The sequence below is a fragment of the Diceros bicornis genome, chromosome X, assembly GCF_020826845.1.
Source record: "Diceros bicornis minor isolate mBicDic1 chromosome X, mDicBic1.mat.cur, whole genome shotgun sequence".
NCBI lineage: Eukaryota > Metazoa > Chordata > Mammalia > Perissodactyla > Rhinocerotidae > Diceros > Diceros bicornis.
This window is the reverse complement of record NC_080781.1, coordinates 122,630,135-122,918,492: the sequence shown is the minus strand read 5'-3', so window position 1 is coordinate 122,918,492 and position 288,358 is coordinate 122,630,135. Positions and strand designations below refer to the sequence as shown.

General features: G+C 41.6%; 5 protein-coding genes, 1 non-coding gene and 1 pseudogene across 13 annotated transcripts; 5 read left to right on the top strand and 2 right to left on the bottom strand.

Moving 5' to 3' along the window:
- The first annotated feature begins 4,814 nt into the window (after nucleotides 1-4,814).
- Nucleotides 4,815-6,014, top strand: RTL8C (retrotransposon Gag like 8C). The gene has a single exon (XM_058535317.1). The coding sequence runs from the start codon at nucleotides 4,850-4,852 to the stop codon at nucleotides 5,189-5,191; it is 342 nt and encodes a 113-aa protein (XP_058391300.1). The 5' UTR covers nucleotides 4,815-4,849; the 3' UTR covers nucleotides 5,192-6,014.
- A 106,710-nt stretch (nucleotides 6,015-112,724) lies between these two features.
- LOC131401457 (small integral membrane protein 10-like protein 2A) lies at nucleotides 112,725-112,928 on the bottom strand. The gene has a single exon (XM_058536795.1). The coding sequence runs from the start codon at nucleotides 112,926-112,928 to the stop codon at nucleotides 112,725-112,727; it is 204 nt and encodes a 67-aa protein (XP_058392778.1).
- Nucleotides 112,929-133,736: 20,808 nt separating this feature from the next.
- LOC131401455 (P2R1A-PPP2R2A-interacting phosphatase regulator 1-like) lies at nucleotides 133,737-250,081 on the bottom strand. Of its 4 annotated transcripts, none has more exons than XM_058536791.1 (9): nucleotides 249,808-249,978; nucleotides 244,666-244,744; nucleotides 221,540-221,583; nucleotides 221,382-221,436; nucleotides 219,806-219,898; nucleotides 219,326-219,414; nucleotides 218,654-218,718; nucleotides 214,847-214,947; nucleotides 133,737-133,747 (listed from the first exon to the last, which is right to left on the bottom strand). In XM_058536791.1, the coding sequence occupies exons 1-8, from the start codon at nucleotides 249,915-249,917 to the stop codon at nucleotides 214,847-214,849; spliced, it is 636 nt and encodes a 211-aa protein (XP_058392774.1). In that variant the 5' UTR covers nucleotides 249,918-249,978; the 3' UTR covers nucleotides 133,737-133,747. The 4 variants fall into 4 exon arrangements, with proteins under 4 accessions (XP_058392774.1, XP_058392775.1, XP_058392776.1 ...); XM_058536792.1 differs by lacking the exon at nucleotides 133,737-133,747 and adding an exon at nucleotides 190,770-191,400 and having other exon boundaries at nucleotides 214,851-214,947; XM_058536793.1 differs by lacking the exon at nucleotides 133,737-133,747 and adding an exon at nucleotides 194,039-200,232 and having other exon boundaries at nucleotides 214,851-214,947; nucleotides 249,808-250,081.
- On the top strand, nucleotides 168,489-189,485 carry MOSPD1 (motile sperm domain containing 1). Of its 2 annotated transcripts, XM_058536790.1 has the most exons (7): nucleotides 168,501-168,585; nucleotides 174,716-174,908; nucleotides 180,389-180,643; nucleotides 180,755-180,830; nucleotides 182,430-182,647; nucleotides 187,095-187,256; nucleotides 189,158-189,485. In XM_058536790.1, exons 3-7 carry the CDS (start codon nucleotides 180,490-180,492, stop codon nucleotides 189,187-189,189), a joined length of 642 nt encoding a protein of 213 aa, XP_058392773.1. In that variant the 5' UTR covers nucleotides 168,501-168,585; nucleotides 174,716-174,908; nucleotides 180,389-180,489; the 3' UTR covers nucleotides 189,190-189,485. The 2 variants fall into 2 exon arrangements, with proteins under 2 accessions (XP_058392772.1, XP_058392773.1); XM_058536789.1 differs by lacking the exon at nucleotides 174,716-174,908 and having other exon boundaries at nucleotides 168,489-168,585.
- On the top strand, nucleotides 235,549-236,589 carry LOC131400652 (annexin A2-like; annotated as a pseudogene).
- Nucleotides 250,082-254,499: 4,418 nt separating the features above from the next.
- Nucleotides 254,500-282,709, top strand: PABIR2 (PABIR family member 2). Of its 4 annotated transcripts, none has more exons than XM_058536788.1 (10): nucleotides 254,500-255,587; nucleotides 257,771-257,849; nucleotides 261,955-262,011; nucleotides 262,312-262,355; nucleotides 262,440-262,494; nucleotides 262,761-262,862; nucleotides 263,153-263,238; nucleotides 264,095-264,156; nucleotides 266,595-266,691; nucleotides 280,877-282,709. In XM_058536788.1, the coding sequence occupies exons 1-10, from the start codon at nucleotides 255,490-255,492 to the stop codon at nucleotides 280,944-280,946; spliced, it is 750 nt and encodes a 249-aa protein (XP_058392771.1). In that variant the 5' UTR covers nucleotides 254,500-255,489; the 3' UTR covers nucleotides 280,947-282,709. The 4 variants fall into 4 exon arrangements, with proteins under 4 accessions (XP_058392771.1, XP_058392770.1, XP_058392769.1 ...); XM_058536787.1 differs by having other exon boundaries at nucleotides 254,503-255,587; nucleotides 264,092-264,156; XM_058536786.1 differs by having other exon boundaries at nucleotides 254,503-255,587; nucleotides 279,943-280,961.
- LOC131401500 (small nucleolar RNA U109) lies at nucleotides 276,023-276,156 on the top strand. The gene has a single exon (XR_009217701.1). It is a non-coding gene; the product is annotated as a small nucleolar RNA U109 (small nucleolar RNA).
- Nucleotides 282,710-288,358: the final 5,649 nt, after the last annotated feature.

The following is a 288,358-nucleotide window of genomic DNA, read 5'->3' as shown; positions in this document are numbered from 1 at the left end:
TCCAGGGGCTGTGGCCAGCTCAGATCCCTCCCGGGGGTGTCCAGATCACTCAAGGCCGCAGTCTGTCGGTGGGATGCGGTGGATGGCGATGGTGGCGGCAGCGCAGTTCTCTGGCACATCGATGCTGGCCTGGTAGCCCGGCAAGGGGGCGGGCTGTGAGTGGTCTGTCCAGTGTGTAACCGGAGCCCAGCTTGCAGCTGGAGCGCAGGCAGAGCCAAGTGTGCACGGGAGGGGCCGGGCAGGCCAGAGAGGGCGGCGGCGCGCTCCAGAGCGAGGCCCAGCGGCAGCAGCGGGAACCTGGAGCGCTATTCCTGGAACAAAGGCAAGCACTACGCGGGAGGGGACAGGAGCGCGGGGGAGATCGCGGCGACTCGAAGGTAAGGGAGGGGGAGGCGGGGCGGGAGGACGCCTGTAGCAATCTGGGCGGCGGCCACTGGCGCAAGGGACCCTCCCCGGCCACCCGCCCCCAGGCCGAGGGTCTCTCGGCCTAGAAGTCCTCGTCCTCCACCCATCCAAAGACCCGCTTCATCTCGGCCAGGAAGCCCCGGTAATCATTGAGGAGGGGGCTCTTCTTCCTGATGTAGGGGATCACCCACTGCAGGGCCGGCCCCGTGAGGCGGGTGATGAGGAACGTCACCTTCAGGGCATCGCTGGAGAACAGGGTCTCGTCCACTAACATGTAGGCGCCCGTCTGCACGATAAACTCCGGGAGCCGGTCGGTATCGCCGTCGAACGTCTCGGGGAAGGGAATCGGGTTCCTCCACCGACGCGTCTGGGGCCGCAGGGGCAGGGCCAGGAGGGCCTTCATCAGCTGCACTCGGCCGTCCATCGCCCCGCGCTCGCTTGGCTGGGCTCTGCGGCGCTCGGCGGAGGTCGGTGGGGCGGCGTAGCGGGAGGTGCGCGTGTGCGGAGTCGTGGTGGGCCATGGGCGGGGCCCGGCGCCCGCGTGGCTCCGCCCACTGTCAGTGATTGCTACTGAGCAGGCGCGACATGGGGACGCGAGCAGGGCTGGACCGGGATGGTGGGAAAGGGGGCGGGCCTAACGCCCTCTGGAGGAGGTGGGTTTGGAATTGAAGGCGAGGAGCTGAGGATTCCCAAGGCGGGCCGCGGGAGAGGGCCGGGCACCATGGGAGGAGCCCAGGACACCTGGCTCTATATGATGAGGATGGAGCCCGCTGGGTATGGAGGCCTGAGGGTCCCTGTCCTGGGCGTCAAAGTGTCCTTCCACCTCACCCATTCAGCCCCCATCTCAGCCTTAGTGTATCCTTTGCTGATCTCGTCTGAGTCAAGTTCTGTGAACACATGTTCCTGCTTATTCTTGCATCTCTCAGCCAGAGAAGTTTTGCACTGCTGGTTGTAGACGTGGTTGCTTTGCGCCATAATGGAAAGCCCCAAATATTAGCCAACATAATTCAGAGCATCATATTTAAAGAATAATGCACCATGACCAGTTAATGTAAAGACAGTTAAGTGTTAAGAAATCTGTTAATTTGTTATAAAGCTTGCCAGCACTTCTCTGCCATGTTGCCCTCTCCATAGGCAGTTCACAACACTGCAGCTTGCTGCTTCATGGCCAGCAGGAGAAGGGGAGTGAGTCAGCCTGCAAGTTGGAGTTATGTATAATGCAACATAATCATAGGAGTGACATTCCATTACCTCTGCCATATTCTATTGGTTAGGAGCAAGTCACAATCCCCACCCATACTCAAAGGCATCATCAGGAGGTTGGGATAGAGGGGGCCACATAAAGTCGGCCACAGTATGGATGGATGTACCACAGTTTGGTGATCCACTCACCCCTTGAAGGGCATTTGGCATGTTTAAAGTTTTAGCAATTACAAATAAATCAGCTATAAACATTCATGTACAGATTTCTTGTGTGAGCATGTTTTCATTTCTCTAGGGTAAATGCCTGGAAGGAGGATTTCTATGTCATATGGTTCTTAAAAAAATCTCTCATCAAACTAGGAATAAAATGGAACTCCTCAGTCTAATGAAGGCCATCTACAAAAATCTACAGCTAACATCATACTTAAAGGTGAAAGCCAGAATGCTTTCCAAACTTAGATCGAGAACAAGACAAGCATGCCCACTCTAACCACTTCAATTCAATATTGTACTGGAGGTTCCAGCCAGTGCAATAAGGAAGAAAAGAAAAAACAAAAGAAGGAAAGAAAGGAAGAAAGAAAGAAAGGGAAATAAAAGGCATCTAGATTGCAGGAAGAAAGAAGGCAAACTCTTGTTATTCACAGACCACTTGATCATGTATATAGAAAACAGATTCTCTAGGATCTAGGATCAACAACAAAAAACTAGAACTAATAAGTGAGTCTAGCAAGGTTGCAGGACACAAGATGAATATACAAAAATCAATCATATTTCTAGTAACAAACAAGAGAACATTGAAACTAAAAAAATTTTTAAACATCATAAAAAGTGAAAAACTTAGAGTTAAATATGACAAAAAAATGTAAAAAACTTGTACACTGAAAACTACAGAACTTTCCTGAGATAAATTACAGAAGATCTGAGTAATGGAGAGATAAATGTTCATGGGTTGGAAGATTCAATATTGTTAAGATATCAATTCTCCTCAAATTGATCTATAGATTCAAAGTCCCAGCAAAATTTTTAACATGTAAAAAGTAAGTGATTTCTAAAATTCATATGGAAATGCAAAGGACATACAATGGCCAAAAGTACTTTGAAACAGAACTAACTTGGAGGACTAATACTATTTGATTTCAAAATTCATGATAATGCTATAGTAATTAAGATAGTGTAGTATTATCATCAAGACAGACAACAGATGAATGAACAGGATATGGAATCCAGAAATAGACCCACACATATATGGACAGCTGAGTTCTGACAAAGGTGTAAACGCAATTCAGTAGAGAAAGGATAGTCCTTTCAACAGTGATACAGGAACAATTAGATATCCATTTACAAAAAAATAAATTTCAATTAATACCTCATACCATCTACAAAAATTAACTCAAAATCGTTCATATATCGAATGGTAAAATCTAAAGTTATGAAACTCCTATAAAACAGGAAAAAATTTGTGCAACCTTAGATTAGGCAAAGATTTCTTACCTATGACACCAAAAGTATAATGCATAAAAGGAAAATTAGGTAAACTGGACTTCATCAAATTGAAAAGCTTGTGTTCTTCAAAAAACACTGTTAAGAGAAGGAAAAGAATAGGCACAGACTGGGGAAAATATTTGTAAATCTCATATCTGATTGACATGAATATAGGATATATACAAAACTCTAAAAACTCAACAATAAAAAAGTAAACAACTCAATTAAAAATGGGCAAAATATTTGAACACAAAAGAAGATATATGTATGGCATATAAGCACACAGAAAAGATGTTCAACATCATTAATAATTAGGGAATTGCAATCTAAAGTCACAATGAGTTACTAGTTCACACCTATTAGAATGGCTAAAGTAAAAACAAAACTAAAGAGAAGAAACAAAACAAAACAAAATCTGACAATAGTAACTGTCATTGACTTTGAAGAGCAAACTAATCTCTCATACATTGCTGGTGGGAATACAGAATAGTAGAGCCACTTTGGAATGGCTCCAATCATTTCCAATGATTTGGAAATCATTTTTGGCATCTCATATGACATGATGGCCTCTAGGAGCTGGGAATGGCCCTCAGTTTACAGGCAGCACGAAAATGGGACTTGGGTCCTACAACCACCAAGAACTGAATCCTGCCAAAAGCCCAAATGAACAAGAAAAGGATTATCCCCCAGAACATCCAGAAAGGAACGTAGACTGCCAATACCATGATTTTGGTCTGGGAAGAACCATACCAAACTTTTGGCCTACAGAACTGTAATATGATAAATTTGTGTTGTAAACTTCTGATAATTTAAGACAGCAATAGAAAATATAAAAAGAAAAATCCATATGATCATCCCATTAGAAACAGAAAATATATTTGGTATCTCTCATTTCTTACTACTAAAAAATGATAAAATTCATAGATGGCATCCTGGAATTCTTGGAGGCAAGATACATCACGTTTAGTTGCTCTGGTAGGACTTGCTTACTGAAAAGTCTGTATGGATGCAAGCAGAAGTGCAAACTATCCTGCTCCTCAGACCTTATAACCCAGTAGATCAAACTGTGTGCAAAGTATATATGGCAAACAAGTAATCATGGTACACGTCATCAGTAATAAAACATATTGCCATTATGAGGACGTTGACATGATACGATGAGAGACACGATATCTTTTCAGCGGTATACTAGGGAGAAATAACTCATTCTAATCGTGAGACAGCATCAGACAAAGGCAGAGGGACAATTCACAAAATGATCAACCAATAATCTTCCGAAGTGTCATCGTCGAAGGCGGGCTAAGGTACACGCAAGGGTAGGTGAGTGGCAGGCAGGGAGGATGTACACTAGGCAGACTCCTCAGATCCAGAGCATTTGGACTTTCCTCTTTCCTAGTACAGCGGGCTCCATCCTCACCATATAGAGCCAGGTGTCCTGGGCTTCTCGCCTGGCGACCAGCCCTGCCCGCGGCCGGTCTGGGAAACCTCAGCTCCGCCCCTTCAATTCCGACGCCACCTCCTCGAGAGGGCGTTACGCCCACTCCCTTCTCCCTACCATCCACTGCAGCGCGCCTCCCCATGTCGCGCCTGCACACTAGCGATCATTGACGCTGTGGGCGGAGCCATGCAGCAGCGGCCTCCGCCCATAACCCCGCCCACCCAGGCCCTAGGCCCGCCTCCGCACACACGCACTTCCCGCCACGCCTCCCCGCCGACCTCCGCCTAGCGCCGCAGAGCCCAGCCGAGCGAGCGCGGCGCGATGGACGGCCGAGTGCAGCTGATGAAGGCCCTCCTGGCCCTGCCCCTGCGGCCCCAGACGCGTCGGTGGAGGAACCCGATTCCCTTCCCCGAGACGTTCGACGGCGATACCGACCGGCTCCCGGAGTTTATCGTGCAGACGGGCGCCTACATGTTAGTGGACGAGACCCTGTTCTCCAGCGATGCCCTGAAGGTGACGTTCCTCATCACCCGCCTCACGGGGCCGGCCCTGCAGTGGGTGATCCCCTACATCAGGAAGAAGAGCCCCCTCCTCAATGATTACCGGGGCTTCCTGGCCGAGATGAAGCGGGTCTTTGGATGGGTGGAGGACGAGGACTTCTAGGCCGAGAGACCCTCGGCCTGGGGGCGGGTGGCCGGGGAGGGTCCCTTGCGCCAGTGGCCGCCGCCCAGATAGCTACAGGCATCCTCCCGCCGCGCCTCCCCCTCCCTCACCTTCGAGTCGCCGCGATCTCCCCCGCGCTCCTGTCCCCTCCCGCGTAGTGCTTGCCTTTGTTCCAGGAATAGCGCTCCAGGTTCCCGCTGCTGCCGCTGGGCCTCGCTCTGTAGCGCGCCGCCGCCCTCTCTGGCCTGCCCGGCCCCTCCCGTGCACACTTGGCTCTGCCTGCGCTCCAGCTGCAAGCTGGGCTCCGGTTACACACTGGACAGACCACTCACAGCCCGCCCCCTTGCCGGGCTACCAGGCCTGCATCCATGTGCCAGAGATCTGTGCTGCCGCCACCATCGCCATCCACCGCATCCCACTGACAGACTGCGGCCTTGAGTGATCTGGACACCCCCGGGAGGGATCTGAGCTGGCCACAGCCCCTGGACCATGATTCAGACAGCTCACTGCCCCCTGAAGGGGCCGGCCTGCCTTTCACCTTCAGCCGGACCCATTCCCTCCGTACTCCTAGAGACATCTGCTTCTGCCAGATGGTCCCCAGGTCCCAGGGGTGCCTGGCAGCTAAATCGAGTCACTCATTTTCTCCTGTGGACCTGTTAGTTTTGCCTAGAATCCAGTTCTCTTCTGAATTTGCAGCTGTCTCTCTGATGTGTGCCTTTTGTTCAGCACAGTAACCCCTGCACTCTGCCCAGTTCTTCTACACTACCTGGACAAAAGTCTTTTCCTTATTTTCAATAAATATCAGATGCTGTTAAAAAAGAAATTGAGTCTCAATGACTATAGTGCCTCTCCCCCCTCCTCCAGTACATGGGGTCTGTGTCTTGTTCAGCAGCTATGCCCCCTGCCGTTCTGTGGCTGATGTAGTGTCTTGTGTTATAAAACAGAAAAGATAGACCTGTGGTGATTCTGGTGATGGAGACCCCACTAGTGATCGTTCAATCCCAGATGCTCATTCTTCCAAACCAGTGAGTTCCATGAGGAAATGGACCTTGATCTGATTTTGGCCAAGGTGAGGTAAGGAGAGGTCAGCTCGGAGGCTCTTGGCAAAGATTTCCTCATTTCCAAAAGGCTGCTGGAAGCACAACACCTAATTTTTACAAACCATGAATCCTCCATATTTGTTGCTGAACACCTCTCGTAGTTTTATTTCGCCCATTATTGAGGGAACCAGCAGAGTCACAGGTGCTTCAGAAAAGGCTTTTACGTTTATAGAGCCTTGAGCGTGTGAGCAGTGGAGAAAGGAATGTAGAACTGAGATTGTTAATTTAGGTACAAACCTGTTTGATCACCTGCAGGACAATAAGATTAGAACTTTCTCTAATGGGCAGAAGAGGAAAAAACATTACTCTTTTTTTGTTTCTCTTTATGTTAACCTCTAAATCTACAGTGCTGAGAAAAGCCTCAGCTACTTCATCTATCGCTGGGGAAAGTTAAATATGCTGATAGCTGGATGAGCCTCAGCTGGACTTATAGGGCATCACGCTGGTGTGATCTTAAAAGGTCATGGAATCAGGGCCGGCACCGTGGCTTAAGTGCGCGCGCTCCACTACTCGCGGCCCGGGTTTGGAGCCTGGGCGCGCACCGCCGCACCGCTTCTCTGGCCATGCTGAGGCCGCGTCCCACATACAGCAACTAGAAGGATGTGCAACTATGACATACAACTATCTACTGGGGCTTCGGGGGAGAAAAAACGGAAGAGGATTGGTAATAGATGTTAGCTCAGAGCCAGTCTTCCTCACAAAAAAAAATATTTAAAAGGTCATGGAATCAACTCTCCCTCATTTATAATTTGAGTAATTTTTCTAGAACATAAGAAAGAAGTGGGAAAAGGCTGAGCTTAGTTCATGCATAGGTTGGCTTGCTATGTGGTAGGAAATAAAAATGGACTGTGACTGCAGTATAAAGAGTACTAATGCTTACAGGCCAATCCTTAGATTTCTCTGCCTTCTGTCTCTAGATGGGACTTTTTGGCTTTTGTTAAATTGGTATTTAATCACCCTTAGCCTTTCATTGTTTTTCTGCAGCTCATCAGTAGCCTCTTGTAACAACCATCTATTTGCACAATCTTTATAATTACTACTTCCTCTGAACCACTAAAATTCCTGAGATATTGCACCTGTCAGTAAATTTCCTTCCTTTGGTGTCCTATCTCTCTTCACCACTAGTGAAAGTTTGGAGACTTGCACAAGTAGCACATCACAGGGGCTATCAGTACTTCATTTACCACCGGTGATGTAATCCTCATTTCTAGCCATGTGGCAGTAATCGTGCTCCAAAATCCTTTTCATAATCTGCTTCTTAGGACCACTTCTAGGGCCAAATATGTATTATACTTTAAGTTCCCCCGGAAACAGATCTTGTAAACAACACTTATAAAGGAGTGAAGGAGGCAGGATTGAGCAGAGGGAGAATTTGAAGAGATGTGCAGTTGCAGTAGAGGCACCAGCTGATCCTACAGGGATGTCTAAAGCTGGGATGGCCATTCAGAAAAGTTATGAATTAAGATGAGGCCAGACCTGTGATACCTCCACACTGACTAGTCATTGGGGTGTGTCTTACCTAGAGAAGCAGTGTATCACTGGGTAAGGCAGCTCCCTTCAACCCATAGGAATACCCAGGGAGTGATTCAGCTGTAATTCTCAGCAGCCTACACTCCTAGCAGTTGGGAGAATGAGTGCCTCACTCCCAAAGGTGGGATCTGGGCAGTACATCATAGAATCCACTTCATACATCAATAGGGGAACGGAATCAACATGATGGAACAGAATTCAGCATTTAAAAGGAATAAGATAGTTCTATGCTGGCTGATTTGGAGAGATTTTTGCAGTGTTTTGTTAAGTAAGAAACACAATATGCAGAAAACTGCATAATGTGCCCATTTTTTTGTTAAATAGACATTTCAACCAAAAAGTCTTACATATGAATACACACACACACATGATTATCTAGGTATGAAGAAAAATATAGAAATATACCTATTAGGTTGTTTGTGTGGGTCACAAGAGGTGGGAAAGTGTTGATGCCAGAGATGGGGTAGGGCCTTTGGGGAGGAGGATCCACACAAAAAAGGAAAGAAAAAAGACTGCACTAAAATGGGGGGTGGGGTTAGTGTATGTCCATGAAAACTGGAAAATCTATGTAATAAAACTTGTAAGAATAATATAGTCTTAATCAGGGTCCCAACAAGAAACAGATGGTACACACAAATGGAGTAACAGGAGAGTTAAATGGAGAGACTATGTACAAAGGTGTGGGTATGGTTAAAATAAATTCTGATAGATTGGATAACTATTCTGCAAATATTCATTCCCCACTCCCCCCCACCCTTTGGGCTGGAGTATACATACCTGTTCCTCTGAATCTGTGCTTGGTCGTGCACTTGCTTTTATCAATGCAACATGAGCAGACATGATGTGAATAGAGGATTTCAATATGCTTGTGTGGTTTTGCTAGTCTTCTTGCAGTTCTGTGATTGGGATGAAAAGAGCATGCCCCAGGTGGTTGCTGATCTTCAGTTTGGGCTACACAGTGATTCACATGAAGCAGATCTGAACACAATCTGCATCCTAGAGCCAAGCCCACCCTAACTGCATCCTGAAGGAGAATAGCCCAAGACAGCCCATAGCACAACAGCAAGGAGAACAAGTAACTATTATAAGTTTGGGGGAAATTTCTTATAAAGCATTATTGCAGCAGTAGCTGACTAATAATGATACCAACAAGGGATTTTGAAATACCCTGGGGCTAGTGATAGTAGGGAACTGTGACCTCTCACCAAAACATGAAGAGGTGAGGGCAGGGAGTTGTTACTGGAACACAGAGAGAGTTCTAGCTATAGAAGAGAATCCCTGGACAGGATTGTGGCCTTTCGTAGAGGAACTTAGTCACAGCAACCTCTTAATCTGGTAGAGATGGAGCTCTTCCATTGGCCAAACTTAACTAGAAGCCACAGGCCAAGGGAGCCATTTATGCAATCCATGTAGGTCGGTTTTCTGGGCACAGAGCAGGGCGGAGGCGAGCACTTATAGAAGGGCAAATGGAAGATATCCAAAAGATATATGAACAATCACTTCCAAGTGAGGAACATTTGAAAAGATGCACGATCACATTAGTAATCAGAAAGATTTTAAATAGAACAAAAATGGGATCCCATTTCAAAACTATTCAGTTGGCAATAGTAAAAATAATGACAATATCAAGTGTTGAAGGGATATGGGGAAATGAGAATTCTCATAAACTGCTTATGACAGTGTACAAATAATTGGAGATGAATGTGGCAATGCCTCATAAAGTTTAAGACATACATACCCTACAAACCAGCAATTCCAATAAGGATGTTGACTGCAGCAGTTTTTTTAAATGTGTGTATGATTAAGATCTCTGCTAAGCTGTATAGCATCTTTGTCTAAATTAATAAAAGGTTCCCCCTTGTGGTGAAAGCAGCCTCATGTGGCACAGCATGGCAAGCAGATAGTATTTTTTATGCTTAAAAAAAAACCAACCCTTCGTAAGGGTGGATGCCTTCACATTGTTTGGCTTGGTGGGCTGGGTTGGGGCTGGATGGTAGCTTAACTCATTCGCTTGGGAAGGGGCACTTCAGAAGTGAATAACCTATAGGACCATAAGCAGCAGCCCTGTTTGTAGTAACTGAAAATTGGAAACAACATATGTATCATTAGTAAGAAAATGCACACACACACATATATACATTTCCTTTTGTCCTCTTTTTAAAATGTAAATAATAATTTTAAATTTGAGAAAAGTTGCAAGAATAGTTTAAGCAACTCCCATGTCCCTTTACCCTGTTTGCTATTTCTCTCTCTTCCTATTTATCTACCTATAAAATATATAATGTATATTTTCTGAATCACATGCATCATTATATACACATATATAAACATATATGTACATATACATATATCACTATGTTTATATAATTTTTCTGAATCATTTGACAGTAAGTTCATTAAAATGATAAGGTATATCTAGAAAAAAACTACAACTAAGAAAATATTTAATGGTTAAATATCAAATGCTTCCCTCTGAGGACACCAACTAGACAGAATTGTCCACTATGACCACTTTTATTCACAATGACCTGGAGGCCTTAGTCAGTACAAATAGCCAGTAAAAGGAAATAAAGGGTTCTAAAATTGGAAAAGAATTAAAACCCAGTATTTGAAGATATGGTTATGTACATAGAAGATCCAAACAAATCTACAATTAGAAATAATAAATGAAGTTAGCAATTTTGCTGAATACAAGATCTATATATATAAAACAGACAATAACAAGTGTTGGTGATGGTGTGGAGAAATTAGAGCTCTCATTTATTGCTAGTAAAATGGTGCAGCTACTATGGAAAATGGTCTGGCAGTTCCTCAAAATGTTAAGCATAGAGTTACCATATGACCCACCCAATTCCATTACTAGCTACCCAAGAGAATTGGAAGTATACATCCTCACAAAAACTTGTACATAAATGTTCATAGCAGCATTATTCATAATTTCCAAAAAATGGAAACAACCCCAAAGTCCAGCAACTGATAAATGAATAAACAAAATGTGATATATCTATACAATGGAATATTATTCAACCATAAAAAGGCATGAAGGAGTGATACACGCTACAACATGGATGAACATAGAAAACATAATGCTAAGTGAAAGTAGCCAGTCACAAATGACCGCATATTGTATGATTCTGTTTGTATGAAATGTCCAGAATAGGGAAAGATATAGATGCAGAAAGTAAATTATTGGTTGCTGGAGCTTTGGGGAGGGGAGGCACAGGGTTTCATTTTGGGGTGATGGAAATGTTATAAAATTAGGTAGTGGTAATGGTTGTACAACTCTGTCAATATAGGAAAAACTACTGACTTGTAGACTTTAAAAGAGTGAATATTGTGGTATGTGAATTATATTTCAATAAAGCTATTATAAAAAATTAGCCCCCAGGTGACCAGGTCCCACCAGCAGTGGCAGTGCGACCGTGCCCCGCACCAGAGGCAGCGGCAGCTCAGGCCTCACCATGCCACAGCCCCAGCTGCTCCAGCTGGATCACGACATGGCCGCAGATGCCCCAGCTCCACTGTGCCACAGCCCCAGCTCCTTTGGCTCGACTGTGCCCTGCCCCAGCTGCTCCGGCTTGGCCATGCTCAGACTCCAGCTTAATTGGTGCCAGCAACTTCAGCCCAGCTGCACTCCAGTGCCAGCTTCTTCAGCCCAGTGGTGCTTCAGCTTCAGCTGCTTCAACCCACCCGTACCCGAGCCCCAGCAGCTTAGGCCTCGCTGTGCTCCAGTCCCAGCTGTTCCCACACTCCAGCTCCAGCTGTTCCCATGCTTCAACCCCAGCAGCCTCCGCTCAGCCATGCTTCAGATCAGCCACGCTTCATCTCAGCCATGCCTCAGCTCAGCTGGGGGCCGAGCAGAGCGCCGGCGGATTGAGGCGGGCCAGAATACACAGCCCTTGACCCCCACTCAGCGGCAGGAAGAGGAAATTGCAACCATATATTTCCACTATGAGGAAAAATAAGCCAACACCAATAGGCACTATGCAAAAATATATTAAAGCTACAGACCAAAAGGAAAATGACAAGTGCCCAGAAGTCAACTCTGAAAGTACAGAAATATATAACCTTAACAACAGAGAATTCCAAATAGCCATCATAAAAAAGCTTAATGAAATACAAGAAAACACAGACAGACAATTCAATGAAATCAGGAGTTTCATCACAAAAGAGATTGAAACTATAAAGAAAAACCAATCAGAAATCTTAGAGATGAAAAACACAACAGAGGAGATAAATACAAATCTGGAAGCCTTAAGCATCAGGGCTGACAACGTGGAGGAAAGAATTAGCAATATTGAGGAGAGCAATGCAGAAATGCTCCAGATGGAGGAGGAAACAGAGCTAAGACTAAAACGAAATGAAGAAAATCTCCAAGAAATATCCAACTCAATTAGGAAATTCAACATAAGGATTCTAGGTATTCCAGAGGAAGAAGAGAGGGAAAAAGGAGCAGAGAAGTTGTTCAAAGAAACAATAGCTGAGAACTTCCCAAACCTGGGGAAGGAGCTGGAAATACCAATGAGTGAAATAAATAGATCTCCTAAATATATCAACACGAAAAGACCCTGTCCAAGGCATATAGTAGTAAAGCTGGCAAAAGTCAAATGACAAAGAAAAAATATTATGGGGAGCTAGACAAAAAAAAAAAATAACATACAAAGGATTTTCTATCAGGCTCTCAGCCAATTTGTTGACAGAAACTTTACAGGCTAGGAGAGAGTGGAACGACATATTCAAAATTCTGAAGGACAAAAACTTTCAGCCAAGAATACTCTATCCAGAGAAAATATCCTTCAGATATGATGGAGAAATAATAACTGTCCCAGATAAACAAAAGCTAAGGGAGTTCATTGCCACAAGACTCACACTACAAGAAGTGCTCAAGAAGGCCCTCATGCCTGAGAAAAAAGAGAGAAAGGGGATTCAAAGTTTTGAACAAGGAGGAAAATAGATCGACAAAACCAGAAAAAATTGCAGCTCTCTATCAGAATAGATTAGCAAACACTTAATTATAAAACCAAAGATCAAGGGAAGGTAATCACCAAAAATAAATATAACCTCATCATGTTAAACACAAACTCACAACACAAGAAGGAATAAGATGTGACAGCAATAACTTAGAAGGGGAAGAGGAAAGGGATCGAATCAACTTAGTCTAAGGGAATAAGAGGCCATCAAAAAATGGACTATCACATCCACGAGATTTTTTATACAAACCTCATGGTAACCACTAAACAAATAATGAGAACAGAATCACACATGATAAAGACAGAAAACTAAGAGAACCCCCCCTACGGAACTACCAAACTGAATTGGTAGTCCGAAATGCAAGGGACAAGAAACAAAAGAAATGCAAAAGAACCAGAAAAAGAGCGATAAAATATCAACAATAAGCCCTCATATATCAATAATTACCCTAAATGTAAATGGACTGAACTCTCCAATCAAAAGACACAGAGTAGTGGGAAGGATTAAAAAACAAGACCCAACAATATGCTTCCTCCAGGAAACATATCTCAGCTCTAAAGGCAAACACAGGCTCAGAGTGAAAGGATGGAAGAAAATCCTCCAAGCTAATGGCAAACAAAAGAAAGCAGGTGTTGCCATACTTATATCAGACAAAGTTGACTTCAAGATAAAACAGGTAATGAGAGACAAAGAGGGGCAATGTATAATGATAAAAGGGACACTCCACCAAGAAGACATATCATTTTTAAATATATATGCACCCAACACAGGAGCACCAAGGTACACAAAGCAACTATTAACAAACCTAAAAGGAGATATTAACCACGACACAATAATAGCAGGGGATCTTAACACCCCACTTTCATCAATGGATAGATCATCCATACAGAAAATCAATAAGGAAATAATGGACTTAAATGAAAAACTTGATGAGATGCACTTAACAGATATATATAGAGCACTCCATCCAAATACAGCAGATTAAACATTCTTCTCAAGCACGCATGGAACATTCTCAAGAATAGATCATATGTTGGGAAACAAGGCATGCTTATATAAATTTAAGAAGACTGAAATCATAGCAAGCATCTTTTCTGACCATAACGCCATGAAGCTAGAAATCAACTACAAGAAAAAAACTGGGAAAGTGACAAAGCTGTGGAGACTCAACAACATGCTACTAAACAACCAATGGATCATGGATGAAATTAAACGAGAAATCAAATCATATCTGGGGACAAATGAAAATGAAAATACACCATACCAACTCATATGGGATGCAGCAAAAGCAGTCCTGAGAGGGAAACTCATAGCAACACACACCTTAACAAACAAGAAAAAGCCCAAATAACCAACCTCAAACTATGCCTAATGGAATTAGAAAAACAACAACAAACAAAGCCAAAAGTCAGCAGAAGGAGGGAACTAATGAAAATTAAAGCAGAAATAAATGAAATTGAAATAAAAAAACAGTAGAAAGGATCAATGAAACAAAGAGCTGGTTCTTTGAGAAGATAAACAAAATTGACAAACCCCTAGCCAGACTCACCAAGAGAAAAAGAGAGAAGGCTCAAATAAATAAAATTAGAAATGAAAAAGGAGAAATTACAACAGATACCACAGAAATACAAAAGATTATAAGAGGATACCATGGAAAACTATGTCAACAAATTGGACAATCTAGAAGAAATGGATAAATTCTTAGACTCAGACAACCTCCCAAAAATGAATCAAGAAGAACTAGAGAACCTGAACAGACTAATCACAAGTAAAGAGATTGAAACAGTAATCAAAAAACCTCCCAAAAAACAAAAGTCCAGGACCAGATGGCATCCCTGGAGAATTGTACCAAACATTCAAAGAAGATTTAATACCTATCCTTTTCAAACTATTCCAAAAAACAGAGGAAGATGGAACACTTCCCAACACATTCTATGAGGCCAACATCACCCTGATACCAAAGCCAGGCAAAGACAATACTAAGAATGAAAACTACAGACCAATACCCCTGATGAACATAGATACAAAAATCCTCAACAAAATATTGGCAAACCGAATATAGCAATATGTTAAAAAGATCATACACCATGATCAAGTTGGATTTATACCAGGGACACAGGGATGGTTCAACAGCTGCAAATCAATCAATATGATACACCACATTAACAAAACGAGGAATAAAAACCATATGATCAGCTCAATAGACGCAGAGAAGGCATCTGACAAGATGCAACATCGATTTATGATAAAAACTCTCAACAAAATGGGTATAGAACGAAAGTACCTTAACATAACAAAGGCCATATATGACAAACCCACAGCCAACATCATACTTAATGGGGAAAAACTGAAAGCCATGCCTCTGAAAACAGGAACAAGACACGGGTGCCCACTCTCACCACTCTTATTTAACACAGTACTGGAGGTTCTGGCCAGAGCAATTAGGCAAGAAAAAGGAACAAAAGGAATCCAAATAGGCAATGAAGAAGTGAAACTGTTGCTGTTTGCGGATGACATGATCTTATATATAGAAAACCCTAAATAATCCATTGGAAAACAATTAGAAATAATCAACAACTATAGCAAAGTTGCAGGGTACAATATCAACTTACAGAAATCAGTTGCATTTCTATATACCAACAATGAATTAACAGAAAGAGAACTCAAGAAGACAATCCCATTTACAACTGCAACAAAAAGAATACAATATCTAGGAATAAATTTAACCAAGGAAGTGAAAGACCTATACAATGAAAACTATAAGACATTATTGAGTGAAATCAATGATGACATAAAGAAATGGAAAAATATTCCATGCACTTGGATTGGAAGAATAAACATAGTTAAAGTGTCCATACTACCTAAAGCAATCTACAGATTCAATGCAATCCCAATTAGAATCCCAAGGACATTCTTCACAGAAAGAGAACAAAGAGTACTAAAATTCATATGGCTCAAAAAAAGACCCCAAATAGCTAAAGCAATCCTGAGAAAAAATAACAAAACTGGAGGCATCACAATCCCTGACTTCAAAACATACTACAAAGCAATAGTAATTAAAACAGCATGGTACTGGTACAAAAACAGACACACAGATCAATGGAACAGAATTGAAAGCCCAGAAATAAAACCTCACACCTACAGGCAGCTAATCTTTGACAAAGGAGCTAAGAACATACAATGGAGCAAGGAAATTCTCTTCAATAAATGGTGCTGGGAAAACTGGACAGCCACATGCAAAAGAATGAAAGTAGACCATCTTCTTTCACCATACAGAAAAGTTAACTCAAAATGGATCAAAGACCTGAAGGTGAGATCTGAAACTATAAAACTTCTGTAGGAAAATATAGGTAGAACACTATTTGTCATCAGCAATAAAGGGATCTTCTTGAATTCCACATCTACTCAGACAAGGGAAACAATAGATAAAACAAACAAGTGGGATTTCATCAGGTTAAAGAACTTCTACAAGGCAAATGAAACCAGGATCAAAATGAACAGGCAACCTATCAGCTGGTAAAAAATATTTGCAAACCATATATCAGACAAGGGATTAATCTCCATAATATATAAAGAACTCACGCAACCGAACAACAACAAAACAAACAACCCGATCAAAAAATGGGCAGAGGAAATGAACAGACGCTCCTGCAAAGAAGATATACAGATGGCCAATAGGCACATGAAAAGATGCTCAACATCACTAATCATTAGGGAAATGCAAATCAAAACCACACTAAGATATCATCTTACACCTGTTAGAATGGCTATAATCACCAAGACAAAAAACAACAAATGCTGGAGAGGCTGTGGAGAAATGGGAACCCTAATCCACTGCTGGTGGGAATGCAAACTGGCACAGCCCTATGGAAAACAGTATGGAGATTCCTCAAAAAATTAAAAATAGAAATACGTTATGATCCAGCTATCCCACTACTGGGTATCTACCCAACAAACCTGAAATCAACAATCCAAAGAGTTTTATGCACCCCTCTGTTTGTCGCAGCATTATTCACTATAGCCAAGACATGGATGCAACCCAAGTGTCCCTTGACTGATTGGATAAAGAAGATGTGGTATATATATATATATATACAATGGAATACTACTCATCCATAAAAAAATAAAAAATCGTCCCATTTGCAACAATATGGATGGACCTGGATGGTATTACGTTAAGCAAAATAAGCCAGAAAGAAAGACAAACACTGCATGATTTCACTCATATGTGGATGATAAACCAACACATGGACAGATAGAACAGTTTGGTGGTTACCAGGGGCAAGGGGTGTGGGGGGTGGGCACAAAGGGTGGAGGGATGCATTTATATGGTGACTGACAAACAATAATGTACAACAAAAATTTTACAATTAAAAAAAGAAAAAAATTAACCGTGTTCCTATTTACTAACAACAAACTAGTGGGAATAGAATTTAACAAAAATAATACCATTTATGATAGTGTTTAAGTTATCAAATACCTAGGAATAAATCTATAAAATATTTGCAATACTTCAACATTGGAAACTACAAAATATTACTGAGCTAAATAGCAAAATAATTGGAAGGATATAAGGTGTTAATGATTGAAAGACTCAAAATTGTTACAATATGTATTCTCCCCAAATTTATTTTTAGATTCAATGCAATTCCAATAAAAATAAAGCAGGTTTTAGAAGAAAATACAGGAGGATATCTTCATAATCTTGGGTTAGGTAATGATATTTTAAACAGTACATAAAAATTACTAACCATAAGAGAAATTGATAAGTGATTCTAAAATTTACACGGAAAGGCAAAGAATCTAGAACGGCCAAGTCAGTATTGACAAAGCTGGATGACTTACACGATCAGATATCAAGGCTTATTGTAAAAAGAATCAGAAATTAAGTCATGTGGAATTAGTGCAAGGATAGAGAGACAGAAAAATGGAATATAACAAACAATCCAGAAAAAAATCCACACCTGTATGATCACCTGATTTATGACAAAGACACGATCTCAATTCAGTGGGGGAAAGAATGGTCTTTTCAATAAACGTAGTTGTGTCAATTATATATCCATATTGAAAAAATGAACTTTGGCCCCTACTTCCCAGCATACACAAAAGTTAATTCAGTATGGATTATAGACTTAAATTTGAAAGCTAAATCAATTAAGGTTTTGGAGGAATATATGGGATATCTTTATAGTAGGTTTGGCAAAGATTTCTTAAATAGGACACAAATAGCACTAATTATACAGCTGCCCTCCCTATAGATAATACTTATTAAGATGCTCAACCACAGAATTTCCCCCACTTCCTGACAGCATTCAACCCAGAGCAAAGCCTCACTTCCTTAAATCCTCCCCAAAATTACCTAACACAAGCCCAAATACTTTAATAAGTCTTTTCAAACACCCTCTTACTGAGATGCTCCATGGTTCTCCATGGCATGTGTTCTTCCTTGCTGCAATGAGTAATAAACTCAATTTGTTCAATTAAAGATGTGTTCCTGGTGGTCCTTGCCTGGAAGACATTAACATCAAGAATATATAAAGAAGGTAAGGAGCTCTGGTCCAGGCCAGCAACCACTGAATCCAGCCAGGCAGCCTTCTCTGAACCACAACTCCATCATCACAATGTCAGGGATTCCACCTCCCACACACAAACATAAACACGAAGTCCAGGTACTTTCATTGTGGAGTCTGTGATTAGCTGCTGTGGTGGTAAGATGGGGGCCTTGATTACCCTCACTATGTTTTGACTGTCAAGTAGACTGCTTTTATTCCTTACTGTTCAGGCATGACCGTTTCCCCATGCCATTAAATAGTTTGAGATCATGACGGGCTTTCATTTTAATTATTTTATTTAATCGAGTGTGTGTTTTGACAGCTCTTTGTCCTTTCTATACCTGGTCCCATTATATGTGTTACTTTTCATTTTAGACTCATTACTGCTCAGAACTGCTTGATGTAGTACCTAAGTAATCACAGTATCCCCATGACGGGAGACAAAGCAGTGTTGCCACACCTGTAGAAGCAGGCAGGGCATGAGACCCCTGCAAAGGCTAATGGAGGAAGCTTTGGTGCCCCCAGGATTTCTGGTACCCACTCTCTCAGGATACTTCTTTGGCTCCCTCCAGGTTTCTGGTGGACAGATAGATTTAGAACACTAACAAAGGGTCCATTTGGAATCCCCGTCCCTACTCCATCTCTGCCCTAGGGCTGCCTCTGTGTACAGGGGTACACTTAGGCCACTGGGGTTAAGAGAAGAGCGAGGCATGTCACAAGTACATTCTACCAGGATTCCCCTGAACTCCAAGGCCTCAGGACACTCAACCACCCAAATGCCACTTTGTTCCCATATGAAATTTTTGTGGATTTCAGTGCCACATCATTTGTGTAATGTTATCTTAATTATAGGTTTCAAGTCATTATCGGCACAAACCACCACCAAAAAAAAAAAAAGGGTTAATTGCTTTTCTCTCTTGTCCCTCTTATATTCATCTTCCTTTTTGTCAGTCTTTATATTTCTCCCTCCTGAGTAACGCTTCTTGGTTGGGTATTGAGGAGATTGCTAGAATGAGATGAAGAGAACAAACCAAGAATGACAACTACAAGGGATGAGATTGCAAAGTAATGAGAAAGAACCTCCCTACTCCCTTACAAATGCCCTTCTGTTGTCTTTGTATGGAATGTTGCTAAAGTGTGCATGATTGATTCTTGCAAACTAATACCCTCTCCAAGACATTTTCAGAATGAAAGATGACTTGGGATGATACAACTAGTGTAAACCACGGAACAATCCCTAACAGAGACATTCCAGCAGGAGGAAGAAAACTGCAGGGGCATTCTTGTTGAGGGTGGTAGGGGTTTACTAACATTGCACAAAGAGTAGTCAGTAGTCCCTGCCCATTCTCCCTACCTCCAGAGCCAGGTGGACACAGATCGGAGGGAATATGCTGGACCTACTCCATAACACTTTTCAAACCACTTTAGCAGACTCTATATTTAAAACCAAACAGTGAATATGCTTAGACAGTCATCCTTCCAACCCATGCCAGAAGGCAGATTGCCAGCACCTTGAATTGGAACCTCATAATTACAAGCTTTTAGTTGTTTTAAGAACCCCATGAACCATAACAACTTCATTTTATTTATTAACTCAAATATTCCCTCTGATTTCAAGACCTTGACCTATTATAAGCCAAATTGCAAATTAATGATGTTTCAACTATTTCTGGAAATAAACACATTAAAAGATACATAATGCAGATAATGGACCTCCAGTTTTATGTTCAGACCTATGAACCACTGCATCCGAATGGCAAAAGTTTACCTGCTCAAATGGAGAGAGGAAATACAGTGGAAATCACTGTTGTGATTGATGCCTCTTTTGTATGTTTTGGAAAAATCACCCAAATTAGAAATGAGGCAGAGATGACAGAGTATGGTCCTGTAAGCCAATTTGATTAGGATATTTATTTTTATCAGGATATTTTACTAAGATATCTTTATGACTGACTTTACTAGGATATTTAACTTTCCCCAGTGATAGATAGAAAAGCTGAGGCTTTTCTCAGCACTGCAGATTTAGAGGTTAATATGCAGAGGAGTAAGGAGTAATGTTTTTTCCTCTTCTGCCCATTAGAGAAAGTTCTAATTTTATTGTTCTGCAGGTGATCAAACAGGTTTGTACCTAATTTAACAATCTCAGTTCTACATTCCTTTCTCCACTGCTCACACGCTCAAGGCTCTATAAACGTAAAAGCTTTTTCTGAAGCACCTGTCACTCTGCTGGTTCCCTGAATAATGGGCTAAATAAAACTGACAAGTGTTCAACAACAAATGTGGAGGATTCATGGTTTGTAAAAATTAGGTGTTGTGCTTCCAGCAGCCTTTTGGAAACGAGGAAATCTTTGCCAAGAGCCTCCGAGCTGACCTCTCCTTACCTCACCTTGGCCAAAATCAGATCAAGGTCCATTTCCTCATGGAACTCACTGGTTTGGAAGAATGAGCATCTGGGATTGAACGATCACTAGTGGGGTCTCCATCACGAGGATCACCACAGGGTCTATCTTTTCTGTTTTATAACACAAGACACTACATCAGCCACAGAACAGCAGGGGGCATACCTGCTGAACAAGACACAGACCCCATGTACTGGAGGAGGGGGGAGAGGCACCATAGTCATTGAGACTCAATTTCTTTTTTAACAGCGTCTGATATTTATTGAAAATAAGGAAAAGACTTTTGTCTAGGTAGTGTGGAAGAGCAGGGCAGAGTGCAGGGGTTACTGTGCTGAACAAAAGGCACACATCAGAGAGACAGCTGCAAATTCAGAAGAGAACTGGATTCTAGGCAAAACTTACAGGTGCACAGGAGAAAATGAGTGACTCGGTTTAGTTGCCAGGCACCCCTGGGACCTGGGGACCATCTGGCAGGAGCAGATGTCTCTAGGAGTAGGGAGAGAATGGGTCCGGCTGAAGGTGAAAGGCTGGCCGGCCCCTTCAGGGGGCAGTGAGCTGTCTGAATCATGGTCCAGGGGCTGTGGCCAGCTCAGATCCCTCCCGGGGGTGTCCAGATCACTCAAGGCCGCAGTCTGTCGGTGGGATGCGGTCGATGGCGATGGTGGCGGCAGCACAGGTCTCCAGCACATGGATGCAGGCCTGGTAGCCCGGCAAGGGGGCGGGCTGTGAGTGGTCTGTCCAGTGTGTAACCGGAGCCCAGCTTGCAGCTGGAGCGCAGGCAGAGCCAAGTGTGCACGGGAGGGGCCGGGCAGGCCAGAGAGGGCGGCGGCGCGCTACAGAGCGAGGCCCAGCGGCAGCAGCGGGAACCTGGAGCGCTATTCCTGGAACAAAGGCAAGCACTACGCGGGAGGGGACAGGAGCGCGGGGGAGATCGCGGCGACTCGAAGGTGAGGGAGGGGGAGGCGCGGCGGGAGGACGCCTGTAGCGATCTGGGCGGCGGCCACTGGCGCAAGGGACCCTCCCCGGCCACCCGCCCCCAGGCCGAGGGTCTCTCGGCCTAGAAGTCCTCGTCCTCCACCCATCCAAAGACCCGCTTCATCTCGGCCAGGAAGCCCCGGTAATCATTGAGGAGGGGGCTCTTCTTCCTGATGTAGGGGATCACCCACTGCAGGGCCGGCCCCGTGAGGCGGGTGATGAGGAACGTCACCTTCAGGGCATCGCTGGAGAACAGGGTCTCGTCCACTAACATGTAGGCGCCCGTCTGCACGATAAACTCCGGGAGCCGGTCGGTATCGCCGTCGAACGTCTCGGGGAAGGGAATCGGGTTCCTCCACCGACGCGTCTGGGGCCGCAGGGGCAGGGCCAGGAGGGCCTTCATCAGCTGCACTCGGCCGTCCATCGCGCCGCGCTCGCTCGGCTGGGCTCTGCGGCGCTCGGCAGAGGTCGGCGGGGAGGCGTGGCGGGAAGTGCGCGTGCGCGGAGTCGTGGTGGGCAGGGACATGGGCGGGGCCCGGCGCCTGCGCGGGCTCCACCCACAGGGTCGGGTGGCCTCTAGTACGCAGGCGCAACGCGTGTGGCCAGCGAGGACAATGGGGAGAGGAGGGGGCTGGCCTGACGCCCGCTCGAGGAGGCGGGGTCGGAATCGGAGGCGCGGGGCCGGAATCAGAGGGGCGGGGCCGAGGTTTCCCAAGGCTGGTCGCGGCGAATTCCAGGGACCACGGGAGGAGCCTAGTACACCTGGCTGTGTATGGAGAGGGGAGGGTCCAAGTGCTCTGCAGCTGAGGAGTCCGCCTGGTGAACACCCTCCCTGCCCGCCACACACCTGCCCTTCGGAGTTCCTAAGTGGACCCTTGGCCTCCGGACGCCCCTTGAGTGAGGCCCTGTGAACGCATTTTCCTGCTTATTCATGCATCGCTCAGCCGGACATTATTGGCACCCAGGCCGCAGATGTTGCTTGCAACATTAATGGGAAAGCCCCAAATATTAGCCAACATCATCCAGAGCAGCATATTCAAATAATTGTGACCACGGCCAGGGAAAGTAAGGAAGGTTGAATGTTAAGAAATCTCTTAATTTGCTATTTTAAGAGACCGTGAGAGAATAATCGATATAGAAACTGAAAAATATAAGGGAGGTTGGATGTTTTCCAAACACGACTACATACGTGTTCCTATGTAAGACAAAGGAGAAAATAACTGAGTTTAACAAATTGGAAAGGAGGAGGGGAAATTAGCCATTACACATTATATCTGAATTCAATTGTGTGACTGAGTATAAAATTAGTGCCTATTTATCACCAGCTTTAATATATACAAAAAATCACCAGTTAAAATGTATAATGATGTTAAAGATTCTATTCAGAACATCAATTCAAAAGAAATAGTGCCTAGGAATATACATTTTAGATTGTAAAAGTCACATGAAGAAATGTTTTAAATGCTGAAGAGGGATACAAAAGAATACTCAAACAAATGGAGCGATATCCCCAGATCTGGGATAAGATGACTCAGTTATCATAAAGGTGGTAAATTTCCCTAAGTTAAATTATACTTTCAACACATGATCAGTGACGGGCCATGTCGTGAGCCAATATTGTGTTTGATCCAATTATGTGCACTATTTTTCCCCTAATATAATCCTACCAAAACACCAAGAGGATTTTATTTTGATTAGATAAGCTGATTTTAACGTGCATATGGAAGAATAAACAATCAAAAATAGTGTGGACATTTTTAAATGAAGGACAATGAAGGATGACTTAGTTCAACAGATATTCACAAGAATGAAATCATTTATTAGTTTATTTTTCTTGTCTTTCTCCCCTGAGTAAAATACAAGATGTAGGCAAATTCCAGTAGCCATGATGTTACACAGTTGCCTCTGATTTTTCTTTCAGTAAAGGCCCTGGGGGTAGGGATGCCCACAGCTGGCTCTCAGTCAGGTTAAATAAACAATGTCTTGAAAATGGGACTTGTTCAGGGAGCTTTGACAGGTGAAATAGTGACAGTGCTCTTGTTTAGGTCTTTGCAACCCAAGCCACCATATCCACGTGTTTGCAAGGTGAGACTGTTTCCTTCAGCAGAGCCCGCCTGCACCCAAATTGCGCGCCTCAGACCTTCGCTTGCCTACCCCCGTGGCCTCGTCTCCATCTCCTTGCCCAGAGCCTTGAGAACCACCTGCAGGCTAAGAGCCCTCTCCTCTCCTACAGAGCAAGCCTCAGCAACCCTCTCTGCCTTGGCCTTCCAGGCTGGCAGACCACGACAAAGGAGTCCATGACAGGGACATGCCTTCCTCCTTCCGTCCCTCTTCAATAGATGTGATTAATCACAGATCAGACACAGCTTAAGAGGTAAATAGTGGACTGAAAGAGATGTCATAAGAAAATCTCCAGAACGAAACACAGAAAGATAAACAGATGAAAAATACAGATAAGGCAAGACACATAGAGGATAGTATGAAAAGGACTAGACAATATTTAATTGGAGTTTCAGAAGAAGAGAAGAGAGAGAATGAAGCAAGAGCAACATTTGGACAGATAATAGCCGAGAACAAACACCTAGCAGAGAAAAATGAAAGCAATCTACACCTACGCATATCTTAGGAAAACTATTGAAAACCAAAGACAAATAGAAAAATTCTAAAGCTTTCAGGGGATAAAAGAAATTACCTCCATAGTAGCAATAAATAGCCTGAGAGTTGACTTCTCAATAGATAAAAAAATAGAAACCAAAAGAAGATGAAATATTTTCTTCTATGTGCTGAAAGAAAATAATTCCCAGTGGAAAAATCCTGTGCCCTGGCTTAATATACTTCAAGAACGAAGATGAAAAAGGATATTTTTATGCAAAAAAAAAGAAAAACCTGAGAGAATTTGTCACCAGCAGAACAGTACTTAAAGGAAATGCTGACAGATTCCTCAGGCAGAAGAAAAATTTTAAAATGAATGAAAAGTGATCAATTGGAGATATATGTGGGCAGATCTGAGTGAATACTGCCTATGGTGTTTCAAATGTAGAGAGACATGGGGCCAGCCCAGTGGCACAAGCGGTTAAGTGCACGCGTTCCACTGTGCTGGCCTGGGGTTCGCCGGTTCGGATCCCGGGCGCACACCGACGCACCGCTTGGCAAGCCGTGCTGTGGCGGCGTCCCATATAAAGTGGAGGAAGATGGGCATGGATGTTAGCCCAGGGCCAGTCTTCCTCAGCAAAAAGAGCAGGATTGGCAGATGTTAGCTCAGGGCTGATCTTCCTCACACACACACACACACACACACACACACGCACACAAATGTAGAGAGACTTAAAATACATAAAAATCAGTAGCAGATACATGGAGGCAAAGTTTCCTGAGTTCTTGCTTTGCATGGGGAGATAGTGAAAGTACCACATCAGATGAGGATTTCCATAAATCAAGAAAGTGTACTGTAATCCCTAATGAAACCACCAATGATAGCAAACACGCATGAAACTTCCAAGACAATGAAAGTGGGGTAGGAGATGGAAAAAGACGATAATGAATTCAAAAGACAACAAGAAAGGAGAGAAAAGGGAACATAGACCAGGATGGCAGGAGAAATAGAAACCACCTAGTAGGATGATAGGTTTAAATCCAAATATATCAGCAAGGACGTTAAATGGGAATGGACTAAACGCGTCAATTAACATATGAGGATTGTCAGACTAGACAAAAATACAAAATTTGAGAATATTTTGTTTACAAGAGAAATCCTAAATTTAAGTTTGCGTAGAGGTTGGAAGTAAAAGTATGGTCAAAACTGTATTATACAAATAACTAACGGAAAGCTGTTGCAGCTAAATTAATAGGAAACAAAATAGAGTTAAAGACGAAAAGTATGAGAAATAAAGAGGGATACTTCATGATAAGTATGATAATGGTAAGAGGTTCAATGCACTAGGAATATGTAACGGTTTTAATTTTATGTGCCTATTAACATAAATTAAAAATAAATAATGGGGGCCGGCCCCGTGGCTTAGCGATTAAGTGTGTGCGCTCTGATACTGTCAGCCCGGGTTCGGATCCCCAGTGCACACCGACGCACCGCTTCTCCAGCCATGCTGAGGCCGCATCCCACATACAGCAACTAGAAGGATGTGCAACTACGACATACAACTATCTACTGGGGCTTTAGGGGAAAAAAAAGGAGGAGGATTGGCAATAGATGTTAGCTTAGAGTCAGTCTTCCTCAGCAAAAAAAGAGGAGGATTCGCATGGGTGTTAGCTCAGGGCTGGTCTTCCTCACAAAAATAAAAAAAGATAAAATAAAAATAAAAATATATAATGGCCATTGGACAGAACCTCCAGGAGAAAGATAATTACAAATCCGAATCATAGTGGAAGATATTTAATACAGCTTTCTCAGTAACCGATAGAACAAGCAGAAAAAGAATCATTAAGGAAATTAAGGATTTTTTAAATAACAAATATGACCTCATGGAGATGCACAGAACACTGCTCGCAAGAACAGAAAAATATGTATTCTTCTGAAGGAAGGAGGAGGGAGTAAATAGGAAAGTGCACGTGGTGGGGGGTCTTCTGGGGTGACAGAAATGTTTTCTTTCTTTTTTATTATTGAGGTCACATTGGTTTATAACATTATATAAATTTCAGGTTTCTTTCTTGACCTGAGGGGCAGGTTCCTCCCATTTTCTTTTGAACACTTTTCTGTCCAAAAATGGGGGGTTTTGTTCAAGTTTTTTAAGCCGGCAAAGCTTAATATTTCGGGATGCAAGCCTAGTCGGTGAAAGTAAAAAGAAAGGAAGTGGTTATTATGAAAGTCAGGATAGTGGTGAACATTGAGAGGGAGGAAGAATATTTTGATGAAGAGGGGCCAGGTGTGGGGCTTCAAGGTTGCCGGCAAGTTGTATTTCTTTATGTGAATGGTAGTTCCAGGTTTTCTTTGTGATAGATCGTTGAGCTGTGTCTATCTGTGAGGTCCTGATATATGCGTATATATATATCACAATATCACAAGTATATCCAAGTGTGCATATGTGTGGGTGCTCCCGGCTTTCTGGGTGGGTGCTACAGACTTCTTACTGTACTGTACTGGGGCAGGTAAAGCACAGGCTGAGGCTTCGATCTTTCCACTTCCCGACACTCAGAACACAACTCAGCCATCCTACCAAAGGAAGGTAAAGGCTTTATCATTTCCTTTGAACTGCCCCAGAAGGTCGATCCTATGATGCCTCCCTGAAGTAGGGAGGGTGCCCTGGAGGCTAAAGTGGCCAGAGGGGCAGCTGCAGAGTCAGAGGGAGACCTAAGGAAGATATGGGGTAAGTCCTGATGATTGAGCTGGAGCAAACCAGGAGAGCAGTGCCGCCCACCCGCCCGCCCGGAGAAGTGGCATCCCTGGGAGCTGCTCCCCATTGTGCCCTGGAAAAGAGAAGGGAGGTGTTCAATGCTCTCCATCACACTTCACTTCGAAGAGCATCCAAAACCTTTCCAAACATAGCAATGTCCTACGAGAACCTGACCCTCCTACTTCTCCCAGCACACCTGATCCCAAACTCCAACTGCCCTCATCACTGCTCCGGCCATTCTGCCCTCCTATTCCTTAAACACAATAAGCTCATTTGCTGGGATGCATTCTTTTCTCAGGCTGGGAAATAAACAGCCAAGGGCCCTCGGGGCAGTTGAGATGAGGAGTTTGTTCAGGGGCTCTGGGGGTTGAGAAAGAGGGTAGGTGTGAAGAGGATTTAGGCTGGTTGGGGGAAGGCTGTGCCAACACCAAGAGGACCAAGGTAGCGGAGTGCGGGGAAGATCCAGATAAGGAAACTCCTTTTTGAAGTCTGGCCAAATTGCTTTCCGGAAGGATTGTGCAGATTCAGACTCCTTTAAACAGTGTGTGTTCTGCCCATCGCTCAACAACCCCACCAGCAGTGATTTTCTTTTAATAACAATTGAATGTGATGGATCAGGATCAGAAAGTGTGTATAAGCGTACTAATGTGCATACATTTGATCACCACTAAGGTGGAAATCGTGTTGTATCTTTATATTTCAGTTCTCTTTCATCTTCTCAAATTAGTATATTTATATGACTGCACGTTTTTCCAAGACTAAGTTTTGCTTATCTATTTGTATAAAGTATTAGTGCACATATTATGCATTTGTAATAATAAGGACAATATTTTATCACTGCCTTGTATTATCATTTTCTGGACAAATGTAATTGTGGACATTTTAATTAGTCAAATGGATTTCTGTGGTTGTTATATTCAGTTCTATACCGGATGGAGACAAAGTAAACATCCCAAGCTTCTCTTACAGATTTTATTTAAAATTTTGATGCTATAATTTTTCTACTCATCCAGAATACATTTTTTAGATTGTACAACAGGAGAATTTTCTTTATTCTACCTCATTATTTTGTTAATAAAAGTAAGCTTTACTACATGAATTAATAAATGCACATGAGGATGAAAATGGTTTTAATGATTTTTCACGCTTTTGGGGCATCTGCTGGTAAGCTCAGAACTGAAATTTAGAGTCTGAGATGATAAGAGTTTCCCGAGTTCCCTCGCGTTTATCCTATTAGGGCTTTCGTACGACTCAGTCTTCCTCAGAGTCTGAGATCCAGACGGTGCCCCTTTGCTGGAGGCAGACCCCTCAGCCAACAAAGGGGAAAAGGGCTTGATCAGGCGATCCGTAAAAAAGTTACAATTGACCAGTAAACATTCACTAAAACATTCATTCAAATTGTATTCAAACACCATTGAGAAAATAAATGAAAATACTATTTTTCCTGATAAGATTTCTGATGAAGGTTGAAACATTTCAAACTCAGGATGCAATAAAACAGTCTCTTTCATACCATTGGTGAGGAATGGTAAAACCTTTTGAGGAAAGATTTGTAAATATCTTATAAATGCTGAATCTGAATGACCTTTGATCAAATAATTATATTCACAGCCTGGAGCTAAAGTTTTAGGAGCAAAACAAAAGGTACTTCTCTATTTTCAAAGAAATATAAAATACATTTGTGTTAGTCAGAGTCCTCCAAAGAAACAGAATGAATAGGACATATATATATCTGAGAGAAAGGGAGAGAGAGAGAGTGAGGGATTTATTACAAGGAATTATCTCACATTGCTATGGAGACTGATAAGAGAAAGACAGAGAGAGCAAGGGATGTATTATAAGGAATTGGCTCCCACCATTGTGGAGACTGACAAGTCACAAGAACTGCAGTCAGCACGCTAGAGGCCCAGGAGAGCTGATATTTCAGTTCAAGTCCAAAGGCAGGAAAAAACCCATGACCCAGCTCAAGGGAGTCAGCGGGGAGGAGTTCCCTATTACTCAAGGAAGGGTCAGTCTTTTTGTTCTATTTCGGTCTTCAACTGATTGGATGAGGCCTACACGCCTTAGGGAGGGAATTCTGCTTTACTCAGTCTATGGATTCATATGTTAATCTCACCCAGAAACACCCTCACAGACACACTAGGAATAATGTTTGACCAAATGTATGGGGACGCACGGCCCAGTCAGGTTAACACATGAAATTAACCATCACAACATTCATGAGATGTCATGTTTTCTCTGGTAGATTTTATAATTTAAAGAAAGCATTTAATACAAGTTTGGACAAGATAATGAGGAAAAGATCAGTCTATCAGATTTTTAAACACTATTTCCGATATGCACAGTTTTTCGAGGACATTTTCATTATGAATGTCAACAGTACAGGAGGAGAGGGAGCAAGTGGGTTCTGAGGGCCACGGGAGTGAAGGAGACAGAAAGCAGGTCAGGGCTATATGGAGAAGGGGAGTGAAGCCAGACGGGTCAGAGTGAAGGCTCTGGAGGAGAAGGAGCGAGAGGTCTGTTACTGGGGACCAACCCCACAGCAAGTGATGAATTGATTAATCACGTCTTTTGAATGTTGATGCACTGGGACCTTTTCTTTTTCTGACCAATATGGCAGAACATGCATCTCTCAGCAAAAGGTAAATGAGCCTGAGAGACGCCTTTAGTTTTGCGGGGGGCAGGTGTGAGAGCCTGAGCGATGAGAGCACTGGCACCAGGATGCTGTAACAATCCTGGCATTGCAGAAACACAAAGAATCTAGCCATGACCTGCGGCATCTTAGCTTCTGCACCCCTGACTCCTTCTTTGTGTCTCCTTTCTTGCTGTTAGTTGGTGAGCAGACTATTAAGATCTAAGCCTTCCTGGGGTTGTGGGCGGACTCTCTTCTCAGCCCACTCTCTGTCCTCAGGAGGTCTCGTCCACTGCAGGGTCTCCCACATGGAACCTCCTGCAAGGACTCCCAGCCCTGGGTCTTTCTTCCTCCCTCAATTCCAGACTGTATTTCCACTCAACTACTGTTCACCTTTATTTCAAATCTCCTCGAGGTCTCAAAATTATTGTAAGGTGAACTCTTTATCTTCCATTTTCTTCCCAAACTGTTGTGTCCCTGTGTCTCTTTTCTCACTTGGTGGGACCACCATCCACCCAGTCAGCAGCACCATCAAGCTAGCAGGAGCCCCTGACCCCTTGACCTCCCTTTCTTCACATGGCAGCCACTGCACACTCACTCCATGCCAAGGTCACCCAAGTTTTCATGCCATCTTTGCACCTTTAGAAGCGCCAGCATTCATTCCAACCCGCCTGGACTCTAACAGCCTTCTCATGCGTACATGGCCTCCCTTCTCTAGTGATCCTGTTCTGATCCATTCTACACACTGATACCCAAATGATAGAGTTGAAAAGCAAATTGAACCTTGTTACCCAAGGCCTTCAATTCTTGATGGAGTCTACCACATCCAACCCAGGGTTGTTTGCTCTGGGCTGCCTTTCCCCTCGTCTTCCATCCTTAACTCACTTGTCCCATCAGACCACACTATGCATTCTTCCCTGAGCAGACCATGTTGTTTCCTACTCCTGCTCCTGTGCACCTGCTCCTCTCCAGTCCTTTACACAGCCTCCCCTCTCTCCTGTGTACCCCATCAACTCTCGTGCAACACACAGTTCAGCCTGGTGCATCCTTTCCTCACACACTTGCCTGAGGGGGTCAAGCAAATCTCCAAGAGCCCTTTGCCAATTTCTCTATCAGAACACCCCCCACATTGTGCCTTCTGGCAAAACCAGTCTGTGGGCAAGAGAGTTTGTGAATTCCTCAAGCGGGAATATTCCTGGAGACCTGCCAATGAAAAGCACTATTTCATATATAGGTAGTACCTATACGTATATTTATTGAATCCCCATATATACCATGCTCTATAGTGAGCTATATTATATTATTAGATATGGAAACTGGTGATAGATTTAGAGAGGAGAATAGAGACATATATATGTTTGAAAAATTAGGACAGGTTGATCTGTTAATTAGCATGGAGAAATTGCATAGATGAAAGTGATAAAGTTGTGAAGAAGCAACTGGAGAATTAGACAGTGTGGTGTAAGATGCAGATTATGTGCTTTGAATGGTATTAGAAAATGCAGATTTATACGGGCTGCATTGGTGTGGGAAGGCTGCAAGAAAGGGGGGAGATATGATGTGAAACATGAAGGACGATGATGTTAAAATAACGAGTGTAGTAGGTGAGAGCATGGTGTGCACCAGTCACCAAGAAAGGGCTTTGCATTAACTCAATGATTATGACAACAGCCCCGTGAGAGGGTTCTTACTGGCACTCTCACTTAACAAACGAAGAAATAGAGGCACAACAATCATCTAACGTGACCCAGCTGACAGGAGGAGGAGCTGGTACATGAATCCCAGCGGCAAAGGTCCAGCCCATATACAGAACCACTAGCAATAACGCCTAGTAGGTGAGTAATGACTCCTGGTTCCTCCCAGACAAGCAGAAGCCCAGGGTGTTGGCCCGGGATAAAGTGTGAATGGGACAGAAAAATTGGTGACATAAAGATCAAGAGGACATAGGTGATCTGAGAAACAGGACCTGTGTGGTATGGGCCGTCCCATGCCAGGCATTAAAAGAGCCCAGCAGGTATCCATCTAGAGGACCAGTCTGAGGGACAAGCCTTAGTCCAGGTGTTGAAAGAGGTAGCAGGTGCTGGAGACAGGAGTCACATCAGCAGCCCCCGTCTTCCCTCTCTTCCCTCCCCATGTGAATAAAGGTCACAGATGCATGGCCTCACTGATTGCTGACAAAGCCTGCAACAGCTCTCCTGCCCTCTGGATCTTTCTCAAAGTCTGACCCCTGACCCCACAAGCCCAGCTCTGGAAGAGCTCACCAGAAGCTTTCTCGGGGCTTGCAAATGTGCAACCAGACTCTGGTGGATAAGACACCCATCAGGGCCAACGGCTGTGTTCTTAGCACTCTCAACTATCTGCTGTCTGCTTGTAGTGTCTTAGTTTCCTCCCCCACAGTTTGGAACTAATTTTAATGTTTTTTGATTTTGGTGTTTCTTGGTAGTTCTGTTTGAGCACTAGGAAGCCGTGTCTGCAGCTGACTGTGATATTCCAGGTATATTAGAGTTCTCCAGAGAGGCAGAACCAACATGAGATATGATATATATATATATCTGATATATATGAGATGAGATTTGTCATAAGGAATTTGGTTCACGCATTTATGGAGGCTCAGAAGTTCCGCAGTCTTCCGTCTCTAAGCTAGAAACCAAGGAAAGCTGGTGGTATAATTTAGTCCAAGTCCACAGGCCTGAGAGACAGGGAAGCTGAGGGGTCAATCCCAGGCCAAGGGCAGGAGAAGATGAGACAAGATGTTCCCCCTCATCCAGTGAGGCAGGAAACATGTGACAAGTCTTCCTTCTTGCACCTTTTGTTCTATTCAGGCCTCAATGGATTGGATAACGCCCACCCTCATGGAGGACGGCAATCTTCCTTACTGCGTCCACCAATTCAAATGCCAGTCTCATCCAGAAACACCCCCACAGACACAAGCAGAAATAATGTTTAATCTGGGCCCGCTGTGGCCAGTCAAGTTGACACATAAAATTAACCCTCACAGTGGTTAGGACAACATCAGAAACTATTGCATAACAACGTTCACATGTGAAGCCCCACCACAGCAACCAAAGTGATAGTTCCTGTGTCAGGATAGTGCCGGCATTAGAGTGTCCTTCCCAGGGGCACTGTCGACTGCGAGCGTTCAGTCCACCTAACATGACCCGTGGCTTGTGGTCTACCTACCATGACAGAGTGTAGGTGAGGTGAACATTCAAGGTAGTCAGTCCTAGAGGAGCTGAACCTCCCTGTTTGTACAGCTCACAGATTGAGAGCAGCTGCAAGAATCTCTCAGCAGATGGCCTCCTGAAAGGCAATGGGCTTCCAGCCTCACCTTGAATAATCAGGAAGCTTCGTGCGTGACCTTTGCAGCAGAGATAGGAAGTCCCCTTATCTTTCATCTTATAGCTGCAGAAGAAATAACTCTTCTGGGGGTTGAGGGTGGGAACATGACATCAGGGAAGCAGTCAGAGAGGTAGTGACTTATGCCTGGGCCTTGACGAATGGGCGAGAGTTCCACAGACAGAAAGGTAGGAAATGATCTGAAAATCATGACAAGGGTGTTCAAGGTTGTTTGAATTAATCGCTGGGACCAATCCTGGAAGGCTGCCATGAGTGACTGTGTTGTTGGTTTTCCTTGGTCTTCCCCAAATGTCTGCAACCTTAACTGAATTGCCCAAATTCCAAGTGCAAAGTTTTGGTCTTTCATGCCGTGCCCAGCAAATACTATCTGATCCCAGAGCTCACGTGATTCCACTGCATCCCTACTCTGATGTTTCTTCATGTCCATATCTAATAGCAAAGAAGAACTCATATCTACCTCTAGGGATGGGAGGATGAAAGAACGGAGGGCTTCCTGGAGGCGAATGCAGTTGAGCTAGGATTAAATGAACTGAGTGATCAAGATTTCCAAAGTCTGAGATGACAGGAAACAAAGTAAAAGATACATTCCAAGCCTTAGAAGTAGAGCTCGGCATTGAGAGATGGAAACAGACGTAGAAAGAGGTAACAATATGAGAAAAGATTCCAGTCAATTAGCGGGGTCTTGGGGTATGAGCAGAGTGAGCACTCTTAGACCCTGAGAGAGTGGACAGTCTTCCCGTCAATCATTGCAGGCCCACCAATGGCAATGTCGGAAGGCGGGACCATAGAAACGACGTCGAGGCAGCCATAACGGTTGACTAGGCTCTTTAAAAGCTGGATTGTGCAGTGCGGCTTCCGTGGACGGTTATCCTCGGTGACGAGGGAACATGGCGGCTCCCTTTCCTGCCATTTCCCAAGTAAGTTTACTTTATTTCTTGGTCGGCTGTCCGCAGTATGCTCTTGAGGGAATCGGGGAGATGGTGTGTGCTCATGCACTTTGACAGTGACAGAAGTGTCCCCTGGAGTCTGCATCGAGGGCAGAGAAGGCCCCTTCGCCGCGATCGGGCTCAGGGTTGAGCTTTCTGTGACAACGTGAGGAAACGTTCAGATCATGTGGTTGTGGCAATGTGGGTCTCGGAGCTCCTGTTCGTGGTCTCGATGACCTGCGGTGTGGACAGCTTAGAAATGAGGAAAGGGCTGGGGCGGTGGGCCGGGGGGTGTGGGTCCAGGACGGGCCGTGGCCGTTGGCCGCCAGGGAGCTGATGTGGCCTTTGATTGTAGGATGTCGTTGGGGGGATGTTGTCGTTTGGGGGATGTTGTCGTTGGGGGGATGTTGTGGCCGGGTCTTTGTTACATCTTGGTCGTTTCCGTGCGATTTTTCGGGAGTGGCAGGATTTCGGCTCTTTTCGACCTTGAAAGAGGAAAGCGAGGGGCTGAGGGAGTGTGTGCGAGTGTGACAGCTGAGGGCCGACAGCTGCCTTTGAGCGAGTGTTGTGTTCACTGCACAACGTGAGTGTGTCTTTAATACCATTTGTTGGGCACATTTCGGAACGGGCTTCTTCAAGTGTTGCCTTAAAAAGAGCAAAATCCTGGTAACTTCGAGGTGACGATGAGTCAGCAGCCGGCCTGGTCGGCTCGGGCTTGTTCCCTGACCACTGGGATCCGCCTTCAGTCCCGGGTGAAGGCTGTGTGGCATTTTCATGTCATAAAATGTGCGTGTATCTAATGTCATTGCATTCCATCGGGAGTGCTTCAGACGCCTTTCATGCGTTTCCATAAAAAGTGGTGTGTCATTTCCACCTTTGGAAGGAGAAAAATAGCGGTCTGGTTGGCAAGACCTTGTTGCCTTAAGTCCCTGAAGGGAATCCCATCCCCAGGATCCTATTTCCTGTTTTATTTTACAGTATAATGGCGTGGGGGGCTCTTTTTGTTGTTGTTCATGATATTGCAGTACTTTGAATTTGTTTAATCTTGATATTAGCTGTGTTTCCTAAACATTCTTCAAATGAGAGTCTTTTCCGTGTGCACTTTCGGGACTGAATTGCCCGGCTGGGCCCTAAAAGTTTTACAAGCTCTGTGAAGGCCCCTTAGCGCTCTTGTCAGCCAAGACTCGACTCTGTTGGACATTGAGTTTTACATGTTCATCCTCATGCATTTAATTACGAGGTCCTGTTGCTCCTCATAAACTTCCTTTAAATGGTTTGGGGTAAATTTCAATTTAGAGAGGAGGAATTTAGCGTCTGATTGAGCGCCTAAGTTTATAATATAACTGCGTGTTTGACATAATTTATACTGTTCTATTCTGGTCTTGTTCCCTATTCATAATTTTTCTTAAAAATAGACGTTTTGAGGTCCTCTCAATTTACAAGGCAGAACCTTCAGTTGGCTGAGTCCCTGAGGTTTTACGACAGTGACTGCTCTTCACCGTATGTGGAGGTCTGGCGGTAACACGGCTGGGAAGGTGTTTTACAGAACAATGGCATTTGGTATCATTTTATTCTATTAAATGTACGTCCTGATCCTTTTCATAAGCTTTGTGTTAAAATTTTTCAAGTTGTCTTCAATTTCCAAATGAGGAGAAGATTGTTCTGATCGTCTTTGTGCTTCTTGCTTTACGACAGTTACCGGCTTCAAGAGGTCCGGTAGCCGAACCTTTCAGTTTATTTACCATTAGAACTTTTTCTTATCCTTAAATTTTTGAAATTTTCGTTTTTATGTTTCTTATTGCTTAGATCTAATAAGAATGAAGAAAAGTTTGCTTTCAATGTAAAAAATTCACACATTGAGCATCTGCCTGACGTTGTTGTTTTACGACAGTGAATTCCCGGAAGTGCGGGTCACTGGCCGCTGCTGCGAGCCATTTGGGTTCCTCCGGGATTTCATTTCTTGCAATAATTGTGTGTTGAGTATCACCTTATTCAATTAAGCTCTGTCGTGAGCCTTTTCATGCATTTCCTCTGACAATCGTGGGGCATTTTGAATTTACGTATAAGGAAATTCGCCCCCAGAATGAATGCTCTCTGCTCTCCAGGCGGGAATGTCCCTCGCAGGTCATCGTGCATACTTTTGAATAGTATTTTAGAGCCATAATTGTGCATTGAATATGTCGTTATTTCTTTAAGTGTTGGCCTAAGTCCTCCTTCCCAGGTGTTCTCCCAGAGAATGAGTGATTTGTGTAGTTTCATTACAAACAAGGAGGATATGACAGTTTACATCCTGACCAGTTGGCCCAAGACCACTCCTTTCCTCCTAGTTTGAAGTCCTGGGCCAGGCTGGGCATGCTCCTCCCCCACCCACATCGCAAAGGGTGTTGTCCCCACCTCTCTGGACGCGAGTGCTGAGTGTGCCTTAGTGCCTCGGGTGCTAGCACATTGGCTTAAGAAACAGACAGTGCCTGCCTGTGTATTCTCATTCCTCCATCGTGTGACACCTAATGAGTATTCAAGGGGAGAATGAAATGAAAGGAAAACTGTTGTTTTGCTCAAAACCCTGAGGACCCTAATCACTGAGAATAACCTGATACTGGTGTTAAGTACAACAGTAACTTCCTGTGGACAATGGTCTTGGTTGAGTTTGCTTATGAGTCTTTTTCTGGTTGATTCATCATATTGAGTGAATTATGTATATTATCTAATGTAGAAATGATTTAATGACTTTAATATTGGTGGAACATTGATGTTCTCTAAATCCACCTCGATTACATTTAGAAATGTAAAATATTCTTTGCTGGTATTTGGGTTTTACTTTCTCTGTGTCATTGGTACTGGCAGATTCCTGCCAATACCAATTTCAGGAATTGGGACACTAACTAACCTCACTAGTCCTGACTTTTGAGGTGGAGCCCCACACCTGAAACAACATCTAAGTGTGGGATGAAGGTAGTTTTATTCCATGCCCATTGCCCATAGTATTCTAGGGCATATTGCAAACTAAGAGCAAATTCCCCAGTCTATATATGACCCAATGTCCAGTGTTTTCCGTTGTTTTCTCCTCAAAGACCTATGTTCAATGTCAGGTGGTAGTAACATTATGTAATATATGAAATTTTTCATGAAATTGTTCTGAATTCAATTAGCTCATGCTTAGTTTTAGCAATTTTTGAACTTACTCTGTTACCAATTACTGAGACTAATATAACAACAACACAGTTGTATAATATGCATCTCATGGTCTATTAAGAAGAACACAAAACCCATGTGAATGATCCATTACACATAATCTTGCATGGCATGTAAGTGTCAGTACTTGGTAACAAAGTGAGAACAATAACCCATTCCAAAGATTTGTTACCTATGCTTTTAGGTATGAGTCAATTGCCTTATTACTGAAGAGAAGAAATGCAGTTCTGAGACTCCCCTTCTAGCAAATAACTGACAGTACCTCTCAACGTAATATTTAATATCCCCCTCAATGTTTGAGTAAAGCAGGATGAACCATGAGTCATTTTGAAGGGGCAATGAGGCCTCTAAAGCAGCAGTCTTATCTTGTGGTTGATTCATGCAGTGCCAGTCTTACAGTATCTTTCATTCTTTTGGCCTACCTCACACAGGCTGCATGATTGGGTACTCTGGCCATATCAACCATTTCCAGAAATTCCTCTGAATAAGGGAAAGAGGAAGTTTGTCTCTGCAACTCATCTCATATGAGTTTCCAAGTAACCTCATTTTCCTGTACAAGTGCTGGGCTCTCCACTCACAGTCAACTCTCCCTGCAGGTTTGTACAGTCACCATCTCCTTCAGGACCTGTGGTGGAAAAGTCCAGTTTGTCAGCCTGTGGGCCTGTAATGAGGAGAGAGTGGAATGGGAACCAATAGTCAAGACCAGCCAGACAAGTGAGTGCCATCTCATGCTTGTGAGGCGACCGAGTTGGGGGAGGGTAGCCCTCCTCTCCTGTCAGCTGTACCCCCACTTCAGATGGTGTGGAACTCCCTTCCCTGAGTCTCTAAGACAGGAACTTCCAGCAATGTCAGGGGCACTCCCTGGGCACTGGTTAGTAACCCCATTGCAGAGACCGTGTCTACAGTCAATTTCTTCACTAGTCAGGGGCATCTTCTTCCAGTCCCCGTTTGTGTTCCTCTACTCACTGTGGGTGCCACTGTTACAGACACTTTGACCTTATTAGAATGTCACATTTCAAAAAAAACCTGATTTCGACATTTTCACATCAAGGTTTTGGCTGTCTTTTTATCCTGTTGGAAAACCCTTGCAAGACCAGGCAGAAGCAGGATGGACTGGGTACTATTGTCAAAAACAGCCTTCGGGAATCCAGAGATTGTGGGAGATTGCTCATGTGCTTTTTCTTTCAGGTACGAGAATGTGGATTTGCATGTAATTTAAAGGCAGCTCTAACTAGGACGGGGGGAAATGATGAGACCCGTACACCGAGTGGGTGCCAGAGACTGGTAGTCTGCCAGTCCAGACCTGCTATGGGTGGGTGGGCATTTATGTGGCAGTGGTCCTGCAGGCAAAGGCTAACAATTCAAGTAATAAATAGGTCAATACTTCTTTCAATATATAGCTTTCTGCACGTTGTTGGCCATTTTGTTGCCTTGGAGATGTTGTAGTGGTCAGACACTGTGTTTCATTGACAATACGTTATTGTTATCTGAGTGCAAAAGACCTTGGTCTCTTTCCTACTCTCATCTTTGAGCTTCAGTTTCCACATTTGCAACATGGGAGTCAAGCCTTGCAATCAGGGGTGTTGTGAGAATCAAGAGTGATAATCCTTGTAAAGTGCTCAGCACACGGCAGGTGCTGAAGGAAGTAGCTCACCACTCCCCGAATCCATCTGTTGGAGCAGAATCTTTTGGCTTGATTTAGCTCCTCACCCTGTCAGCCCCCACTCCCACTTCAGGTCTTTAGACCTTGCCACAATTGACAACTAAATGTCTATTTCCTTTCACAGGGCCAGCAAATGTCCTCAGAGGTTACTGGGCATCTCTCTAGAAACCAACCTCTTTAATTCTCCTATGATGCCAGGAGGAAGCCGGCCATTCAGACTTTGCCTTCTGTGAGCCGCGTGCTTTTCTGGCGAGCCGGACGCCTCACATCGAAGCTGATGTGGCTCAGCACCGAGTTCGGGCTGGACGGTACTTGTTAACCGGCAGTGCCACAGAGGTCTCACCTCTTCCTTGCCTATATAAAGTCACTTCTTTTCTGGGTGGTGGTTAATTCGTTGAAGATCAAGTAAAGACTTTTGACAGTTGGGGGGAGTGCTAAATGTAAATATGGCCTATCTAAGGTGCATTCAAAGACACCTGTAACCTTTAATCCATAGCTACCTCTGCTTCCTCTATTGCTTTATTAGCACTGGTTTTATCCACAAGGTGGCATCACAGAACCCGATATTCACTCACCAAAGGTCAAAACAATCCACACTTCTTTGTGATTAGAAACTACAGTCTGTACCCTCTATACAGCGTGTTGATATCACAAAGACATTCCTTTGTCCTTGTAATTGCTTACTTCATTTTAGAGCCTAGGAAGGTGGGGATCAATTTGCTTGTCTACCCAGTGAATTCCTGGTATGTGAGATCCTTAGAAAAGCCCATACTCAAGCCCATGTTCCTTCTCCAAGTGACATGATGGTGACCATGACTGGCTTAATTGCTATTCAAAAACACGTGTGAAACGGCAATAACTGTGATGCCTTCTTCCTCTTCCACACACACTTGTTGTTCCCACTCCCCATCAAAGTCATCTTAGCTCACTTCATGGAGGAGGGGTGGGGAAGACCAAAATGAAGGGTTTAATGGGTAAATCCACTGACTATTGGTGTTTAAAAATAAGTCACAGGGTTGAGGATTCCAAAAGAGTGACTCTACTTGGTGGCATTCTCAAAATCAAGACTCTCAGGAAAGAGAAGGAGACCCTGCTCAGAATGTAAGATTGGATCTGTTTCTCTCCCAGGAGTCCATTCCTAGGCCAGCCATGTCACTGAGCCTCACGAGGCATGTACTCATGAATATGTGCTCACTGGTGGGAATATTAATGTGCTGTAGATTCTGGTGTGAAGTATTCCACGTCAAAGTCCTGTTTGCCTTATGTATTCTTTCATTCCTCTTATTTATGTGGGTGATGGAAAGAGAAGGGATTATACTGGACCCTTTAAGGCAAGGCCCTTGAAATGGAGGGTATTCCTTCTTATACTGGTTCCCTCTTATATGCAGACTTTCCTCTGGCTGAATCATATTCCGTTGTGTGTATGTACCACATTTTCTTTATCCATTCATCTGTTGATGGACACTTAGGTTGTTTCCATGACTTGGCTCTTGTGCATAGTGCTGCAATCAACACTGGGGTGTGGATATCGCTTTGAGATAGTGATTTCATTTCCATTGGATATACGCACAGAAGTGGGATTGTTGGATCATATGGTAGTTCTATTTTTAATTTTTGAGGAGCTTCCATACTGTTTTCTACAGTGGCCGCACCACTTTACATGGGAGAACACATGTTTAACTAACAAGATTTTGTGACTGGTTCTCCAGCCACTTGGAGATTGTTGGCTTTCTTGAGACGATTTAGAGAGGTTGGAGGCTCAAAAAGGGGACAGGGTTTCTCTGATCAGGAAATATGGAAGGACAAACTCTGTCCTTCAGATGCTTCAAGCCTAGAGGTGGGGAGAGGGCTGGAACGAGTGGCCCTCTGTAGAGCTGCTCTCAGAGCCTGAGGCAAAGCAGACAGGAGGATCAGGGCCATCAGTGTGAAAGGCGTACTGGCCTTTGTGTGTTCAAGAGCGTCTCCTGCCCACTTCCCCATCCCTGGCACTACCTGGGATCAGCCTAGCTGGAGGACAGAAGATAACAGTGCACACTGTTGAGTGGGACATGAGAATATGTGGCCCTCTGGCCAAGGTGAAATTTTTATGATGGGGGCTGCTCCTTGTTTCTCCAGCTTCCTTGAGGATTTTGCACTTAGCTGCTGAGGAATGCATTTGGGGTGTGGAAATTTGAGGTCTCTTGGAAGAAACAGGCCATGGCCTGTTGTCAGTTTCTGTGCTCTGACGTGAAGGTTCTGAACAGAATGTTGCCCACCATGCAGAGCAATGGCATATTAGGAATCATTAGGGATCCCGATTCTTTGTATGGGAATTTGGTTGGAGTTTTATCCAAGCGTTTCCGTATTAGCTGTCTGCACTCTTCTGCTGAGCATACTCTGCCCATGGGTGGGAAGAGAAAAGTCACTGGGTCCTGTCAATGAATGATACATGAAGCTGGGGACATTTGGATCGTTATGGGCACGTGCAGGTAAGCCTGGATGTTCAGGAACGTCCCAGGTGAGCTCTCCAGGCTGGAGGATTTAGCCCTCCTATTCCTCCTTGCTGAAGAGGCCATTTACCCACAGGCTCTGTCTGTCCCTTCCCCCGTTTATCTGCTAGAAGACATTGTTGCTTGGTGGTCTGACCCCTCTGCCATTTTGGTCTTCTCACAGGGGCAATGACAGTGCCTCAGGGGGACCTTGTTTGCACTCTCAGGTAAGACGGTGCTGTAGACACAACAGTGAGGGGTGTGTGCATCGTGTGTGGTACTTCAGCTATTGATGGGAGAGAGGATGGGGAGCTGCAATTTGAGGAGAGGAGGGGCGCTATGGGTTTTCTATTTCAGGCTTTTGATTTCTCTCGATTGGTGAAGTCTGGGGCTGGCACATCAGGGGCCCAGCAGCGATATGAGGACACTCTGAGATTAGAAGGAAAAATTGACAGTGGAGAGGACAAGGGACTTTGGTGTGAAAGTTGTGATGGGCATTGTGGGTGCAGGGATGTGTCTCCTGTCCCCTTTCTGCCTTCTCGCAGCATAGCTGGGGGACAGAAGGTAACGGTGGACACTGATGGATATGATGTGAGAAGATATGGCTCTCTTGTCAAGTTGAGACATTCATTGTGGGGACAGGGTATCATTTTCCATTTTCCGAGTGAACTGTGGTTTTGTCTGCAGCTGGGGCCAGAAGTTTGATCTCTGTGTCTTGTGATACACAGGCCCTGTTAGAACACATGTTGGCAGGAGAGGACTCAGATCCTGTGTTATGGTTATTAGGGTGCAGGCATCTCAAAAAGGGTGGAAGTACTGTGCAAAATGTGGGCACTCCTGCGCCATGTGAATGGTCTCTTCTCTATCCCTCTGGATTCGGGTTTGCCCTCTCAGTCCATCATGCTGACCCCAGGAGCACAGTATATGGATTCCTGAGGGTTGCCAGCCAGGCCAGCTCACAGTTGAATTTTGGGTTGGCCTTCTGAGCTTCCCTTGCCCCTTCACATGCAGACCTCCTGTACTGCTTCTTATCCACTTCAGAAAAGAACAGCGGGAGGCTCTGTCCAGTGACTCCTAAAGAGACTCACTGACTTCCTCAGTCTCCCCGATCAGACAGACACAGTGGCCTTCCAGAATGCTAAAAGGCCTCAGGTTGATTCAACTCTCGGATCAACTTGGAGTCTAAGGTGGTGCAGTCAGCTACAGCACCCTGTAGCTCAGGGTGCTGAGCTACAGTGTGTGAAATACCCTTAAACCAGGACCCAAGCACCTGTGCTTCTTCTCCAGAGCCCAGAAGAGATGGGTTGTGTACTGAAAAATTTGATAAAAGGGTAAATTTTATGTTGTGTTCTTATCACACATAATAAGAATACTAATTAATGAGAGTGGAATGAAACTTTGGAGGGGATGGATATGTTTATCTCATAGATCATGGTGACGGTCCACGGATGTATACTTTTCTCCAAATTCATTAAGTTGTATATGTTTATATGTACGGCTTTCTGTATGTCAATCATACTTTCATACCTCAATACAGTGGTTTAAACATAATAATAATACAGACCCTCCCTTGATTACAGATGAGTGCCCCCTCAAATGTTTTTAGATTTTAGAACTGAAGGGAAGAATGTGTCTACACAGGGAAATGGGTGATGCCGTTTACTGAGTCTGTATTCTTGCTTTGCCTTGATTTCTCCATGTACATGTAGAATTTGCATTGGCCGTGTATAAGGTTAACCGTTATTCCAGAGGATGTTGATTTTCATAGACTCACAACAGTTCTACAGAAGCCATGAACTTCACCTGCAGAACTTTGACTCAAGGAGTGGCCCTGTGACATCAGCTGTTTGTCCCAGGACCAGAAATTGACTTTGGGGTGCTGTGACTTTGGGATTGCCTTGGACTTTGGGTTGTTTTCATTGTTTATGGTATTTGCTTTTGTGCTTACTCAAGAAATCTTTTAAATATTTTACACATGGGGACATCTCAAAATGTGTATGTCCTGTATCTGTGTTCTACAGGGTGGAAGGCCGTAGTCTCAGGCTGATTGGTCTCTCCGGGAGGCACCTTTTCTCTGAGACTTTCCCTCACCTTCTGTTTACTCTGTGACTGAGTCCCTGGGCATGGCTACTAGGTTTGATACTTTTTAGCTTAATCTTGTTGAGCCAATCATCCTTTTGTTACATTTAGAGTTTGGGACTAGATCCCAAGAATGAGTGATGCCGGCAAAGGCTCCTAATTTCCTTTCACTGCAGAGCATAGAATTTAAAAGACATGCTGTTGAGTGTTCCTGAGCTATCCTCATTTCTGTGTCTTTAAAATGTGTTTGCTGCTTAAGTTTCTTGCCTTTTATAGAACACTTGTGTTCTTCCAATAAAATTTACCTATTTCGGAAGATGCCACTTGTCGATTCTTTTATTCACAGTGAACACCAGCAAGATCAAGGGAGCTGTGGCTGTGCCATGAGCATCATCTCCTGAGCCAGGGCAGAGCTCTGAGCTACAGAGTCTGATGCATGAAGGACGGGGGCTTGGTGGCAGGGGAAGGGGCTCTCCAGGCCCAGAAGGAAGTTTGCCCCTTTGTTAAGCTCGCCCCTTTGTTTAAGGAAGTATTCCCCTACAGGTAGTGTGTAATCTTATCCCTCCCTATGAGAAGTGATCCTTTTAGCCACTCCATGGAGGCCATAAACACAGATTTGGGGATTGTGGAGTGAGGTTGGGGGGATCTCCTGATACCGACGAGGGTAAGGTAGGAGTAGAGGAACCAGCTTGGATCTAGAGAAGATCAGTCCAGAAGTGGTTGGGTGTTTGGGTGGGGCTCTCTTCCTGGGATTTCAAACAGGTCTTGGGCTGCTGGTTTCAGCAACTGTTCTTGCCATCCAGTCTAGAGGGGCCCGAGCTGCAGTGTCTCATTTCTTGCCTGAGGGAGTTTATCAGTATGCAGAGTTCAAATCACTTCTCTTTTTCTCCACTTGCAGCTGGACCTTTATCTCTATGTCTTTTCTTATCCTCTCTTGTGTTACAGAATGTGTCTCACATTAAGCTGTGATGGTTTCCCCATTTGATCGTAGTTCAGGTCACTGGGTACGACTTTACCAGAGTCATTTGCTTTTACTCTTTATCAAAGAGCACAAGTTATCATTGGCACTCTGAATATGACATTCCCAGCCATCACCAGAAGTTCATGTACTTGGAGGCTGGCCCATGGCCAAGGCGGCGGGGCCGTAGGCATTACGCGGCGCCTGCGCAGTCTCCACCCAGAAAGCTAGTGGTCGCAAGTGTGCAGGAGTAATATGTACCCCATGGAGAAGACTAGCAAGACGCGGGGGCTGGTATAAGTGTAGTCGGGCCTAGAATCGGAGGGGCGGGGTTGAGGCTTTTCACAGTGGGGGAGACAGGGTTGAAGGCTGGGGACCAGGGGAGGCCCCCAGGCCACCAGGCTCTGTAGACATGGTTAGCACGGGGCCTGCTGTGGGTGAAGAGGGGAGGGTCCAAGTGGTCTCCATCTGAGGGATCTGGCTGGTGCACACCCTCCCGGTCCAACACTCCTCTGCCCTTCAGAGTTCCTCAGTGAACCATTGGTCTGCGGACGCCTCTTGAGTGACGTTCTGTGAACACCTTATCCTCCTTATTCATGCACATCTCAGCCAGAGATTTTGGGCACTCAGGCTGCAGATGTTGCCCCAAATATTAGGCAACATATTTCAGAGCAGCATATTCAAAGAATGATGACTATGGCCAGGGAATTAAGGAAGCTTGAATGTGAAGAAATCTCTTCATTTTCTATGTTAAGAGACCAAGGAGGATAATCATACAGTCTTCTCCATAGATGTTGAAATGATTAATATAAGAGGGCTTATATTTACCAAAGGCATTTGCTTTTAGTCTATTACCAACACCACAAAATCGAGTTACCACTCTGATCATGACATTACTTTCTCTAACGTCATAATTACATACATGCACATAATGCACCGTTTTCTTAGGGCAAGGACACTCACTTGAGTTTCTTTCATGAATCATGTGTTTTTATGAGACAACGCTGCAGGTCAGCCCCATGGATTCCCATAAGAGCTCGGCCCATAGACGATGGGGTGCCTGTTGATTCACTTCAAAATATGTTGTTGAATAATGACTTCAGAGTTGGATTCTTAAGTAGAACTCTTACTAATTTATATATATTTTTTATATATTGGAACATTTAAGGGAAACGGTCGCACTGATTTTATAGGCTTACTATTTAAAATAAATAGAATTATTTAGTATTCGTGAAGGATTTATTTATTAAGCCTTTGATTGTGTTTTTTTTTTCTTCCCAAATCTGCTCTTTCCGTGTCTTCCCCATCTTGCTAAATGGCAATTCTTTCCTTCCTACTGTTCAAGCCAAACACCTTGGTCACCTCCTCAGCACTTATGTTTCTTTCGTGCCTCACATTAACTCCATCAGCGAAACCTCAGCTCTACCTTCAACGTACAACCAGAATCTGACCACATCGTTGCATCTCCACTGTTGCTACCCTTTTCCAAACCACCTGTGCCACCTTCCTGGATTATTCTAATAGCCTCCTAACTAGTCCCTCTACTTCTTCCCTGCTCTACACAGTCAGTTATTGTACATATGTTTTGTTGAACCTCTGTACACATTTCTGTGGGGTAAAGAACTTGAGTTACCATTGCTGTGTCACAACGGATGTGTCTGTTAGCTTTGGTAGATACTGCCCAACAGATTCCCCATTTGGTTGGACCAATTTGCACTCCCAGCAGCAGTGCAACTTCATAGTAGAGGCAAGGAAAGAAATTGTGTTAGGAAGATAACACAACCACAATCCCACCCAGTTAATGCGTCAAGTGAATTGATTGTTCCACACTCCCTTTCACTGGGGACATGCCTTCTTTGTACCATGGGAATGACAGAGTAGCATCTAGAAGATCTGTGTATGTAGCTATTGGTGATAGACCATGAAGCTACAGTGGGATATGACACCGTTGATGAGCCCATAAGACAGAGCTGAAGAGACCCTGTGGGCAAAGATGGGCAGGGCTGCCTCTAGTGGGATGTGAGGGCGGGGCTGCCTCTGCTGGGATTTGAGGGCATGGCCGCCTCTGGTGGGATGTGAGGACAGGGCTGACTCTGCTGGGATGTGAGGGCAGGGCTACCACTCATTGGATGTGAGAGCACAGCCAGGGCTGACAACCATGTGTAGTCTTTTCTTTCCCTCAGCTCTGGCTACTCATGCATCCTTTTACACAGCAGAGTTCTGGTGAGAGTGAACATACAAGACAGCTTTGGCAAGAAGCAAGAATTCAGGAAATGGCAGTAAGCTGGCTGGAACATGTGTGTTGGAGTGAGCACAGACGCATCTCTACAGTTTGCTGCCCTGAAGATGGCTTGTGGTCTCTTAATATGAAGATGTGGTTCGGAATTTCTCAGTCCTCCTGGAAAACTCTAGTCACTGCCAAGCTGCCAGCAAGGCAAGGCCATGGAGATCACAGGCCCAGGAGCCATTGGTCCTTTAAGGCAGATAGCAAGTCAGTATTCTCCAGGGCAGCTTTGGAGGGGGGTGGGGGTCTATGTGCCTGGCCTCCCCTCATGATTCGTAGCTCTGGTTGCAGTGTGACTCAAGAGTGTATATATTTCTAAGCTCCCAGGAGATTTAGGCTCTGATGCTTCTTGATATGGAGCTGACAGACAAGATTGAAAGCTTCAAAGCCCCCTTGACTAGGCTCAGACATCATCCAATATCCCCTCCACCACATTCTGCAGGTCAAAGTAAGTCCCAGGCCAGCCCAGATCCAGGGGATGGAGAAACAGACTCCACCTCTTGATGGAAGGAGTGGAGAGGTCCCGATGCAGAAAACTGCACATCCAGGGAGAGGAGGAATTTCTGTGGCCTTCTCTGCCATCAATCTACCACAGTCTCTATATGGAAATAAGAGCCAATAAGTAGGGCAGAGTCTCATAAGCAGAACATGGGCTCATCAAAGGACATGAAGTAATATAGAGAGACAGAGTTTCTATGTGGGATATGAGCTTACCCGTGGTGTATGAATCCCTTCTAATGCACTGGAGTGAACACGGAATCAAAAACTGGGTGTAAAGGAACCATCTGTGGCTTTGCAAGGGGGTGGAATTTCAGCTCGGCCTTCCCTCTTAATACCCTAAGATGAATTTATGAAATACATAAGAGAAACCTGAACTAAATTGGAGTTGGGAATGCCTGTAGGGGGAGGTCTCAAGCCCTATCATACATCATCAATTACTCCAACCAGGAAGAGACCTAGGCTTGCATCTCCAAGAGGAAGTACAAATACTTTACTATTAAAGGAAGATTTCTCTCCCCACCTGGCCACAGCTGAGACAATGAGAAGCCGTCGCCACCCTGACCTGTTCCTTTCTCCCAATGGACTTTCTTTTAGAGCAGCACCTCCCTACCTTTCCCTTTTTCTCTATAGCAGCAAGCCCCCCTCCTTTGTTTTCCAGTTTGGCCTATAGTTTGCCATAGCATGCGCATCCCGAATTGTGATTCTTTTGACTTTTCCTGAATAAACTGGGTTTTTGGGTAAAATAACTGGTGAATTTGCCTTTTAAGTTTACAGTAAATAAAAGGAATCCCGTGTGTGCCACCAGAAGAGTGGAAGAGAAAATCAACATATAGCCCACAGCTCGAATGTTGTGCAAAGTTCAGATGCCGGATTAGGGATTTAGACCACCGTCTGGGATCAATGAATCTTTGCTTTGTGATGATAAATAAGCCATGGCTTGGCCCCCCTCTGGGTTAGAAGTGAGAATGTGGTATGGACTAGCCCTCTGAGCAGGCTCAGAATATGGGTTCCTGTTTTGTTTCCAATGTTAGTACAAAGGATGAACCCCACATACGATTGGCCATCATCGTCACCTTTTGTTCTTTGGCAATATCTTTCTTTGGAGGAGCTAGGGACACTTTGAAAATACACCTCTGTGAGGTCATCTGTCCTGTTTTCCGATGGGAAACTCCTTAGTATCCTAAGAAGTGATTCATCAAAAGAACAGAGTTCACTAGGAATCTTAGGATGAGGACTCAGAGTGGCCCTGCACATCTCCTAGTGCTATAGCCTGATTTGTGTCAGCTCCCACCCCAAATTCATATATGGAAGACCTAACCTGAACGGTATTGTATCTGGAGATAGGACGTTTTGGAGACAATTGGGGTTAAATGAGGCCATGAGAGTGGAGTCCTCATCTGATAGCATTGGTGGCCTTATAGGGAGAGTAAGAGAGAGAGGAAGTAATAGATCCCTCTGCCTGCCGGCACACATCCAGGAAAGGCCATGTGAGGACATAGCTAGAAGGCAGTCATCTGCAAGCTAGGAAGAGAGCTCTCACCAGGAACTGAATTGGCTGGCACATTGATCTTTGACTTTGCAGCCTCCAAAACTGTGAGAAATAAATTTCTGTTGTTTAAGCTAACCTGTCATTGGTATTTTGTTTTGGCAGCCTGAGCTGACGAAGACACCTAATCGAGGGTTTTTTTTAACCGGGATCTCAGATACACTGGTGTGCCTGGACTATTATAGGTGTTGGTTCTAGGGTCAAACACCTTCAGAATGCTGCATAACATTAACACCTCTTGGAGATCCAGGATATAGATTAGAATGCCATGTCTCCTCAGGCAATGGAAACAAATGAATTATTAAACAAATGTTATGACATCAAACTAAAAAGCTTCTGCACGGCAAAGGAATCCATGAACAAAATGAAAAGACAACCCACCAACTGGAAGGAAATATTTGCAAATCTTATATCTGACAAGGAGTTAATTTTTAAAATATATGAAGAACTCATGCAACTGAACAACAAAATATGAACAACTGATCAAAAATGGGCAGGGGATATGAACAGATCTTTTTCCAAAGAAGATATTCAGATGGCCCACAGGCACATGAAAAGATGTTCAACATCACAAATTACTAGGGAAATGAAAATCAAAACTACCATGAGATATTACCTCACACCCGTCAGAATGGTTATTATTAATGAGACAAGAAATAACAAGTGTTGGAGAGGATGTGGAGAAAAGGGAACCCTCATACACTGCTGGTGGGAATGTGAACTGGTACAGTCACTAAGGAAAACAGCATGGAGACTCCTCAAATGATTAAGAATAGAACTACCATATAATCCAGCTCTTCCACTACTGTGTATTTATCCAAAGAACATGAAAACACTAATTCAAAAAGATATATGCAGGCACCAGCCTGGTGGCAAAGTGGTTGTTTGTGCACTCTGCTTCTGCGGCCCAGGGTTCCCAGGTTCAGATCTTAGGCACGGACCTATGTAGTGCTCATCAAGCCATGCCGTGGTGGCGTCCCTCATATAAAATAGACGAAGATGGGCACAGATGTTAGCTCTGGGCCAATCTTCCTCAGCAAAAAGAGGAAGATTGGCAACAGATGTTAGCTCAGGGATAATCTTTCTCAACAACAACAAAAAAAGATATATGCACCTGCGTGTTCATCACAGAATTATTCACAATAGCAAAGACTTGGAAGCTACCCAACTGCCCATCAACAGATGAATGAATAAAGAAGATGTGGTATATATACAATGGAATATTACTCAGCCAGAACAAAGACAAAATCTTGCCATTTGCAACAATATAGATCGACCTTGAGGACATTATGCTAAGCGAAGTAAGGCAGACAGAGAAAGACAAATACTGTGTGATTTCACTCACATCTGGAAGATAAACAAACACATAGATAAAGAGAAGAGATTGGTGGTTACCAGAGCGATAGACAGTGGGGGGAGGGCAAAAGGGGTAAAGAGGCAAATGTTTATGGTGATGAATGGAAACTAGACATTTGGTGGTGAACACAATACAGTCCATACACAAATTGACATATAATAATGCAATCCTGAAATTTACACAATGTTCTAAACCAATGTTACCTCAATAAAAAAACTTACAGAAAAAGACCATTGAAGGCTTCCAGAGCCCTAGAGTGAGGAGCACCTACTAACATCTACATCGCAGGTTCCTTCCCTGGGGAGTGCTTTGGAAGCACCTGTGCAATGTGTTTTGTCTCTCTTTTATGTATGTGTCCAGGCACTGACTCTCGTCCACACTTCCTAAACAGGAATATCTAGGAGTAAATCCTGAGCATGTGTATATTTTCAAAGATGATAGATAATTCTGATGAGCAACGCTAATGATGAATGACTAAAGGCATCCATGCTTTGTGGAGCTGAGTGGGGAGCTTCCGATGTAGGACAACAGCCTCCTTTTACAGGGGAGGAAAGTGAGGTCCCCACAGGGAAATGTCCCGCCCAAGTGTGAACACAGAGCCAGTAATGTCTGAACCCTCTGTGCTCTCATATAAATGACCTCTGGGAGGGAGAGAAGTCAAGATGGCAGTGTAGGCAGACTCTGAACTCACCTCCTCCCACGGACACAGCCAATTTACAAGTACTAGTGGAAAAATTACTCCTGAGAGAGAACTGAAAACAGGATAAGAGGAACTCTTGAAACAAACGACAATCCTAATTGAGGTGGAAGAAGCAGAAATTCCCTTCTGGAGAGAAAAAAAGCCACCTTCACAAGCCGCAGCACTTCACAGCCACCCGGGAGCTGCCCAAAGGTACGCAGCCCTCCCTGGAGGAGCGGGGCCCTCAGCCAGGGAGCGCTCCTGCTGTAGGCACTTTTTGGACCCAGCACAATCGAGACCAGCGGCATAATATCTGACTTTGCTTGCTACTAAAACATTGGGGAGTACCCCCAAAAAAGCTGGTTCACAAAGAAATTAAAACTGGCTCTTAAAGGGCCCATGCAGAAATTCACCCATTTCAGAAATCAACCCAAAATCACCAGAAAGAAAGGTGTACAGTGCTTTGGTGAAAAAAGACTCACCTGATAGGCTTTGAGTGCGTCTCGATGAGAGGTGAGACCTCTCCCGGGACGGGGACATTGGCGGCAGCCATTGTTGTTGCCTGGTGTGGGCGTGCTGACAAAGACACTGGCAGATGCCATTGGAGTTATCCCTGGGGCCTGCTAGCCCAGGGTCTGCCCCACCCACTAGAGCACTGATTTAATCCATCTCAGCAAGGGGAGGCAGCTCACCCTAGGGACTGGCCCAACCCAACAACAAGCCCTTGGGGAGCTTCTGGGCCTGCTAAGTGGGCTGCCTGGATTTCTGCAGCCTGGTGAGTGGGTCCACCTCTGTGGGGCAGGGCGTGTGCAAGGAGTGGATGGAGAGTGCGGGGTGGTGGTGGAGTGTGTGGGACTCCTGCCTTGGAGAGCCTGGGTCCACTTCGGGAGGTCAGGGCACGCACACGGGGCAGAACTGTGTTCATTGTGCATGTGCACCTGTGGGGAGTGGGGCTTGTCAGCTGCAGAAGACTTGTGCTTCTCAAAGACCCACATAGGGGGTTTGCCACACCTTCCAAAGCCTGAAACAAATTGGTGCTCCCTAAAGTTAAAAAATGGCAGCAAGTACATACTTACCAATAGCTACTTTAAACGTCAATGGACTAAATGCTCCAATTAAGAGGCATAGGGTGGCTGATTGAATAAAAAAACAAGACCCATATATATGCTGCAAAGAAGAGACCCACTTCAGACCTAAAGACACTCACAAACTGAAAGTGAAGGGATGGAAAAAGATATTCCCCGCAAATGGCAATGAAAAGAAAGCTGGGGTAGCAATACTCATACCAGACAAAATAGACTTTAAAACAAAAACTGTAAAAAGAGACAAAGAAGGGCATTACATAATGATCAAGGGAACAATCCAACAAGAGCATATAACACTTGTAAATATCTCCAAGTGATGAATTGATTAATCAGGTCTTTTGACTGTTGATACACTGGGGCCTTTTCTTTTTCTGACCAATACGGCAGAACATGCATCTCTCAGCAAACAGGTAAATGAGCCTCAGAGACACCTTTAGTTTTGCGGGGGACAGGTGTGAGAGCCTGAGCGATGAAAGCACTGGCACCAGGATGCTGTAACAATCCTGGCATTGCAGAAACTCAAAGAATCTAGCCATGACCTGCTGCATGTTAGCTTCTGCACCCCTGACTCCTTCTCTGTGTCTCCTTTCTTGCTGTCAGTTGGTGAGCAGACTATTGAGATCTAAGCCTTCCTGGGGTTGTGCGTGGACTCTCTTCTCAGCCCACTCTCTGTCCTCAGGAGGTCTCATCCACTGCAGGGTCTCCCAAATGGAACCTTCTGCAAGGATTCCCAGCCCTGGGTCTTTCTTCCTCCCTTGATTCCAGACTGTATTTCCACTCAACTACTGTTCATCTTTATTTCCAATCTCCTTGAGATCTCAAAATTGTTGTAATGTGAACTCATTATCTTCCATTTTTTTCCCCAAACTGTTCTGTCCTTGTGTCACTTTCTCACTTGGTGGGACCACCATCCACCCAGGCAGCAGCGCCATCAAGCTAGCAGGAGCCCCTGACCCCTTGACCTACCTTTCTTCACATGGCGCCCACTGCAAACTCACTCCATGCCATGGTCACCCAAGTTTTCGTTTCATCTTCACTGCACCTTTAGGAGCGCCAGCATTCATTCCCAGCCGCCTGTACTCTAACAGCTTTCTCATGCATACATGGCCTCCCTTCTCTAGTGATTCTGTTCTGATCCATTCTGCACACTGATACTCAAATGATAGAGTTGAAAAGCAAGTTGAATCTTGTTACTCAAGGCCTTCAATTCTTGATAGAGTCTACCACATCCAACCCAGGGTTGTTTGCTCTGGGCTGCCTTTCCTCCTCATCTTCCATCCTTAAATCTCTTCTCCAATCAGACCACACTATGCATTCTTCCCTGAGCATACCATGTTGTTTCCCACTCCTGCTCCTGTGCACCTGCACCTCTCTAGTCCTTTAAACAGCCTCCTCTCTCTCCTGTGTACCCCATCAACTCTCCTGCAATACACACTTCAGCCTGGTGCATCCTTTCCTCACACACTGGCCTGAGGGAGTCAACCAAATCTCCAAGAGCTCATTGCCAATTTCTCTATCAGAACACCCCCCACATTGTGCCTTCCAGCAAAACCAGTCCATGGGCAAGAGAGTTTGTGAATTCCTCAAGCGGGAATATTTCTGGAGACCTGCCAATGAAAGGCACTATTTCATATATAGGTAGTAACTATACGTATATTTATTGAGTCCCCATATATACCATGCTCTATACTGAGCTATATTATATTATTAGATATGGAAACTGGTGATATATTTAGAGAGGAGAATTGAGACATATATATATATGAAAAATTAGGACAGGTTGATCTGTTAATTAGCATGGAGAAATTACATAGATGAAAGTGATAAAATAGTGAAGAAGCAATTGGAGAATTAGACAGTGTGGTGTAAGATGCAGATTATGTGCTTTGAATGGTATTAGAAAATGCAGATTTATACGGGCTGCATTGGTGTGGGAAGGCTGCAGGAAAGGGGGGAGATATGATGTGAAACATGAAGGACGATGATGTTAAAATAACGAGTGTAGTAGGTGAGAGCATGGTGTGCACCAGTCACCAAGAAAGGGCTTTGCATTAACTCAATGATTATGACAACAGCCCCGTGAGAGGGTTCTTACTGGCACACTCACGTAACAAATGAAGAAATAGAGGCACAACAATCATCGAACGTGACCCAGCTGAGAGGAGGAAGAGCTGGTACAGGAATCCCAGCAGCAAAGGTCCAGCCCATATACAGAACCACTAGCCATAACGCCTAGTAGGTGAGTAGTGACTCCTGGTTCCTCCCAGACAGGCAGAAGCCCAGGGTGTTTGTCCGGGGTAAAGGGTGAATGGGACAGGAATTATTGGTGATATAAAGATCAAGAGGACACAGGTGATCTGAGAAACAGGACCTGTGTGGTATTGGCCGTCCCATGCCAGGCATTGAAAGAGCCCAGCAGGTATCCATCTAGAGGACCAGTCACAGGGACAAACCATAGTCCAGGTGTTGAGAGAAGTGGCAGGTGCTGGAGACAGGAGTCACATCAGCAGCCCCCGTCTTCCGTCTCTTCCCTCCCCATGTGGATAAAGGTCACAGATGCATGGCCTCACTGATTGCTGACAAAGCCTGCAACAGCTCTCCTGCCCTCTGGATCTTTCTCAAAGTCTCACCCCTGACTCCTCAAGCCCAGCTCTGGAAGAGCTCACCAGAAGCTTTCTCTGGGCTTGCAAATGAGCAGCCAGACTCTGGTGGATAAGACACCCATCAGGGCCAACGGCTGTGTTCTTAGCACTCCTGACTATCTGCTATCTGCTTGCAGTGTCTTAGTTTCCTCCCCCACAGCTTGGAACTAATTTTAATGTTTGTTGATTTTGGTGTTTCTTCGTAGTTTTCTTTGAGCACTAGGAAGCCGTTTTCAACAGCTGGAGCTGACTACGATATCCCAGGTATATTAGAGTTCTCCAGAGAGGCGGAACCAATATGAGATATGATATATATATATCTCTCTGATATATATGTGATGAGATTTGTCATAAGGAATTTGGTTCACGCATTTATGAAGACTCAGAAGTTCCACAGTCTTCTGTCTGTAAGCTGGAAACCCAGGAAAGCTGGTGGTATAATTTAGTCCAAGTCCACAGGCCTGAGAGACAGGGAAGCTGAAGGGGTCAATCCCAGGCCAAGCGCAGGAGAAGATGAGACAAGATGTTCCCCCTCATCCAGTGAGGCAGGAAAAAAGGTGACAAGTCTTCCTTCTTGCACCTTTTGTTCTATTTAGGCCTCAATGGATTGGATAATGCCCACCCTCATGGAGGAGGGCAATCTTCCTTACTGCATCCACCAATGCAAATGCCAGTCTCATCCAGAAACACCCCCACAGACACAAGCAGAAATAATGTCTAATCTGGGCCCGCTGTGGCCAGTCAAGTTGACACATAAAATTAACCCTCACAGTGGTTAGGACAACATCAGAAACTATTGCATAACAACGTCTACACGTGAAGCCTCACCACGGCAACCAAAGTGATAGTTCCTGTGTCAGGATAGTGCCGGCATTAGAGTGTCCTTCCCAGGAGCACTGTCCACTGCGAGCGTGCAGTCCACCTAACATGACCCGTGGCTCATGGTCTACCTCCCGTGGCAGAGTGTAGGTGAGGTGAGCATTCAAGGTAGTCAGTCCTAGAGGAGCTGAACCTCCCTGTTTCTACAGCTCACAGATTGAGAGCAGCTGCAAGAATCTCTCAGCAGATGGCCTCCTGAAAGGCAATGGGCTTCCAGCCTCACCTTGAATAATCAGGAAGCTTCGTGCGTGACCTTTGCAGCAGAGTTATGAAGTCCCTTTATCTTTCATCTTATAACTGCAGAAGAAATAACTCTTCTGGGGGTTGAGGGTGGGAACATGACATCAGGGAAGCAGTCAGAGAGGTAGTGACTTATTCCTGGGCCTTGACGTGTGGGCGAGAGTTCCACAGACAGAAAGGTAGGAAATGATACAAAAATCCTGACAAGGGTGTTGGAAGTTGTTTCAAGTAGTCACTGGGACCAATCCTGGAAGACTGCCGTGAGTGACTGTGTTGTTGGTTTTCCTTGGTCTTCCCAAAATGTCTGCAACCTTAACTGACTTGTCAAAATTCCAAGTGCAAACTTTTGGTCCTTCACACTGTGCCCAGCCACTACTATCTGATCCCAGAGCTCACGTGCTTCCACTGCATCCCTACTCTGATGTTTCTTCATGTCCATATCTAATAGCAAAGAAGAACTCATATCTACCTCTAGGGATGGGACGATGAAAGCCTAGAGGGCTTCCTGGAGGCGGATGCAGTTGAGCTAGGATTAAATAAACGGAGTTATCAAGATTTCCAAAGTCTGAGATGACAGGAAACAAAGCAAAAGATAGGATCCAAACCTTAGAAGTAGAGCTAGGCATTGAGAGATGGAAACAGATGTAGAAAAAGCTAACAATATGAGCCAAGATTCCAGTCCATCAGCAGGTTCTGGGGTATGAGCCGAGTGGGCACGCTTAGACCTGGAGAGAGTGGACAGTCTTCCCGTCAATCTTTGCAGGCCCACCAATGGCGATGTCTGAAGGCGGGAGCATAGAAACGACGTCGGGGCAGCCATAACGGTTGACGAGGCTCTTTAAAAGCTGGATTGTGCAGTGCGGCTTCCGTGGACGGTTATCCTCTGTGACGAGGGAACATGGCGGCTCCCTTTCCTGCCATCTCCCAAGTGTAAGTTTACTTTATTTCCTGGTCGGCTGTCCGCAGTGTGCTCTTGAGGGAATCGGGGAGATGGTGTGTGCTGATGCACTTGGACAGAAGTGTCCCCTGGAATCTGCATCGAGGGCAGAGAAGGCCCCTTCGCCGCGATCGGGCTCAGGGTTGAGCTTTCTGTGACAACGTGAGGAAACGTTCAGATCATGTGGTTGTGGCAATGTGGGTCTCGGAGCTCCTGTTCGTGGTCTCGATGACCTGCGGTGTGGACAGCTTAGAAATGAGGAAAGGGCTGGGGCGGTGGGCCGGGGGTTGTGGGTCCAGGACGGGCCGTGGCCGTTGGCCGCCAGGGAGCTGATGTGGCCTTTGATTGTAGGGTGTCATTGGGGGGATGTTGTCGTTTGGGGGATGTTGTCGTTGGGGGGATGTTGTGGCCGGGTCTTTGTTACATCTTGGTCGTTTCCGTGCGATTTTTCGGGAGTGGCAGGATTTCGGCTCTTTTCGACCTTGAAAGAGGAAAGCGAGGGGCTGAGGGAGTGTGTGCGAGTGTGACAGCTGAGGGCCGACAGCTGCCTTTGAGCGAGTGTTGTGTTCACTGCACAACGTGAGTGTGTCTTTAATACCATTTGTTGGGCACATTTCGGAACGGGCTTCTTCATGTGTTGCCTTAAAAAGAGCAAAACCCTGGTAACTTCGAGGTGACGATGAGTCAGCAGCCGGCCTGGTCGGCTCGGGCTTGTTCCCTGACCACCGGGATCCGCCTTCAGTCCCGGGTGAAGGCTGTGTGGCATTTTCATGTCATAAAATGTGCGTGTATCTAATGTCATTGCATTCCATCGGGAGTGCTCCAGACGCCTTTCATGCGTTTCCATAAAAAGTGGTGTGTCATTTCCACCTTTGGAAGGACAAAAATAGCGGTCTGGTTGGCAAGACCTTGTTGCCTTAAGTCCCTGAAGGGAATCCCATCCCCAGGATCCTATTTCCTGTTTTATTTTACAGTATAATGGCGTGGGGGGCTCTTTTTGTTGTTGTTCATGATATTGCAGTCCTTTGAATTTGTTTAATCTTGATATTAGCTGTGTTTCCTAAACATTCTTCAAATGAGAGTCTTTTCCGTGTGCACTTTCGGGACTGAATTGCCCGGCTGGGCCCTGAAAGTTTTACAAGCTCTGTGAAGGCCCCTTAGCGCTCTTGTCAGCCAAGACTGGACCCTGTTGGACATTGAATTTTACATGTTCATCCTCATGCATTTAATTACGAGGTCCTGTTGCTCCTCATAAACTTCCTTTAAATGGTTCGGGGTAAATTTCAATTTAGAGAGGAGGACTTTAGCGTCTGATTGAGTGCCTAAGTTTATAATATAACTGCGTTTTTGACATAATTTATACTGTTCTATTCTGGTCTTTTTCCCTATTCATAATTTTTCTTAAAAATACACGTTTTGAGGTCCTCTCAATTTACAAGGCCGAACCTTCAGTTGGCTGAGTCCCTGAGGTTTTACGACAGTGACTGCTCTTCACCGTATGTCGAGGTCCGGCGGTAACACGGCTGGGAAGGTGTTTTACAGAACAATGGCGTTTGGTATCATTTTATTCTATTAAATGTACGTCCTGATCCTTTTCATAAGCTTTGTGTTAAAATTTTTCAAGTTGTCTTCAATTTCCAAACGAGGAGAAGATTGTTCTGATCGTCTTTGTGCTTCTTGCTTTACGACAGTTACCGGCTTCAAGAGGTCCGGTAGCCGAACCTTTCATTTTATTTACCATTAGAACTTTTTCTTATCCTTAAATTTTTGAAATTTTCACTTTTATGTTTCTTATTGCTTAGATGTAATAAGAATGAAGAACGGTTTGCTTTCAATGTAAAAAATTTACACATTGTGCATCTGGCTGATCCTTGTTGTTTTACGACAGTGAATTCCCGGAAGTGCGGGTCACCGGCCACCGCTGAGAGCCATTTGGGTTCTTCCGGGATTTCATTTCTTGCAATAATTGTGTGTTGAGTATCACCTTATTCAATTCAGCTCTGTCCTGAGCCTTTTCATGCATTTCCTCTGACAATCGTGGGGCATTTTCAACTTACGTATAAGGAAATTCACCCCTATAATGAGTGCTCTCTTCTCTCCAGGCGGGAATGTCCCTCGCAGGTCATCGTGCATACTTTTGAATAGTATTTTAGAGCCATAATTGTGCATTGCGTATGTCGTTATTTCTTTAAGTGTTGGCCTAAGTCTTCCTTCCCAGGTGTTCTCCCATAGAATGAGTGATTTGTGTAGTTTCTTTACAAACAAGGTGGATATGACAGCTTACATCCTGAGCAGTTGGCCCAGGACCACTCCTATCCTCCTTGTTTGAGGTCCAGGGCCAGGCTGGGCATGCTCCTCCCTCACCCACCTCGCAAAGGTTGCTGTCCCTGCATCTTTGGACGCGAGTGCTGAGTGTGCCTTAGTGCCTCGGGTGGTTGCATATTGGCTTAAGAAACAGACAGTGCCTGCCTATTCATTCTCATTCCTCCATCGTGTGACACCTAATGAGTATTCAAGGGGAGAATGAAATGAAAGGAAAACTGTTGTTTTGCTCAAAGCCCTGAGGACCGTAATCACTGAGAGTAACCTGCTACTTGGTGTTAAGAAAAACAGTTACTTGTTTTGGATAATGGGGATGCTTGAATTTACTTATTAGCCCTTTTGCCCCCTGATTCTTGATATTGATTTGAAATGAATATTATCTCCTGTAGAATGATTTAATGACTCTTATATTGGTGAAACAGTGCTGGTCTCTAAATCCACATTGATACAGTTAGAAATGTGTAAGTTTCACTGCTGGTATTGGGTTTTACTTTCTCTGTGTCATTGGTACTGGCAGAAATGCAGATTTCAGGAATTGGGACACTAACTAGCCTCACTAACCCTGACTTTTCAGGCAGAGGTCCGGCCCTGGAACCATATCTAAGTGTGGAATGAAGGTACTTTTATTCCAGGCCCATTGCCCATAGTATTCTAGGGCATATTGCAAACTACGAGCGAATTCCCCAGTCTATATATTACCAAATGTCCAATCGTTTGTGTTGTTTTCTCCTCAAAGAACTATGTTCAATGTCAGATGGTAGTAACCTTATGTAATGTATGAAATTCTTCGTGAAATTGTTCTGATTTCAATTAGCTCATGCCTAGTTTTAGCAATTTTTGAACTTTGTTACCAATTACTGAGACTAATATAACAATGACACAGTTGTATAATGTGCGTCTCATGGTCTATTAAGTAGAACACAAAACTCATTTGAATTATCTGTTACCCATAATCTTGCATGACAGGTTAGTGTCAGTAATTGGTAACAAAGTGAGAACAGTAACCCATTCCAAAGGTTTCTTACCCATATTTTAGGTATGAGTCAATTCCCTTATTACTGAAGAGAAGAAATGGAGTTCTGAGACTCTCCTTCTATCAAATAACTGACACTATCTCTCAGCATACTATTTAATATAATCCTTTGATGTTTGAATAAGGCTGGATGAACCATGGTACATTTTGAAGGGGCAATGAGGCCTCTAAAGCAGCAGTGTTATCTTGTGTTTTGACTCACACAGTGCCTGTCTTAAAGTATCTTTTACCCTTTTGGCCTACTTCACACGGGCTGCAGGATTGGGTACTCTAGCCTCACCAACCATTTCCAGAAATTCCTCTGGATAAGGGAAAGAGGAAGTTTGCCCCAGCCACTCATCTTATATGAGTTTCAACGTAATCTCATTTTTCCTGCAGTTGTGCTAGGCTGTCCACCCAATGTCCAGTCTCCTTGCAGGTTTGTACGGTTACCATCTCCTTCAGGACCTGTGGTGGTAAAGTCCAGTTCGTCAGCCTGTGGGCCTGTAATGAGGAGAGAGTGGAATGGGAACCAATAGTCAAGACCAGCCAGACAAGTGAGTGCCGTCTCATGCTTGTGAGGCCACAGTGTTGGGGGAGGGTAGCACTCCTCTCCTGTCAGCTGTACCACCATTTCAGATAGTGTGGAACTCCCTTCCCTGAGTCTCTAAGACAGGAACTTCCAGCAATGTCAGGGGCACTCCCTGGGCACTGCTTAGTAACCCCATTGCAGAGACCCTGCGTCTACAGTCAAATTCTTCACTAGTCAGAGTCATCTTCTTCCAGTCCCTGGTTGTGTTCCTCTACTCACCGTGGGTGCCACTGTTACAGACACTTTGACTTTATTAGAATGTCAGATTTCAAGAAAACCTGATCTGGACATTTTCACATCAAAGTTTTGATCTGTCTTTTTATCCTTTTGGGAAACCCTTGCAAGACCAGGCAGAAGCATGATGGACTGGATGGCATTGCCAAAAGACCTTCAGGAATGCAGAGATTGTGGGAGATTGCTCATGTGCTTTTTCTTTCAGGTACAAGAATGTGGATTTTCATGTAATTTAAAGGCAGCTCTAACTAGGAAAGGGGGGGAAATGATGAGAGCCATACACCAAGTGGGTGCCAGAGAATGGTAGTCTGCCAGTCCAGACCTGCTATGGGTGCGTGGGCATTCATGTGGCAGTGGTCCTATAGGCATAAGTTAAGAATTCAAGTATATGTACGCCCATACTTCTTTAAATATGTACACTTCTGTACATATTTGTACAGAAGTTGGCCATTTTGTTGCCTTGTAGATGTTGCTGAGATAAAAGATTGTGTTTCATTCACAATACATTTCTAGTATCTGAGTCCAAAAGACCCTTCCCTCTTTCTTACTCTTATCTTTGAGCTTCAGTTTCCACACTGGCAGCACGGGAGTCACAATTTGCTCTCAGGGGTGTTTTGAGAATCGAGAGTGATAATCTTTGTCAAGTGCTCAGCACATAGCAGGTACTGAAGGAATTAGCTCACCACGTCCAGAATCCGTATATTGGAGCAGAACATTGTGACTTGGTTTAGCTCTTCTCCCTACGGGTCAACCCCCCACTCCTACTTCAGTTATTTAGACCTTTTCCATAATGTCGATTAAATGTTTGTTTCCTTTCACAGGGCCAGCAAATTTCTTTAGAGATTACTGGGCATCTCTTTGGAAACCACTCTCCTTAATTCTTCTATGACACCAGGAGGAAGCCGGCAATTCAGACTTGGACTTCTCTGAGCCGCATTCTTTTCTGGCCAACTTGAACGCCTTACATCGAAGCTGATGTGGCTCAGCACCAAGATCAGGCTGGAGGGTACTTGTTAACTGGCAGTGCCACAGAGGTCTCCTCTCTTCCTTGCCTATATAAAGTCACTTCTTTTCTGGGCGGTGGTTAATTCATTGAATATCAAATGAAGACTTATGACAATTGAGGGGAGTGCTAAATATAAATATGAACTATCTAAGGTGCATTCCAAGACACCTCTAACCTTTAGTTTCATAGATACCTCTGGTTCGTGTATTGCTTTATTAGTGCGGGTTTTATCCAGAAGGTGGCATCACAGAACCTGAGGTTCACTCACCAAAGGTCAAAACAATCCCCATTTCTTTGTGATGAGAAACTAAACTATGTAGCCTTTATGCAGTGTGTTGACATTTCAAACATATTTCTTTATCCTTGTAATTGGTTACATAATTTTAGACCCATGGATGATGGGGGTCATTATGGTTGTCTATAGATAACCTGATTTCTGAGATACTTAGAAAAACCCATACTCAAGCCCATGTTCCTTCATCAGGTGACACGACGGTGACCAAGATGGGCTTAGTTCCTAGTCAAAAACACATGTGAAACTTGACAATAACTGTGATGCCTTCTTCCCATTCCACACTCACTTGTTGTTCCCACTGCCCATCAAAGTCATCTTAAGTCAGTTCCTTGGGGGAGGGGTGGGGAAGACCTAAGTGAATGGTTTAATGGGTAGATCTGCTGAGTGTTGGCACTTAAAAATAAGTCACAGGGTTGAGGATTCCAAAAGGGTGACTCTAATTGGTGGCATTCTCCAAATCAGAACTCTCAGGGAAAGAGAAGGTGACCCTCCTTAGAATTTTAGGTGAGAGCTGGTTCAGTGGTTCTTTCCCAGGAGTTCATTCCTAGGCCAGCCAAGTCACTGAGCCTCATGAGGCATGTAGTCATGAATGTCTACTCGCTGGTGGGAATGTTAATGTGCTTTAAATTCTTTGTGTGAAGTATCCCTCGCCAACTCCTGTTTGCCTTATGTATTTTTTTGTTCATCTTATTCATGTGGGTGATGGAAAGAAAATGGACATTATTGTACCCTTTAAGGCAAGGCCCTTGAAAAGGAGTGTTATACTTGTTCCCTGTTATGTGCAGACATTTCTATCGCCGAATAATGTTCCATTGTATATATGTACCACATTTTATTCAGCCATTCAACTCTTGATGGACACAGGTTGTTTCCTTATCTTGGTTGTTGTGAATAATGCCGCAATTAACATTGGGGTTCATATATCTCTTTGAGATAGTGATTTCATGTCCTTTGGATATATACTCAGAAGTGGGATTGCTGGATCATATGGTAGTTCTATTTTTAATTTTGAGAGGAACTTCCATACTGTTTTCCATAGTAGTTGTACCAGTTTACATGGGAGAACACATCTTGAACTAAAGAGGTTTCATGACTGCTTCTCCAGCCACTTCTGATTGTCGGTTCTCTTGAGGAGAAGAATTATAGAGTTAGAAGATCAAAAGGGGACGGAGGGTCTCTGATCAGGAAATATGGAAGGACTAACTCCTTCCTTCAGGTGCTTCAAGCCTAGAGGTGGGGAGAGGGCTGGAACGAGTGGCCCTCTGTAGAGCTGCTCTCAGAGCCTGAGGCAAAGCAGACAGGAGGATAAGGGCCCTCAGTGTGAAAGGCATACTGGCCTTTGTGTGTTCAAGAGCGTCTCCTGCCCACTTCCCCATCCCTGGCACTACCTGCGATCAGCCTAGCTGGAGGACAGAAGATAACAGTGCACACTGTTGAGTGTGACATGAGAACATGTGGCCCTCTGGCCAAGTTGAAATTTTTACGATGGGGGCTGCTTCTTGGTTCTCCAGCTTCCTTGAGGATTTTCCACTTAGCTGCTGGGGAATGCATTTGGGGTGTGGAAATTTGTGGTCCCTGGGAAGAAATAGGCCATGGCCTGTTGTCAGTTTCTGTGCTCTGACGTGAAGGTGCTGAACAGAATGTTGTCCACCATGCAGAGCAATGGCATATTAGGAATCATTAGGGATCCCGGTTCTTTGTACGGGAATTTGGTTGGAGTTTTATCCAAGCGTTTCCATATAGCTGTCTGCACTCTTCTGCTGAGCATACTCTGCCCATGGGTGGGAAGAGAAAAGTCACTGGGTCCTGTCAATGAATGATACATGAAGCTGGGGACATTTGGATCGTCATGGGCATGTGCAGATGAGCCTGGATGTTCAGGAATGTCCCAGGTGAGCTCTCCAGGCTGGAGGATTTAGCCCTCCTATTCCTCCTTGCTGAAGAGGCCATTTACCCACAGGCTCTGTCTGTCCCTTCCCCCGTTTGTCTGCTAGAAGACATTGTTGTTTGGTGGTCTGACCCCTCTGCCATTTTGGTCTTCTCACAGGGGCAATGACAGTGCCTCAGGGGGACCTTGTCTGCACTCTCAGGTAAGAGGGTGCTGTAGACACAACAGTGAGGGGTGTGTGCATCGTGTGTGGTACTTCAGCTATGGAGTGGAGAGAGGATGGGGAGCTGCAATTTGAGGAGGGGAGGGGCGCTATGGGTTTTCTATTTCAGGCTTTTGATTTCTCTCGATTGGTGAAGTCTGGGGCTGGCACATCAGGGGCCCAGCAGGGATATGAGGACACGCTCAGAGTAGAAGGAAAAATTGGCAGTGGGGAGGACAAGGGACTTTGGTGTGAAAGTTGTGATGGGCATTGTGGGTGCAGGGATGTGTCTCCTGTCCCCTTTCTGCCTTCTCGCAGCATAGCTGGGGGACAGAAGGTAACGGTGGACACTGATGGATATGATGTGAGAAGATATGGCTCTCTTGTCAAGTTGAGACATTTATCCTGGGGACAGGGTGTTATTTTCCATTTTCCGAGTGAACTGTGGTTTTGTCTGCAGGTGAGGGCAGAGGTTTGATCTCTGTGTCTTGTGATACACAGGACCTGTTAGAACAGTTGGTGGGAGGAGAGGACTCAGATCCTGTGTTATGGATATTAGTGTGTAGGCCTCTCAAAAAGGGGGGAAGTAATGTGCACAATGTGGGCACTCCTGCACAGTGTGAATGGTCTCCTCTCTATCGCTCTGGATTTGAGTTTGCCCTCTCAGTCCATCATGCTGACCCCAGAAGCACAGTATATGGATTCCTGAGGGTTGCCAGCCAGGCCAGCTCACAGTTGAGTTTTGGGTTGCCCTTCTGAGCTTCCCTGGCCAGTTCTTCACATGCAGACCTCCTGTACTGCTTCTTATCCACTTCAGAAAAGAACAGCGGGAGCTCTGTGCAGTGACTCCTAAAGAGACTCACTGACTTTCTCAGTTTCCCCCATCAGACAGACACAGCGGCCTTCCAGAATGCTGAAAGGCCTGAGGTTGATTAAACTCTCAGATCAACTTCGAGTCTGGTGGTGCAGTCAGGGTGCACTTAAACCAAGAACCAAGCACCTGTGCTTCTTCTCCAGAGCCCAGAAGAGATGGGTTATGTGCTGAAAAATTTGCTGAAAGGGTAAATTTTATGTCATGTTTTTTTTTGTTTTTTTTTAAATTTTTTGTTTATTGCAGTAACATTGGTTTATAACATTTTATAAATTTCAGGTGTACATCATTATACTTCTATTTCTGCATAGATTTATGTCATGTTCTTATTACACATAATAAGGATACTAATTAATGAGAGTGGAATGAATCTTTGGAGGGGATGGATATGTTTATGACATAGATGATGGTGATGGTTCACGGATGTATACTTATCTCCAAACTCATTAAGTTGTATATGTCTATGTGTACGGCTTTCTGTATGTCAATCATACTTTCATACCTCAATACAGTGGTTTAAACATAATAATAATACAGACCCTCCCTTGATTACAGATGAGTGCCCCCTCAGATATTTTTAGATTTTAGAACTGAAGGGAAGAATGTGTCTACACAGGGAAATGGGTGATGCCATTTACTGTGTCTGTCTTCTTGCTTTGCCTTGATTTCTCCCTGTACATGTAGCATTTGCATTGGCCGTGTATAAGGTTAACCATTAGTCCAGAGGATGTTGATTTTCATAGACTGACAACAGTTCTACAGAAGACATGAACTTCACCTGCAGAACTTCGACTCAGAGAGTGGCCCTGTGATATCAGCTGTTTGTCCTGGGACGAGAAATTGACTTTGGGATTGCCTTGGACTTTGGGTTGTTTTCATTGTTTATGGTATGTGCTTTTGTGCTTACTCAAGAAATCTTTTAAATATTTTACACATGGGGACATGTCAAAATGTGTATGTCCCGTATCTCTGTTCTACAGGGTGGAAGGCTGTGGTCTCAGGCTGATTGGTCTCTCCAGGAGGCACCTTTTCTCTGAGACTTCCCGTCACCCTTTGTTTACTCTGTGACTGAGTGCCCCTGGCCATGGCTACTTGGTTTGATACTTTTCAGCTTAATCTCGTTGAGCCAATCATCCTTTTGTTACATTTAGAGTTTGGGACTAGATCCCAAGAATGTGTGATGCCGGCAAAAGCTCATAATTTCCTTTCACTGCAGAGCATATAATTTAAAAGACATGCTGTTGAGTGTTCCTGAGCTATTCTCATTTCTGTGTCTTTAAAATGTGTTTGCTGCTTGAGTTTCTTGACTTTTATAGAACACTTGAGTTCTTCCAATAAAATTTACTTATTTCGGAAGATGCCACTTGTCGATTTTTTTATTCAAAGTGAACACCAGCAAGATCACGGGAGCTGTCGCTGTGCCTTGTGCATCGTCGCCTGAGGCAGGGCAGAGCTCTGAGCTATAGAGTCTGATGCATGAAGGACAGGGGCTTGGTGGCAGGGGAAGAGGCTCTCCAGGCCCTGAGGGAATTTCTCCCCATTGTTAAGCTCGCCCCTTTGTATCAGGAAGTACTCCCCTACAGGTATTGTGTAGTCTAATACCTCCCTATGGGAAGTGATCCTTTTAGCCACTCCATGGAGGCCATAAACACAGATTTGGGGATTGTGGAGTGAGGTTGGGGGGATTTCCTGATACTGCCAAGGGTAAGGTATGAGTAGGAGAACCAGCTTGGATCTAGAGAAGATCAGTCCAGAAGTGGTTGGGTGTTTGGGTGGTTGGGTGGGGCTCTCTTCCTGGGATTTCATACAGGTCTTGGTCTGCTGGTTTCAGCAACTCTGTTCTTGCCATCCAGTCTAGAGGGACGAGGGATGAGCTGCAGTGTCTCATTTCTTGCCTGAGGGATTTTATCAGTATGCAGAGTTCAAATCACTTCTCTTTCTCCACTTGCAGCTGGACCTTTATCTATATGCCTTTTCTTATCCTCTCTTGTGTTACAGAATGTGTCTCACATTAAGCTGCGACCGTTTCCCCATTTGATCGTAGTTCAGGTTACTGGGTACGACTTTACCAGAGTCATTCACTTTTACTCTTTGTCAAAGAGCACAAGATATCATTGGCACTCTGAACATGACATTCCCAGCCATCACCAGATGTTCATGCCCTTGGAGGCTGGCCCATGGCCAGGGGGGCGGGGCCATGGGCATTACGTGGCGTCTGCGCAGTCTCCACCCAGAAAGCCAGTGGTCAACAGTGGGCAGGAGCAATATGTACCCCATGGAGAGGACTAGCAAGACGCGGGGGCGGGTCTAAATGGACTCGGGCCTAGAATGGGAGGCGCGGGGCTGAGGCTTTTCATGGTGGGGGAGACAGGGCTGAAGCCTGGGGACCAGGAAAGGCCCCTAGGCCGCCAGGCTTCATAGACATGGTTAGCGCGGGGCCTGCTGTGGGTGAAGAGGGGAGGGTCCAAGTGGTCTCCATCTGAGTGGTCCGGCTGGTGCACACCCTCCCGGTCCAACACTCCTCTGCCCTTCAGAGTTCCTCAGTGAACCCTTGGTCTGCGGACGCCCCTTGAGTGAGGTTCTGTGAACACCTTTTCCTCCTTATTGATGCATCTCTCAGCCAGAGATTTTTGGCACTCAGGCCGCAGATATTGCCCCAATATTAGCCAACATAATTCAGAGCAGCATATTCAAAGAATGATGACTATGGCCAGGGAATGTAAGGAAGCTTGAATGTGAAGAAATCTCTTAATTTTCTATGTTAAGAGACCAAAGAGGATAATCATACAGTCTTCTCCATAGATGTTGAAAGGATTAAAATAAGAAGGATTATATTTACCAAAGGCATTTGCTTTTAGTCTATTACCAACACCACAAAATCGAGTTACCACTCTGATCATTACATTACTTTCTCTAACGTCATAATCACATATATGCACATAATGCACCATTTCCTTAGGGCAAGGACACTCACTTGAGTTTCTTTCATGAATCATGTGTTTTTATGAGACAACGCTGCAGGTCAGCCCCATGGATTCCCACAAGAGCTCGGCCCAAGGACAATGTGGTGCCTGTTGTTCCACTTCAAAATATGTTGTTGAAGAATGACTTCCGAGTTGGAATCTTAAGTAGAACTCTTAGTAATTAATATATTTCTTTTATATATTGGAACATTTAAGGGAAACAGTTGCAATGATTTTATAGGCTCACTATTTAAAATAAATAGAATTATTCAGTATTTGTGAAGGGTTTATTTATTAAGCTGTTGATTGTGTTTTTTTTTTTTCTTCCCAAATCTGCTCTTTCCATGTCTTCCCCATCTTGGTAAATGGCAATTCTTTTCTTCCTATTGTTCATCCCAAACACCACGGTCACCTCCTCAGCACATGTGTTTCCTTCATGCCTCACATTAACTCCATCAGCAAAACCTCAGCTCTGCCTTCAACATACAACCAGAATCTGACCACATCATTGCATCTCCACTGTTGCTACCTTTGTCCAAACCACCTTTGTCACCCTCCTGGATTATTCTAATAGCCTCCTAACTAGTCCCTCTACTTTTTCCCTGCTCTATACAATCAGTTCTTGTACATAGGTTTTGTTGGACGTCCGTACACATTTCTGTCGGGTAAAGAATTTGAGTTACCATTGCTGGGTCACAAGGGATGCATATGTTAGCTTTGGTAGATACTTCCCAACAGATTCCCCATTTGGTTGGACCAATTTGCACTCCCAGCAACAGTGCAACTTCATAGTAGAGGCAAGGAAAGGAATTGTGTTAGGAAGATAACACAACCACAATCCTACCCAGTTAATGAATCAAGTGGATTGATTGTTACATACTCCCTTTCACTGGGGACATGCCTTCTTTGAACCGTTGAAATGACAGAGTAGCATATAAAAGATCTGTGTATGTAGCTATTGGTGATAGACTGTGAAGCTACAGTGGGATATGATTCTGTTGAAGAGCCCACAAGGCAGAGCCGAAGAGACCCTGTGGACCAAGAAGGGCACGGCTGCCTCTGGTGGGATGTGAGGGCAGTGCAGCCTCTGTTGGGGTGTGAGTGGATGGCCGCATCTGGTGGGATGTGGGGTGGGGCTGCCTCTGGTGGGATGTGACAGCAGGGCTGCCTCTCACGTGTTGTGTGAGCACAGCCTGGCCTGACAACCATGTGTACTGTTTCATTCCCCTCAGCTCTGGCTACTCATGCATGCTTTTATACAGCAGAGTTCTGGTGAGAGTGAATATACAAGACAGCTTTGGCAAGAAGCAAGAATTCAGGAAATGGCAGTAAGCTGGCTGGAACATGTGTGTTGGAGTGAGCACAGACCCACCTCTACACCTTGCTGCCCTGAGGATGGCTTGTGGTCTCTTAATATGAAGATGGGGTTCAGGAACTTCTCAGCCCTCCTGGAAAACTCTAGTCACTGCACACCTGCCTGCCAGGCAAGGCCATGGAGAGCACAGGCCCAGGAGCCATTGGTCCTTTGTGGCAGATAGCAAGTCAGTATTCTCCAGGGCAGCTTTGGAGGGGGTAGGGGTTATCCGTGCCTGGCCTCACCTCATGATTCACAGCTCTGGTTGCAGTGTGGTTCAACAGTGTATACTTTTCAAAGATCCCAGGAGATTTAGGCTCTGACGCTTCTTGATATGGAGGTCTCATGATTCTGACAGAACAAGATTGAAAGCTTCAAAGCCCCCTTGACTAGGCTCAGACATCGCCCAATATCCCCTCCACCACATTCTACATGTCAAAGTAACTCACAGGGAAACCCAGATCCAGGGGATGTTGAAACAGACTCCACCTCTTGATGGAAGGAGTGGAGAAGTCCCGGTGCAGAAAACTGCACATCCAGGGAGAGGAGGAATTGCTCTGTCCTTCTCTGCCATCAACCTACCACAGTCTCTATATGGAAATAAGAGCCAATACGTAGAGCAGAGTCTCATAAGCAGAATATGGGCTCATCAAAGGACATGAAGTAATATAGAGAGACAAAGTTTCTATGTGGGATATGAGCTTACCCGTGGTGTATGAATCCCTTCTAATCCACTGGCGTGAACACTGAATAAAAAACGGTGTAAAGGAACCATCTGTGGCTTTGCAAGGCGGTGGAATTTCAGGTCAGCATTCCATCTTCATGCCCTAAGAGAAATTTGTGAAATACATAAGAGAAACCTGAACTAAATTGGAGTTGGGAATGCCTGTAGGGGGAGGTCTCAAGCCCTATCATACATCATCAATTACTCCAAACAGGAAGAGACCTAGGCTTGCATCTCCAAGAGGAAGGACAAATACTTTACCATTAAAGGAAGATTTCTCTCCCCATCTGGCAACAGCTCAGCCAATGAGAAGCCGTTCCACCCTGACCTGTTCCTTCCTCCCAATGGACTTTCTTTTACAGCAGCACCTCCCTACTTTCCCTTTGTCTCTATAGCAGCAAGCCCCCCTCCTTTGTTTTCCAGTTTGGCCTATAGTTTGCCATAGCATGAGCATCCCGAATTGTGATTCTTTTGGCTTTTCCTGAATAAGCTGGGTTTTGGGGGAAAATAACTGGTGAATTTTCCTTTTAAGTTTACAGTAAATAAAAGGAATCTCGTGTGTGCCACCAGAAGAGTGGAAGAGAAAATCAACATATAGCCCACAGCTCGAATGTTGTGCAAAGTTCAGTTGCCGGATTAGGGATTTAGACCACTGTCTGGGATCAATGAATCTTTGCTTTGTGATGATAAATAAGCCATGGCTTGGCCCCATCTGTGTTAGAAGTGAGAATGTGGTATGGACTCGCCTTCTGAGCAGGCTCAGAATATCGGTTCCTGTTTTGGTTCCAATGTTAGTACAAAGGACAAACCCAACAAGAAGCCCTTGGGGAACTTCTGGGCCTGCTAAGTGGGCTGCCTTGATTCTCTGCAGCCTGGCGAGCAAGTCCACCTCTGTGGGGCAGGACGTGTGCAAGGAGTGGATGGAGAGTGCAGGGTGGTGGTGGATTGTGTGGGGCTCCCGCCTTGGAGAGACTGGGTCCACTTCGGGAGGTCAGGGCATGCACACGGGGCAGGACTGTGTTGACTGTGCATGTGGACCTGTGTCTGGTGGGGCTTGTCAGCTGCAAAAGACTTGTGCTTCTCAAAGACCCACATGGGAGTTTGCCCCACCTTCTAAAGCCTAAAACAAATTGCTGCTCCCATGCTTGAGGCCAGCCCCACACAGCTGCAATGCTCAGAGAGATGATAAGAGACCTAAAGGCTGGAGGCTTACAGCAATTGTAAGCCCCTGAGCCTAACAACCTGCCACACTGGGGGCCTACTCACTTAAAAGAAATACTGCAACACAAATGTGGTATTAGAACTTGCAGTCAACTGTGCTGGGGCTCCCCACACCAGAAAAAGAGACTGAAGGGCCCGCAATAGCTACAAGCTGCTGAGCATTACAACAGCTGGCCAGGGGCATAGCTCAGCCTCCCTGGGCACCTACAGGGAGAGCAACCATGCCACAACAGAAGGACACACGTAGTCCACGTAGGAGTCACTCATGGAACATTCAGAACTGAGGGAAGCACAGTGCCAGACCTCATAAGGCATCACTTATATAAGGTCACCTCTCCAAGAGCAGGAGACGTAGCTGACCTACCTAATACATAGACACAAGCACAGGGAAAGAGGCAAAATGAGGAGGCAAAGGGATACGTTCCAAGTAAGGGAACAGGACAAAACCTCAGAAAAGGAACTAAGTGAAACAGAAGTGAGCAACTACCCGACAGAGAGGTCAAACAAAGAGTGTTAAGGATGCTCACTGATCTTGGGAAAAGAATGGATGAACTCAGTGAGAAGGTCAACGAAGAAATGGAAGATATGAAAAAGAACCAATCAGAAATGAAGAATACAATACTGGAAATGAAAAATTCACTAGAGGGACTCAAAAGCAGAGTTGAGGATACAGAAGAACAGATCTGCGAGCTGGATAAAAGACTAGAAGAAATCACCCAAGCTGAACAGGTAAAAGAATAAAGAATTAAAAAGATTGAGGACAGTCTAAGGGACCTCTGGCACAACATCAAGCGCACTAACATCATGTTATATGTGTCCCAGAAGGAGAAGAGTGAGACAAAGGAGCAGAGAATCTATTTGAAGAAATAATAGATGGAAACTTCACTAACCTATGGAAGGAAACAGACATCCAGGTACAGGAAGCACAGTGAGCACTAAACAAGATAAACCCCAAGTGGCCCACACCAAGACACATCATAATTAAAATGTCCAGAATTAGAGATAAAGAGAGAATCCTAAAAGCTGCAAGAGAAAGCCAAGCTACATACAAAGGAAACCCCAGAAGGCTATCAGCTGACTTCTCAGCAGAAACCTCACAGGCTAGAAGAGAGTGGCACGATATATTTAAAGTGCTAAATGGAAAAACCTACAGCCAAGAATACTCTATCCAGCAAGGTTATCACTGAAAATGGAAAGAGAGATAAAAAGTTTCCCAGACAAGCAAAAATTAAAGGAGTTTGCCACCAAGAAACCAATACTATGAGAAATACTAAAGGGACTTATTTAAGGGGAAAAGAGACGACCACCAGTAGGAAAAATTATGTATTTCCATGATAAGAGGGTAATGGATACAAATGCACATAAAAGAGGTTAGATATGATATCAAAAACATAAAATATGGGAGGAGGGGAGTTGAAGAGTAGAGCTTTCAGACAGAGGTCAAACTAAGGAGACCATCAACTTAATATAGATTCCTATATACGTAGGTTACTGTATATGGACCCCATGGTAATCACAAATCAGAAACCTATAATAAATACACAAAAAAAAACTAAGAGAAAGGAATGCAAACCAAATACTAAAGAAAGCCATGAAACCACAAGGGAGGAGAGCAAGAGAAGAAGAAAGGAAGGGAGAAGGACTACTAAAACACCAAGGAAAAAAAGTTAAAAAATGGCAGCAAGTACATACTTATCAATAGCTACTTTAAACGTCAATGGACTAAATGCTCCAATTAAGAGGCATAGGGTGGCTGATTGGATAAAAAAACAAGACCCATATATATGCTGCAAAGAAGAGACCCACTTCAGACCTAAAGATACTCACAAACTGAAAGTGAAGGGATGGAAAAAGATATTCCACGCAAATGGCAATGAAAAGAAAGCTGGGGTAGCAATACTCATATCAGACAAAATAGACTTTAAAACAAAAACTGTAAAAAGAGACAAAGAAGGGCATTACATAATGATCAAGGGAACAATCCAACAAGAGCATATAACACTTGTAAATATCTATGCACCCAACGTAGGAACACCTAAGTATATAAGACAATTATTAACAGACATAAAAAGAGAAATAGACAGTATCACAATAATAGTAGGAGACTTTAACACTCTGCTTACACCAATGGATAGATCATCCAAACAGAAGATCAATAAGGAAACATTGCCCTTAAACGACACACTAGAACACATGGACATAGTAGATATATACAGAACATTCCATCCAAAAACCGAAGAATACCTGTTCTTTTCAAATGCACATGGAACATTCTCCAGGATTGATCACATATTAGGCCACAAAACAAGTCTCCATAAATTTAAGAATGAATTAAATAAACTGAAATAATACCAAGCATCTTTGCTGACCACAACGGTATGAAAGTAGAAATCAATTATTGGAAGAAAATCAGAAAAGCCACAAATATGTGGAGTTTAAACAAAATGCTACTGAACAATGATTGGGTCAATGAAGAAATCAAAAGAGAAATCAAAAAATACCTGGAGACAAATGAAATTGAAAATATGACATGCCAGAATTTATGAGATACAGCAAAAGCGGTTCTAAGAGGGAAGTTTATAGCAATACAGGCCTATCTCAACAAACAAGAAAAATCTCAAATAAACAATCTAACAATGTACCTAAAGGAAGTAGAAGAAGAACAAACAAAGCCCCAAATCAGTAGAAGAAAGGAAATAATAAAAATCAGAGCAGAAATAAATGAAATAGAGACTAAAAAAACAGTAGAAATAATTAATAAAACCAAGAGCTGGTTTTTTGAAAAGATAAACAAAATTGACAAACCTTTAGCTAGACTCAACAAGGAAAAAAGAGAGAAGGCTCAAATAAGTAAAATCATAAATGAAAGAGGAGAAACTACAAGGGACACCTAAAAAATGCAAAAGATTATAAGAGAATACTATGAAAAGCTATATGCCAACAAATTGAACAATCTGGAACAAATGGATAAATTCTTAGACTCATAAAATCTGCCAAAACTGGATCAAGAAGAAAGAGAGAATTTGAATAAACCAATCATCAGTAAGGAGATCGAAACAGTAATCAAAAACCTCCCCAAAAATAAAAGTCCAGGACCAAACGGCTTCCCTGGTGAATTCTACCAAATGTTCAAAGAAGACTTAATACCTATCCTTCTCAAACTCTTCCAAAAAATTGAGGAGGGGGGGAAGTTCCCTAACTCATTCCACGAAGCCAACATTACCCTGATGCCAAAACCAGACAAGGACAACACAGAAAAAAGAAAATTACAGGCCAATATCACTGATGAACATCGATGCAAAAATCCTCCACAAAATACTAGCAAATCGCATACAACAATACATTAAAAAGATTATACACCATGATCAGGTGGGATTTATTCCCAGGATGCCGGGATGGTTCAACATCCACAAATCAATCACTATGATACACCACATTAATAAAATGAAGAATAAAAATCACATGATCATCTCAATAGATGCAGAGAAAGCATTTGACAAGATACAACATCCATTTATGATAAAAACTCTGAATAAAATAGGTATAGAAGGAAAGTACTTCAACATAATAAAAGCCATATATGACAAACCCAACGTTAATATCATCCTCATTGGTGAAAAACTGAAAGCCATCCCTCTAAGAACAGGAACCAGACAAGAATGCCCACTCTCACCACTCCTATTTAACATAGTATTGGAAGTCCTAGCCAGAGCAATCAGGCAAGAAAAAGAAATAAAAGGGATCCAAAATGGAAAGGAAGAAGTGAAACTGTCACTATTTGCAGATGACATGATTTTATATATAGAAAACCCTAGAGAATCCACCAAAAAACTTTTAGAAGTAATAAACGAATACGGTGAAGCTGCAGGATACAAAATCAACAAACAAAAATGAGTTCCATTTCTATACACTAACAACGAAGTAGCAGAAAGAGAAATTAAGAATACAATCCCATTTATAATTGCAACAAAAAGAATAAAATACCTAGGAATAAACTTAACCAAAGAGGTGAAAGATCTGTACATTGAAAACTATAAAACACTGCTGAAAGAAATTGAAGAAGACACAATGAAATGGAAAGATATTCTGTGCTCTTGGACTGGAAGAATTAAAGTAGTTAAGATGTCGATACTTCCTAAAGCAATCTATAGATTCAATGCAATCCCTATCAAAGTTCCAACAACATTTTTCATAGAAATAGAACAAAGAATCCTAAAATTTTTATATGGAACAACAAAAGACCCCGAATTACTAAAGGAATCCTGAGAACAAAGAACAAAGCTGGAAGTATCACACTCCCTGATTTCAAGATATACTACAAAGCCATAGTAACCAAAACAGCATGGTACTGGCACAAAAACGGACACACAGATCAATGGAATAGAATCGAAAGCCCAGAAAGAAACCCACACATCTATGGACAGCTAATCTTCGACAAAGGAGCCAAGAACATACAATGGAGAAAGGAAAGTCTCTTCAATAAATGGTGTTGGGAAAACTGGACAGCCACGTGCAAAAAAATGAAAGTAGACCCTTACCTTACACCATACACAAAAATTAACTCCAAATGGATTAAAGATTTGAATGTAAGACCTGAAACTATGAAACTACTGGAAGAAAACCTAGGCAGTATGCTCTTCGACATCCCTCTTAGCAACATATTTTCAAGCACCATGTCTGACCAGACAAGAGAAACAATAGAAAAAATAAACAAATGGGACTACATTAAACTAAAAAGCTTCTGCACAGCAAAGGAAACCATCAACAAAATGAAAAGACAAACTAACAATTGGGAGAAGATATTTACCAACCATACATCTGATAAGGGATTAATCTCCAAAATATATAAAGAACTCATGCATCTCAACAACAAAAAAACTACCAACCCAATTAAAAAATGGGCAAAAGACATGAACAGACATTTCTCCAAAGAAGATATACAGATGGCCAACAGGCACATGAAAAGATGTTCAACATCATTAACTATCAGGGAAATGCAAATCAAAACTACAATGAGATATCACTTCACACCCGTCAGAATGGCTATAATTAACAAGACAGGAAACAACATGTGTTGGAGAGGATGAGGAGAGAAGAGAACTCTCATACACTGCTGGTGGGAGTGCAAACTGGTGCATCCACTATGAAAACAGTATGGAGATTCCTCAAAAAATTAAGGATAGAACTACCATACGATCCAGCTATTCCACTGCTGGGTATTTATCCAAAGAACGTGAAAACACCAATGCATAAAGATACATGCACCCCTGTGTTCATTGCAGCGCTATTCACAATAGCCAAGATTTGGAAGCAACCTAAGTGCCCATCAAGGGACAAATGGATAAAGAAGATGTGGTATATATACACAATGGAATACTACTCAGCCATAAGAAACGATGAAATCCAGCCATTTGTGACAACATTGATGGACATTGAGGGTATGATGCAAAGTGAAATATGTCAGAGGGAGAAGGTCAAATACTGTATGATCTCACTCCTTAAGTAGTAGATAATAACAACATCAAACAAACACATAGAGACAGAGATTGGATTGGTGGTTACCAGAGGGGAAGTGGGGAGGGAGGAGGGTGAAAGGGATAAATAGGAACGTCTGTGATGATGGATTGTAATTAGAATTTGGGTGGTGCACATGAGAACATGATGCAATCCATGCAGAAATAGAAGTATAATGATGTACACCTGAAGTTTATACAATTTTATAAACCAATGTTACCACAATAAACAAACAAAAAAAAGAGAATATAACATCCCAAATAAAAATTGTATACTTCATCTTCTCAAAAAAGAAAAAAATGACCTCTGGATGGCAGTGTATTTGTTGGTTTTAGCCTGTGCCTGCACAGGCAGAAGTTGAACAATGACTGGGTGAATTAGAGCATGGAAATACAACAGTTGAGTCAAATGACTGTCTGTCATGATATGGTGCCTTGGAGCAAGCAGCGCCTAGACTGTGTGTGTGGATTCCTCAGAGGCCAGGTTACCAGCTTGGGAAGAGGAGGACAGAGGGAAGATGAAGTCTAGGTTGGGAAAGGAGAGGTGAGGGGCAGCAGTACCTTTCCCATAGAGCCTTTTGTGGCCAAGAAGCCAATTACTCTGCCCACAGTACCATCTCCTGGGTATTAAGGTTTGGGCAGAGACGTATGTCTGGCTGAGACAACCGGTTTCCCCAAGCCCGCTCTCAGTTGATATATTCCTTGAGAAGGAATACTTTTAAAAATATATCTGATGACGGGCTCTTTAGAGAGATGCCTTTTGAAATCCAGTCATTTCGAGAACCTTTTCTCTTGTCCCAACTGTTCTTCATTAGAATCCTAGAATATTTGGAGAGTTTCAGACTCTCCCAGGCTGATACCAGAGTTCTAGTCTTGTATCTGCTACTAACTTCCAAAGTGACCTTGGGAGGTCCCATCCCCTCCCTCAGCCTCACTTTCACCATCTGATCTTCTGATTTATTCTCACTAAACTCCTTCAGTGCATCAGTGACAGTTTGGATGAAGGATAATACTTGACTTTGGCGACTCTACTAATTTCTGTTGGGCGAGATATAGCATCACACACACACACACACACACACACACACACACTCACACAGAGAATGCACATGTGCATTCAAATGCCTGTGACACACTTAGTAAGAGCTTCCCTTTCTTTAGAGTCATCAAGAGAAAAGTCCAGAGATATATCAGGCTCTAGATACAGGGCTACAGCTCCCCTACTTTGTGATTCCCTTGACTCTGTCATCCTCTATGACTTGGCTTCACTCTCAGGCTCAGGGAAGATGGCTATAGCAGTTCCCTGGGGCCACATCCAGATCTGACAATTTCCACAGGCAACAAAAAGGAACACCCTGCCCTGCACTGACTTCTTAGGAGAGAGGAGCCCTTTCTCAGAGGCACCCTAGTGCACTTTTCCCACTTCACTGGCCCTGAGGGGATCACATCCCCGTTGTTTTCTTTTCCCTTCGCTGACAAAGGGAATGGTAGAATCGTGATTAGCTTGCACTTATCATTGTGGGGGGCAATGGGCATTGAAGTCAAATACTGGTAACCCCTTGATCCCCCCCACCCAGTAGAGAAGATAAAATGCTTAGTGTGTGAAGATGGGTCATTCCAGATCCACTGAGAAGGATTAAATCATCATTTTCATGCTGTGATTCAATACTTGCTGTCTATTCTATTCCATGGGACCAGTGTGTTTCCGTGTGGAGGAGGAGGGGCCACCTCATGGAGAGGATAATATCTCCCATCCATAGATGCTGTCATCCTTCTACATTGAATTAAGGCATTTATCCAGGGGTGGGAAGTGACATGCAGTGTCCGCCAAGGAATAGAGTTAAACACAGAATGAGTAGCAGGCATTCATGAAGTGTATTCATTCTGCTGGGCTCAGGCAGCAGGCTGTGATTCTGTTTTCTGGGTGGCCTAATGCAAAACTGGAACACATGCTGGCCTGTGACATGTGGCATTGACAGGCTGGAAGCCCACTGGCATCGTGTAGGGGAAACATTCAAAACTTCTCAACATGAGGATACCGTATTGGATGTCATGAGCATCCACCCATTCCCTCCCTACCTTTGCCCTCCAAAGAAAGTCAAACGTCTGTCCTGGAACCCTTGCCCCGAGAAACTAGTGGGTGAGGGAAGCATCAGAAGCTTTCAAAAGCACTTCTGCTGGCTGTTCTCTCTGGGCTGAGGATGCCAGTGAGAAGCAGGTGCCATTCAAATGTGCTGTCCACTTTGTAGTGTGGTGGAGGGAGCCAGTAATAGATCAGTCCAGGGGTGGCAGTTATCAGCAGCAGCAAGGGGGGTATTATTACCACAAGAGACATCTGGGGACCATCTCACATGCTGTTATGGACTGAGTTGTGTCCCCCCACCAAATTCATGTGGGGAAACCCTAACTCCCAGTGTGCCTGAATTTGGACATGGGGCCTTTAGGGACGGCATTAAGGTTAAGTGAGGCCATAATGGTGGTACCCTATTTGGACAGGACTAGTGTACCTGTAAGAGGAGGAAGGGACACCAGCTCTCTCTCGCTACACGCACAGAGAAGAAAGGCCAAGTGTGCACACAGTGAGAAGGTGGCCTTTTGAAAGCCAGGAAGAGAGGCCTCAGCAGAAACCAACCCTGCTGGCGCCTTGATCTTGCACTTCCGGTCTCCAGAACTATAAGAAAGTCGGGGTCTGCTGTTTAAGCCCCCCAGTCTGTGGTATTGGTTACGGCAGTTGAGCGGACTAATCCACATGCAGAGGAATCTGCTCTAACACTGGGGAACCTTCCCCTTGGCCTTCCCCCGGGAGCACCTGCACCCCCTGAGCCTGGCAACTCGCCACGGGGAGCAGGACAGCCCCAGACCTCTCAGAGCCTCATTGGAAAGTGCCTCTAAGTCAACGCTTGTGCCATGGACTCAGCGCAGCCCTGCAGTAGTAGCTACACAGGATGGAGGGGGAGCTTATGGAGGTCAGGGGACAGTGGAGTTCTACTCTGAGTCTGACCCCTTCCTCTGTGATGTTCTACCAGTTCCTGCATACGCTTAGCATCAGGCAGCACCCCACCCTGCTTAGCGTGTGCACTTTGGTTATTGTGGTGGATGTTCGGCCTCACGGTGCTCCCGCGACCCCCACTGTCTTGCTATTATGACCAACACTAAAATGTGAGAACCTTGTATAAACACCACGGGGCGCTTGTCCAATTTTTAAGTTTTGAAAAATTAATCACATTTTTTGTTTGGTTTATACCTTAAGTATGACATCACAGAGGTTTGGTCATGCAAAGTTTCATAGAGTGAACAAGCTCTGGGCTAACTGAGGATTACCGGCCATTTCTAGTTTTGAAGCTTTTCTTCGTGGTCTATGAGTTGCTTGGAAAGCATGGAAATCATATTTCATGTGATGACTCAAGAACATTTAAGGACCTCATACACTATTGCAGAAAGGTAGGAAGGCAGAATCTACCCGGCCTTGTGTGCCACTCCGCAATGCCCCTCCCAAATTTCCTTCTAATTGCAGTAAATTCATTTTTAATAGTTTTAATTTTTAATCAAAGCAATACATGCATATATAGTTTTAAAAAAAATCAAATAGTACAAAAGGGCGCATAATGAAAAGCAGTGAATCCTGCCCATCCTTCTGCACTCTCTGTTCTCCAACCCAGAGGCAAAAACTTGACACGTCTGTGGAGAGGTTACCTCCATTTTTCTCACTAACGTGCTTTTATTACAACTTCTTGACTTGGTGACGTGAGGCCTTTTCTGCTGACTTCCTGCAGTCCCCTTGGCTCTCTTCCCCCTCGGTCTGCTTGTGTCACTACTTCTCACTCTTCTGTTGGTGTCCTTGTTCACTTTACTAATATGATCCGTAAACCTGTCTTATTCTTTCAGCTGGAGACAGTACCTGGGCTTCCTGCCTCATGAGAAGAACACCCCTGTTCCATTTCCTCCCCGCTGCCTGCCAACGTGCTGCGTGTCCTCGCACACTGTCAAAGTTGGGAACATTCCCATCTGCTCTCTAACCACAATGAAGTCTTCCCTGCTTTTCCTAGAGATTCACTCTAAAAACGGAAACCGTAACTAATATTTCCATGCAATGTTATTTAAATACTGTTCACTGAGTAGCAAAGTGGGATGCTACAATTGGATTTGCTCATCTGTGCCTGCAGAGTCTTGGTCCACGTGCCAATGTTCGAGCTGATTCCGTCTCTCGTCTCTCGCTCCTGGCTGCAGTTCACAAGCAGGCCCCATCTGAGGTCACTTTTATAGCATGCTTTCCATGTACAGTTTGAAATCTTTGTTTCCCCTGTAGTTTCTGTTTGCCATTGTGTTTCTTTTGGGATGAAGAAATGTATGCCTTCCAGGTCATGTTATTGATTTCCTCCAGCTGCTAACTCCATCCATCTGTTGCTGAGAATTCATTCCCTTCAGTTGGAAGTCTGTTAGTCTTATTCTAATTTGGAAGATTGGCCTCCTATTGGGACCATTCCTGTACAGTTGCTCTTTATTTAACTTGTTAGCAACCTTTCCTTTTTTCCTTGGGGCATCCTGTGCCCATTGTCATTTCCTGAAGTTCGTGCTGTCTTTTGTTTTATGGATGCAAGCACTTCTCAAATATTTTGAGGATTTTCAGATTTCTAAGTTCTTTTCTGGTCCTTGAATTCTCTGTTTCCTTGAGAGTCCACTTTTCGTTATATCTCAGGCTTTTTTGGTTATACTGCAGGCATTCCACAAATTATGATTCTACTGGCCCATTTCTATTAGAAGAGGTGGCTATGGAAAGACAGACGGGCCAGTCCGCAGGTGCGAGGGGAGCTGGTCGCTTTGCTCTAGGGCGGTGAGCTGGTGGGTGGAAGGCAGCCATCCTGCCCGGGACACACACAGACACACAGACACACCCATGTCTCCAACTTAGTTGCTCTAAATATGTATCTGCAGGCGGACGTTGAGCATCACGGAGGCCACGACGTAGAAGTAGGGGAAGTTCATGCGCAGCCGCCAGGCCAGGTGGAAGAAGGTGAGCAGCGTGCGCGTGAGCCCCTTGCAGAAGGCGCCGTCGGAGCCGCGGGCCGCCACCGAGCGCGACAGCCGCACCGCCGGGCCCGACAGGGCCGCCGCCACTATCGGGCTGGCGGAGCTTCCCGTACCGTTCCCAGAGCCCCGGGCCCCCAGCCGGCTCCGCGGAACCACCGACCGACGGACAGAGGGACGGACGCGAGGGGAATCGGTGCGGGAGGCCGAATGGGCGGCCGCAGATGCGAGCTGCGCTGCGCGGAGGGCGCCCTCCTTCCCCTGCAGCGCTCTGGCCCGGGATTGGTGATGCCCCGCTGCGGGGCGCAGCAGGATAAGTTGCCTCAGGGTAATCAGTCTTTGTCCTACTAAGTTTGGATTTTAAAAATACACCCCCAGGCTGAGTGATTTTCTGCTAAGTCTGCCTAATCCCTTTGCTGTTGTAGAGATCGTATTTAACAGACCACCTGTTGAGTCTTCCTGAGCAACCCTCAATTCTTTGCCTCTGAAGTGTGTTTATTCATTTGGTCTTGGAATCTGTAAAATACTTATGTTCTTCCAAAAAATTTTGCAAGTTGGAAAATCTCCCGCTTGTAGATTTTGTTATTTGCAATGGCTACAATCATGGTCAATGAAGATGTGGCTCTGCATGGGCTTCAAATCCTGCACCAGGATTGGTGAGCTCTGTAATCTGGGGCATTGATGTCAGGGCCTTGGCGGCAGGGTCAGGGGTCTCCAGGCCAGACTGAAGTTCTCTCCTCGTTAAGGTAAGAAAGGTAGTAGGTAATCTGTCACCTTCCTATGCAAAGCTGTCCTTTTGGCCACTTCATGAAGACCACCAATCCACATCTGCATATTGTAGAGGTGGTGGGGGCATCTCCTCTTCCTGCTTGTGGGAGAGGCAGAGGAAGGGTGACCAGCATGGTTCTGCGAAACATCAGTCCAGAAGTCGTGAGGACCAAAGCTTGAAGCAGTGAGCATGCAGTTGACTCCTGTTCCTGCCTGCATTGCAATCATGGTCCCTCGAGTCTTAGGACATTATCATTACACCTCAATCGCATCCACTACAACAGCCAAGAACAGGAGACACTTGGGGAGATTTGGGGGTTACCTCTCATGTGTATTTTCTACCCAGGATCAGCAAGTATAGATAAATAAATACATAAGTAAGTAAAATGGGCAGGTGTTTTTTTTTTCCAAGAGAACAAAGAAATTTGGAACTGAAGAAGTCTTTTTATTTTCTTTTTTTTTTTAATTTTTTGTTTATTGCAGTAACATTGGTTTATAACATTGTATAAATTTCAGGTGTACATCATTATACTTCTATTTCTGCATAGATTACATCATGTTTACCACCCAAATACTAATTACAACCCATCACCACACACATGTGCCGAATTATCCCTTTCGCCCTCCTCCCTCCCCCCTTCCCCTCTGGTAACCACCAATCCAATCTCTGTCTCTATGTGTTTGTTTATTGTTGTTGTTATCTACTACTTAATGAAGGAAATCATAATGTATTTGACCTTCTCCCTCTGACTTATTTCTCTTTGCTTTTTGTTTGTTTTCAATTATGTTTGCTTGCTGAAATTGTATCAACTCATTGTGGTCACATTGATTATATCATGCTGGTAAGAAGCTCTGATTGGCTGTTGATGACATCATAAGAATCATTGGGACATTGGTTTTATTGTACATTCAGTCGTGGACATCTTAATCAGGAAAGGGGAAAAGTGAATGGTTCTTCATTGGTACAGTTTGACAAATAAAAATGCAGGGAGCAAGAGGACACACACACAACAGAAGGGGCCATGCAAACAGAACGGTTTAGAGCCACTGCCCAAGGGGAGGGAGAGCTGTAGCTGCCTTGCTTCTCTGGGGGGGTGGGGATTCTCGGTGCCTTGGGGCTGAGCCCAAAGGTTTAAAGGCTGAATGAGGTGCCTCTGTGTTTCACCCTTTGGAGTCTGCAACGCTAGCATGAGAGGGTTTTCTCATCCAGCCTGATGGACCCCAATTCACAGGGTCCCACAGAGGCAGCAGGGAGGCCCGCAGGAAGGCTCAGCACAGGTGGCCTGGTCAGCAGTGGAGTGGATGGGCCCAGGGGATTCCTTGCATCAGCAGCTGCTGGGAGTGAACTCGAGGGGACTTGGCTACATGTTCTGCTCGACTGCACCCTTTGCGACCTGTGCCTCACGCGCCCCAGGGACCATTTTGTGTCCCTGTCTCCTGGGCGGAGCCTGGGGAAGTCATGAGGTGTGTCACTTCTTCCATTTATTGAGGAACCAAAAAAAGAAGTGAAATAAGAACACTGAAGAAGGCAAGCCCCTTAGCAATCCCTCCTTTCTATTGGCTGCCTAAATCACATCAGCTTATCTCCAAGTTGGAACATTTTAAGAAACATTTTAAGGACCATTCTTTTTATGGGCCAGACCATATGAGCCTCCCTGAGAACCACTGGCCTGAGGGTACATGTGAAGACTAAAGGGAATCGATTTCTGGCACTGGACACCCTGGCTCTCAGAACAGGGGTCTTGGTGCCCAGGCCTGTGTATATACCAGAGTGGAAATTAGTAAAAGAGACCTTAACTAAGTTGGAGTCTGGAAGGCCTATAGGGGAAGCTCTCCAGCCCTCTCACACATGTCAATTACTCCAAACAGAAAGAGACAAACATCTTCCAGAGGATGTACTGAAGGAAGTACTACTACTGAAGGAAGATTTCTCTCCCCACCTAGCAGCAGCCCAGGCAATGAGAAACCCCACAGCCCAGCCAATGAGAAACACTGCAGCTCAGCCAATAAGAAGCTGTTGCCGCCCTGAACTGTTGCTTTCCCCCAATGGACTTTCCTTTAGAACAACCTCTCCCTACACCCCCTTTTCCTCTATAAAAGTAGCTCCCCTCAGGTTGTTTTCCCAGCTTGCCTATGGTTTACCATAGCATGCACATCCTGAATTGCAATTCTTTTGGCTATTCCCAAATAAACTCGTTTTGAGGGTAAAATAACTGGTGAATTTGCCTTTTAAATCGGCAGTGTCCATCCCATTACCTGAAGTTTGATCTGAAGTTACATGCATCTGAAAACATCTGAGCAGCTGTCTACAGGGGAAATGTGTGTGTGCGTGTGTGTTTATCAGATGGATATGCTGAGGGCACTCCCACAGAACACCACTCCTATGAAAACCTTATAAAAAGTTATAATATCTGAAGAAAGCAGCAGAGCTTGCTAAATTTGGTAAACTCATTTTGAGGATAAAATAACAGGCGAGTTTCCATTATGTTAACACCCGTATACATAATGCCTGGACCGTGTGTGACGTACAGAGCTCCCTTGTTCACATGGAGGACAAGGGTCTCTGATCCTCCTCAAGACACAGGACATTCCACGCACTTCATTTGGCCCTTACCCCTTCTATCTTCTACCTTTTCCTTAAAATGTTCCAACTCGGAGATAAGCTGACGTGATTTAGGCAGCCAATAGAAAGGAGGGATTGCTAAGGGGCTCGCCTTCTTCAGTGTTCTTATTTCACTTCTTTTTTTGGTTCCTGGCCCCACCCCAGGAGGGCCAATGTCTGCCAAGCCTTTGGGAGCGACTGATGACTTCTCAGCACATTCGGGGGTGGTCTTCCAGGCACTCACTCTTCAAGGGGATTTTGGTGAGGCCCAAAACAAGAGTGACTCAGGTTGTCGAGGCTTTGAGTGTGCAGGAAGTTGCTGGGGCAGAAGTCTCCTCCAGACACAGGGAGGTGGACCCCGCCTGTCCTCTGCAGTAGGTCTAGCACTGGTGTCCTCGCAAGCTTCCTCCCTCCCTCCCATTTTTTCTGTCTATGTACCCGTCTAGCTGTCTCTCTGTCCATCTAGCTGTTTCCCATGAACTCAGGGTATGATTAGGGCCTGGCCTGCAGACAGAGAGGCACAGACATGAGGGTCTGGTCCCTCCTGTGTGGGGTCTGAGTTCCTCTGCTGATCCAGGCAGGTGGTCCGGGTCAGGCTTGGGCAGCCATTGCTCTTCTGGGTGAAGGTTTAATATTGGTGACTGTGCCAAGTCCCAGAGCAAGGCTCTGGACTATTCACATGCCCTGGCCCAGCCCTACGGTGGAGCAGTGGGGACCCCTCCTCATGAGGGGAAGGAGGTGTGGTGCAATTGACACTCACCATCCATAGTTAGGCCGAATGTCACAGGTTAAGGGCACGGTCCTCCACCAGACCGCCCTCACTTCAGAATCCAGCCCTAAGTCAGGAGTCCTCAGGGCCACCTGCTCTCGGACCAAGAAACAGATGAGCCAAGTTCTTGATCAGGCCACCTGCAGAGGAAAGTTACAGATGCTCAGTGAACATTCAGTGTCATTTTCATTCAACTTTTATTCAAACACACGCAGACCAGAGAAATTAAAACAGTGTCTGTCTTGATAAGATTTACAATGAAGGTTGAAAAATCGAATACTCTGGATGCAGAAAAGCAGGCATTTTCATAGCATTGACGGGGGTAAGGAATGGCAAAAATCTTTCAGAGGAGGTTTGTAAATATCTTATAAGTGAAGAAAATGAATGCCCTGTGATTACATGGCTGCACTCACAACATTCAAACACTAAGAGACACTTTCACAAGTCAGACATTAAATGAGTGCAGTCCCAACCTTTGTTCTTAATGTATTAAGACCAAAAAACACACTTATATTCAAAGAAATATAAAGTACGACAATCATGAGCTATTACTATTCGCTAATATATTTTAAAACTTAAGAAAACTCTTAATACCCCATTTTGGTAATGTCAAGAGGAAATGAACGTTCTCTCAGATTTTTAAACAGTATTTCAAACAGACAGTGTTTTTCGAGGACAACTTCATTATGAATGTCAAAAGCTTATAAATGTCTAATACATTTTGTCGAAGATGATCCACATCCAGAAGTTTGTCCGTCCGTGGAAGATGTGGCCCAATATGCTGACCATCTCAGGAACTCATTCCACAGGGAAGGAAGTGCAGCAATGGGTCCATGATGCTGAAATGGCCCCATCTTACCACGGGCCCAGCACTCAAAGCAGCTGGCATGATGGTCTAGAAGAGTACAGGAGGAGAGGGAGCAAGTGGGTTCTGAGGGCCACGGGAGTTAAGGAGACAGAAAGCAGGTCAGGGCTATATGGAGAAGGGGAAGGAAGCCAGATGGATCAGAGTGAAGGCTCTGGAGGAGAAGGAGCGAGAGGTCTGTTACTGGGGACCAACCCCACACCAAGTGATGAACTGATTAATCACGTCTTTTGACTGTTGATACACTGGGGCCTTTTTGTTTTCTGACCAATATGGCAGAACATGCATCTCTGAGCCAACAGGTAAATGAGCCTCAGAGACGCCTTTAGTTTTGGGGGGCCGGTGTGAGAGCCTGAGAGATGAAAGCACTGGCACCAGGATGCTGTAACAATCCTGGCATTGCTGAAACCCCAAGAATCAAGCCATGACCTGCGGCATCTTGGCTTCTGCACCCCTGACTCCTTCTTTGTGTCTCCATTCTTGCTGTCAGTTGGTGAGCAAACCATTAAGATCTAAGCCTTCCTGGGGTTGTGGGCAGACTCTCTTCTCAGCCCACTCTCTGTCCTCAGGAGGTCTCATCCACTGCAGGGTCTCCCACATGGAACCTCCTGCAAGGACTCCCAGCCCTGGGTTTTTCTTCCTCCCTCAATTCCAGACTGTATTTCCACTCAACTACTGTTCATCTTTATTTCAAATCTCCTCGAGGTCTCAAAACTGTTGTAATGTGAACTCTTTATCTTCCATTTTCTTCCCCAAACTGTTCTGTCCTTGGGTGTCTTTTCTCACTTGGTGGGACCACCATCCACCCAGGCAGCAGCACCATCAAGCCAGCAGGAGCCCCTGACCCCTTGACCTCCCTTTCTTCACATGGCGGCCACTGCACACTCACTCCATGCCATGTTCACCCAAGTTTTCATTTCGTCTTCACTGCACCTTTAGGAGCGCCAACATTCATTCCCACCCGCCTGGACTCTAACAGCCTTCTCATGACTAAATGGCCTCCCTTCTCTAGTGATTCTGTTCTGATCCATTCTGCACACTGATACTCAAATGATAGAGTTGAAAAGCAAATTGAATCTTGTTACTCAAGGCCTTCAATTCTTGATGGAGTCTACCACATCCAATCCAGGGTTGTTTGCTCTGGGCTGCCTTTCCCCCTCGTCTTCCATCCTTAACTCACTTGTCCCATCAGACCACACTATGCAGTCTTCCCTGAGCAGACCATGTTGTTTCCCACTCCTGCTCCTGTGCACCTGCTCCTCCCTAGTCCTTAACACAGCCTCCCCTCTCTCCTCTGTACCCCATCAACTCTTGTGCAACACACAGTTCAACCTGGTGCATCCTTTCCTCACACACTGGCCTGAGGGAGTCAACCAAATCTCCAAGAGCCCTTTGCCAATTTCTCTATCAGAACACCCCCCACATTGTGCCTTCCAGCAAAACCAGTCCATGGGCAAGAGAGTTTATGAATTCCTCAAGAGGGAATATTTCCAGAGATCTACCAATGGAAAGCACTATTTCATATATAGGTAGTACCTATACGTATATTTATTGAGTCCCCATATATACCATGCTCTATACTGAGCTATATTATATTATTACATATGGAAACTGGTGATAGATTTAGAGAGGAGAATTGAGACATATATATGTTTGAAAAATTAGGACAGGTTGATCTGTTAATTAGCATGGAGAAATTGCATAGATGAAAGTGATAAAGTTGTGAAGAAGCAATTGGAGAATTAGACAGTGTGGTGTAAGATGCAGATTATGTGCTTTGAATGGTATTAGAAAATGCAGATTTATACGGGCTGCATTGGTGTGGGAAGGCTGCAGGAAAGGGGGGAGATATGATGTGAAACATGAAGGACGATGATTTTAAAATAACGAGTGTAGGAGGTGAGAGCATGGTGTGCACCAGTCACCAAGAAAGGGCTTTGCATTAACTCAATGATTATGACAACAGCCCCGTGAGAGGGTTCTTACTGGCACTCTCACTTAACAAACGAAGAGATAGAGGCACAACAATCATCTAACGTGACCCAGCTGACAGGAGGAGGAGCTGGTACATGAATCCCAGCGGCAAAGGTCCAGCCCATATACAGAACCACTAGCAATAACTCCTAGTAGGTGAGTAATGACTCCTGGTTCCTCCCAGACAAGCAGAAGCCCAGGGTGTTGGCCCGGGATAAAGTGTGAATGGGACAGAAAAATTGGTGACATAAAGATCAAGAGGACATAGGTGATCTGAGAAACAGGACCTGTGTGGTATTGGCCGTCCCATGCCAGGCATTGAAAGAGCCCAGCAGGTGTCCATCTAGAGGACCAGTCAGAGGGACAAGCCTTAGTCCAGGTGTTGAAAGAGGTAGCAGGTGCTGGAGACAGGAGTCACATCAGCAGCCCCCGTCTTCCCTCTCTTCCCTCCCCATGTGAATAAAGGTCACAGATGCATGGCCTCACTGATTGCTGACAAAGCCTGCAACAGCTCTCCTGCCCTCTGGATCTTTCTCAAAGTCTGACCCCTGACCCCACAAGCCCAGCTCTGGAAGACCTCACCAGAAGCTTTCTCGGGGCTTGCAAATGTGCAGCCAGACTCTGGTGGATAAGACACCCATCAGGGCCAACGGCTGTGTTCTTAGCACTCTCAACTATCTGCTGTCTGCTTGTAGTGTCTTAGTTTCCTCCCCCACAGTTTGGAACTAATTTTAATGTTTTTTGATTTTGGTGTTTCTTGGTAGTTCTGTTTGAGCACTAGGAAGCCGTGTCTGCAGCTGACTGTGATATCCCAGGTATATTAGAGTTCTCCAGAGAGGCAGAACCAACATGAGATATGATATATATATATATCTGATATATATGAGATGAGATTTGTCATAAGGAATTTGGTTCACGCATTTATGGAGGCTCAGAAGTTCCACAGTCTTCCGTCTCTAAGCTAGAAACCAAGGAAAGCTGGTGGTATAATTTAGTCCAAGTCCACAGGCCAGAGAGACAGGGAAGCTGATGGGGTCAATCCCAGGCCAAGGGCAGGAGAAGATGAGACAAGATGTTCCCCCTCATGCAGTGAGGCAGGAAACATGTGACAAGTCTTCCTTCTTGCACCTTTTGTTCTATTCAGGCCTCAATGGATTGGATAACGCCCACCCTCATGGAGGACGGCAATCTTCCTTACTGCGTCCACCAATTCAAATGCCAGTCTCATCCAGAAACACCCCCACAGACACAAGCAGAAATAATGTTTAATCTGGGCCCGCTGTGGCCAGTCAAGTTGACACATAAAATTAACCCTCACAGTGGTTAGGACAACATCAGAAACTATTGCATAACAACGTTCACATGTGAAACCTCACCACAGCAACCAAAGTGATAGTTCCTGTGTCAGGATAGTGCCGGCATTAGAGTGTCCTTCCCAGGGGCACTGTCGACTGCGAGCGTGCAGTCCACCTAACATGACCCGTGGCTTGTGGTCTACCTACCGTGGTAGAGTGTAGGTGAGGTGAACATTCAAGGTAGTCAGTCCTAGAGGAGCTGAACCTCCCTGTTTGTACAGCTCACAGATTGAGAGCAGCTGCAAGAATCTCTCAGCAGATGGCCTCCTGAAAGGCAATGGGCTTCCAGCCTCACCTTGAATAATCAGGAAGCTTCGTGCGTGACCTTTGCAGCAGAGATATGAAGTCCCCTTATCTTTCATCTTATAGCTGCAGAAGAAATAACTCTTCTGGGGGTTGAGGGTGGGAACATGACATCAGGGAAGCAGTCAGAGAGGTAGTGACTTATGCCTGGGCCTTGACGAATGGGCGAGAGTTCCACAGACAGAAAGCTAGGAAATGATCTGAAAATCATGACAAGGGTGTTGAGGGTTGTTTGAATTAATCGCTGGGACCAATCCTGGAAGGCTGCCGTGAGTGACTGTGTTGTTGGTTTTCCTTGGTCTTCCCCAAATGTCTGCAACCTTAACTGAATTGCCCAAATTCCAAGTGCAAAGTTTTGGTCTTTCATGCCGTGCCCAGCAAACACTATCTGATCCCAGAGCTCACGTGCTTCCACTGCATCCCTACTCTGATGTTTCTTCATGTCCATATCTAATAGCAAAGAAGAACTCATATCTACCTCTAGGGATGGGACGATGAAAGCCTAGAGGGCTTCCTGGAGGCGGATGCAGTTGAGCTAGGATTAAATGAACTGAGTGATCAAGATTTCCAAAGTCTGAGATGACAGGAAACAAAGTAAAAGATACATTCCAAGCCTTAGAAGTAGAGCTCGGCATTGAGAGATGGAAACAGACGTAGAAAGAGGTAACAATATGAGCAAAGATTCCAGTCAATTAGCGGGGTCTTGGGGTATGAGCCGAGTGTGCACTCTTAGACCTGGAGAGAGTGGACAGTCTTCCCGTCAATCTTTGCAGGCCCACCAATGGCGATGTCTGAAGGCGGGACCATAGAAACGACGTCGAGGCAGCCATAACGGTTGACGAGGCTCTTTAAAAGCTGGATTGTGCAGTGCGGCTTCCGTGGACGGTTATCCTCGGTGACGAGGGAACATGGCGGCTCCCTTTCCTGCCATCTCCCAAGTAAGTTTACTTTATTTCCTGGTCGGCTGTCCGCAGTGTGCTCTTGAGGGAATCGGGCAGATGGTGTGTGCTGATGCACTTTGACAGTGACAGAAGTGTCCCCTGGAGTCTGCATCGAGGGCAGAGAAGGCCCCTTCGCCGCGATCGGGCTCAGGGTTGAGCTTTCTGTGACAACGTGAGGAAACGTTCAGATCATGTGGTTGTGGCAATGTGGGTCTCGGAGCTCCTGTTCGTGGTCCCGATGACCTGCGGTGTGGACAGCTTAGAAATGAGGAAAGGGCTGGGGCGGTGGGCCGGGGGGTGTGGGTCCAGGACGGGCCGTGACCGTTGGCCGCCAGGGAGCTGATGTGGCCTTTGATTGTAGGATGTCGTTGGGGGGATGTTGTCGTTTGGGGGGATGTTGTCGTTGGGGGGATGTTGTGGCCGGGTCTTTGTTACATCTTGGTCGTTTCCGTGCGATTTTTCGGGAGTGGCAGGATTTCGGCTCTTTTCGACCTTGAAAGAGGAAAGCGAGGGGCTGAGGGAGCGTGTGCGAGTGTGACAGCTGAGGGCCGACAGCTGCCTTTGAGCGAGTGTTGTGTTCACTGCACAACGTGAGTGTGTCTTTAATACCATTTGTTGGGCACATTTCGGAACGGGCTTCTTCAAGAATTGCCTTAAAAAGAGCAAAATCCTGGTAACTTCAAGGTGACGATGAGTCAGCAGCCGGCCTGGTGGGCTCGGGCTTGTTCCCTGACCCCCGGGATCCGCCTTCAGTCCCGGGTGAAGGCTGTGTGGCATTTTCATGTCATAAAATGTGCGTGTATCTAATGTCATTGCATTCCATCGGGAGTGCTCCAGACGCCTTTCATGCGTTTCCATAAAAAGTGGTGTGTCATTTCCACCTTTGGAAGGAGAAAAATAGCGGTCTGGTTGGCAAGACCTTGTTGCCTTAAGTCCCTGAAGGGAATCCCATCCCCAGGATCCTATTTCCTGTTTTATTTTACAGTATAATGGCGTGGGGGGCTCTTTTTGTTGTTGTTCATGATATTGCAGTCCTTTGAATTTGTTTAATCTTGATATTAGCTGTGTTTCGTAAACATTCTTCAAATGAGAGTCTTTTCCGTGTGCACTTTCGGGACTGAATTGCCCGGCTGGGCCCTAAAAGTTTTACAAGCTCTGTGAAGGCCCCTTAGCGCTCTTGTCAGCCAAGACTGGACCCTGTTGGACATTGAATTTTACATGTTCATCCTCATGCATTTAATTACGAGGTCCTGTTGCTCCTCATAAACTTCCTTTAAATGGTTTGGGGTAAATTTCAATTTAGAGAGGAGGAATTTAGCGTCTGATTGAGCGCCTAAGTTTATAATATAACTGCGTGTTTGCCATAATTTATATTGTTCTATTCAGGTCTTGTTCCCTATTCATAATTTTTCTTAAAAATACACGTTTTGAGGTCCTCTCAATTTACAAGGCAGAACCTTCAGTTGGCTGAGTCCCTGAGGTTTTACGACAGTGACTGCTCTTCACCGTATGTCGAGGTCCGGCGGTAACACGGCTGGGAAGGTGTTTTACAGAACAATGGCGTTTGGTATCATTTTATTCTATTAAATGTACGTCCTGATCCTTTTCATAAGCTTTGTGTTAAAATTTTTCAAGTTGTCTTCAATTTCCAAACGAGGAGAAGATTGTTCTGATCGTCTTTGTGCTTCTTGCTTTACGACAGTTACCGGCTTCAAGAGGTCCGGTAGCCGAACCTTTCATTTTATTTACCATTAGAACTTTTTCTTATCCTTAAATTTTTGAAATTTTCACTTTTATGTTTCTTATTGCTTAGATGTAATAAGAATGAAGAACGGTTTGCTTTCAATGTAAAAAATTCACACATTGAGCATCTGCCTGACGTTGTTGTTTTACGACAGTGAATTCCCGGAAGTGCCGGTCACCGGCCACCGCTGGGAGCCATTTGGGTTCCTCCGGGATTTCATTTCTTGCAATAATTGTGTGTTGAGTATCACCTTATTCAATTAAGCTCTGTCGTGAGCCTTTTCATGCATTTCCTCTGACAATCGTGGGGCATTTTGAATTTACGTATAAGGAAATTCACCCCCATAATGAATGCTCTCTGCTCTCAAGGAGGGACTGTCCCTCGCAGGTCATCGTGCATACTTTTGAATAGTATTTTAGAGCCATAATTGTGCATTGAATATGTCGTTATTTCTTTTAAGTGTTGGCCTAAGTCCTCCTTCCCAGATGTTCTCCCAGAGAATGAGTGATTTGTGTAGTTTCTTTACAAACAAGGAGGATATGACAGTTTACATCCTGACCAGTTGGCCCAAGACCACTCCTTTCCTCCTAGTTTGAAGTCCTGGGCCAGGCTGGGCATGCTCCTCCCCCACCCACATCGCAAAGGGTGTTGTCCCCACCTCTCTGGACGCGAGTGCTGAGTGTGCCTTAGTGCCTCGGGTGCTAGCACATTGGCTTAAGAAACAGACAGTGCCTGCCTGTGTATTCTCGTTCCTCCATCGTGTGACACCTAATGAGTATTCAAGGGGAGAATGAAATGAAAGGAAAACTGTTGTTTTGCTCAAAACCCTGAGGACCCTAATCACTGAGAATAACCTGATACTGGTGTTAAGTACAACAGTAACTTCCTGTGGACAATGGTCTTGGTTGAGTTTGCTTATGAGTCTTTTTCTGGTTGATTCATCATATTGAGTGAATTATGTATATTATCTAATGTAGAAATGATTTAATGACTTTAATATTGGTGGAACATTGATGTTCTCTAAATCCACCTCGATTACATTTAGAAATGTAAAATATTCTTTGCTGGTATTTGGGTTTTACTTTCTCTGTGTCATTGGTACTGGCAGATTCCTGCCAATACCAATTTCAGGAATTGGGACACTAACTAACCTCACTAGTCCTGACTTTTGAGGTGGAGCCCCACACCTGAAACAATATCTAAGTGTGGGATGAAGGTAGTTTTATTCCATGCCCATTGCCCATAGTATTCTAGGGCATATTGCAAACTAAGAGCAAATTCCCCAGTCTATATATGACCAAATGTCCAGTGTTTTCCGTTGTTTTCTCCTCAGACCTATGTTCAATGTCAGGTGGTAGTAACATTATGTAATATATGAAATTTTTCATGAAATTGTTCTGAATTCAATTAGCTCATGCTTAGTTTTAGCAATTTTTGAACTTTGTTACCAATTACTGAGACTAATATAACAACAACACAGTTGTATAATATGCATCTCATGGTCTATTAAGAAGAACACAAAACCCATGTGAATGATCCATTACACATAATCTTGCATGGCATGTAAGTGTCAGTACTTGGTAACAAAGTGAGAACAATAACCCATTCCAAAGGTTTGTTACCTATGCTTTTAGGTATGAGTCAATTGCCTTATTACTGAAGAGAAGAAATGCAGTTCTGAGACTCCCCTTCTAGCAAATAACTGACAGTACCTCTCAACGTAATATTTAATATCCCCCTCAATGTTTGAGTAAAGCAGGATGAACCATGAGTCATTTTGAAGGGGCAATGAGGCCTCTAAAGCAGCAGTCTTATCTTGTGGTTGATTCATGCAGTGCCAGTCTTACAGTATCTTTCATTCTTTTGGCCTACCTCACACAGGCTGCATGATTGGGTACTCTGGCCGTATCAACCATTTCCAGAAATTCCTCTGAATAAGGGAAAGAGGAAGTTTGTCTCTGCAACTCATCTCATATGAGTTTCCAAGTAACCTCATTTTCCTGTACAAATGCTGGGCTCTCTACCCACAGTCAACTCTCCCTGCAGGTTTGTACAGTCACCATCTCCTTCAGGACCTGTGGTGGAAAAGTCCAGTTTGTCAGCCTGTGGGCCTGTAATGAGGAGAGAGTGGAATGGGAACCAATAGTCAAGACCAGCCAGACAAGTGAGTGCCATCTCATGCTTGTGAGGCGACCGAGTTGGGGGAGGGTAGCCCTCCTCTCCTGTCAGCTGTACCCCCACTTCAGATGGTGTGGAACTCCCTTCCCTGAGTCTCTAAGACAGGAACTTCCAGCAATGTCAGGGGCACTCCCTGGGCACTGGTTAGTAACCCCATTGCAGAGACCGTGTCTACAGTCAATTTCTTCACTAGTCAGGGGCATCTTCTTCCAGTCCCCGTTTGTGTTCCTCTACTCACTGTGGGTGCCACTGTTACAGACACTTTGACCTTATTAGAATGTCACATTTCAAAAAAAACCTGATTTCGACATTTTCACATCAAGGTTTTGGCTGTCTTTTTATCCTGTTGGAAAACCCTTGCAAGACCAGGCAGAAGCAGGATGGACTGGGTACTATTGTCAAAAACAGCCTTCGGGAATCCAGAGATTGTGGGAGATTGCTCATGTGCTTTTTCTTTCAGGTACGAGAATGTGGATTTGCATGTAATTTAAAGGCAGCTCTAACTAGGACGGGGGGAAATGATGAGATCCGTACACCGAGTGGGTGCCAGAGACTGGTAGTCTGCCAGTCCAGACCTGCTATGGGTGGGTGGGCATTTATGTGGCAGTGGTCCTGCAGGCAAAGGCTAACAATTCAAGTAATAAATAGGTCAATACTTCTTTCAATATATAGCTTTCTGCACGTTGTTGGCCATTTTGTTGCCTTGGAGATGTTGTAGTGGTCAGACACTGTGTTTCATTGACAATACGTTATTGTTATCTGAGTGCAAAAGACCTTGGTCTCTTTCCTACTCTCATCTTTGAGCTTCAGTTTCCACATTTGCAACATGGGAGTCAAGCCTTGCAATCAGGGGTGTTGTGAGAATCAAGAGTGATAATCCTTGTAAAGTGCTCAGCACACAGCAGGTGCTGAAGGAAGTAGCTCACCACTCCCCGAATCCATCTGTTGGAGCAGAATCTTTTGGCTTGATTTAGCTCCTCACCCTGTCAGCCCCCACTCCCACTTCAGGTCTTTAGACCTTGCCACAATTGACAACTAAATGTCTATTTCCTTTCACAGGGCCAGCAAATGTCCTCAGAGGTTACTGGGCATCTCTCTAGAAACCAACCTCTTTAATTCTCCTATGATGCCAGGAGGAAGCCGGCCATTCAGACTTTGCCTTCTGTGAGCCGCGTGCTTTTCTGGCGAGCCGGACGCCTCACATCGAATCTGATGTGGCTCAGCACCGAGTTCGGGCTGGACGGTACTTGTTAACTGGCAGTGCCACAGAGGTCTCACCTCTTCCTTGCCTATATAAAGTCACTTCTTTTCTGGGTGGTGGTTAATTCGTTGAAGATCAAGTAAAGACTTTTGACAGTTGGGGGGAGTGCTAAATGTAAATATGGCCTATCTAAGGTGCATTCAAAGACACCTGTAACCTTTAATCCATAGCTACCTCTGCTTCCTCTATTGCTTTATTAGCACTGGTTTTATCCGCAAGGTGGCATCACAGAACCCGATATTCACTCACCAAAGGTCAAAACAATCCACACTTCTTTGTGATTAGAAACTACAGTCTGTACCCTCTATACAGCGTGTTGATATCACAAACACATTCCTTTGTCCTTGTAATTGCTTACTTCATTTTAGAGCCTAGGAAGGTGGGGATCAATTTGCTTGTCTACCCAGTGAATTCCTGGTATGTGAGATCCTTAGAAAAGCCCATACTCAAGCCCATGTTCCTGCTCCAAGTGACATGATGGTGACCATGACTGGCTTAATTGCTATTCAAAAACACGTGTGAAACGGCAATCCCTGTGATGCCTTCTTCCTCTTCCACACACACTTGTTGTTCCCACTCCCCATCAAAGTCATCTTAGCTCACTTCATGGAGGAGGGGTGGGGAAGACCAAAATGAAGGGTTTAATGGGTAAATCCACTGACTATTGGTGTTTAAAAATAAGTCACAGGGTTGAGGATTCCAAAAGCGTGACTCTACTTGGTGGCATTCTCAAAATCAAGACTCTCAGGAAAGAGAAGGAGACCCTGCTCAGAATGTAAGATTGGATCTGTTTCTCTCCCAGGAGTCCATTCCTAGGCCAGCCATGTCACTGAGCCTCACGAGGCATGTACTCATGAATATGTGCTCACTGGTGGGAATATTAATGTGCTGTAGATTCTGGTGTGAAGTATTCCACGTCAAAGTCCTGTTTGCCTTATGTATTCTTTCATTCCTCTTATTTATGTGGGTGATGGAAAGAGAAGGGATTATACTGGACCCTTTAAGGCAAGGCCCTTGAAATGGAGGGTATTCCTTCTTTTACTGGTTCCCTCTTATATGCAGACTTTCCTCTGGCTGAATCATATTCCGTTGTGTGTATGTACCACATTTTCTTTATCCATTCATCTGTTGATGGACACTTAGGTTGTTTCCATGACTTGGCTCTTGTGCATAGTGCTGCAATCAACACTGGGGTGTGGATATCGCTTTGAGATAGTGATTTCATTTCCATTGGATATACGCACAGAAGTGGGATTGTTGGATCATATGGTAGTTCTATTTTTAATTTTTGAGGAGCTTCCATACTGTTTTCTACAGTGGCCGCACCACTTTACATGGGAGAACACATGTTTAACTAACAAGATTTTGTGACTGGTTCTCCAGCCACTTGGAGATTGTTGGCTTTCTTGAGACGATTTAGAGAGGTTGGAGGCTCAAAAAGGGGACAGGGTTTCTCTGATCAGGAAATATGGAAGGACAAACTCTGTCCTTCAGATGCTTCAAGCCTAGAGGTGGGGAGAGGGCTGGAACGAGTGGCCCTCTGTAGAGCTGCTCTCAGAGCCTGAGGCAAAGCAGACAGGAGGATCAGGGCCATCAGTGTGAAAGGCGTACTGGCCTTTGTGTGTTCAAGAGCGTCTCCTGCCCACTTCCCCATGCCTGGCACTACCTGGGATCAGCCTAGCTGGAGGACAGAAGATAACAGTGCACACTGTTGAGTGGGACATGAGAATATGTGGCCCTCTGGCCAAGGTGAAATTTTTATGATGGGGGCTGCTCCTTGTTTCTCCAGCTTCCTTGAGGATTTTGCACTTAGCTGCTGAGGAATGCATTTGGGGTGTGGAAATTTGAGGTCTCTTGGAAGAAACAGGCCATGGCCTGTTGTCAGTTTCTGTGCTCTGACGTGAAGGTTCTGAACAGAATGTTGTCCACCATGCAGAGCAATGGCATATTAGGAATCATTAGGGATCCCGATTCTTTGTATGGGAATTTGGTTGGAGTTTTATCCAAGCGTTTCCATATTAGCTGTCTGCACTCTTCTGCTGAGCATACTCTGCCCATGGGTGGGAAGAGAAAAGTCACTGGGTCCTGTCAATGAATGATACATGAAGCTGGGGACATTTGAATCGTTATGGGCACGTGCAGATAAGCCTGGATGTTCAGGAACGTCCCAGGTGAGCTCTCCAGGCTGGAGGATTTAGCCCTCCTATTCCTCCTTGCTGAAGAGGCCATTTACCCACAGGCTCTGTCTGTCCCTTCCCCCGTTCATCTGCTAGAAGACATTGTTGCTTGGTGGTCTGACCCCTCTGCCATTTTGGTCTTCTCACAGGGGCAATGACAGTGCCTCAGGGGGACCTTGTTTGCACTCTCAGGTAAGATGGTGCTGTAGACACAACAGTGAGGGGTGTGTGCATCGTGTGTGGTACTTCAGCTATGGATGGGAGAGAGGATGGGGAGCTGCAATTTGAGGAGAGGAGGGGCGCTATGGGTTTTCTATTTCAGGCTTTTGATTTCTCTCGATTGGTGAAGTCTGGGGCTGGCACATCAGGGGCCCAGCAGCGATATGAGGACACTCTGAGATTAGAAGGAAAAATTGACAGTGGAGAGGACAAGGGACTTTGGTGTGAAAGTTGTGATGGGCATTGTGGGTGCAGGGATGTGTCTCCTGTCCCCTTTCTGCCTTCTCGCAGCATAGCTGGGGGACAGAAGGTAACGGTGGACACTGATGGATATGATGTGAGAAGATATGGCTCTCTTGTCAAGTTGAGACATTCATTGTGGGGACAGGGTATCATTTTCCATTTTCCGAGTGAACTGTGGTTTTGTCTGCAGCTGGGGCCAGAAGTTTGATCTCTGTGTCTTGTGATACACAGGCCCTGTTAGAACACATGTTGGCAGGAGAGGACTCAGATCCTGTGTTATGGTTATTAGGGTGCAGGCATCTCAAAAAGGGTGGAAGTACTGTGCAAAATGTGGGCACTCCTGCGCCATGTGAATGGTCTCTTCTCTATCCCTCTGGATTCGGGTTTGCCCTCTCAGTCCATCATGCTGACCCCAGGAGCACAGTATATGGATTCCTGAGGGTTGCCAGCCAGGCCAGCTCACAGTTGAATTTTGGGTTGGCCTTCTGAGCTTCCCTTGCCCCTTCACATGCAGACCTCCTGTACTGCTTCTTATCCACTTCAGAAAAGAACAGCGGGAGGCTCTGTCCAGTGACTCCTAAAGAGACTCACTGACTTCCTCAGTCTCCCCGATCAGACAGACACAGTGGCCTTCCAGAATGCTAAAAGGCCTCAGGTTGATTCAACTCTCGGATCAACTTGGAGTCTAAGGTGGTGCAGTCAGGGTGCTGAGCTACAGGGTGTGAAATACGCTTAAACCAGGACCCAAGCACCTGTGCTGCTTCTCCAGAGCCCAGAAGAGATGGGTTGTGTACTGAAAATTTTGATAAAAGGGTAACTTTTATGTTGTGTTCTTATCACACATAATAAGAATACTAATTAATGAGAGTGGAATGAAACTTTGGAGGGGATGGATATGTTTATGTCATAGATGGTGGTGATGGTTCACGGATGTATACTTTTCTCCAAACTCATTAAGTTGTATATGTTTATGTGTACGGATTTCTGTATGTCAGTCTTACTTTCATACCTCAATAAAGTGCTTTAAACATAATAATAATACAGACCCTCCGTTGATTACAGATGAGTGCCCCCTCAAATGTTTTTAGATTTTAGAACTGAAGGGAAGAATGTGTCTACACAAGGAAATGGGTGATGCCGTTTACTGAGTCTGTATTCTTGCTTTGCCTTGATTTTTCCATGTACATGTAGCATTTGCATTGGCCGTGTATAGGTCAACCGTTATTCCAGAGGATGTTGAATTTCATAGACTCACAACAGTTCTACAGAAGCCATGAACTTCACCTGCAGAACTTTGACTCAAGGAGTGGCCCTGTGACATCAGCTGTTTGTCCTAGGACCAGAAATTGACTTTGGGGTGCTGTGACTTTGGGATTGCCTTGGACTTTGGGTTGTTTTCATTGTTTATGGTATTTGTTTTTGTGCTTACTCAAGAAATCTTTTAAATATTTTACACATGGGGACATCTCAAAATGTGTATGTCCTGTATCTGTGTTCTACAGGGTGGAAGGCCGTAGTCTCAGGCTGATTGGTCTCTCCGGGAGGCACCTTTTCTCTGAGACCTTCCCTCACCTTCTGTTTACTCTGTGACTGAGTCCCTGGGCATGGCTACTAGGTTTGATACTTTTTAGCTTAATCTTGTTGAGCCAATCATCCTTTTGTTACATTTAGAGTTTGGGACTAGATCCCAAGAATGAGTGATGCCGGCAAAGGCTCCTAATTTCCTTTCACTGCAGAGCATAGAATTTAAAAGACATGCTGTTGAGTGTTCCTGAGCTATCCTCATTTCTGTGTCTTTAAAATGTGTTTGCTGCTTAAGTTTCTTGCCTTTTATAGAACACTTGTGTTCTTCCAATAAAATTTACCTATTTCGGAAGATGCCGCTTGTCGATTCTTTTATTCACAGTGAACACCAGCAAGATCAAGGGAGCTGTGGCTGTGCCATGTGCATCATCTCCTGAGCCAGGGCAGAGCTCTGAGCTATAGAGTCTGATGCATGAAGGACAGGGGCTTGGTGGCAGGGGAAGGGGCTCTCCACGCCCAGAAGGAAGTTTGCCCCTTTGTTAAACTCGCCTCTTTGTTTAAGGAAGTACTCCCCTACAGGTAGTGTGTAATCTAATCCCTCCCTATGAGAAGTGATCCTTTTAGCCACTCCATGGAGGCCATAAACACAGATTTGGGGATTGTGGAGTGAGGTTGGGGGGATCTCCTGATACCGACGAGGGTAAGGTAGGAGTAGAGGAACCAGCTTGGATCTAGAGAAGATCAGTCCAGAAGTGGTTGGGTGTTTGGGTGGGGCTCTCTTCCTGGGATTTCATACAGGTCTTGGGCTGCGGGTGTCAGCAACAGTTCTTGCCATCCAGTCTAGAGGGGCCCGAGCTGCAGTGTCTCATTTCTTGCCTGAGGGAGTTTATCAGTATGCAGAGTTCAAATCACTTCTCTTTTTCTCCACTTGCAGCTGGACCTTTATCTATATGCCTTTTCTTATCCTCTCTTGTGTTACAGAATGTGTCTCACATTAAGCTGTGACCGTTTCCCCATTTGATGGTAGTTCAGGTCACTGGGTACGACTTTACCAGAGTCATTAGCTTTTACTCTTTATCAAAGAGCACAAGATATCATTGGCACTCTGAACATGACATTCCCAGCCATCACCAGAAGTTCATGTCTTTGGAGGCTGGCCCTTGGCCAGGCGGCGGGGCCGTAGGCATTCCGAGGCGCCTGCGCAGTCTCCACCCAGAAAGCCAGTGGTCGCCAGTGCGCAGGTGCAATATGTACCCCATGAAGAGGACTAGTAAGACGCGGTGACGGGTCTAAGTGGAATAGGGCCCAGAATCGTAGGGGCGGAGTTGAGGCTTTTCACGGTGGGGGAGACAGGGTTGAAGGCTGGGGACCAGGGGAGGCCCCCAGGCTCTATCGACATAGTGAGCGCGGGGCCTCCTCTAGGTGAAGAGGGGAGGGTCCAAGTGGTCTGGATCTGAGGGGTCCGCCTGGTGCACACCTTCCTGGTCCACCATTCACCTGCCCCTCAGAGTTCCTCAGTGAACCCTTGGCCTCCAGGGTGAACCTTGAGTGAGGTTCTGTGAAACCTTTTCCTCCTTAGTCATGCATCTCTCAACCAGAGATTTTTGACACTCATGCCGCAGATATTGCCTCAAATATTAGCCAACATAATTCAGAGCAGCATATTCAAAGAATGATGACTATGGCCAGGGAATGTAAGGAAGCTTGAATGTGAAGAAACCTCTTAATTTTCTATATTAAGGGACCAAAGTGGATATTCATACAGTCTTCTCCATAGATGTTGAAAGGATTAAAATAAGAAGGGTTATATTTACCAGAGGCATTTGCTTTTAAAGTCTGTTACCAACACCACAAAATCGAGTTACCACTCTGGTCATTACATTACTTTCTCTAACATCATAATCACATATATGCACATAATGCACCATTTCCTTAGGGCAAGGACACTCGAGTTTCTTTCATAAATCATGTGTTTTTATGAGACAACGCTGCAGGTCAGCCCCATGGATTCCCACAAGAGCTCGGCCCAAGGACGATGTGGTGCCTGTTGTTCTACTTCAAAATGTGTTGTTGAATAATGACTTCAGAGTTGGAATCTTAAGTAGAACTCTTACTAATTTATATATATATATATTTTGATGTATAGGAACATTTAAGGGAAACAGTTGCACTGATGTTATATGCTTACTATTTAAACTAAATAGAATTATTTAGTGTTTGTGAAGGGTTTATTTATTAAGCGATTGATTGTGTTTTTTTTCTTCCCAAATCTGCTCTTTCCATGTCTTCCCCATCTTGGTAAATGGCAATTTTTTCCGTCTTTTTGTTCATCCCAAATACCTTGGTCACCTCCTCAGCACCTATGTTTCTTTCGTGCCTCACATTAACTCCATCAGCGAAACCTCAGCTCTACCTTCAACATACAACCAGAATGTCACCACATCATTGCATCTCCACTGTTGCTACCCTTTTCCAAACCACATGTACCACCCTCCTGGATTATTCTAATAGCCTCCTAACTAGTCCCTCTACTTCTTCCCTGCTCTACACAGTCAGTTATTGTACATATGTTTTGTTGAACATCTGTACACATTTCTGTGGGGTAAAGAACTTGAGTTGCCATTGCTGGGTCACAAGGGATGCGTATGTTAGCTTTGATAGATACTGCCTAACAGATTCCCCATTTGGTTGGACCAATTTGCACTCGCAGCAGGAGTGCAACTTTATAGTAGAGGCAAGGAAAGGAATTGTGTTAGGAAGATAACACAACCACAGTCCCACCCAGTTAGTGCATCAAGTGGATTGATTGTTCCACACTCCCTTTCACTGGAGACATGCCTTCTTTGTACCATGGGAATGACAGAGTAGCATCTAGAAGATCTGTGTATGTAGCTATTGGTGATAGACCATGAGGCTACAGTGGAATATGACACTGTTGATGAGCGCATAAGACAGAGCTGAAGAGACACTGTGGGCAAAGATGGGCAGGGCCGCCTCTAGTGGGATGTGAGGGCGGGGCTGCCTCTGCTTGGATGTGAGAGCGGGGCCGTCTCCGGTGGGATGTGAGAACGGGGTTGCCTCTGCTGAGATGTGAGGGCAGGGCCGCCTCTGGTGGGATGTGAGGACGGGGCTGCCTCTGCTGGGATGTGAGGGCAGGGCCGCCTCTGGTGGGATGTGAGGACGGGGCTGCCTCTGCTGGGATGTGAGGGCAGGGCTGCCTCTGGTGGGATGTGAGGGGAGGGCTACCTCTCATGGGATGTGAGGGCACAGCCTGGGCTGAAAACCATGTGTAGTCTTTCCTTCCCCTCAGCTCTGGCTCCTCATGCATGCTTTTATGCAGCAGAGTTCTGGTGAGAGCGAATATACAAGACAGCTTTGGCAAGAAGCAAGAATTCAGGAAATGGCAATAAGCTGACTGGAACATGTGTGTTGGATTGAGCACAGACCCACATCTACACCTTGCTGCCCTGAGGATGGCTTGTGGACTGTTAATGTGAAGATGGGGTTCAGGAAGTTCTCAACCCTCCTTGAAAATCTAGTCACTGCCCAGCTGCCAGGAAGGCAAGGCCATGGAGAGCACAGGTCCAGGAGTCATTTGGTCCTTTGTGGCAGATAGCAAGTCAGTATTTCCCCGGGAAGCTTTAGAGCGGGGTAGGGGTGTCTGTACCTGGCCTCACCTCATGATTGGCAGCTCTGGTTGCAGTGGGGCTCAAGAGCGTATATATTTCAAAGCTCCCAGGAGATTTAGGCTCTGACACTTCTTGATATGGAGGTCTCATGGTTCTGACAGAACAAGATTGAAAGCTTCAAAGCCCCCTTGACTAAGCTCAGACATCGCCCAATATCCCCTCCACCACATTCTACAGGTCAAAGTAACTCACAGGCCAGCCCAGATCCAGGGGATGGAGAAACAGACTCCACCTCTTGATGGAAGGAGTGGAGAAGTCCCGGTGCAGAAAACTGCACATCCAGGGAGAGGAGGAATTGCCGTGGCCTTCTCTGCCATCAATCTACCACAGTCTCTATATGGAAATATGAGCCAATACGTAGGGCAGAGTCTCATAAGCAGAACATGGGCTCATCAAAGGACATGAAGTAATATAGAGAGACAAAGTTTCTATGTGGGATATGAGCTTACCCGTGGTGTATGAATCCCTTCTAATGCACTGGAGTGAACACCGAATCAAAAACTGGGTGTAAAGGAACCATCTGTGGCTTTGCAAGGGGGTGGAATTTCAGCTCGGCCTTCCCTCTTCATACCCTAAGAGGAATTTGTGAAATACATAAGAGAAACCTGAACTAAATTGGAGTTGGGAATGCCTGTAGGGGGAGGTCTCAAGCCCTATCATACATCACGGATTACTCCAACCAGGAAGAGACCTAGGCTTGCATCTCCAAGAGGAAGTACAAATACTTTACTATTAAAGGAAGATTTCTCTCCCCACCTGGCAACAGCTCAGCCAATGAGAAACACTGCAGCTCAGCCAATGAGAAGCTGTAGCCACCTTGAACTGTTCCTTTCCCCCAATGGACTTTCTTTTAGAACAGCACCTCCTTACTTTCCCTTTTTCTCTATAACACCAAGGTCCTCTCCTTTGTTTTCCAGTTTGGCCTATAGTTTGCCATAGCATGCACACCACGAATTGTGATTCTTTTGGCTTTTCCTGAATAAACTGGGTTTTTGGGTAAAATAACTGGTGAATTTGCCTTTTAAGTTTACAGTAAATAAAAGGAATCCCGTGTGTGCCACCAGAAGAGTGGAAGAGAAAATCAACATGTAGCCCACAGCTCGAATGTTGTGCAAAGTTCAGATGCCGGATTAGGGTTTTAGACCACTATGTGGGATCAATGAAACTTTGCTTTGTGATGATAAATAAGCCATGGCTTGGCCCCATCTGGGTTAGTAGTGAGAATGTGGTATGGACTAGCCTGAGCAGGCTCAGAATATTGGTTCCTGTTTTGGTTCCAATGTTAGTACAAAGGACAAACCCCACAAATGGTTGATCATCACCATAAGACTTTGTTCTTTGCAATATCTTTCATTGGAGGAGCTAAGGACACTTTAAAAATACACCCCTTTGAGGTCATCTATGCTGTTTTCCGATGGGAAACTCCTTAGTATCCTAAGAAGCAATTCCTCAAAAGAAAAGAGTTCCCTAGGCATCTTAGGATGTAGACTCAGAGTGGCCTTGGACATCTCGCAATGCTATAAGCTGACTTTTGTCCCCCCCAAATTCATATGTTGAAGCCCTAACCGGAACGTTATTGTATCTGGAGATGGGGCTTTTTGGAGATAATTGAGGTTAACTGAGGCCATGAGAGTGGAGTCCTCATCTGATAGCATTGGTGGCCTTATAGGGAGAGTAAGAGAGAGAGGAAGTAATAGATCTCTCTCCCTGCCTTTACACATCCAGGAAAGGCCATGTGAGGACATAGCTAGAAGGCAGTCATCTGCAATCTAGGAAGAGAGCTCTCACCAGGAACCAAATTGGCCGGCGCCTTGATCTTGGACTTCGCAGCCTCCAGAACTGTGAGAAATAAATTTCTGTTGTTTAAGCTACACAGTCATTGGTATTTTGTTTTGGCAGCCTGAACTAACTAAGACACCTAACCTAGGGTTTTTTTTTAACTGGGATCTCAGAAACACTGGTGTGCCTGGACTATTATAGGTGTTGGTTCTAGGGTAAAACAACTTGAGAGATCCAGATATAGATTATATATCTGCATAATATTAACACCTCTTGGAGATCCAGGATATAGATTAGAATGCCAGGTCTCCTCAGGCAATGGAAACAAAAAAATAAAATAAACAAATGGGACTACATCAAACTAAAAAGCTTCTGCATGGCAAAGGAAACCATGAACAAAATGAAAAGACAACCCACCAACTGGAAGAAAATATTTCCAAATCTTGTATCTGACAAGGAGTTAATTTCTAAAATATGTGAAGAGCTCATACAACTCAACAACAAAATATGAACAACGTGATCAAAAATGGGCAGGGGATATGAACAGATCTTTTTCCAAAGAAGATATTCAGATGGCCAACAGGCACATGAAAAGATGTTCAACATCACAAATTACTAGGGAAATGAAAATCAAAACTACAATGAGATATCACCTCACACCCGGCAGAATGGTTATTATTAAAGAGACAAGAAATAACAAGTATTGGAGAGGATGTGGAGAAAATGGAACCCTCATACACTGCTGGTGGGAATGTGAACTGGTACAGTCACTATGGAAAACAGCATGAAGATTCCTCCAAAGATTAAGAATAGAACTACCATATAATCCAGCTATTCCACTACTGGGTATTTATCCAAAGAACATGAAAACACTAATTCAAAAAGATATATGCAGGGGCCAGCCTGGTGGCAAAGTGGTTGTTTGTGTACTCCGCTTCAGCGGCCCAGCGTTCCCAGGTTCAGATATTAGGCATGGACCTATGCACTGCTCATCAAGCCATGCTGTGGTGGCGTCCCACATGTAAAATAGAGGAAGATGGGCACAGATGTTAGCTCAGGGTCAATCTTCCTCAGCAAAAAGAGGAAGATTGGCAACAGATGTTAGCTCAGGGATAATCTTTCTCAACAACAACAAAAAAAGATATATGCACCTGTGTGTTCATCACAGAATTATTCACAATAGCAAAGACTTGGAAGCTACCCAACTGCCCATCAACAGATGAATGAATAAAGAAGATGTGGTATATATACAATGGAATATTACTCAGCCAGAAAAAAGACAAAATCTTGCCATTTGCAACAATATGGATGGAGCTTGAGGACATTATGCTAAGTGAATTAAGTCAGACAAAGACAAATACTGTATGATTTTACTCACATCTGGAAGATAAACAAACACATAAAGAGAAGAGATTGGTGGTTACCAGAGCGATAGACAGTGGGGGGAGGGCAAAAGTGGTAAAAGGGCACATGTGTATGGTGATGAATGGAAACTAGACATTTGGTGGTGAACATGGTACAGTCCATACAGAAATTGACGTATAATAATGTAATTCTGAAATTTACACAATGTTATAAGCCAATATGACCTCAATAAAAAAATTTACAGAAAAAGACTATTGAAGGCTTCCAGAGCCCTAGACTGAGGAGCATCTATTAACATCTACATCACAGGTTCCTTCCCTGGGGAGTGCTTTGGAAGCACCTGTGGAATGTGTTTTCTCTCTCTTTTATGCGTGTGTCCAGTGCTCCACACTTTCTGAACAGGAATATCTAGGGGTAAACCTGGGCATGTGTATATTTTCAAAGATCATAGGTAATTCTGATGAGCAATGCTAATGATGAACCACTAAGGGCATGCATGCTTTGTGGAGCTGAGTGGGGAACTCCCAATGTAGGGCAACAGCCTCTGTTTACAGGGGAGGAAAGTGAGGTGCCCATAGGGAACTGAATCGCCCTAGTGTGAACACAGAGCCAGTAATGTCTGAACCCTCTGTCCTCTGATGTAAATGACCTCTAGATGGCAGTGTATTTGTTGGTTTTAGTCTCTGCCTGCACAGGCAGAAGTTGAACAATGACTGGGTGAATTTGAGCATGAAAATACAACACTTGAGTCAAATGAGTGTCTGTCATGATATGGTGCCTTGGAGCAAGCAGTGCCTAGACTGTGTCTGTGGATTCCTCAGAGGCCAGGTTTCCAGCCTGGGAAGAGGAGGACTGAGGGAAGATGAAGTCTAGGTTGGGAAAGGAGAGGTGAGGGGCAGCAGTACCTTTCCTTTAGAACCTGTTGTGGCCAGGAAGCCAACTGCTCTGCCCAGAGCACCACCTCCTGGGTCCTGACAGGTGGGCCAAGACATATGTCCTGCTGAGACAACTGGTTTCCCCAAGCCCCCTCTCCGTGGACATATTCCTTGAGAAGGACTACTTTTAAAAATATATCTGATGACGGGCTCTTTAGAGAGATGCCTTTTGAAATCCAGACATTTCGAGAACCTTTTCTCTTGTCCCAACTGTTCTTCATTAGAATCCTAGAATATTTGGAGAGTTTCAGACTCTCCCAGACCGATACCAGAGTTCTAGTCTTGTATCTGCTACTAACTTCCAAAGTGACCTTGGGAGGTCCCCTCCCCTCCCTCAGCCTCACTTTCACCATCTGATCTTCTGATTTATTCTCACTAAACTCCTTCAGTGCATCAGTGACAGTTTGGATGAAGGGTAATACTTGACTTTGGCGACTCTACTAATTTCTGTTGGGCGAGATATAGCATCACACACACACACACACACTCTCACACTCACACACAGGGAATGCACATGTGTACTTCAAATGCCTGTTACACACTTAGTAAGAGCTTCCCTTTCTTTAGAGTCAGCAGGAGAGAAGTCCAGAGATATATCAGGCTCTAGATACAGGGCTCCAGCTCCCCTACTTTGTGATTCCCTTGGCTCTGTCATCCTCTATGACTTGGCTTCACTCTCAGGCTCTGGGAAGATGGCTACAGCAGTTCCCTGGAGCCACATCCAGATCTGACAATTTCCACAGGCAACAAAAAGGAACACCCTGCCCTGCACTGACTTCTTAGGAGAGAGGAGCCCTTTCTCAGAGGCACCCTAGTGCACTTTTCCCACTTCACTGGCCCTGAGGGGATCACATCCCCGTTGTTTTCTTTTCCCTTCGCTGACAAAGGGAATGGTAGAATCGTGATTAGCTTGCACTTATCATTGTGGGGGGCAATGGGCATTGAAGTCAAATACTGGTAACCCCTTGATCCCCCCCACCCAGTAGAGAAGATAAAATGCTTAGTGTGTGAAGATGGGTCATTCCAGATCCACTGAGAAGGATTAAATCATCATTTTCATGCTGTGATTCAATACTTGCTGTCTATTCTATTCCATGGGACCAGTGTGTTTCCATGTGGAGGGGGAGGGGCCAATTCATGGAGAGGATAATATCCACCATCCATAGATGCTGTCATCCTTCTAGATTGAATTAAGGCATTTATCCAGGGGTGGGAAGTGACATGCAGTGTCCACCAAGGAATGGAGTTAAACACAGAACGAGTAGTAGGCATTCATGAAGTGTATTCATTCTGCTGGGCTCAGGCAGCAGGCTGTGATTCTGTTTTCTGGGTGGCCTAATGCAAAACTGGAACAGATGCTGGCCTGTGACATGTGGCATTGACAGGCTGGAAGCCCACTGGCATCATGTAGGGGAAACATTCAAAACTTCTCAACACGAGGATACCGTATTGGATGTCATGAGCTTCCACCCATTCCCTCCCTACCTTTGCCCTCCAACGAAAGTCAAACATCTGTCCTGGAACCCTTGCCTCGAGAAACTGGTGGGTGAGGGAAGCATCAGAAGCTTTCAAAAGCACTTCTACTGGCTGTTCTCTCTGGGCTGAGGATGCCAGTGAGAAGCAGGTGCCATTCAAATGTGCTGTCCGCTTTGTAGTGTGGTGGAGGGAGCCAGTAATAGATCAGTCCAGGGGTGGCAGTTATCATCAGCAGCAAGGGGGGTATTATTACCACAAGAGACATCTGGGGACCATCTCACATGCTGTTATGGACTGAGTTGTGTCCCCCCACCAAATTCATGTGGGGAAACCCTAACTCCCAGTGTGCCTGAATTTGGACATGGGGCCTTTAGGGATGGCATTAAGGTTAAGTGAGGCCATAATGGTGGTACCCTATTTGGACAGGACTAGTGTACCTGTAAGAGGAGGAAGGGACACCAGCTCTCTCTCGCTACACGCACAGAGAAGAAAGGCCAAGTGTGCACACAGTGAGAAGGTGGCCTTTTGAAAGCCAGGAAGAGAGGCCTCAGCAGAAACCAACCCTGCTGGCACCTTGATCTTGCACTTCCGGTCTCCAGAACTATAAGAAAGTCGGGGTCTGCTGTTTAAGCCCCCCAGTCTGTGGTATTGGTTATGGCAGTTGAGCGGACTAATCCACATGCAGAGGAATCTGCTCTAACACTGGGGAACCTTCCCCTTGGCCTTCCCCCGGGAGCACCTACACCCCCTGAGCCTGGCAACTCGCCACGGGGAGCAGGACAGCCCCAGACCTCTCAGAGCCTCATTGGAAAGTGCCTCTAAGTCAACGCTAGTGCCATGGACCCAGCGCAGCCCTGCAGTAGTAGCTACACAGGATGGAGGGGGAGCTTATGGAGGTCAGGGGACAGTGGAGTTCTAGCCTGAGTCTGACCCCTTCCTCTGTGATGTTCTACCAGTTCCTGCATACGCTTAGCATCAGGCAGCACCCCACCCTGCTTAGCGTGTGCACTTTGGTTATTGTGGTGGATGCTCGGCCTCACGGTGCTCCCGTGACCCCCACTGTCTTGCTATTATGACCAACACTAAAATGTGAGAACGTTGTATAAACACCACGGGGCGCTTGTCCAATTTTTAAGTTTTCAAAAATTAATCACATTTTTTGTTTGGTTTTTACCTTAAGTATGACATCACAGAGGTTTAGTCATGCAAAGTTTCATAGAGTGAACAAGCTCTGGGCTAACTGAGGATTACCGGCCATTTCTAGTTTTGAAGCTTTTCTTTGTGGTCTATGAGTTGCTTGGAAAGCATGGAAATCATATTTCATGTGATGACTCAGGAACATTTAATGACCTCATACACTATTGCAGAAAGTTAAGAAGGCAGAATCTACCCGGCCTTGTGTGCCACTCCGCAATGCCCCCTCCTCCAAATTTCCTTCTAATTGCAGTAAATTCATTTTTAATAGTTTTAATTTTTAATCAAAGCAATACATGCATATATAGTTTTAAAAAAAATCAAATAGTACAAAAGGGCGCATAATGAAAAGCAGTGAATCCTGCCCATCCTTCTGCACTCTCTGTTCTCCAACCCAGAGGCAAAAACTTGACACGTCTGTGGAGAGGTTACCTCCATTTTTCTCACTAACGTGCTTTTATTACAACTTCTTGACTTGGTGACGTGAGGCCTTTTCTGCTGACTTCCTGCAGTCCCCTTGGCTCTCTTCCCCCTCGGTCTGCTTGTGTCACTACTTCTCACTCTTCTGTTGGTGTCCTTGTTCACTTTACTAATATGATCCGTAAACCTGTCTTATTCTTTCAGCTGGAGACAGTACCTGGGCTTCCTGCCTCATGAGAAGAACACCCCTGTTCCATTTCCTCCCCGCTGCCTGCCAACGTGCTGCGTGTCCTCGCACACTGTCAAAGTTGGGAACATTCCCATCTGCTCTCTAACCACAATGAAGTCTTCCCTGCTTTTCCTAGAGATTCACTCTAAAAACGGAAACCGTAACTAATATTTCCATGCAATGTTATTTAAATACTGTTCACTGAGTAGCAAAGTGGGATGCTACAATTGGATTTGCTCATCTGTGCCTGCAGAGTCTTGGTCCACGTGCCAATGTTCGAGCTGATTCCGTCTCTCGTCTCTCGCTCCTGGCTGCAGTTCACAAGCAGGCCCCATCTGAGGTCACTTTTATAGCATGCTTTCCATGTACAGTTTGAAATCTTTGTTTCCCCTGTAGTTTCTGTTTGCCATTGTGTTTCTTTTGGGATGAAGAAATGTATGCCTTCCAGGTCATGTTATTGATTTCCTCCAGCTGCTAACTCCATCCATCTGTTGCTGAGAATTCATTCCCTTCAGTTGGAAGTCTGTTAGTCTTATTCTAATTTGGAAGATTGGCCTCCTATTGGGACCATTCCTGTACAGTTGCTCTTTATTTAACTTGTTAGCAACCTTTCCTTTTTTCCTTGGGGCATCCTGTGCCCATTGTCATTTCCTGAAGTTCGTGCTGTCTTTTGTTTTATGGATGCAAGCACTTCTCAAATATTTTGAGGATTTTCAGATTTCTAAGTTCTTTTCTGGTCCTTGAATTCTCTGTTTCCTTGAGAGTCCACTTTTCGTTATATCTCAGGCTTTTTTGGTTATACTGCAGGCATTCCACAAATTATGATTCTACTGGCCCGTTTCTATTAGAAGAGGAGGCTATGGAAAGACAGACGGGCCAGTCCGCAGGTGCGAGGGGAGCTGGTCGCTTTGCTCTAGGGCGGTGAGCTGGTGGGTGGAAGGCAGCCATCCTGCCCGGGACACACACAGACACACAGACACACCCATGTCTCCAACTTAGTTGCTCTAAATATGTATCTGCAGGCGGACGTTGAGCATCACGGAGGCCACGACGTAGAAGTAGGGGAAGTTCATGCGCAGCCGCCAGGCCAGGTGGAAGAAGGTGAGCAGCGTGCGCGTGAGCCCCTTGCAGAAGGCGCCGTCGGAGCCGCGGGCCGCCACCGAGCGCGACAGCCGCACCGCCGGGCCCGACAGGGCCGCCGCCACCATCGGGCTGGCGGAGCTTCCCGTACCGTTCCCAGAGCCCCGGGCCCCCAGCCGGCTCCGCGGAACCACCGACCGACGGACAGAGGGACGGACGCGGGGGGAATCGGTGCGGGAGGCCGAATGGGCGGCCACAGATGCGAGCTGCGCTGCGTGGAGGGCGCCCTCCTTCCCCTGCAGCGCTTGTGTCACAGTGATCGCTGGTGCCCCTTCGGGGGGCTCACCATGCTAAGTTGCCCCCGGGCCAAGGGAGCCCCGCGGTAGGGGACTTGGAGGGGCGCCCGATATCGTGGGCCCTGAGACGGGGAAGGGTGCACGGGGGAAAGATGGGGAACCGGAGTGGGGAGGGGCGCGCGGCTTACCCGGGAGACCTAACTTCCTGACCCCAGCGTTCCTTTTTTTTCTTAATTTAAAATTTTTAACGGAAGCAAAACAAAATTTCCGCAAAACATTGGAACATTTCTTTCATAAGCATGATCTTGAGCAGGTTAGAAGCGTGAACAGATTTCCTGTTCCCTCAAATCCGTCTAGGAACTTTTACAATCCTTAACTGAGCTAGTGCAAATATACAAAACCTACTAACTTTCTGAACTTTAACGTGTACGTTGTTTTAATGATTCAAGCAACCTTTTTATTTTTCTTTTACGACTTTAGTATTCTAGTGGGAAAAGTTATACAAACCAGTTTTTAGAAACTTTCAACAGCACACTTAGAACAATGGAAAGCAAATTCCCTGAGGAGCTTCACATTCCCCACCCCACCCCCGCCGTGAACTACTGTTCCGTTTCCTTTATATACCTCCTGACTTGGTAGGTTGCTTTTACCATGGCAATAATGTACACCTACCTCCCTCTCTTTGATGACCAATTGTTACACCAATATACATGTTGACTAATAATGTTCAATAATTTATTTAACCAGTCCCCTAATGATGGACATTGTGAATGTTTCCAGTTTTCTTATGCCAAAAATTGTTGCAGTGAACATCCTTGTACACATGAGTTTACAAGCGGCAGAAGAGTATGAATAATGTGATCCCATCTTATAAAAAGTCACATAAACATATATATTTAGTGTTGGAGAAAGTTTTACTAATAAATATGGTTGATCAAAAATTTTAGAGACCAGGGCTCTATACAACATTGAGCATTGATCTTGGATTTTTTTTCGCCACTATGATAGGCAATAATTACGTCTCATTATTCTTCTAATTTGCATTCATTTATCAATGAAGCTTAGCAACTTTTCTAAAGTTCTTAATTTTTCAATGTTGTTTCACTGATTGCTTGTAAAACATTATAAATACATATTATGAGAAGAGTAAAATTCCTAGGATCACAACCCCAAGAAAGAAAGACTATTAACAGGTCGGTATATGTTTTTACCAATTATTTACATATATTAATAAGCAAAGTATATATACATATATCACACACAAATCATAAAATAAAAATGGAATCATATAAACCTACTGCCCAGACAATTGCTTTTAAACATAGTGATGTATCTTGCATATCTTTCTGTATTGATACCTTATGGGCTATGTATTATTCTTTATGGATGGCCAATAATTAACTGATAGTTTCAAATTTTTCATGATCATAAACGATTTTGAGATTTATATCCTTGTATGCATATCTTTGCACACTCCTCTATTTCCCTGGGATACAGTTTGAGAGGTGGAATTCTTGGATCAAAAGGTTTTCATCTGTTTAAGGATTTTGTTACAGATTGTCAAACTGACTTCCACACAGCTTGTACTGATGTATCCATGAACACCCTCAACTTTCCTAATAATGAGTATTGAGGTTCTTTTAAATCTTGGACATTCTGATAGTTGGAAAAGATATCTCACTGTTTTAATGCGCATATTTTGATTACTAGCAAGGTTAGACATTATTTGTATGTGCATATATCTTTGCACATTTGTATGAAAGGAACTACTCTGTCAAAAGTTTTGCAGTCTTAATTTTAATCAGTATTTTCAATTCCCGTGTAAAAAAAGGTTGTGGCAATTTCCACTCTCTCAGGCAGTATATGAGGCTGTCGATTTCTCCACACCCTTGTGCATATTGTTATGCATTATTTTATTACTGCTAATCTAAAAGAAAAGCGTTATTCTAATTATTTTAATTTGCTTGTATTTGATTACTGTTGAGGCTGAGTGTTATGTTTATTGGTCGTTCATAGTGGTGTCAAAAGGAAGGAGGGCCAGGTGGAGCAGATGACTGGTGGGCAGTTGAAGGGCGTACAACTAACACACAGACTAAAGGGTCCTGGAGGGGGCCATCCCAGTGGCGTAGTGGTTAAGTTTGTATGCTCTGCTTCAGCGGTGGCCCAGGGTTTCGGGGGTTCAGATCCCGGGCATGGACCTACACACCATTCATCAAGCCATGCTGTGGCGGCATCCCACATACAAAAAATAGAGGAGGATTGGCAAAGATGTTAGCTCAGCAACAATCTTCCTCAAGCAAAAGGAGGAAGATTGGCAACAGATGTTAGCTCAGGGCCAGTATTCCTCACCAAAAAAAGGAACCGCTGATTAAAAAATTAAAAATAAATAAAAAGGGTCCTGAAGACCCCAGGAGCAGTGGCAACAGTGAGGAAAAGGAGAGTTAGGCAGCTTTCCCCTCTCCATGTCTCGCTGCCCCTCAGGCTGTCCAGGTTCTGGCCACTTTGCTCATTTATGTATTAAAATTTTTGCCTAAGGCGGGCAGAACAGCACAAGCAGCATGAAAATGATAAAATTTCAACCATAGCTCTTTGGAGAAGCATAGATTAGACAAAACGGCCTGACATAATGCATTAAGTGAAGGAAATGCCTCCTCCTCCCTCACACCACACACCAAATATAAAATAGTGGTAATAGGCTGAAGTTATTGTCTTTGGGAAATTATACGAGTCTTCTGGCTCTTCTTTCCCACAATAGAGTGCATATACCTTGATTCTTCTATCTGAATCACCCACTCTCAATATATGTGGGAGGAATATATTTTTTAACTGCTACATTGGTCTAGAGATAGTAGATTTAAATTTAATCAGAGGCTTTTGTAATAGAAGACACTGAATTTAACACAGGTGTTTACCTTTCCAAAACAAATAGAAACAGTTATAAAGAAGTGCAAAATAAATTCATTCATAAAGTTAGTGGAAGGGGTGAAAATAAAGGACCGAAGAGCTTGAAAAACTTCTGGAATAAATGAAGATTGGCTCAAACTAAAGAATAAATCATAGTGGAGGGCACCACAGCCCAACAAATCTCAGGAAAAGCCTGCAGCAGAAGCAGGAGCCATTTTTGTGGAAGAAATACCCCCACTCTCCAGGTATGGAGAGTGGAATCAGGAGGATGACATAAAAGAGATGCTCGTTTGAAAAAAAAACTATTTGAAAAATGGCTGAATAAGTTCACTTCCACCACCTCCCGGCCCCCCCACCTAGTGGAGGAATTTATTTCCTGGATCCTGAAACAGTGTTTCTCTAAAGAAATTGAGTGATATGCCTAAAAAGGGCTAGGGCTAGGGCTAGGGCTCCAGAATGGGGGAGGAGGACCGATGCCTGTGATAGAGTGTAAAAATTACCACAAATGTTTCCCCTGCCTGAATCCATAACTTTGCATTGACATTGCAGATCCACTCCGCAAGAGGTGGCCTATTTTTTCTCGAATCTACCATGTGACTTGCTTTGGTCAATGAGACATTGGCAAAAACAGAGTGAGCAAAAGCTAGAAAAGTGTCTATGCATTGGGGCCTGCACTCTTGCTAGTCTTGGAAACCTACTGCAACCATGTGAACAAACTGGATGATGAGACTCATGCCCCAATCATCCTTGTAGCCCCAACTGAGGGCCAGCCAACGTGTAGAAGTAGTGTCACCAAGATCACCAGCAGCAGCTGACCACAGACACATGAGAATCCAGCTGACACCAGGAGAAGAATAGCCCAGCTGAACTCAGCCCAAATTGCCAATTCCCAACGATTGTTCATTAAATGGTGGTTGTTTTAAGCCTCTAAGCTTTGAGTGGTTTGTTTTGCAGCAAGAGCTAACTGACAACCAGGACCCAGAGCAGAGCTATAGAGCAGAGTGGTAATCAAAATGGTCTGGTCCACAGTGATCTTTGGTGGTGATTACTTGATCATGGGGACCCTAGGACTGAAACAGAAGCATGACCCATTTAACCAAAGAATTATGGCAAACAGAAAGTTGGTTGGCTATGATAAGACTCTTCCAGCCCCTCAGGTCATATACCCAGAGTCCCTTGGATGAAGGAGAGACTGAGTACCTTGAGAAAGGATGCTATGATAACATTGTAATTATGTACTGTAAATTTTCCTAGCTATCCCCAAAAGGACCTGCAGCAATTTCCCAAGGTAACTGTTGAGAGGAGAAATACAAATCCACACACTCTCCAGGGATTATTGGACAATGGCTCTGATTTAACACTCATCCTGGGGACTCAGAGCAACACTATTGCCCACAGTGAAGGCTAATGAAGGTCAAATGATAAATGGAGTATTGGCCTAAATCCAACTCATGGTGGGCCCAGTGGGTATAGAAACTTACTCTGTGGTAATTTCCCCAGTTCCTGTGTTTACAATTGTAATAGATATAACCAGCAACTGGCAAAACACCCCAATGGGCTCCCTGACCTGTGGAGTGAGAATTCTTCTGTTAGGAAGGGCCAAGTGGAAGCCTGGAACCCAACTTCCCTTACAATTATAGCAGTGATAGCAAACTCATATATAGCACTTTTATGTGCCAGACACTCTTCCCAGCACTTTACATATATTAACACAATATTCCTCAAGACAGTGCTACCAGTGTAGGTACTATTATTGTACACATTTCATAGAAAAAGAAATTAAGGCATTGAAAGCTTGAGTAATTTGCCTAAGGTCACTAGTTAGTAATTGGTGGAAGTAGAATTTAAGCCAGAAACTGGATCCAGAGTCCATGCTCTTAACCACTATGCTGTACTCTCAAAATAGTAAACCCAAACCAATACTGCATACACAGAAGACTCACAGAAATTAGGGCCACCATCAAGACTTAAAAAATTCTAGGGTAGTGATCCTTATCACATCCCTGTTTGATGTACCAGTTTGGCTGGTGAAGAATACAGAGGGATCTTGAAATAGACGTAGTCTATATGGATTGGCCTCTAGCAGGTTCTGAAGACACAAGTAAGGTACATGAGCAGTGGTTCTCACTCCCAGCGTGTCAGCATCTGCCACACTGCCTTCCTTTCCTCAACTCACACTTATGGTTTCATGGGGACTGTTATGGACTGAATTGTGTCCCTGCCAATTTATATGTTGAAGTCCTAACCCCCCAGTATCACAGAATGTCACTGTATTTGGAGATAAGGTCTATAAACAGGTAATTAAGTTTAAATGAGGTCGTTCTGGTAGGCCCTAATCCAACATGACTAGTGTCCTTATAAGAAGAGGAGATTAGGAGAGATAGGCCCAGAGAGAAGACCATGTGAAGACACATGGAGAAGACGGCCAAGGAGAAAGGCCTTCAGAAGAAACCAACTCCACTACTTCGATCTCTGACTTCTAGCCTCCAGAACTGTGAGGAAATAAATGTCTATTATTTAAGTCACCCAGTCTGTGGTACTTCATTATGACAGCCCTAGCAAACTAATATAGGGCCCTCTCTATGGCCAGTCATATTAGTCAGGGTTCTCCGGAGAAACAGAACAAATAGGATATATAGAGATAAATATAGGATGAGATTTATTATAGGAATTGTCTCACACAAGGTTATGGAGGCTGAGAAGTTCCACAATCTTCTTTCTGCAAGCTGGAGAACCAGGAAAGCCAGTGGTATATTTTTGTCTAAGTCTGAAGGCCTGAGAACCAGGGGGCACTGGTGTAAGTCCTGGAGTCTGAAAGCCCAGGAACCAGGAGCTCTGTCCGATGTCCAAGGGTAGGAAAATATGCATGTCCCAGCTCAAAAAGAGTAAATGCTCCCTTCTTTTCCCCTTTTTGTTCCATTCAAGCCCTTAAGAGATTGGCTGATGCCTGCCCACGTTGGTAAGGGCACATCTCTTTACCCCGTCACAAAGCAAATGCCTTCCAGAAACACCCACACAGACACACCCAGAAATAATGTTTTACCAGCTATTTGGCCTCCCTTAACCCAGTCAAGTTGACACATAAAATTAACCATCATACAAGTTGTTTGAAGATAGATAATTCAAACATATTTAAGTACAGTTTTGCATGGCATAAGGGCACCAATCAGAAGCATATTGCTGTGGCATCACAGCTCCCCACGGGTAGCTCAGAAGGACAGTGAAGAAGTAAAATCTTCCCTGAGAACATAATTTCAAGTGGTATATCTGGTTGTTCAGTTTGCTTGGAAGGAGAAATGGCCTAAGGTATGGCTCTACAGTGTTTGATGTTTAGGGACTTGGAAAGACCAAAATTTGTAGTCTTGGTGACAAGATGGTTTGGGAGAAGTGATATGTGGTTGGACCTCTAGGAATGACCACAGAGTGTGAATATGTTTGTGTTCCATATAAATGCCCAACAGAGGGCATCAACTGTGATGAAGGCTCTCAGTAATCATGTGAACAAGATGACTTGTATAAGAATGTCAGTCAGCCTCTTTCCCCAACCACTCTGAAGCTTGCTCAGAGGCCCACGTACAAAGTGGCCATGGTTGCAGGGATGGAGGCTCTGCATGGGCTCAATTACATGGACTTCCCCTCACCAAGGCTGATCTAGCTTTCAGAACAGTTGTGTCCAATCCCAACCTGCCAAGAGCAGGGGCCAGTGCCAAATCCCCAATATATACCATTTCCTTCTGGTGGGGGGAGGCTCCAACCAGCCATCCGGTGGCAGAGTGATTACATTGGGCCCCTCCCATCATGGAGGGAACTGCAGTATGGATTTGCCTTCCCTGCCTGCAACACTTCAACAAGCACCACTTTCATGGGCATACTCATAATTATGATATCCCACACAATACTGCTTCTGACTAAGGAACTCATTTTACAGCAAAAGAAGGCAAGAAGGAGCTAAACAGAATTCATGTTGGTCATACCTTATCCTTCATCATCTTCAATGGTGGGTTGCCTATTCAACATCAACTTGCAAGTATTTTCTTCCTATCCCCTTGATTTTGGCCTCTGCTGATTGAGAGGTCTGATTATCAGTCTATCAGTAGAAACAGTAGTGATTCCATTGAATTGAATTTTGAGACTGCAACCTAGCTATTTGAGTGACTCATGTCACTAGACCAACAGGCAAAATATGGATTTGATTGATGTGATTGATCCTGATCATCAAGGGGATGTTTGGTTGCTCTTACAATGCAGGCAGGGAGGATTAAGTCTGAGACTCTGGGGCTCCTCATAATACTGCCATGTTGAGTGCTAAAAGTTAATGAAAGATTACAGCAACATCACCCAGGCAGGGCTACCAAGAGTTCAAATCTCTCAGTAGTGAAGCTTTACCTCAGCACACCAGGCAAAGAGAACTTGATAGCTGAGAAACTGGCTGAGGGCAAGAGAAAATGGGATGGGTAGTGGAAGAAAAAAGTTATAAATACCAACTATGGCCTTGTGACTAGTTTCAAAAACAAAATGGATGTTGCTGTTTATATTTTCTTTCTTCTTTACTTTGTCGCGTGTGTGTGTTCACACAATTTAGTCCACAAATCACGGAATATCAGTACATGATTATGATGAACTTAAAGAGTGTTGTTCCACAATCCTGAATTTAGAGCTGGATGTGATAACTTGTGAGATTTTGGGCATCCCCCTTTGGGGAGAAGTTGATTGTGATTTGTTTTGTACAAGGCATAGTCGTACTATGTTAAGTGGGAGCATGTTATTGTTGCTGTCGTTGTTGTTATTTAGAATTTTAAGTGTGGAAAAAGATTGTATAGACATCCATCTTTATTTGAAGCTAATCTGTTACTGAAAATATATTGGATACCACATTTTTGGATAACAGAAGCCTATCTTTCATTAATTTAAATGGGAAAAATAACAATGTTTCTCAGCTTATCCAAAACAATTTTCCCAAATATCACTAAAACACTCTTTAAAATGTATATATATAATCCACCAGAGGTTTCTGCATAATATAATGCATTTATAACCCAACTGTCTAGTTATTTAACATTTAATGAACTCACTAGTTTATATGTTTGTGTGCAGTATGTGTTGATACCATACAGTATGGAATATGAATTATATTCACCGTCCACACTGCAGGAAATACACTGTATAATGTAATTAATGTAAAGTCTTAACTTTGCATTTTATCTATTTTATTTTTTAAATTATCATGCTATACTGTTACAGTAATTGAACAGTGTGATATTGAAGATAAACACACATTTCAATGGAACAGAATAGAGTCCAGAAATAGACCTACACACATATGGCCAACTGATTGTTTACAAAGATAAAAAAGAAATTCAATGGAGAAAGAATAGCCTTTCAACAAATGTGTTGAAATACTTGGACATCGATAGGCAAAAGAAGAAAAATTGAACCTTGACCTAAAAATAACGTTATTCAAAAATTAATCTAAAAATTAAATATATAATCCAAATTAATATATTTGGATTATAAATATAAATGTAAAATATAAAATAAAAAACAATATTAAAAGTCTTAGAAGAAAGCACAGGAGAAGCTCTGTGTGACCTAGGATTAGGCAAAGAATTATTAGGCATGACACAAAAGCACAATCCATAAAAGAAAAAATTGATAAATTGGACTTAATCAAAATTAAAACTTGTGCTCTTTAAAAGTGACTGTTAAAGAAATTAAAAGATAAGGTACTCTCAAGAATTCTACAGGATATGAGATTGTACCCTACTTATAAGCTAAATAGTTAACCTGTTACTGTTTCGTGGATATGGACAAAAGACACAAGACTCCTAGTCTGAAGCAAATGACCTTCTTACTCCTGGCCAAAGCAATAGTCAGAGGATCAGCATAATGCTCATGCTGGTTCCCTATGCTCCCTAAATCCCACGGAGGTGATGCAAACGACCTATCATGGATGTTGGCACATGCAGTGGGCTACATTACAGGAGAGGAACAGCAAGCTTGGGGACTTCAATGCTTTTATAGCAAGTGGAAACAAGCCCTCTCTATCTAGGGGAAGATGTCACCTCATCCCACAAGGCTGTTTGCAGTGATGCAAACACAATCCTGAGAAATGGCCTGGTAGAGTGGTCAAGGTCTTCCAGTCTTGGCATGCCCAGCAAAAATATCCAAGGGCACTAATGACCCATGGTGGATTGCCCCTCCCAACATTCCACCATTCAGCCCAACACATTCTTGGCCAAATTTGAATTTTTACATGAATATGCCACTCTGATTAATCTGACCAATAGAGTCTGGGATCAAATCTGTTTAAATTGTCTCATAAACTATTTTCAACAGGACTCCAAGCTGCAGGATGAGACCACCTTGCTGCAGTGATCTCATCCATGCCTCCCAGCATCCTGGTCTCATCCAACTCTGAATAAATCCCAGGGGCACTGCCAGGTCTTCTTTTAGACAGTAAGGATATAATCTAAGGCCAGACTATTATCCATTACAGCCCACATGAGGGAGTTTAGATTATCCTGATGATCTTCAGTATCATTGCCAATAGTTATAAAGAGCAGATAGGGCAAAAATCAATCACTATCCCCAATGGAGAGACAGTCCATGGCCCACTCTCCTCCACATACAAACATAGAACCCAAAGGGGCACAGTTCAGGATTTGTTGTCCCTATTGCATTGGTTTGATTATGCCACATGGGCAGTGTCACCAAGTATTTGCAGCCTCAATCTTCATACATGGCATAACCGAAGGCTACTCAAGTGCCAGAGAAGCATATGAATTGGAATTAAATTGAAACAACATTGCACTGGATCATGTGTTTATACATGTTTACTTTCAGGAGCTGCCACTGATGGCATCAAGAATAACAAAATAGTTCCAGATCAGTCATATCCACATGAGTTTTTCTGTTTTCGTAGTACATGGAAGGAGATTATAAACTCAGTAGTAGCAGGTTGCATTGCCAGGACAGCTGCTGCTTGACTCAGATGGCGATGCTGGATCTAGGGAACAAAGACAGCATTAATTGTCTCCCTATCCTTGTACCTCCAGAGGTCTAAGGTATTCTCTCCCAAAGTACTGGGGTTGGCACTTTCCCTCCACTGAAACATAATTAGTGTGTCCCATCCAATACCTAAAACTTAGCCTTTTCTCCAGTCACCACCTACTTGCATCCAGACCTTTCATCCTGATCATTGCCAATAGACCCCTTTCTGGGGACAGCCTCATTCAGTGACCAAATTGCCCTACTAAGGTGTGTGGACTAAGAGGAAGTAGAGTCAGAAGTCATTCTAATGCTAAACAATATCAGATAGTAATGCAGTGTGGAATGTTCATCAAATATTTTGACTATTGACGTATTACTGGGTGACACTTGAGGAAAAAAGGTACGCCATTTGTCATGCTGCAAATGGGTTAGAGAGCTGAAAGCATGGCACAGATAAGACTCACAGACGCCACAATGGTGTGGTGAGAGTCAGCTGATCAGACTGGAACAGCAACATGTAAGCTGAAAAAATTTCAAAAGTGATGAGACCATCAGTAGCACTGAGGGGGACAGTCAAAGGTCTGATGTAGTCAATCTGTCAGGAGCAAGCAGAGTCAATGCCCTGTGCAATGTGGCCTCTTTTGTTGCAAGACAAACAGGCCATCTTTTGGCAAGAAGCACAAGTCTGGCATGTAGTAGTGGCTTCTGCATCAGAAACATAGAGTCCTTTACTTTGTGCCCAGTCCCTGATGGCAGATGTGTTGCCATGTCTGATGGCAAACTCCAAACTGTGCCACTTTGGCATGTGGATTATTTTGAGCTCAGGCAATCAAGACCCAGTAGATTCAGGAAAAACTTTCACCTCTCCCTTAACTGCCTAAAAGAATTTAAATAGATGGCCTGCCCCAGAAAGAGAGCAATTACCAGAGATAACTTTTTTATCTGAAAGACTTACCTGCATGGCACGGCAAACATCTGATTACAAAACATCTGCTCTTCTTATCTTCCTATGAATTGCCCTCCTCTCCTTTGAAGCCCCAGGCGCCTATCCCATTCCTTAGCTCAGGATGGCATATAAGCCTCAATTGCCTAACTGTCTTTGGGTCTCATATTTTTATGGGGCTCCCATACATACAAAATTAAATTTGTTTTTCTCCTGTTAATCTGTCTTACATTAATTTAATTATTAGACCAGCCAAAGAACCTAGAAGGGAAAATTTTTCTGCTTCTACAGTCTCATCAGAGAACAGACCTTTACTGTGGGCATCTCTGTAAGTGACCCAGACAGTCCCGTCAGCATCCACAGTTTGTTTCCAAGTTTACGATCCCAAAGAGAGGTGTTTTGCCAGTCTGTAGTCTTTCAAGTGGCAGATCAAATGTCTAGATCAATGGCCATTGGCAACAGCCCCAGAGTCTGTAAAAATATAACAAGTTTCATCAAGTGGAGGATTGGCCAGACTTATGAAAACAGCCTTCAGTTCTGCCCATTGAGCAGAAGTGTTATAACACTGCAGTCAGGGCTGTTGATTTGGAGGAGTTCTGACATACCAATCACCAGGACATCATCTATACAGTAGAAGCTCTGGCCAGCAGAGGACAAAGGCATTCACACTAAATGCTGACACCCCCATACACACTGGTGGCAAATAGTGTTACCACACGAAATGGGGTTCTCCAATTAATTATGGTATCAGCTTTTGGGAAAAGAAACCAGCTTTATGGGCCCAGCCCAGTGGTGCAAGCGGTTGAGTGCACGTGCTCCGCTGCGGTGGCCCAGGGTTCGCTGATTCAGATTCCAGGTGCACACTGACGCACTGCTTGGTGAGCCATGCTGTGGCAGTGCCCCATATAAAGTGGAGGAAGATGGGCACAGATGTTAGCCCAGGGCCAGTCTTCCTCAGCAAAAAAAAGAGGAGGATTGGCAGATGTTAGCACAGGGCTGATCTCCTCACAAAAAACAGAAACCAGCTTTATTCTGTGAGATTGATCTGCAGGGAGACAGGGGGTGTGTGCCCTCAGATCTGTCTCTCCAATTCAGGATTTGTGGCGAAATTTAAGAGGTTAGGGAGAATAGGGTGGCACGCAGAAACACTGGCAGGACAGGTTTTGATTGGTGGACTTTAAGCATTTATGATAAGGTTGTAAACATTTATGGTAAGGTGCTAAACTTTTTTTGTTTCTTTATTTTATTTATTTATTTATTTGTTGGTGAGGAAGATCAGCCCTGAGCTAACATCCGTGCCAATCCTCCTCTTTTTATTGCTGAAGAAGACTGGCCCTGGGCTAACATCTGTGCCCATCTTCCTCCACTTTTTATATGGGATGCTGCCACAGCATGGCCTGACAAGCGGTGCATCGGTGCACGCCCGGGATCCGAACCCAGGTCACCAGCAGCAGACGGCACGCACTTAACCGCTACGCCCTGGGGCCGGCCCCTTTTTTGTTTCTTAAGAAGATTTTTTTTTTCTGGGGAAGATTGGCCCTGAGCTAACATCTGTTGCCAATCTTCCTCCTTTTTTCCTTTTTTTTTCCCTCCCTAAAGCCCCAGTAGATAGTTGTATGTCATAGTTGCACATCCTTCTATTTGCTCTATGTGGGACGCCACCTCAGCATGGCCTGGTGAGCGGTGTGTAGGTCTGTGCCTAGGATCTGAACCAGCGAACCCCGGGCTGCTGAAGTGAAGCATGCAAACTTAACTGCTATGCCACCGGGCCTGCCCCAGTAAGGTTCTAAACTTTTATGGCAAGGATTTAAACATTTATGGTAAGGTGGGGAAGAAATTTTAACATTGGATCTTCCCGAATGATGGACCCCTTGTTTCTGATAAGAGTCCGACCTTTAAGTTCTGGTCATATCCCAGTCCTGTGGTTCTGTGGGGAAGAGAATATTTGGTTCCATGGTCATTCCAGGTCAAGATTTCTTCTTCTGTGCATGTTCTGGCTACCTGAATTTGCAAATTTTCTGAAAGACAATTCTTAATCACTCTGTTGATAAGAGATGGGGTCTGCTCGAACTGGGTCTAAATGGGACCGTGGTTCCAATTGTAGGGGAGTTTGTCCCACTAGCACTTCTTTACTTGTGTCACTGCTCTGAATGGGAGAATATCCTCTGACACTTTATGAGCATTTATAATACAAGTATTTAACACATCAATTTTCTTATACGTTTTCACAACAACAGTAGATTGAATTTGCACAGAGGGCCCCATGCTCAAGGTCACTTGAACTGTTTTTCTTCGCTGAGAGTTTTACTCAAACCCTATTGGTTGAATTCAGGCTCTCTTTGTTCCCTAAGTGAACCAGACCAAGAAGTTTAACATCTGTGCTTCAGAAGTTAAAACAGCAGGAGCCGGTGTTTGCAGGTTCAGATCCTGGTCATGGACCTACACACCGCTCATCAAGCCATGCTGTGGCAGTGTTCCACATATAAAATAGAGGAAGACTGGCACAGATATTAGCTCAGGGACAATCTTCCTCAAGCAAAAAGAGGAAGATTGGCAACATATGTTAGCTCGGGGCCAATCTTCCTCACCAAAAATAAAAAGAAGTTACAACAGCAGCTCCGGGCAGTTCCAGGCTTGGGAGGAGGGAACAGAGGGAGGGGAGAGGACTGGAGGAGGCCAGCCTGAGGGGAATGGCTACAGGCTTTTCTCCTTTGTCTCCTAGCCCCACGGGTACCTGCACATCGACTTCCTCCACCTTGTACCTCCCAGAATGCCCCAGCTCAGGGAATCTTCCTTTCTGCCTCGTCACAGGCCACAGCTCTACCCTGGAGACCTCAAGGCCATTGGCCACCTCTGCGCCCAGCGCCCTTTCCTGCCATAGGACCAGGCAGGATGGTGACTTGGATACCTGTTGCCAACAGAGTTAAAAAAGTTTGGCCCTGTCATTTGCAACACTGTTCCTATCTTTCCAGCAATTCCTCCTCTAGTCATTGATAACTTAAACTAAGGGGCTTATCAATGGTGTTGAAGGGAAGCAGACTTGCCAACCCAAAATATGCCTCTTTGGCATACTGATTATTTTGGACTGATGATGATGATGATGATGATGATGATTATTTGCAGGAGAAGATTTGCCCTAAGCTAACATCTGTTGCCAATCTTCCTCCTTTTTTCTTCCTTTTCTCCCCTCAAAGCTCCAGTACGTAGTTGTGTATAGTTGTAAATTCTTCTAGTTCTTCTATGTGAGTCCACAGCACACCACACCACAGCAATGGCTACTGACAAACAAGTGGTGTGGTTCCGCCTTACCCTTGTTTACTGTGGTTTTCCTGGTCACCTCCCATAACTGGCTCCCCCACTGCCCCCCAGCATCTTCCTTTGTCTTTAGCTGAAGATGGTATTTAAGATGATGGCTTGGGTCATTTTGGGGAATTTCTGTTTTCGAAGGTCTCTCCCGTGTATGCAGGAAGCATACATGTTATTAAACTTGTTTGTTTTTCTTCTGTTAATCTGTCTTTTATTACAGGGTGAGGGGTCTCAGCCAAGAACCTAGAAGGGTAGAGGAAAAATTATTTCTCCTTCCCTACAGTATGCCCCAAAATTTAACCACAATGAAGTATACTCTCCATGTTTTTTGTAATAATTAAACATCAGAAAATAATGCCATAGAAGAATATATAACACTTAGGAAAGATCTTTATAAGATTTTGTTACAAAGTAGAAACAAGATAGTATGTAGAGAAATACTACATTTAAAAATTTTATTTACATTTCAGTAGAGGGGAAAACTAACGTAAACAGGGTGCCATAATATTCTCAGTGGTTGTCTGAGGTTTGGGATATCCGGTGACTTTTATTTTCTACTATTGGTTTATCTATATTTTCCAAATGTTCCACACTTGTATAATAAGAAAGGCAATTCAAATTTACTAAACTAGAGCAGCTTTGCCCCCTGGTGGATGATTCAGTAATTGTCTGCCTCTACTCTAAGGGAGGAATGTCATCCACTCAGAATGAAGAGCAGATACTACTTCAGGCTTTAATCCCAAGGCGTAACTTTCAAGATTCACAAGTCCTTTAGTAAGACAAGTGGTTGTGTCCTAGAGGAGCAGTCTTGTGGAATTCTAATTGCTACCTTTGACCATATGGTGGCAGTATGCTCTCAGCTGCCGTGAGACAGAGAGAAACACCAACAGCAGGAGGAGGAAAACGGGTTCCAGGATCAGCTGGGCACTTGTGGCAGGGCCTCTGCAATCAGAGGGCTCAAGAGGGCAGGAGATTAGAATTGTGGTGGGGGTCTCAGGGTTGGAGAAGAGGGGACCCACTGAAGTGAGAGTGAGGGGCAGAATGGGTTTGGTGACTGTCTGTGGGGGACCAGTAAGAGGTGGGCATGAAGAGCATTCGGGATGAGTGGGAGAAGGTGGTGCCACCAGCAAGAGGGCCAAAAGGAGCAGAGTACAGAGAAGATAAGCAGGTCAGCTGTGGGCCGGTAGCTGCTGAATCAAGCCGAGCAACCAAAGCCTTCTCATAGACATGTCCTATCTCGTCATGATGTCAAGGGCCACCCCCTCCAAGTTCTTAGGGGCCCATGGTTTCTTCTTGAGAATCCTTGAGAGGCCCTAGAATTTTCCATAAATAGTGGTTTCCCAGCTGACCTCTCCTTATTTACTGAGTGTAACAGGGAATGCACAGCATTGGACCTGGGCCTGGGCCTGGGGCTGAGACTAGAATTGCCCTTATCTTAGGACGCTTGGATAGTCAGGTTTGACCAGGGGGAGAAATATAAGGGCGGGAGGAGAACGCTGACATAGGAGCACTCCCATGACTCAGGGTTTAATGTCTTAGCAAGGACCCGTGGAGCCAGTGTTAAGATGCTGCTGGCAGGGCCAGCCCGGTGGCATAGCAGTTAAGTTCATGCGCCCTGCTCTGGCAGCCCGGGGTTCATGGGTTCGGATCCCAGGCGCAGACCTACACACTCCACATCAAGCCATGCTGTGGAGGCGGCCCATATACAAAATAGAGGAAGACTGGCACAGATGTTAGCTCAGGGCCAATCTTCCTCACCAAAAAGAAAAAAAGATGCTGCTGGCATGGTTATTTGAGGCTGGGGAGTGAGGAGGACAAACAATGACCACAGTAAATGAAGTGGACATGCCAGAACTGATTAGATATCGGGGAAGGAGTCAGAAAGTTCAAAGTGTCAGGGATGTAGCAATGTTAGAATGGCTTTTTTATGTCTTACAAACAATTGCATAATCCTGCCTGTGTAAAAGGTGAGTCCAGATAAACTGCCACATGACTACGTTCCCTGGGAAGGTTCAGAAGACATTCCTTCAGCAGGAATGCACTGGTGGGCAGGGGCACCAGCTTCTTTGAGAAGAACAATAGTGGTTGTCTTCTTTAGACCAGGATTGACAGTAGGAGATGCTGGGCTGAACTGGGCCCCTCAGTGTCAATGGAGATAATAGGATTCTGGTATAGCAGAAGCCAATGATGATATTTAACTGACCTGGGCAAGACCAAAGTAATTTCCATAATGGGCTGTGTTATGGGCTGAATTGTGTCCCCCCAAAATTCATATCTTGAAGTCTTAACCCCCAGTACCTCTGACTGTGACTGTGTTTGGAGATAGAGTCTTTAAAGAGATAATTAAGTTGAAATGAGTCATTAGGGTGTGCCCTAATCCAATATGACTGGTGTCCTTGTAAGAAGAAGAGATAAGGACACAGACACACACAGAGGGAAGACCACGTGAAGACACAAGGAGAAGATGGCCATCTATAAGCCCAGGAGAGAGGCCTCAGAAGGAACCAACCCTGGCAACACCTTGATCTTAGACTTCTAGCCTCCAGAACTGTGAGAAAATAAATTTCTGTTATTTAAACCACCCAGTCTGAGGTACTTTGTTATGGCAGCCCGAGCAGACTAATACAGGTCACCAGGCTGGAGTAGTGACCAGAATGCCTGACTTGCAGAAATCTGTAGTGATGGTTAATAGACATGGTATTCTTAGGGATAAGAGAGATGGCCAGCCAACTAGGGTGGTGGTTGACTTGTGTATTCTCTAGAAATTTAAAGCTGGGGAGAAAAAAGCTACTGTCAGCCACTACAATGGAAAATCATGATCCTTCATCCAGTTTCCAGATCCTTCATCCAGTTTCCAATTTTTTCCAGAAATTAGTTCACAGATCCAAAGTCCAGCAATTGAAGGGACGGCCGGGTGCCCTTGGGGAAGAACTCTGCAATGCCACTGAAAGTATGTACAATAAATATTCCCCCAATGCTTTCCCAAAGGTGCCAATGTCCATTCGCCTTGAGTTGTACTGGGAAGGAGGTTGAAACAAGCTGGTCATTCACCAAGGCCAGCACTCATAGGCAGTGGAGCACAGAGAAGCTGAAGATGGAGACAGGACAGTAGTATCTTGCTATGGACTGAATGTTTGTATCGCCCTAAAATTTGTATGTTGAAGCCCTAGTCCTCAATGTGATGGTATTTGGAGGTGAGGCCTTTGGGAGGTAATAAGGGTTAGACTAGGTCACGAGGGTGGAGCCTCCATGATGGGATTAATGCCCTTATAAAAAGAGGAAGAGACATAAAATCTCTCTCTCTGTCTCTCTCTCTCTCTCTCTCTGTCTCTCTCTCTCTCTGTCTCTCTCTCTCTCTGTCTCTCTCTCTCTCTCTCTCTCTCTCTCTCCCTGTATGCATGGACCAAGGAAAGGCCATATGAGGACATAACCAGGAAGAGAGCCCTCACCAAGCACCCAGTCATGCTGGCACCCTGATCCTGGACTTCCAGCCTCCAGAACCGTGAGAAATAAATGTTTGTTGTTGAAGTCACCCAGTCTATGGTATTTGTTCTAGCAGCCTGAACTGACTAAGGCATATGTCAAAGGCAGAAAAGTCATCAGCAGTGAGTATCCAGAAGCCAGATGTCAATATGAGACAGCATGTCAAAGCCAGTTAATACACAGCTGAGTAGAAGCAGACGTAATTCTAGTCAATTTTGTTACCCAACTGTTTAAGCTTGACATGTGATAACTTTAAAAAATATTTGCCTGAATTCCTGGGTGCTAGGTAGAGTACTAAAGGAATCTAAAGATGTCTGGGGACATCTCTGACTTTTGGGGGGCAGATACCAAAAGAGGACACTTATCCTTTTCTACTACCAATCTCTTGGTTCCTGTCAATAGCAGAATCCTGGACTGTACAAACTTGAGTGTTGACCTCATTTACATTCCTTCTGTTTTTACATTTTTTGAATGAGGCCATGTTCTATGGTGACCCAACCAGCCAGGAAGTATCATCATTTAATAAAACCACCTTGTTAATTTAAAATGCAAACAGCTGGAGAAAACAGACCTCTAGCATTAAGAGGATTTGGATTGGCCAATATTTTCATCAAAGAAAAAGATTATAAATAGTGGCTATACCATTTTTGCAAAGTCTTATCTACCTAACAAGGTTTTATTGCATTTCCTAGCACCCACCTTTCAACACAGAAAATCCTCAGGCCTAGTGAATCCTGATGAGACAATCTTAGCATTGCTTTGGCAGCACCTGTGAAGCTGGACTGGATTAAAGGATGATGTTGCTCTTGGTTTAAAATCTTCATAAATGAATGCTGAACGTTTGCTGCTATTCATTACATGAATGCTCTTAAGAAAGGAATTTTAGTACTGACATTAACGGAATTCCTGTAAGTACTTAGTAAGTCATAACCCATGGAACAGGTACTTAGAAAAAAGCTTAGGGTGGAGATTTCTTTCTCTTCTACGGCTACAGCAACCATCTGTTGAAGATTGTTGTTTTCTATTCTGGAAGAGAGTTTTGTTCTGTACATAAACTGAGTAGCACATGATTTTTTTTAACCTACCAACTTACACTGAGATGAAAGCTTGGTAGGAAGTATTTATGTCAGATCTCAGGGAACAGGCCAGTGGGACCACACAGACTGTGAGGATCTGAGAAGTGGAGCTGGAGTCTTCCCACGAGGGGCAGGGACAGGCACTGAGGGACAGATACAGCTGTGGAGTCCCAGACAAGGAGGCAGCTTTAGGTTTGGGCGTGTGGTCAGAGTGGATTGAGAGGTTCCAACTTGAAGTGACAAGAAGCATATTGACAGAATCGTAGAGCAAGGAATGAACCAGAACCTCTGCAGGGTCATCCTGAGGAACCAAGCCCCTGCTAGCTAAAGGGGGAGAAAAGTTACCCAGTGGGAAGAAGAAAGGGACCTAACACTTACATTGGACACCTGAGTGTCCACTGGAATCTCAGTACTGCTACGTGATGCCTTCTCTGTCCTCTCCCTGACACACACATGTAAGGAACCAGATGTAGAGGAAGGAAAGTAGGTTTTAGAGTTGAGTAGACCTGGGTTCAAATCATGGTTCTGTCATTTATTTACCTGCTGTGTGACCTGGAACACAGTACTTGCCCTCTCTGATCTTCAATTCCCTCATCTACAAAATAGGAATAACAACAGCCCTTACTTTATAGGGTGTTTTTAGGATTAATGGAGGCAATGAAAGTGTAATAAGTTTACTGAGGTGTCTCAACTCATTGGGGATATGTACATAAAATGGTTTCATTTTATTTATTTCACGTTTCCCAGTAAATATCCCTCAACTGCACTGTGCCCCTGATGGAGGTGTAATACCACATTCTGCTGAGGTGTGAAGCTCTTTGCCCTCATACTGTGGTAGTTTTTGGCAAGACCATGAGCCCCAATCTTAGCTATCATTTTGGGACAATTCCTGGGCATGCAGATATATGCCATATATATCCTACCCACTCCTCAAGAATCAGGAAATTCAGAGGCCTGTCCTTGCCCCCCTCCACCTGGCAGTCCCCCTCCCGCAGTGTCTTCCTCTATGCTGCAGCAGCATCAGGCACAGTGCCGATACAGTAGAGAAAGGCTAGACACCAGTCCCCATTTTAGTAAGACGGTGGGTTACTTCCAGTGACCCCTGTTTTTCTGAGTGGTTCTCTTAGAGCTTCCCCTCTCTAGGCTTGGGTAAGGGAAACATTGCACGGCCCCAACCTAGACCTCTCATATCAACTGGGCACCGGGGCATAAAGCGGGTTTTTCCACAGCAGGATCTGTGGGCTGATGGCTGGCCCTAATGGCTACTGGTTCTCTGAACTTAGAATGTGGGGGAATGAATATCTTTTGCTTTAAGTTTTGGGCCCTTAGCTGCAGTTCCAAGAGAACATGTAAATTATAGGGACAGAAATCAGATCAGTGGTTGCCAGGGGCTCAGGGTAGGGGTTAGGGGATTGACTGGGAAGGGACATGCAGAAACTTTTGGGGGTGATGGAAATGTTACACATCTTCTTCTGGCAGTGATCGTGTGACAAAATTCATTGAACTGTGCACGTAAAAAGGGTGAATTTCGGGGCCAGCCCAGTGGTGCAGTGGTTAAAGTTTGCATGCTCTGCTTCTGTGGCCTGGGGCTTGTGGATTCGGATCCCAGGTGTGGACCTATGCACCGCTCATCAAGCCATGCTGTGGCAGCATCCCACATACAAATAGAGGAAAATTGGCACAGATGTTAGCTCAGTGACAGCCTTTCTCAAGTAGAAAGAGGAAGATTGGCAATGAATGTTAGCTCAGGGCCAATCTTCCTCACCAAAAAAAAAAAAAAAGGTGAATTTTGCTGAATCTAGATTATACCTTAATAAAATAAAAACAGGAAACAGGGACAAACATCCATTGGGCACCTCACGGTATCCTATGACAAGGTAGAGTGCTTAGTGCCTGGCACACAGTGTTCAGTAAACAGTGGCTACTGTTCCTGGTGTGGGCCAGCTCTTCTGGAGCTCAGCCAGCACTGTCGTAGTCACAAAACTATGTATCTAGTCATCTCATCGCTCCCTCTCCTGGGCTGTCCTGTCACCTGGGGCTGCTAATGTGGGCATTAGTGGCGAGGTTCCTATTTCTGTAGGCCTCAGGCAAAGGGAGGGCCCGCTTCAGCATTCCTGCTCTGGGTCCCTGAAGGGTTAGAGCCAGGGTGGAGGTGGAGAAGTTACTGACCACTGAGAAAACCTGCCCAGGGCCTCCCAGGAGATCTGCTGGGTTGGTACTTTGGACTATGATCTCAACACTGCCTTTCCTGATGTCCCTGCAGAGAGGCACGACCTCACCCTGAGCCAGACTCGCTGATTCTCATTCCTAGAAGCCCTGTGCTGGGAACAGAGGATACAGGGAGATAAAGCAGGAGAAAGAGGCATGTTTTTTTGCTGACTCCCGACTCAGAAGAGCAGCTGATAAGGCCTTACTTGTGGAGCATGCCTCCCTGTTTTTGTTAGAAACTTTAAAATATTTTATTTAAATATTTCAAGCTCTTGAGGCTTGACTCTTTGGAAAAGGAGAGCTTGCCCAAGGCTTTCAAGTAGCTGTTCTAGAGTAAATGAGTGACCATCTAGGGCGGGCAAGGGGTCTATAAAAGTCAGACATCAACTGAGGTCACGCTGTCCTTTGAGATTCCATATAATTGGCTTACACCCCTGCCCCACACCCATAGGGGCCCCAGCAGGAGTCTGGGCATTCTGAGGAGAACCTGCTCTTCTCTAATCACACACCCCAGGCTCTGAGTTCTTGCTTGGGCTGAATTAGTTCAGTGAAGAGATGTGCTCACCATCTCACCCTCACTGGCGCTGTTCCCCACCGTGGAGACTGTGGAGTGTCGAAATTAAGAGCCCAGCCCTGGCTACACGTTTGCATCACCTGGGGAGCTTTTAAAACTCTCAATGCCAAGGCTGCAACCCATGCCAATTACATCAGAGTCTCTGGGGGGCGGAACCCAGGCATCAGTATTTTTTAAAGCCCCACACGTGCCTGTGTTGTGCAACCAAAGTTGAGAAACAGTGCTTTCGAAGTTCAGACAGACCTGGGTTTAGGTCTGGCCCTGCCACTTACAGGCTGATGGACCTTGAATAAACTACCTAAGCTTTCTGAATCTCACTTTCTTCATCTCTAAAAGAGTTTGTATGAGGAGTCCATGAGTTAATCCCCATAAAGCATGGTGCCTGGCAGAGATCAAGCATCTAATAAATGGAAGCAGTTAATGTATTTTTTATAAGACAGTCTGTTGCTATTATTAATAGTGGATGAAGAGCAATTTCATGCCCTTAAAACCACTAGCTCAGGAAACCAGTGCCCTTAATGGAGGTATATGAGAAGATAAATTCTAGCCACAAATATTCATTGTGATTCTAACTCATGCTAAGCTTTGAGGGGATGAAGAGATGATATGCTCTATGGTCTCCTGGGACTCACCAATCTAGTTGTGGGGAGAATAGATGTGTAGATAAAGAAAGAGGAAGTTAACCTTAACTTATGCTACTGACAATAAACAAATTCACACTATGTGCCGGAATGGCCAGGGGAGTTTTCTTAGAGAAGGATGTGGCATTGAAATATGGATAGGATTTGGACTGGCAGAGAGCACTGGGGAGAGTATCTCATTTCAGGGAGAGGAAATGGCTAAGTAGAGATCCAGTGGCTGGAATAAAAATGGGTGAACTAGTCTGAGTGAAACAGGGTTTGTTATAGAAAGCAGTGGAGGATAAGTGTAGAGAGGCAGGTTTGGGAAGAATTTGAATCCCGGATGAAGGGCTGTGGACTTTATCCTGTAGATTCTTAAGGAGTGTGTGTGTGTGTGTGTGTGTGTGTGTGTGTGTGATGGAATCCTTTGAGCATTGAATGAAGAGCTATGTGTATGGTGGGAGAGGGGGTCAAGGATGCTAATTTATCACATACCTCCCCCATCGGATCTGAACCAATAGAGAAAGATATACGTGAATTAGAAACAAAGTATGGGCTTTGTTAATAATAAAGCTGAGTTGGAGAACATAGCATGGCTCCAAGGCCAAAATGAACTCCTTATTCTTTTCTCCTAAATTAGATGAAATTAGCCATCTAGTCACAAGCAGGAGAAGCCCCGACCTGCTTGCAGAAGTAGGAAGCAGAGAGACTATTTGCCAGCTGTACAGAGAAATGGAGCAAGAGGTCAGGTTATTTACTTGCAGTGACCCTGAACATATTAACCCTCCCCAGAATTGGAACCACTGGAAATCAGGCCATCGGAAAATGGCAAATTTTAAATATAATTTCAGGAAGTTATTTGACTTCCTAGGAGTTCATGGACCCCAGAATAATGATCCCTGATGTAGGCAATGATAAGTCACAGATATTTTTCAGTAGGGAAATGAAGTAGCAGATTTATTCATAATACTCAAAAAGTGGAAGCAACCAAAATATCCATCAACTTTTAAATGGTTAAACAAACCACGGTACATCCATGCCATGGAATACTACTCAGCAATAAGAAGGAACGAAGTATTGATACCTGCAACAACCTGAATGAATCTCCAGAGAATGATGCTGAGTGAAAAAAGTCAATATCAAAATTACATACTATATTATTCCATTTATATAATGTTTCTGAAATGACAAAATTATAGTGATGGAGAACAGAATTGTGGTTGCCTGGGCTTAGGGATGTTGGAGGAGAGAGGGAAGTGGCTATGGCTATAACAGGGTAGCACAAGGGATCTTTGTAATGGAACTGTTCTATAGCTTGACTGTAGTGGTGGTCACATGAATCTACACATGTGATAAAACTGCATCGAACTAAATACACACACACACATACAAATAAGTGTGTATAAAACTGGTGAAATCTGAATAAGGTTGGTGGATTGTATCAATGTCAATTTCCTGGTTGTGACAGTGTTCTATAGTTATGCAAGATGTGACCATTAGGGGAAATTGGGTGAAGAGTGTATGGGATCTCTGTTTTATTTCTTATAACTGCATATGAATCTACGATTAACTCAAAGTGAAAAGTTTTTAAAAAGCAAGTTTCACCGAGCATTAAGTGTAGTATGATTCTCTTTGTATTCACGCCCTCAAAAGGATACATACATATATTTGTGCTTATATATGCATTAAAAAATTTCTAGAAGGCCATACAAGATACAGTTAACAGTAGTAGTTTTGTGGGCCTGTAGTAAGAAGAGACCTACTTTTCACTGTACATCCTTTTTTACTCTGAATTATTTTAACAATGTGCATATTTTCTTTTTAGTTTTAAAGGAAAATTAGTTGAAGAAAATAAATTGTTGTAGTCACTGGAATCAGATGTGCCACTTTATCATCAGAGTACTGGCATCTGATTCCTCTTCTTTGCTGCATTCTGCAGAGTGACTCTGATCTTTGCATTGTTGGATGAGACTGGCAGCCTGCTGAGGCTACCACAAGCTGGGACCCATCTCTGATGGACATTTTCACTGAAATCAATGTCCTTTATGGTTAAAACTAATAATTCTCCTCTTGTTTAAGTGGATAAAAAAAATGGGTGGACCTATAGGGAATGATATAAAAAAAGATCAAAATATATATATATTTATATATTTTTGTGAGGAAGATCAGCCCTGAGCTAACATCCATGCTAATCCTCCTCTTTTTGCTGAGGAAGACCGGCTCTGAGCTAACATCTATTGCCAATCCTCCTCCGTTTTTTTTTTTTCCCCCAAAGCCCCAGTAGATAGTTGTATGTCATAGTTGCACATCCTTCTAGTTGCTGTATGTGGGATGCGGCCTCAGCATGGCCGGCGAAGCGGTGCGTCAGTGCGCGCCCGGGATCTGAACCTGGGCCGCCAGTAGAAGAGCGTGTGCACACTTAACTGCTAAGCCACGGGGCCGGCCCCAAAATATATTTTTAATTTAAGAAAAAGAAAGTTGCAGAAAAATATTGTACTTTTAAAAACCTGCATATGTGCATGAATTGTGAGGATTGTACATGAATGAACACTTGTATATACATAAAATGTTTCTGCCAAAATCTGTTATCATGGCCACCATTAAGGAATGGTGTGGTAGGCAAAATAATGTCCCCTCAAAGATGTCCATGTCCTAATCCCCAGAACCTGTGAATATGCTTTGGTACATGGCAAGAAGAAATTAAAGTTGTAGATGGAATTAAGGATGCTAACCAGCTGACCTTGAAATGGGGAGACTACCCTGGATTATTCAAGCATGCCCAATGTAATCACAGGAGTCCTTATAAGGGAAAGAGGGAGGTAGGAGAGCAGGGGGTCAGAGTCAGAGAGAGATTTGAAGATGCTATACTGCTAGGTTTGAAGATGGAGGACGAGGCCATGAACCAAGGAATGCAAGTGGCCTCTAGAAGCAGAAAAGGCAAACAAATGGATTCTCTTCTAGAACCTTCAGAAGAAATATGGCCCTGCTAATACTTTGCTTTTAGCCCAGTGAGATCCATTTTGGATTTCTGACCTCCAGAACTATAAGATAATAAATCTGTGTTGTTTTAAGCCACTAAGTTTGTGGTAATTTGTTACAGCAGCAATAGGACACGGACATAAATGGTTATGAAGGTAAGAGGATACACTGGGATATTTTTACTTTTCAATTTGCACCCTTCTTTAAGAGAAAAAGAAATAAATTCATCAAATTTAAGAGCTAAGTGGTGACCCTACATAAATGGTTTTCATCAAAACTCTGGAGCCCAGAGGGAGAGAGGGGCTCTGACTGGATGGGGCTCTAGGCCTACTCAATCCTGTTTCACTTTTATCTGTTATTTATACTGGGCTTTGGTGGCTGTATTAATTAGGATTCTCCAGGGAAACAGAGAGAGAGAGAGACAGACAGAGAGACAGAGACAGAGACAATTGGAAAAAACCTACAGTTCTCCTCCTGTGTCTTTCTTTACTATCACGCAGAACACTCATAACACTCTGATACCTGATGTGTGGGGTTTTTTCCCCCACCAAGAAATACTCTGTAACGCTATCTGGGGGGTCCAACAATTTAACTCAGTTCTGACACTATATACCTGGAGATGGTGTCAGATCCCACAGGTTAAGGGCTCAGTCCTACAAGATTGCCCCCGCCCCACTTCAGATGCCAAATCCCAAATCCAGATTGCCACTGTGCTTCTGACTGATCAGCTATAAATTGGAGATTCCCATGACCCCCTCCTCTGGTTTGATTAATTTGCTAGAGCAGCTCACAGAACTCAGAGAAACACTTACTTACATTTACCAGTTTATTGAGGGATATGATAAAGGGTACAGATGAGCAGCCAGACGAAGAGATACACAGGATGAGGTCTGGGAAGGTCCCGAGTGCAGGAGCTTCTGTCTCCATGGAGTTGGGGTATGTCATCCTCTGGGTACGTGGATGTGTTCACCAACCTGGAAGCTCCCTGAATCCTATACTATTGGGATCTTGTGGAGGATTCCTAACGTAGGCATGATTAATTATTAACTCCATATCCAGCCCCTCTCCCCTCTCTGAAGAATTGAGAGTGGGGCTGAAAATTCCAAGCCTCTAATCATGACTTGGTCTTTCTAGTGACCAGCCGCCATCCAGGAGCCCATCCAGAGTCACTTTGTTAGAACAAAAGATGCTTCTAGTGCTCTTATCACTTAGGAACTTACAGCCGTTTTAGGAGCCCTGTGTCAGGGACTGAGGACAGAGACCAAATAGATATTTCTTATTATAAATAACAATGAAAGAAAGAGAGAGACAGAGAGAGAGAGACTGAGAGAGAAAGATTATAAAGAATTGGCTCACACGATTATGGAAGCTGGTAAGTCCCAAGATCTGCAGGGTGAGTTGGAAGCTGGAGACGCAGACGAGCTGATGGTTTAGTTCCAGTCTGAGTCCAAAGGCCTGAGAACCAGGAGAACCAATGACATAGTTCCAGCCCAAAGGCCAGCAGGATTGAGACACAGGAAGAGTGGATATTTCAGTTTGAAGGCATGAAAAAGCCAATGTTCCAGTTCGAAGGCCATCAGGTAGGAAGAATTCTCTCTTACTTGGAAAGGCCTTTTTGTTTTATTCAGGCCTTCAACTGATTGGATGAGGCCCACCCACATTAGGGAGAGCAATCTGCTTTTACTCAGTCTATCTACCAATTTAAATGTTAATCCATCCCAAAACCTCCTTACAAAAACATCCAGAATAATGTTTGACCAAATATCTGGTCACTCTGTGACTCAGTCAAATTGACACATAAAATTAACCATCACAGTGACTAAAAAAGGTTTGAACATCATTGACCTACTAAACATCCACCATTTTACTGATGAGAAATTTGAAGCCAGAGAGAGGAAGGCCCTTGATCTTCTGATCTTCCTTACTGGATTAACTGATCTGATTTAGGAGCAGGGCTTCATTCCCTTGTGGAAAATCGGGTAGAATCTGTTTCCTTGCTTTTTCCAGCTTTTATAGGCCACCACATTTCTTGGCTTGTGGCCCTCTTTCTCCATCCCCAAGAGCAGCAGTGATAGGTCGAGCCTTTCTCACATCAAATCACTTCAGCACAGACTTTCCTGACTCCCACTTTCACTTATAAGGACCCTGTGATTACTTTGGTCCGACCTGGATAATCCGGGATAATCTCCCCATCTTGAAGTCAGCTGACTAGCAACCTAAATTCTGTCTACAACCTTAGCTCCTCCTTGCCAAGTAACATAACACATTGACAGATGCTGAGGAATAGGAAATTGATATCTTTGGGGATCCATTATTCTCCCTACCACAATACTACTGCCAGAGATATCTGAAAGAACCTCTCTGTTCACACTGCTGACCTGTTTCCAGAGGGACACTGGCTTCCTGGCTTAAGGCTGAACGCTTCCTATTTTCTGGCATCCAGGCCCCTCTAGAACAGGGCCTTACCATGCTTATCCAGTATTATCTTCTCATAATTTCTTCTTTAATTGGTTGTCCCACCTGAGAAGTGATCATTTCTCTTTGGACCCACATTACAGAACCAAAACCAACCAACCAACCTAAGGTCAGCTTCTCATTATTGAATGGCACATTGAATCAAAATTTTAAATAGTTTCCATATACTTCAGGGCCTTTGCATTTACTCTTCCTTCTGCTTGGAATGCTCTTCCCACAGAGTTCCCTATGGCTGCCTAACTTCTTTCAGGTCTCTGCTCCACTGCTTCACAGATAGCCATAGCATAAATGGCATGTCTCTGCCCCACTCCATCTCTCTCTCTTTCTATCTCCTTATTCTGCTTTATTTTTCTTCTTAGCATTTATCATGACTTCACTTAGATCATATATGAAATTGCTTTGTTTGTTTTTCTTCCTTCCCCCACTAGAATGTGAGCTCCATGAGAGCAGAACTTTGTTTTCTTCACTGCTGTATCTCCAGCATCTAGAACTAAGCCTGTCACCTACTAGGTGCTTACTAAATATTTGTGTGAATTCATTCCCTTTTCTCTATCCCCATTGCCACAAATTTAGTTTTAATGCTCATTGTCATCTCTCATTTGGATAATTGGAACAGTCTTCTGACTGGTCTTTCTAGGCTTCCCCTTCGCCCATTCTGCAGTCAAAATGACCTTTCAAAACCAGAGATCCAATCATGATATTCCCTTGCACACACACAAAAAAACTTCTGTGACTCCTCATTTTCTTCAGGATAAAATAACTTGGCACCAAGGCTCTCCATAATTTGGTCCCTGTCCACTTGTCATTCGATCATGATATAAGCAATTCATGAACACCTCTTTGTGTCAGATACTGTTTAGATTCTGGAGCCACAATAATGAATGAGACATGACTCCCAATATCAAAAAGCTCATAGGACTAGCTCATAGGTCTTGAAATTGACAGGTACAGAGAGCAGAGTGGGTTGAGGAACACAATTTGGGATGAGATAGCTGGGACAGAAAGTCCCTTCCGATTTCCTAGGTGTAAAAAGTCACCATTTGTAACAAGCACTCACTCTAGTAACTGCTTTCTTAACAAAGTGGAAAATTTATCTTGGATGGGCCCTAGGAATGGGTATTGGGACAAAGGAAAGAGGCAGAATAGAGCCTAGGGTTTACTTCTGACCTCCACAGCAGACCCAGAGGGAAAAAAGGAAAGGAAGCAGCACCCAGGAGTAAAATACACTAAGAATAAAGTCCTCCTTGCATTGGTAATGGGGGTGCTGGGAGGGTGACCTGACTTGGCCTCTCTGTCCAGTACCAAAGAGAAATCTGCTTATTAGGAGACTCATCTACTTATACAGAAGCTGCAGTCAGGCAGTCTTTTCAAGGAAGGTGATCTTGGGGTAAATAGTTCCATACAAAGGCAAAGCTATTTCTCTTATGCATCAAAGTCCTCCAGTCATAAAGACAAATGGTCAACCAAGGAACACCAAGTATTTGAAGAAAACAGCAACATAAAAGAAGTCCAAGATGAACAAAGAAATGTCTGATCCTCAAGGAAGCAGATCAAAGGATCCAAAGGATCAAAAAGGATATTCAAAAAGATCCTTTATTTAGCACCCCCATAAAGATTAGAGAATATATTATATACGTAAAACCAGAAAAGCAATCAGAAAATGAGAAAGTTCTCGGATAAATAAAGATATTAGGAAGTATGATAAATATGAAAGAGACTACAAGAGCTAAATTAGATTCTCAGGAAAACAGAAAGTATGAACTAGATTTTATCTGTAACATCAAGCTCATCAAAGGGAAAAATATTTGCAAAGCAGTTTCCACCACTTAGTTCAGAAAATCTCTGCTTTTTCACTCAGTATTGACAGGCTCTTGCAGGTAGCCTTTAGGCTTACAACTTGTTTCCATATTTGGCAGCAAAAACACATCACTGTGAAAAACAGCATCTCTCAAATCTAGAATATCTCTTTGAAACTTTTGATCTTCATATCATAGGCAATATTTAGAATTAGTAACTGATAAAATAGTAATTAGCCATTTATAAGGACTAGAATTATCCCGATATTTAAGAGCATCCAGGAATATTTCAATTTATACAATTAGAGCTGGATGGAATCTTAAGATATAATCTCAAATTTAGGAAACATAAGCTGAGGTACAGAGAGTAGGTGGGTTGTTCAAGGTCATCCAGAGCCTTGGCTTGGAAACTGGCCTCCAAATTTATAGGCTACTGTGGAATGGAAATCAGCTCAAAGCTCGTGAACAAACTCTTCTCAGAGTTTCTAAAGTTACATGATTTCCAAAACTTCAGGCATTGCTTCAGTTAAACAGACTCTCATTAATAGAAAAAAACAATAGCTACCTTACAACATAATTTTTAAAAATGACCCATACAAATAGTTTTAGAGAAACACAAACAATTTAGTTCAACTGCTCTCAGGGTGACAGGAAAGCCTCAAGAGAGCAGGATTCAAAAAAAATGTGCCCATTCCAAATGACATCCTAAGGCTTTCAGACTCAAGTTCTCATAGAGATATGATGACTAATAAGAAATCACTTCCTGAAAACGCAAACCAGGAGTGATGTCAGCATCATGGTGGAGTGAGTTGTTCTCTTTGTCTCTCCCCTCTAAGTTACAACTAAATGGGTATTCATCAACCCTCAGAGGATTCCCTGCACAGCACAACAGTACATATGAGAGATCCATGCAGCCATGCGACTGAGGGTGGGGGAACTGGATCCCCAGGAGGCGGTGGAACTAGGTGAGTGCACCCCTCCCCTTCTATGGTGGCAGTGATCTAGGTGACGGGTCCTCACACAGTGGCTGGCACGACAGTAAGAGGACGTGGGGGCAGCGCAGCCTGTGCAAATGCTTTTGGAGTTGTAGCCTGGCCCACGGGAGTGCCCACTGTGCTGCAGTGGCCCCGCCCATGGGAATGCTCTCCACCAAGTGGTGTGGTTCAGCCTCCCAAAGGAGACCCCACCAAGCACAGCAGCTCAGCTGAGCCACCTGTGAGTGCAGAGCTGGCCCATGTGAAAGAAAGCACTCCTCCTCTGCCACCTAGCACACCAGCTCAGCCAGTCCCCTGCCAAGTGCAGTGGTCCCACATCAGCACAACCCACTGGTGGAGCACAGAGGCCCCACCTGCATGTGTGTGCATGACCTGCCAAGCAGCTGTGGTCAGCGTGAAAATGCAGAAAAGCCCTACCATCACAACTTCCAGCAGATGGAGCAGGATCAGAAAACACAGCTCCTGCCCCCACACAGCAGTGGCAGGTGGAATCTGTGACCTGATACTACCACAAATGCGCCAGCAAAGGATCACTTCATCAAACACCATGAAGAACTACCTTAACACTTCAGAGCAGAAGGAAAATGACAATTCTCCAGAAACTAATCCTGAACTGACAGAAATTTACAAACTAAATGACAGAATTCAAAAATAGTTTCCATAAATAAACTCAATGAGTTATAAGAAAACTCAGAAAGACAGTTCAGTAAGCTCAGGAATAAAATTAATGAGCAGAAGGAATACTTCACCAAAGAGATTGAAACTCTAAAAAAAACAAATAGAAATTCTGGATATGAAGAACTAATTAGATAGAATTCTAACTAATAAGAATTAATGAGATAAAAAATAATCTAGAATCCATAAAATATTGAGCTGATATTATGGAGGACAGAGTTAGTGATTTAGAGGACAGAAATATAGAAATGCTTCAGGTGGAGGATGAGACAGAGCTAAGATTTTTAAAAAATGAAGAAAATTTTTGAGAAATATCCAACTCAATTAGAAAAAGCAACATAAGGATTATAGATATTCCAGAGGGAGAGAGGAGCAGAGAGCTTGTTTAAAAAAAAATAACAGGGGCCAGCCGGTTGGTATAATGGTTAAGTTCACACACTCTGCTTCAGTGGCCCGGGGTTCATGGGTTCAGATCCTGGGTGCAGACCCGCACACCACTCATCAAGCCATGCTGTGGTGGCATCCCACATACAAAATAGAGGAGGATTGACACAGATGTTAGCTCAGGGACAATCTTCCTCAAGCAAAAAGTGGAAGATTGGCAACAGATGTTAGCTCAGGGTCAGTCTTTCTCACAAAAAAAAAAAAATGGAATAACAGCTGAGAACTTCCCAAACCTGGGGAAGGAACTGGACTTACAAGTACATGAAGCCAATAGAACTCCTAATTACATCAATGCAAAAAGACCTTCTCCATGGCATATACTATTAAAACTGGTAACAGTCAATGACAAAGAAAAAATATTAAGGGCAGCAAGGCAGAAGAAAATAACATACAAAGGAACCTCTATCAGGCAGTCAGTAGATTTCTCAGCAGAAACCTTACAGGATAGGAGAGAATGGAATGATATATTCAAAATACTGAAAGACAAAATCTTTCAGCCAAGAATACTCCTCCAGCAAAACTATCCTTCAGATATGATGGAGAAATAAAAGCTTTCCCAGATAAACAAAAGCTGAGGGAGTTCACTGCCACTAGGCCTGCCTTACAAGAAATGTTAAAAGGAGCCCTCCCATCTGAAACTAAAAGCAAAGGTTTACAAAACCTTGAGCAAGGAGATAAATAGACAGATAGAATCAGATAATTGCAGTTCTATATCAGAATAGGGTAGTAAACACTTAATTATAACATAAAACCTAAAAGAGAAGGAAAGCATCAAAGATAACTATAAACACTTCAATTTAGTCACCAACTTACAACACAGAAAATACTAATTTGTGACAACAATAACTCAGAAAATGAAGAGGAAAGGGATGGAACCTGCTTAGGCTAATGGAAATAAGAGGCTATCAGAAAATGGATTATCTCATCTATGAGATCTTTTATACAAACCTTGTGGTAACCACCAAACAAAAAATCAGAGCAGAGCCACAAATCGTAAATAAAGAGACAACTGAGAAAACCATCACAGAAAACCACCAAATTGAAATGGCAGTCAGAAACATAAGGGAAAAGAAACAATGGAAATATAGAACAACTAGAAAACAAGAGAAAAAATGGCAGTATTAAGCCCTCATATATCAATAATCACTCTAAATGTAAATGGATTGAATTCTCCAATCAAAAGAGACAGAGTGGCTGGATGGATTAAAAAACAAGACCCAACAATATGCTGCCTCCAGGAAACACATCACAGCTCTAAAGACAAACATAGACTCAGAGTGAAGGGATGGAAGATGATACTCCAAGAAAATGGCAAGCAAAAGAAAGAAGGTGTTGCCATACTTATATCAGACAAGGTAGACTTCGAGATAAAAAAGACAATGAGAGACAAAGAGGAACAATACATAATGATAAAAGGGACATTCCACCAAGAGGATATACTTATGAATATATATGCACCCAACACAGGAGCACCAAATTATATAAGGCAACTATTAACAGACCTATAGGGAGAAATTGACAGCAACACAATAATAGTAGGGGACCTCAACATGCCACTTACATTAATGGATAGATCCAGACAGAAAATCAACAAGGAAACAGTGGCCTTAAATGAAATACTAGACCAGATGGACTGAATAGATATATATAGAACATCCTATCCAAAAAGAGCAGAATACACATTCGTCTCAAGTGCACATGGAACACACTCAAAGATAGACCATGTGTTGGGAAAGGCAAGCCTCAGTAAAGTTAAAAAGATTGAAATCATGTCTAGCATCTTTTCCAACCATAATGTTATGAAACTAGAAATAAACTGCAAGAAAAAAGCTAGGAAAGTCACAAATATGTGAAGCCTAAACAACATGCTGCTGAAAAACCATTGGATCAATGAAGAAATCAAAGGAGATGTTAAATAATATCTGGAGACAAGTGAAAATGAAAATACAACATACCAACTCTTATGGGATGTAGCAAAAGCAGTCCTAAGAGGGAAATTCATAGCAACACAGGCCCACCCCAACAAACAAGAAAAATCGCAAATAAGTAACCCTAAACTACACCTAACAGAACTAGAAAAATAAGAACAAACAAAGCCCAAAGTCAGCAGAAGGAGGGAAATAATAAAAATTAGAGGAGAAATAAATGAAACAGAGACAAAAAAAAAAAACAATAGAAAGGATCAATGAAACTAAGAGCTGGTTCTTTAAGAAGATAAACAAAATTGACAAACCCTTAGCCAGACTCACTAAAAAAAAAGAGAGAAGGCTCAAGTAAATAAAATTAAAAGGGAAAGAGGAGAAATTACAACAGATACCACAGACATACAAAGGATTATAACAGAATACTATGAAAAACTATATGCCAACCAATTGGACAACCTAGAAGAAATGGATAAATTCTTATACTCATACAACATCCCAAAACTGAATCAAGAAGAAATAGAGAATCTGAATAGGCCAATCATGAGTAAAGAGATTGAATCAGTAATCAAAAACCTCCAAAAAAACAAAAGTCCAGGACCAGATGTCTTCTCTGGAGAATTCTACCAAACATTCAAAGAAGATTTAATACCTATCCTTCTCAAACTATTCCAAAAAATTGAAGAAGACGGAATGCTTCCTAACTCATTCTATGAGGCCAACATTACCCTGATACCAAAACCAGGCAAGGACAACACAACAGGCCAATATTGCTGATGAACATGTATGCAAAAATCCTCAACAAAATATTGCCAAATCAAATAGAGCAATTCGTTAAAAGGATCATACACTATGATCAAGTGGGATTTATACCAGGGATGCAGGGATGGCTCAATATCCGCAAATCAATCAATGTGATACACCACATCAACAAAATGAGAAATCACATGATCATCTCAATAGATGCAGAGACAGCATTTGACAAGATCCAAAATCCATTTATGATAAAAACTCTCAATAAAATGTGTATAGAAGGAAATTACCTCCACATAATAAAGGCCACATATGACAAACCCACAGCGAACATCATACTTAACGGTGAAAAACTGAAAGCCATCCCTCTGAGAACAGGAACAAGACAAGGGTGCCCACTCTCACCACTCCTATTCAACATAATACTGGAGGTTTTGGCCAGAGCAATTAGGCAATAAAAAGAAATAAAAGGTATCCAAATTGGAAAGGAAGAAGTAAAACTCTCGCTGTCTGTGGACCACGTTTCTATATATAGAAAACTGTAAAGACTCCATCAGAAAACTATTAGAAATAATGAACAACTACAGCAAAGTTGCAGGGTACAAAGTCAACTTACAAAAATCAGTTGCATTTCTACACACTAATAATGAACTAGCAGAAAGAGAAGTCAAGAACACAATCCTAGGTGCCAGCCCAGTGTCGTAGCAGTTAAGTTTGTGCGTTCTGCTTCGGCGGCCAGGGGTTCACTGGTTTGGATCCTGGGTGCGGACCTAATCGCTGCTCATCGGGCCATGCAGAGGCAGCATTCCATATAGAAGAGCTACAACTCTACAACTGTGATACACAGCTATGTACTGGGGCTTTGGAGAGAAAAAAAGAAAAAAAAGAGGAAGGTTGGCAACAGATGTTAGTGCAGGGCCAATCTTCCTCAAAAAAAAAATAATACAATCCTATTTACAATTCCAACAAAAAGAATAAAATATCTAGGAATAAATTTAACCAAGGAGGTGAAAGACCTATACACTGAAAACTATAAGACATTATTGAAAGAAATCGAAGAAAACATAAAGAAATGGAAAGATATTCCATGCTCATGAATTGGAAGAATAGACGTAGTTAAAATGTCCATATTACCTAAAGCAATCTACAGATTTAATGCAATTCCAATCAGAATCCCAATGACATTCTTCACGGAAATAGAACAAAGAATCCTAAAATTTATATGGAACAACAAAAGACCCCAAATAGCCAAAGCAATCCTGAGAAAAAAGAACAAAGCTGGAGGCATCACAATCCCTGACTTCAAAATATACTACAAAGCTATAGTAATCAAAACAAAATGGTACTGGGAAAAAAACAGACACATCGATCAATGGAACAGAATTGAAAGCTCAGAAATAAAACCACACATCTATGGACAGCTAATCTTTGACAAAGGAGCCAAGAACATACATTGGAGAAGGAAAGTCTCTTCAGTAAATAGTCTTGGGAAAATTGGACAGCCATGCTCAAAAGAATGAAAGTAGACCATTATCTTACACCATACACAAAAATTAACTCAAAATGGACTAAACACTTAAATGTAAGACCTAAAGCCATAATGCTCCTAGAAGAAAATATAGGCAGTACACTCTTTGACATTTGTCTTTGCAGAATCTTTTTGAATACCATGTCTACTCAGGCAAGGGAAACAAAAGAAAAAATAAACAATTGGGACTATCAGACTAAAAAGCTTCTGCAAGGCAAAGTAAACCATGAATAAGACAATGACAGCCTACCAACTGGGAGAAAATATTTGCAAATCACATATCTGACAAGGAGTTAATTTCCAAAATATATAAAGAACACATACAACTCAACAACAAAAAAACGAATAACCCCATCAAAAAATGGGCAGAGGATATTAACATATATTTTTCCAAAGAAGATATACAGATGGCCAACAGGCAAATGAAAAGATATTCAACATCACTAATTATTAGGGAAATGCAAATCAAAACTACAATGAGATATCACCTTACACTTGTCAGAATGGCTATAATTAACAAGACAAAAATTAGCAAATGTTGGAGAGGATGTGGAGAAAAGGGAACCCTCATACACTGCTGGTGGGAATGCAAACTGGTGCAGCCACTGTCGAAAACAGTATGGAGATTCCTCAAAAAATTAAAAATAGAAATGCCATACAATCCAGCTATCCCACTATTGTGTATTTATACAGAGAACATGAAATCAATGATACAAAGAGATCTGTGTTCACCACAGCATTATTCACAACAGCCAAGATGTGGAAGAACCCAAGTGCCCATCAACAGATGAATGGATAAAGAAGATGTGGTATATACATACAATGGAATACTACTCAGCCATAAAAAGATAAAATCGTCCCATTTGCAACAACATGGATGGGCCTTGAGGGTATTATGTTAAGTGAAATAAGCCAGACAGAGAAAGACAAACACCATATGATTTCACTCCTATGTGGAAGATAGATAAACACATGGATAAAGAGAACAGATTAGTGGTTAACAGAGGGAAAGGGGGTGGGAGGTGGGTGAAAGGGGTAAAAGGGCACATGTGCATGGTGATGGATAAAAACTAGACTATTGGTGGTAAGCATGATGCAGTCTATACAGAAACTGATATATAATAATGTACACCTGAAATTACACAATGTTATAAACTAATATGACCTCAATGAAAAAATAAAAATTAAAAAAAAAGCAAACCAATCAATCCAGGTTCCACAACCCTACCATCTCCTCTATCAGGTTGTCACACTCCAGGCTACTATTCCTCTGCCCTAATTAGCCAGGTCCAGATGCCAGACAACCAGGGACAGCCCCTATGGCCCAGAGCCGCTGAAATTATTCAAACTAGTCAATCCTAAACCTGTTTATTCTGCCTCACCTGTTCCTTCCCACAGAAACTGCAATCAAGGCTCTTGCCCACATCTCCTCCTTGCTCCCTCTGCCTCCTGATCAACCCCAGTGCTTCCTTGTGTGGCCCCTCCTCTTAGGAACTGTGGGGAACAATCTTTTTACTGACAGTCACCTGTCTCCCAATCTGTTAGCCTTCACCATACATGAATAATAATAAAACCTACATTTTAAAACAAAAAACAAAAACAAAAACGAAATCACTTCTCGATGCCTTTCGCATTTTATGAGTGATGTCTGTGTAGCTTCACCCATGTGGGCTCTACCTCTGGGTCTGATGCTTAAGACTATTAAGACTTTGGACAAGTGCCCTGTCTGAACTGTTAGACATTCAAGAATTTGAAGCTATTATTATTATTACTATTACTATTATTATAAATTACCACTTGAAATGGGGATAATTGAGTACCTGCCTCATAGGATTGTTATGGTTATTAAATGAGATAACACTCCTAGCACTTTGGCATGTAGTAATTGCAGAGTAAATGATCGTAGCTATTAGCAGCAGTAGCAGTGTTACATCTAATGTGAAAGTTAAGTTATAAAGTCAGCATGTCAAGTTAAAATCATATTAAAATTATGCTTGGATGGGCCGGCCCCGTGGCTTAGTGGTTGGGTGCGCGCGCTCCACTGCTGGCGGCCCCGGTTCGGACCCCGGGAGTGCACCGATGCACCGCTTCTCCGGCCATGCTGAGGCCGTGTCCCACATACAGCAACTAGAAGGATGTGCAGCTATGACATACAACTATCTACTTGGGCTTTGGGGGAAAAAAATAAATAAATAAAATTATAAAAAAAAAATTATGCTTGGAAAGCCCTACCAATTTTCCATAAAGTACATTATCCATACCTTTGGGTATGTTCTGTCTAGTTGATTTACTTCTATCTTGTGCTCATCCCGTGGCATACACTTACTGAATGGAATGGCAAGTGGAATTGCTCTTTGTCTTTCTTTTATTTTCCTGTATTGGGTTGGATGGAGGGGCAGCATGTACACACAGCTGAATTTGCATAATTAAATGAAGTAGATGGGACACCACTGGCTTATTAGTATGAGGAAGCTGGCTCCCTTCGGTGTTATCTACTGTGATCCCTGCCCTTTGCTACTTTCTTGTACTTTCTTGTTCTATGAGACAAAAGAGACTGAAAGTTTTTTTTTTAAGATTTTATTTATTTATCTATTCCCCCCAAAGCCCCAGTAGATAGTTGTACGTCATAGCTGCACATCCTTCTAGTTGCTGTATGTGGGACGCGGCCTCAGCATGGCCAGAGAAGCGGTGCGTCGGTGCGCACCCGGGATCCGAACCTGGGCCGCCAGCAGCGGAGCGGGCGCACTTAACTGCTACGCCACGGGGCCGGCCCAAGACTGAAAGTTTTTAAAAGGCTGACCATGAGACTGCTTTCTATAGAAACTACAGAATTTTAGTTGGAAAGGATCTTGAAGGTGTTGGCCAATACACTAGGTGGCAGAATATCAGAGTTGCAGATGTGACTGTGCTACTTACAAGCCAAATGAGCCTCTTAACTCCTCTGCCTTTCAATACCCTCACCGGTGAAATGATGGCCTGTGCTGCCTGCCTCCCAGGTTGTGGAAAAGACTTCATGAGACAGTAATTATCACAGTAAAGATACTAATAATAGCTAACACTCATCTAATTTTACAATACCCTTGAATGAGGGAGTGCCCATAATTTTCCCCAATTTACACATGTAGAACCTGAGACACCAGGTGTGTCAAAACACATCAAAACCTCTGAAGTGCTATGCAAGTGTAGGGAATGAGTGGGATGAGGATGTTGAGGGATAGAAATAGAAATGTGACCTTGGGCAAGTCATATCCCAAAACTGGGCCTAGTTTTCTTATCTGTAAAATGAGAAGGTTGAACGCTTTCAAGGTACATGCAAAACTTCAAGAGTCTAAATACAAAAGCTTGGAGTAAGGTCCATTGTCTATACACTAAAAAGTAAATTGTTTCAAGAACAAATTCTAATAAATTCACTTGTTGAGCTCTCTCCATTGGCTCTATTCGGTTTACATGTTGAAGCATGCATGACATTTCACTCATTGCCAAATCGCCCTTTTCTTTTATGTTTATTTGACAAGCATGAATGCTTGGAAATGTTCTGAATATTCCCTCCTTAGAGCACAATAAAAGGGCCAAGGAACATTCTCAGTAAAGCCTGCTTAGTGCTGGATTATAATTTAATAATACATTCATGGTTCCTTTGGTGTGCCTTACTGAAATATTTAATGTGCATTTTTCTGTAAGGCAAATAGAATGTATTTATTTTCCCATGTTTTTTATTGATGTTTTAATAGTTTTTAACATTGTGAAATTTTGGGTTGTACATTTTTGCTTGTCCATCACCATATATATTTCTCCCTTCACCCCTTGTGCCCACCCCCCACCCCCATTGCCCCTGGTAACCACAATACAGTTTTCTCTGTCCATGTGTTGGTTTATATTCCACATATGAGTGAGATCATACAGTGTTTGTCTTTCTCCTTCTGGCTTACTTCACTTAACACAATACCCTCCAGGTCCATCCATGTTGTTGCAAATGGGACGATTTTGTCTTTTTTTATGGCTGAGTAGTATTCCATTGTATATATATACCACATTTTCTTGATCCAATCGTCAGTCGAGGGACACTTAGGTTGCTTCCACTTCTTGGCTATAGTGAATAATGCTGCAGTGAACATAGGGGTGCATAAGCCTCTTTGGATTGTTGATTTCAGGTTTGTTGGATAGATTCCCAGTAGTGGGATGGCTAGATCATAGGGCATCTCGATTTTTAATTCTTTGAGGTTTATTTTCCCATGTTTTAATTATAAATATAACATTAAAATTTTTCAGAGGGAGAGAAGGAAAGGAAGCAAGGAAAAGGAAAGGAAGGAAAGAAGAGAGGGAGGGAGAGAGAGGGAAAGGGAGAGAGAGAGAAAGACCCTCTGCCCTAACCCAATCCCAATATTTTTTATTCCCAGATGCTTCCTTCAGTCCTTGTTCATCTGCTTCCAGATTTTTCCACAGTTCCTTCCTTCATTCCATAGGTATTTATTAGGCCATACCACCTACCAGGCACTCACTGTTCTAGGGCTGAATATGCAGCAGTAAGACAAAGTCCAAGCCCTGGTTCCAAGCCCTGTGTTCATGGACTTTTATTCTGTCTCTCTCTCTTTTTTTTTTTTTTTTGGCTTAACATTCTATCTTAAGCATTTTTCCATGTGCTTGCCCTGAAAGAATGAGGACAGAGAGCATTGCTGCTGACAAAGATGTTTGAAGATGATAATAATGACTGTTTCTTGAGTAACTCCTTTGTGACAGGCACTATCTGCATGATATTCATACATGATCTCATTTACTCTACTCTTTACTATGACTCTATGAGGTCGGAAATATTATTATTTTATCCCCATTTTACATATAAGGAAACTGAGGCTCAGATAGGTCATTACTAGCTCAGATCGCATAGTTTATAAACTACAAAGCCAGATTTGGAGTCCCAGTCTGCGTTGCCCCAAACATTTCCCTGTACTCTTGGGATGGAATGGAGCCTTCCAGTTCTTCCTTAAAGAGCTTTGCTTTGGTTCTATTTCTTTCTTTTTGAGGAGAGTAGGTAGTGGAAAGTCATTCTGCACCACCTTTTGCTCAATTTCATAACTACTTCAGCTTTGAAACAAGATTGAAGTAGAGAGAAATGAAGTAACATGAAATTTAGAGAAGTGAAAGAAAACAGGAACACTTCCTTTCTTTTTTCTTTTCTTGCCTCAAGCTTTGCCACCCCATCATTTTGTTTGCAGAATTACTGGAGAAAAATAGTACAGAACAATATATTAGCAATGACACAAAACACAAAATGTTAAGATATAGTAATTAGACTGACCCACAGCTTTATTGCATACATGCACCAGTGGTTGGAGGGAGGCCAGGGTCACCTTGAACCCTTGAGATATCTCCAAGGTAATAACAGCAACAAAAACAAAATTCCAATAACAGGAATCCCTGGACAGTCCTGCAGCTCTTTATGATCTTCAACGCTCTGCACAGCAGTTTCTCAAACATGAGCAACGTGTGGACACTTTCTATTGGAAAAAAATTCCTTTAGACCCTCAGTGTTGATCTTTTATTATAATATTACTGAAATATATGCTAACATAAAAGAGACAACAACTCCTTATTCTTATAGGAGTTAAACAACTATAAAGTCAGAATGATTTTCCATATTAAATGCAAACAAAACTATAAAGTCAATAAAATTCAAATCACTAACATTAATTTAATATGATGGATGATATTGTTTTGCTGAAACTAAAAAGCTTTCCCCAATGTGAGTATTGGTATGTGCATTATTAAAACACATCCTCTGAATTAACTATGAAATATCTGCCTTCATTTGGAACAAATACATCTTTTATGCACGAGGTCCACCTCTGTTCTTTTTTCTTGGATCAAAAACAATAAAACAGAACTCTTTGTACTATTATGAATGTAAATAGAAGTGCAAATTCTGATGCTGAAATTGCATGGCAGTACTTGGTTATAAGGTGGTCATCCATTTAGTACAATCTGGGAGACAACTTGAGGACCACAGTTTTGGAAACACCAGCGATTAAGAGCATAAGCTTTGGAGTCTGACAGATCTGAGTGTGTATCCTGGCTCTGGCTTTGTCACTTTCTAGTTGAACAAGTTAGTTAACCTCTCTCTTCCTCAGGTTTCCTTCTCTATAAAATGGGGATGGTAATAATAGGACTTTAATTTTGCCAGCAGAAACAGGCAACATGACCCACTTTCTAGACATGCGTGATGTTTAAGCTTGAAACTGCACAGAAACTTCAGAGCTCCTCGGTAACTTATTTCAGAGCTCCTCTGTAACTCGAGAACTACACAGAGTTGGGCAACTTGAAAAAAAATGTCTCTCTGGCCTCCCACCCTACCCTCCCAATATCTGCATATGCTGTCCCAGGTTCATGTTTTAGAGTGGAAATGGAAAATATGATTGAGCCTAAAAGGGGAAACAACCGGCAATACCAGTAAATAGACGATTGAGAATCGGTTGAACCCATGCCACAAGACAGCTGTTTTTATCTGAAGCCCACCAATAAGGGCTTGCTTTTTTGCTTCCTGGCCTGGCATGAATCCCTTGATTCCCGAGGCCCCCAAGGTTGAAAATAGCCTTGCCACCTGCCAGTGGTTGGTATATTTTTAGGACCAGCAGTATTGGAAACAGGGATCTGTATGCCTGGAACTTGAGCCATGCTGCTGGGTGGGTCTCTCACCTCCACTGGGTTGCTAGGTCCTGAGCTGCTGGATCAAATCCAACAGCCAATCACAGAAGAGGAGAGAGTTCTGAGAGGAGCAGATTAGAAGAGTGAAAGGAGGAGGGGTTTGCTTGCTTTAGTGGGGAGAATACAGGGTGAATGGGTTAAGTAGAAGGTCTTAGCTAGTGGATATTTGGATAAAGAATATAGGAAAGTTGTGTAAACGGTAGGACTCCATAATAAGCAGAAATCACGGCACTAGATCTTTTCTTTGTTTATAAAAAAAGGAGAATTAAAATTGATCTTATTGTGTCTTACCAATCTCTCAAACAAAAAGCCCAATCTGCTTGAAATTGTCCAAATACCGTGTATTTGTCAAATTATAACAAACGAAACCAAAGATTTTGTTCTCTTCTTCCTCTATCCCCATCCTACTTAAGAGAAAAATTAATTCTTCTTGCCTCACTGTGGGTCTCACTCTCTCTCCTGAGTGATTTATCAAAGGCATTCTTCCAAGCCAACATAACATTCCTTCTAAGTGGATCATACACACACACAGAGAAGAGATGAATAGATGAGAGAGCAGAGCAGGAGGACCTAACTTAACCTGGGAGACAGAAAACAATTCCCTGAGAAAATAATAGGATTAAATTACTTAATTTAATTGTACACAAATGCTCATAGCAGCTTTATTTGTAATAGCTGCAAACTATAAACAGCACAAATGTCCATAACTGGTGAATGGATAAACAAACTGTGGTATATCCATACAATGGAATACTACTCAGTAATAAAAGGGAATGAACTATTGATACACACAACAACATAGATGAATCTCAAAATAATTATGGTGAGTGAAAGAAGCCAGACCAAAATAAAAGGGACATACTATATGATTCCATTTATATAAAACTCTAAAAAATTCAAACTATATACATGAAATATGTACAGCATTTGTGTGTCAATCATCCTCGATAAAGTGGTTTAAAAATGCAAACTGATCTATAGTGACAAAAAGCAGATCAGTGGTTGATTGGAGAGGAGGGTAATGAGGGGAGGCAGGGATGAAACAGGGCCATGAGAAAACTTTCTGGGGTGATGGATATGTTCACTATCTTGATTGTGGTGATGGTTTCATGGGTGTATACATATGTCAAAATTTAGCAAATTGTACACTTCAAATATGTGCAGTTTGTTGTATATCCATTATATGTCAATTAATTTATTTGAAAAATATTTTTTGAAATTGAGTTTGAGACCTGAAGGATGAATAGTGTGAAACTGTGGTGCTGACATGGGGGGAGGGAAGGTAGGATGGGGAGGAGAGCACTCCAGGTAGAGAAAACAGTGTGCAAAGTTTCTGAGCGGGAAAGGGTATGACATGTTTGAGGAGTTCAGAAAAGTCCTATTTGGAAGGAGTTGAGAGATCCAAGGGAAAAGCGGCAGGAGATGAGGTCAGAGAGGGCGGCAGAGGCCAGATCATGCAGGGCCTCACATTCATCTATTCTTTTAGCAAATATTTGCCGAGTGCTCACTCACTATGTGTCAGGAACTGTTCTAGGTGTTTGGGATTGTATTAGTCTGCTCGGGCTGCTATAACAAAGTACCACAGACTGGTGGGCTTAAACAACAGAAATTTATTTTCTCACATTTCTGGAGGCTAGAAGTTGGAAGTCAAGGTGTCAGAAGGGTTGATTCCTTCTGAGGGCTCTCTCCTTGGCTTGTAGATGGCCGTCTTCTCCCTGTTTCTTCACATGGTCTACCCTCTGTACATGTCTGTGTCCTAATTTCATTTTCTTATAAGGGCATCAGTCATATTGGATTAAGGCCCACCCACAGGACCTCATTTTACCTTAATTACCTCTTTAAAGGCCCTCCCTCCAAATACAGTCACATTCAGTGGTATTGAGGGTTAGTACTTCAACATATGAATTTGAGGGAGGACACAATTCAGCCCATAATGAGGATATAGCTGTGCACAAAACAAAGATGCATGCTCTCATGGAGGGGATCATTCTAGAGGAGGGAGACAGAGAATAAAAAATAGTCATAAAAATGTATATAGACTGTTAGAAGGTGATAAGTGACATGGAAAAAAGAAGAAGTATAGTGGGATGAGGGGATTGGGAATACGAGCTGTGTGACAGAAGGTGGAGGTGGGGATGGAAGTAATGAAGGAAAGTTACAAATTTTGTTCTTTATCCCGGGGGCAATGGAAAGCTATTGGAGGGTTTTAAACAGAGGTGTGACATGATACTTGTTTTTGAAAAAAATCACTCTGCTTATGGAAAATAGAATAAAGAGTGGGAGAGGCAGGTAGGAGGATATGGCAACAGTCCAGATGCAAGGTCATACTGGCCTGAACTAAGGTGGTAGTAGGGGGATGGGATGATGTGGATAGATTTAGGATACGTTAAGGAAATTGAATCAATAGGATTTGGTGATTGATTGAATGTGGAGGGTAAGGAAAATGGACAAAACAAGGATGCCTCCTAGGATTCTGTCTTGCATAACAAGATGGATGATGGTGTCATTTGCTGGGATAAGGAACACTAAAAGAGGATCTGGTTTGGGAGAGAAGATCATGAATGTGATTTGGATGTGGTGAGTGAAATGCCTGTATGATACCGAAGTGGAGATATTCAATGGTCAAGTAGATATGTGGGCCTGGGGTCAGAGGAAATGCATGGACTGGAGGTACAGATCTGGGAACCATCAACGTATAAGTGGTAGAAGCAATTGGAGTGGATGAGATCATCAATGCCTGGCAAGACTACTTTGTTTCTCTGGTCTGTTTGCTCTCCCACTTTCTGCAGTGACAATTTCACACTTTCTCCATCCTCTGCAAGACTTCTACCACCCTGACTCGACCAACATGCAAACATATACCACCACCACCACCATCATCATCAACTGAGCCCCAGATTCCCACCTCTTCTCTTGAATCTTGCCCACTATTCCCTCTCTATTCTTTTTTTAAAATTATTTTATTGAGGTCACATTGGTTTATAACATTGTGTAAATTTCAGGTGTCCTTCTCTCTCCTGTATCTTCAGAATTGCCTCTTTATTTTCTCCATCCTATCATCAAAGATGCATAAGCCTTTCACATCTTTAGAACAATTTTCCTTGACCCTGCCTCCCCGTCCAGCTATTGTTCTTTTTCTCCTTCATTGTTAAACTTCTCCCAAGACTTGTCTATTCTCACTGCCTCCATTTTTTCACTTCCCACTCACTTCTCACTCTACCTTAATCTGTATTCCACCCCCACCATCCACTGAAATCTTTCAGTAAGGTTGGCGGGACATTCATGTTCCTAAATCTAATGGGCATTATTTTTGCACGAATTCTTAAAAGCTTATTTTATTTTATTTATTTTATTATTGCTATTATTTTTGCTGGGCAAGATTCAGCCTGAGCGACCATCTCTTGCCAATATTTCTCTCTCTTTGTTTTTCCTCCCCAAAGCCCCAGCACATAGTTGTATATCCTAGTTGTAAGTCCTTCTAGTTCTTCTATGTGAGCCGCCACCACAGCATGGCTACTGACAGACGGGTGGTGTGGTTCCGTGCCTGGGAACCGAACCCAGGCTGCCGAAGCGGAGCACACCAAACTTTAACCACTAGGCCATCAGGGCTATCTCATAATGGGCATTTTTTAATTCTCATCATCCTTAATATCTCAGGAGAATTTGTTGACAGCAGTTGAGAACAAAGGTTGTTCTCTAAAAGTGCCAGGCTCACTTCATTAATGTATGAAAAAAATATCTGCCAACTACTCGAATCTAAATTACCATAGTTTGTCTGTCATTCTTTCAAGTTAAAGTGGAATTCCATGGAAAAAGCAGCTAGTTCAGTTTGTAACTTAACTGAGCATGTTATTTCTTTGAGATGACCATCATACTTTTTTATGCAGACGTGCTTTATGCATTCTTCCTATTTTGTCACACAGAATATTAAAAAGACCTGTACTCAAAGGTTAAAATTTAATAAACTTAATACATTTTACTGCTTCATCAAGTAAAATTGGATTTTTTTTCTTTCTTCAAGTGTGTGGTGATGAAAAGTATGATGACTATTAGTACCGTCTGATGCCACTGCCTTGTTTCACCCACCATTGCTTTTGCACCATCAGTGAAAATATTCACACAGTAAAAAAGGGGGGAGCAAATAAAGATTATTATTGTGCAAATAGTTTTGACCTGTGGGACCCTGGAAAGGGACCTCCAGGGACCATGGTTTGAAAATCGTTATTTTAGATTAATCAGGATTTACCCCTACTCTGGTGAATAGAATCACATTCCATGAGAGGAGAATAGTGGGAAAAAGTGGGGTTCTGTTAGCATGGAAGAGGAACAGAATCAGTGTTGATAATCAACTAAATATCTTTCCATTGAAAAAAACAGGTGTAGTGGGATAATTAAGGGGAAAATGGTATAATGTGAGGTTTAATCAGAGAGTAGAATTTTGAATTAGGATAAATTTCTGCTGATTACAAGGGTAATCTAGAGTGTTGGAGTGGGTGGCTGAGTGGAGGAGAGAGTCATTGGAAACAAGGAGATCAAGGGATAGAATGGCCAGGGTAATGGGTGGGTTAACCATGTGCACACTGAAGGCTCCCAGCATGATGGCAGCAGGGCTTGTAGTAGAAAAGAAGACTAAGAGCCAGTTGCTAAAGCCTCCAGTGGATACAAAAGAGTGGCCAGAAGTTCAGTTGATAACAGGGACCAAGATGGGGAAGCGTTAGTACAGTCAAACAGCATGGACCTCAAAGGAGGAAGTAATGGTTTGAAAGTGGCATTCCTCAATGGGGAGGACACCAGCCCCGCCTCCCAGCCTAAAGAATGTGGGGTGTTGGGGCCGGCCCCGTGGCTTAGCGGTTGGATGTGCGTGCTCTGCTACTGGTGGCCTAGGTTGGGATCCCGGGCGCGCACTGACGCACCGCTTCTCCGGCCATGCTGAGGCCGCGTCCCACATACAGCAACTAGAAGGGTGTGCAACTATGACATACAACTATCTACTGGGGCTTTGGGGAAAAAAGAGGAGGAGGATTGGCAGTGGATGTTAGCTCAGAGCCAGTCTTCCTCAGCAAAAAGAGGAGGATTAGCATGGATGTTAGCCAGGGCTGATCTTCCTTACAAAAAAAAAAAAAAGAATGTGGGGTGTTGAGAGACAAAGTAGACACCATTTGAGAGAGCTGCAAAGGATGGTGTTCTCAGAGGAAAATCAGATTTCCATTAAGGTAAGAAGGTGGAAAAAATTGCTCAGAAAAGGCATTGAGGATATAAATGACTGTGATAGTTATGTAGCGGCCATTCCAGAAAGGGCATGGTGGCAGTTTTTGGTTGCTGAGAGAAGCGTGAAACTTCAGGGACAAGAGAAGAAACAGAGTATTATGGCAGGAAGTATACTTAGGAGATGAGGTGGGGGGATTATATGACTAGAGGGGCTTAGAGTTGGGAAAATACCTCTGAAAGTAAACCTGTAAGCTACCCTAGATTTAGTCCTCTGGGCTTCTGGGAGGACCAGACTTAGGCCTCTAGAAATCAGCTAAGTTTTGAAAAAAGGCCATGAGGTTATCAAGTCCTGAGGATACTGCAGACGGGATTGGGGGTGGGGCTGGGGGGTGGGTGGGTAGGAACGCATGGTCTTGTGTTTTGTTAGACCAAAGGACAGTTCAGGTAGTTTTTTCAGAATAAAGCAATGTCTGTCTCAAAGAAGCATACAAATCCATACCTCTTAAGAGATGGAAATGCTTGCAGCTGTGAAATGAACTTCTCCAGTTTCTAACGGTCCCATTCAAGTTATTTAAAATTGAAGGGGCTTCTACCAGAGCACCTATTCAGTTACAACAAATCACTACCGTGTGGTATAAACACAGCAAAAATTTATTAAAAAATAAAAAAGACTACAAGATTATTATAAGTGGGACCAAAAAGAGCCAGGATTGTTCTTGATTTAAATATTTTAAGATACCACTCTAACCAAACAAAATAAAGAGATTTGTTACCTATACCTAAATAATCTCTCCAGTTTCAATCTGAATAGTCTCTTGGTTTGTCATGATGTTTTTAAGGCAATATGACTACAACTAATCACTTCCTTTGTGGTCAGTTTTACCTAAAATGCTCCGGGACTAGTAGATGACTAAAGGCAAGAAAGTGGTTTGAGTTGCTGATGGATAAATTGCCATAGCAGTGTTTTCTTACCTGTTTTCAGAGACTTGCTAATATGGCCACAGAAGAGTAGCATTGGACCCAAAACTCCTTGGTCCTTTGCACACAAAGGGACAATCAGAGGCTCTCCATCGCTGCTGAGAATATACAGTTATACAAACTCGAGTATCCCAGCTTAAAAGTACCATTGGCCAATCAAAGTGTTTTGATGACATAATCATTTGTAAGTTAGTTTTTACTGGCTAAATATGATTTTATTTGGGGGTTTTGCTTCCAAGACGAGGAGCTTGTTTGGGTGTGTGTAACCAGATTAAACTAGAATTGACTTCTTAAACATGGAGTTTAGATGTTTTAATTGTTGGATTTCATTTATTTAGTACACTTACTGATTCTAAATATATATGTAGACTCTGATTTTATTCCAAATGCCAACATTAAAAATGCATTTTATAGAGTTATACAGAGAATCTCAAAGTTTATATAGTCACTCCTATTTTACAGTTAAAAAAACTGAGACTACAAGAGGCAAACTTGCCCAAGGTCACACACAACTACTAAGTGTCAAAGATGAGGTGTTAACCTAGATCTGAATGCCTCTTATCCATGCTCTTAAACCACTGCACTGCAGTATGGTATACCTGCCTCTGCAGTGGACATTTGGAAAAATACTTAAAACTGGATTATAGGCCTGGTCACTTTTGAAGTACAAAATCAAAGTGAAGTGAAGTATAATTATATATAAGCTACATCTTAAGTATGTGTTATTGCAGGATCTCCCTGTCATGGCTTACTCATCCCAACCATTGAAATCGTCTGTGCCTCTGTGATGAAATGTTTCCAGATGTGCTGTGGCGTGCATGCTTACCTTAAAAACATTGTTTTCAAGTATATTAGTCCAGTCTGCCTTCCAAGTGTGCCCATGCAGTGAATGGATAAGTAGGTGAGTGTGACAAGTTATACATCTTGGATGCTTAATGAAATTTTAGTGCTGCCCTTTTTTTTTTTTTTTTGGTGAGGAAGATTAGCCCTGAGCTAACATCTGTTGCCAATCCTCCTCTTTTTGCTGAGGAAGATTGGCCCTGGGTTAACATTCATGCCCATCCTCCTCTGCTTTATATGTGGGATGCCTGCCACAGTATGGCTTGCATAGGTCCGCACCCGGCATCCGAACCTGCGAACCTCGGGCCACTGAAGTGGAGCACGTGAACTTAATCACTATGCCACCAGGCCAGCCCCTAGTGCTGCCCTTTGGCATGTTCCCTCAACAAGGGGTTCCAAAACTCTTAGTGCAGTTTTAAGCTTTAAATAGAAATATATTTTATTGAGCACCTACCAGATTACTAGACAGAAAATCCCAGATTGGTCTGCCATTTATGAGAGAAGCCAAGGAGCTAAGCATGAAGGGTTGGGTCACAGGAGGAGAGAACAGGCTTTGGAAAGGAACAGAGTGAAAAGGTGGAGACAGCAAGACAGCAGAAAGCTACCCAGGGCACCATCTAGGACCTCCCCGGCACCCCTCAACCTTTTCAGTAAAGTTACCAACTTTAGAAAATGCTGACTATCTGGATTTCTTGTGGGAAATGGCAAAACTCCTCTGGGTTTGATGCAGAACAGAACCAAGATAGCATGCACAAGTGTCTGAGAGCACGGAGGCACTGAAGTATGAGGATGTAAAAGCATGGAAATCCCCTGGAGAGTGCTGAGATCTGAGCTGGAATTGGGGGTGACCCAAACCAGTATCTGGGCCACACCATCATTAGATAGTGTGAACTCTCCTTGAATTTTTACAACAAAGTTGACTAGTCTCAATGGCCCATGGCCTTTATTTCTTTATTCATCAGGTCTCGGATTCTTCATAATAACTAACATGTACTGAATGCCTTCTATGTTCTACTCTCTTCATAAACATGCATTATCTCCTCTATTCAGGCCATCATCTAAAGAAAGATTTCACAGATGATGGATCTGAGCTCAGAGAAGCTGAGCAACTTATCCCAGTTTCCATAGTTCATGACTCTGTGCTTCTTCTAGTAAACCAAACTGCCTCACATGCCTCATTCCACAGTCATCTTCTATATTCCAAAGAAATTCCTGACTCTTACTTCTTTTCCTTTAATATTATTCCTAAGACTGTCTCTTTGTCTTGGTCAATTTTATCTAGCAAAGTGAAGAGAGAAACTGTGTAACAGTGTTGTAACCTGACAGGTGCAAAGAGAATAGGTGCCAGGGTTGCCACAACAGAAGGTAAAAACCATCCTTAGGTCTGCCTGCAGGCTCACTAAGACATAGGCTCCTCTTGGTGTCACTGAGGCCACTCAAGTCCCTGGAGCATGGAAAATGCTCCCACTATTTAAAGAATAAAACAAAATCATTCATACATAGTGTTGACATTTAGCAGGCAATTCAATTCTTGACTTGTTCTTGACTAACTGGTAATTTAGTCATTTTTATTTATAAAATAAATTATGGGTCATGGGATAGAGGGGAAGAGAAATACAGAACGATTTTTCTGTGGTTGATCCTATAAGTTTGAGTGGGGAATCAGAGCAGGAGAAAGTCTATTTCCAGGACCTTGAACAGAAATTTCTGGCCAAGCCTGTCGGACTTGTAGTCCAGCAACCTCATTGTAGAGATAGGTGAGTTTTGAGGCCCAGGATTAAGAAAGGATTTGCCCGAGGTCATCCAGCTATAGTGGGACAATGGAAATCAGTTCCTACTTTTGCAAAAAGTACTCTAGGCAATTAAAACTGTCTCTCTTCTCTGTTCTGCCACCAAATGCCTGCAAGTATGATTCCTATTACTTAATTTTTTCCAAAATAAGCTATGGCAAGAATGAACAGGAGAGAAGATCTGGGCAAGGCTTCCAAAGTGGAATACTAATGCAGAATGTCTGAATAGTCTAGAATTAAAGGTACGGCCCTTAACCCCTTTGTATTCCTGGATTTGCTGTGTGTCTGGATTGTCAGCAGATGAGAATACAGCTGAAGCCTTGTTGGTGTTCAACCCTGTTATAGCCACATCTTCTAGTCCCAGCCCTTGCCTCAAGGTAATGGGAGAACTAGGCAATATTCCCCACTCCTCTCAGAAGGCCCTTCTCAAACTAACCTCAGGTCAAAAGTAGTACACCTATATAAAGGCTATGAGCAATAGGTTCTCCTGAGTCTTAATCCCAAGACTGCCAGTGCCAAGGCCTAGAAGACTGCATTTCTCCTGAAGTAGCTAACATAGGCTCTACCAAAGAGAGACCATCCACTCTTCAACAAACATTTGCTGCTGATGACTCGGTGCATGGCACGAGGCTAGGACATGAGGATACAGATTTGAACTGTGGCTGCCGTCAATGGGCTCCGAGTCAAGGAGGTGAAGCTGACAGTAAATAGATAATTTCACAGGTCAGCTCAATATAAGCACTTACAATACATCAGGCACAATGCCATGCCCTGGGGATGCACAGGTCAATAAGACCAAGTCCAGCCCTCACCACCCCAGAGACAAACAGGAAAACAATGACAATATAGTGTTTAACTGCTGTGAAAGAGGTCTGCCCGGGGAGCCGGGGAACTCTGAAGAGAAGGATCTAATGGGAGTGTTGGTCACCAAACCATTGTGGCACTGAGAAAATCCTGGGAAACCAATTAGATTGAGGCAGTAAAGGCCCCTGTTTAACATTTTGGCTTCAGCTGGTAAATCAGATTAGCTGCAAGCCATATAGCCTCAAGTCAGTTTCTGAGAGCTTGGGGCAAGGACAAGGAAATTCAGGGGAAAGTTTTGCCGATTGCCTGCCCTTCTGGAGCCTCCTTCCAAGTTCTGTTCCAGTTGTGATTTCTCCTCATCTGAAAGGCCTTTCCCAGAATCCTAAACTAATTCATTCTGATATGTGAATAACTGGTAATAGCAGTGTCTCCCAGACTTGCCTGAGGGTAAGAATCACCTGGTGTCATTCCTAATTGTACTGTTGACCTTGTTTTTCTCCTGGTCTGATATTGTGATTTATAATAAGAAACATATATTTGGTCTTCCTCCCTGTTTCTGGCACAGAGCTCCTAAAATCCTTGGAATTTCCTAAGTGATGAGAGCTGTAAAGGTGTCTTGATATTCATAATAAACCTCTTTCAACCACATAATGAGTTAACATTAATGAGGTGACTTTTGGAAAGCACCTAAGGTTGGGGGCTGGTTGCCAGAGGGACCAACCAAGTGATAAGAGGGTTGGAACTTTCCACCCCCCTGACCTCTGGGGAGAGGAGAGGGGGCTGGAGGTTGAATCAATTACCAGTGGCCAATGATTTAATCAGTCATGCGTATGTAGTGAAGCCTCCATTAAAACCCAAAAGGACAGGGTTCAGAGAGCTTCCAGGTTGGGGAAGCAGAACACTTTTATGTGCCACCATGCTAGGCCTCAAACTCCATGGGGACAGAGGCTCCTTTCTTTGAGACCTCGCCTTATGTATCTATTCTTCTGACTGTTGATTCGTATCCTTTAATATCCTTTGTAATAAACCAGTAATCTAGTGAGTAAACTGGTTTCCTGAGTCCTGTGAGCCACTCCAGCAAAATAATAGAACCCAAGGAGGGTGTCGTGGGAACCTCTAATTTACAGCCAGCCATTCAGAAGTACTGGTAACAACCTGGACTTGCGATTGGCCTCTGAAGTGGAGGACAGTCTTGTGGGACTGAGCCCTATAACCCGTGGGATCTGACGCTGTCTCCAGGTAGATAGTGTCAGAATTGAGCTGAATTGTAGGACCCCCAGCTGGTGTCAGAGACTTGGTTGGTGGTGTGGAAAAACCCACACTTCAGAATTGTCGGAGCAGCATCTTACCTGGAAATTTTTATTCAGTAGGTCTGGGGTAGGTTCTGGGAATCTGGTTTTAACAAGGGCTCCAGGTGATTCTTATCTTTGGGCAGATTTGGGAAACCATGGTGTATTGTGCATCCCCAGGAATTCACAATAAAGGTTTTGATTCCTAATGTGGAATCTCTAACACACATACCTACGTAGTATAATGTAAAAGATTTTAAAAAACGTAATAATAAAACAGACCTTATGTTTGAAGAGCATCCAATAGTTACATTATCACACACTATAAATATTACCACATTAGAACCTCCTAACAGCCTGGTAAATTGGGTAGGCCCATTTGTCCCTGTTTTAGGGATGAGGAAACCCTGCCAGAGTGTAGCTTGTAATATAATTGAAAAGAAGACAAATACGCATTAAATGATGTAAGAACAATACAAAACAAGATGCCTACTTTTGCAAAAGAATACCTTATAACACAGGATACAAGGTCTGAAGGAATATGAAGCCCAAGGGTAGCCTGAAACAAATAGGAGGCCCAAGTTTCCCAAAGGTAGGACGTATGTCTGCATTTGGAAACTCAGTTATTTTCTATGGTACCATGAAATTTTTCTACACTGGATTCTCATGTGAACTGTATCAGTTCCATTTGCCACAACCACATATTATACCACAAACCAGTCTGACCTGCAAGGGAAGTACAAGCTTTGGTCCTTTTGCAATGTTCTGCTGCCTAACCAGTTTGTGTTTGCAAAATGACATGTTGCTGGGTCAAGATGGAGATGTCCTAGTGAAGGGAGGGTTGTTGCTGTATGAGGCCTTGCCTTGGATCCTCTCTGGGTCTACTTAGGGCTTCAGATGCAGTGGAGTTGAAGGATTTCATTTCATCCAATTGTATTGATGTCTTTTCTGGATCACGAATTGTGCTGGCAGCTGTGGGTCAGCTTTGAGGAATTCATAGTCTAAGTAGGAGAGAAAGGAAGACATATACATACATGACTAGTGATTACCTAAGTCAGGAAGAATTGCAAAGCAGAATAAGCAACGTTCTATGATGATGAAGCAGGAGTTAATAGTTCTCATGGAAGATCCTGGTAGGTTTACTGGAAGAAGTGGCATTTCCACTGGGCCTTGAAGATAGGGTAGGTATTCCAAAGACAGAGCAGGGCATTATAAACTGAGGGAATCCGGGAACAAAGGCATCTGAAGCCTGAGTCCAAGGGAGATCTACTGGCATCCCATCACTCGGGTGGGGCAACTGAGGAGAATTCTTTGGGCCTTATACTTGTGGGGAGGGGACCTGCGGCACCTGCACCTTACTCTTCTTTTCTGAACATCATTAAAATTTAATTTTGAAAATTCTATCTTTAATGATACTTCAAGGGGCCTATGAACGTTACTAACAGTGCAGTCTCCAGAAGTTTATTGGCTTAGAGTATTGGGTGCCTCGGAAAAGGATTACAGAAGACCTCACATACCATGCTAAGGGTTTGTAGGTACTGCTGAGACATTGGAAGATTTTAAGCAGAAGAGCATACGGTCACCTATCCATCTTAGAGAAATCCCTCTGGTGCTGTTTGGGAGATGGTGTAGACAAAGGCAAGAGTGGAAGGAGAGAGTCCAACCAAGAGGCTACTGCAGAGGCCCAAGCAAAAAGTCGTGGGGCCTAAACAGAGCCTGAGCGCTGTGGATGGAGTGGAGAACGGTGGTCAACCAGACCTGTCTTAGAAATAGCTTCAATTAGCCTTAGGTACTCACTGGATGTGTGTGTGTGTAGGAGAGTAAGATGGGGGAGGAGTCAAGTGTGACTGCCTAACAAGTGCAAAGAGAGATGGCCCTTTGTAACAGTCTCCAGTCTCCTCAAGGGGCGGAAGGAGGGGAGGGAGCGGGAGGGGCAGGTTAGAGACCGAGAAGACGTTCGGAGCACGGAGAAGGAAGAAACCCGAGAGGCCAGGTGGCAGTGAGGAGGCCCCGCCCCCGGCTCCGGCCCCGCCTCCGACTCCACCTCTTCTCCCTCTTCCCACCCACCCCCAACCGCAGCTCATCCTCGAGGGCGGAGAGAGGTGGCGTTTGAGTCCTCCGGTATCCCAGCAGGCACTGCAGCCTAGAGACGCTGACAAAGGACCGGAGGAGCAGTCGCAGCTGCTTTCCGAGGAGTCGGTGTTGCCGAGGTGAGAGTCCCCCACCGTCCCGTCACCCACTTCCTCCGACTTCGGGAAAACGTGGAAGTTACGTTGCGGCGAGACGTCGCGGAAAGAATGAGCCATACCCAAACCCCGAGCTTGGCTGTGTGACTGACAGCAGGGCTCCGCGGCGCCGGGATGCGGGTGGGAGGTGGGGAGGAGGCAGATGGAGCCCTTTCTGCCCCATCTCTGACTGTCAGTTGCCCAGCCGCCCGCGGATCCTGGCCCCAGGGTCTGACTGGCCCGTGTGTGTCTCTCGTGCCCGGGCGGAGGCAGCAGACTCGGGATCCTCCAGGTGCCTGCCCGGCAGAGTTCGGTTGCCCCGGGGATGCGACTCCAGGGACAACTCTTCGGCGGATGTTGTGAGGAGGGCTTGGGGAGGGATATTGACTCCCTGGTGGGGGTGACACGGTCCTCGCCCTTCCTTCTCCTTCCTCCAGCCCAAGTGATGCCCCCAGCGAGCAACTGGAAGGAAATCGGCGGGGCTGGAGCGAGGTGTCCCGGGATGGCTGGAGGGAGATGAAAGTGAGGTGGAGAGGCAGGGAGGGAGAGCGAATGCCTTCTTGGAATAAGGGGGAGGGGGGTGGTTGTCGGGGGTACGTGGCTTGTATCCTTCCCCCTTCCTGGACCTCCGCACGGATCCCGGTGGTTGCACCAGCTGCTCGGCTGTAAACAGGCTCACATGACTGGTTTCACATGGAGCTGCCGGTGTGGGGACAAGGGCTGGGAAGGCTGAGCCCCAATCAGGTGGAGCTGACGTCCTAGGACGGACCGTTTGATGCTCCCTCCCCAGCCCCCAGCCCTTAATCAATGTTCTGCGGTTTCCATCTGGGTAAAGTAACTGACGTCTGTCCTTTCTGAACTGAAGTAGCATTTCTGCCCCACTAGAATCGAAGAGACCTCACGTCGGGGAGCGAGAGGGCAAATATTAAATGAAAACAGTCCGAGATTTTTGACCTTTGAGGGAAATAAGAGACGGACGCAAACCTGAAAAATTGGGTCCTTTGGATCTTGCCTAAGAAGCAGCCCTGTTCTTTCAAAATGCATTGCATTCTTAATGTGAATTCCAGACAGAAAAGGAAAAGTCGACTTTTTCAGGCAGGGCACACATAGGACTTAATATATTCTTGATGATGAAAATCTTGTCCACATTTCCTCTAAGTGCTGGGAAATCTCTCTGCCTATAAAATACTATATACAGGATATTGAATAGGGAGTGGACACCAACTTTTAGATTACACGTATATTTGGTATAAAGCAGTGGGAAGTTTGGAAAACAGGAAATGGGGCCAAATGTGCCTTTCAAGTTGTTCAGGTCTACATGCCCAAACAGGATGCAAGATTAGTTTCTGAAACATTTCTAGAATTCTCAAAATAAGAGGTTTACTCAAATACCAGGATATTTGAAAATTTGGAATTTTTCAAATCTGTGAGGAGTAGTTGTGATAGATTCCCTTTGTGTGTAGTATATAATTAAATGTAATAAACAATATTCAGTATGAAGTCACCCCTTTATAGGCAAAGATAGAAAATAGAAAAAATAGCTTATAAAATAATGCATGTTTCTCCCCTTAAATTGTTCATGCATATTTTCTTCCCCAATTTTTTATTTTTGAATTTTTTTCACCTGGAGCTTTTACATTTAATTTTAATTTCTGAAACATAACACAGTTAAGAAAATACAAGAAAAGCTTCCCCATCCTATACTAGCCCAGTAAAGTAAGTAATTTGCTACTCTTTCTGTTTTTCAAAAAGTTTAAGATTGAAAATAGAGGAATTTTAAATCTTGTCTACAACTTAAAAGAGCAGATAATTAGTGTTGCTCTGAATCTTGTTTTGCCACCTTATAGCATTCTGGAGAAGCTTGCCCTACATAAAATATATTAAGTGATTTACTCTTTGAGGCCCTCATCTGTAATATGAAAGTTTTGTTTTAATCTCCAGGGTCCCTTATAGCTCTCAAATTCTATAAAAGAGTGCAGTTTTTGATTGGGAACTAATCTTGGACAAAATAAGTTGATCAAATAAACCAAGATACTAGTATCAACTAAAAGTACATGCAGTAAGTAACAAGAGGTATCTAGAGTCCTAACAGAAATAGGAATTGCACTCTGCAAAATTCTTATTAGGTAAATTAGCCATCTAGGTTGACCTGTACCTCTCTCTCTCTCTCTCTCGGTCTCTTTCCTCTCCATCAGGAAATTAAAGATTGCCTCAGCTAAATCCTGCCTCCAAAATTAGAAATAACAGTTCCACCTGACTTTCTTGACCTTCAGGGCATACTGCAAAGTCTGATCCTTTCATTCATTCCAGCTTCTTCCTGAATTGAGTGGCCTATGTGATCCGTGATGATGTTAAAATGGAAAAGGCTCTAGCAAGGTCTCCCCTTTGCAGTACCTTGGTTAGATCACCAGAACCAATGTCTTTTTTCTTTTTTTAGCTTTTCAGAGTTTGAAATTTAATTTGGCCAGCATATCCAGAGATGATCAGTCAGTCTCAGGGGTTGAGTCACACTAACCAAACTCACAAAAGATTTCTATGTTAATATGAAGCCAGTTTACTAAATTCCAATGAGAAGTAGAACTGCCCAGCAGGCCAGAAGACTCACGTACAAGCCAGGGCACCAAATTGCTCTTGACCTCCCATTTTCCTAGGGTCTATGTGGACCACTTCTTTCTTAAAACACCTAATGGTTGATACATTCGACAAAATTACAGCTTTCTTTTATGTAAAGACCATTTCAGGGGCCGGCCTGGTGGCCTACCAGTTAAGTTTGCACGTTCTGCTTCCGTGGCCCAGGGTTCGCTGGTTTGGATCCTGGGTGTGGACTCACTCACCGCTCATCAAGCCACGCTGAGGCGGTGCCCCACACAGAAGAACTAGAAGGACCTACAACTAGGATATACAACTGTGTACTGGGGATTTGGGGAGAAAAAAGAAAAAAAAAGAGGAAGATTGGCAACAGATGTTAGCTCAGGGCCAATATTCCTCAAAAAAAAAAAGACCATTTCAGTCACACCTTTGTAGAGATATATCCTAGTCACCTGATGGAACTTGGGCCATCTGTACAACATCTCTAAAATCTGTTTCCTCTTCATTCCTACTGCCTTTGTCTAGGCCCTCATCATCTCTCCATGCCACATTCATTCAACGGTTATTATTTTTTTAATTTTATTTATTTATTTTTTTTCCCAAAGCCCCAGTAGATAGTTGTATGTCATAGTTGCACATCCTTCTAGTTGCTGTATGTGGGACACGGCCTCAGCATGGCCGGAGAAGCGGTGCGTCAGTGCGCGCCCAGGATCCGAACCCGGGCCGCCAGCAGCGGAGCGCACACACTTAACCGCTAAGCCACGGGGCTGGCCCTCAACAGTTTTTTTTTTTTTTACTGTAACTATGCTGGAGTCAGGCGCTGTGCTTGACTGGTCAGTGGCAACCCATTTCCTATTTCGGATCTTATCCAGTCAGTTCTCTGCTTAAAGGTTTCCGATTGCCTACAGCAGTGCTTCTCAAAGTGTGCTGTGCATCAGAATCATCTGGAGGGCTTATTAAAACACACATGGCTGGGCCCCAACCCCAATATTTCTGATTCACTTGGCCTAGGGTAGGACCCAAGAATTTGCATTTTTAACAAGTTCCCAGGTAATGCTACTGCTGCTGGTCCAGCACCACATTTTGAGAAACACTGGCATCCAGAATCAAGTCTCAACCCCCCAAACTTGGCTTACAAGATCTTTCACCATCTGCCTCCAGCTTACTGTTCCAGCCTTGTCTCTTGCCACTCCCCCATGCATGCTATTTCTTAAACATATGCAAGACCAAAGCTCATTTTAATAGTCCCTTTCATGCCTCTACACACATTCTTCCTGGAATTCACCCCCCCTCCACTCCTACTGCAAACTCTTCTTTAAGGCAGACCGTCACTTTCTTTATGCTCCCCGAGCATTTCGTAGCTACCAGCATTTTAACACTTGTCACATCATATCCTAATTACTATGTATATCTGTTTTTCCTGCTAGACTCAGTTTTTGGAGGGCTGTGACAGTGTTTTCATCTTTTCTCCACATTCCTTAGCACAGTGCCTGGTAGATAATAAATGCTTAGGAAATGTTTGTTGAATGAATTTGTGATTCTAGAACTTCTGAGAGTACCACCTGTAGCAACGTATATATTTCATATAATGAATTAATATGGGTTTTGCTTTGAGAATTTAACATACATCTTGAAGTAACTGAAGACATATTTGGATATTATAAAACAAGGGTTGGAAAGAACTAGTTAAAAGAAATGTTTTAAAAACATTACTGGAGGGCGTCCTTATTTTTTTTAATCTTAAAATGTACACTAGTCAACTTTTACATCTTTAATGTGTAATAGCCTATCACTACATATCATTTATAGCAGTCAATCCCATTAGTAAGATATCAAATTAAATGAAAAACCTAGAAAATGTGTCAAGACAAATCTGCCTAATATTGAGCAATGAACTATTTAAAATATAAGGTGAACATTATAACATCGCTTGTGAAAGAGTTGACTTTAGGAACATACCATCAAAAATCCTAATGGACAATACTGCAAATTCAAAGAGGGAGACAGCTGAGCTGATGAAATGGTAAGGAAAGAGGTTTTAATACTAGTGAGACTAAAGCAAAAGAACTTATTGCTCTTAACTGTTTAGTATTTCGTTGGCCATTGGCAAGGACTGCACCAAGTATGGAGGAAGGAGATAGCCCCTGGGCCCAGAGAAAAGGGAGCTGGCCTGGAGGTGGGGTTGGGAACCCTAATCAGAATAGACACGAGAGCCAGGGACAGGTGGTAAGTAGCCCGTGCACTGTAGCCAAGCAGGTGAGTCATGTTTCTGGGGAAATCCGTACTTTGAACCATCCTTAATTGTTTCCAAACTTTGAACCACTTCAGTACAAGCATCCCTAAGGACCACTTATTTCATTTGATTTTTCTTGCAACCTCCTCTTCCCCAAAAAAGGGAGGAGAGAGCAAACGACAATATGCTTTTAAAGTGGTTTCTGTGCTTTCTAACAGTCTCCAAGTTTTGAATCTATGGTGGTAAAAGATATTGAAACTCCCCCGTTTATCTCAGAGTCTTATCTTTTCCTTCCTCTGCTCAATTCAAAGAGAGGGAAACAGAGAAAATAATCACACTTTGGGGTACTGGTCTCCTGGACTGATGGTGGAAAGTGTGTGTGAGGATTTCAGTGTGTTTAGGCTTTTTGTGGTGTGTGTTGCAGGGGGAGAGAAGTAAATTTGCAAACTGGTCACAAGGTGGTGTACACACATAAGGAAGGTTTTCCTTCAAATTTCATTCATGACTGCATTTCTGTGCCTTTGGTACAGAGGAAAAGAACAGGGCAGTTTCCTGTACCACCAGCTCCCAGCTGCACTGTCTCCCTGTAAGGTCGAGATATGTGGGAGCCTCAGATTTTTAAGTGTGGCTGGCCCAGTTGGGCACTGTGGAGCCAGGGAAGATGATGAGAGGGAGAGTGGGGAGAGGCAGCTGGGAGTGCTGAGTCTCTCTGTTCTCCTTTTACCCTGGCCCATGGCAAGCAGCCACTGTCGATTTACTGTTCCTCTAATTGGGATCCTTTGCCTGTCTTTTATGGACGAAGTGTGTTAAGCTATGGGGAAGGGGAATGTATCTCAATGGAGGAGACAGTTCCCAGTAGACACCTGTAGGTTAACTGCTAAGTGCCTAACAATAAGCTTGGGTCTGTGCAGGATGCAAAAAACAAAAACCCCACAGAAAAACAATATGGCATTATGCCTGAAATCTGGAGAGTCAAAATTAATCACACACAACAAATGTCAAAATAGTCAATCTGTATGGTAAGTATGTTAAGAAATAATGTACTAGAACTAGTGAGATCCATGTAGATCAGAGTAGTACAGGATGGCTACAAAAAGGGAATTTGAACTAGGCTTTGAAGAATGAGTCAAGTTTTTGTGTCCAGAGAGGAAGAATAAAATAAACTTTGGTTATTAATGCCCTAATGAATAGTTACCGACAGCCATAGCTACTCTTTCATAATCAGGAAAAGAAAATGTGTGCAACTTACTAAGTGAAATTGTCTCTCGATTTTTTCTTTATAAAACTAAAAAGGAAAAATATACATCAAGACTTGAATTTTGGATCATCCTTGGAGAGCTCATCTCTTCTGGAAAAGCAGAGAAATTTTCTAGAGATGAGGACGTGTGTGGCTGTCAGCATCAGGGAGGCACAGAGATGATTACAGTATAGGGAAATGTGAGTCTGGAGACCAGAGTTCTGCCACCAATACCCTGTGCAACCTTGAGTAAGTCCCTTAACCGTTCTGGGCCTGCTTTCCTCATCATTATTATTTTTTATTATTATTTTTTGTGTGTGTGTGAGAGCAAGATCAGCCCTGAGCTAACATCCATGCTAATCCTCCTCTATTTGCTGAGTAAGACCGGCTCTGAGCTAACATCTATTGCCAATCCTCCTCCTTTTGTTTTTCCCCCAAAGCCCCAGTAGATAGTTGTATGTCATAGTTGCACATCCTTCTAGTTGCTGTATGTGGGATGCGGCCTCAGCATGGCCGGAGAAGCGGTGCGTCAGTGCGCGGCGGGATCCAAACCTGGGCCGCCAGTAGTGGAGCGCACGCACTTAACCGCTAAGCCACGGGGCCGGCCCCCTGCCTTCCTCATCAGTAAAATGGGAAGGGCTGGGAGCTAACATTCTTTGACTTTGTGTGTGCTTGACTTTTGGAAAGCAACCTTATAAACTGATCTTCAGTAAGGTTTTACTGGCTTAGTATATAAACTATCCCCAGAATGTTTGCACTTTATCGTTTTGCAATATGGACTGCAGCAAAGAGAAAGTGTTAGTCTCCGGAAAACCATCCATTAAAGGCAGGTGTTACGCTTCATTATGTTTGTTAATACTGCTTTGGTGACCTGGTGCTAATTCCTCGCTAATTTCCACTGGTTGGAGTTTAAGAAACACTTCTATCTTAGCCAAGATAAGTGAGAAATGGGCACAGGGACATGAAAAGAAATAATAAAATGCTCAAAAATGATTAAACACTTCTTTAATGGTGACCAGGGGATAGAGAGCCTATTCACGATTCATGGGAAAATGTGGACATATTCAACTCATAAAGAGCAAGTTTCAAAATTAAAAGAATAAGAATTTGTACTAAGCCAATATTTAAAGCTAGTAAAATTTCTACTCTGACTTGGGCCAACTAACTTCTCCTTAAGGTTAGAACCAAGAGTTTAGCACTTGTTCTGTGTGGTTAATTTTGATTTCCCCGTCAGATTTATAAACCATCTCATGCTCCTTTATAACATAGGGTTTTACATTTTCCTAAGTTTGCAAGTCATCTTAAATAAACCTTTGTTTTTCTCATTGTAATGAGTTTCTGTTGCATGTAAAATTATTTTAAATAATTGAAATAATTCTATTTAACACATAGTTTAAGGTTTTAAATATTATTAAAGGATCATAAATTGGAAAATGCAGTTAACAGAGATTTTTCATACATTGTTTCTAAATTCCTTCTTGTGGTTCAAAACAAGCACCTTTTTCAAATTAGGCCCTAGTAGAGTTGTTGTTTAATTTCCCCTTCTTTTTCTTTTTTTTTTTTTTAACTTTCGAATAGGTATTCATTGGGTTTAGAATTCAAAAGATACAAAAAGGTATCCAGAGATAACTTTCCTTCAACCCCTGTCCCCAGTCACTCAGTTTATCTCTCCAGGGGCAGTCCTGGCTATCCTTCCAAAGATATTTTACCATATCCCAGAAAATACGTTGACATATTCTTTTCTCTCCCTTTTCCCCACCAATGGTAGCATACTCTGCATTCTGCATTGCACCTTGTTTTTCTCACTTAACACTACACTTGAGGGTCAGTCCTTACCCACACTACACAAAGAGCTTCCTCTTTCTTCTTGATGGATATCTGCTCTCCCAACGAATGGCTATATCATACTTTATTTAATGAATGCCCTATTAATGGACAGTTGGGCTGTTTCTGATCTTTTGCTATTGACAACAACAACTAGCTCTTATTGAGTGCCAAGCTTCATTCTAGTTGCTTCACATAAATTATTTTATTTAATCCTCAGTGCTGCCCAAAAAACCTTTCACATACATGATTTCATACAAGGGGAATATTTATGCTGGGCAAATTCCTAGAAGTAGAATCTCTAGATCGAGGGTAAGTGCATTTAATTTTGGCAGGTATAGTGGATGTGCCAATTTATATCCTCCCCAGCAGTGTTTAGAACATGCCTGATTGCTCTTACCATATGCTATCGAACTTTTTGATTTTTGCCAATCTGACAGGTAAAAACATGTATCTCGGTATTGTTTTAGTTTGTATTTCTCTTGTGAGTGAGGTTACACATCCTTTTGTAAGTTTAAGAACAATTTGTATCTCCTTTTCTATAAAATATTGTAGCATTTTCTCATTTTTATATTCAGTTCTGTTTCATAATGATTTGTAGGTCCTCTGTATATAGTAGGGAAATTAGATATTGCTTATGATATGAATTGAAAATGTTCTTTTGGCTTTGCTTAAAAAGTTTTTTGCCATGAAGAATTTTAAAAGTTTTTATATAGTTGATTTTATCAATATTTTTTGGTTTCTGGTTGTTAGAAAGCCTCATATTATAAAAAAAAAGATTTCCCATGGTTTTTAGTGTTTTATGGTTTTATTTTTTTAAATTTAAAGCTTTGATCCATTTGGAATTTACCCTAATAAAATTTGGGGATTTTATAAGGAGTGAGGGTTAATTCAACTTTTTTTTTTCCTGGATGGCTACCTGGTTTTACCAACATTTATTGACTAAACTATCTGCTACAAATCAGACATGCCACCTTTTATCATAAGCTAAATTCTTGTCCTAACAGAGTTTTAGAATGAGATATTGAATATTATTTAGTGATGCCGAGTCTGGATGTTCTATTCCTGATAGTCAAGCTTACTAAGAAAGTAATTCTGGAGCTTATTTTTCTATTGAAAAAAATAACAGGGCCCGGCCCGGTGGCGCAAGCGGTTAAGTGCGCGCGCTCCGCTGCGGCGGCCCGGGGTTCGCTGGTTCGGATCCCGGGCGCGCACCGACGCACTGCTTGGTAAGCCATGCTGTGGCGGCGTCCCATATAAAGTGGAGGAAGATGGGCACCGATGTTAGCCCAGGGCCGTCTTCCTCAGCAAAAAAAAAAAAAAGAGGAAGATTGGCGGATGTTAGCTCAGGGCTGATCTCCTCACAAAAAAAAAAAAAAAAAAAATAACATACCAAACTTCTGAGAGCACATTATCCAAATAGAAATATGTATGGCTCTCAGCAAAAGAAAGAAATTCACTGCAAATAAAAACTCACAAGTAGAATTATTTAATCAGATGCTTTTCAGAATAATCTTCGTTTTACTTTATGGAAATGGACAGTTCGTTTGGTATAGTGGAAAGAATACAGGACTAGGAGGAAAGAGGCCTGCTGGCATTTTTTGTCTCAGTCTAGTCTCTCTTCCTAATTTAATAATAGCAACAAACACTCAGAACATTGCTTGGCCTATGGTAAGTGCTAAAAGCTTTATGTATATTAATTCATTCAGTATATGTAATTAATAAAAAGTTGAAATCTGTTATGAATTACACAAATTTTAAATATTATTACTTATAGAAATGTTGATGATAGGCCCTTTCAGCTCAGTCAAAAAAAAAAAAAAAAAAAAACCCAACACTATTATGAGCTACATGTGTGCTATAAAGTATATAGATGGAAAGTAGAAGGATGATCTGGGACAGCCTGTGGGTTACGGCCTTCCCAACATTCCCCCTTACCTTCAAATATTTCTGTGCTTTTGCTTATGCTGTTCCCTAGGTCTGAATGCCCTCCCTCCCTACACCCCCCCCAACACAGAAGTGATACCCATTTTTTCTTTAAGGACGACCTCCAATGTCATCTCCTGGCCTCTCTTCCAGGTGGAATTATTCATGTAGTCTTCTAATTCCCTAGCACTTTATATACATTATCATATAGGTAGCTTAAGTATTTATTTTGTTTCATCAATTAGACTTGAGTTTCTTGAGGGCAGGGCCTGCACACTATTCATCTCTGTGTCTCTGCACAGCTTCTGACATAGTTCCTGGCCTATAATAGGCGTTCAGCTGGAAGAAAAGAATAAAAATGTGCAAACATGATTATACAGTAGCCTTTTTTTGTTTGTTTTTTGCTGAGGAAGATTGGCCCTGAGCTAACATCTGTTGCCAATCTTCCTCTTTTTGCTTGAGGAAGATTCACCCTGAGCTAACATCTGTTCCAATCTTCTTCTATTTTGTATGTGGGCTGCCATCACAGCATGGCTGCCAATGAGTGTGGTAGGTCCACACCTGGGAACCGAACTCGGGCCACCAAAGCAGAGTGCACTGAACTTAACCACTAGGCCACAGGGCCGGCCCTACAGTAGCCTATTTGATAAAAGTTGGAAAGGCCTCAATCAGAAATCGGAGCACGTGAGCCCCGATAACTGGTAAAACCAAACAGTTTAATCATTTGTTACATTTCTCTTTGTATGAGAACCAGAATACAAAGTATTAAATGGTTTATGGCCTGTTTTAAAGGTGTGATCTACAGAGTGAAAATAGGACATATTCTGTGATTGTATATTTTAGCATTTGCATCTTATTTTAACAAGCCACACTTAGGGTTCTAGCTAAATGAGAGTGTTGTTGATTAAAATTAGATTAGGAAATAGAAACATTGTACGTACCAGACAGTCAGACTTCTGCCAGCGACAACTATCTGGAACATATTCAGAAGGCCCAGAAGGAATCCAAAAAGGTCTCTGAAGTTGAAGAAAATAGCTCTCACGAAGCCTGTGTACTTGACGTAGGAAGGGAGGCACAGTGCCACTCGCATGCCAAAGCCTACTGACGGACTGAATTTTCATAGGAAACTCCAAGGACTGCTTGGAGGTTTTTTTTTTTTTTGCTTATCTTGGGTTTCGGTAGAAAAAAGATTAAAAGAACTCTCCCACCCATGCTGCCAGAAGGCACTAACTAAAGCATTGTTGAAATTAGTGTAAAAGTGATTCTCATGTTTTTCCCATAAATCACAGAAACTTACTTCGTTTTATATTATTTAGTCTTTAAGAATTCTGATTGGCTCACATAAAATCTGTTGTGACAATACTTAATTTATTCTACTTTTTTAAATATGTGGTTTAAAAAGAGTAATGTCCCTTTGATCTCACCTCTGTGAAAGGGGTGATTAATTTGAGGTAGAAAGCCTTCTTTCTTTTCTTTTTTTTTTTTTTGATGAGGAAGATTGGCCCTGAGCTAACACCTGTTGCCAATCTTCCTCTTTTTGCTTGAGGAAGATTGTCCCTGAGCTAACATCTGTGCCCATCTTCCTCTATTTTGTATGTGGGTTGCCGCCACAGCATGGCTTGATGAGTGGTGTAGGTCTGCGCCTGGGATCCGAACCTGCAAACCCTGGGCCGCCGAAGTGGAGCACACTGAACTTAATCACTGGGACAGGCCAGGCCCTAGAAAGCCTTCTTTATTCACTTATTCAAGTATTTATGTAATTTATCATAGGTTGAAATCTTAAATGTGAAAGGAGCCTGTGTAAATTTCTTTGCATAGCTTGGTAGAAGCTATATAAATAAGCCAAGAGGAAAAGTCAAAAGGCATGTTTAAAAGATTTGGGGACCTATTTTAATGTATGCTGAACATGCTTTTTGTGGAGGGACAGCAAATGAAAACAGGTATCATTCAGTTTTCTTTCTCTCTTCTTCTCTTTCTAGATTGCCAAAATGCTTTGGAGTTTTTAACTGACTTTAAGAAAAGTCTAAAATAGACTTGAGACTGTAAAAACAGAAGCTGCAGCAAGGGGGATTCAGTGCCAATGCATCAACAAAAAAGACAGCCAGAGTTAGTGGAAGGAAATCTTCCTGTTTTTGTGTTTCCTACAGAGCTAATATTTTATGCAGATGACCAGTCAACACATAAGCAAGTGTTGACTCTCTATAATCCCTATGAGTTTGCCTTAAAGTTCAAAGGTGAGTCTCCTCGGTCTATTTTATGGATTTTAACTAGTCCATACTAATTTTTTACTTGTAGAAACTAATTTTTTTAAAAACACTAATGGCCATTGTGACTTTTTCTTTCAGTTTTGTGTACTACTCCAAATAAGTATGTTGTCGTTGATGCTGCAGGTGCAGTAAAGCCTCAGTGTTGTGTGGATATGTAAGTCAAAATCACTTCCTGGTAACATGTTTTAAGTGTGTTAATATTTATGTGTTTAACTTGAAAAGTCTCAAAGCTGTTCCCACATAGGCATTTATTATATTTTGAGTTTTTGCTGAAAGTTTTAGTCTATCAAAATTCTTTTAAAGAAGTTTCTAAGAGATTCTAAACAGGTCGACCAGATACTTAATAATATTTCATTATGTTGGAGCTGATGTGTGTGTTAATATTTCCATGAATATTTCCTCATTGTTGTGCTTTAAGTCATTGCAGGGACATTTATAAAGGTAAAAGTTCCAACTTATTCCTCTAAATTTCTCTAGCTATAATAGGGAATTTAGCTTTCTTTGGAACATCCTGCTATTATAGTGATATCTGGGAAACTAATAATACTACATTCTCAGAACAATGGCAATATAAATTCATCTGAAATGATTCAGCTAATAAGCCTGGAAGTTAATCTATACAAATAGGAAGCAAGTGGGTAACTACTCATCTGTAAAAGGTTATCGGAGCTCTTCCAGATAATTTCGTCTTAGAGTGTCAGATAAATGATTGTTTGTTCAAGCTGTTCATATTTAATTTTCACTTTAGAACTAGTGGTGACCAGATGGATCCATTGACCAGCCTTTAATTTAAACTACCAAGTAAACTGTATTTGTTTAAATCTTCCGTGAGAATGAGAAGCAGAAGTCTTTTCTTTTGAATACATTTTCATCATCTCAATGCCATAAAATGATGTATCTTTGAGGATGTTTTTGCACATTTCTTTTGATTTTCATTCAGTACACGATAAGCAAGGACTATTCCAAAGAAACGTAGTCTCTTGCCAAATACATGCATTACCTTTGACCTAATTGTTTTGTGTTCTCTATTAAAAATGAAGTAAAATAAATGGAATTGCAGATAATGCTCATAAAAATTAAAGTGCTTTATACTCGTTTCTCCTCCAAGAAATACAGAAGTGTATTGTTAGCCTTTTGTTGCATTGGTCATACTGGATTACTTACTTATTCAATTGCTTATTTTTACCTGCGTGCATGGACTTCAATTTTAAGTCTAGGGTGAGGTTTGTTACTTGAACAATAAATAAGTGGCAATAGAAATTTATGAGACTTTTGTGGAAAAGAAGCAATTTTATATATCTTATGTAGTATATATTGCTGCACAGATATCCAGGAAAAAAAATATCATTACTAAAAGGAACTTTCTTTACCTATCATTGTTTTACTTAAGACTTTTATTCTATTTTTTAAGTTATTTTATTGAGGTCACATTGGTTTATAACATTATATAAATTTCAGGTGTACATCATTATATTTTGGCTTCTGTATAGACTGCATTGTGTTCACCACCAAAAGCCTAGTTTCCATATGATCTATGTTTTAGAGTACGTATTTTCATCAAATATTTCAAAATTACCCAATTCTTTAGGGGTTATACTATGATTTTTTTTAAAGCATCATTAGCAAATTTCTGTATTTGAGTATTTGGTTATAGTCAGTTAATATTGTTTTACTGTATGAAATCTCTTGCTGAATTCTGTTTGACAGGCCCCCAGAAATCTAAACAGCATTTGTTATTTTTTAATGTTTTCAGTGTGATTCGTCATAGAGATGTTCGATCCTGTCACTATGGTGTAATAGACAAATTCCGTCTCCAAGTTTCCGAGCAAAGCCAGAGGAAGGCTTTAGGAAGGAAAGAGGTTGTGGCTACTCTTCTTCCATCTGCAAAAGAACAACGAAAGGAAGAAGAGGAAAAACGAATAAAGGAACATTTAACCGAAAGTTTATTTTTTGAGCAGTCATTTCAACCAGGTAGTTGGGGGTTGTTTTTAACGCCTTTTTCAGGTCTTATACATTTCTAACTATAAAATAATCAGGGAGCTAAGAATAATTACTAGAAAGATAATCTGCCACTTTAAATCTAATCAACCACTTCAAAACTAAACCTAGAGATCAGGTACCTCAATCGAGCAAGAGGCCCAGAGCTGGACTTGAAGAGGAGAGAATGCTGTAAGGAGTGGCAAATGTTGCCGTAGCCTTTTAAATATATAAAACCTGAGGATGCAGGCGCCATCCTTTATAATGCTAGCACAATTTGGCAATTATATACTTTTGTTTCTGTGACTTTCCTATATCCTTTCTCATTTAATTAGTTCGAAGGAGAGAGATTGTGTTTGGCAATAGGCCAAGCTTGGTGCACTGTTCATATTATTTTGAAAAAAAAATCTCATTAAAGTTGAAGTTAATTAAACTAAGTAGATTATAATATCCCCCGTGGGCTATTAATTGAATCCCTCTCCATTCCTCATTTCCTTCCAGCTTAGATATTCAGAAGTGTTATGATATATTCTTGCAACATTGACACTATCCTCATATTCAACTCTTTGGACGTCATTCCCCCTCCCTCTTAACTTCTCATTATCTCCCTTCAACCCATTATAAGAGAAGGAAGATAAAATTTTCCATAGAAAAACATGGAAACTTTTGATAGTGATATATGAATGTGACAGCAGCTGTCCTTGAAATTGCAACATTATATATGAGGAATTAAAAACAAATCTACTTGTCATTAAATTAATTCATAGATCCCTATCAGTTTGTTCATCATAGAATGTTTATTTCAATAACACAGGGAGTAATGCCTCTTTGATTTACTGTAGCCAAGAGTCTTCTCAGTCCATGTAGGGAGTGCCCAGATTTTCTGGTGACACCAAGGCTAGGGACTAGGTAATAGCTAGTAGATTGTTTTCTTCTCAGCAACTATTATTGACTGACAGCACCAGCTTTTCATCTTTTGAAGCTGAAAGACTTGTCAAATGTCACTTTGATCTCACATCAATATTGTGAAGTTGACATAAATATTTATGAAAGGCAATTCTCCCCTTTTAAATGCCTCTTCTAGAACAAGAAAGGCCATATAATGAGTATTTGTTTTTTGATATTAAATTCATAATTTAAAGTAAAGTGGTCATTGGAGCTCATTTTTGCATTTAACAGACTGGTTTAATATCCAAGAATAATAAGGGTTAAAAGCTTAGTTATATATATTTTTTTCCTTTTATTTTTAAATTTATTAGAATTCAGGTAAAAATCATCCTAAAAGGCTAAATAAATACAATGTGTATTAGTTTTATTTTTATAATGAACTTTTGGTATTTAAAGTATATTAGAGAATTCTTCTAATTGTAAAATTGGGGTAGGTTGATGAATGAGGATAAGTGATAGTGGCATTACACATAGTGGTCTCTGTTTTGAAAACAAACAAACAACTCCCTAAGGCATCTATGTCAGGAAACTCAATGAAGGCAGGCACCTTATTTGTCTTGTTCACCATTATATCCTCAGCACCCAGCACAGTGCCCAGCACAGAGTAGTTACCCAGGAAATGTGTGCATGGGCTGCATTAGGAAGGCTGGGCTTCTCACCTGGTAGGGTCTGTTGTATTGGTTTTCTTTGTCTTGCGAGGTTTCCACAGCTCCTGCTACTCTCTAGAGCAAGGGCCATACCACAGTGGAGCCCCATATACAGTCTCGGCCAACATGGCCCATTTGTGGGTAGTCACCCCAATGCTTCTAATAATATGCCAGGAAATGGAGTCAAGTTTTCTTCTTTAATAAAGTATAATGGTGACTGATTTAGTCTGTATTGACAAAGTGATATTTTTAACTTCTGTTTATTAAATTAATTGTAAATTAGGTGTGGTTTCCAGTATGTAGAATTCTAAGATTTTTCAATAAGTTTCTCTGAACTAAAATGTTGAAACAAATTGAGATATTTTTAGGGAGGTTTTGAAATGTCATTATTTTTGCATGTCTTTAGCTTAGAAAACATTTATTAGACATGCTACAAGTGCAACCATGTTGTGAGGCTCTGTGAGCTAGCTGGAAAATGGTTGAAGGCTATATCTTGAAAGATTTGGATTTTAAAATGTATTGAAAAGTAATAAAAATGAGAAATTTCTTCTCAAGTTTATTGTGTAAAAGACGTATAGTAGTAACAAATTCAAAAAGGAAAATAGCACCTGTAATCCCACACACTTAACAAATCTGCTTATATTAGTGTTCCATGTTACTTTCCAGACCTTGTCTATGCACATAAACACAATTTTATGTATACTTTTTCATTTAACAGAAATTTAACTAAGAGAAACCCACAAAGCATACTTTTACCAAATACCAAAGCCCAGGTTATTAACAAGATGTTTTAAAAACATGCAGCTGAATCTTACTGGGTTTATCTTGATTACATTACTAATAAACTGCTATGTCTATACAATGTTTGAGTCAGTGCCCTCTGGCTTAAGAAAATTATGCTCTTTATTATTGTTTATAATAATAAAAGATTGAAAATGACCTAAAAGTCCATCAATTGGGGATTGATTAAATTATGAATATTCATAAGATGAGATGCCAGGCAGGCATTTACAAGGATCTGATAGGATAGATGGCTATATATTGACATAGAAAGAGGTTCAAATATATTTCTAAGTAAGAGAAAAAAAGTTATAGAACAGTATGTATAGTATGGTCTCATTTATGTAAAAAAAATATTTTACATGTTTATATGGGCATTTATAAAATCTGAAAGGATCTATACCAAGCTGTTAGTGTTATCTCTAGGAGGATGGGATTACATAGGAACCTTTACGTTTTCTATATCTCTATAAAATTTTTACAACGATCCTGTAGTATCAGAAAAAAAGCTATTTCCATTTTGAAAAATTTCAAGCATTTCTGCAAATGTCTTTGGAATTTCTCAAAATACTAAAAATTCCTTGAAATTATCTTTATTTTGGGTTTGCAGCGAGCAGTGTAGTTGTCGTAAATAAATGTTTTCCTTGAAAACCTATCTGTGACAAATAAACATATAAAGATACTTCATTTATTAACTAAAATAAGACTTGTTTTTAGGTATTTATGCTATTGTTTCATCTCAAGCAATAATCACTATTAAATTTGAATTTATTTTCACCTATCTGGCTTTGGCAAGGCTCAATGAAAATTTGCACAACAGCTAAGGTATTAATAATTTAGAAAAGCTGCATTTAATAATAAAATGAACAACATTATTTCATTAATAAAACACAAAAATTGTGTTGCTGTTGGATATTCCTTTTAATGAAAGGAAGGGTAGTGGGAAAAGCTGTATGATACAAAATGCTGTTATTGGGTTTCTTAAAAATATGAGTATGAATATTGTACACATTTAGCCAGAACTATAGAATAGCAGGCCTGATAATAAATGTTTTTTTAAATTTTATTTTATTGTGGTAAGAACACTTAACATGGGATCTACCCTTTTCACAAATGTTTAAGTGTACAATACAGTATTGTTAACTATAGGCACAATGTTGTACAGCTGATCTCCAGAACTTATTCATCTTTATAATTGAGACTTTATGCCCATTGATTAGCAACTCCCATTTCACACTCCACCCCCAGCCCCAGGCAACCACCATTCTACTCTCTGATTCTATGAGTTTGCCTATTTTAGATTCCTCGTATAAGTGGAATCATGCAGTATTTGTCCTTCTGTGACTGGTTTATGTCATTTAGCATAATATTTGCCAGATATTGTTTCTGCTGCTCTGTCACTTCTTTGCTGTAAACGGTGTAGAGGAAAGGGCAAGAATTTTCATAGGCAACTTTAAAACACTCAAGAAGTGCCTTTTTGCTGCGATAACATTTTCAAAAATGGTAGCAGGATGCTGCAGTTAGTTATTAGGACCAAACCTGTCTGGAGACCTACCTAAGATACTTCCAGAAGGTAGTGGAGCTCTAGTGCAATGGGCTCCAAATTGGTGTACACACAAGCAATCCATTGGGGTACAGGAAGAAAATATCCGAACTTCAATTTCTATCTATTTTTAGCCCATTCAGTTAAATTCTCTTTGTATATTTCATATTAAGCATAACGGTACAGTATTCATGCACGTAATTTTATAACCATGCACAGATGATACATGCTCGAACACCGTCTACTGATTACGGTGAGGTAGAGGGGAAAGAATGGTGACCTTTCAGTAGGAACTCACCACCTCACAATACCGTTCAGCATTCCATCCTGTAATGACTCAGAGAAGGTATGGGCTTCCAGATAAGTCCAGCAGATAAGTCCCCATGGAATGGGAATAATGGGGAAAGAGTCAGAGAAGTTAGACAAAACCAGAATCCTGGTGAGTGGTAGACAGTATATGTGAACAAACTTTTGTCTTAAGTTGTTTTTAGAAGCAAGCTCAGAGATTTTTGTCTTTTTACAGAAAACAGAACTGTCTCCTCAGGACCTAGTTTATTAACTGTCTTCCTGGGAGTGGTGTGCATTGCAGCTCTGATGCTTCCTACGCTGGGGGATGTGGAATCGCTGGTGCCTCTCTACCTCCACTTAAGTGTGAATCAAAAATTAGTGGCTGCTTATATCTTAGGTAGGTGTTTTAAAGATGCATTTGGGGCATATGTGTAGGCAGTTTTTATGGCTTGGAGGTGGTAGTGGTGGTCTTGTGTGTATGAGGTGATGGTTTGATTTAAAAAAAAAACATAAAAGATTGCTTCAAAAGCACGTTGATATGTAAAGTACATTGTAGGATTTAATGTTTGGTTCACATTTAGTTCTTTTCAGCTTATTTATCTAGTACCTAGTACTGTATTTATTCAGTTATTTTCCTTTTGCATAAAACATGTATAAAATGTAAAATGCACATATTCCATGTTACAGCATTTCTACCTCTAGGAATTGATCCTAGGGAAACACTTAGACAAAGTGCACACAGTGATAAAGATGAACAATGCAGCCTTGTTTAATTTTGTGAACTTTCTCTTTAAATCAGTTCCTGTGTTTCCTGTTAAATCATTCTTTTCAGTCATTCTGGCCTGAAATCTTATAGTTAATTAGTTCTACTGAACCAACATTTATTCAGTACCTACCATGTGTCAGGGATTAGGGTTCTGGTGATAAATGACCCTTTCCTCATAGTCTCCTCTCACCTCTTCTGAGATGCCAACTCTTCAGTATTCTCTCTCAGTATTCCTTGGTGCGCTCTCTTATTTTTTATTTTTGAAATTGCCTTCTAAACTGTCTCCCTACATTCTGTCTGTGTCCCTTCTCTTCCTATTCTTCCCCCCCTCATTATTTTCCTCCTCAAACCGTCCATCACATCGCTGTCAGGTTGATTTCCATTCTGTCTTGGTTTCACCACCACTCCCTATTCAAAAACTTTCAGTGGTTCCCCACAGTCCATAGAATGAAGTATCACTCCATAGTTGAGCATTTAAGACTCTCCACACTCTGAGACCTCTCTGAGCTACTCTTGTCTCGCTGCTTCCCTGTATAAATTCTTTTTTTGTTGTTGTTGTTGTTGTTGTTGTTTTATAATTTTATTTATTTATTTATTTTTTCCCCAAAGCCCCAGTAGATAGTTGTATGTTGTAGTTGCACATCCTTCTAGTTGCTGTATGTGGGACGCGGCCTCAGCATGGCCAGAGAAGCGGTGCATCGGTGCGCGCCCGGGATCCGAACCCAGGCCACCAGCAGCGGAGTGCGTGCACCCAACCGCCAAGCCACGGGGCTGGCCCCCTATATAAATTCTTGATTAGAGCCCGTTAGATTATTTGTTGAGCCCCGAAAAGCTCACCTGGAGTCCCGGTCCTACCTCCGTGCTCTTGCTTTTGCCATCCCCTCTCCCGAAATGCCTGCCCGTCTCATTGTTCTATATGTTTCCTGTCCATCTTTTAGGCTTATTTCAGCTTTACCTTTTGGGGTATCTTTTCTGACCGCCCCAGTCCTACATGATTATTCTCCTTCTTGGTACTTTATCACTCACTTTTTTTTACCACTCATATAGGACTGAGCATATTCTTATAATATTAAATTTTTATGGTTTTATGTATGGAGTCTCTTCAAAAGAGACAAGCCAAGTAGGAATACTATGCCTCTGTCTCTTTGTGACCCTAGGGTCCTGTGATACAAACAGGCTCGCATGTTTTTGTTGATGAAGGTGGCTGGCTCTATTGACACTTTAAAATGCCATGTCTGCTATTATTATAGCTGATATGACTGGATAAAGTGGGAGGTATATTTGATGGTTAAAAAATTAGCTATGGCCAGACATTAGTGATTTAATTAAATCTATCCAGCGACTGCCCATTGCTGTAAATTGGATTTCTTCTGTATAATATCAACTAAATTCAAATTGACTTTGAGTTCTTGGTAGAGTCCCTGCCTATGTGCTGTATTTTGTTTGCTCATTGAGGTCTAAACAAATGCTTATTGACTGGAAGATTTTGTAAAATGCATGTCTTCAACTGTTCTCCAATTTTTTTCTTTCAGGTCTTATCACAATGGCTATACTTAGAACATGAGCGAGCAATCCAATTGACTTCTGAAGTAAATTTATCTTGAAAATATGAATACGGACTGCCTTTTATCTCTTTCACTCCATTAACATGCTACAAACTATTGAATGATTTACAGTAATTGCAAATTATAATATATATTTTAAATTACTCTATAATTTTATTCGAAGGACTCCAGCACATTATGTTACAGACAGCAAGGATGCTTCTGAGTGACACCTAGGAAATTATTTGAAGAAATTCTTTTTATATCTAAATCTATTGTGTGAAAGACTTTAATTAAAACATTTGTTATTTTCTCATCTTTTTTCTAATTCACTTTGTTAAGGTCATGTGTCCTTCAAAATTAAAGGCCTAAAAGAGCAAACTGACCAGCCTAAAAATAAAATTACATTTATTTCCTAGCTACCAACATCAATGTTACTATGTAGATTATACCTTGTCCTCTGTCATTATAAACAGTTGCCATGGTGTTTCTAAAATAAGAGTTTTACAGTTAATGTGTTGAGGGTAAAGAAAAAAGCATAAAGTACTGCGGGATCATGCTTATCCTAGGGTCTCACAGGAGACAGGACATATTTAATTCATCTGGTGAACTACAAAATAGGTTGTGGTCCAGACACCAAGCACGTGGGTTTGTTTTTTAAACCTAATAGAAATAGGGTGACCTCTCTATTTGGTCTAAGAATTCTAAAGGAAGGGAGGCATTTAGTTGGTTCACCCTGGCTTTACCTCTGGACGATGCTTTATGTTACTAGGAGGAGGAATCACTTCATCTCTTATCCTCAGCCCTTTGCCTGACTGTAAGTGACTAGCCCAGATTGGGATGCCTAGACACTGGGGGGTTTATGTGGAGATGAGTTTTCACCTTTAAACTCTAAGCCAAGTAAATAAAATCCTTGATATCTGTGTCTATTTTATATCAGTCACTGAGAAATTTTTTGTTTGTATTTATTAAAACAACTTTACCAAAAAAAAATCCCTGAAGCACAACTATTTACATTTCTTTATAGCCTCTTCTGATCTCTAACATATATATGCAGTTTTAACTGTAATTGTCATAGTAACTGATCTTTTGACTTAGGATTTTTATCTGAGAGCACAATGCATTAACAGTCTCTTGAAAAATCATCTTTGAGATCTTTTTACAGAATGAATTTATGCACTGCTACTGTAGTATTCTCAAGGAATATACATAAATACAAAATGTATGCCTGAGGTTGGTTTTTGCAGGAAACAGTACTTTGCTTCTAAAGTAAAAGCTTTTATGTATACTCTTTCATAGAAAATCCTCATTGTTTAAACGTTTGGGGAGCATAAATCATTAAATGGATCATGTCTGTACATTGTGTAATGACTGAAAAGCACATAAATGTAATCTATTTTGAACTTTGTAAAAAAAAAAAAACATGTTTGGAAGCTATCCTTGTGTCTCTGTCCATCTCAAGTCCTGTGTGTGTGTGTGTGTGTGTGTGTGCATGCGTGTGCATGCGTGTGCAAGTGCACACACGTGTGTATGTGTATGTGATAACACATTGTAAAGAATAGAAATTACTTTAAAAAAATAAAAGAAAATGGAGACCCGAGTTTCACATTGATTTACACATTTTATTTGGGCTACCTCTGAGGCACTCAAAGTTTTAGTTTCCTATTTCCTAAAGCTGTCTCCTATTACTGTGAGTTAAATAGGAAAAATAAGAAGTGAAATATGTGAGCTAAAATGTCTTAGGTTCCTTAATTTACCAAAGGAGTTACTTTGTTTTTGAAGTTTTGAATAGGTGACAGTCACATGCTTCAAAAATCAAAAACTATAAAAAGGTATATAGTGAAAAATCACTCCTTGCCATCCCTGACCACCCCATTCCCTGTCCACTCAGTCCCTTGTGAGGGACCACTTTTATTAGTTTAAATATGCTTCCATTGTTTCTTTATCCAAATAAAGATAGATATACTATTTTTATGCTTTTATATATAAATGGTAACATGTTCTATATACTATACTGCACCTAGCTTTTTTTCACTAAACACTATATCCAGGAGAACTTTCTATATCAGTAATTAAAGAGTAGCCTCATTCTTTTTATTACAGCTGCATAGTATTTTCTTGTATGGCTTACAGCATAATTCATTTTACCAGTTCCCTCCTGACCAGTTCTGCCAGCAATGCATGAGAGTGCCTGTTCTTCCACAGTCTCATCAGCCATGTGTTCTGCCAATCTGTTAGATGAGAAAATCAGTGTAATTTTAATTTTTATCAACTTATAAGTGGGGTTGAGCATCTTTTCATAGAGCTATTTATTCACATTCTTTGTCTCTCACCCTCTGCTTTCTGGTGGGTGGGTGGTTTTCTTTCTTAATGACTTGTAGGAGCTCTTCGTGACATGAGTTGCAAATATTTTCTTTCAGTTTATCATTTTTCTTTTGACTTGGGCTTATGGTGCCTTTACCATACAAAATTTATTCTAGGGTAGTTGAATTGAGAATCTTTTATGGTGTGTGGATTTTGAGTCATAGCTAGAAAACCCTATCCCACTCCAAGTTTACAAATCATAGTTACTCATACACACACACACACACACACACACACACACACACACACACCAGTTAGAAGATAGAGTGAAGAGACTAATCCATTTACAATAGCAAAAAAATAAATTTAAAAAACCCTACGTTTAAACTTAAAGTCCAAAAACCTTTATAAGGGAAACTACATGACACTCCTGGTAAACACAAAACTAGAACAAATGGAAAGACATCTAGGATGTTCTTGGATAGGTAGTCTTAACATCATAAAGATTGCCCTTCTTTCTAAGTTATATAAATTTAGCATGATTGCAATAAGAATACCAAGAAGTTTTGGTATCTTTTTTTACCTAGACAGGTTGATTCTAGAGTTCACATGGAGAAATAGGAAAACTCTTCAAAAGAAGAGTAAAGGGAGAAATTTGTCCAGAAATTAAAACTTCTACATAACTCCAGTAATTCCAACAGTGTGGCATTGGCCCATGAATAGACCATTGGAAAACAATTAGAAATACAGAAATAGACCCAAATACATCCAGGAATTTAGATAGAGGTGTCATCTCAAAACAGTGAAGAAAAATTACTGGTTAATGAATGGCAAGAAAATAACTGGATAGCTATCTAGAAAAAGGAAGTTGGATTGATGCATTCCACCAAGATAAACTCCAAATGGATCAAAAATGTAAATGAAATGAAACCATACAGGTGCTAGACAACAATATGGGAGAAGGAATTCCTTTAGAATCTTGGAAGGGGTTAATTCCTGATGACGCAGTAGTAGGGGTTAATTCCTGATGACGCAGTAGTATTTCATCTCAAAGACTAAATTTGTAACCAATGTCTCCCCTTGGCAGTTGTTTTCCACCCCTCCTGTGTGTAATTTCCCAGGACCTCCCCCAAAATAAGTTTCCAAAGTAGATTCCCAGAATCATAAAACAGTTGGATCTTCCCTATTAGAGATCACTTACTTCAATTCACTTACGTCCTCCCCTTTAATTCAAAACCCGCCACATTTTGACAGGCTGTAATCAGCAAGAATTGGGTGATTGGCAAGTGATCACACACTGTGTGTCTGCAATGTCTGATTTACAGTTCACATTGAGTGTGTGGTGGCGTTGGCGAAGGGCGGAAAAGAAAATGTACCTCAAACAGCCTTTGATCCATTTCCATGCTGAAGTATGTGGCACACCCCACAAATGCTGTAGGAGTTGGAGGGACCAGAGCTGGCTCTTAGAGGGTGGGCTTGATTCATATACAGTGGGGAGTTGGGGTCACAAGAAAAGGTAAGGATAAATGTGCCACGAGGTGAGACGAGTTGTTCTGAAATAATTTCCAGGGAGATATTTGAGACTGTGATGTGTGCGCCATTATTTCCTGTCTACCATGAAGAAAACTTTTTCCTGCCATGATTAAAGGGGCTGAACATCGGCTGGTGAGGAAAGCTTACCACGGGGCCACAGGTAATACAAAGTTTAATGAGGGACAAGGTAAAGAAGTAGTTATCATGAAAACAAATATGATTCATCCTGAAGGCAGCTAGCAAACAGGAAACGCACAGCAAGAGGCATGGCAATAGTTGTAATTATCTGTCACTGCAGGTGTTTCTGCCACCTCGGAATCATTAGGCCTGCACAATTCTGCCACCTGAGTTCACTTCAAAAGGAGTTGTACAAGTCAGCATGTAAAGTTTCAGGTTTCTAGAAGGGATTCTGGAAATGAGTGTCTCCTAGATATTTTCATTCACCGAACAATTAATTGGGAAGACTATATAGCAGCTGCCGAGGAGACACCTACAGTGTTTCAACATGAACATGGAAATAGAATGCTGAGGTTTCAAAACACTGCTATTATGAAAGAGATTGAAGATTTCAAGTAGTACGTAATGCCCTGACATTTTGAGGGAGCATGCCTAAAAGGAACAATTTAAAATAGACCTAAGGAAATTGGAGGGTGGGTGGGACTGGGATCATGTGGCTACACTAGAAGATTCAAATGGAAGGCCCGCAGAGCCTAGCTGTCTTATCCCAGCATCAGAATGTCATATTAGTGATTATTTCATTAGGAAAATATTTGCTACACCTGTAATCTGGAAGTGATCAACAACATACCAGAGCAGAACATTACTCTCCAGGATTAAATACCAAACAAAATAACAAAGAGTTGACCCAGCTACTGGCCACTGGGATGAGGCCTCGTCCAGTTACCACATCAAAGACCCTTTTTTTTTTTTAATTTTTGTTTATTGCAGTAACATTGGTTTATAACATTGTAAAAATTTCAGGTGTACATCATTATACTTCTATTTCTGCATAGATTACATCATGTTCACCACCAAAATACTAATTACAACCCATCACCACACACATGTACCGAATTATCCCTTTCACCCTCCTCCCTCCCCTCTTCCCCTCTGGTAACCACCAATCCAATCTCTGTCCCTATGTGTTTGTTTATTGTTGTTAAATAAGCCACAGGCAGAAAAAAGAGGAATCAATTAGGACACTAGTTTGGAGAGGTTTTATATGATCAAGAGAACAAAGAAATGCAAATAGACTAAACTCAAGCGGGCTGTTTCCTTTATGCTGTTCATTTAGGTTCTCTCTGATTTGCCCCCTCACTTGGTTAAAAATTTGTCCCCGTCACTTGGTTCATCAAAAGATGTCCAAAAAATTAAAGTGATACCTACCCTGGGCTATGTCAGCTCCATACCTAATAAAAACTGACCCCAGCTCAAGGAAGATGATGATGGGGAATGTTCAGCTCACTAAATGCATTTTCCAATTAGCTAGGCGATTGCTTTGTGAATCACCGACTTAATGAACACACAAACTGGGCAGTTCAGGATGTGATCCAGGTAGATGGGGGAAAGCCCTGATTCAATAAAGTGAAAAAAATAAATGAAATGATTTCATGAGGATGTAGACAGATTTTAGTACACCAAGGTAGAGATAGATAATGCAAAATCTGTCCTGACCAAATGAAGTGTGAGCTGTGCTAATGCTAAGGGAAAAAATGTGCTAAACCCTGGGATGAATGGGTAAATTACTTTTGCACAATCATAAATCATGGGAGGCAAGGTTAGGAATAGATTTATTTGGAGAATCGAAACGAAAGCTCTCTCCCTCCTAATGAGCATGTTTTTGGAGCTAATCACTGTATGTACTAGGTAACCTGTATCTTCTGCTGTTCTCAGGCTGTGAGGATACAGGTGTTTTCTGTTTGTGGGATTTTTCTTAATAGACTTTATTATTTAAAGAAGTTTGCGGTTCACAGCAAAATTGAGCAGAAAGTACAGCGAGTTCCTATATACCCCCTACCACTGCCAACACATGCATAGCCTCCCCCACTATCCACATCCCTCAGTGGTGCATTTGTTACAATGGATGAACCTACATTGACACATCATTATCACCCAAGGTCCATAGTTTACATTAGGTTCACTCTTGGTGTTGTACATTCTATAGGTTTGGACAAATGTATAACGACACGTATCCACCATTATGGTATTCAGAATAGTTTCATTGCCCTAAAAATCCTCCGTTTGGGTCTTTTTTAACTTAGAAAATTTATTATGGAAAATGTTAAACATGTACAAAGGCAGAGAGAATAGTATAATGAACCCCTTCCATGTACCTATCACCTGCCTTCAGAAGTTACCAAGCATGGCCAATCTCAATGCGACATTTTGCAAAGGCTATGGGAACATAGCTACAGGCAGACTGGTATTGCTTTTGTGGGAAAAGGTTTCTTCTCAGTAATTTTTGAGTGACTGAATTACTTTGGGGCGACCATGTATTAAGCACTAACTGTGCTAGGCACTTTGCAAATGATATCTAGACCGTTGCTACTCCAAGTGTGGTCCTCGGACCAGCAGCATGGGCATCACCTGGGAGCTTATTGGCAGTGAAGAATCTCCGGTCCCACCCCAGACCTACTGAATCAGGGTCAGCAGTTGAACAAGATCTCTAGGTGATCTATATGTGTATAAAAAGTTAAAAAGCACTGACTGCTTGGCCCAGGGTAGACACTTAAAATAGCCTCCTAATAATCCTGCAACAACACCTTAAGGCAAATATTATCATGCCCAATTTACAGATGAGATAACTGAAGCTCAGAGTTATTATTTGGCCTTTTCAAGATCTCACAGCTAATAAACTTAGATCTGTCTGGCTTCAGAAGTTTGTGATTTTACCACTTGCAGCATGCTGCCTCCCAGCTAAGGAGTTCACTTTGGGGGTAACTCAATAAAAAAAGGAGATGGTATGTGTTTACACAACACAAAAATGACCAGTCATCTTGGTGGCAACAACAACAACAACAGAAAACCAAACTGTTTGCTATCATGCAAGCAATCATTCCACTGAGAGACCTTTTCACTTTTCAACCAGTTATTAAGGTATCATGTAGACAGCTAAATATTTTAGAGTGGTCAGAAAACAAAACAAAACAAAAAAACTAGAGCAATTATCAAAGTTACTCCCCTTTGACAGTGACTGTTGACCCAAATATGAAGCAAACTGCAAACCACAAGCTCTCCCAGAACAAAGAGAAGATTTGCTATAGACGCAAATAACTGGTAAATGCATTAAAAAAAAATCAGTCAGATCAGTTTGACATCATTTAGACAGGAAGGGCAGGTAGTTGACTGAATATTTCACTTTCCAACCAGCTGGGCGGTTTTGGCCTATAGCTCTGAATTGCTTACACCGAGAAGAGAGGTTTACATGGCTGAGCACTGCTGAGCAATGCAATAGGTCCTTCTGTTTTCTGGGTAGCTTTTTGAAGGGACTATTACAGGAAGAGGTAGAAAAAGCATAAGTCCTGGAGCACACCCTCAGTTTACCAGGAACTCATTAGATCTAGGGAACTTCTTCCCTGTAATCCTGGGAGGAGATTAGGCCCTTTCCTTCTCTTTCTGCTGCCCCAATGACTCTGGGGACCTGCATTAATGGATTGGCATGGCTACTTGGTTTTGCAATGAGCTGATTTGATGATTAATTAGCCTCTAGCAGGAACCTGATGAAGTTCTCAGCTCCAAACCCCAGGGATCCAGTTCAGGGCAATCTGCCCTCACAAGAAAAGACCAGGTGAAAACTGGCCTGGCCTGGCCTGGTGATAGGCCGCCACAGGGGTTATGATTGACTTTCTACTTTACAACCAAATGACCTGGACATAACTTGCTGTTGTGAAACAGTAATCCTACTGAAAAATAGTAAACCCATTGGCTCAACAAAGCTAATTGTCTTTAAGCATGAAATCAAATTCCTAGTGTATCTTCTCTACCTTGTAAGGAACTATTTGGATCACTTTATCCCACATTCTTTTTTCTTAATCCCACATTCTAACAGATTGCATAATATTTTATGGCCAACCTCACCCTCATGCAAAAAAATATAATGAACAATACTAAGAATTTAGTCAAAATAGGCCAAAAAAAAAAAAAACCCGCCTAAGGTAAAATAGATAAGACTTATAAAAGTTATTTTAAGAATGTTTTTCTAAACATTGAAGAACATTTCAAAACAGAGTATTTTGAATACCATATTTGAATGTCTTAATCACTATATTTTCCCTCTGAAACTTTCACAAAGACGTTTCTAAGATCTGTTTATCTCAGTGACCACCTTTGCAAGGTTGGGAGGGCACTTGCTATTTATCCCTCTTCTGCAGATGAGGAAACTGAGACTCTGAGAGCTGAAGTGACTTGCCCTCCATAAGAAAGCCTCCCCGAGAGGAAGGGCCAGAGCTGAGATCAGCATCCAGATCACGAGCTGGCCCTGTCTTCTTTCCCCTTACCATAGTCTGAAGAAAAAGATAGCACAAGAGTAGCCACAAAATTATCCCCTAAAAAAACTAAGGCAGCTGAGAATATGTCAGGATTATTAAATTAGTTGGAAATATCTTTTCACTTTGGAAATTACAAATTACACCCATGGGTTATTTGGTGAGGGGGAAAACGCTGATACATGAGCAGCTGCATTCATCACGCATATTGAAGGTCTTTGGGTTGTAAACTGTGACGCGGACCCAGAGCAATGGCACTTGGGGTGGAGCACATAGCTAGCTGCACTTTCTCCTTCCCTCCCTCACTGCTCATGCTCTCCTCACCTATGGGGAAGTGAGGAGTATTCTGGAAGGCAGGGGCCCCTACTCAGAAAGTTAATATCCAAAATATATAAAGAACTCATGCAACTCAATAGCAAACAAACAACTCAATTAAAAAATGGGCAGAGCATCTAAATAGACATTTTTCCAAAGAAGACATACAGATGGCCAATAGGCACATGAAAAAAATGTTCAACGTCACTAAATCTCAGGGAAATGCAAATCAAAACCACAATGAGATATCACCTCACACGTGTAAGAATGGCTATTATCAAAAAGGCAAGAGATAACAAGAGTGGGTGAGGATGTGGAGAAAAGGAAACCCTTGTGCACTGTTGGTAGGAATGTAAATTGGTGCAGTCACTATGGAAAACAGTATGGAGGTTCCTAAAAAAATTAAAAATAGAACGACCATACGATCCAGCAATTCCACTTCTGGGTATTTATCCAAAGAAATGAAAACACTAATTCAAAAAGATATATACACTCCCATGTTCACTGCAGCATTATTTACAATACCCAAGATATGGAAACAACCTAAGTGTCTATCAATGGATGAACAGATAAAGAAATTGTGGTACATATATATACAATGGAATATTATTCAGCCATAAAAGAGAATAAGATCCTGCCATTTGGGACAACGTGGATGGACCTCGAGGGCATTATGCTAAGTGAAATAAGTCAGACAGAGAAAGACAAATACCGTACGATCTCTCTTATATGTGGAATTGAAAAAAAAAACCAAGCTCATAGATACAGAGAACAAATTGGTGGTTGTAAAAGGCGGGGGACTTGGGGGTGGGAGAAATGGGTGAACTGTGAATAAAAATTTTAAAAAAAGAAGGAAGAGGGCATTCACTAGACTGCGTGTCTCCTGGCTGAAATCCTCCTGGATTTGTATATGTGCTGCTGTCCAGTTAAGGAGAGCACGGTGCTCTTTGTGAAGTGAAGAGCAAGTTAAGTTCGTGCAAAGTGATAAGATTTCAAAACAGTCCAGGGGAAAGGAGGTGCAGTGTCCAAATTAATCACAGCCATGGAACCCCCATGGCTTCACTTCTGCTAGCCCCTTCTAGTCTTAGCATGACTTTGAGTCACTATTTTCTGATGTTATTACAATGGGCTGCAGAGTGTCCTGTAAAGCTTTCTTACCCACAGGGGAGTCCTGGGGAATTGGGCTCCAGGGGAGTTGGGCTCCAGTTCAGATTATCTCATGGAATGATCCTTGTAGCTATCATGTAGATAACAACATACTCACAATCAGCCCAGGAAGTAAATTCCACACATGAACCACTTACATTTGAAATGCCCCAATTGCTGGGGGCCAGACTAATCTGTAGTTAAGGAAGGGATTTCTGGAATTTTCTGTGAGCCTTCCAGGCTTCCTGCATGTTATCCCTCTCACTAGGTAAAAGGAATGGAAAAAGGAGATGCTTGTTTGGGACAGGACAGTGTGTGATGGGAAAATTAGCACGTGAGAGGGCATTTTGTAATATTTAATCTAAAGGTAAGAGTTTTGCTAATTATTGAATAACTTTACAGAAAGAAACAATGTCTATGCTCTAAATATTTATGTTAAGTACCTCAATACTCATAAAATTCTGGAGAAAGTTCTGGTTTGTGTGTCATAGGGGCTGCATGGATACTTGGAAGGGATGCTGTAGAGGGCCTTTGGGCATGAAATGGGAGACTGGGCTGGAGAAGTCACTCCTTCAAGCCTGAGATTCTGTGAAAACTAGAGGTGCCAATCCATTTTCTTAAGGAAACTGTACTTTTCAAAGTACAAAATTATAGAGATGGAGAAAAAATTAATGGTTACCAGAGGTTAGGGATGGTGGAGGGTGGCAGGATGGGTGTGACTATAAAGCGGTAACACCAGATCTTTGTGGTGATGGAATAGTTGTGTATTTTGATTGTGGTGGTGGTTCCACAAATCTATACATGTAATAAAACGGCACAGAAGTATACATACGCGTTGCACCTATGTCAATTTTCTGGCCTTTATACGGTACTATAATTATGTGCAAAGTAAACATTGGGGGAGACTGGTTGAAAGGCAACTTCCTATGAATCTATAATTATTTCAAAATAAAAAGTTAAAAAAAATTCATGCACAATTGTGCATTTCTTTTAAGTGCCCTACAAAACCCTTCATTTATCCAATTTTTCTTTTGAGAGAACCCAACCCCCACCTCCCAACCCCCACACACCAAAACTCCTTGACTCTTGAGAATTAGAACTACAGACTTAGGAACAAACTTTTCCTTTTCCACCTTAATTTCTTCATTGGGGAAAAAAAAGTCAGAGAATGTATGTGCCCCTTCTTTTCTTTTAATCTGATGTTTTAGATGGAGCTAGTTGATTGGTAATGCCTTGAGCAGACTGAGAAGATTCTATATCTGATCAGGCCAGTTCTTCTCCCTGCCATGGAAAAAAAGCAGAAACACGTTAAATTCCTTTCATACCTTCCATGTGAATAGAAGCATAAGGGTAGGAAGGAGGGAGAGGACAGGCCAGGAGGGTGCGGGGTCTTGTGGTTCTGAAATGAGAGGCACCAGGCCACCACACAAAGCAGAGAGGCTCCTCTCAGCTCAGAGGGAGCTGTGCTTCTGGGGGTGAGAAACATGGAGAAATTTCCCCAAGAGGTCAAGCACTTGGAAGAATAACAGTTCAGCTAGCCTCAAAGAGGGGTAGTTTGAGTTGAATATAGAAATGTGAACCAGCTTCCCCTCGCTACCTCCCCAAGTACACCAGAAGAGGCGATGGATAGAACCTGAGCCCTTCCGTGGGAACAGCTGACTGTAATGGGAAGGTTATAAAGGGATTTGGGATTGGAGCACCTGCCGCAGGCTGTCAGCTTTCTGACATACTCTTTCTCCCAGAGGCCCTACCTTGGCCTTCGAAGATTCCATGCATTTCACTAAAACTTCCTCAGTACATCTCATCTGGCTCATGAAACTGAGCACTTGATTATAAGCTGTCTCATATTGTTCTCTTATTTTGAGTTACATGGGGCCTGGGTTCAAATCCTAGTTGTACCACTTGCTAGGTATGTGATCTTGGGCAAGTTGTCTTAACCTCTCTGTTCCTCAGTTTGCTCATCTGTTAAGTGGGAGTAATATCTGCCACATTACAGGGTTTGTAAAGTGTTTTGTACCTAACTGGTGCTTAGCAAATGTTAGTCTTCTCTTTGCTCTGCTCATCATTTGCCATGTGGATGCCACATCGCTCACAAGACTGGAAGCTCCTTGAAAGAGCTTCTTTCTGTTCTTTCTCCCCCCAGTACCTAGCATAAGGTTGGGTACACAGCACGTTGTTAATTAGTCCTTATTGGCTAGGTTAAATGGTGCTTTCCTGGCTGCCTCAGTGATACTAATGGAGACCCAGAAACGGGTGTAAGGGAATATCGACATTCCATTTCAAAGATATGAAGGTAACATGCTGAATTCTTTACTTCCTTGATACATTGTTATAGTAAAACTGTCCACATGATAAGGCCTGCTTTTAGTGCAAATATAATTTTAGACAATTATTATGTAGCTCAAGTAAAATTAAAGTCAATGGTTTAAGTATCTTGACAAAATGGTTTCTTGATCAGTTTATCAGATGTGGAGCAAAAAAGACAATTACGGACTGACATGCCTATTACCACAGAATTCTGAAGGTTATCAAATATAGCAAAAGAATCTTAAATTGACCCAAGTCACATCTATGCTCCAGTCATTGTCTCGGGACCACACCACAGTCTACCTCACATTTGTGAGGTACAGTGGAAAGAGTAATAGTTTAGGAAATGAAGACCAAAGCTATAGCCCCCGATTTCATCATTCACTCATTCAGCCAACAAGTATTTACTGAGTGCCTACCATGGGGCTTGGCTCTATGCTTCACAGACATGATCCTGCTCTGCATGGAATTTACTATCAGTAGCTGTGTGACCTGTGGGAAGTCACATCACCTCTCTGAGTCTCATGCTTCCCATCTGTCAGATGGTGACAGATCTATATCATAATTATGAGAATTCTATGAGGGAATGCAGGGTCCAGAGCCTTGCAGACCGTGATTGTTCTCTAGGATTGTCTTCTATGTAATGGTTACATGAATAGCTTGTGATCATTTGAAAATTATGTCCAAAGTCTATTTCAAGGGGGCTGAGCATGTTCTGCCTATCTCGTCTTCCTTCCTTACATGTTGACAAGCCAACCAAGACCAGAGCGAGCAGGAGAGACAGAGAGCTCTGTTATACAGGGCTGAAGCATTATAGGGAACAGACTCTACTTTGTGTTCTCAAAGGGTTGTATTTCAGACATGGCTCCTGTTATGGGTTGAATTGGGTCCCCCAAAAAGACATGAAGTCTCAGACCTGGGTACCTGTGAATGTAACCTTATTTGGAAATAGAGTCTTTGCAGATGAAATCAACTTAAGATGAGGTCATTAGGGTGGGCCCTAATCCAATATGACTGGTGTCCTTATAAGAAGAGGGAAATTTGGACACAGACACACACACACAGAGAATGCCATGTGAAGACACACGCAGACACAGAGGGAAGAAGGCCACGTGAAGATGGAGGCAGAGATAGGAGTTATGCAGTCACAAGCCAAGGAATGCCTGGGGCTACCAGAAGCTGGAAGAAGCAAGGAAGGATCCTCCCTTAGAGGCTTTGGAGGGAACATGGCCCTGCCACACCTTAATTTCAGACTCCTAGCTTCTGGAACTGAGAGAATAAATTTCTGTTGTTTTAAGCCACCCAGTTTGCAGTAATTTGTTACGGCAGCCCTAGGAAACTAAGGTAGTCCCCAAACAGAAATGGCCCTGTCACGTACTTCCCTCTGCCCTCCATGTCACCATGGTGCCCCTTCCCTTTCTGTACATGAATCCACATGAAAATGATGCCTTCATCCCTAAAAACGTGGGTCTCCAGAATGGTGAAAAAGCTTGTGCAGAATACTGAATTCTGTTTTATGTTTTTCAAATAAGTCAAAATGGAAGGCAAGAGTGCCACCCCACCCCCACCTTATCCTCTTTGCTCTCAAGTTTGATGGAAAATATTAAGAGCAGGCAGGCATGGGACCCACTGAGCAAACAGCTGCCGCTGCTAGCCCTCAGCATGGAGACTATCTTGGGAAAGCCGTGGAGTCCATTTTGGGCCCTGATAATGCCAGCAGGGCTTGCAGGAGAACCGACCTCAACTGAGGGTTCCAAGCACTGCAAAGTATCATTGGGTTTTGGAGCCAAACTGCCAGCTTGTCCCCACCTAGACTCCACTCTCGCAGCCAACCAGAGGCTGCTGTCCTAGCAAAGTAGGCCTCACTTCTGTAGGACAAATGAGTGATTCATTTAATCAATCGCTGTTTGGCAACCACCACCACACATGAGGACACATTAGACAAACACATTGTTGAAAAGCGCTGTTTGGCAACCACCATTGTAATAACTGATTCAGGAAAGAGTCATCAATGGATCCTAAAACTGGTGAGTGAAAGTTTTATGAGAAGGATGTTATTTACATAGTCTCAAAGTATCTCCCCATACATTAGCTATTAAGTACAAAAAGGAAAATAGTATCTTTACTATAGAAAAACCTGGCAGACATCATCTGAACCAAGCAATCAAAGTTAACAACCCCAACAATCCTCAGGTGACTTTTTATGTTTTACTTCTGCCAAAAATGCATAACCTCTTGTCATGAGGACACATCAGACAAACCCAAATTGAGGGACTTTTTACAAAGTAAGTGGCCTGTACTCTTTCAAAATGTTGTCATGAAAGACAAAGAAATATTGAGGGCTGTTCTACGTTTAAGGATACTTTAGAGACGTGACAACATTATACATTCTGTATAATGTGTGATCCTAGACTGGATCATGGACCACAAAAAAAATAGCTATGAAGGACATTCTTAGGACAATTAACAAAATTTGAATAGGACCTGTAGATTATATAACAGTATACTGTATCAGTGTCATATTTCTTGAATTGGCTAACTCTGCTGTGTTTATAGAGCAGAATGTCCTTGTCCTCAGGAAACACATATTGAAGTATTAGGCGGCAAAACTTCTCTGCAACTAACTCCAAGTGTTTCAGAAAAAAATGTGTTTGTGTGTGTAGAGAGAGAATGGTAAATGTAACAAGATGCTAACAACAGATGAATCTTGATAAAGGGTATGTGAAAGTTATTTTTACTATTTTTGCATAAAATTTTCTGGAAGTTAAAAGTATTTCTAATCAAAATTTAAAAAATATATTATTTTGGGGCCAGCCCGGTGGCGCAAGCCGTTGGGTGCACATGCTCTGCTGCGGCGGCCTGGGATTCACCGGTTCGGATCCCGGGCGCGCACCGACGCACTGCTTGGCAAGCCATGCTGTGGCAGCGTCCCATATAAAGTAGAGGAAGATGGGCATGGATGTTAGCCCAGGGCCAGTCTTCCTCAGCAAAAAAGGAGGAGGATTGGCAGATGTTAGCACAGGGCTGATGTCCTCACAAAAAAATAAATAAATAAAAATAAAATAAAATAAAAAATAAACATAGGAACACATTTTATATATATATTATTTTGAGCATTTAACTATGTGCCCTATGCTGTGCTAGGTGTGAGATATTCAAGGGAGAACAAGATATAGTCCCTATCCTTAACCCAGGCACTCACAGCCTGGGGCAGGCGGGACAAATAAAGAGGCCAACACGATTCAGTCTGATAAAGGATGCTGTGACAGCACAGAGGAAGTATGCTAAACCCAGAACTCCAAGGGGAAGGGAGTCAGAGGAGGCTCTTTACAGAGGAGGTAAAGGGGAGGCTTAAAGTTGGGGAAACTAATTAAGTTTGGGGTGCCAGTGGGACACGCAAGCAGAGCTGACCAACAGACTGTGGGATATAGGGAGGACGTCTGGGCCTGTAGACAGCAAGAGGAAGCCACCTGCCCCCTGAGGACAGACAACAAGGCATGGATTAGCAGGTGTCGGAGGCCAGGCCAAAGTCACCACAGCCTCTGAGGTAACACAAGAAGCACAGACATAAGCAAAACAACTTGAGGCTGAAAGGTTGAACACAAGTGTGCTTACTGATGGCTTAGGATGAACTTTGTCATGCTGTATATGGAGTGTCCTAGAGACATCAGCCCCCAGATTGATAAAATATAAGTAACCTGGACAAGGCCATGGCCCCAAATTAAGTTAGGATTGCTAATAATAGACTGAGAGGCAGGAAGAGAACAACAAGTGATCATAAGAAACTAAAGGAGTGATTTTTCGAAAACAGGATGAGCTTGACCGGCAATAAGGATAAGATAGTACCCAATTAACACACAACAGGATGGGGCGAGATTGTTGTTAACAGGAAAAATCCTGAGAACAGTACCAGGTCCCATAATAAAGGGAAATCAGCAAGGAAGTACTGCTGTTTCAGAAGTCGATGGGGGAATGGGAATTTCCACTCAATTACAAGGCATAAGAGCCAGGATGAGAAAGTACGTGAATATTCCTAGGAAGGGCCTGGTGGGAGCTCATTATTATCTTTCTCTGAAGGCTTTTATATTATGAAAAATTTACAAAAATAATGAGAACAGCATTAGCTTAAACCACATGAGATTGCCAAAATGTGACAATTTTTGACCTACAAAAATGGTAATTTCATGTTTCACATGAAAATGAACCCTCATACACCCATCATTCAGCTTCAGCAATTATTGACACATGGTCAGTTTCATTTCATCCAAATTCTCACCCATTACCCCGGCAAACTGACTCGTTTGAAGCAAATCTCTGGTGAGAGGTTTTGTTATGGTTTTGTTTTAATGATTTAATATCTATAAAAGAGATTCAAATTATATATATAATATTTTTAGTTAATTATTTTCCCAGCAAGTAATATATACACATGGCTCAAAATTCAAAAGGTACATCACATCGCACATCTTTAATATGTATAATTTTTATGTGCCAATTATACTTCCATAAAGCAAAACAAAAAAAGGTAAAAAACAGAAGGACAAGTGAAAAGTCACCTTCTAAACCCTGTCACCTAGCCAACAGCTCACTCTCCTCAGAGGCAACCAATACTAACAATTTTTTATGTCTCTTTCCAGAGACGTTTTATGCATATGTTAGCAAATAGACTGCAAACTACTCACACTGATGTGCACCTTGCTTCTTCCGCTTAGCAAAATATTTTGAAGATCATTCCATATCAGTACATAAAGAGCTTCCTCCTTTTTTCCAGCTACTTAGCATTCCATTTTATGAACCATAATTTATTTAACTAATCCAATCACTTTTAATGGACTTTTAGGCTGTCTCTAATCTGTTGCCATTACAGACAATGCTGCAATGACTCACACATTCATCTTGCACAAAAGCAAGTACACCTTCGGGGGAAACTCCTCAAAGCTGAATTGCTGGATGACAGGGAACATGCATTTGTAATTATGATAGATATTGCCAAATTGCCCTTCATCAGGTAGGAGTTATTTTAATGCTGTCTTCGCCCTTTTATCACACACGGTTTCCTTGCTACTCCTTTCTGCTTACTCCCAGGGCCCCATAGGGAACCACTTCAACATATCAAACTCAGAAACATCCCTTCGACCTCAGTCTCCCATGGATCTCCCTCTACCACTCTCTGGCCTCCACGACCATTAGCCTCTCATTCCTCTCCTCTCCTTTCTCAAAGGCCATCAGTAGCCTGCTGGCTTCCTTTCGCACTTCCAAGTTGGCCCCATGATCAGCCATTTTAGCCATGCTAGTGTTGACCCTTGGACTTATTCTCTCTGTGACCTTCTGCAGCACCTGCTCTGCCAATCCTCAGCCCTGTGAACACCCCCCCATCCATTCTCTCCATCCCCACTCCCAGGCTGCTAACTATTGCTGGAGAAGGTCATGAAATTGGCTCTGCTACAAAGCTGGCCTCAGCGGGGCCCCAAGCTTTGGATTTCAATGACAAGACACAGGTCATCCAGCAGGAACTCCCTGAATTCTCCCCTCTATACCTCGCCCTTCCCTGCTTCTCTGCATTTTCTCCTATGCCTGCTCATCGCCCACCCCTCAGCTTCATGGGAACATCCTCCTCAAGGTTGCCTCTTCCGCCTGTGCCCTTGACACTAGGTTCTCTTGCGTTCTCCTACACTTGGCCCCAGGAGCCATCCCCTTTCCCTCTGGGCAAGCTCTCCCTTCCGGCTACGTTTTTCCTCTTAGCCTAAAAACACTTCCCTCATATCTGTGTCATTGTTTCACATTACCACAAAACTTTTAAAATATAGTCATCCTAAAATTACACAAGTAATTCATGCCTCCTGGCTTCACTTCCTCCTTCTAAGTCAGCCCCAAAATTTAACAGAAAAATCAGAAAATAATGATAAGCAAAAAGAAGAAAATAAAAACCACTCACAATCTCACCATCCAACTGTTAATATTTTGATGTATTTCTTTCCAATCTCTTTATATGCACATATATACATTTATATATCTATATGTATTTTTTCTTACCAAAGTGGATCATAGTATACCTACTGTTTTGCCATAATATATTTCAGACATCTCAGCTTTTCTAGTTATTAGTTGTCTGACCCTGGGTAAGTAAATTAACTTCCATGAGTCCATTTCCTCCTGCGTAAAATGAGGACTATTATAGTAACTACCTCACAGGGCTGGTATGAGGATTAAATGAGATAAAAACATATAAAAATACTTATCACAGTGACTGATATACAGAAAATTGAATTAATTTTAGCTATTATGATCTTCCCACATCAATAAATATAGCTCTACATAATAATTTAATGAGTTCTGTCACTGCCGTGTCTAATACGAGTGACTAAAGCTCTGCAGTGCTCACTAACACATATTCATGTGGCACACGAGCAAGTGTATCCGTGGGATAAACTCCTCAAAGCAGAATTGCTGGTTCAAAGGTTATGTGCATGGGTAATTTTGATAGATATTGCCAAATTGCCCACCATCGAGTGGGAGTTACCATGACTTCTCTAACTTTATCCCTTATTGATGGATATTGAGGCTGTTTCAAATTTTTCACTGATCCAAACCCAGACTGTGAAGAATATTCTAATACCTAAATCTTTGCATAGGTCCATGATTATTTACTCATTTACAATTAATCATTTACATGATTATTTGCTGCATCATTTTACATTCCAACTAGCCATGTATGAGGGTCCTATTTCTCCATATCCTCACCAACACTTGTTATTATCTGTCTTTTTGATTATAGCCATCCTAGTGGGTATGAAGTGGTAGCTCTTTGTGGTTTTGATTTGGATTTCCCTAATGACTAATGATGTTGAACATCTTTTCATATGTTTATTGGCCATCTGTATACCTTCTTTGGAGAAATGTCTATTCATAAAGTCCTGTGCCCATATTTTAATTGGGTTGTCTTTTTATTGCTGAGTTATAGGAGTTCTTTATATATTCTGGATTAAACTCTTATCAGATATGATTTACAAATATTTTTCTCATTGTATAGGTTGTCTTTTCACTGTCTTGTTAATGTCCTTTCATGCACAAAAGTTTTTAATTTTGATAAAGTCCAATTTACCTATTTTTTTCTTTTGTTGCTAATGCTTTTGGTGCTATATCCATTGCCAAATCCAAGGTCATAAAGATTTACCCATGTTTTTTTCTAAGAGTTTAATGGTTTTAGCTCTTAATATTTAGCTCATTGATCCACTTTGAGTTAATTTTTGTATATGGTGTGAGGTAGGAGTCCAACTTCATTATTTTGCATGTGGATATTCAGTTGCCCCAGCACCATTTGTTGAAAACATTAGGTTTTTCACAATTATAAATAACATTACAGTAAACATCCTTTTCAACCTGTCCCATATTTTTACCTAAGAAAAATTCCTAAAAGAGTTGCTGTATCAAAAGATGTGCACATTTTGAAGGCTTTTGATACATACTACCAAACTTGCTCCAGAAAGGACATTAGGAATCTACCACAGTAATCCCAAATACCACTCTCCTCATACTCTCAACAGCATTGCATATTATTAAAAAATTTAAATCTCTGCTAATCATTGTGGCATGGGAATGTATTCCAAAGCAAGTTTAAGGAAGTTTTAGCTGAACTTCCTTTGACAGCCCCAACATGCTAGGCTTAGCACCTTTCTTTCCAAAGACCTCACACTTGTGAAAAGATTATCCAAGAATAGGACTCGATGTAAACCGCTGCAGAGTTTAATATGTCTAGTTAAGGAAGCATACTAAACCCTTCCTTTCAGAAGAATGAGACTAGAAATGGAAAGTATAATTTGGTTCCTCAGCCGGATAATGTAATTTCAAAATATTTCCTTCCTCAGCACAAAATCACAAACCAGCTGTTTGTGACTTTCAAGTATGTCCTTTTCATCTGTGTTCAATGGAGAGTTACCAAGCACAAGAACCATGCCAAGAAATCAACTAAACTGAAGTTATAGGGATTTTCATATAGCCATATAATAATTATTGAGGAAAAAGAAAAAGCTATTTTGCTGGTGGTCTGCTTTTTAGTACTAGTTGAGCACTTCCAAATGTGTATTGGGAGAGTTTTTATAGTTGATGCAGCTTTTGGTCCTGTCTCCTTTGCTTCTCTGAAACAAACATACCAAGTATATCTTTATTTTGTTTTGTCTCAAGCTGTAGTTACAGTAGAAAGAAAATTTTATGTTGAGTGCTTTGTCAGTGGGAACTTGTTATTAATATGGAAATCCTGAGAGGATCATTTATCCACACAAAATAAGAAACCAGGGGGAAATTATCTTTCTACATTCCATCATAAATCATGCATAATTCATAGAAGAGAGGAAACTATTGATGAGGCTTGAACAAAATGAGTTTCTTGTTGCCAGAAAGAAGCAAAATATTAGGTATAAAGCTCTTGAATTTCCTAAATATTTTCTTAAAGCCTTCTGAAGTTTAATGCCATCATGACTTTCACTGTCATGCTAGCAAAGATGAAGGAAGATGTTTTTACAGAATCAATAAAATTTTAAGAGGCAGAAGGGACCTTGTAAATATCTTGTCCAATTCCATTTTACAAATTGGAAATCTGAAGCCCAGAGAGGTGAAGTGACCTGCCCGAAGTCATACCCAGCCAGTGACAGAGCTGGAGCTACAAGTCAGGTCTCTTGACTCTTGTACTCACTAATAATATAGTCTGGTCACTCCCCTAAAAGGTTGACGTGCACAATTCTGTTACCAATTTACTTTGCTGTCAGTAATGCCACAGAGATCTCCAATTTCATACATATAGCTTATTGGTCAAATTATAGGATTCAGTTAATAACTGCATTAATTTAATGCATTTCTTCTGAGAGACCTTGGTCATTAAGTCTCCCACTACTAAGAAAGTTGACCAAGTTTCCAAGATTCCTATATGGTTTGACTCTACTTATATATTATAGACATGTAAAAATCAATCTTATTTACTCTTGGGTTAAGAACCACATGTTGAAAAATCTGTGAGATATCATGGAATTTAAGAGAAACAAAGCTACCTTTTTGCCAGAGTACTTATTGTTCTCTGGCCTTTTCTAAATGCACAATTTCAACTATCTGACAGTGAAGTTTACTTATATGATAGATTTTTCAAACTCAACTTTTAAGATCTAAAATATTTAAAAACACTTCAGGCAAATGGTAATTAACCTTCTCCATAGATATCCCAAGTACCATACATACATTTTCAGCATGGATATTTATATATAGTTGCTTCTAGGTGAATTTTAAAAATTCATTTAGGAGATGAGATTAAATATATCCTGTAGTGGGAGTACTAATAATTCAAGGAGCAGGGACAAAGATTAATGCAGAATTAGAATCTTAACTCATGTGCTTTTAATAGCTCATTTGATTTGCTTCAATTCTAAAGAATGAGAATGAATCAAACAGGCCACCTAGATACAAATTCTAACCCCATCCCCCCTTTTCAATGTAAGAGCTTTCTAATAGCAAGAGTTGTCCAACAACAGAATGAACTGTCGTGTGAAGGAGTCAGTTCATTACTACAAGATTTCAAACTAAGGCTAAAACACAATCTGTCTGGAATTCTTAAAAGGATTGCTGCATTGAGACGTAGATTAAAAGACTTCTAAAATGCTTTACATTCTAAGATTCTATGATTCCAATATTGTCTTTTTCTCCCACTTTTATAGTACAGAGGTCCTTTCCTATGTGTATCTATAGTCATATTATCTTAGACTGCCTTGTATCATTATTATTTTTCTACTTATGTTATCTGCTTGAAGATAGGGATAGTATTTCACTCATCTTCATATATCCTACCATTTTAAGTATAGTTTCCTGTATACAGAAAGTATTCATTAGATACTTATTGAATATACTTGAAATTATATGCTTGACTGGTTGATTTAGTCATTATAAATTTTAATAACTATATTTTTTTTCCTGATCTGAGAATCTAACTTCTTACTGCAGTGAGTTTTCATGTTAGGATGAATTTGGAGTGCTGCTCTTTTATAAGGTTATAAGTAAAACAGGAATATTTGAATGAACATGAACACATATTTAAGACAAAAATTATGATTTAAAAATATTTGAAAAACATATTTCCTCTTTCACTTATCGTTTTATTGACAATGTGAAAACTAGTGCATATATATACACACATGCATACATATGTAATATATTTATAAGTATATTTATAATATTTATTATATATTTTAATATATATTGAAATATTTAAATATATATTTATATATAATACATTTTATAATATATAAGAGGAAGACATACCAACACTTATATACAATATAGTCATATTTTTTTAAGATGGGTTATAAAATAGATTATTTAAAAAACTAATTTAATAAAAATGAATCAAACAAAATAAAAATTCCAAAATTATCCTGTTGTGGGTTGGACTGTGTCCTCAAAAAGATAATGTTGAAGTCCTTACAACCAGTACCCATGAATGTAACCTTGTCTGGAAATAGGGTCTTTGCAGATGTAATCAAGTTAAGATGAAGTCATACTGGATTATGGTGGGCCCCAAATCCAATGACTGGTGTCTTCATAAGAAGGCCATGTGAAAACACAGGGACAGAGGGAGAAACCTATGTGCTGATAGAGATAGACATTGGAGTGATGTGTCTGCAAGGCAAAGATTTCCAGAACCACCAGAAGCTAGGAGAGAGACATTAACAGATTCTCCCTCACAGCCTCCAGAAGGAACCACCTCTGCTGACACCTTGATCTTGGACTTTTAGCCTCCAGAACTGTGAGATAATCCATTTCTATTGTTTTAGGCTACCCAGTTTGTGGTACTTTGTTACGGCAGCCCTAGGAAACTAATACATGTCTTGCACTTTGGAAAACTGACATGACAATTCCTTGGCATGTTTAGGATGACAAAATATAGCCTTACCATAATTTAAAAAAATCAACCACAAAATATCATGTTAGAGTTAGAATTGCTTTGGCCTGAAAAACAATAAATGGAAAATCATTTAAGAAATGGATCTTCCCAATACACAGGCTGAAAAGGCAACACAATGGAAAATCAACTACAAAATCCTTAATTATGAGCATAATATAGTGAGTTTTGACATCCTAGGGTAGAACTAAAACAATAAAAACTAACTGAATAGAGTGAAAGAAATGGTCTGAGTTGAGAAAAGTATATTGAGATAGTCAAGATTACCAAGATTTATTGATAAAAGTTCCTTATACCACTGAGTAATAGTCTCACACCCATTTACTTTCTCCATCCTTAGTCTTTGTACTTGAACATTCTGCAAAACTCTTTTTTTGCTTAAGTGTCAAAAGTGCATGACGACCTTTTTGTCTGTCAATGATCTACAATTTCAGCAAGGAACATCACTGCAATCACACCTCATTCCATGAGGGCCCCCTTATATGTTCACAATTGGTCCACTAAAGGTCTGGCAAATAAAGAAGCTCAGTAACAAAGGTAATATTGATTGTTCACTTGTCCTTAGCCAATTTGTAAAATCCTGTCCCAGCTTCAGGAGACCATCATGATCCCAATCATCTCATAAATATTCAGTTTCACTTATTTACAGGTGAATAGAATCTTCTCCTACATATATGTCTATTCTAATCAATTCCACGGGGGCCATTGTCAAAAAATTCTTGGTGTCACAGTCTTTTCCCCATGTGGGGCATACCTACATCAGATTTCCATCATTCTGATTATTTCCAATGACAAGGAAAAACTTTTTATAAATATTTTAGGTAACCATTCCTATTTCATTAGCTGAGGAAATTTAAACCAATTCTCAACTTCATTTCAGGAGGATACATTTTTATTTTTCAAATAGCTAATATGACCCCCAGTTACTTAAAGCACTCACTTTAGATTTAAAATTCTTAACACATGATTTTTTTAATTAAAGGAAATTCTTAAGACTTTTGAATAGAAAATTGGAGTTTAAACAAACATTTATAGCCCTTAGGGAACAACTAGAAGCACACCATTCTTGCAGAAAAGCCCTAATATATTAAGCCTGTATTTAATCAAATCAGTAGTCATGATGATGAATAAAAGGTAATTCATAGAAATGTAAAAGACCACAATTTATCGACATTGTCTTTTTTCCACACTTAATTAGAATACAAAATTAATCAGGGATAATCATGTTAAGTACAAATTGAGTGAAGCCCCAATTACATATTATTTTCTTGCTATTCAATTAGCTTTTATTCATGTTGCTTCCCCTACCTATGCCTTCCCAACAAATTAAACATCCAAGGATTCACGTGCAAAATAGGCAATCCTTGGATCAGTATGGTATAACTAGCTTAGTTTTAAAAACTGCTTTTGATAGGTGATTTTTCCCTACCAAGTAGAAACTAGCAATTACTGAAAATATCATTAAAAACTAGCATGGACATTCAGCACATAATTTAAAAAATCATTTTACCTGTTGATTAATGGAACAATTATATTTCATCAGAACTTATAATTTTATTTATTTATTCACATAAATAAATAGAGCTCTCAATTATTTTTTAAAAAGTCAAGTTGCAGCATATTTCTATACATTAGCAGCTTGAAGATATATGATTGTATTTTCAACATAGTTCTTATTTGGAAAACATCTTTGAAAATATTACTACATTGCTTTTAAGGGCATACACAAGAATTAAACATGCAAGTTTTGCAGATAAATAGAATTTTAGGAAATTGAGAAAAAAAGATACATAGGAAATAGTCTGAATTATACCATACAATTCTGTTACTGCTCCAACGTGTGTGTGTGTGTGTGCGTGCGCGCGTGTGTGTGAAAGAGAGACAGAGAGCACGTGTGTTTCTCCACTGGTGAGAAAGTCTTGGGATGGGTGAATCACTTAGTTGAAAGTACATCAACTAGAATAAATAGAGAACCAGAATCACAAGGCGACACAGGAGAGTTTGTGACAGTGCTGATTTTAGCTAGTGAATTACAAGAAGATCCTGCACTGCTGTTGTTTCCATCAAGAGCATCTGAAGATAGACTAGGAGAAGAAAATGTAACCCACTGATAACAGAATTCAAGAGATCTCTGTGAACTCTGCTTTGTCTACAAATGAATGCAAAATACATGAAGCAAAGAACTGGCACTAGTTACAAGAGCAGTTTCACAAGAGCAGTAAACCAAAACCAACAGTAACAATAAATAGAAATCCATTCACTGTATTTCCCATTTTGATTATTAAAACATGCTTTCCTGGTACTCTTTTCAATAAAACGCTCAGCCTAACAAAGCACACAAAAATCCAAGGTAGAAAAGATGGGAAGAAGATGACTATTTTCCAAGTTTGCATTTTTATGTATTTCTCTAATACCTCTTAATGTAATGCCAAAATCCCACTTCTAAAAATGTATCTGCCATATACCAACGTCACACATAAATGTTAGGAAGAAGAACTAAAGTTAATAGTATCCATTTCGGATATTAATTCTATAAGTTCTAAAAATATTTAATAATATACCATACCTCTGAGTATATATAATAGCCAAAGTAGACTTAAAAACCAAGTGAAAAATGGCCAATAAATGTTTAAAACCTCATGTTAATACTCACCAGACATTCATATCAGACTGTTGGGTAGTATCAGAAGAAAGCATGTTGGCAGGGCCTTGGAAAAATCTCTTTGGCTGGTCTTCAAACACCATTTCACCTATGACAAAAAAGCAGATCAAGGTAGATATGTTTTATTTAACATGTTTATTATGCTTTTAATTGCAAAAGTAAAACTTGTTCATTGCAATTAATTTATAAAATATAAAAAAACACAGGAAAAATTTTATATCACCATTATCCAGGGATAACCACTTTTCAGTAATTCCTGAATATATGTGTGTATACGTGATTGTTTTTAAACAAAATTGGATTTGTACTATATATAATACCAATATGTAATATACTTTTTGTTTTTAATGATTATAATTCTCATATTATTTACTAAGTTTTACAACATAATTTTATATAGCTATGTAGTAAGGCTGTACCATAATTTAATCTCATTTGTTAATTTTTTTTTCTTTTTGCTGAGGAAGATTGGCCCTGGGCTAACATCCATGCCCATCTTCCTCTACTTTATATGGGGGGCCACCACAGCATGGCTTGACAAGCGGTGCGATGGTCTGCACCCGGGATCCGAACCTGTGAACCCCGGGCCGCCGAAGCAGAGCACGCGAACTTAACCAGCACACCACCGGGCCGGCCCCCTCATTGTTATTTTAAACCTTTAAGTTGTTGCTATCTTTATTTTGCTAAACATATACAGTGAACTAAGTAGATCAATTCTTTTATAGCATACAATGAACAACATAAATATATTTTTAAAGATTAAGGAGAAATATCTAATCTCAAAAAACTGCATTGTTATAATCTTCACCTCGAAGTAAATGTTAAAATCTGCACAATGTTACACATTCATGTAATAATTATGTCTGGATGTGAGAAAAACTGATGTTAAGCCTATAACTTCTGGGGTGGTATATATTCTAATGATAAAACACTAAGGCCATCTACTCATTAAAAAAAATATAGGCACATGAAAAGATGCTCAACATCACTAATCATCAGGGAAATGCAAATCAAAACAACACTAAGATACCATCTCACGCCCGTTAGAATGGCTATAATCACCAAGACAAAAAACAACAAATGTTGGAGAGGATGTGGAGAAACAGGAACCCTCATACACAGCTGGTGGGAATGCAAATTGGTGCAGCCTCTATGGAAAACGGTATGGAGATTCCTCAAAGAATTAAAAATAGAGATGCCCTATGATCCAGCCATCCCACTACTGGGAATCTATCCAACGAACCTGAAATCAACAATCCAAAGAGGCTTATGCACCCCTATGTTCATTGCAGCATTATTCACCATAGCCAAGAAGTGGAAGCAACCTAAGTGTCCCTCGACTGACGATTGGATTAAGAAAATGTGGTATATATATACAATGGAATACTACTCAGCCATAAAAAAAGACAAAATCGTCCCATTTGCAACAACATGGATGGGCCTGGAGCGTATTATGTTAAGTGAAATAAGCCAGAAAGAGAAAGACAAACACTGTATGATCTCACTCATATGTGGAATATAAACCAACACATGGACAGAGAAAACTGGACTGTGGTTACCAGGGCAGTGGGGGTGGGGGGTGGGCACAAGGGGTGAAGGGAGTCATATATGTGGTGATGGACAAAGAAAAATGTACAACCCAAAATTTCACAATGTTAGAAACCATTAAAACATCAATAAAAAAAAATAATAATAAAAAAAAAATATCCCTAGAATAGAGATTCCACAGACCTTCCTTAGGAGTATAATTATGGCTCATAAAGCTCAAAAGAGGTCTAGGTATCCTATCCCATGCCAGATTACACTTACACCATTATGGAAAAACTACTCATCTCTCCTTTTTGGTCTAAATTAAAAACAAGACAAATCAAAACAAATTCATCATAGAAGAAAATTAAAATTTTCTTTACTAAAACCATTATTACTTGTAAAACAATATTTACAGCCACCCAATTTCTGCAGGTTTCTCAGAATTCCCACTTGAAGTCTTATTTGCTCTTGCTTCTTCCTAATGGAAGTAACGTAACTGCTGCTTACCACCATAAAATATGCCTTCATATGCTTGGAGACTAATCTCTATCTCACACTCTCCTCTGCTTGACAGTCTTCATTCTCTTCTGTTTTCCCCCCCAGGACCTCCTTTTGATTTTTCATGCCATCTTTCCCCACATTTCACTTATATTAGTGAGCTCCAAATAGGACATAGTTTGCTGTTTCCCAAATAAATATTCATATTCCCAAATACATAAATAAAATTTAATTTCTTTAATCTGTTATTGCATCTGAAAGGCCAGATGAATTTTGACTAAATTTGTGCAGGGTATGTTTGGAAGGGTTTGACTTAAAATATAGACTATGTGGTACATATAGAATTTGCTTTGGAGTTCTTAGGGACACCTCAAAGAAATGAGGCAGTCATCCTCCAGAGCAGCTGCAAACCAGGTATAAGAGGCTTGTGTGAGACACACCATGTCCCCCAAGACAGTTGGCAGAAACCAAGTCTATTATGTCAAGATTGGAATACAAAAACAATTTTTTGAATCATAAATTCTAAGAAAATTCCAGGCATTTTCAAAGTCATAAAACATTTTATGTGTAAATGTCTTAAAAGGAGAATTATTTTAATTTAGTAAAACACTATCTTCAACTTAAGCATATTTTATTTTAAATACTCAAATGACCCAACTTCCTAAAAGCTCTTCAACTGTTCATATATTTGAATGTCTTTTCAACACTAGCCAAACTTCACAGCACAGGCAAAAGACCCCTAAGCTAGGTCATTGATCCATCGTTATAAAACAATATGGTTAGTTTGGAAAAGAGTGTTTTCCGGAATTCATCTAGTCTTAGTCCTAGAATATAATAAGTACATGCTGAATTAGGTGTGCTGTTAGGAAGATTGCCATTAATTAATCCAAAATACATGGAACATTGAAATACATTTCAATTTCTTTCCCTATAGTTTTGCTCTCCTACTCCTTTTCCTTTCCCTCCTCTCCTCCCTCCTTTTCTTCTTATTCTTCCCCATCTCAATGGATTTTTCCCAAATACACATTATTAAAGTTGAATATCCTTCCATATTTATCATTTTTTCCTCCCTATTATAGTTAAACTTTGTACTAAGCCTATAATTCAGTAGTGGTATTAACAAAAAAAGGAAGAACATAGCTTAGTGAGGCATGGTTGAGAAATGGGATCCAGGACTGTGGGAGTTTAAAAAAAAAACACTTCTGTTCTTTCCACTGCCCTTTTATTACTGAGTAGGTGGGTCATTTTCCATATATTTAACCAAAAATAACCCTCATAAAGAAGTGAAACATCAAAGAACATACATCTTAGCATATATTTTTAGTGTTGTAAGTGGATCTAATTTGTGTCAACTTATTCATATGACATCAACATGTAAGTGCGGCAGTGGGCCAGGGCAGGGGTTGAGATTCAGCAGAATATTTGATGAGTGACTCACTCTGTTCATTTTTTCATTCCCCGCCTTGTTTCAGAAAGTGTTTAAGGCAGCTAGCTTGGTGAATTATACTTATACAATTAAAATCATAATAGTTGACTAAACCCAAATTATATTTCTCAATTCACATTTATGTAGCACTTTATAGCTTTCAGAATGTTTTTACATATAGTTCCGTTTGAGTAAAACAAAAGGCCTCTAGTAACTTACTAAATATATTTCAAATAAATAAATCCTTTAAAAATGGATTTTTATATAACACTTGATTTTATATGATATTTTATAAAAATAATTCAAAGTTATATTTATTTCTGCTAGTAGACAAAAATACCTTTTCTTTTTAATGGTCCAAGAATACTTGGTCTAATAATGTTGGTGGGGCTTTGACTTCTCCTTCTAAAATGAAATTATGACAATCATTACAAGAAAATACTTGAACAAAACCAGCTATGACTATTTCATTATAATAGATCTAAGGACACACATTTTAAAAGAGGACTCTGTGTGGTATCCCATAGCACACCCTTTTATTGCTTTTCTCTAAATCTAGGTAAAAAAGGAATGCCTCAGGACAGCGAACTGTCTTGTAATTTATAAGGATTCAGGATTTTTCCAAGTTGTGGGGAAAAAAGCTAGAAGGACCTGCAGTCCTGACTGTGACTTGCCTTGAATCAAGGTGAGAATTATGGGTGAACGAGCAGGTATGGTTGTTTCAAGTTTGAGAGTTAGCTCTGATGCTTACCAACAAGCTTGGTCAGGGAAGACTATGTTGAAACCAGGGTCAATGAATTACTGATTCTTCATAGGTTCACATGTTCTCATATGTTCTTTATTCTTTATTCTTTTCAATATACAAAATGATAAACCAAAACAATGACATTTAATTTAGCTAAAAAGACATTACTTCTTTGGTTGTCACAGAACCTGGAGCTATAATTTCTTTTAATTTTCTAAAATTCTCATTTTATAAGCAATTCGGTAGTTTCATACAACATAAACTTACATTGTAAATTGTTCCATAGGACTAGGACCAGGAATCGGAGGTAAACCGGTGCAACTCACAGAAGTTTGAAATGATATAGAAGAACTTTGCTGAAACCAAATTGGAACAGAGGTTTTAAAACGACCACTTTTCTCTGAAAGCAGATCGGTGGTTTCCTAGGGTAGGCGGGGGTGGGGGGAAGGAAATCGAGTGCAAAAGATAGCAAGGAAATTTAGAGCGTGGGAACTGTTCTATATCCTGATTATGGATACGGTTACAGGACTGTACCCAATTACCAAGATTAATCAAATCATATGCTTAAAAGTTGGTGACTTTTGTTATATGTAAATAATAGTTAAAGAAATGAAAAGGAAAGCAAAACTGTCACTTAGAATCAGATATCCTATAGCAAAATATATCCGCCAAGAGATTTGGGTGGTGAAACATTAATGTTTCATAAATATTTCAAGGGACACAGACTTTTAAGCACTCCTTTCTTACCTTCTCAATCTCCATAGTGGGAGAAGCTGCTGAGGATACTGGAATTAAGTCAATGCGCTTTGAAGAAGATGGTTTCTCTAAGTTTCTGGCACTCTGTGTAAGCAGAAAACAGTGTACAATTGTGGCACCAATTGCTTACCTATCAAATATTTAGGGAGATAGCTGTTAGGTGGGGAAGAGAATCCTTACTGAGTCAGTAGTTGTCCATGGTGAGGAGCTCTCACTATCCTAAAGCAAGCAGGGAACCCAAGATTCACTTTCATGAGCAAAGGCACCCTTTGCCTTTTAGGAAAGAGAGCTACATGGCAGGTGAGGGGCTTCCCTAGTGCTCCAAAAAGACCTAGAATGTGAGTACTCAATATTGAGCAACATCGACTATATACATAAATCCTAAATTTAAATTTTTCTCCTTGGGTTTAACCTGTGCTTGGTTATTGAAAACTATAATACTGTGTTCAGGAAAGGATAAAAAAGGATTTGGTTAGAACTAAGATACAAATGGAACAGCAAAAATAACTAAGCTATGAAAAATGTTTACAGGTTTTATGTAGACAAAATCAGTACTGCATAATTCAGGATTTTAAAATATGCTTTTTTCTTTTCCAACTAAAGTTATATTACACGGTCCCTTCCTCCTCCTAAAACACTCGCATATTCACTTACCCAGTCACTCACTCACTCACGCCAACACCTAAAGCAATTAGAACTGGGTCAGTTAAGGGAATCCAAAGCATCTATAAATTGTATTAGCACAAAAACATGAAAAGGGACAGTCTCCAGTGGTTATCTACTCAGCCTCTAGGACCTACTCCTAAATCAGGGATAGATGTCCATCTAAGGCATTCGGGGCCCAAAGGAAAATAAGATGTCACTCCTTCTGCTGATGACCCATCTCCTTAACTAATAATTTCCAAATCTGGAAATTGACATCTAACCTACTCTCTTCTACTCAAATTTCAGCTCAATTCTTATTCTGTCATTATCTGAAATGTCCATGGAAAAGAACCCTAAATATCATTCACTACCACAACTAAGTAATCATAATATGTACAAAAACATTAAAAATGTTAGCAAGGGCTGTAACTAAGTTCTAAATATGTTTAAATTAAAGGTTATATGTTAAAATGTTAGTGGGAGTATACATGTCACAGGCATAAAAATGCAGTATTTTCCCAACAAATCCATTGTCTGTGGTTTAAAACTCTAATATACAGTTAATAAAGTATATAGAAGAGAGTGGAATCATTTATTGTTTTGTCATCTAAGCAATTTAACTAGCACAACTGAATTTTTTTAAGACCCACTAGAACAGAGAGGAAGCTGGTCCACAATGACGGTTTTGTATCAGACAACTATTTACTTTGAACCCGACTTTCAAACAATGTTAGTTATTTTTATGGGTAAATCATAAACTGTCTCTTAAAAGCAATCAAAAATTATTTATGTAGCATATGTAATTTTAGTTTCAAAAGATTGAGTTTAGATTTCTAGAAATTACAGCAAAACTAGGTAGCACCAACTCTGAAAATCAGTAACAATTTCAAATTTTCTACAAAATTGAGTGTTAATACCATACCAGGTTCAAACTTTGTTCCCAAGGTTGATCTATCTGTATTGCAGTTGGTACCTCCCTACAAAAGAAAAGACATCAGTATTGCAGTTTGCCTATCTAAACGGAAAAATGTGACTGAATATACAAATGATGAGAATAGTAACTCAAAGTACAGTACTCACCATTTATGCATTGCTTCTCTATTTACTAAATTCATGCCTTTCTCCTGAAAGGTGAGAACATGAAAATAAACTGAATATGAGTTCCTATGGTTTTACAAAGTGATTTCGTTTCGCTGCACCTTTAGTATTATTTCCTGGGCTACAGAAGAGCTAGAGTACAAACGAATTTCTAACAAGTGTCTGGTTCTCTGCTTTTCATTGTTGCACCTACCACACAAAGATCTATTACTTACGCATTACAGTATAACTGATATGCAGGAACTGATTAGATGAAAAACTTTGTACATTTCTTCATTCAAAAGAGAAAACATCAAACATTTATTATTATACTATTTTTCCTACCATTAAACTAGGATATTAATAAATATTACTCACAGTCCAAAATAAACTAAATGTCTATTAGTGTGGGTTTGCTTAAGTAAATGATGGTACAACCATGATTTAAATCTAGTCATTGACACTGAAAAACATGTATTACATAGTAAGTAGGAAAAAAGATGATACTATTTAGTAAAATTGTAAACAAGAGGTATTCAGAGGGATGTTCACCAAAAAGTTAACAGTACTTATCAATGAGTAGTGAGATTGGGGGTAATTTGTTCTTTCTTTATTTGTACTTTACCATATTGTTTGACCTTTTTATAATAGTCAAGTATCATTTTTCACATAAATAGTTATTTTTAAAAATAACCCACATATGGAAAGACATCCCATGTTTGTGGATTAGAAGACTTAATATCGTTAAAATGGCAATACTACCCAAAGTGATCAACAGGTGCAATGCAACCTCTATCAAAATCCCAATGGAATTGTTTGCAGAAATGGAAAAATCCATTCTAAAATTCATATGGAATCTCAAGGGGCCCCAAATAGCCAAAACAATCTTGCAAAAGAAGAATAAACTTGGAGGACTCACACTTCCTGCTTTCAAAACATACTACAAAGCTACAGTGATCAAAACAGTGTGGCACTGGCATAAGGACAGACATATAGACCAATGGAATAGAAGAGAAAGCCCAGAAATAAACCCTCGCATACATGGTCCAATGATTTTCGACAAGGGTGCTAAGGCCGTTCAATGGGGAAAGGATGGTCTTTTCAACAAATGGTGCTAGGAAAACTGAACATCCACACACAAAAGAATGAAGCTGAACCCTTTCCTTACACTATACATAAAAAATAACTCTAAATGGATCAGACTTAAATGCAAGACCTAAAACTATAAAATTATTCAAAGAAAACATAGGGCAAAAGCTTCATGACACTGGATTTGGCAATGATTTCTTCGACATAATACCAAAAGCCCGGGTAACAAAAGAAAAATAGATAAATTAGACTTCATACAAATTTAAAACTTTTGTGCATAAAAGACACTATCAAGAGAGTGAAAAGACAGTCACAGAATTGGAGATGTTTTCAAAGAATATATCTGGTAAGGGATTAATATCCAGAATATGTAAAAAACTCCTACAACTCAACATCAATAGCAGGAAAACAAACAACTCGATTAAAATATAACCAAAGGACTTAAGAGTTTCTCCAAAGAAGATATGCGAATGGTCAGTAGGCACTAAAAAGATGCTCAACATCATTTGTCATTAGGGAAATGCAAATCAAAACCACAGTGAGCTACCACTCCACACTCATTAGGATAGCTATTATTTAAAAATATGGAAAATAACAAGTATTGGCGAGAATGTAGAGAAATCGGAACACACATACATTGCTGGTGGGAATACAAAATGGTACAGACTCTGTGGAAAACAATTTGGTGGTTCCTCAAAAAGTTAAATATATGATCCAGTAATCCCACTCCTAGCCGTACCCAAAAGAACTGAAAGCAGGGACTCAAATAGACACTTGTACACCAATGTTCATAGCAGTGGTATTCACAATAGCCAAAAGGTAGTGACAACCTAAGTGTCCATCACCAGATGAATGGATAAAAAAATGTGGTATATCCATACAATGGAATATTTTGTTGTTGTTAGTGCCATCGAGTGGGTTCTGACTCCTAGCAACCCTGGGTACAGCAGAGTGGAGCTCTGCCCAGTCTTTTTCTGCCATCCTCTCACCTTCCGGTGCTATATCAGATAATGCTCTGCTGCTTTTCATAGGGTTTTCATGGCCAATTTTTTCGGAAGTGGGTGGCCAGGTTCTTCTTCCTAGTCTGTCTTAGTCTGGAAGCTCCGCTGAAACCTGTCCACTATGGGTGACCCTGCTAGTATTTGAAATACCACTGGCATAGCTTTCAGCATGACAGCAACATGTAGCCACCACAGTATGACAACCGACAGACAGATGGTGTGGTTCCCTGACTGGGAAATGAACCCAGGCTGGGGTGGTGAGAGCATCAAATCTTAACCACTAGACCACCAGGGCTGGCTAATGGAGTATTATTCAGCCATAAAAAGGAATGAAGTTCTGACACATGCTACAACATGGATGAACCTTGAAAAAATTAGGCTAAGTGAAATAAGCCAAACACAAAAATACAAATATTGTATGATTCCACTTATATGAGGTACCTAGAACAGTCAAATTCATACAGACAGAAAGTATAACAGAGGTTACAGGAGATGGGGGGTAAAATGGTGAGTTATTGCTAAATGGGTACAGAGCTTCTGTTTTGCATGATGAAGTAGTTCTGGAAATGCAAAGTGATGATGGTTGCCCAACACTGTAAATGTATTTAATGCCACTGAATTGTACTCTTAAAAGTGGTTAAAAAAGAAAAAGCCCTCACAGTCCAAATTCATTCTGGCATTCTTAAAAGCATATTTCACACATAATAAAGTATCACCTAGGATAGTGCTGGTCAAATACAGTGCTAAATACTATGGCCTAGAATCATATTTGAGAGACAAGCTTTATATACATTAAGTTGGTGCTCTCCACAGAAAGCATTATTATAGCCCAAGAGGTGTACAAGATGATCCACTGAGAAGCAAAAAGAAAAAAAATAGAAATTCAATTTATATATATAAATATATATATACATTTTTGTGTGTGTGTGTGTGTGTGTGTGAGGAAGATCAGCCCTGTGCTAACATCTGCCAATCCTCCTCTTTTTTTTGCTAAGGAAGACTGGCCCTGGGCTAACATCAGTGCCCATCCTCCTCCACTTTATATATGACGCTGCCACAGCATGGCTTGCCAAGCAGTGCGATGGTGCGCGCCTGGGATCCAAACCGGCGAACCCCAAGCCTCCGCAGCGGAGCGTGTGTACTTAACCACTGCGCCACCGGGCAGGCCCCTTTATATTTTTTAAAATTTAAGATAGTAAGCAATGAAGGTTTGCTGATATCAAAAATACAGATTGATGCAGGTGCCCTCACTCAGCCCATAGAGTCTAAAGATCTTGTGAGAAGAGAATTTTTTTTGCCTTTAGCTAATTACAACTAATTGCAGTTCATCTGTGCCAAGTTAGGTGGACATATGAATATATTACCTAGTTTTAACTAAACCAAGTTCCACAAAATGCACAAGTGCCTTGACAAGATTCCTACAAGAAACCTTGGACAGAAGATTAGTAATGCGAGTCTAATCAAATAACAGGGAAATGGCAAAGGTGTAACTTATACTCTCCTAGCACAGCTCATCATCTGCCATGTTACTGTGAAGACACAGTGCTGAACTAATCTGCTCTATCAAGGAGCTGGCTAAAATAATGTTAAATTATCAAGACTACTGGAAATATGAATTCATATTCACTCTCAATAATGATCTATAATTAATAAAATTAAATTAAAAAATTTCTGAGAACATTATTTCATCTTTATCTCATCCTTTTTATATTTCTATTTTGTACATATTCTATGATTCACATTATATACTAGCATAGTAGTATATATGTCCATAATGTAAATACAGTCTACATATATTGGAAGCATGTGTTCACACATTTTTTACTGATGCACTATGTGATCAAAAGAGTTTAAAGATTATTGTCTATGGTATAAACAAATGTTATGAGTAGTCTGTAATGGAAGAGTAGTGTGAGTTGTGTAAGTCAAAATTTGACCTAGGCTTTGAAAGATGTTTAAAATCTGGACAAGCAGAGGATGGAGGGAAGGTATCCCAAGCAGAAGGAACCATGTGAACAAAAGTTTAGACAAGAGAAAGAATAATGGCAGGTTGGAGGGCAGTGAGACTAGCTTGGCTGAAACAGAGTTTGTGCTATGAAGTAATGAGAGAGAAAACTGGAGAGGTAATACAGGGCCAGATTTATAGGATCTTAAATCATTGAAGAGTTTGAACTTAAAGAGTTTGGGCAGAATAGCATAGTTGTTAGGACCACAGGCTTTGGAGCCAAACAGAACTGAGTCGAATCCCAGCTCTGTACCTTACTACCTGTGTGACCTTAGGCAAGCAACTTCACCTGAGCCTCAGTTTCTTCAGCCATATGAAGATGATGATAATGAGGATAATGAGGTGGTTGTACAGTTCTTATCATAGTGCCTGGCAACTTATGTAAGTGCTCAACACACCTAGCTGTTATTATTATTCAGTAGGTAATGGGAAGCCATTGTAACTTTTTGCACAGGAGAGAAAAAGGTGAAAATGATGTTTTAGAAAAGTTATCTTGGTATTGGTTGTGGAAGTCGGATTAAACTGGCAGAGATAGGAAATCTATTAGAATATTATTACAGTAATCTGGACTGAAGGGACAGAAGGAAGTAGCAATGGGAACAGAGAGGATGTTGTAAAGTAAGAATTAATAGGATTAGATGCCTAACTGGATACAGTAGAAAAATAAGGAAGAATTGAAGATGAACCTAGAGCTTTGAGTCTTAAAACTGTGTGACTGTGACTATTTTGATGCCATTACGAAAAATGAGGGAAATTGGGAAAGGTAGTTTAAGAAATTAATCAGTCTTTTAAGACAATGGAATAACAGTAAATCCTTTCAGCAAAATGTAATTGTTAGTATAGTTCTTCCATTTAATACTTATGTAGATGTTTTCCTCTAGTGAGAAGCTCAAAATATTTTGTAATTCACTCAACAAGTAAAGAGCAAGTATTCCCAGAACGAGGACAGAATTTTGCTTATTGTTCCTCCCATTGAAAGTTGGAACATTAGCCAACATCAGCTATTTTGAGGGTCATTAGTGAAAGCGGGTTGATTCTTTTATCATTTATATCTTGGTTATTTCCAAATGAATATGAGATGGCTTATAATGAAATAAGATTGTTAAACTAAGGATAAAAGGCCAAGAGCCATATAACTGTCAAGGGCAAAGAGAACTGTATCCTAGAAACCCAGGTTAAGGAGAGTTGCTGCACTTGAGCACTAAACTTACCTTTCAAGGTAAAAATGGAAATGGTAAGTTACCCACTTCTGTTCTCGAAAGAGACTAGGTACTTAGTAGGTTCCAAAGAAAACTCAAAAAGATATCACAGAAATCTAATGTCATTGCTCTACTAGACTAGAAAATGGTGGCAAAGTCTGTCAGAAGACTAACTGGGAAACCTGGCCAGCAGAAAAGAAAGCCCACAGACACACTTGCATAACAGATGATATCTATAATTGTTCCTACCATAATCATGCCCTGTACTACAGCTGGCATAATCTGTTTTAAATGGCTTCATCTCATAAACTTCCCTTACGTTTGTGTCTAAACCCAGTTTAATCTATCTAATTCACATAAGACAGAAAGAAGACTGCAATATGTGTTGCTCAACTTTACATTTGTGAAAATATAAATACAAGGGACATACATTTGTGAAGATATAAATACAAGGGATGCTAGAAATGCCTAAGTAGATAATTTTTAAAATTGATTTTATTTAAGACACTACAGAGAAAGTCAAGTTTTTTCTGAGTGCCAATGATTTTATATCCTATTTAACAAGTCAGGAAATAAATGTAAAGTTATAGAACAAAACACCGTGAGCAAACTATTATAGATTGAATTGTGTCCCATTAAAATTCATATATTGAAGTCCTAAGCCCCCAGTGACTCAGAAGTGATTTTATTTGGAGATAGGGTCTTTGCAGATGTAGTCAGGTTAGGATGAGGTCATTAGGGTGGGCCCTAACCCAATACGACTGATGTTCTTATAAAAAGGAGAAATTTGGAGACAGACGCGTATACAGGGAGAACAGTATATGAACATGAAGATGTCCATCTACAAGCCAAGGAGAGAGGCCTAGAACAGATCCTTCTCTCACAGCCCTTGGAAGGAACCAATCCTGCCAACACCTTGATTTCAGACTTTTGGTCTCCAGAACTGTGAGAAAATAAATTTGTTCTTTAAGCCACCCAGGATGTGGTACTTTGTCAGGGTAACCCTAGCAAACTAATACACAAACTATATCTGCAGGGCAGCTGTTTATGTTTAGGGCTTTGGGAGAGAGCAAACTAAAGGCTGAGTGCTTTTATACCTCTTGAAATACAAGCTCAATTGTTATTAGGAAAAGAAAATTACACTGAAAGAATAATTCCTGAATATTTAGGAATTGCTATGTGTTTAGAAAATTAACTTCCCCAGCAATCATTTCACAATATACACACATATGAAATCATTACATTGTACACCTTAAACTTACACAATGTTACATGAAAATTATATCTCAATAAAGCTGGGGAAAAAAAGAAAATTAACTTCTAGTTTGATGTTCTCAACCTCTCTAATTCCTAGAAAACAAATAATAACCACAGTCAAGAAGAAATTGTCCATTAACTGCCTAACAGGAAGGGGCAACTGAAACCATACATTTAATTAAACATTGACCCAGAACCTAATATTGACTTGGGGCTGTGTGCTTATTTAGAAATAAAGGCAAATTTAATCAAGTCAATTTATAGGAAATACAGTGAATAAAAGAACATATTAAACACCACCACATGGAAACAGAATCAGAATGTGGGGCATTCTACAGGACAAATGGCCTAGCTTCTTCAATAAATAGTGGCATGGAGCAAAAACAGGAGGGGAAGGCTGTTTTAATAAAAGAGACCTAAGAGATATACCAACAAAACATCATGTATGGAACATGTTTGAATCAGTAAAAAAAGGCATTTTTGAGAATCAGGAAAAATTTAACATGGACTGGTTATTAGATGACATTAAGGAATAAATTTTGTTAGATATAATGATGGCACTGTGATCATGTAAAACAAAAAGTCCTTCTCAGAGATTCATACTGAGTGTTTATGAGTAAAAAGATATCAGCGATTTACTTTAAAGCTCCCTTCTCCCAAAAAATAGAAGGAGATAGATGAAAAATGATGTACAAAATGTAAATAATACTTAAAGCTGGATATTGAGTACATGGAGGTTCTATTCTGTGTTTTTAAATTTCCATTTAAAAATTTTTAAATATTTGATTTATATGCCAGACACTGTGCATATATTAATTCCTTTCATCCTTACAATAATCCTATGAGGTACCTACTATTATTTCTTCCATTTTACTAAAAAATGAAATAAATACCTTTATTAATGTTATTAGAGTGAAAGTTCATAATGTTATGAGGTGAGAATCAGATATTTCTGTTTTGTACTTAAAATGTTAAGTTCAATAGCTAAAAAGAAGTCATGGTTAAAGAATGTATGTAAAGAAATTTCAAACTTAAGATATCTATCAGACCATTAAACTGTTGAAAATGTCTTAATTTTCCATTCAATCAGTACCCAGATTGAAAGTTAATGTTATTTCTATTTTCCCATTTCATTCATTTTCTACTTGTTTCATTTTAAATGTTTATAATATATATTCTGTCACTATGTAAATCAGTTGATTTATAATTTATATTACGAACCAGTTAAATTAGTCTTGACTTCAAGCTTCATAATCAAATAGCAACATGTAATCAATTTTCAAACATTTGGTCTAATTTGGAGGAAGCAAAAAAGCAAATTGCACAGATAAACCAGAGGTCACTTTAACTACTACTTTTAGGTTCTTTCATTAAGAATTTCTAAAACAGCTATATACTCACAAAGACAAACAGTAAAAGAATGTTTTATTTACTAAAAAGTAAAAGAATCTTTTTACCTTAGTTTCTTGCTAGCGGACCTTAGGGAAGCCATGGTGTGAGAGGAAGAGGGGAAAGGAAGCAGGAGTTGGAGTACTAAAAACAAGGGTTACAAGATACTATGGATTTTGTGCCACTGAAACAGGGAAACGATGGCTGGAAAAGATCCAGTAATTTGGGGCTAACTCTTGGCTCTGACACTAACTCTGGACTTTGGGTGAGTTACTAAATTTCTCCCATCTTTAGTTTCTGATCTTATAAGGTTGTTGTGAGATTAAATGAGACCACAGATGTAAAGTACCTATTACAGTGCTAAGTAAATAATAAGTGCTTCATAACAGTTAAGCCCCCCTTGAACAAAAGTCTGCTTGTAGTTGGGTCAAAAAAAATCCCACCACCAGTGGTGGAGTGGTGATTTGGTCTTTTGAGTTCTGTGGCTAATCCTTGGATAATTAAAAGGTTTAATTCTGTATTAGGCTTTTGCTATTAAACACACACACACACATGCACAAAATATAAGCCAGCGAGATACAAGTGTCCCTGAACTCAGATCACTAAGAAATTAACACAAAACGATAGCACAAAGACCATTTTATCTGTCAAAAAAATTCTTCATCTGACGGTTTAAGAAAGCCATAATAACTATGGTTATTATAAACCTTAAAATTGATTTATATATATAGCATTTGTCTTCTTCTTTGAGATCCTTGGAAGAAGCAGGATTCAAGGTAAAAGAGTATGCAGTATTTTGAGAAACTATCAATTTATTAGATAGTTAACAACCTAAATAAATATAGGATCCTTAGTTGTTTTTGGTTTTTTTAGAGAAACCATTCCTGGAATTAAAAACTTAATCACATAGGACTTCACTTAGAATTACTGAACCATAGGTGGTTTTTTTTTTTTTTTTGAGGTAACATTGGTTTATAACATTATATAGATTTCAGGTGTACTTCATTATAATTTGACTTCTGTATATAATACATTGTGTTCACCACCAAAAGTCTAATTTCCGTCTGTCACCGTACAAATGACCCCCCCTTACCACTTTTGCCCTCTCCCTACTCCCATCCCCTCTGGTAACCACCAATCTATTCTCCGTATCTATGTGTTTGTTTGCTGTTGTGTTGTTTTCTATCTTCCACATACGAGTGAAATAATATGGTATTTGTCTTTCTATGTTTGACTTATTTAACTTAGCATAATACCCTCAAGGGTCTGGGAGAAGATATTTGCAAATCATACATCCAATAAAGGGTTAATATCCAAAATATATAAAGACCTCATACAACTCAACAACAAAAAAACAACCAGATTAAAAAACAGGCAGAAGGTCTCAATAGACATTTTTCCAAAGAAGATATACAGATGGCCAACAGGCACATGAAAAGACGCTCAGCATCACTAATCATCAGGGAAATGCAAATAAAAACCACAATGTGATATCATCTCACACCCATCAGAATGTCAACTATTAAAAAGACAAGATATAACAAGTGTTGGAGAGAATGTGGAGAAAGGGGAACCCTCATACACTGCTGGTGGGAATGCAAACTGGTGCAGCCACTATGGAAAACACTATGGAGATTCCTCAAAAAATTAAGAATAGAACTACCATATGATCCAGCTATTCCACTGCTGGGTATTTATCCAAAGAACATGAAAACACTAGTGATTCGAAAAGATATATGCACCTCTATGTTCATTGCAGCATTATTCACAATAGCCAAGACTTGGAAGCAACCTAGGTACCCATCAGAGGAAAAATGGATAAACAAGATGTGGTATATATACACAATGGAATACTACTCAGCCATATGAAACGATTAAATATGGCCATTTGTGACAATATGGATGGACCTTGAGGGTATTATGCTAAGCGAAATAAGTAAGAGGGAGAAAGTCAAATACCATATGATCTCACTCATAAATAGAAGATAAAAACAACAACAAACAAACACATAGAGACAGAGATTAGATTGGTGGTTACCAGAGGGGAAGGGGGGAGGAGGGAGGGCGAAAGGGGTGATTAGGCACATGTGTATGGTAATGGATTGTAATTAGTATTTGGGTGGTGAACATGATGTAATCTACACAGAAATCGAAATATAATGATGTACACCCGAAATTTTTATAATGTTATAAACCAATGTTACTGCAATAAAAAAATAAAAGTCAAGCTTGCTTTAATGTTTCTGATTATTTCTAAACATTAAGTCAATGTTGAATTATCTAAAATATTTATTGAGTGCCTAATGCATGTTGGCAACAGTATTAAGTTTCAAATTAAAAAAAAATCAAAAGTCCAATTGAATCTTGACTGAAAATTAAACTAATCAAAAGTCTCTCTCTCTCTCTCTCTCTCTCTCTCTCTCTCTCTCTCTATATATATATATATATATATCAAAACAGAACAAAATAACTGTTAACATAAAAATATAGGGCAGAACATCAATAGAACATTTTGTTTATTTCCACCTTTCCTCTCTCAAGAGACCAGATCTTAAAATCACCTCATTCTTCCTACCAGTTTTAGCCCATCATTAAAGCTTAGTGATAGGCATTACCAAGAAAAGGCTGAAACAGTCATTAAATCAGCAGCATACAAAAGAAACAAACAAAATCACTCCATCAAATACCTTAGAATCTAGCTGGGGAAACCAAACTTGCACAATACGGAATGACTTAAGGCAATCACTTTCAAGTAGTTCAGCACATTTTACTCTTGTTTGCTCAGATACTTGTTATCTAGGCCCTTTCTCTTTTTCAGGGCTACTTTCTCCTTTTTGGTCTTTTCTCAAAGTTTATGAGGACTCATACAAGAGAGAAATGAAAGAATGGAGGAATTTAAAGCTAAGTGTGGAAATGAGGCTTGAAAATTACCTTTTGAATTCATTTATCCATTCTATCTGTAACCTGGTTAGTTCTTGCAATGCCAGATAATGAATTTACCATATCTCATTTTCACATTATATCTTAAGAGCACATTGAGTTGTGCATGCAAAAATATTTAATGAGCACCTACTATATGCTAAAGCACCGTGCTAGGCCTTGGGGATCCAAAGATAAATAAGACATTTTCCTGTCCTTGAGAAATTCAAAGTCGAGGTAGGGAAAACTAGGCCACAGTAAGTGCCAGAACAAGTTATGATTTGTGGGAGCTCAAAGGACAGAGAATATAACTCTGCCTGGGGTCTTGGAGAAGGCTTCACAGAGGCTTCAACAGAGTAGGTAGGATTTATTAGATGGAGAAGGGGAGGGAGAGTATTTCAGGGAGTGGGAAGAGACGTTCAGGCAGAAAGGCATGTTTGAGGAATAGAGAGGTTAAGGGTAGCTGAAACTTGTACATGATAGGGTGTGGCAGAAAGAAAATTTGGCTGAAACCAGATTGTGGTTTCTGGACTTTAGCCTTTGAGCCCAATAGGAAACCTAAAGCATAGGTCCCTCTGAGTTCTTAAACCTCAAAGGTATTTTAAACAAGAAGATCATATCTGTTTTAGAAAGGCAGCCCTAGAAGCATATGCGGAACAAATTGAGCATGGAGGGAAGATGGACTAAAAGCAGGGTCACAGGCCAGGTAAAAGATGATCAGGGTCTGAATGACAAAGGGAAGGATGAAGAGAAGGAGGCAGATTGGAGAAATGATCAGAAAGAGTGAAAAGAGTTAAAGATTGGCCTGAGGTGCCTAGCTGAAACCTGTAGGTGGATGGTGGCCAAGAAAGGCAGTAAGTGGAGCCAGTTGGTGGGTGGGGAGAAGATCAGTGCTCAAAAAATGTGTGCTGGACAAATAAATGTTTTTATGAAGCAGATAGTTTGAATTTTTATTAGGTTTTAAAATGTATCATATAACTTCTTAGGGAGCACATTACCTCACTAATTATATTTTGCTTAAGAAAGTGTTAAAATTAGTTTGTTTTTTCTAATTTGCTAGAAGGGTGGAGGAAACAGCCAAAGTTGTAAAGTAACAATAGAAAATTCATATGTGATAACTGAAAATTTACTGCATATAATTTTGTGTGTGTGTGTGTGAGGAAGATCAGCCCTGAGCTAACATCCATGCCAATCCTCCTCTTTTTGCTGAGGAAGACTGACCCTGGGCTAACATCGTGCTGATCTTCCTCCACTTTATGTGGGACGCCGCCACAGCATGGCTTGACAAGTGGTGCGTCAGTGCGCACCCGGGATCCGAACCTGGGCCGCCAGCAGTGGGGTGCGCGCACTTAACTGCTATGCCACAGGGCCGGCCCCCAGCACTGCATATAAATTATACTTGATAATTAGTGACAATTACTTCATCATAATTCACTATCAGAAAGATAGGGCTAACTCTTAAGTATTTCAGTATTTAGTGAGCTCTTATGTTTAAGCCACAGTTATTACCCTCAGAGACCTTACAATCCAGACATGAAAGCAAATACTTATGAAAGTATTTGCTTTCATGCAAATACTTACAAATAAGAGACAAGGAAATGAGTGTTAAATGGAGGTAAAGTGGGGTGGGAATAAAACACAAAGATTAAGTGAATGGGCGTAGGGGGTGGGAGGTGGGAGACAGATAAGAAAGGCACAAGGTGGCATTTGAGTTGGGCCTTGTAGGACGAGGAGTTGGACAGCATAAGCAATAGAAAAGTGAAAGTGCTTGGCACGTTTTAGGAAAGGTTATTAGTCCTGTGTGAGTGGAATGCCAGGTGTCTATGGAGATACAGAGGACTCTGAGGCCAAGAAGGTGAAGATGCTGGAAAGCCTTGAATGCAATACTCAAAAATTTGAACTGTGGAAACATTATCTTCTTTGGTATACGTAGGAGAGCAGATGATACCCAACAGCAACGTCTATTTAACTTTGGAATAGACACACTCAGGTATTCATCAGCCCCGATCCTGGTTCAGTTTCTATCCAGAAGATGGGTATAAAGAAGAGGGTGTTGGATGGCTATGGACTGCCGACTGACCAGAAACTCAGACTGGATGGTACTAATCATGTTCCAGGGTTGATATTTCAAGAAAATTTCTAATTCAAATCAATAATGCTACTAGCTGACCCTTCTCATAAAAGTCAGGAAACTTTTCTGGATAAAACTTACATAAAAGGGGTACATTGGATATATGATTTGTTGCTATATGAAATAGTGTTATAAACAACGTAACAGAGCTTCTCTTTCAAAGATCTATTCACAGTAAATGTGATAATGGTGATAATGCATGTAATATGCTTAGCACAGTGCCTGGCACATAGTATGTGCTCAGTAAATGGTAAATGACTATTACCACCACTACCACCATTATCACCACCATCATCAAACATGTCTCGAGTTCAATGTTTAATGATCTATAAACAACAACTTGGATTATATGTGGTAGATTTATAAAACTAGGCTATCTGTTCCCTGCTACCCAGAATTCTTTATTCTTTTTCCCATCTGATCTTTTATTTTAATTAATTAATTTTTAAAATAGACTTTTTTTAGAGCAGTTTTAGGTTCATAGCAAAATTGAGTGGAAAGTACAGACATTTCTCTGCCCTCACATACACATAACCTCCCCTACTATCAAAAGCCCCACAAGAGTGGTAAATTGTTATAATAGATGAACCTACATTGACACAGCATTATCATCCAAAGTCCATAGTTCACACTAGAGTTCACTCTTGGTGTTGTAAATTCTATGAGTTTGGACAAATGTATGACATGTATCCACCATTATAGTATCATAAAGAATAGTTTCACTGCCCTAAAAATCCTCTGTGCTCTACCTATTCATCCTGATCCTTTACTTTTCAACAGATACTGACTCACTTTTTTTCCTCAACATAAAGCAATACATGCTCAGTATAAAACATAATTAATGGGGAAAAAACAGCATCATCCACCATCCAGAGATGACCATAGTAAACATCTGTGTTTATTTTTCCAGACATGGATCCTACTACACATAGTATTCTGCAGTTTGGGTGGTGGTGTTTTTTTTTTAACTTAACATATTCTGGCTCTGCACCTGGGGATGCTCACAGCCCTTGGCTCTTGGGCCAGCTTCTATAAAAATGTCTACTGTTCATGAAATTCTGTGTAAGCTCAGCTCGGAGGGTGACCACTCTACAGCCCCAAGTGCCAACGGGTCAGTCAAAGAGTACACCAATTGTGATGCTGAGCTGGATGCTTTGAACATTGAAATGGCCATCAAGACCAAAGGTGTGGATGAGGTCACCGTCATCAACATTTTGACCAACCATGTCAACGAACAGAGACAGGATATTGCCTTCGCCTACCAGAGAAGGACCAAAAAGGAACTTGCATCAGCAATGAAGTCAGGCCACCTTGTCTGGCCACCTGGAGATGGTGATTTGGGGTCTACTGAAAACACCTGATCAGTATGAGGCTTCCAAGCCAAAAGCTTCATCCATGAAGGGGCCAGAGACTGATGAGGACTCCCTCATTGAGATCATCTGCTCAACCACCAACCAGGAGCTGCAGGAAGTTAACAGTCTACAAGGAAATGTACAAGACTGATCTAGAGAAGGACAGTGTTTCCGACACATCTGGTGACTTCTGCACGCTGATGGTTGCCCTCGCAAAGGGGAGAAGAGCAGAGGATGGCTCTGTCATTGATTATGAATTGATTGACCCAAGATGCCCGGGATTTCTATGAGGCTGGAGCGAAGAGGAAAGGAACTGATGTTCCCAAGTGGATCAGCATCATGACCAAGCAGAGTGTTTGTCACTTCCAGAAAGTATTTGAAAGGTACAAGAGCTACAGCCCTTATGACATGTTGAAGAGCAGCAAGAAAGAAGTCAAAGGAGATCTGGAAAATGCTTTCCTGAACCTGGTCCAGTGTATTCAGAACACGCCCCTCTATTTTGCTGACTGACTGTGTGACTCCATGAAGGGCAAGGGGACTCATGATAAGGTCCCGATTAGAATCATGGTCTCCCACAGTGAAGTGGACATGTTGAAAACTAGGGCTGAATTCAAGAGAAAGTACAGTGAGTCTCTATATTACCACATCCAGAAAGACAGAGAGGGCGACTACCAGAAAGTGCTGCTGTGCCTGTGTAGTGGCGCTGGCTGAAGCCCGAGACGGCACGAGCATCCAGAAGTGGTGCTCCTATGCCTCCAGCTAATGGTCCTAGAAAATCAGCTTGTGACTAACAGCCCCCTTGTGCCCATCTCTGTGAGGATGACGTCAGCATTGTCCCCTGTAACCTTATTTCAGTTGTCTAAGCGTTACCTGGCTTTCCCAGCTAGTCTTTCCTTTTAGCCAAATAAATGAACAGTCCACAGAGTTGGAAGTGAAATCTATGATGTGAAACACTTTGCCTCTTGTATACTATGTCATAAACAGATGAATAAACTGAATTTTGACTTTAGAAACAAAACAAAAATAACAATATATTCCACACATCTTTACATGTTAAAATTCACCTGCAACACCACTTTTAAAGGCTGAATATTATACTATATGGATGTACCATAATAATAAGAAGCACTCATTATGTGCCAGACCTGTCTTATCTCATTCAATTCTCACAACTCCCTGACATAGACATTATTATTGTCTCCATCTTAAAAATTAGAAAACTGAGGCCCAGAGAAATTGAGCAGCTTGCCCAAGGTCATACAGCTAGTAATTGCTAGAACTGTGATTCAAACACAGATAATGAAGGCTCATTCATTTAACCTATTCCCTGTTGTTGGACATCTATACTGTTGTCACATTTTTTGCTCGCTCTTATAAATAATGCTGTGATAACAACCTTTAAGCTAATCCTTGCACACATCCTTAATGAATTCTTTAGGATAAATTCACAGAGCTGGAATTTCTGGGTCACAGGGCTGTTGATACACATTGCTGAACTGCCTTCCAGAAAGCTTATACAAATTTACTTTCCAGCAGAGTATGAGAATATTAATTCCCTGTAACTCTCCAACACTAGATATTATTACTAATTTAAAAAAAATTTGTATGTCCATTCTTAACATACTTTAAAAATAATCTACTTTCTAAACCGAGGATAAAATATTGTGATTTATCCACAGTTTTGGATCTTCTCCCCCAATGCTCCCCTTTATTAGCATTGATCACCGAGAAGCTGTTGTACAGTGACATGCACCAAATCTGAAAAATTTAGGTTTTCATTTAAAAAAATTCAAATATATATATATATAAACACACACATATCTTTGAACAAGTAGAATTTTAATAAGCTGAATCATGCTACTGATACTCATATTGTCATCATTCAAATGCCCAGAAAGTTCACAATATAGAATATGAAACCCTAAGATTTATAACCTAATTGAAAAGACATGTTAACCTGAACTTAAGTATATACATATGCTCTATATACAGAAATTATGGTACGTTAGCTGTATTATAATGATATGTCATTAAAAAAAAGAAGAGAATTGCATGGTGTGGCAAACTGTTCTAAATAAATTATGAAAGACTTCCTGGAAGAGATTATTTTTAATTGATATCTAAGGGATAGAAAGGAACTGGTTTAGCTTCAGGCAAAGGCTTAGAATTTCCTATTGGAAAACTTTATCCAGGAAATCCTGAGAAGACTGCCTGAATGAAATTGATGACATCAACAGGGATATGGTGTGAAATGTCTGGGGAAGGTAGGATTTGAACTTGAGCTATAGAATCCTAAGCCACAGAAATATTTGTTCTTAAATTAGACAAAATGTGGATCAAATATTGGACTTGGCTGATTCTTCTGGTAATAAAGTGGAAAATTAATTGGAGAAAAGAAGGCTTCTGGGCCTGGTCCAGTGGCTTAGCAGTTAAGTGCGCACGCTCCGCTGCTGGCGGCCCGGCTTCGGATCCCAGGCGCGCACAGACGCACCGCTTGTCCGGCCATGCTGAGGCCGCGTCCCACATACAGCAACTGGAAGGATGTGCAACTATGACATACAACTATCTACTGGGGCTTTGGGGGGTGGGAAAAAAAAAGGAGGAGGATTGGCAATGGATGTTAGCTCAGAGCTGGTCTTCCTCAGCAAAAAGAGGGGGATTAGCATGAATGTTAGCTCAGGGCTGATCTTCCTCACAAAAAAATAAAAAAGAAGGCTTCTGGAAGAGAATTCTCCCACAGGTTAAGTACTACAGGTGGTGTTTGCAAGGGAATTACCTTAGATAATTTTTCTACATGAAACAAAGTATTAAAATAGAAATAAAGAGTTTCCTGAGATGTCAATAAACTTCACTGGTATCTTTTGTGTAAATTTCCTATTGTGCCTTTCTCTTACACTGTAGAAAAAAAAAGTCCTTGGGAGGAAGCAAGAATACCAGCACCAAGGAATGACATCATGGGGTGGGGAGGGAAGAAGTGGGAGTGGGGGGGTTGGGGAGGGTGCTGGGTGAAGCTGATTCCCAAGCGTTATCTCCAGTGAAGACCTTAAGACAGGAGGAAAGATCAAGCTTAGTTTCATTTAAAAGAGAGACTACAGAAAACTAATATTGTAAAAACATTCAATTTTTTAAAAATAAATTTTTAATAGGTTGGCTATTTTAACCCATTTCCTACTGTAGTTACTAGAGATAAAACACTTAGAAAATCCCAAGCAAGAGTTGTATGCTATATTTATGAACGTCTCTGCCTGGTTCCTGAAATGATTCAAGGTGGCTTACGACCATACTGAACATGAATTGAATGTAGGCTAGAAGGACAGAGCATAAAGCAGGGTCAGGAATGTATTATACACTTGCTACTGGGTGGGCCATAAATTGGATTTAGAGTTTGTAGTTGCCAGTATGAAAAGCAAAACCTAATCAGATAAATATCAGTAGTCATAAGATTAAAACAGACAAATTGCTCAAGAAAAGCACAATCATTTGATAGGAAAATGAGACATTTCTCCTGCTTTTGGAGTAGAAGGGGGTCAGGATAGAGAAAAGAAGTGGCTGCACCAAAATCAACAGAGGTGCCAAGAAGAGAATTCTCAGTAGAAGAGTGGGGAACAGCCATGCCAACATTGGAGTTCTTAGGAGATAAGGCAAAGGGGTAGTCCGGGGAGAAGGCATAGTCCCCATAGTCAGAAGAGGGCCTCAGGTTTCTGCTCATCAGAAGCGGAATGGAGTGATTTCCTGAGAGTGGTGAAGAAAATATTTGAACTTAACTAAGAAAATAATTGTGAGATAACAGATTTTTGCAAGGTTTGGAAATATGCATCTTTGTGTGTTAAATGGCACTCATGGTTCTTCAATGTCCTCTATAACCACGATTTTTTCTAAAACAGTTTTACCTACATTGAAATACATGAAAAGTAGCACCAATTTTTTAAATTTTTAATTGTGGTAAAATATACATAACATAAAATTTACCATCTTAACCATTTTTAAGTTAAGTAGTGTTAAGTACATTCATATTGCTGTGCAACCAATCTCCAGAACTCTTCATCTTGCAAAATTGAAACTCTATACCCATTAAACAACACCTCCCCATTCCCCTCTCCCCACAGTCCCTGGCAATCACCACTCTACTTTCTGTCTCTATGAATTTGACTACTATAGGTTCCTGCAGCACCAATTTTAAGGGCAGTCCAGTACGGGATAGGACCCTTAAACTTAGAGTTCATGATATCACTCAACGATACTTATATTTTTTCAAGAATGATGTTTCTATTTTGTAATGTGATATATCAGCTAGAAATGAAAACACCTGTATTGTCGAAATGCATAAAGTAGAAGTAAAATTCTTCCTATAATTCCATGCTCCAGAGATAACTACTAATAGATTGATACATATCCTTCTTGACATCTGTAAATATATATAAGATCATGCTATACGTATGATTCTGAACGCTGGGTCTAATTACTAGGTACAAAGATTAGTGAGGCCGCTGGGGACGGTAGAGTGGAAAGATGGAAGGAACCTGGGTCTCTGATGATATCACTGAGCCACTGAATTAGCCAACTCTTGGACCTCCTTTCCTCAAGACTTCTTGTTATTTGCGATAATAAATGTTCCTTATCATTTAAGTCGCTTCTAATTGGATTTTGTTACTTCGGCCAAAAGCATTCTAATTATCATGTTATTCTAGATAACTCAGCATATCTATACTGAAGGCAAGTATATACCTACATAAGTCTTATAATAATGATGAAGTGATACTTTGAACAAAATAAAAGCATATGCATAATGCTGTTACAGCAAGATAAACCAATAAACCTTGAAATTCCCATCATCAAATAAGTTAAAATGGCTTCACTTCTGCCAAACACACTCCATTGTATAAGATGATTTATTTTAAATATGCATTGTATTAAACTTAAACTTATGCAAATTAGGAGCCTAGAATTCCTAAGGAAAATTATACATTTAAAAAAATGGCAGGTACATGGTTGCTCTAGAAACATACTATTACTAATAAAAACATCTAATATTTATTGAGCATTTAACCTGTGCCAGTGCCATGCTGAGTTCTTTTACTGATTAATGTAATCACCACAACAAACCTATGAGGCAGATACTCTTACATTCTCATTTTACAGAGGAGGAAATTAAGGCATAGAAAGGGTACTCTGCCCCCAAATAACCAAGTTCATATGTACAGTGCCATTTAAAGGTCCTCACTTCTCAGTCATTCTTTTTGTTTTTTTTTGTTTTTTTTTTTTTTTGCAGGGAAGGACTGGCCCTGAGCTAACATCTGTTGCCAATCTTCCTCTTTTTTTTTCTCCCCAAAGTCCCCATGCATGGTTGTATATCCTAGTTGTAAGTCCTTCTAGTTCTTCTATTTGAGCCGCCGCCACACCATGGCAACTCACAGATGGGTGGTGTGGTTCTGAGACGGGGAAACGAACTCGGGCTACAGAAGCGGTGAAAGCCCCAAACTTTAACCACTAGGCGATCAGGGCTGGCTTTCAGTCATTCTTTAACCCAATCCGATCTGGCTTCTTCTCACCCCACCCCAGTCTCCATTGAACTTGCTTTCAAATATAAGAAATTCATTAATAATCTCCATTTTGGTAACTCAATGGACATCTTTCAGTCTTTATCATGTTTAACCACTTGATGGCACATGACAATAATTTTCCTTGGTTTTTCATGGTACTACTCTCTTCTGAGTCTCCTTCTGCATCTATGACCGTTCCATCTTAGTCTTCTTTGGTGGAGTCTCTTCTGACTGATGTTTAAGTGCTGGTGATCTTGAAAGCTTTTTCCTTTAGCCTCTTCTCTTCTCCTTTTATACTCTTTCCATAGGTCATATCATTCATTCCCAAAGCTTTAAGTAACACTCTATTGATGATTCTTAAATGCGTGTCTCTAGCCCAGATCTCTATCCTGAGCTTCAAACTGGTATATCTAATATCTCCACTTAGAGATCCCAGAGAATATCAAACTTAACATGTCCAAAACTAAACTCATCTTCTCTTCTAAATCTACTCTTCTTCCAACATTCCTTTCTTCTTCCATGGTACCACCATCCCATCAGTTGCCCAAGCCAGAGACCTAGTCACCTTTGCCTCCACCACTTCCCACTCTCCATCGAATCTCTCAATTGATTATACCTTGCAAATATCTCTTGAATCTGCCACTTTTCTCTCTGCCCACTGCCATCATATTAGTCTAAGTTACTATCAGCTCTTTGCCAGGGTTACTGCAGTTGCCTCCTATCTGATCTTTTTGGATCTACTTTTGCCCTCTTCCAAACCATCTTCCACTCTACAGCCAGGGTAATCTTTTAAAAATGCCAATCTGATCATGTCAATCACAGACTTAGATTCTTCTATGGCCTCATTGACCTTAGGGTAAAGTGTAAAATCTTTAACATGACTTGGAAGGCCCTACAAGAACTTGCACTAGTCTATATCTCCAACCTCATCTCTCATGACTTCATCTTTACTTTCACTCTAGCTAGAACGCACTTCTTCCAAATTCTCTGTACGCTCTATTCTCTACACACCACACTCTCTTTCACTTCCAGGCCTTCAAACATGCCATTTTTTACCTGGAATATTGTCTGCTCCTGCAACCAATATCCCAAACTAACTAACTCCTACACATCAGTAAGATCTCAACTAAGATGTCATTTCCTCCTTAAACCCCTCAAACTAGGTTAGATCTCCCTGACAATTAGATCAAGGCTTAACACATAGTATGTTCCTAAAAATATTTGTTGACGTGGCTGAGTAGAAAAGAAGACTGGATAGGTATAAAGTGCATTGATAGACAAGCAAGCACTCAATAAAAATTGTTGAATGAATGAGTAAATAAGTGAGTGAATAGAAGGAAGAATTGTTTAATGAATAATTCTAACTTTTCCCAATATAATATTAATGCATTTGTGGGAATAATGTTAAGTATTCTATGAAAAGGAAAATTTCCAGTTTTAAGATTAGGAGGCAATATTTTAAAATGGGTTCCAACCTACAACATTTCGCTAAAGTATGTTCTATAGATTCTATCATATTAAAAAAATCATATAAGAGAAGTATGTCAACAAATTGGATAATCTAGATGAAATGGACAAATTCCTAAAAACACACAAATTACCAAAGTGACTCAAGAGGAAATAGAAAACATCAACAGACCTGTAACAAATAAAGAGAATCTGTTTCCAAAACCTCCCAACAAAGAAAAGTCTAGGATCAGATGGCTTCACTGGTGAATTCTACCAAACATTTAAAGAAGAATCAACACCAATCCTACTCAAACTCTTCCAAAAATAAAAGAGGAGGAATATTTCCTAACACCTTCTATGAGACCAGCATTACCCTGATACCAAAGCCAGCAAGGTACCACAAGAAAAGAAACTACAGACCAATATCTCTTATGAATATAGATGGAAAAATCCTCAACAAAATAATAGCAAACCGAATCCAATAGTACATTAAAAGGATTATACGCCAGGACCAAGTAGGATTTTTCTCAGGAATGCAAAGTTGGTTCAACATAAGAAAATCAATGTAATACATCATATTAACAGAACGGAGGGGGAAAAAACCACATGATCATCCCAATAGATACAGAAAAAGCATTTGAAACAATTCAACACCCTTTCATGATAAAAATACTCAGCAAGTAGGAGTAGAAAGGAACTTCCCTAACATGATAAAGGACATTTACCAAAACCTACAGCTAATCTCATACTCAATGATGAACGGCTGAAAGCTTTCCACCTATGATCAGGAACAAGACAAGGAAGTGTGCCTTTTTTGAAGAAGAAGAAGAAGAAGAAGATGTACCCTGAGCTAACATGTGTTGCCAATCTTCCTCTTTTTTCCTTTTTGCCTGAGGAAGATCAGCCCTGAGCTAACATCTGTGCCAATCTTTCTCTACTTTCTATGTGGGATGCCTCCACAGCATGGCTGATGAGTGGAGTAGGTCCTCGCCGGGGATCCAAACGCATGAACCCAGGCCGCCGAAGCAGAGTGCATGGATCTTTAACCACTTGGCCATGGGCCGGCCCCAAGGAAGTGTGCTTTTCGAAACTAGAGAGAGGTGGTGGTTGAACAACATTGTGAATGCACTAAATGCCTCTGAATTGTATACCTGTATTGAGGTATACAACCTTTATTTACCTTTATTGAGGTGAATTTCACCTCAATAAAAAGATTCATATAGTGAATCATTTATTCACTTTGGCTTAATTATCTACAAGCATACTTTCCCTGTTTACAGGATAATTAGTAGATGAGAATTATAATTTAGACATTGTATTATAACACCATGAAAAACAAACTTTATTTTCAATTCAAGATAAATTTGAGATAAAAGTCAAACTAAAATCCTGAAAAATACTCTTAGGAGAGCCTGCAAATTTTCCTGTCAAAATCAGAATGTTCTTTTAAAAATTATAAGCCAGATGGTCTTATACATAAAAACAAAATCTCAATGTTAAATCCATATGGGATTTAAAAGTTAATTCTGCTGCTGCTGCAGCAAAGCAATAATAACTGTAGTCAAGGTGTTTATTTTTCCTTCAGTAATGTTTAGAGCCATGTTGCTCAAAGTGGGAACTTCTTAGAAATGCAAATTCTCAGGCCCTGCCCCAGACCTCCTGAATCAGAAACTCTGGGGTTGAGGGCCAGTAGTCTGTTTTAACAAGCCTCCCAGGTGCACACTCAAGTTTGAGAACCACTGGTTAAGACCAATAGCACAAGTCTTGGCCAGTGAGGCTGCTATAAGCATTTTCTTACCAGACAGTACTGTGTCATAGATGTTATACTATTCCCTCTGGTTCTTAGAGTATCAGCTTGGAACATCTGTGAATTGTCACTAAGAAGAAAAAGAAAACATCTGTTATTTAAAATCCATTACAAGATTTTTTTTAAAAGAAATAAGATTTCAAATACTTAAACAGCAATGCCATTAACGTAAATGGCTTCTTCATGGAGACAGCTGTGCATATGTAGAAATTAAAACACACACACACATACACAAAGCCTTCATTGGCTGAGCCTAAACAAGTGTCCATATCAGGTACAGAATTCTCAAGCGTGCCACCTTACCTCTAATCATGCTACCAAGAATAAGTATAATTTATTGTGGCCTTGGAAATACATCGTTTTCTGTGTAAACCTGTAACTGATTTAAATTTATGACTGAAGCTATAATGTGCTAGTACCAATCCCCTCTCAACTCCCAAACTTTCACATGAACATGAGGGATAACCAATAGCAGGGCTCGATAGAACTGAGATTTTCACAGATATGTTTCCTTTGGCCTACTGTTAAAAATGTTTTTTAATTAGGTGGGCACATTTGAAACACTGAGAGATTTCACATAAATAATCCAGATTCCAGATTTTTGACTTCTATTGAAAATTTGCAAGATGTTGCCTCACTGGGTCACATTCCCACATGGCAACAACGGACTGAAGCTGAGCAGCCGCTGCCCATTGAAGATGGTGCTTGTCTCTTCAGCTTTGACCATGCCCGCCCAGCTGGTCTCAGCCCTATTTGAGCTTGGGACCCTGAAGAAGTCATCTTTTCCTTTTCATGTCTTATTTTTGTTATAGCTTTTTATTGGAAACAGTTTAAGACTCACAAGAAGTTGCAAAAAGAATACAAAGGGTTCCCGTGCACCTTTCATCCATGTTTCCCCAATGATAATAAGAAATCATCTTTAACATTTTCTTTTTTGCCACCTATATCCAATTAGGGGCCAGGTCTTTTAGGTTTTACCACTATGGTCTCTTATATCCATCTTATTCCTTCCAGGCTCCTTGCCAAAAACCAATTCAAAGCCTTTTTACTTTTCCACGGACTCTGCAATAATCCAATTGGTCTCCTCGCCTCTGTTCTTTCCCTACTGCAATCTATCTAACAGACTACCAGATCACCTTTCTAAAGAACAGCTTGCTCTCCTGCTCACAACTTTCAGAAACTCTCTTCACGACCTCCCGAATTCAGTTACATTCTTTACTATGACATTCAAAGCCCTCCACAATTTAGCTCCAGACTTTTGGATTTCACAGATTAGTAAAATTTCAAAACAAAATCTTGGCACAAACATAGTTGCTACCATTTTCTTTTGCCAAGTAAGGTCATTAAAAAAAATCCTCCAACACCACTGTTTCATTTATAAAAGGACGTTTGGGTATTTAAAAAAAGAGTAAAACTAACAATCTCAGAGCAAAGTACAGTCCTGCCCAGAAAAGGATGATTGGCAACTACATAACAATATATTTAAGTATGCTGTACTTAACTTTTTCTAAACCATGGATTGTGAAAATGTCACCTGGGATCAGCACTGGGCAGCAGATGAACATTTGGGAGTCAGTGATCCAGGCAGAGTGGACCAGCTTTCTGGAATACACCTGTGCTTTTATGCCTTCAAGTCTGCTCCATATACTTGGAATGCTGTCCCAGCTATCCGGCCCCCTCTCTTCCAGTATGCATCCTATCAATGTGTTTGTTAGGACCCATCTCAAATGCCACCTGTCCGAGAACTTTCTCCTTATCTCTCACCAACCCCGCTGTCATTTCTCACTCCCTTCTTTCGATTCCCCTAGCTCTTCCTTTCCCTCCATAAGCACAGATCTTACTCTACTATACATTTAAGTCCTTGGAGTATTTATTTTCCCTATTAAATTAAAAAGCTTATTGAGCCTCGAGGTACATCTTTACAGCATGGTAATTTGCATAAAACAGGCAATAACTCAATATTTTATGAGAGGATATATGTATGGGTCTAATTTTTACTTCCTTTCCCAGTCATTTTTCCCTATGAGAACAGGAATATATTTTAGCAGTTACTTATAAGGAAGTTAGAGGGACACTAACGGGTTATATATTTCCACTATCTTTTGTGTGGGGGTTTAATTCTTAAGGTTGGCAATTATACTCTCCCCTAAATTCTTGTCTCCAATCTTATTTAATAAAACTGTAACTGAAAGAAATCATTGAGGCAGCATATCCTTCAATTGGTACGAGTCACTCAACATGAATTCATAAAATCCTAGGTGATATCTAGAACTGAGTTAAGTGCTACTTAACAATTTGGAAAAAGTGAAGGTAATATAACTAGATAGATGTTCAATGCTCCATATAAAATGACCAGTAGGCAGCTGTGTCTAAACTACAACATATTTATGTCCGTTATATTTCCAAAGCAATCATTCTTCATGGCCACTATTCTTCTTCCGGGCTTGTAAGAGTTTAATAAACCAGATGGTTGGCAAACTTTCTGCAAAGGGCCAGATAGTAAATATTTTGGGCTTTGTGGGCCATACAATCTCTGTTGCAACTACTCAACTCTGCCATTGTGGGAAAGTGGCCAAGGACAATAAGTAAACAAAAGAGCGTGGCTATACGCCAATAAAACTTTATTTACAAAACCAAGCGGCAGGTTGGATTTGGCCCATGGCAATAGTTTGCCTTTCAAACAGAATTGAGGCAGTAACAAATGCAGAGCCAGGCTAAATGTATTTAAAGGGGGAAGGCACTGGCAGAAATCCAAGAACTTAATCTATGATTCTAATAAGGGCCAGAGAAGTAGAATAAAAAAACTACTACCTTTAAATAAAGTCATTGACACCAGTAGTGAAATCTGCCAACTAGAGGGCTAAAGAGTATAAAGAACCAAGAGGTTCAAAACTTTTGACACTGGTATTTTTATTAACGTGAGATGTACACAAACAGTGCAGGAACTTCTTAAAGACAGTAACACTTGTATTAAAGAGTTGACATTTAAGGAACAAATTCTGTAAATGCTGGTGCAAGAGAGGCTGAGAGTCCTTATATACAGGAAGCATCAAGCAAAATTGGAAAACTACTTGAAAGAAGTGCAACAATATTTAGTGAGCTGTGAAAGAAGCACAGCAACAACGATTAGAGGCCCAACTAAGGGAAAGTGAGAAAGTGAGCAGTGTACATATGCCACTGAAAAGAACGGAGGTGAAAATGAATTCAACTAAGGCTCAGTGTAATTCTATTCTCCATTTTTCTTGCTTCAGTGTAACTTCTCTAACCATACCCTAAACTTGCCACAACAGCACAATGCCCTCAGGAGATCATTTGGACAAGTTGCCTGACCTCAGGCATGTAATATATCATTCCTATGTTACTTCTTTTTGATAGACAAGAGTCCCTGGACTTGGTCCACTTTGTCGTTTCTTTAACTCCTACTAGATAAATATGCAATTTCCTATCGCCTTTCTGTACAAATTTCACTTCATGCATCAGCATCTTAAGCTACAGAATTCGATACTGTAACTATGCTCTAATATAAACAAAAAAATGTCAAATCCTTTACAGAAGCAAAGTATAAAGAGATAACTGCGATCACTCTCTTTGCTTCCAGGACTTTGGGGACTGGGGAAGGAGGCCTGGATCCCCCGCATTTAATATATTAAACAGGATCCAAGGGTTCCTTCAAATATCTATCCTCAATCATCTTTTGCAACTTGTTTTTTCATTTCATAAAGGCTTCCAATAAAACCAACATTCTCCTCCAAGTGCTTTCTTCTACCAGCAGAGTGGGTCCACAACAATTCATTCATTCACACAACAGGATTAGAGTAAAATCCTGAATTTATAGAATGTTCTATTCTCAGCCCAGCATGCAGAGCCACCACCCCCGCCCCTTTATTTTTCTATCTGCCTATTAAAGAAGGTAATGTATTATTTTTTGGTCAATTTTGGTTTGCTTTTCATTTTGTAACAATATATTCTGCCTTATCTCAAATGACCAGGAAGCTGCATTTGTTTAGATGTTGATTAGTAGCAGACACAGCACTGGCTTAGGAGTCAGGAGACACAGGTTCCTAGCACTGGCTCTACTACTAACTACGACATTTTGGACATTTATGGGCCTCACTTTCCTCATATGTTAGACAGGAGGGCAGATCTGGTCTGAGTTCAGTTCTAACAGTTGTGATTTACAACTATCAATTAGTATGATGCCAGCAAAACGTGAGGAACAAAGTTAATAACATATGTAGTGAATGCATTTTTCAGACATTTTTACAGTATTGAGAAAACTTTATGACACTGGGATGTGAGATCCAAGATTTCACTCTAAAATTCTATTTTAAGAAATATAAGATTGAGTCATGCCAGACATTTGGATACGTACAGGAAATACAGTTAACCATCAGCTAGGGTAGTGTTTTTAAAAATCTTATATTTTTTCATTATCAGCCCTCTAAGGAGCCTTTTAGCCATTTTTCCCAGCAATCGCTTCCTCTTGAAAATTCCCACAAAATTTTCATATGTATATCTGTGCTTTATACATAAAATGAGTAAGATTTTTTCACACACCCCCAAGAACCAAGTTGGGGGCAATATCGGCCATTGAGAATGCAAAATTTATGAGATCAAGTTTCTGTGGTACCTAAACTTTTTGTTCAAATAAAAACTAGGCGTAAAAAAGGCTCAAGCTTATTTGCTTGGCAACCATTTGCACTTGCTGGAGGTGAGGGTCAGAGGTGGCAAAGTAGCTGAAAGACAAAAATTACAGTCATCACAGAAGATGTGAAGGCGAGGGTGGGGAGTGTTCAGTTTCTTCAAAGGAGTGGGTAAGAGATGGAGTGAGTGAGAAAACGTCGTGCTCGACACCAATTGGTTGCTGCTTTCGGGTCCTGGTGAACTGTCAGAAGAGGACGTTCAGGTTCTTATGTGTGTCAACCTCAGGGTGGGTACGTGTGCGCTCTCCCTCTGGCCAGTCCATCCCACTCCCCCCCAGGCCGAGGGTGGGATCTCCCGACACCAGGAACAAGGGAGATACCTGAAGAACCTCGATGAATAGAGGGATAGGAATGCTATCGGAAGTCACTTTCTCCAACACTTGCCACCCACTCCCCTGCTTGCCTCCTCCAGTATTTCAATCCTGCTCACCCAAGCCCATTGATCACAGGGGCGCTGTTGGATCTTCTCAGGAAGTTGCCGTCTGTGGTGGTTGAACTCAGCTGCACCTCCAAATCTAGTTCCATTTTCTCCTGTGGCATGTCCGTGTCAAGAGAGAAGCCACTGTTTTGTTCGAAATTCTCAAGGTTTTCTGGCTCCCGTTCACATAAGGACAAGTCAATTTGGTTTGGAGATGATGTAGGGAGAGAGAAAAAGGGGAAAAAGAGAAGATGGGAGGAAGCTCTTAGAGGAGTGGGATGCTCACTTTTGCAGCCCTACCATCCCTAACACCAGTGGGCTCAAAGTGGCGCAGGACTGGCTCTAAACCTCCTAACCTCTAAACTCGGGGCCCCTAACACTGAGATCCTTCACCTCCAAGCCTATAATGAGAATGAGGAACTTATCTTAGTCATCTCCGCGACTCCTCCTTTATCTCTCTCAGCCAAGGCAACCCCAATAAGCCTTTCGGGGCAAAACCAAAACTACAACCTTCGGAGCATCAGTTGAGCACCGCCCCTCTGCGCATGCGCCTCGTATCCGACCCGCTGACGCATGCTTACTACGCAAGCAATGAGCTTTATTGCAGGCGCCTTTGTCCCCCTTGACAGGGGCGCACGCGCAGTCAGGGAGCCGCCTTTTTTCCCAAGCTCGGTCCTCCCTGTCTTCCTAGTGCGGATTCACCGTGGTTGTTCCTCTGCTCTTAGGTTAACCCTGGAATGGTTTCGTTAACCATTATTTTGGAAAGAAAGGGTGGGGAGGAGTAAAGTGTATGGGAGCGCAGTCCTTTCTGCTCTATGTCTAATAGTTTTCTCAGTTTTGGTTAGCCCATTATCCCCTTGGACTGAGGCCAAAAGCTTGTTACCTCTCATTACGCATTTTTCCATCCTGTTACAGCAGACACACTACACCTTTGTAATTTTAAAAAAGCTAAAGCCTGGAAAAAACCGAAAGCCACTCCTAAATGCTTAGAGGTCACTGGCTTCCCAAAGGGTCTTGGTAAGGCACTAACCCAATTGAATCAATTGCGCTGACAAATCATTGTTTTCTATGTGGTTTTACTTTTTTTTTTTTACCATAATCATACAGTGTATGTTTTTACACTGAATAAAATCTAGCTCCTCAAAGCTATTCATCTAAGAAAAAGATTTGAGTTAAAGCAGGGAGGCTTATTTTCTTAAAACAAATATCTCAGAATTTAGTATCCTTCCAAATCAGTGTTTCCGTTTAACAATGCTGTCGTGGCTCAAATCATTTTAAGAACGGCTCAGAATTTTTCACCACCAGTTAATGAGCCATATTGAATGCTGAAATCTTAACTACACGCTAATAATTTTTTAATTTTTTTTGTGTGTGTGAGAGGAAGATTAGCCCTGAACTAACATCTGTTGCCAATCCTCCTCTTTTTGCTGAGGGAGATTGGCCCTGGGCTAACATCTGTGCCCATCTTCCTCCACTTTATATGGGATGCCGCCACAGCATGGCCTGACAAGCGGTACTCGGTCTGTCCTGGATCCGAACCTGCGAACCCCAGCCCCTGAAGCAGAGCTGCGAACTTAACCGCTATGACACTGGGCTGGCCCCCCTAATAATTTTATAAAACCACACATTTTAGGAACCATATAGAGAATTGGCAGAGAAGGCAAGTGAAACTAGTGAAATGGGAGTTATTAATTAAAATAGTCATAACATGGTATAGCATTTTACAGTTTAAAAAATGTTTTCACATACTTATCTCAATTGGTTCAATCATTAACCCTGTTCAGCTAATCAGTGGTGAACTTAAAATAATGGGATTATCTTGAAACAGTTCATGACAAGTTATGACATGAAAGATCATAATCATTCTTCTTTCATTCAGAGAACAGACTAGGAAAAGCTTAATTATATTAGGCAGAATTAGGTTACGTAAATCCCAGACATGAGGATTATTTGGAGTCTCCATTCCTGATGTAAGACAGGTTAACAATAGCTACCATTTTGGGGAAACTTACTATGTGCCAGGTACTGTCCGAAGCACTTGAAATATGTGATCGCATTTAATGCTTACAATAACTGGGAGGTAGGTACCATCACAATGCCCATTTTTCAAAGGAGGAGACCGAAGCCCAGAGGGGTTACTCAAATTACAACTACTATGGCAAAACCAAGATTCCTGTGCCCTTCTGTTTAAGTGAAAAGACAGATGAAGTGCCTCTGGATATTTCTCTGGACACTTTCTGTACACATAAGCTTGATAAATACTTTATTAAATTATTTTATGAATAAATGCAGGTTTAAATAACCTGTCATTCACAGCTATCTTGTAAAGTAGGTAAATCATTTCTATCATTTCTGTTTCACAGTTGACAAAATTCCAGAGAGATTAATGGCACATAATTAGGTAGCAGTATACTCAGCTAGTACCAAGATCTCCTGAAAGCCATGGTTAAAGATCCTAGGGTACCTGGAAAGTTTAGGAAAGATGGCAGTTAAAGCTCAGTAAAGTCAGGGTGAATGCAGGAGGCAGTGGTTAAATACAGAACAGAGGGTCAAAACTAAACTTGTCTGAATAGCAGAAGAATATGGAGTATACCAGAGAAGCAGTAGATCTTACCTCCACTCTACTGCTCATTTTACTTTTCAAAGACTTTATAATATTCTTGGCAGGTAATATGGTTTAATAGATATATTTTGAATGAATAGACAAAGTCTCATCATGCCTAAGCATTACAGATATCTAATTTTTAAAAATCTAAGTACAGTAACACTAAGAAAATAGGTATAATAAAATGACAAGGAAGGAGAAATTAAGAGACTGTTTCTAGAAAAGGGATAGTAATATGAAACAACTAAATAAATGAGATGGCAATAAGTTTCTAGCTATTACTAAAGAGGAAAAATTCTCTTTAACTAAAGTGCAGCTGCATGTCAGGAACCCAAAACCTGTAAAGACAGAGACAGGACTCCTAGTACATACACAAGTTGGAATGTCAAAAGGAGCAAGTACTACAAAACCAGAGATAATTCTGTATTCTACAGTGGCAAACACAACATTTAAAGAAATTATTTTTACTTCTTCCCATTTCTATCCACGCGTTATTATACCAACCTAGCTGTGCTTCGTTATCAGCTCTTGCTGTTCCATAGAAATATGCCATGATCTTGGATCTCTGGTTTGCTTAAAACTATACCTTGGTACTTGTGCTACTCCTCTCTTTGTATGTCTGTCCCAGTCTGCTGCCATCTGCCCCAGGCCTCTTACTTATAAAAGGTGTCCCACAAACATGTCATAATCAGCTCTTTATTTTACCAGTTGTCACGGAAACTTTTAAGCAAGCTGTTTACCTTTAGTTATCACAAGAGCAAGTTAAAAACAAGTTGAATCCAGGCCCAGAAACCAAACACCCTAAACTTCCCAAAAGATTTACATGAAGGATAAAAGAAACTAGGTAAGCAAGAATGATATGAATAAATCCTGGAAATGATGGCTAAGGTAGCATCCATCTTCTCATATATCCTTGAGTTGCTCCTAATCGTTAAGCTCCTGAAAGTTAGGGATTCTACTAAATTGTTTGACTCCTCTGAGTTAGGGACTGTGCATGTGGTCAACAAATGATTGGTTAGTAGCTACTGTAAACAATAGAATGTACTATAATCGTTTTTTGAGCAGATGGGGGGGGCATTGCTAAGACCTGGAGTTAAGTTGATCAAAAATAGAGCTTGCGTTTCTAATCCAGGTGGCGGGAAAATATAGGCAATTTAAAAAAAACTATCCAAAAGTGCTTTAACAATTCTCATATTGCAAGCAGAAAACATAACATTGAGGAACGAAATGACGATTGGGCTTGGCAAGTTTAATATGGGACAACTGAATTGAAGAGGCAGGTAAAACTATTTTTGTTAAATTCTGAAACCAATTTTATAATTATTAAATTTCCTGTACTTTCTAGGCATGTATGATTAACACAATACAATGGCCTTTTTCTCCCAGGGTCATTCAAGTGGTGAAGATTAAATGAGTTAAAATTTCTGGAGTTCTTAGAATAGTGCCTAGCACACAGTAACTGCTATGTAGGTGTTTGTTCAATAAAATAGATAATTCCGGGTCTCACATGCTGAATCATGATTGTTAGGGTCTCCGTAAATCCTAGAAAGAAAAAAAAAATCTGGTTCTGCTACCTGTTCTTCAGGACTTTTCCTAGTACGTATCGTTGAAGCTAACGGTGCTTGTAAAATGGAGATGAGTGCTTCTGACTAGATATATGAACTTTCATTAGATTCTCTTTATTTTTACACCATTGCTTTTGTTTTTTAGCTTCCCTTTGGTCTAGTGCATCCAAATGGATGATGTGAATAGGAAATCGGCCTCTGCAGACAAAGACCAACAAAATCGAGAGATTTAAGAAATAAGCGGGGCTCACAGAGGTGAGAGCATGCAAATTGGGAACGAAAAAACGTAGAAAGCACAGGTTTCTTTTTCCTTTGAATATTGGCCCAAAGTCTTCCTGAAAGATGATCTCCAAACTATTGGTTCTTTTCAAAATCAGGCGCCAGGGTGCCCGGGCCAATGCCATCTAGGAAGGCGCCGGGCCCCCTGGAAACGCTCCTCCCCTTTGGAGGAGGTTTGCGGGGGCGGGGCTCCCACGCATGCTCCGTGCCCGCCGGCCCATTGGCGCGGCCGCCGGGCGCGTGCGCAGGACCCGATGGGTGCCCGGACGCGGAAGACCTGGCCCCGCGCAGGTTCCCGCTTTTGAAGCGTGGGAGGTGGAAGAGGCGGCAGGTTGTAGATTTTGGTCTTGGCCCCAAGGGGTTTCCCCAGGCCATTAGAACCCAAGAGAGGAAGAGGAGGCACCACAGCGGCAGCTGAGGGGCCGAACCCCCTACCTGTCCTCCAAGCGGGGAGGGGGCCAGGGAGGGAAGAAGCACCGATCACAGGACTAAGCAGCCTCCGGGACCGGGTCCCGGAGCATGGGGGGCTGGACCGGGTCCCCGAGCATGGGGAGCTGGAGCCGCCGAGGTCGCCCGGCCGGGCCCTGCCCGACTGTCAGCTCCTCCGTGCTACCGCTGCCCGGGCAGCCGCGGCGTCTGTAGCCCGGCCCCGCTTGAGGTCGTCGGCCGAAAGATAGCAACATGAGTTCCGCTGCTGCCTAGTTTCCTCCCCCTCCTTCTCTTCTCCTTCCGTCCTCCTTCTCCTTCCTCTCTCCTCTTCCCATACCTCGTCCTTCTTTTCCTCCTCCGTGCTCCTCTTTTCCCTCCACCTTGCCCTCTTCCTTCCCTTCTCTCCTCTTTCCCCCCATCTTTCTCTTTCTTTCCCCTTTCTGCCCTCCTCCTTTTACCCTCTCTGTACTCCTGCTTTTCTATCTATCCTTTTCCCCTCACTCTTGCTCTTTTCCCTCCTCCCTCCATCCCTCTCTTCCTTCATCCTCTTCCTTTATTCTGTCACCCTCCACCACAACCTCTCCCTCCTCCTCCCTTCTCTCACTGTCATCCTCCCTTCCTCATCCTCCTCCTCCTCCTCCTCCTCCTCTCCTGCTTTTCTCCGCCCCAACCCCCGCCCCCAAGCCTCCGCCCCTTAGCCCCCGCCCCCAGCTGCCAGTCCCCAGCAGCTCAGTCCTGCAGTGAGAGTCTTGGGAGTCCATAGCTAAGCACCAGGAGCCGAGCACTGTACGCTGTGCCTGGCTGCAAGTCTCCGACATGGCTCAGGAGAAAATGGAGCTGGACTTTGAGCCTGACACATCTGATGGGGGCACCCTGAGGAGATCCAACAGCGCTCCCCTGATCCATGGGCTCAGGTGAGCAGGGTTGGGGAGGATGGAGTACGGGCGTTCAGGAGCTCCTCGACCCCCTGCAAGCAGTCTTCCTTCCCTAAGGTGAGAGTTGGAGCTCCTTTGGGCTCTCCAAACTGAGGGGATGGGGACGTGTTTGCTTGACAGTGACTTGGGTCCCAAGGTGGAATGAAAGTTTGACCCCAAACTCTGGGCAGTGTAGGGAAACCGGGACCCTCTCTACCTGGGGCTCTGTTGGCCCACTCTAAAAGGAACTGCAAGAAGCTTCTGGCTCTTCTAACAGGTTGCTTGCCCTGCCTAATTTACACCACATAATCTCAGACTGAAGCCCCTGGAACTAGACTTGCAACTTGACACCTGTCTCTAGGAGCTGCTATTTCTAAGCTCAGTTGAGGAACTCTGGCATTAACAGAGGTTTACTTTAATAAATCACAATTTATCTAATAACTGGTAATTAAGTGGCGTGTTCATGTCATATTAAGTGATTCAGATTTGTCATAATGTTTTCAGATCCTAAAACTGCCTGAAATGCATTCCAGTGAATAAAAAAAGAAGAGTGGCATGTAGCTTAGGTCAGTGAAAACACAGGTTTTAGAAAACAATGGAAAGAATTGACCCTTGAATTTTAGTGGAAGGGTCTTGCGTTTTCTTGTGAATAAGTCACCAGAGGGTCTATTTTAAGGTAGAATCTTGTGATAGTGAAGGTTAGGTTGGCAGACCTCCCAAGCCTCTTACATTTCACTTTTATAGGTAGATAATTCATCTTAGGTGGAGAGCCAATTTGTGTGACCCTGTAGAAATGGAATTAGTCCAAAAAAGGGGATGGGAGTAGAATTAGCCAAAAACATTAATCAAGCACAGGGAGGCAAAGAAAGAGGCAATCTTTGTCTATCAAACTGATTATAATATCCGTATTTGGGGGAAAAACGGATTTACTTTTTTTCTTTTATTAAATTTTGAAGCTGAGGGGTGGTGGACTGACTCTTTGCTTTCTTAATGCTGTCCTCAGCTCTACTTTTTTTTTTTGATACTATAGAAATAAACTGGTCTTTTTTGGTTGTCTTTTTAAATATGGTGAGCAAGCAATTGCTAGGGACAAGCCAATCCTGTTGACCCGCATTTAGACTGTTGTAGAAATAACATACCGTGCTTTAAATCACGATTTAAGTAATTACGTGAAGGGTAGCATGATGTGATGGAAGAAGGGGTGAGGAGACCAGGCCCAGTCTCGATTTTCTCCCTAACTGGCTGTGATCATGAGTGAGTCACTTAGCCTTTCTGAGTCTCTGTTTTCTCATTAAAATTTAGGAGAGCTGGATTAGGTGATCTCAGTGGTCCCTTCAAGCCCAGGCCAGTTCAATCCTGAAAATCCTCTTGACCTCTTATCATGGGCATGGCACTCTGCTAGGCACTGCAGGGATGTTATAGAAAGGTGAACAGAACACCTCTACCAAGGGATTTGAGACACATGCACACTTTTCTTTAATAAAAGGTAAAGTCAGTGTCTCAAGAAGCCTCTCATTTCTCATCGTGCCCTGTGGGTTCAAAGGAGGGAACGATTGCACTGGGTTTGTGGAATGAAGAGAGGCTTCATGTAGGGCATAGCACTTGAAATGGGTGTTGAATGAGAGGAAGGATTTTGACAGATGGTGGTGGGAGGGAGGGCATTTGAGGCAGAAGGGGCAACATGAGGAAAACCCCAGGTGTGTTTATTCGGTTGAACTGCAGAGTTCGAAGGTAGAACACATGTTTAGGGCAATAGTGGGAGATGTGCTGACCGGGCTCATATTGTAGAAGAGGGCTCCCCAGCCCTTCTCCTGTCGTGGCACACACAGAAAGCAGTAACATTTATAGGTCCTCTGGGCTGAACAGATGAGGCTGCTGGTGTCTGGTGGTAACCGGTTTGGGGGCGTGAGCTCTGACCAGAAACAGCTGGAGGCAACCAGTCTGGAGCTCCGCCCCATACCTCTCCTAGCTGCCCCCCAGCCACGGAGGAGATCAGTATCTCAGCCAACCTGTGATCCACAGCACACCACTGGGGAAGCTCTGAGGAGGACGGTGAGGAGTTTATTCCTTGTACGAAATGAGGAGCCATCGGAGATTTCATTGTTAGCTAGAGAATTGGCGTTAATTTAGTTAAAGGATATCTTAAATGAGAAGACATTAGTAATTTTATTTTTATTTTTCAGTGACCTTTCGCAAGTTTTTCAACCTTACACATTTAGAACTCGGAGGAATAGTACAACGATTATGAGCCGTCACAACTTGGTAAGTATAGAAGCAAGTATCCTTAGTGGTTTGGATTGGAGGAAACACCTTCAAATGTAGTTCTTTCTTAAGAGGATGTACCATGCACAATTGTTTACAAAAGAAGGAAATTATTTTCCCTATCTTGTTTATTGCTTCTGCTGTGGCCATTTTCAGCTTTTAGTGCAAAAGGAGACCTGGTTAAACATTTTTCTTGGCTGTGGGACTTTGTATTTTTAAAAATTGTTCATTGTTTTTTGTCACTATGTGCATCATGGTTGTGAGATAAGTCAGGATTAACTTCTAATCATAGCTGAGAACGGTGGTCTTTATTTGTCCTGGGATGCAAAAATCACTTAAATGGTAGCAGAGTATTTATTTCTTCCACTTCTCTGTTGGACAATGCTGTTTATCCAACGTAAAGATTCCTTTCAAATGCTTGTATTTATATTCTCAGTAGAGTTGCTGATCGTGACTGTTCTATATAGCCAGAGCTGTCGGGGATCACCTTATTTGTTGGTCATGTTGGGAGAAATTATGATGAGGTTTTTATATTAGTAGCACTTCACATGTGGAGCCCACTTATCCAGTAGGAGCAGCGCTCTGGAAGACATCTGAAATGTAAGCAGAGAGACCTCTAAATGGCTGAACTAGATTTTCATAGTCTGTGCACAAAGGTTCATTAGTTTATTTATAGGAGAGCCTCTCTGACCTCTGAATCATCTAAAATTTATGCACGATAATAATAAGCTTCAAACCCAATAGTGTGTGAGAAGCAGCAAGTCAGAAGAGGTACAGTTGGGTTAAAGGTATACTGATAGCTGCTAGCAAGGGAGGAGAAGGGAAAATTGAAAAGCAGACAGAGGTTTTTAAAAAATTCGTCTGTGGCTTAGTATAACGGCTAAGAGCCTGTTAATAGACCCTGAAGGTGTCAGTGGCATAGAACTGTAAGATAATTGATGTTCTTAAGGATACCTGGGTCGTTAACCTTTTCTTAAATTATAGTAATACCTACACTTGTATGGTATTTTACGTGTTACAGAGTACTTTCACACATTTAATTCTCCTAGCATCCCCTGTGAAGTAGGCAGGGCGAAAGATGTTTTTCCCAATTAAAAGAGGCAGCAGCTAAGACTCAGCCGATATGAATGACTTGCTCAGAATCACACAGTTAGTGGCACAGCTGGGATTAGATAGAGATCTTCCAGTGCCATTCTGTCTGGTAAAATCTATTTAAGACAGGGAAAAATATAACACTTTTAAGAAAGATATCCAGTGAAGTGACTAAAAATAAGGGGGAAATGTTAGCTATCTGGAGGTTTGCTTCATTTTACCTCCTTCCTTGAGGATACTAGCAAATATAACTGCTTGTTTTTGCTGTATATATGAGAAATATTTCTACGAGTTATACAGCTATGTTTCTGATATCAATAGCGTAGCAAAGAAGGGAAAATGAATTTGCATCTCTACACTCCACTTTGCTCTTTTCTAAGATGGGAAGATTCTTATCAACTCTGTCTAGGCTCACCTCTCACTACTCCCTGTCAAATACCCTTTGCCCTAGCTAGCTGCACTAAAAGACCTAGTTTGCTCAAGGGGCCATGTTGATTCAGTGCTCTTTGTTGATCCTTATGCTATCCTTCACCCCATCCCCTTCTCTTTTCTAGCTTTCCAGTTTGGGAAGCCTTCCACAGCACCCTTTGGGTACTTCTATCGTAATATTGATTACATCAAAAACATTATATCACAGTGCACTCTATAAATCTTAATACTCTTACCTGTGTCCCATATTAACCTGCAGAAAGTAGGGCGTTGGTGAATGAAACGGAAAGGAGGGACTGATGAAAGAGACATGCAAAAGTAGAATTTTCATGCTGTGACAACTGATTGGATATAAAGGCAGGGGGAAGGAGGACTCAAAGTGACTGAAATTTTGTTTCTTGGTGACCAGGGAGAGTGTTGCCTTTATTAGGAGTAGGGAAATTGAGAGGAATTGGCCGTTTGAAGGGACAGAAGATAAATTCTTTATGGGTATGTTGGGTTTGTGGTGCCACCGACCCGTGCTGTACTCCAAAGCAATATTCTAAATCTTTTTTTAAAAACTCTGCAAGCTTCCTGTCTCACCACCTTTCACTTTCAGCAGATGATTGTTGTCGCTTCATAGAGAAGGCAGACGCCTATCTTGTAGAAACGTCAACTTTCTTCTCCTTAAAATGTCTTTACCTTCATCTGTGGTGTTTTCTTCTAATGGTTCATAAGTTTTCTGACTCTCCTGTCACTTTGCTCCGTCTGTCATCTCCTCTCTATCTTGTATTTTCAGTCTCTTCCTCATTGGCTCTTTTCCTCCCACCTTCTTCTCCCAACTCACACATCTAATATCTGGAAAACTAACTAGTCTTTTTTTCATAGGTCTCTCTTTCCCTTTTTTCCTTTCCCCTCTCCAAGCTTTTTCAAAGCTTAATCTACACTCAACTGCCTCTAATTCCTTGTCTCCTAATTTCTTGCTAACTATTCAGCCAGTTTGTAATCTCACTGCTTCTACCACAGCTCCATTAAAAAGCCGTTCTTGCAAAAGTCACCAGTGCCCACTTGATTGCCAATGTCAGGGGCCTCTTTTCTTATCTTACTTGAGCTCTTTGCTTTACTTAACACCATTAACCAGCACCTCCTTGAAGTTCTTGGTTTTTTTCTCAGCCTGTTCATTACTCTTATTTTTGGTACTGGAGACAGCTTTGCTCCTCTCTGTCCCTCTTTTGGGTCTATTTTCCACTTCTGTCCAAAATTGACAGCTTGTACATCATGTAGATGCAGCATCTAAATTTCTGACTGTCTCTGCAGTCAGCTTTTGGCAATCATTCCTTTGGCTTTCCTGATTATTTCCCTGCCTCTGGGGTTTCTTTTGTTCTCTGACGGACACATCCGTGCTCTCTTCCACATTGTGCTGTTAAGAGTCTTCCCTGGCTTAGTCTTCCCTAGCTACTTGCCTAGTAGCTTAGTGTTCTTCAGATGACCTTATTAAGAGTTCACCAGTAAATGTGTGTTACTTTCATAATGGAAAAAAATACTTTTAAAAGGATTTTACTGGTAAAGTTTTTTTCTTTTCAAAGCCTAGAAGAGGAAAAAAGTAAAAGAAAGGGATGGGTAATGGAGGAATATTTTGTGAGATAAAATCATATTTCAGTGGATAACTTTTTAAAATTGTACCTGAATTATCTTTTGCCTAAAAAACTTAGAGCAGTTTATCACCATTTTATACTACTCACTACATTAATGTTCAAAAAAGTTTTAATAGGATAGGACATCTTGTAACAGGATAATTGTCTTACTTGTTTTTTTAGTATTACAAATTCATTTGCATTTCATTAGGGAATAAATAGTAGTTGTTTACATCATGGCTGTTAGAACCCTATAAGATCTGTTGATAGGAATTGTTTCTTACAATTTGTGATCAGATTGTGATTATTTTGAAGGAACATAATTTGGCCCCCAAATGATTTCAGCTTGGTATTATTAAAAAATGGTGATCTAAGGAAAAGTGACAGTTATTTTAAAAATACACCTTGCCTTCCACATTGATTTTTCTCAACTAGTAAGGTTTGTGACGATAGCATTGGTGGTCCCATTTTAGAATTGATTTAGATCATGCAAGCCAAATCTCCTTATTGCAGTTGTGAAGTGTTTCCTGTGAACATTAATCATAGACAAAATATTATACTGGGCTTATAAGCCTGTCTTCTTCTGTTGGTGCACTGGTAATAAAAATGAATAAAATCAGTTTTTTCTTTCCCTTCTTATATAGTTCCTTATTTTAGATAAGTGGGGTAATGGATATTTCCAAGGCTTGGAGTCTTTTTTTACGTAAATGTACACAGCTCTGTATTCATTTGGGAAAAGTGTTAAAGTCGGTGCGTGTCTAGCGACAGATGGTGCTTTGAGGTTGGACACCTGGTGTACTTTCTAAAGACTGAATGTACTGCCTCTAGTGCATTAATTTTCAGTCATTTAAAGAGCTAGATTTCTAAGAAGAGTATGAAAAATTATCTGGGAAGAGGCTGTACACTGGTACTGACAGCAGACTGCTACTTTGTGATTCAGAAAATAGTAAATGTTTATTTTTTCTTTCCAGCTGCTGTCATCCTCACCTAATCGTGTTGCGAGTAGCAGACTGCATCAGCTCAAAAGGGTAAATTTTATTTACTAGCTCAGATCTACAATTTTCTGAATTTTACATTTTGATTTTATTTTCATTTTGAAGATTTAGGTATTAAAAATGAGTCAGGCTGCAACTCTGATTAGTTGTAGACAGATTAAAATTCTTCTGGGTGTGCCGATAAAATACAGATGTGGCATGGGTGACAATCTTACAATGTTAGTTTGCTGTACTGTGATTATGTCAAATAAAGTAGAAACGTCTTTTTTATTGTCTTTGAAATAGAGAACTGTGTGGGTAAATATTATGTTTTCAGCACGTTTGTCTTTGCAGGAGGAGGGCATGGATATGATGAACAGAGAAACTGCGCATGAAAGGTTAGTGCTTCACAAGAACAGGGCAGAGCCTAATGTATGTCTTGTTTATGAGCACTGATGGCATTTCATTTTCATTTGTCTTAGGGAAGTGCAAACAGCAATGCAGATAAGCCAGTCATGGGATGAGAGCTTGAGCCTGGTAAAGTTTTCAAGTTTGCTTGTTTTTTATTTTCTAGAAACCTTTATATTGTTCATTGCCTTCATTAATTTTTTCGTACACTCTGGCCCTTCTGTTTCCAAATTTGTGTTCATTTTTGATCTCTGCTTTTCCACCAGAATATTAGATTGCAACTTTTCAGAGTCTATACCTTTCTACTCTAAAAATGTAGGCATGTTTGGGTAGCAAAGAAGAACGGTGATGTGCTGAGTAGTGAATTATGAAGAAATAACACTTTATGTTTACAGAGTGATAGTGATTTTGACAAGCCGGAGAAATTATATTCTCCTAAAAGGATTGACTTCACTCCAGTTTCTCCAGCACCGTCACCTACCAGAGGATTTGGAAAGGTAGGCTTATTGACGAGATATTACCTCTCTTACACTGAGTTGTTTACTCTCTAAAACACACACACAAATCACCTCACTTATAAAGAATCCAATGACTGGAAGGAAAATTAATGAAAGTCCATGATAGTAATTTGAAAAAAAATCAATATATACTCTCATGTATATATATGTATATGAGAGACAAATAGACAGCTAAGCAATTTTAAGGATATTGTTTCTGCCTTTTTGAGAAGAACCTTTTGAAAACTGGAGCACTAGAACTATTTTAATATTAAATATGTTTTTTCTAGCAATGTTTTTCACCATCCTTACAAATGTTTGTGAGCAGCAGTGGGCTGCCACCAAGTCCTGTTCCTAGTCCGAGACGCTTTTCCAGGTAAGTGAACCTGCTTTTTAAATGTGGTTGAGGGGCGGCCTGGTGGTGTAGCGATTAAGTTCACGTGCTCCGCTTTGGCGGCCCAGAGTTCACTGGTTTGGATCCTGGGCACAGACCTACTCACCACTCATCAAGTCATGCCGAGGCGGCGTCCCACATAGAAGAGCTACAGTGCTACAAGTGTGACATACAACTATGTACTGGGGCGTTGGGGAGAAAAAAGAAAAAAAAAAGAGAAAGATTGGCAACAGATGTGAGCCCAGCGCCAGTCTTCCTAAAAAAAAAAAAATGTGGTTGAAATGCTATTCATTAAATTTATCTCTTCAATGAACTTTTTTCCCAACATTTAATTATGGAAATTTTCAAACAGAAAGCAAAATTGAAAGAACTTCACAGTGAACATCCATATACCTACCACTTATATTCTACCATTAACATTTTACCAGATTTATTTTTTTGAGATGTAGTGCCAGTTTTTATTCAGAGGGCGCACACACACACACGCGCACGCACTAATATATCCTTTATAAGGATAAGGAAAAATTTGTTTACAATTGTAGACCAGTCAAATCCAAGTAACTTTTTTTAATAAGGTTTATCTTTTTTTAAAAAAACGGTTGTGGATATTTTCTCTTATAGAATGATTTAAAAAAATAGCTTAAAATGCCGTGTTATTCCAGATTGCCATATGCTAGGTCAGATCACGTATTGGCATTCCAGTTACTCAACCTACAACACAGACATTTTCCGGTTCTCCCTGTATGACTGTCAATCTTATTGATTTATCTGGTGGTCTCTGTTTATCTTGCATCTTAGAAGTACTTCATGTCATTCTATTTTTTATTCTTTGAAGCAGGAGGAGTCAGAGTCCAGTTAAGTGCATTAGGCCCAGTGTTCTTGGTCCTCTTAAAAGAAAAGGTAAGTGTCACACTTCTGATATTAAACCTAGTAGAGCTTGAATTACGAATTAGAATTTCTGTCTGAAATTAGTTCAAGACATGACTTCTTTTTTCTAAAGAAATGTGAAATATTCTTCCCAGTGTGTGCTTTACTGATTCCAAATTTTGTAAATTAGTTATTTGATACTGTCTATATTTATTACATTTCACAACTGAGTCTAATTTGTATATTCATATTATCAATATATATTTTAAACATTTTGCCTCTCAGTGACCTGAATATAAAAGAGATGCAAGCTGATATGTTGCAGAAATATATGCTTATGTCATAGCAAATAGGTCTATAAACATCCTGTATGCTCAAATATAAGCCACCACCAAATTACACCTCAGCAAAGACAGAATTGCCTTATATTTGAGTCTCCTTAGGGTTTTTGGTTTAATGGGATACGCTCTTGATTACCTTATTTTGAACCACAAACCACTAAACTAAAATGATCTCATTCAGTGCTAGTTTTAGATGCTGATAGAGGGCACCCGATGGAGTCTATTAAAAAAAGGCAAAGAAATTTAACACAGGTTTAGTCATTATTCCTGGGGCCGTGACCACATGGTTGCAAGTGTTGGATGTCATTTTAAATAAGACTTTTAACAATAATTTTTAAAAAGCAGTTCAGTAAGTGGTTTCTTTGTACAGATCACCTTCGGGGCCAGTAAACAAATCAACTCTCCTAATGTTAGGTAAATGGATACTTATGGCTTTGGTAAAACTTTCCAGTGATAGCAGCATACACAGATTCAAAGAGTGCTATGTTTCAGGCAACTTAAAATTAAAGATGGTGTGCTCTGGAAGATAGATCCTGATACAGTGACTATATTTGTATTTAGTGAATACATTTTATTATATAAAACCAATGGTCTTTTTCCTTAATGCTGTAAGGAATTATTTACAATCCTAAGAACCTTCTCAGGAGCTATTACGTGAAAATAACACTTGGAACTCAAAACTATTATTATGGTTGTTGTTGTTATTATTAATTTTAAATTTGTTGCAGGAAGTTGGTGTAATTAGTATGGTTGTTAAGTTTCAAAGCTATTCCAAAATATACCAGCAGATGGAGGGGTTCTTTGCTTAAACGGGCTAAAGTCTTTTGCTAATGAGGTGGTGTTGAAACCCTGGCAGCAGCTTTTAAAAGCTGCATATTAAAGTATGGAAAAAGCAAATAAAAATATAACCTTTCTTGAATAGCTCCAGAGGAAAGATAACATGAATTAATTGATAATATAGAAAAAATGAACGTTGTATTTGTTCTTAACTTAATCCTTTTCCATCATAAGAATCTTATGCAGGTGTAAGTTCAGAGTTACTAATTTCCTACCAGAGTATAGCTAGGCCCATGAATTAAATTTTCTTTAATATTCCATCTTAAAGCTCGGATAAGGAGCTTCAAAACCAAGGTATGTGTGTGTTTTAAATCAGAGCTTATTTGGAGAGCAGCTTTTTCTGTCTAATTTAGGGTTGTTAGTCTTTGCATTCCTGGTGGTAAAATGTTAATCATTATTCCTATCGATGCAAAGTTTTTCTATTACCAGTTCTGAGAGAATCTATAGGATTGAGGTAGCCAGTACAATAGCAATTTTGTTAATTGAGTAATAATTGCTTTCAGTTACAGATGTGATTTCAAACATATTTTTAATTTTCATTTTCACTAAGTAACCCAAAGCAACCTTTGATTTATATGCTCTTTATCCGACTGCATACTTTTTAACCAATTTGACTTCAACTCAGGAAATGTTCCAATATTAAAATGTATAAAATCAATAGTCTTTACTGATCGTCTAGCATAAATTATTATTCACTATGAGCTTCAGCCATTTGGGGATACTTTATTTCTGCTGTGGTTAGCTTTGATTCATTTTGCCTGATGCAATCAGTGTTCTACTCTTCTATCAAAGAACATGACTATCTCCATAGCACGCTACATATAATCAATGAGAAGGTTTTTTTTTAAGGCTGCTGACTTTTTGGTTGAAGTTCTTTTTTTTTTTTTTTTTTGTGAGGAAGATCAGCCCTGAGCTAACATCCATGCCAAGCCTCCTCTTTTTGCTGAGGAAGACTGGCCCTGAGCTAACATCTATGCCGATCTTCCTCCACTTTATGCGGGATGCCGCCACAGCATGGCCTGACAAGCGGTGCCTCGGTGTGCGCCCGGGATCCGAACCCGAGCCGCCAGCAGCAGAGCACGCACACTTAACCACTACGCCACGGGGCCAGCCCCCTTGGTAGAAGTTCTGTGGAAGTATATTTCTTCTACGTTAAAGCACATGGAAAAATAGCTTTCAAGTAACGGCTTGAAGAAGTATTCTGAGCTTTGGTTAAACAAAGATCACCCATTTTAGCACCAAGCCTGTATCTGTAAAATTGTTTTACAGTAGCATCATCTCTTTCTGTTTTAGGTGAAATGGAGACTGAAAGCCAGCCTAAGAGGCTCTTCCAAGGCACTACCAATATGTTGTCTCCGGAGGCTTCACAATTGTCTGATCTCAGTTCATGGTAAAAAATGAATTAAAATCAAAAGGATATTAGGATATGATCTATTTAAAAAGAGCCACATCAAAAGTATATTGGGATCATTTAAAATATATTCAACTTTTTATCTGTGCTCCATACAGGGGAAATCTCCATGGAGGTATAGATAATGTGAAAAAAATAGATCATTTGAAAGTCATGAGTACTTCCTTTGGAAGTGTGTGTATCTTTTTGGCACCTTTACCTTCATTCCTAGCGCCTGTTAGGTCTGCCTTTCTCAGTAGATGCTAATGGTATAGGAGAGTGTCAACAGCTGGATGGCGTGAGAAAGAGTTTCTGGATTGCTGTGGGTAATGTGCATCGATTGCAGCTGCTCTGCCTGTGTTGTGTATTATATCCTTTTGACTTAACAAAGAATATCAGCATTCTCTTAAGCATAGCATTTTGTAAATAGCGTTATCTGTTGTAAAATCTTTTTGAACATTTTGGGGTATTCCATCATACTAACTAAGGTTTCATTTTTATAGTAACACTTCCTGATTCCTATGGTCTATTGACATATTTTTTTTTTAGTCTTACTCATCCTAGTTTAGGTGTCCAACTTAAGGCCCGTTAGTGTTTTTGTGCTAAAGTTACCTTCTTTTCCAGTACCTGACGTTGAGCACTTGGATGCTCAAGTTGGAAGGAAGAGGAAAGGATAGTAGCAGTGACTAGGTGATATTTTGAAATCTTTTAGTACATTCTAATCAATTCACTGAGCACCCATGTTGTAGACACGATTGTGTAGTGTCTTTCAGAACTTATTGTTCCTTGAGTTTTATGGCTGAGGGTCTTTTTTTAAGAGCCCATGAGGGCACTTTAAAAATAAAAGGATGGTGGCCTCTAAATGGAAGAATTGTGTAAGCCACTTATAAGGTATAAGGATTGATGATTCCTTCTTTCCAAATCACTTATTCATTGTTTTGTGTAAGATAACCTGTACTTCTAGTTGACCAAGAAGTCACAGATTATTCTAGTTTATTAGACTCCTTGATCAGTACTGTTCTAACCTTGGAACAGATGCCTTTTAGATTGTTCTAGCTATTTTCAGCCCCGCAGTCTCTCCTCTCTCATCTCTGTCTGTCCTTGGTAGCTCAGTGTGCTAATTTTGGCACAGAGTGCCTTTCCAGGTATGTAGATGATTGCAAAGAGAAAACTTGTAAAGCTTGTCAAGGGGACTAGTGGATGAAACTCTATACTTAGTGGAAACTGCGTATCACTTTTATGGTAAAGTGTGTTTTAATATAGGCACACGACGTTATAAATAGATTTGCTTACCCAGTTACTAACCAAATAACCAAGTTAGGTAAAAGATATGAAAGCATTTTGCAAAGCTAAAAACATACAGGGTGAGGTGATTTTTTTTTTTAATAATGTCTTAGGCTGGCTATGCAGGATGCTATAAAACAGTTCATGCAAATAAAAAAAGAAGGAAAGAGAAGGTATGGTATTTTACCAAGGGTCCTCTCCCCTTGTTCAGACATTTATTCCTCTGAGCAGCGCAACCTAAGCTGTTGACAATGGGGGCTGTGGTGAGGCTTCTATTTCTGTTGCTACTACTCCCATTCTCCCTAGACCTGTGACTGGCTGTGAGAGCCCTGGGGACGTTGACATTGGTGATGAAGGACATTTTTGATCCGTAACCACAAAAAGTGTTGCCTTACACTGGAGAGATTTGCTTTATTCACGGCCACTCATAGAGTGCTAACAAGCCAACATATGGCTTAAGTAATATGTTAAAAAGAAATTTATTACTCAGAATTCACAAAACTAAGTGTCAAAGATATTTAAGTAATTAAATGTTCAAATGATGTTTTTAGTAAGTTTGTGGCATCTGGACTTCTGAGGATGTTAAAGCTTAAAATTACACTAAGACTTTTGGGACACCTCATATACTAATATTGCTGACATTTATGTCTACAACTAAGATTTTAAATATGAGTTATTCTTGATATGTAAAAATTGGATCCTGCTTTTGCAGAAACTTTTTTTCTGTCTCTTTAGTGCAGTTTCATTGATCAGACATCCATATTCAGAGAAATGGGGACAGAGGCAGGAACTAGCTTTGTTCTGGTTTTTATTGCCAAAGATAGCAATCTACTTGATGACAAAGGAAAACAATTTTTATACCTTTTAGGGAGCAGAAAAAGTATCAGATCATTAGTAGATGTTATCTCATTTAAATTGTTATAGTTTGTTCCCTGCCCCACCCCACAAAGAAAAGATGGGTTTTAAAACTTTAAATTAAAGTTTATATGTTAGCTAGTAATCTTTAAAATCTGATATCTTTGAAGTATAAATTAAATGTGAAGTTTGATTATGGACCCATTTGGAGTTTGTGTCCAGTGTGTCAACTGCTGCCTAAAGAAATAGTAGGCCTACTCTTTTTTTTTTTTTTTTAAATTTTTTGTTTATTGCAGTAACATTGGTTTTTAACATTGCAAAAATTTCAGGTGTACATCATTGTACTTCTATTTCTGCATGGACTACATCATGTTCACCACCAAAATACTAATTACAACCCATCACCACACACATGTACCGAATTATCCCTTTCACCCTCCTCCCTCCCCCCTTCCCCTCTGGTAACCACCAATCCAATCTCTGTCCCTATGTGTTTGTTTATTGTTGTTATTATCTACTACTTAATGAAGGAAATCATACGGTATTTGGCCTTCTCCCTCTGACTTATTTCACTTTGCATTATACCCTCAATGTCCATCCACGTTGTCACAAATGGCTGGATTTCGTCATTTCTTATGGCTGAGTAGTATTCCATTGTGTATATATACCACAGCTTCTTTATCCACTCGTCCCTTGATGGGCACTTAGGTTGCTTCCAAGTCTTGGCTATTGTGAATAAGGCTGCAATGAACACAAGGGTGCATGTACCTTTGCAAATTGGTGTTTTCAAGTTCTTTGGATAAATACCCAACAGTGGAATAGCTGGATCATATGGTAGTTCTATCGTTGATTTTTTGAGGAATCTCCATACTGTTTTCCATAGTGGCTGCACCAGTTTGCACTCCCACCAGCAGTGTATGAGAGTTCCCTTCTCTCCACATCCTCTCCAACACATGTTGTTTCCTGTCTTGTTAATTATAGCCATTCTGACGGGCGTCAGGTGATATCTCATTGTAGTTTTGATTTGCATTTCCCTGATAGTTAGTGATTTTGAACATCTTTTCATGTGTCTGTTGGCCATCTGTATATCTTCTTTGGAGAAATGTCTGTTCAGGTCTTTTGCCCATTTTTAATTGGGTTGGTAGTTTTTTTGTTGTTGAGATGCATGAGTTCTTTATATATTTTGGAGATTAAGCCCTTATCAGATGTATGGTTTGCAAATATCTTCTCCCAATTGTTAGGTTGTCTTTTCGTTTTGTTGATGGTTTCCTTTGCTGTGCAGAAGCTTTTTAGTTTGATGTAGTCCCATTTGTTTAATTTTTCTATTGTTTCTCTTGCCCGGTCAGATGTGGTGTTTGAAAAGATGTTGCTAAGACCGATGTCGAAGAGCGTACTGCCTATGTTTTCTTCTAGAACTTTCACAGTTTCAGGTCTTACATTCAAGTCTTTAATCCATTTGGAGTTAATTTTTGTGTATGGTGTAAGGTAAGGATCTACTTTCATTTTTTTGCATATGGCTATCCAGTTTTCCCAACACCATTTGTTGAAGAGACTTTCTTTTCCCCATTGTATGTTCTTGGCTCCTTTGTCAAAGATTAGCTGTCCATAGATGTGTGGGTTTATTTCTGGGCTTTCGATTCTATTCCATTGATCTGTGTGTCTGTTTTTGTGCCAGTACCATGCTGTTTTGGTTACTATAGCTTTGTAGTATATTTTGAAATCAGGGAGTGTGATACCTCCAGCTTTGTTCTTTTTTCTCAGGATTCCTTTAGCTATTCGGGGTCTTTTGTTGTTCCATATGAATTTTAGGATTCTTTGTTCTATTTCTGTGAAAAATGTTGTTGGAACTTTGATAGGGATTGCATTGAATCTATAGATGGCTTTAGGAAGTATGGACATCTTAACTATGTTAATTCTTCCAATCCAAGAGCATGGAATATCTTTCCATTTCTTTGTGTCTTCTTCAATTTCTTTCAGAAATGTTTTATAGTTTTCGGTGTATAGATCTTTCACCTCTTTGGTTAAGTTTATTCCTAGGTATTTTATTCTTTTTGTTGCAATTGTAAATGGGATGGTATTCTTAATTTCTCTTTCTGCTACTTCGTTGTTAGTGTACAGAAATGCAACTGATTTTTGTATGTTGATTTTGTATCCTGCAACTTTACCATATTCGTTTATTACTTCTAAAAGTTTTCTGGTGGATTCTTTAGGGTTTTCTATATATAAAATCATGTCATCTGCAAATAGTGACAGTTTCACTTCTTCCTTTCCAATTTGGATCCCTTTTATTTCTTTCTCTTGCCTGATTGCTCTGGCTAGGACTTCCAATACTATGTTAAATAGGAGTGGTGACAGTGGGCATCCTTGTCTGGTTCCTGTTCTTAGAGGGATAGCTTTCAGTTTTTCACCATTGAGGATGATATTAGCTATGGGTTTCTCATATATGGTCTTTATTATGTTGAGGTACTTTCCTTCTATACCCATTTTATTCAGAGTTTTTATCATAAATGGATGCTGGATCTTGTCAAATGCTTTCTCTGCATCTATTGAGATGATCATGTGATTTTTGTTCTTCATTTTATTAATGTGGTGTATTATGTTGATTGATTTGCGAATGTTAAACCATCCCTGCATACCTGGAATAAATCCCACTTGATCATGGTGTATAATCTTTTTAATGTATTGTTGTATGCGATTTGCTAGTATTTTGTTGAGGATTTTTGCATCGATGTTCATCAGTGATATTGGCCTGTAATTTTCTTTTTTTGTGTTGTCCTTGTCTGGTTTTGGTATTAGGGTAATGTCAGCTTCGTAGAATGAGTTAGGGACCTTCCTCCCCTCCTCAATTTTTTGGAAGAGTTTGAGAAGGATAGGTATTAAGTCTTCTTTGAATGTTTGGTAGAATTCACCAGGGAAGCCGTCTGGTCCTGGACTTTTATTTTTGGGGAGGTTTTTGATTACTGTTTCGATCTCCTTACTGGTGATTGGTCTATTCAAATTCTCTACTTCTTCTTGATCCAGTTTTGGAAGGTTGTATGATTCTAAGAATTTATCCATTTCTTCCAGATTGTCGAATTGGTTGGCATATAGTTTTTCATAGTATTCTCTTATAATCTTTTGTATTTCTGAGGTGTCTGTTGTAACCTCTCCTCTTTCATTTCTGATTTTACTTATTTGTGCCTTCTCTCTTTTTTTCTTGGTGAGTCTAGCTAAAGGTTTGTCTATTTTGTTGATCTTTTCAAAGAACCAGCTCTTGGTTTTATTAATTTTTTCTATTGTTTTTTTGGTCTCTATTTCATTTATTTCTGCTCTGATTTTTATTATTTCCCTTCTTCTACTGATTTTGGGCTTTGTTTGTTCTTCTTTTTCCAGTTCCTTTAGGTGCATTTTTAGATTGTTTATTTGAGATTTTTCTTGCTTGTTGAGATAGGCCTGTATTGCTATAAACTTCCCTCTTAGAACCGCTTTTGCTGTATCCCATAAATTCTGGCATGTCGTATTTTCATTTTCATTTGTCTCCAGGTATTTTTTGATTTCTTCTTTGATTTCTTCGTTAACTCAGTCGTTGTTCAGTAGCATTTTGTTTAATCTCCATGTATTTGTGGCTTTTCTGATTTTCTTCCTATAGTTGATTTCTAGTTTCATACCGTTGTGGTCAGAAAAGATGCTTGGTATTATTTCAGTCTTCTTAAATTTATGGAGACTTGTTTTGTGGCCTAATATGTGATCAATCCTGGAGAATGTTCCATGTGCATTTGAAAAGAACGTGTATTCTTTGGTTTTTGGATGGAATGCTCTGTATATATCTACTAGGTCCATCTGTTCTAAGGTGTCGTTTAAGGCCAATGTTTCCTTATTGATCTTTTGTTTGGATGATCTATCCATTGGGGTAAGTGGAGTGTTAAAGTCCCCTACTATTATTGTGTTACTGTCTATTTCTGTTTTTATGTCTGTTAATAATTGCTTTATATATTTAGGTGCACCTACATTGGGTGCGTAGATATTTACAAGTGTTATATCCTCTTGTTGGATTGTTCCCTTGATCATTATGTAATGCCCTTCTTTGTCTCTTTTTACAGTTTTTGTTTTAAAGTCTATTTTGTCTGATATGAGTACTGCTACCCCAGCTTTCTTTTCATTGCCATTTGCGTGGAGTATCTTTTTCCATCCCTTCACTTTCAGTTTGTGAGTGTCTTTAGGTCTGAAGTGTGTCTCTTGTATGCAGCATATATATGGGTCTTGTTTTTTTATCCAGTCAGCCACCCTATGCCTTTTAATTGGGGCATTTAGTCCATTGACGTTTAAAGTAGCTATTGATAAGTATGTACTTACTGCCATTTTTAAACTTTTTTTTTTCTCAGTGTTTTAGTAGTCCTTCTCTGTTCCTTACTTCTTCTATACAGAATTGATGGTCACTTTAGTTTGACCTCTGTCTGAAAGCTGTACTCTTTAACTACCCTCCTCCCTCCTTTTATGTTTTTGATATCATATCTAACCTCTTTTTTGTGCATTTGTATCCATTACGTTCTAATCGTGGAAATAGATAATTTTTCCTATTTGTGGTCTTCTCTTTTCCCCTTAAATCAGTCCCTTTAACATTTCTTGTAACACTGGTTTCTTGGTGACAAACTCCTTTAATTTTTGCTTATCTGGGAAAATTTTGATCTCTCCTTCCATTTTGAACGATAACCTTGCTGGGTAGAGTATTCTTGGCTGTAAGTTTTTTCCTTTTAGCACTTTAAATATATCGTGCCATTCTCTTCTATCCTGTAAGTTTTCTGCTGAGAAGTCAGCTGATAGCCTTATGGGGTTTCCTTTGTATGTAACTTGACATTCTCTTGCGGCTTTTAGGATTCTCTCTTTATCTTTAATTCTGGACATTTTGATTATGATGTGTCTTGGTGTGGGCCTCTTTGGGTTTATCTTGTTTGGGGCTCTCTGTGCCTCCTGTTCCTGGATGTCTGTTTCCTTCCTTAGGTTAGGGAAGTTTTCATCTATTATTTCTTGAAATAGATTCTCTGCCCCCTTGTTTCGCTCTTCTCCTTCCGGGACACCTATAACACGGATGTTAGTGCGCTTGATGTTGTCCCAGAGGTCCCTTAGACTGTCCTCACTCTTTTTAATTCTTTTCTCTTTTACCTGTTCACCTTGGGTAATTTCTTCTAGTCTTTCTTCCAGCTCACTGATCCGTTCTTCTGTATCCTCTACTCTGCTTTTGAGTCCCTCTAATGAGTTTTTCATTTCCAGTATTGTATTTGTCATTTCTGATTGGTTCTTTTTTATATCTTCCATTTCTTTGTTGACATTCTCACTGAGTTCATCTATTCTTCTCCCCAGATCAGTGAGCATCCTTAAGACTCTTAGTTTGAACTCTCTGTCGGGTAGGTTGCTCATTTCTGTTTCACTTAGTTCCTTTTCTGGGGTTTTGTCCTGTTCCCTTACTTGGAATGTATTCTTTTGCCTCCTCATTTTGCCTCTTTCCCTGTGCTTGTGTCTACGTATTAGGTAGGTCAGCTACGTCTCCTGCTCTTGGATAGGTGACCTTATGTAAGTGATGCCTTAGGAGGCTTCCAGTGTGCTTCCCTCAGTTCTCAATGTTCCAGGGGTGGCCCCTATGTGGGCTACGTGTGTCCTTCTGTTGTGGCTTGGTTGCTCTCCCTATAGGCGCCCAGGGAGGCTGAGTTATGCTCCTGGCCAGCTGTTGTAATGCTCAGCTGCTTGTAGTTGTTGTGGGCCCTTCAGTCTCTTTATCAGGTGTGGGGAGCCCCAGCACAGTTGGCTGTAAGTTCTAATACCACATTTGTGTTGCAGTATTTCTTTTAAGTGAGTAGGCCCCCAGTGTGGCAGGTTGTTAGGCTCAGGGCCTTAGAATTGCTGTAAACCTCTAGCCTATTAGGTCTCTTGTCAGCTCTCTGAGGATTGCAGCTGGGTGGGGCTGGCCTCAGGCACAGGAGCACCCAATTGTTTCAGGCTTTGGAAGGTGGGGCAAACCTCCTATGTGGGTCTTTGAGAAGCACAAGTCTTCTGCAGCTGACAAGCCCTGTTGCCCACAGGTCCACACATACAGTCAACACAGTCCTGCCCCGTGTGAGTGCCCCGACCTCCCCAAGCGGACCCAGTCTCTCCACGGCGGGAGCCCCACACACTCCGCCACCACCCCACACTCTCCACCCTCTCCTTGTGCACACCCTGCCCCGCTCAAGTCAGCTCAGTTGCCAGGCTGCAGAGAATCCAGTCACCAATCTATGCAGGCCCACACGTTGCCTGTCGGCTTGTTGTTGGGTGGGGCCAGTCTCTAGGGTGGGCTGCCTGCCCTGGCTGAGCTGGATTAAATTGGTGCTCTAGCGGGTGGAGCAGACCCTGGGCTAGCAGGTCTCAGGGAAAACTCCAATGGCGTCTGTGTCAGCACGCTCACACCAGGCCACAACAATGGCCGCCGCCAATGTCCCAGTCCCTGGAGAGGTCTCACCCCTCACCGAGATGCACTCAGGGCCTATTAGGTGAGTCTCTTGTCACCGAAGCACTGTGCACCTTTCTTTCTGGTGATTTTAGGATGCTTTCTGGAACGGGTGAGTTTGTGCGCGGGCCCTTTAAGAGCCAGTTTTAGTTTCTTTGTGAACCGGGTTTTCTGGGGGTGCTACCCAATGCTTTAGTAGCAGGCAAAGTCAGATATTATGCCACTGGTGTCGATTGTGCTGGGTCCACAAAATGCCCACAGCGGGGGCGCTCCCCGGCTCAGGGCCCCGCTCCTCCAGGGAGGCTGCGTACCTGTGTGCTGCTCCCGGCGGCCGTGAAGCTGGCGGCTTGTGAAGGCGGCGTTTTTCCTCTCCGGAAGGGAGTCTCTGCCTCTTCTACCCCAGTTAGGATTGTCCGTTGTTGCAGGAGTTCCTCTTATCCAGTTTTCAGTTCTGTCTCAGGGGTAATTTTTCCACGAGTTGTTGTAAATTGGCTGTGTCCACGGGAGGAGGTGAGTTCAGAGTCTGCCTACGCCGCCATCTTGACTCCGCCTCCTAGGCCTACTCTTTATGTTGTATTTTTTACTAAATGAAAATTCTGAAATCTTTGCCAACCAAATCTGGGGAACATTGTCAATCACAAGGCAGGAATTATGTCATTCTGCATTTAGTCCTTGGGAACATCAAGAGTTTGATGGTAGTGTAAAAGTACACCTTTGCCTGGTGCTTTGATTCTTTTGCACGTTGAGAACTCTTGTTCTTCTTCTTTTGGGAATGAGACTATCTGTGGCATGCTATAGAAAATAAAGGAGTTTTCAGGGCTACTAGCCACGTAGTGAAGATTAAGTGATAGTCTGTTTCTCTTACAGAAAAGGAAAAAGTCTCCCATGAATTTTCTGGCACGGTGCATCACTGTTAATGTGACTGCTAGTTTAACCTTTATGGTTTTATTTTAACATTTTTCATTAGATTTATCTTAGTCACTGTAACATTATTTTTAATGTTTTATGTGTCGTGCCAAGAAAATTTCATAGTGAATATGTGACATGTACAAGGAATAAGATTTAATCATGATTTATTTAATAATAGAAATGTAGGCATATAATTTGAAGATGTTTATGTGAGCAGCTTAGAATCTGCAGATACTTTTAAACTCCTGTCTCCAAGGTGACTGTGGAAATGATCATAGTTAAACGTGTGATCTTAAAAACTTAGAGGTTATACGGAAAGATAATGCTGGGCCTTACTGAGGTAACACAGTAGAGACCAGAGAACATACCCTATAGACCAGTTTAACCCATACCAAGGGATAGGAGGATTCTTTGTAGTCTTACCTTATACCACGATCTGTGCTAGGCTTGATAAGGCTGTGGCTAATTTCTAGTGTGTTTACCTGCCTGCCATTAATCTGACAGAACCCATTTTACGACTGGACAAGGCACGAAGTGGCTCAACCAGATGAGGTGATAGCACGAGTCACACTGGACATCCTAGTTTTGTTGTTATGTTATCATTTTAATGTTTTGATGATTCTCTTATGCTTTCACCCTTAGTTTTTTTAGACAGAGAGCACTACTTTAACAGTCATAAGTATTTTTGGTTGTGTGGTTCATATATTGCCTCAATATGTGTATTCAGTGCCTGGAATGAATTAGTTCATTTTTGATTCATGTACTCCTATGTCCAATTTGAATTGTCTAGGTCCTTTGCTTCCCTGCCATTGTCTGGTTTTCGGCCATCGATCTAAGCCTCATTAGCACCTCCATCAGAGCTTAAACTAAGAAAGAAAGAAGAGAGAAACTCAAATTGGAACATACTTTGTTGCTTTCTGAAGCCCTGGTAGAAGGTTTAATAGCAAACACTGTCAAAATCACTTTTGTCCAGTGATCTCTCTATGGATTAAAAAAAATCACATAAATCTTGCTTTACACGGATATACTAACAGTGGGGAATTTGTGACCCTTAGTCTCGGCTTCCATGACCATGTGTAGTAGTGCAAGATTAATTAGGACAGAAACTAGATTTTAGTTTAGTGAAATGTCTGGTTAAAGGTTTACCAAGTTCTGAATCTAAATTACACTGGAGACTAAATGTAAGTATGCTATTTTTCTGTTAATGAACACAATTTTATATATGTTTATATTTAATAATAGGGAAGAAATTCTTGAAAAATATGAAATGAAATGTTCATATTTATATACTTTTTCTTGGTAACTTCTTATTAACTTCCCCATTAGCTTATTTCTCTTAAGGTAATCAACAGTGTTAGATGACCGATTTCTCTGCGTGAGTCATGTTCTGTGTTTTTGAATGAATACAGGATTCACCTAAGCAAGCAGGTCTTATTACAAATGGAATCTTTTAACCCAGGGCTCACCATACGTCTGGTGGTTGGAATAAGAAGGTCTTTATTTATATTCAGATTATCTGCTTGGTGGCCAAATTTTAACCTAAGCCTATTTCTTCCTGCCAAGTAGCACAGAGCGTGTCCTTCGGCTGCCCAGCCAGTATGTGCTTTAGGAAAGTAAATTCATTTTAATATTAGTCTAGGCAAAATGCTGCAGGAGGAAAAATCACATATGTTCCAAAGGCAAATATAAAGGTCTTTTGATTTTCCAATGTCTTAGATTATCTGTACAACTTTCTTTCAGTAGTTTGAATAATTCATGTTTTAGATCCGTTTTGCCATTTGGTTGAAGAAATACCAGAGCCAGCTAAATTTTCCGAATTTCTTACTTAAAAGTGGTATTATTAATGATGCATTTGACAGCAATGAGTATAGAGTAGGAGTACTGTGGGCTATACTGTTTCTATTTTTATTTTTACTTTTCCGAAGCCTATTTGTATTCTGTCTCCACCTAAAAACAATCCAGAGGCAATAGAAAGAAATGACATTTTGAAGAAAAATAGAAGAGAAGCAGAGGGAAAAAAGTTGTATTTCATTGAGGGTGGTACAGGGCCCAGAAACTTCCAAATGTACCACAGGTTGCTTAACACTGGAAATATATTAACTTGGAAATTCATAAAAATGATAATATTAAAGACTCATAATATTTAGCCTCAGAGCACGTTAGACCAGGATGGGCTTTTGCAAAGGAGCTAGTGGCCAAACTTAAACTAGAACTCATATTTCCTGATTCATAATTTCTTCTCCAATTCTATGCTTTGTTTACTTTTCGCAAATAAAAGGTATGTCTGTGTAAATCCTAAAACTGCCTGGCTACCTCTCCAACTTTGTCTCTCACCGTGTTCTCTTTAGCCTTTGCTACAGCCACACTAGCCTGCTTTTGGCTTCTAGAAATACCCTTGCTTCCTCCTAAACCTTACCTAGTTAATGCCTAGTCATCTTTTAGATGACAGCTCAAATATCACTTTTGGGGAGCCTTGTTCCTCTCTATACGTCCAAATTAGATCAGGTTACCCATGTTAAATACTGTCAGAGCCCCTTGTAGCTTTCCTTTATTGCTTTGATCACATATTATATGTTTATTAGCATGATTATTTAAATGTCTGTCTCCTGCACTCTCCTGTAAATTCGATGAGGGCAGGGACCATGTCTCTCTTATACACCATTGTATTTCTAATATCCAGCATACTTCCTGCACTTGGCAGGTACTCAGTAAATATTAGAATAAATGAATAAGTGAATTTGGGCCAAATATAGAACATAGAGTTTATATGCTGGATTGATGGAAATCAAAGCCAGAAAGGCAGCCTAATACCAAATTGTGAAAGCTCTTAATTGTGAATGCTGAAGTATGAAGCCAGACTTACAAGGCAGGTGGAGTGATTGTTGGGAGCCATGAGGGCCTGGGCTGGATGGGTGAGGTGTCCCTGGGCTGGGTTATAGAGGCTCTGATGCCCAGATCAGGAGTTTTAGTGGAAGGATAGGAGCAGAAGCCAGTTGTCATGACTAAAGAGCAATGGACTGTGAGGGTATTGAGTCCATGGATACAGAGCATTTTTTTAGAAGCTTAACTGGATAGTAACTGAAGGGATCAAAGAAAGGAGTCTTCTAGAGATAGCAGAGAGACCTTTAGGTTTTGAAGGCAAGAGGAAGGAAACAGTGCAAGAAATTCATAAAATGAGAAGAATATAAAAGGCAAATAATGGAGGGAGAAATTAGAAGAAAATGTGTTTGAAGTGAAGGCCTCTTGGGCGTGAGGAAATGGTAAAATCTAGAGCAGTTGAAAGACTTAGTTCTGGAGGAGAGGAACCATGAAGCAGTGTACTTAATAGAATATTTCAGACAGCCCAGTGGACCTCAATGAGTAACCATTCCTCTTACTCTAAGGCTGATGGGAAGGTAAGATAAGTATAAGGATAGAAATCTCTTGAGCCAAAGGTAAGGAAAGTCCCTCATGAAAACCCTGACCTCTCAAAAGGAATGCTTATTGTATGTTGGACATTCTGGTGCCTCCAGGAGAGCACTCAAGTGATACAGAACCTTGAGTGTCTTTGGATTTCCATGACTTTGTCCTTTTGCAGGTATCTGAATATAGTACATTATGTAGTTCATTGCTGTTGCTTTTATGCTTTTTATTATTTACAAATGCTCTACTGATTCGTGAGTTCTTGAAACTATGTCGTTGCATGTTATGTTTACCTTTACCCTGATAGATGCATCTGCTTATAATTCTTTTTGCTTTGTCCTCAGTTCAGATATTTTGGATGGCAGTAGTAGCAGCAGTGGCTTGTCCTCAGACTCACTGGCTAAAGGCAGCACAACCGCAGAGTCTCCAGTAGCATGCTCCAATTCATGCTCTCCGTTCATCTTGATGGATGATCTCTCACCCAAGTGACTTACCCATTTCTGATTCAGTGTTTTAACTGCTGTTTCCTTCATAAAACATTCAGTGAGGAACGCAGAGAACTTTGATCCATAACGAGGATTAAAGTGTCACAGATTGAAACCATTTTGATGCCGTTCTTTTTTGGCGTCTCTCTTCTCTAAAGTTCAATTTCACGAGTGCAGTGACCTTACTTATGTCTCTTTTTGCTGATCTCATTTTGGATCTAGTGACTAAATCTCAAATACTCATTTTTGATTGCTTAGAGTATATATATTTTTTTCTCAGTGCCTCAAAGAGCACCTATTTTAGAGTCTGTATGTTTAAGGAAAGCACTGATATGTATTTTCGATAATGGTTCTTTTTCCCAACAGCTGATACGACAGCTAGAGTTGATCAGAAGTTCTCTTGCTTGAGAGATATTTTTTGTTCTCTGTTGACTACATAGTTTCAAATCTCTTTATTTCACAATAATAGATGAATTGCTTTTGATTATATTAAATTTTTATTTTTCTGCATCAGCTTAAAGTACATTATTTTGTTTCCCTTTCCTGTTTGGGCTGCTCACTTGCCATTTCTCACAGAGGGGAAGAAATAGTTGCTTTCGTTACTATCCATATCGCTTCTTTGCTGTTGGAGTGTCTGACGTGAGGATTGATTTTAGTGCTGAGAATGTAAATGGACTTGCAGGATGCCTGGATTAGTCACCACAGGTTCTTACGACTTAGCTACCACCATTGATATTTTTCTCCCCAAGCCTGTTGCCCTAAGGAATATATAAAATATTGTTAATGTTTCTAGGTGGTGTTATCAAGGAGAAGAAATTCCTGCCTTGACCAGATGTGTGGAGCATCTACAAATGAATGAATAATGTTATTTACACACAAACCACTGTGTAGAAAAGCATACATGGAGCTTGACAGCTTGTCTCGGTGGTATTGTGAGGCCTGAGGTGCCTTGGGGTACAGTGTTGTGCGTAAAGATCTGTATCGTCAAGTAGGGTAGACAAGGGGGCTTTATGTGTCGATTGCCACAGACTGTTTCAATTGCTGCTGTTTTCCGATTACTTTTTGTCATTGGATGCATTTGTTTTGTCATGTGGTGAGTGGTGCTGCTGACTGTGTTTTGGTTATTGTGTTGCCACCAGAATCAGAATCAAGTTCTTGTTCATGCTTCCTTATAGCAAGGGCAGTCTAATATTTACGAGGAAGCTTTTAGGTGCTGAAAAAGTCAATGTTATTGTGCATTCTGCTTTTAGGAAGCTGTTTGAGCGGTGAACAGTGTACATGATAGTAAGTCTGAGGTACCATAAGTTATTTAACTTTTAAAAGAGGAAATCCTGACAGAGCTATTTAAAAAACCTGAGTGTAATCTATTGTTGTGTTATTTATTACTTAAAACTGTGTGAAAATGTCTGTTGTGATAGATTTCTTTTAATGTTCAGGCATCGTGGTTGGCTTGTCTGTATTTAATATATGCAAATTTGCCTGCTAGGATCATAATATTCCGTTTTTAAATGAATGTAAGAAAAGAAAACTACTGCATTTGTGTCTTTTGAAGGCAAAGATCCTTGAACTTTAAAGGAAGATGATGTGATTTATGGGTACTCACAGACTAGTAATACTGTATGGCTTGAAGGGAAACTTCTCTTTAAATTATGAGGGAGCATTACTTAACTTGCAGTAAGTAGTTCTGTTACAGCATCAGATGTGTTGTTTATTTGAAATTGTCATAGCCGCCATAATGGCCATTAATGGCTTTATTTCTTATATTGCTTTCACCTGTGCAAAGTCCCTAATCCTTCAAACCTAACATAAATGTATATATTATGAAGATTGTTCCCTAGTATGTCATCTTAAAGAAAAATTACTTCGATGGTATTCAGTGTATTTATTCTGTTTGTGAAAGAACCATGTTAAGATGTTTCTGCCTATGTAATGCCGAGAGATGGTTTTATCTTACAGGATATTTATCAACCTTCACTCTACTGTCTTCTTTGCCTTAAGGGATACTTTTGGCCATCATTTTTTGGCTCTGATTTAGAACTCTTTGAGAAATAACCTTTGGAATGTGATGATATTTAAATTTATTTTTGAAATTCAGCAGTGGGGTGGAATTGGGACAGGAAAATGAAATTGTTCCAGTAGTATGAGAACTAGGAGGCAACTTTATTGAACTTTATTAAACTTTATTGTTTAAACAAAGGTTCATTTTTATTGTTTCAACAGACTAGAAAGTTAAGTTTGTGCAGGGATTGTTTTGAAATAAATAAAAGATAGAGATGCTAACCTTCAGATGAGCTTTGTTGACAGTACCACTTTATTTTTATATAAAGTCTAATATTTGAAAAGTGATCATTGTTATAAATTAAAATTCTCTCTTCCTATTCTAATGTTATATCATATTTCAGGCTTCTATTTGAAAACAAGTACAAGAGATGATATGATAAGAAAATCCTATAGATGCTCTTTTTGCTTGACTGACATATAATCACTGTGTTTCGTGATAACTGCTTTTGGAATAATAGGAAGTTATGTGAAATGCTGACCTTGTGTATATCTTAGAATGCAAATTTAATAAAGTGTGTACACATGCATAAAATTCTGTAAAATTTTTGAGTCTATTTCTTTTATGCTTATTAATAATTATTTTTTGCCTCCATATCTCAGTATTACATTCTCTGTATCTAATTGCAAGTCAAGTTTTGAACAAAAGGACATCAGGAACACAAAAGAACTAATAGCTGTATTGAAGTTTGGGCTGTTTTCCAAAACAAAGAGAAATCTCTCCACGTGATCTGTCAAATTTTCAAGAGCATTTTGTAGAATTTGATAATTTAGGAGGTTATTGCCAAGACCACACATATTTCTTACTTGTTTTCAATTTATTTTATCTTGTTATTTTTTTACATATTCATAAGACTCTAAATTGTTTTTAAAACAACGTGGAGGGGTAGACAGGCAAAAAATAAAAGCCTTTTATGTTTGACTCAGGTTATAAACTCTCAATTTTCTTTTCAGTATTTTAAAAATATATGAACTGTTTTATTTCACACTTACAGAAAAATTGTAAGAATTTGCCCAAAGAACTCTGTATGTCCTTCACCCAGGTTCCCCAATTGTTAACATTTAACCACATTTGCTTTATCATTCTCTCTTGTATGTATGTGTGTATATAAATGTATGTACACACATATTTTTTCTGAACCATCTAAGTTACAGACATGATACCTTATCCTTAAATCCTTCAGTGTAAATTTCCTAAAGACTAGGACAGTCCACATAACCACCTTACAACTATCAAAATCAGGGAATTAACTTTGAGACAAAACTATCATCTAGTCTACAGATCCCATTCAAATTTTTCCTATGGTCCCAATAATGCTCTTTTAGCAAAAGGAAAGAAAAAATATCTTCTGACCCAGAATTCAATCCAGGATTATGTGTTACAGTTGGTCATTATGTGTGTTTGGTTTCCCTCGATCTGGAAGTCCCCCGTTCTCCTTTTGTGATCTTCATATTTTTGAAAAGTACTGGCCAGTTATTTTGAAAAATGTCCCTCAGTTTAGGTTTGCCTGGTGTTTCCTCGTTAGTAAATTCAGGTTATGCATTTGGGGCAGAAATACCACAGAAGTGATGCCATGTTCTCAATGTGTCAATGCAGGAGGCACATGGTGTCCTGTTTTATTACTGGTGATGGTAACCTTGATCCTTTGGTTAAGGTGGTATCTGTTTTGTTAAATCCACTATACAGTTAGTGTTTTCCCTTTGAAATTAATAAAATATTTTATGTGGAGATGCTTGGAGAGTATATAAATATCCTGTTTCCTCATTAAACTTTCACTCACTAGTTTTAGTATCCATGGATCTTTCTTGCCTGATGGTATTATGATGGCTACCTAATGGTGGCTCTCTAATTCTATCATTCCTTTTACATTTATTAGTTGACATTCTACTGTAAAGAAAAAATTTCCCTTCTCCACCATTTATTTGCATCAGTGTGGACTCACGGACTCCTGTTTTAGTCAGTGGGTTTTAATCCACAACCATGGTTATTTTGATATTCACCTCTCAAATTTGGATGGTGAGAGCCCCTCCCGGCTGGCTCCTGTGTCCTTTTGACAAACCCCTGTAATTTGTTGAGCAGTGTTTTACTTTCTGGCATAGGTGTCCCAGATTCCTACTTTCCTTTCCTCAACCCTGGAATCAGCCATTTCTCTAAGGAGCCCTGACTTCTTTTAATGGAGAACAGCATCTCAAAACCAAGGTATAGGCACTAGGTATAATCATTGCCACTGGGGCATCATGGTTTAAAGGCCTTCTCAGCACAGAGAAAATACATGTAAATGTATATGTATAGATACACACATACCTCTATCTGTTCATCTGTTAAAAAGCAAGAGTTCAAACTTGTACCTCTGATTCCAGTTCAACACCACAGGGTTCATTCCAGTGTCCACCCTATCCATATTTGTAACTCCATTCTCTGATAGTGACAAACCTGATTTTCTTTATCCTCAATATAATTGCTCATCTCCCCTGTGTGTAACCAATTTCCGACCCTGCCACCCTGGCTGCCTCCTCAGCCCCAGCCATCGCTTTGGCTCTGACCGTGATGCTCCTCCAGCTCCGCCAGCCATGGCTGCCCCTACAGAAGGACGGGAAAGAGAAGAGGATCTAAATACTCAAGTTTAGATATCCCTGGCTCACACAATCCCAGCCACCACCCCCACGCTCCTCTTCCTCCGTGTTTAACTGTTCATAGCTCGGGGATGTCTTATATTCATCAATTTAACAAATATTTATTGAGCCCTGTCCTGGGAACTGTAAATGCAGATTAAGTTCATGCCTTCAAAGAAGACCAGCCTAGTGGAATAAACAAAAGCACACCAACCATTAGAAGCACTGATTCGAGTGTGTTGGGGGGCACAAAGGGAGAGCACCCAACATAGCCTGGGCAGTGCTTCTGGAATGCTTCCTAGAAAAGGTAGTAACACTGAAGCTGAATCTTGAAGAACAAACTTGAGGTGGAGGTGGGAGGCAGGTAGAGGGAAATAGGATACAGGCAAGAAGAGACCAAGGCACTATCACAGAAATTCATAAGTATCACAAGTGATTTGCTAATATGAGAAATGAGGCTGGAGAAAGAAACAGAGGCCACATCTGGTCTTTTAGGATTTGAGAGTCTTTAGCTTATGTAGGTGGAAGCTTGTGTGTAGACATAAGCAGGAGATTGTATGGAGAAGAGGGTTTAGAACATGACAAGCATCAGCATTTAAGAGGAGGTTGAAGGAGAGAGGGGGTGGCAAGAGAGAGGTAGGAGAAAAACCTGGAGAAAGCAGCTAACAGTATCAGTGAAGCTAAGGAGGGAGTTATCTCCAGGGTCACTTAAGATGAGGCCTGAAAACTTTCATTGGATCTGATAATTAGGAGGTCTCCTAGAGACTTTTGTTAGTGTACTTTGGGTGAGATGAAAGAGGCGAAAGTCAGATTGCAGTGGCTTGAATAAACAGGGGTTTGGGAAATGGAGACAAGCAGTGCAGTCTATGCCCAAATCTAGCTTCCTCCTTCCCTTCTTTCCCAACCCTCGCTCAATTACAATACAAAATTGTTCCCATTTTCTCCTCTGTATCCTCAGCAGCTAGTACTTTATCTGAAACATAATAGTCACTCGATAAAACTTTGTTGAACAATAAGCGCATGCTCTAACCAACAGAGGGAGCTGAAACAAAAGTCACTCTAACCTGTAGAGGGAGCTGAAAGAAACTCACGGGGGTGTGTTAACCTATAGAACGAACTGGAAGGAAACCCCTGGAAGTGTTAACCACACACTCTGACCTCTAGGAGGAGCATCAAGCTTGTCTTCCAGACATTCCTCAGGAAAACTTGCCTGAGGAGTCTGCGTCAAGGAGTAACACCTCCAGGTAATATTTATTAATATATACCTAATATGTACCCTCTGTGGCAGTGATACCCATTTTCCATTTGTGATAGTGATATGAAGCTTTCTGTTAAATTTAGCAAATAATATTTTAATATATATATTTTAAAAATAAATATAACAAAGTAAAAGTTCATTTAAAGAAACATCTTAAGTAAACGATAGTACGAGTGATAGATATCTAGATATGGCCAAAATCTCAAAGTAAAATATAAATCAGAACTCGGATACAGGAAAGTATTGGGTCACAGTGGTGTGTGGAATTGTCAGTATGAAGAGGTTAAAAGCTGTTGAATCTGTGGAATGCTCTTTTTGGATGCCTCTTTGGATTCTCTCTCTCTGGGATTCTGATTCTGCTCTTTCTTCTCCTATGAAGTGTGGTAAGAGCAGTCTGGTACCTCTCTTTTAGCTTCTGAGGAGAAGGCACCCCCCTCTCACCTTGAAGGTCAAGGGGGAACTTCGTTGGGGCTCAGGGAAAAGGGGCCTCAAGAGCGCTTGAGGCGTGGTTTGCTAGGTCCTGAGGGGTTTCCTAGGGACTTTCAGTGCTAAAACAAGGAAAGTCCCAGGCAAACTGGAACCAATCGGTTGCCCTAAAAGGTTTCTTGCGTCCCCTAGGTGAGGTTTTTCTTTGGTTTGTGTTTCCTTACCTATCTCTTCTGACTAAAGGAGTGGTTAGATCTCCAAAGCTAAGGTCAGAATGTAGCCGTCAGAGAAAGAAGCTTCTAGTCTGGGTCACTGAGGCCTGCCTATTTTGCGCAAAAGGAATTTTTAGTCTCATTCATCTGGTGACTACACTGAAGTGTGAGGTAAAAGCCTGAGCTAGTCAAGTGTTTTTTGTCTGAATCTGTTCTTCAGGCATTTATCTCCCTCCAGGGCCTATAGGGTGGGGGTGTGAGGAGGGGGTACTGTGGCTGTTGTAGGTCAAGAATTCTAGAATTTGTAATCCTGACAGTGTATATTTCCTCCCCAAAGACAAAACTAACATCTCATAGCAGTGTTTAAAAGTATTTTCTTTGTTGTTGTGTTTTTCTTCGTTATTTATTTTTTATTCATTTTAAATTATAAATTATGAAGAAAAAAAACTCATTATAAAAAGTTTAAGCCTGGGGCCGGCGCCGTGGCTTAGCAGTTAAGTGCGCGTGCTCCGCTACTGGGGGCCCGGGTTCAGATCCCGGGCATGCACCGACGCACCGCTTCTCCGGCCATGCTGAGGCCGTGTCCCACATACACCAACTAGAAGGATGCGCAACTATGACATACAACTATCTACTGGGGCTTTGGGGAGGAAAAAAAAAGGAGGAGGATTGGCAATAGATGTTAGCTCAGAGCCAGTCTTCCTCAGCAAAAAGAGGAGGATTAGCATGGATGTTAGCTCAGGGCTGATCTTCCTCACAAAAAAAAAAAAAGTTTAGGCCTTATATAAGTGTGCAAAGTAATTAAACCCCTCCCCTCACAGCCTTCTCATCCATAATGTAATAGTTTGATTTGTATACCTAGTTACCTTTTTCTATACATATGCAAACATATTTATAATATATACACATGCATCTTTTTAAACTTTTTATTGAAGTATAATATACATACAAAAAAGTGTGCAGCTTGATAAATTATCACAAACTGGATGTTCTAGGAATGTCTATGTGACCTAGGTGGTGGTTACATGGATTTATTCAGTTTGTGATCATTCTTAGAGGGTGAATGGCTAGAAGTGGGCATTGGTGCGGCGCTTCAAGAGTTCTGGAATGTTCTATGTGACCTGGGTGATGATTATATGGGTTTATTCAGTTTTTGATGATTCATAGGGGATGAATGGCTGGAAGTGGGCATTAGAGGGCACTTCAAGAGCTCTGGAATGTTCTATGTGGCCTGGGTAATGGTTACATGGGTTTATTCAATTTGCGATAATTCATAGTGGGTGAATGGCTGGAAGTAGGCGTTAGGGAGTGCTTCAGGAGTTCTGGAATGTTCTATGTTGACCTGGGGTGATGATTTATGAGTTCATTTTTAGCAACTGTATAGTATTTCCTTGTATGAATATTCCATAATTTATTTAACTAATCCTTAATTGATAGTCATTTAAGTTCTTTATAATTTATTAGTATACACAAGTAATAGCATACATTTATCTTTGCTTCTGTAAGTATTTCTGTAGGAGAGATTTTTAGAAGTGATAAATTGCTGGGTCAAAGGGTATTTACATTTTATTCATTATTTTCCTTTTGAAAAGATAATACAAGTTCAGTGTAAAAAATTCAAACAGTAAGAAGAGCATATAAGGAAAGGTCAGTCTTCCTTCTACCTTTGACCCCCAGTTCCATAATAAGGTCCTTCCTCAGAAACAAC

What these genes read in the sequence shown, in the direction of transcription:
- RTL8C (XM_058535317.1), top strand. Translation starts at nt 4,850, where the DNA reads ATGGACGGCCGAGTGCAGCTGATGAAGGCCCTCCTGGCCCTGCCCCTG.
- LOC131401457 (XM_058536795.1), bottom strand. Translation starts at nt 112,928, where the DNA reads ATGGTGGCGGCGGCCCTGTCGGGCCCGGCGGTGCGGCTGTCGCGCTCG.
- MOSPD1 (XM_058536789.1), top strand. Translation starts at nt 180,490, where the DNA reads ATGCATCAACAAAAAAGACAGCCAGAGTTAGTGGAAGGAAATCTTCCT. An exon ending in GTTTGCCTTAAAGTTCAAAG is followed by an intron (nt 180,644 to 180,754) that starts GTGAGTCTCCTC and finishes TTTTTCTTTCAG; the next exon opens with TTTTGTGTACTACTCCAAAT. An exon ending in CCTCAGTGTTGTGTGGATAT is followed by an intron (nt 180,831 to 182,429) that starts GTAAGTCAAAAT and finishes TAATGTTTTCAG; the next exon opens with TGTGATTCGTCATAGAGATG.
- LOC131401455 (XM_058536794.1), bottom strand. Translation starts at nt 249,917, where the DNA reads ATGCCACAGGAGAAAATGGAACTAGATTTGGAGGTGCAGCTGAGTTCA. An exon ending in CCTGTGATCAATGGGCTTGG is followed by an intron (nt 244,745 to 249,807) that starts GTGAGCAGGATT and finishes TTTTCTTCTTAG; the next exon opens with TGACAATTCACAGATGTTCC. An exon ending in AGAGAAGCAATGCATAAATG is followed by an intron (nt 221,437 to 221,539) that starts GTGAGTACTGTA and finishes TTTCTTTTGTAG; the next exon opens with GGAGGTACCAACTGCAATAC.
- PABIR2 (XM_058536785.1), top strand. Translation starts at nt 255,490, where the DNA reads ATGGCTCAGGAGAAAATGGAGCTGGACTTTGAGCCTGACACATCTGAT. An exon ending in CCCCTGATCCATGGGCTCAG is followed by an intron (nt 255,588 to 257,770) that starts GTGAGCAGGGTT and finishes TTTATTTTTCAG; the next exon opens with TGACCTTTCGCAAGTTTTTC. An exon ending in TGGTCCTCTTAAAAGAAAAG is followed by an intron (nt 264,157 to 266,594) that starts GTAAGTGTCACA and finishes TTTCTGTTTTAG; the next exon opens with GTGAAATGGAGACTGAAAGC.